This window comes from Parasteatoda tepidariorum, chromosome 4 (genome assembly GCF_982258835.1).
Source record: "Parasteatoda tepidariorum strain Cologne lab strain chromosome 4, Ptep-v5.0, whole genome shotgun sequence".
Lineage (NCBI taxonomy): Eukaryota > Metazoa > Arthropoda > Arachnida > Araneae > Theridiidae > Parasteatoda > Parasteatoda tepidariorum.
Window position 1 is genome coordinate 29,006,359 of NC_141758.1, and position 288,358 is coordinate 29,294,716.

Consider the following 288,358-nt stretch of genomic DNA (forward strand, 5'->3'; position numbering starts at 1 on the left):
TTTCTCATCTTTAAGTAACACGTGAAGCTCTTTAAAGATTTCAAGGAACCTTGCAGCATTGGAATGGGTGTCTTTGGTTCTGCTTGAGAATACTTGATGATCTCTCTTCGGCCGGACCTGTAAAACAAACCTTTGCAGTTGGCACATGTTGCTGGGAGGGAGAGTGGCTTCTCGCAGAGATAGGTGTAGTGCACTCTTGCGCACTTCATGCATACTGGCTCATAAGGACAGGATTTCTGTGTATGATCAAATTTCTGACACTTATAGCATTGAATGGCGAAGCGCCCTCCATGAAATTTCTCTATCTGCACATCTGCACGGTATATTGGAATTAAGTTCCTTTTCCTCACAGGTCTCAGTTGTGGGTTCCACTGGGGTAGATTCCACTGGTGGCTTGGAGGTGGGAACTGTTTATGTTGGCTCCTTCATCGTTTCGGATTGATTGGGCATTTCAGTCTCCATTAGCGTTTTTGTATCCATAGATTCCTCTGGAAAAAGCTCACTTGTTTGGGGTGACGGATGCTCGGGAACAAAGGGTTGTATTTCAATCTGTTTGGAATCAGGAGACAATTCATTCCTAATTTTCTTTAAGATGTAAAGTGTGAATCTGTCTTCATCTGATGGTTTCATTGTAATATATACTTCATCCACTTTCGGTAAAAAAATTTTATGAAATGGTAACAAACAAGATACTAAATTTGAATAGTTTTAATTCATTTCTTCAGTACTTTTTTCCAAGAATCAAGAGTGAACTGAAGAATTAATCATCGATATATTTTTAATAGATTGGTGACTGAAACAAATCAAATCATTGCTACCCAGTCAGCAAGTAAACTACTAAGGAAAGAATTTTGCAACCAATTTTATCTTTTTTTTTCTTCCTGATTGTCACCAGCCTGAGAATGCATATGTGATTCAAAGGGGTTAAATTGCATTTAAATTCTTTAGTCCGAAACCGTTTATATAATTATTCAGATAGAGCAGCACGAATATTGGTCTTTCCTAACCTGAAACCAAATTAAATACTGCTTGGTATTTATATAATACAATTTTTATACTTTTGTTGGTTATACAGTGGTTATTAGAAACAATTCCCTTCCTGACTATCAGTCTTGTTTTCTAGCTCTACAGGATGAATTAACATGTGCATAATGTAATAACACGCGGTGGAAAATATGTGATGCAAACACATTTGTGGGGAGGGCAGTTCTACCTATAAACAAATTTTAGTAAATTTAATTATATTCTGAGAAAGACGTTAACTTATTCCATCTGCTCGATGCATTACAAATCAACACAAAAAGCTGTTCACAACTGAGGGTGAAATTTGTTTCCTAGTAGAAAGTAGGCGTTACTTTCCAAAGAATACATTTGAATGATGGCTGAAAATTGGAGAAATAAGGAGGAAAAAATGAAATTTTGATTGTTTAATTTTTTGATTGGCACGATTTTTTAAAGTATGCTATGAAGAATGAATATTGTTTAAGTTTAAGATATTATATTTTGAAAATTTCTGATCGATTTCTTTAAGAGTAAGTATGTTTCAGAGAGTTAATCTAATAAAAACAGCAACATCCAATAGTTTTGCTGCATTGTTTAATACTAGTACCTAGTTATGGACATGTACTCGTTTCCAATAGGCATTGATAATTTTCATTGTTATACTCAATCAAAATTAGAGAAAAACACTGTTTTGGACATTTCGCTGCCGTGAAAATTTCGGTTAAGCTAATGTAACCCAAAAAGTTTCTTTTTTTTTTTCTTTCTTTTTTTTTTTTTTTTTTTAAACCGAGTATGAGAGTTTTGTGACCTAATACTTACTCTGAATTATTGATATTTTGATCTTTTTCGTAGATATACAAATTGAAAGATTCAAAAAATGCAACCTAACTTAAAAAAGCACTGTCGTTCAATAAAGACAAGTGATGGAAAGCTGTGTATTCCATCAGTTTCATAATAATTAAGCTGAAACAACTGATTCAGACGCTACGTTCTCTTGTGCAGAATTTGAATTCAGAAAAAAGAGCTTGGGAAAATGGACACCCTTGACACAGAGAAATTTGCCCGCTAAAGAGAGGTGTCCGCTTAAAGCAGGTGTCGGCTTAAGAGACGAACATGCAAATTCAGAAATCTGTAGCTGAAAATCATTTTAACTAAATTAACATAATAGTTGAATTATAATGCAAAATCCGAATTCATTTGAAATCGATAATGTTTGAAACTAAAAGATCATAATGATTAAAATTAAAAGATAACTATATTAAAATATACATACATACTAAATTTACTTCCAGCAAATGTTGTGTCAATGCAATATGTTTTTATTATTTAGGTTGGTTTTCTTGGCAATTTCTAGAAGTATGATAGAGAACAGTTGCCAACAGGACATGAATATTTTTTTTACAAATGACACATAAAATATAATAAAATTTGATAAATAAAACACTGGAAGGTAGTTCCTGTTTTAAAAACAAAAAACCTATTTGTTTTCATGTAACTCAACAAAGAACTCATTTGAAGCAAAAAATTATTACATTTTCAGTATCATTGTTAACTGAACAGAAGCGTGTATGTATAAATTAGGCTATCAATAAATTTAAACTAAATTTTTACTTGAAGGCATGTATCTTACCCGTTAACTTAATTAATTCAATTTCAAACCAGTCCGGTCAAAGTTCTTTCACCGTCGGTCTAACTATGGGAATTTTAACTTAAAAACAACAAGCCAGAAAAAAAAATTAATTAATAGAAAAAAATTTGATCGATGAAAGGCGATTACAGGTTAAACATTGGCAAAATGGTTGTTGTCTAATTTTTTCCCGCCTACGTTCTTTGGCTTAAGCTTTTTCAGCCTCTGTAAGTTTAGGCCTTAGCATCGTTTTTTTTTTCTTTCTTTGCTTCAACTGTAACCTTTGGGACCGTGTTTGGGAATCAGTTTTGGAATTAGTATTGAAAACAATCCATTTTGACCTGTAGGTTAGAATTTCTGATTTGTAATTAAAACAGTAAAACAGCAATATCGTTCATATAATGAAATTCTCTCTTGTACACGACTCAAGAAATATTTATGGGATCCCTCTGGTCCCATATCTCAAAAATAATCTCACCAACCTATTATATAACAAAATTAAAAGTGAAAAAAAGAATTCTAAAATCATCAAACAGCAGCTATCGCCATAGCAACCATGGGTGAAAGCGAGACGGAAAAGAGGAAAAGCTGGTAGTAAACCCATTTCAGTTTTAACATGTTTTCGGGAGGAGTTAAACGATTCTCTTTTTCAATTATTCAACTATATCTACTTTTCTATAAAGAACGAAGCTGTTTTTTATATATGCTAAAATTGTAAAGAAATCACGGTAGTTACAGAAATTTAATGTTTCTTGAAAAAAATGCTTCAATGAAATGCCTTTCGTACCAACTTTTGCTCTTTTCCGTCTCGCTATATATAGGCTTCCGGCCCTGATAGCACCGCCAGAACATAATCAAAAGAGCCAGAGGAGCGTTTTTTGCGCTCAAAGTCCTCCTGCATAAGAATTCAAAGCTTGATCTAGCAAATAAAAGAACTATCTATATACAAGCGATTCGACCAATTCTTACGTATGCTTGCCCAGCCCTCACTACCATAAGCAACAACCTAAAAAAGAAGCTATCAACAACTGAAGGTAAATTTTTACGCACAATGACTGGCGCCCCAAGGGCGATTAGCAATAGATTGCTCAGAAAAGACTTAAACATTGATGATATCAATTGCTTTATAGCTAAATTGACCACAAAATTTTACAGCGACGCAAAGACATGCACCACATCGGATTTCAATAAATTGTTCGATATTGATATAATCAGTGATAATTCGAATTTCAGCCCAATTACCGCCTTTTTATGCTCAGACTGCATACTATCAAAATACTATTAACTTCATCATACAACTCCAATCAAGGGGATCTCCCCAATCCAAAGATGATTTTCCCTTCAAAACTAAAGATTTACTCCTTAAGGACTTGACTTGTTGTTACAACATACTACAACTTCAAAGATATATAGGACCTCCCAGAATACAACAAAACAGAATCGATGAATCGGTTAGTGGCGCTTCGCGCCAAACACCGAGATAACCCCAATATCCAGCATCCTAGCACCGCCAGAGATGCCAACTTGCTCCGGACAGCAAATAAATATTTTAAAGTGGTAGTTTATCAGTTGGGATTCTTGATTTAATAAAGTCATTTTAGTAGATTTTTATCCACCACTATTTCTAAATAATTCGCAGGCTTATATAATTCACCACCTTACAGTAATTATGTCATGCTATACCTTTTAAAAAGCAAGCAACAATAGTCAAATATTTGCAAAATTTACTTTGTAGTTATTTACCATTTTTTTAAAATTATCTTGGCATGTCCGGAGCAGTTGGCATCTATGCACCGCATGTGCACTGTTTACTAAATCATCACTTATCATAAAAATGACTACTCAGTATAACTATTAATTATTATTTTAATTATTAAAAATGGATGATATGGATTAATTTCACTAAAAACTAATTATATCGATTAATTTATATTAAACTTTGGTAAATTATAAAAATTAAACAATTAAAAATATTTATTACTTCTATATTAAAATAATAATCACGGTCACTGCTACTATTAGGTCGCAGTAGCAGAGGTAACATTGACTGAGAAGAAGCAGCTTTGCCCACCGCTAACCTGAAAACAATATTAAGATTGCTCACATGATCAATGACGACAACCAGTCAGTCACAATCATGAAGCTCTGTACTATGCTCCAAAATTTGATAGAAAGCCAAATTTAATAGTACAACATAGCCAAATTTAATAATAATTTATTATTAGAAAAACTGGTAATAATTGTTTATTTAAATTGGTATTTATAAATGATTTAGGCTTATGTGAAACATTTGTACAAGGTACCAACACCATACCTGCCAACTCTTCCGGATTTTCCGGAAGATTTTATTTTCATATTTAAAGTGGTAGTAAATATATACTATTTTTTCTTTTATAAGCTTAATTTTTAAATGATTTTGATCACCACTATTCTTACAAAAATGAAGCACATATATTAATATGCGTTACTATCATGGTTGTCAACTTAAGTTTTTTCATATGCAACGTATTTGTTTGCTTAAAATTGAAGTTTTAATTCCATTTCAATACCACTGGGAAAAATGATAATGGAAGGGATTAAAAGTTGGCAGGTATGCTACACCATACCCAGAGATGCCAAAATAATTTTAAAAAAACGGTAAATAACTACAATGTAAATTTTGCAAATATTTTACTATTTTTGCTTGCTTTTTAAAATGCATAGCATGACATAAGTGTTATTAAGTGGCAAATTATTTAAGCCTACGAATTATTTAGAAATAGTATTGGATAAAAATCTACTAAATTGAGTTTATTAAACCAAGAATCACAATTGATAAGCTACCACTTTAAGATATATATTTGTTATCCGGAGCAAGTTGGAATCTCTGCCATACCTGCCAACTTTCACTCTTTCTGAGAATGGATTTTCAAAGTGGTTGTAAAACAATAAACGAAAAACAATCTAACTCAAAAATATATTTATACTTTGATCCCGCTGAAATTCGCTTGCTCGATGATTATTATGCTTTTATATATTTATTGTAATTATTTATATGTAGTGGTGGTCAAACTCATTTATAATTATCATTATAATTCAAAAAGTTAATTGGAATAACCTGAGTATTGCTACCACTTTAAATATGAAACTAAAATCTTGCGGAAAATCCGGAAGAGTTGGCAGGTATGCTTCATCCTCGGACTATAAGATATATAAAACGCAGAAAGAAAGTTCATTACTTCGGAGCGCAACTCCTTGTAAAAGAAAGTAGTAAATGACAATTGTGACTTATTTACTTCATACCTGGACAAGTAACGTCTACATTACAAGAAAAGCTCATGAAATAAACTTGAAGCAGAGAATAAACGGTTAATAAACCGCCACACACAAAGTCAGTAGAATCTTATTCTTCCGTAATTAACAACAATAATTGCGCCATATATTTCTCATTTGTGAGAGACTTTATTGATTGGAAAGATTAAACAGAATATGCGTGATCCTAAGGTGTGTAGAAATTAAGTGGAAAAAACGGATTTTATTAATTTATTTATTTCAAACTTTGCTTTTGAAACTCTAAGAAGATGCACATTGAACTGGGGAAGAAAAATAGCCTAGCATTGGCAATTTCCAGGTTGTGGCCCGCAAAAAACGAAAAATAGAAAAAAAGAAAGAAAAGAAACAGCTTGAAGGATATAATTCTTAGTAACCCTCGAACAAACTTCTACATTTCTTTTAAAAACAATATGAAAGTTTAAAATTCATTTGGTGCCTTGGGAACTAGAGTTGGCGTAACAGATTACGATACACAGAGATGCAACAAATGTCTAATAAGGTTCAAAATGGTTGAAACGTTATTTATTTTCATTAATTTACCATCTCTTTAATTATGCAATCGTATCTACCACTATGGCTTAAATTTCAAATATATATACCAAACATAACCTTTACGTTATATTTACAGTGAAGTATGATATTTTATGGCACTAATAATGTGATAATATTCATTATGAATATGGGGAAAATAAAGGTATATAATGCTTAGACTAAGGCCAACTCAGTTTGAATGGCACTATTGTTATGAATATGGGGAATTTTAAATTTCTGATATGCGTTGACTAAAATCAATTTGATTTGAATGAGACATTAGGATGACCAAGCTTTTTGGTAGATAAAAGCGATAAGTGATACATTTTGTGCATCACTTATCTAGAATACACGTGAGATTAAATTTCACCAAAACTTCAAATGTATAAAATAAATGCAGGTTCATTTTGTAGAATAGAATAAGTAATAGAATAAGAATAAGTAAATAGAATAGATAGTAAAAAAAGGGCCTGATACTATTCCAAATCCTTTGAAAATTCCTCTAAAAAGACTGACCAAAACTAATCATTTATTTTAGATGAACTTAAAAATACCTGCCAACTTTTAATCCCTTTCATTTTGATTTTTCCCAATGGTAGTAAAATGGCATCAAAATTTCAATTGTAAGCAAAAAAATGCGGTGTACTTAAAAAAGCTTCAGCTGACAACCAGGATAGTAATGCATATCAATATATATGCTAACTTTTTTTCAGAATACTGGTGATTAAAATCATTTGAAATTTAGTTTATAAAATAAAAAATAGTATATATTTACTACCACTTTAAATATAAAAATAACATTTTACGCGAAATGCGTAAAAGTTGGCATGTATGCTAATGCAAATATAAATTTACTGATTCTTCTAAATACCGAGTTTTTTGGTGCTGCCATACAACAAGAAACACGGTAAATTTTCCCATCTTCAAGTAGTTTAGTCGATACCTTTGTTTTCTCAGCGAATAAACTATCCCGATAATCCAATAAGGACATAACATACTACAAATACAGAGATGCCAAATTGCTCCGGACAGCAAATATATATTTTAAAGTGGTAGTTTATCAATTGTGATTCTTGGTTTAATAAATTCAATTTAGTACATTTTTATCCACCACTATTTCTAAATAATTCGCAAGCTTATAAAATTCAAAACTTTATGACACTTATGTCATGCTATACCCTTTAAAAAGAAAGCAAAAATAGTTCAATATTTGCAAAATTTACTTTAAAGTTATTTACCGCTTTTTTAATTATTTTGGCCTGTCCGGAGCAGTTGGCATCTCTGCAAATAAACAATATATTATGTAATATAGCATAAATTATGATTATACAAGAAATAGTAATTATATATAAAACTTGAAATAATATATTATGTAAAAAATCTCGTTTACTGCTATGGCTTTCTAATATTTAAGCTACTTGCGTTGCGCGAATAAAACGTTAATTTTTAGTCTAATCTTTAAAAATCTGTACCGACTTACTCTTTTCAAAAATTAATTTTAATATGCAATTTTTATTTAATTATTTTCTTTAATAGAAATTATAAAACAATGCTCAGAAAGAAATTAAGATTTTGTAATTCAGAGTAGTTAAAGAGACCTAATACATTTAAAAACTTTTGAAACATAATATAGAACTACACTTTTAAACTTTCCAGATCTCAGACGGATTCAATATCGTTAAAATTGTTGTCATACGAATCCGGATCCATATGACGAGATGGATTCATCATTTGACTCTCAAAGAAAACCATCTTCAATTTTAGCCAAAGTCCACTTTTTAAAAGATCTTACAATAACATTTGAATCTACTTTCTGCTACGCGTTTACTGTTGTTGTTGCGGTTGTTTCTAATGCCAATTGCCAAAATCAGCAAGTCTGCTTGTTGAAACCAAGTGAATTTTAGGCAGAGAGTGCGTTTTTTGATTTTTAACTGGCACCATCTATGACCAAGAATACGACTTCAGCCGCACACTCGTCAACGCCCGTTTATTGGGAGGACCCATTCATTCATCCACAGATCGTAATTTTGACCTGAACCAGAGAACGGTATGAATCTCCAATTCAGCACCCCCAGAAGTATAATTTGTTATTTGGATATGGAGGACTTTCTGACCCAACAAATTTTACGTGCGCCAGTCACCATTTACAACACGGGGACACATCTTACATTTACAACACGGGATCGAACTCATGATCTCTTGGACATGGGCCCAACGCACTATCATGGCCTATGCTTTAGTATATAGTAATCTTACGCGACTCAGTGCTCACGTAAAATACTCTTAGTGGTTGAATGATCGTGGGCTAGAGTCCCCTTGCAGTATGCTTAACCATGGGAAGTTTTCGTGCTTTTCCTCTTCATGTACCTCAAATTTGGGTCAGTTCCATCAAAAGTCTTCAACGAAGGAAAAATTTCTCTCAGCACTTGATATAGGTGTTCCCTTGTCTTCTGAATTGGGTTCAAAATTACAAGGCTACGGAGTTGAACATTAATAGCGGAAAGACCAAAAAAATTAAGTCGGCTGTTCAACGACGGCTATTAAAAAAATTATGGGTCTAATATTACTATTTGAGGGACCGCCTTGTATCATCTTTCTTTGAAGACAAATGTATTATATACAGAGAGAATAACCTGAATTATTTTTAACTTGAAAAAAGTATGTAGACTTAATAATCTTTTTACGATTTTTAATTTATGAAAATTTTAAGTTCGCATTTTTTTTAGCGGTGGGCTTATACACCCGCCATACCTGAAGGTTGCTATCCTTTAATCAAAAATAAAGGTTCGATTTATACAGCGGGGATTACGGTATTTGTTTCTGTATCATTTTTAATTCAATTCAGTAAACGTTCGCGATGGTTTATAAAACCGTAATGATTCTATGGTAGTTTTTACAGTTATTTCAAGATGTTATGATTTCTCATTGTAATCCTTAATGGGGTAAGCAAATATATGTTATACACAGGAGTTAACTTAAAAATTAAAGATTGAGCCCTTACCTAATTACTCAGAGAAATTCACCAAATATTCTACATTATTCTTTTATCCATACTATAGAGAAAGGATCTGCGTTTTAGGAATTATATGTTTTTCATTGTTGAAATACGTCGTATTCAGACAAAAGCTGCGCTGAATTATTTCACTAGTTTTCTTTTTCCTTTTTTTTTCTACACTGCTACTTTCATGTTTGTAATCTGAAGTTCAACAGTAGAGCACAGCGGTCTGCCTTTCTCTATTCTATCATTAGTTTGTTTTATGCTTCGCTTTCTGATTTAGAAGAAAACAGCTATTCTTTATTACCAGCATTCTTTACTAAAAAGAGGTTAAGAAATACCATTACATAACTTTTTTTTTCTTTCTTCTTTTTATACTTTTATGAACAATTTGTGACGTCTACCTGATGCATTTTATTTTAATTACACTTATAGTTGATTTACACTATTCAGGATATTTTTAAGTATTTGTAATATTGCATTAGACCACTCCGAGAAAGGCCAACTTCTGCAACCTTTAATCATTTACATTAAATATCTATGCTGAATTGGATAAAACTTCCCCAATGTGGGATAAAATTATAGGCCCGCCATTGATTAAAGTGGTGCTAAAATTTTTGCTTTAATATTTGATTTAATATATATATATATATATATATATATATATATATATATATATATATATATATATATATATATATATATATATATATATATATATATATATATATATATAGGGGAGAGTGGGGTCAATTGTAACAGGGTACGATTGTAACAGAGCAGAGTGTCGGGTTCTAGATTTGGTTCCTAGGTGGCGCACAAGGTGTATTTAATAAATCTACATGTACAACCCTGATGGCAACCATTTTTATGTACTTTTGAAAGAGTTACATCACAAAAGATATTTTCACGGCACGCAAGTACTTTTTTTGGTATTAGAATGTTATATTGTAACAAAGTAATTTCGTTTAAACAAATAAAAATTAGTAACCGAATATGTAAGTGGACACCTTAATTAACATTTCAATAAAAAAAAAGATTTGTTTTGCTAATTAACTAGCATTGTTTTTAACAAATGAAGCTAAAATGGCGTCTTGGGGACAATTGTAACAATAAGTAACGGGACGATTGTAACAGCTGAAAATAAATAATCTTATGTTTACAAACCATTACTTAACTCTTTAAGAACCACCAATAGTTTCCTATATCATTTATATTATGTTGCATGTGCATTATTTTATTTGTCACCTTTCACAGCATAAATTAAAATTTTTAGCCCCTTAAAGTTAAAAGTTTAACCCTTTAGGTCTCTGCTCATTATTATTTTTACTCCTAAAATATCACTACTATTTTGATCAATAAAAAAATATATCACAACTATGATAACATGTATAATTAACTACGTTTTAGTTGAATTTATGAACTGTTACAATTGACCCCACTCTCCCCTATATATATATATATATATATATATATATATATATATATATATATATATATATATATATATATATATATATATATATATATATATATATATATATATATATATATATATATATATATATATATATATATATATATATATATATATATATATATATATATATATATATATATATATATATATATATATATATATATATATATATATATATATATATATATATATATATATATATATATAATATATATATATATATATATATATATGCGATATTAAAGTTTTGAAACATTTAGTAACCTCGTAGTTATTTCCTAAACAGTAGAAATAAGTAGGACAAGGTGGCCGAGTGGTTAACGTGCCTGACTGCGGAGCCATTGGCTGCGAGTTCGAATCCTGCTCAGGGCATGGATGTTTCTTTCTCTCTCTCTGTGTTCTACATCCTTTTTCCTTTGTGTGTGTGATTGTGTGAATGTGACCCGCTCTATAAACGGGTTTGTGGTTGTGTGACGTGGGCGACGTTGCTCCACCACAGGTGCCCACTGGGTAACGAGAAGAGAGTAGCAGTTCTGGCATTTCTGTGGCTAATGGGACAACCCACAAGTGCCCGCCCTTAAAAAAAAGTAAACATACTTTTAAGGTTTTAGTACTTTCTGGTGGGCAGCTCATTTCAAAATTTCATTCGCATTCATTTAGAAATTTCAAGTAATACAATTTGTTTCCTTCCTTTCATCTTTTCTTAAGGAAGAAAATTTAGATACTTTTATTTTGATTGTTATCAGTGTAAGAAATATATAGGAATAACGTAAACAATGAGGACACAGTGCGTACAATAAACAAAAAAGACAACCCGGAATCACTTTTGATCTAGTTTTAGGATCTTCACGTTTAGGACTCAGTGGTTTGAAATTGTGGCCTCAAATATGCTAATTAATAAGTGAATACGCTATTTTAAGTCTCTTAATCATACACAAAAACGTATTTTTTTCTAACTAAACATGCCTTTTCCCTGAAGGATTTGAATATCTGACCCCAAAAATATAGGAGGTAGCCAAAATTTGGGAAATACTGTCCCCATAGTTTAGTCAGGATTAAGTGGTTCAAAGTTTGAACCACTTAAAATTAATTTTACTTTTTACGTATTCCACTATATCGCGAGAAATTTGTAAGTGAATTGAAAAATTTTTGCAGATAGCTATAAAATAATTTTATCTAAAGATAATTCCAGTCAAAATATAACTTCAAGTAAATATTTATTATTTTTCATTATTTTATTTAATAATAGCTAAAAATATTTTGAATTGCAAGGTATACAGTTTATTTATATAATTTAAAAGAGTGCTATAAAATAGAGTTTATATAATTCAAAAAGTTTTAAATGACAAAATACAAAATTTGTACAAAATCTCATAAATAGTTTCTAAGAAATGGAGTTTTGAAAATGCGACTTTTTCATCAGTGATTCATTCCTTTTTTAAGTGGACCGCTTAAACAATGCAACGCAAATGGTAATGAGTTTTACCCCTTTTTGATTTATCTGTCTTTTAATTAATAAACATTTCAGAATCAATAAAAGATTCATACTTCTGTCGGATTTGATTTATTAATCCTTCAACCATTATTTACATGATAAACACTTTTCAAGAAAAAGACAGGATTTGACTTCAATAACATGAATTCAGTTGCACGCTTTTATGCTTTCAACTACATTTCTTAGAACTCTATCAAAAACTGACCGTTTTAGGGAGCAGATACTATAAAAGAATTGGTGATAATTATATTCCACAAAACGGATCTTTTTACAATTCAGCATATAAACGTGAAAATAAACTTAATTTTCTGAATGAAAATTGTAGAACAGCATGAAGGGACCGCTCAAATATTATGTAACAGTATTTCAAGGGCTTTTTGAGATTCTTATAAATTGTCGGTCATATTATAAAGTTAAAAAAAATTTCGAAACTAGTGATTTTCGTTAAAGGAAAATTTACTGTCTTGTCCCCCCCCCCCCAATTTCAGCTGAAATAAGCAATTTGCTAACTCACTAGCGTAGTCGTGAATAGAGGGCCTAACATAACAGGTACTAAACTAAACAGGTACTAAAATTCCAATATTTTCTTGTGACATGAGAATTGCGTGTGTAAATTATGTGTTAGAACTTCAAAAATTCGGTATTACCGCTCGTTGAAAAAAATAAATTAAAAAAAAGGAATTTCTAATAGATATTTATGCCGCAGTCATCTCTAGTAAAAAAATACTAATTTTCTGATTTCAGAATCAAATTTAGATTCTCATGCTATTATCATGTTTTCGTTGATACGAATTTCTTAACTTTTTATAAGCTATGCCAGCAACTAAGTTATTGAGAAACCAATCTTTAAAAGTTATCGCTTGTCAACAAGAGCCAAGCTTATATATAGGCTGGGATGTCTACTGCATTGCTTTCTATAAAATATTATTTAACCCCTTGGGGACGGGTGATTCATAAAAGCATTCGTACAAAATCAGAATCAAGTTGTAATTAAATAAAAAACGGTAACTTAAATGTAGGCGTTGCGAATTTGACAGACTTACTTTGCTTTTACTTTAATTATTGTTAGTTTAATCATATATATAATCAATGTTAATTCAAAGTATAACTAAATAGTTTTATTTTGAACAAAGTAATGGTGAATTAAATAAATCAAGCAATTATAACCTCACCGAAAAATAAATTGCTAAAGAACTACTTTGATTACCAGTTTTATCTTTTTACCCTGATTGATACGGTTTTATGCTCGAACGTATTTGTGACAGTCGGCGCGAAAAGGTTAAAAGGATAAGGGAATTAACAATTTTTTTTTTTTTACATTTTGGTTAAATCTGAAAATACTTCAAACCGTTTAAAAGCCAATGGAACATGGTTATTGGAACATGTCTCTATTTCGAAAAGATTATGGTTGATAAACGAACTATTTCATTATTAGGATAAACAAGGATATCCACATAACAATATTATTAATATAAAAAGTTTTGATATATTCTAAGAAAAAAAAACCTAATTCTCTTTTCTCTCTGACTAACGGAGTAAAATATCTGCTTATTTAAACACAAATGTTTTAGGACTTTAAGTCACGTTTGGCATCCTTGAAAGATGTTAATTCGCCAGGTTAAGGGTTAAAACCTCACACTCAAAATGGGCCAAGTGTCCTATGTGCATGTTTGAATTTTATGTTCTCTGGGGGGGGGGAGGTGTTGAAGGAATCAAAATGACTCAAATTTACTAAACGAAGAAATATTCATTTTGCTACCACTCTTAAAAAAATGGAGCAATTTAGGATCTCTATGTACACCCGTAGCAGCTCAGTAATTAATTTCTAAAAAGGCGGAAATTTACCTTTTTGTATTGATGTGATAAAAAAGAATATTTGTTCTTAAAGTAAGTAGATAATTTGCAGTGTCAACTAGCAATGTCAGCTAGTTTTTAAATACATATATATGTGTTTGACCCAATTTTTTAATATATATATAAAATAAAATATTCAAGCTACCAGTCTCTATTGCTTTGAAAAAAAAAAGATAAGGTCTTTTAATGCAGTGATTTTATAGTAGAATAAAAATGTAAAACATAATAAAATAAAAAAAAACTTATTTAAAAGTGGTAGTTTATCTCGAACATTTATTTTCAATTTACTATTGAAAGTGAATGCAGGAAAAACTCTGTGGCATACCCTCCCTCCAACTGCTACGGAATTTCCGTAGTTTCAGAGATCTTCTTTTCTGACGGTAGCAAAATTAATGTCTTAATATTTAAAAAAAAATTAATTTTAGCGTAACGTATCCACTATTACTTATAAAAGTGCAGGCCATATGGCTAGATTCTTACGTTCTGATAAAAGTTTTATGAGAGATCCATTTGCTTTAAAAATTTCTACTTTGGTTCGCTACCACTAGAAAGAATTATTTTCAAAATCCTCATAAGTTGGAGGGTATGCTGTGGTAGAAATTCATTTTATTTATTTATTATCTCTTTAATTGTTCTATCGTAACTGCCACTATGACTTACATTTCAGATTAAATAAATAAAAATTGAGCTTTTACCTCCTATTTTATTTTAGTCTCCCGAAGCATCTCTAAAATGTAGAGAAGCCAACTTGCTCCGGACAGCAAATAATTATTTTCGAGTGGTAGTTTATTAATGTATGATTCTTGGTTTAAAAAGTTCAATTTATGAGGTTTTGATCCACCGCTATTTCTAAATAATTCGAAAGCTTATATAATTCGCTACTTTAAACCTAAGATATGCTATGCTGTTTAAAAAATTAATCAAAATTAGACAATTATTTGTAAATTTTAGTTTGTAGTTGTTTACCGTTTTTTTTTACTAATTACTGCTCGTCCGGAGCAGTTGGCTTAACTGAAAATGGGAGGCTTGGAGCTTCGTAGGTGTTAAATAATCAACTTGAGAAAGTTAAATAGACACCCATTTTTTTCATCATGAGTTAAACATCATGCGACACCCATTAACTGTTACGTAATGTTTGATTGATCCCGAAAAAAATACAAAATTCGTAGTTATACATAATAATAATCACCATAAAGATTATGATATTAACCTGTTGGACATATTGAAGGGTCTTAATGCAAAGTGTTGTATTAAGAAAGTTAAAAAGATCGTGAGTTTAACTCTGATTTGTCAGCAGCAAGGCGTGACGTAACCTCATTTTAAAAATCAAAAACTATCCATCGGCTTCTCTTTGACTTCAAATCCATTCCAAGTTTTCTTTTCACCTGTGTTCTTCGTATTTATCGTCTGAAGTGCGTTTCGCTACACGATTTATTTATGTCTCTATTTCTTTTTGTTTTTCGTTTATATCATCGTAATACAATTCACGCACGCGGTCACCCTCCGGTTATTTCAGCGTTTGCTAGCCAATCGGGAGAAAAAGTGTTTTCTAACCTGAACATGTGGTGAAAATAAAACCAGAAGGAATTCTTTTTAGATTTGTTGAAGATCGTCTGCTTTTAGTCTTGTATCATCTGTTTTCATATCAGTTCCAAACTATACCGGCGAATCTCTTAGTATCAGAGGAATATCGCCAATATTTAGAACTTTTTTTCTTTTCTCCGAACTAAATGAATAAACGCATTAGCGAAATATTTTAATCTGAAAAGAGAAGACTGGTTGTGAAATCTGTAAAAGCTAAGTCCTTCAACCCAAAACTTTTCATTAATAATCAAGGACGCTTTGGTACAAACTCCTGACATTCTAATAACACGAAAGTCTTGACGACTATTTCAAAACAATTCTTTCTTTAAAATATTCGAAAGTGCCTAATGGACTATTTGTCAGCGTTTGACAAAGTGCCGTGTAGTTAATATTCTGCCGTTAAGGGAGAAAGATGCCACGATATATTTATGCATTATGGCAGAAATCAGTGCATTTTTGTGATATTGATACAGAAGTAAGTTTTTTTTATTACCATTATTTTATTTTATTTTTCTTTGCAATGTTTCAAAAACCTTTTCATTGATCCTTGTTAATATTTATAACTCATGTGTTTTAAGTCAATACTCATGTGTATTAAATTGAAATTCTTTTTGAAACATATCTCTTTATCGAATATTTTTGAGTAATGTTCTGAAACTAAAATTATCAATAAACTAAATAACGTTAATTAGCGTTAAATAAACGTCTCAGCTAAACGTTCATAACTTGATAATTATTTAAGTATAGGTATTTCATGCAATTTTTACAAACATTAACTTTCCGAACGACCCAATTGTAACTAGTATTTTCAAGTTGATTCTGAAGTAAACAAATTTGAATGTTATGTTTGTTGACGACTGTGTTATGACTGTTGTGTAATGCAGAGATGCCAATTGCTCCGGACGTATTTTTTTTTTTTTAAAGGAAAAACAAATCGAGAACTGCGAACTAAAATTTGCAGAATTTCGGCTAATTTTGCCAACTTTAAACAGGCTGAACGAGGTTGGAGTTTAACAAATTGGCGTTGCGCATAAGTCTTTGAATTATTCAGAAGTAGTGATGAATAAAAACTACGAATCATACATTACAAGACTACCAGTTGAAAATATTTTTCCACTGCCCGGAGCAAGTTGACACCTCTGGTAATGTTTGTCATAAAAATTTATTGTTTAAACGAAACGAAATATTCAATTAAAATACAAATTTTAACGAATAGACTCTATTTAGAATTCATTAAGTTAGATACGGTTCATTACTTTTTTCTCTTAGTTAAATCACCACTTTTAACTCGCTTACTAAATTTAAAACTTTTTCAATAATAAAATTAATTTTTACTTTCGCAACCACTGTTATTACCTTAACAGTGCCAATTGAGAAAAGTTTTTTTTTAACTCAGAAGAATAAGAACTTGTTGCTCAGTTACTTCAATTATAGATTTTATCATGTAGAATCATAATATTCCTGCTACCCGTAATATAGTAACCAATACCAATATATAGTAACTGATGCGAAAATCAAAATTTTGAAAATATGTAAAAAGTAACACGTTTTTACTCAGACTATTTTGATATTTTCTGATGTTAGCTAAAATCTTAGTTTTTAAATATCTCAAAAATATAATATTAAACTTAAATCTTTGTCGCGTATATCTTTCATGTATTATGCAGAACATAAATGCCTATTTTTCTTTCAGTAAAAAAGAAATAGTTTAGTTTGGGCCTAAGCTTCGAAATGAAATTTGTGATCATGGTATTTTTCGTTATTCTAAACAGAACTGTCAACAGGAAGTAATAGTTATTTAATAATTGAGAAATCAAACACTTTTAAAAATTTGCTCTATTTTGCATCCAAGTGATTCTCACTGAAATGGCATTTTACTTATATCGTTAATTATTTATATACTGTGGTGGGCAAACTCTTTTAAAATCAAATGATAAAACAAAATTTTGCTTCCATTTTACATATTTCAGGAAAATCTCCGTCAAATAATAGAAGTAAGCAGGCCTGGTCTAAGTGTAATAACTAGCATAAATTAACTACTTAATCGAATCACGAAATTGATTCACGCGTTTATGGAATAAAATGATCTTGTCTCTTATGTTGGTTTAACCCTTTGGGGACGGGTGATTCAGAAAAGCATTCGTACACAATCAGATTCAGGATGTAATTAAATAAAAAACGGTAACTTAAATGTAGTCGTCGCTAATTTTACAGACTTACTTTGCTTTTACTTTAATTACTGTTAGTTTAATCATATATATAATCAATGTTAATTCAAAGTATAATTAAATAGTTTTATTTTGAACAAAGTAATGGTGAATTAAATAAATCAAACAATTATAACTCCGCCTACAAATAAACTGTTAAAGAATGACCTTGATTACCAGTTTTATCTTTTTACCCCGGTTGATACGGTTTTATGCTGGCACGTATTTGTGATAGTCGGTGCGAAAGAGTTAATTATATTTTTCGAGTCGAGTTTCAATAAGTAAAATTAGTATTTAAACCTCGCAAAGCGACTAAAAATGCAAAAAGTGGTGACTAATAAAATTCAAAATTTTATTAAAATTAGTAATTTTTTATAGCAAATTTTTTTCAGTTTGCAAGTGAGTTAAAGAATGTTTATGGTTGAAATATAAATAAAAGTTTGTTTGTTTTTAATTTTTAAATTTTTTTTTAAAATTTATTTATTAACAATTTTACTTCTTCTCTTTAAAAAATATATACCTTTTTTCAGATTTTTTTTTTTTGTACTTCTAACTTATTTTTCGGGTTTTATATACTTGAGGCTTATACGCAGTAAATAAAATTTCATACTATTTTCCTTCATTTTTTCCGTTAATCGTTAATATCTCTTTTCCGTTATGCATTTTTGTCAATATTGTCAATTCCTTATAGTAAAGGAAATTTTGGTTACAGCTTGTGAAATACAGCAGAAATTCTTAATAGCAAAAATTCCTCTCCTATCTTCTTTTTTTTTTCTTTTTCTTTAGTCTTCTACATATAGCAGTTAAAATTTTGTTGCGAATAACATTTACTGGTTTTTGACAGTAATGTGCAATAATATCGAAATAAAATAAAATTAATAAGAGCATTCATACATTAAGAAATACTAATAAAATCCAAACATAAAAGCCCCATTTCTTCGGACTAATAATTAGTTTACTTTGCACAGTCAACGAACTCTAAACAACCATTCTTTTGATATAAAAAGAATGAAAGAAGGTGTGAAACATAATTTGAATCGATTACTGAAATCAGTTTGATGGAAAGTAAGCCGTGCGATGATAGTTGTTATGATTTAAGAGGATGATGATAGTTGCGAAGTAGTTTGTTGGTTTGCAAGCTGATACAATCAAATCATTTTTTATTTTAGGCCTTGAAAAAATATGCAAAGAAAAAAGATATATGTGATGATAGATTATCTGAAAACAATCTCCTCAAAACATATACATAAAAAAACATCTTTTTTCTTTGGACAATAAAAGTATTATTAGTCGCTGAAGTTTTTCTAATCTAATTCGATCGATAAATCGAATTATGAGAAAAATTATTATTCTCAGCATCTACATAGTTCAATTATTTTAGTTATTATTAAAGTGGAATAAAATTTAAATATAAATATTTGAAGAAGAAAAGAAAACGATTCAGTTTGAGTTAATATTTTGAAGAACTATTTTTTAATGATAAATAATAAATATTCATATTTTTGTACAATCTGTTCAAAACATTTTACTGTGATATCAGTTATTTTTAAAGAATTTATTCACTCTTTCTTAAAAATCATTTCAATAGATTGACTTTCATTTTATATTTATTTCTAGTGCATGGATTTAAATGTCAACATCCACTCTTTTTGAAAAAGGTTTTTTTCCTCAGAATTTATAAAACTATAATTTTAAGTATTTTTATGCATTTTAGATTTTGTGGAATCTATAATTTTGTGCAATTGAAAATTTTCTTAAAATTTCCGCTACAATCAACTTTAAAAACTACATAAATTGAAGTTTTAATAATCCTCAAATAATGATTCTCAAAATCATTTTAACTTAATTTTTTAAAATTATTTATAAATATGAATTATAAAAGCATAAATACATATATATCAGGGTTCGAAAAAACTCAGAAATTTTATCCGTCCCCGAGGACGGCTTGTCCAACAATGTACCCGTCCTCCTTTGAAACTAACAAAATTACAAATTTACTCGAATTATGTGTTTCTAATAATCTTCGCTTCGCTGGTTATAGGTGACCCCCGTGGCGCTACGAACAAACTCAGTGCTGGTTATTGTTGACCCCATGGCATTCAACGCGTTAATTATCCCAAAAATAATTTAAAAATAAGTGTAATTTAATGATTTGTAATGTTATATCGTGTACAATGGAAACCTATTTCTGAAAAGCTGGAAAAATAAACTTCTGTATGTGATGAAATATGTAGGAGGGAATGGAAATAAATGAATAGGAATATGCTTTTACCACGAGTATGAGTTAATAGGTAGTGTGTTATAGGATGTACAACTACATTTCATCTGCCATTGAACCAAAAACACATTTTTTCCCTATCCTTAACATAATAATTTCCTGCAGAGAACAAGTTTCACAGTAACAAGTAGGTGTCAAAGAGGTGGAGAACCTCTCATCCTACCCATATAGATTTATCCACCCCAACTGTCGTCTGCTCATAATCGATATCCGATTATTCCCCTATCCCGACAACAGCGTAGGAGAGGAGGGGAATTACGCACAAACTCATTCTATGATTCATCCTAAACAAGATGAAAGACTCAGAATAAAAAAATATAAAAAAAGAACGAAAAGAAGAGGAAGGCACACACCCCACACGTTCCATATATATCCTTTGTCCTCCGCATGCAAAGTACGGTGGGCAGACGAGAAAATGAATTGCTTTATTCATCTGCAACATCTCAACCCAACTTCACAGTAACGAGCGAATTCATCTAGCTCTAATGCACCGACAATGCGGGCATAGAGCTTTCCTAGTGGGAGGAAAATATGTTCGATTGAAAATCTGTGTTTCTATATCTGTGTTCTTCTGGGTCACAAGTTCTAATACTAAAAAAGAAGAAAAAATTGGAGAAAAAAATTCTAAAATGTATCTTCCGGGATATTATCATTCAACACTCGGCCCAGAGGAGATAAACGTGCAACCTTAGGATAAGAGGATATGGGACTATATTTTATAGTTTTCCTCATTCTAGAAAGAAAAAAAAATATTTGGACTAGCGTCTGTAATTTTTCAGAAACCTTCAACATTTTTTTTATCGTATTATGGCCGTTGTAAATAAATATAACAACTACAAAACGAAATATTAAAATTTAAATAATAAAGCGAGGACTATTTGCATTACTGGATTTTAATTCTTATTTGGAATGAGCTTTAGGTTGGAGATTTTTTTTTACATAAAAACTGTGTCGATCTCAAGTTTACTTTGTTTTTCATTTATTTTTTCAGTTATTTTCTTCTATAGTGTTGATCTATGTTCTAAATTCTTAAACATAGAATTGTTGTTATTTCTAATGGCACTTGCCTACATCAGCAATCCAGTTTGGCGAAACCAAGCGAATTTAAGGATATAGAGAGCGTTTTTTGTTTCCCAGTGGCGCCATCTATGACCAAAAATATAACGGCAGGCCCACACACGTCACAGCCCGTTTTATAGGTCGAACCCATTCATACACCCATTCATTGTCACATTATGAAAGTCTAAAATTTGAAAAATGTCATTCTGTGATGAATTTCAACATCAACCTAGTCGCTTTGTTGAACATGCACAATTCAGTCAGAATATCATTGTTTACTTCCAGCACTGGAAAATGCCGACTTTAAGCAATACATATTGGATTAAAAATAAAAATAAAATTAAAACAAACTATTTTTTTCCCCATTACACCCGTTCCATTAATTTCTTATCCACATTTACCCATTTTAGTGAAAAATAACTATATTTAATACTGCCATTATTCACAAACTGAATATCGACATTTGCCTTCTAAGCTCGAAATTAAGATATCTTACGCAAATATTATAAATCGGCAATCACACTCAGTGCAAGTTGGTTGTCGACGTGTGCAGGAAAGGTGACCAATACGTGATTCTGACTACATTGACTCAATCATGCGTTGTCGACGAAATTGTAGAGCCTTAGCCTGCATGACTCCCTGATCCACAACTGGCTGTTACATGAATTTCTTACTTTTTTCTTTCACTGAAGCGATTGTTGTCGTTGTTTCTAATACTCCTTACCAAATACCAGGAAAAGCCTGCTTGGTACTCGAATTTAAGGCAGAGGGTGCGTTTCTAGTTCTTTAGTGACGCCATCTATGGCCAAGAATACGACTTTAGTCTCACACACGTCACAGCCCGTTTTAAACGGTGGATCCATTCATATATTCATTCATTCATCCACAGATCGATCAATACCCAATTCATAACAACCAGAGATCTTGATTTGTAATGGAAACTTGGAGGATATTGTGACCCGACAAATTTAACATTCACCTGCCACCATTTACTACACGGGAAGTTTTCGGGCATGGATCCAACGCTCTACCAACCGGGCTGAAGTGATTATGGCAATAATTATATTCACCAGAGGCTTTCGATATTCTCTAATTTTGATCTTAAGCAGGCCACATATATTAATAGGTAACTCTGACAATATTATAATTAACATACAATTTAATATAACTAATATGCAATAATTAGGTAATTAAAATATTAATTTCTATGATTTTTTTTAACCCTTTCCTGTGCAGTGTATCCAGTCTGGCACCACTAAATCTGCAAATGTTACAAACAACTAGAAATGTAAAATTAATTGCTTTTAAACCTTTAACAACCAATATTCTGTAAACAAAAAAGAGCTTAGCATATCGATTCCCTTAGTATATACTGTCTAAGATGTCCGGCACGCGACTATAAATTTAGATCGAAGTTTGGTCTACGGGAAAAGGGTTAAAGCCTCCATGTTAGCATAACTGTTTTGAAACCGAGACTGCAAAGAGTATCTTAATAACATAGAAAAATATACCGTGAAATCAAAACGAGTTTGTTGTATCATTACGAAGTCGTGAAGTGGTAATTAGGAAGTGATAGTGCATATATATCCTAGTATTTTATTTTTTAGTCAAGAGAAGGTCAGATTGAAGGTTTTCTCTTCTCAGGATATGCTTACGAAATTCGATAGCTTAATTGAAATGATCATGACATCGGACATTTGAATTGAACGTTTAATAAATGTGAGACGAAAAACTGGTTCTTAAAAAAAAGAAACTCGTAGAGCATCTCTTTGACAAAAACTAATAAGAGTGTTGTTTGCGTGGTATTTATAAGCAACTATAATTAAAATTCCAATTATGCCTTACTTTGAATAGGCAATTTTTAAGCAACGAAGAATAATGGAAATTTCATATGCTCTTTTAAATGAGAGGTTTACCATACTTAAATAAAAATTATAATAACATGGAATTTAAATAATTATTTGTTGGACGTGACACATTAGGACATACGGAAATTAAACTGCATTATTTTGTTTATTTAAGTATACTTTGAACGGAATGGTGCTCGAGAAATTCTTTAATTATGTGAATAAATTTGACTGCTGCAATTACTTTGTTTTAATATATTTTTTTATTAGTTTTGTTCCGAAAATACTAATGTAGGGATAATCTGATGCAATAAAATGTTATTTGCAAGTGTTAAATGTGTACAGGCCTCTCAAATCTTCTTCATTTAAAGTGGTGGTAAATTTTATGCTTTAACATTTTAAATTACAGATATTGAGTACCACAAATTTTTTTGTAAAAAACAGAATAACATTGCTTAGATTTCTTTTAAGTGTTAGAGATATTTTAAATACAGTTGTTTTGATATTTCATATACAATTGCTTTTGTTAAGTATGCTTCAAATGCTTTATGTAATCTTACCAATATTGTGAAGTTGCTACTTTCAATATATTTTAATAAATATTTTGAATTCCATTAGTTAGCATTTTTATTCTCCTGTGACAACACTAGTATAATGGTGCGACTCTTTATGAGGAGAAAATTCACTATAGTATAATTTCCATTTTTTACGCTTTCTGATAAAGATTTTTTTCTAGTGGTAGCGGTTTTTATATTTGTTGGCAGGAATTTAAATAAACACTTATTGTTTTAAAGGTATGTTAGACTTTGATATATATACCTGCCAACTTTCACTCTTTTCGAAAAGGGATTTTCAGAGTGGTTGCAAAACAATAAACGAAAAACAATCTGACTCAAAAATATATTTATATTTTGATCCCGTTGAAATTCGCTTGAGGAAGGATTATTATGCTCTGATATATTTATTGTAATTATTTATATGTAGTTTTGGTCAAACTCATTTATAATTATCATTATAATTCAAAAAGTTAATTGGAATAACCTGAGTATTGCTACCACTTTAAATATGAAAATAAAATCTTTCGGAAAATCCGGAAGAGTTGGAAGGTATGGATATATAAACGTAAATATATAATTTTAAATGATTATACTGGGGAACGGCTTTTTTTTTTTTTTTTTTTTTTTTGCATATATACAATAAATTGATCTTCTTATCTAATTTGGGTATGAGGGATTTTAAATCTGAAATAAGTTTTTTTTTTCTCCGAAATCATTTTTTTCAAAGTGATTTTTTTAGTTTAGTTTATTTCTTTGTATAAATGCAAAAGTTTATACAGAACGTATAGGTTAAAGTCTAATTCTTTAAAAATAATACTCAAGAGAAAAAAAACATGACATTAACTTATTAGCTTTTTCGACCACTCCTTACACAGCAAAGAAGTGGAGACACTTAGGATTCACTCGAGAAAATGTGAAAAAAATCCTGGTTAAGAATATATTATTTAATCAAAAACTGTAACTTGTAGAGAGTAAGTGATTGCAGAATGGTAATCAGCGACGCGAAAATTCAAAAATCTCATGCAAAATAAATAGACAATTAAAATAAAATAAAGCTTGTTACCGTACGTTATTTAAAAAAATTTATAATTCATTGTTCGATCTTTGCAATAAGTGTCAACTTTCATAATCTGCTCTTGTTCAAAATGCTTTAACATTCTTACTTGCGTAATTTCAAAAAAAATAATTCGTTGGAACAAAGAGTGAATTGCTATTAATGAGTTAGGTGTCACAATCTGGACTATAATCAGTGCAATTGCTCGCCTAAGTCACCTAAACTACTAACACTAATTCCTAATCAGACTATTTAATCTTTGCTTCAATTTCCACCCAATCAATACAACGAAAAAAAATATTTCCATGAAAAAAAACTAATAAGAACTATCCATTTACAAAGTATGGAACATTATTTAGATAAGTTATTGTTAAAGTTATCTGTTTGATTCTGACTAACATAAAAGGCAGGTTGTCGAGGCTGAAAGAAACAGCAGTTAGATTTAAACAATTGGCTTTTAAAATTCAACACAAAAGTAGAATTATTATCGCATCAAGTGCGAAACATTGATTGTCGCCTCTTAAGGTGGAACCCACGTCTTGATTAATTAAGCAAATGTCAGCGAACCGTAACCACTTTTTACTTCTATAATTTGAGCAATTGTATTTTGTTTTCTACCGGAAATGTAAAGAATTGTTGGCATTTAGTTAAACAATAAATAATTATTTATTACGTAAGTAGCATGTAATTCTGATTTGTGTGTAGTGCTCATTAATTTTGAGAGATTAAGTAATTGCTTATTATAAATAAACAATAAGGAGTAAATTATTTGTTCAATACAAATTATTCATCTTCAGTAATATTTACTCAAAACATTAAATAGATTATTAAAAAAAAATTTTTTTTTGTTTGCTTTCAAGTAATTAACATAACTTTAGATGAAGTGTGATGCGATTCTGATATCAATAAAAGGCCTGCAGCATCTAAAAACAGATGAATTTTATTAACTTCTGAATTTTATTCTGCGGGATCGAGGTGATATTCCCACTGGTCCCGCGTTTGAGATCTCCCGCAGGATCGGGATTACATTCCCTGCTTGTGACGTTCCGGAATTTTCAAGGTTATCTCAGAAATTCTGGTTAGAAGTGCTTAAAGTTTATGTTACGTAAGAAATACAATGGATTGCAGGTTAAATAAAAAATAGTTGCGTCCATTGTACAATTCCTAACAATCCTTTTGAAAACAAATTTACTACAAAATATGACAGCTATTGCTCAAACTTTCGATAACGAAACTATTACGATACAATGATTTATTAACTATTTTATATATTACACTGTTTTAAATTTCAATAAAAACAACATTTTTTTTAGAATCTATTCTCAGTAAACACAAGAGCAATTTCTGACTCAAATAAATAGGCATTTATCACGAAAAATTGGCACTTTTACGATCGAAAACAAAGAAACTTGTCTGCAACTGTACATCATTTGACGAATTTATATCTCTATTTCTCCATAGAGGCGTTCGATTGAAATCATTGAACTTCAACCATCGTTTCCACTGCAACCATTTTATCTGCCATAGATCTCTCCATAAACATTTTTTTAAAAAACGCATTATTTGATGGGCTAAGGACCATTTTTATCGCCAAAGGCATGTCCTTCCGATGTTTTGAATGATTTATCGCCGGGTGATTTAACTTTAACACGCAAATACTCGCCAACTGTTTTAGATATTTGTTATTTTTTTTGCCCACAAAAGCTCACGAAAGAGACGATATATCGACCAATTTTACGGTAGAATGCTGTGGAATTACGTCCGCAGCACTGTTAAGTTACGGTTCATTGTGATGGAGGACTTCTGTCCAAAGGGGTACGGATATAATTGCATAATATGCCGGCTTCTTGAAATGAAATACTGCTGAGAGTGAATGCGGAATGCCTGCGGACAGAGAATTATGATACTTTGGAAACTTGCCTTTGATTGTTCTTTTCCTTTTTCCGACTGATTATCCTACATTTTAAACTTGTTTTCTGATTTAAAAAGAAATGTTGCAAATGTTATGTTAACTCTTTGATTGTACTCGCAATAATATTAATAAAATATTTTGTTTCACCAATCAAGTTATTTATATATGTATGAGTCGTTATTTTCGAAAATGGAATATGTCCATTTGGAGTTAAAAAAGTTGTTTCTTTTTTTCTTTTTTGGATGTAGAAATCTTTTCAAAATTTAATGCGTTAAAACTGAGTGTATAAAAGTGTATAGAAGCAGTGAATATTGTAAAATAAAATCATTTACTTAATACAACTTAATTAAAGTTTCACTTAGTTAAGGTTTTAATGAAATATTCAAGGTTTTGAGATTTCGTAACTTGATGCCATAACAGAGCTATCAAAGCTGCAATAATTACAACCTTAATCAAGTATATTCCAACTTAACACGTTCACGCCGAGTGTTGCGCCTGAAAGCGGGACGGAAAAGAGAGAATACTGGTAGAGGAACTATTTTAATATTAGATAATATTCGGGAGGAGTTGATCTATTCTCAACAATAACAATTCACTGTAAGGAAATTTTTCACGGCGAAGAAGCAATTCAATATAAAAATTGCATCCGTTAAAAACAATTGGTAGTTATGGGTTTTTTTTTTATTCCCGGAAAAAAACTAAAAAATGAAATTTATTTGTTACCAGTTTTTACTCCGGTGCGCCGCCCGATGAGACAATCTAGCGTGACCCACCGGTGGGTCACCCCGGCGTGAACGTGTTAATTTAAGTAACATCTTTAATTTTTTTATTAATAACTGTGGGAAACCTGATAATCTATAATTTAAAAAAAATATGAGTAAGATACAAAATATGAGAGAATTAACCTTTTGCACTCCACTGATACATGCTTGCCAACTTTTAACCCTTTCGCGCCGACTGTCACAAATACGTGACAGCATAAAACAGTATCAACCAGGGTAAAAGGATAAAACTGGTAATCAAAGTAATTCTTTAGAAGTTTATTTGTGGGCGGGATTATAATTGTTTGATTTATTTAATTCACCATTACTTAGTTCAAAATAAAATTATTTAGTTATACTTTGTACTAACATTGATTATATATATGATTAAACTAACAATAATTAAATTCAAGGCAAAGTAAGTCTGGGAAATTAGCAACGCCTGCATTTAAGCTACCGTTTTTTATTAATTTACTTCCTGATTCTGATTTTGCACGAATGCTTTCATGAATCACCCGTTCCCAAGGGGTTAATCCCTTCCATTATAATTTTTCCCAGTGGTAGTAAAATGGAATTAATATTTCTATTGCAAGCAAAAAAATACGTTGTAACTGAAAAAGCTTTAACTGACAAGTATGAACTTGAATTGATTATGAGACTGACGCGCTGCCTTCTGCGCTACCGAGGCAACAAGTATGTTAGTAATGCATTTAAATATATATGCTTAATTTTTTTTAAGAATAGTGGTATTTAAAATCATTTTAAAATTAATCTTATAAAAGAAAAAAAAGTATATATTTACTACCACTTTAAAAATAAAAATAAAATTTTACGTAAATACATATACATAATAATAACATATTTTATTCATCAGTCTTTGTGTTTTAAATCAACTGGTTTCCCAATGTTGAAATAGAAACGTATTGAAATATTTACTAACCCTTTGTCCTAGAGATCCTTTTAACGATTAAAAATACGGATAATATCACTTACAGGTAATGGATCAAAAACTACTTTATTGGAATTGCATACTTCAGCAGGCTTGATCGCCCAAGAAGTACCTTTAAATTTATTTTTTTACTATAGTAAGAATATACTCTCAGAGTTTTGATTTTATTTCTAAATTTTGCTTTAATATGTATAACGGTAGTAAAATTTTTTGCTTTTTGTATTTTAATTTTACATGATTTTGACGACACATACATTATTTACTTCCTCGAAAAGTGTGAGTCATATATGCATTCTCAGAATGGTGACAATCAGGGAAAAGTTGAAACTGGTTGTCAAACTATTTCTTTACCATTTCGTTAATGAACGAGGTAATAAAAGTTTAATCAAACTTAGCACAAAACAAAAACTATAAATTTACACTTTGAACTAACTTTGATTAAATATGTTAGAATTAAGTAGAAAGCAAAAATAAGTTTGTCAAGTTATCCATGCCCACATTTAAGCTACCACTTTGTATTTTTTTTTTCCATCCTGCACTCGCACGAATGCATTTATGTCTGCTCTGAAGGGATTTAAAACATGCAGATAAAAGGCTTGATAGCCATTTAGTAAGGTGCTATGTTGGTGAAATTTAAAGAAAACCCCGGTTCATGCAATTTTAATATGACTAGCATCAAAAAGAATGCTCTTCTAAAAGTGTATAGGTTGGAAACAACGTAATTCATTATTCTCATACTTATCAACCTACACCTGGTTACTAGACATGGGAATGTAAAAAATTTAAGATTTAGAGTGGGTATTTTTTATGCCAGGGTTCATCCGCACCTCTGAAAAGTTGAAAAGTGGTTGTAACTAATGATGAAACGTGAATCTAAAAATATGAAAGGTGGTACCTACAAAAAAAAAGGTAATCAGTCAAATCTGGCTATTTTATTCTCTTTGGTGTATGTAAAAAATTAAAACTATCACTTTTAAAAGGTTAATACTCATAAGACTTCAAATAACTTAGCAGATTAAAGCGTTAACCCTTTGACTTGCGAATATTTTCCAACCGTAGTTTGGCACACTTTGGCTGCAAAGTGTAGTCAGGCAACACCTTAGCAACAACGACTTTATTTAGTGTATTTTTGACTGAAAAGGCATTATTTTTCTCTTCGTTTCTTTAAAAATGGGAACCTGAAACTAAATTGTTTTTACCGGGCCTCTACCATCACCTCCTACATCAAAAAGCCTCCACGCGGTCTTTTATAAGTAGTCCGCGCAGACTATTTAAAAAGTGAACCAGTTGTGCGCATGAATCCGAAATCTTTTATAAGAGTAATTGAGAAGAATTCGTCATATATATTTGAGAATTGGATCTGTAGTGGTTGACAAGTGAATAAGGCAAACCAATAATGTTCATAAATAAAACAAATTTTTAGTCCTATATTTGCTACCACTTTCTTATTTTAACTAGATTTTATATTAGGTGACTCGTTCGGAATGCTTATCCCCAGTATAAAAGTTGTTTTGCGTAAAGAATAATTTCATTGGAATGGAAAGTTTGCACGAGTTTTTATGAAAAAAAGAAATTAGAATTTCGTAAGAATTTAATTTTAAAAATGTGGGTAGCTAAAATTTGGCGACAGTTTGGAATCTAATAGTGCAAAATTTCTAGTGGCTTGTAGCGTTTTTCGATTTTGTGCTGCAAGACTGACCGGCTGTATAAGGCAATGGGCTTAAACAAAGATAATTTTAAAAACATACAATTTTGCTTTAATTTGACCAGCCAGAACATTATGAATTCAAACGTAAGTGATACCTATTGGTGATTGTGGGCCTATTGGGATTGGTGAACATAGGCCTAACTTATTTCAAATTGAACTCATTATCATTTAAATTCAATTAGTCGATGAAATTACTAACATGTAAAAAAAAATAGTTAATTTTGAACTATCAATTAAATTCAGTTGAACAGTCCCATCAGTAAAGTCGAATAATAAGCCTAGATCGAATAAAAAGATATTTTAGTATTGTTCTTGACTGTAAGACCATTGTCCTCTTATTAATGCAACAAAAAAAAAGAAAGAAAGATAGTTATGCATCGCATTTCAATGTAAAAAATGCGTAAGTCTTAGCACAAGTATTTCAGTATTCATGTATGTGTATCGTAAAGTCTAATTGGGAGAATTTGTGGTCTCCAAAGAAACGGTTTCATGTGACGTGATAAAAACAATTACGAACTTTTACCCCATGATCTTCGGCGTCAATTCGGAGAACTTATGCTTTGTTCTTGGTCACGCTTTACAAAGTGTATTACCATATTCATGGACACAAAGGAAGCATATCACACACGTGGACCATCGATTAGTTGACAGTGGCTTGAGACAGATTTAGTAAAAGTGATTTTTAAGGTTTTAACAAAATTAATCTCTGGGGCAATTAAATAATAAAAAAAAAAAAAACTAGGAAGATCTGATTACTATTTCTTGTGATTGTTTTACATATATTTTCCACAAAAACAAAGACCATTTTATTAACATAATATACAATTACTAACTAACAAACTAATCATGTTTTTTTCAGAGTACCTATCCAGGAATGGATATCTGCTCTTTCATCTAAATTGTAGAATATGTGGAGGAAGGGAAGGGAGGTGCTGTGTTAACATTAAGTTAAATCTCAGAATGAACAATAATTGAAAATCAAAAAATCAAGTCTGGGTTATATATAAAAATAAACCGCAAGATAATAAATATAAAATTAAAGAGCTGTCAACTTCTATGACCGTTGAAAAGAATTTTTCTTAACCCCTTGGGGACGGGTGATTCAGAAAAGCATTCGTACAAAATCAGAATCAGGATGTAAATGATCAGGTAACTTAAATGTTGTCGTTTCTAATTCGACAGACTTACTTTGATTTTACTTTAATTATTGTTAGTTTAATCATATATATAATCAATGTTCATTCAAAGTATAACTAGTTTTATTTTGAACAAAGTAATGATGAATTAAATCAATCAAACAATTATAAATCCGCCCACAAATAAACTGCTAAAAAATTCCTTTGATTACCAGTTTTATCTTTATACCCTGGTCGATACGGTTTTATGCTGGCACGTATTTGTGACAGTCGGCGCGAAAGGGTTAATGGTAGCAACATTAGCGTTTAGGCGTATTAAATCTTGAAGATTAAAGTTTCAAAAAAATTTTTAAACTACCACGACGAATCAATAACTTAACAAATATGTAAATAAGATTCATTTGTTCGCTAATTCATACCTGCCAACTTTCACTCTTTCCGAGAATGGATTTTCAGAGTGGTTGCAAAACAATAAACGAAAAACAATCTGACTCAACATATATCTATATTTTGATCCCGTTGAAATTCGCTTGCGCAAGGATTTTTATGCTTTGATATATTTATTGTAATTATTTATATGTAGTGGTGGTCAAACTCATTTATAATTATCATTATAATTCAAAAAGTTAATTGGAATAATCTGAGTATTGCTACCACTTTAAATATGAAAATAAAATCTTCCGGAAAATTCGGAAGAGTAGGCAGGTATGCTAATTATTCCATTTACTCCCCAAACTTTAGTTTTGTCATGTATGTTTCTTAGTTTAATTTCAGGATGAATAGGAAAAGGGCCGTAAGCCCTCGGGCGCCCAGTTCCACTACAACGAACGAACGAATCTATTCTTAGGGAAGTCTTAATAGCTTTTTTGTTTTAAAAAATTCTTCCTAACTTAATTGCTGATAAACTACCACTTAGTAAAATCTTTTTCAATGACTGAAAACGTTGGCAGGTATACAAGTACTATAATTTTTCGTAGCCTTTAGTTATATTTTACGTTGATTAACCCCTTAACTTGTGCGCTCGAGTTAATTCGAGCGCGCTATACAGGCCAAACTGTGCACACTCGAGATAATTCGAGCGGCGTTGCATTTTATGCTCATACCTGCCAACTTTTACGCATTTGGCGTAAAATTTTATTTCTATATTTAAAGTGGTAGTAAAAGGTATGCTTTCTATATATTCCTTGCACTTATAAATTTAAATTATAATATTTTTAATTCACCACTATTTTTTAAAAAAATAAGCATATAGATTAATATGTAATACTCTTCTAGTACTCCGCATAAGCTTGTTCATAATACAGCAAATGTTTCCTCCTTAAAATTGCAATTTACATTTCATTTTACTACCACTGGGGAATATCATCCTTGAAAGGATTAAAAGTTGGCAGGTATGTATGCTACTAAAATTTTTCACTCTCAAATATAATCAAGAATTTAAAATAATGTGAAAGCTAAGAAAAAAATCGTTTTATTGATATTTATCATTTACATAGGATTGTAAGCTATAACATTTAATTATTCAAGAAAAAATATACAGAGATGCCAACTTGCTCAGGACAGCAAATATATATTTTAAAGTAGTAGTTTATCAATTGTGATTTTTGGTTTAATAAATTCAATTTAGTAGATTTTTATCCACCACTATATCTAAATAATTATATAATATGTAATTGACCACTATACAGTATTTATGTCATTCTATACCTTTTAAAAAGCAAGCAAAAATAGTTAATTATCTACTTTGAAAATATTTACCGTTTTTTAATTATTTTGGGTGCCCGGAGCAATTGGCATCTCTTAATACTGCCTTTTTCCATGGAACAAAAGCACAGTATATCAAAATTGTCCACCAAAAGAGAAGACAATGTTCTAAAGTGTGTTTTTTTACATTAAAAAAAATTGATTTTTTTGGCCTGTTTTTTTCATAGAATCTGTGCGTTAAGGGGTTAATAAAGTGAACAAGAATATATTGTCACGATAAAAAAAATTCTATTTTAACGTCCGCCCTTTCCGACGAATTCGAAAGTATACTTCAAAAAGTTTTCTTTTTTTAAAAATGAAGTACACATTTTTATACATACAATATAGAATTTGAAAACGACAACATTTACTCAATCGTTGGAGCAGAACACAATCATCAAGAAGCTCTCTGCAAACATGCATTTTACATTCCGGAATTTTACTTCATTGAATACGTTTTCGAATTTCGTAAAGGAAATTGAATTCATGGGAAAAAATTTACACGCATTTCTTCTCTTGAAAAAAAATATCTTAAAGCTGTTGAGTTTTGTACTTTGTGTTGCCACTTGATAACAAAGAAACTCTTGAAATTCTTTTTCTGGGAGGAACCTGTGAAGAAGCCATATCAAAAGGAAAAAGGAAGCCGTACCGGACGTTAAAAAAGATTCCAGCTGGGCTACATGGAATGCGGGTCATGATTACATCTCCATTTTTTTCTTTTTTCCATAGGAGTAAATAATTAAATGATTTCGCGTTTAGTTGAATGTAGGACATCATAAACGATTTTAGTTTCTGAATATAATTTTGAGTGATTGTTGTATGGAAAATCACACTTCTTTTTCTTATTCATTTCATTTTGAAAGCTTTTCTGCGCATTCACCCACTTTTTCTTTCACAACTTTCTTCAGGCAGTAGTTACACGAATGATAGGATAATTATTTGTGAGTTAGTTTTCAATTTAAAGCAAACGTCGTGATGAATTCAAACAAATGCATATTTGAAATGTCATTGTGTAGTAATTTATGCATCAAAAATAAATAATCGGGTATATTTATCGTATTATTTATAACTAAGCAGCAGATTTTAAAAAAGTACCTACTGTTCAGCCATTTTTCTTTTTTCTTTTGTTTTTTATAGACGTCAATTAACCCATTTTGTTGTAAAATTGCAGAAACGCTACAATATATAGACTTGTGCAGCGATGGCTCAGAAGATAGAGCGTTTGCCTACCAATGAGGCGAATCGAGTTCGAATCCCAGTCGATACGAATTCCGCATCCGTCTTGCACCGACCACAGTGCTGATCCTCAGTGGTAGACGGATCATGGGTTAAAGTCCCCTTGCCGTCTATCTAACCTTGGAAGGTTCTCGTGGTCTTCCTCTCCATGTAACGCAAATGCTGGTCTGCTCCATCAAAAAGTCCTGTACGAAGGTATATTTCTCCCATTACTCGATCCAGGAGTTTCCTTGTCTTCTGGATTGGGTTCAAAATTGCAAGGCTACGGAATAGTCGTAAACGCATAAAATTGGGTTGGCTGTTCAACGACGGTTCCAAAATAAATAATATATATATATATATATATATATATATATATATATATATATATATATATATATATATATATATATATATATATATATATATATATATATATATATATATATATATATATATATATATTTCCATAATTTCAAGAAAATATTTTTTTAGAGGTAGCATAGGCAAACTGTACAGGGCTGCCGACTTCTATGCCTTTTGCAAAATATTTTATAGAGTGGTAAATAATTAGAAATTAAAGTTTTCAGAATTTTTGGTAATTTTGCCGGTATTTTACAACCTCACTATGAGAAAGCTAGAACAAAGTGGCGTTACATGAGCACCCTTGAATTTTTTTAAAGTTATGGTGGGGAAAGTAAATTTAAATCAAATTTACTAAACCAAGAATCACACATTTCGACGTAAACTTAGCTACCACCAGATTAATTTTTCAGAAAAAAAAACCGCACGAAGCTGACAGTTTTCTGTCTAGCAGTGATGCCAACTGTTTCACTTTCTTTGAAAATATTAATAAATTGGAAGAGAATTAAAAAGTAAAACTTGTAGAATAAGGTATAATCTCAACAACTCTTTAGAAGTCTCGCCACTCGATCGAGTTGAGGTTAAAGAGGATCTTTGCTACTCGCTTTTATCTTCTGCTCTTCCACGACATGATTGAGTTGGATGCTGGATATTGTTGCAATCTCGGTGTTTGACTCAAAGCACCACTAACCGATTCACCATAATCTAAAAGACATAATCTGAGAAGACATAGATAAAAATAATACAAGTCATAAAATGAAAAAAAGATAGGGTTGGAGAAAACTCCATTGTCAAAAGTTAAGATAAGATGATTTTGCACAAAGTTATATTACATAGGGGCTTTGAATTTTTGATACGCCGTGGTGGAAAAGTAATTTATAATTAAATTTACTTAACTAAAAATAATTAAAACTTCACTACTACTAGGAAATTTTTTTTTTCAAAGCAGAGCAAATATGCATCTCAGGTATGGTATAAGAATTTTGACAACTACTAGACAGTTAATGATTTCTTTAGACATATAAGATGTCCGACAGTTGATAAAAGTTTCATCAGAATTCTATATGCTTAACACGTTAGCTGCTTGATATGCTACTTACGATTTACAGGAATGCCAATTTCTTATCCTTTTCATAAAAATTTATTCTAGTGGTAGCTAAGTTAATGTATTAATTTTTATTCACTTAAACTTATTATCTCCATCATTACATATTAATAATTCAGAAGTTCATATGCTACAGCCGCCTAAAGATATAGGAAGTGGTAGTAGCAACTTACTTAAATTTTTTTCAATTTAATTATTGAATCGTAACTACCACTATGATTTACATTTTAAACTATTCTTATTGCAACCGGAAACATTCTTCGCAAATCACCTTTCGTAAACTAAACGAACTATGATGGAAAAAGTTGCCAATGTTAATATATTTTAATTGAGTTCAACTTTCTACTAGCCACCAATTCTTACATTTTTAGTTATTATTGTAGTAGATTAAAAAAACAACTTCCAACAGTCTTGTGTCGAGATCAGTTTTAACTGGAAGCGACGTATATAAATATATATAAGGAAACTCATTTAACACTTTCATTCGATTTATAAAAAATAACACAGAAGAAAAAAAACAATTAACTTTAAGACGATCTCGAATTATATAAAAATATCTTTCTGTTTATTTATTTATTAACCTCACAATCTCAAACAAGTTTTTTTTTTTTTTTTAAATAATAATAATTGCGTTTTACTAACAAAACAGCTTTTGATTGTTTACCTTACCGTATTCAAATTCAATCCAAATGTCTTCCAAAAGTAATTTTCTTTTCTTCTTGAAGGTCAAGTGAGGTCTGGATCTCGTTAAATCACTCATTTATGATCTTTTTCCCTTTCTCTTTCGTTTTCCATTATTTAACAGCCTGGGGACGTCTTTTGGGATGTTCTTTTAGCCGCGGCGACATTTTGTGAACTTAATTCAGGTCATGTTGTCTGTAAAAAGAGGTGAAAGGTTTGCTGCGGGTTAATTTGCCGAACGCATACCTTTTAATAAAATTAATTGACATATCTGTTGTGGACAAGTGGTTATTATTTAATAGATTAGTTTTAATCTGGGTTGCAGTTTTTATTTTTTCTTTCCTTTCGTTTTTGGCGTTTAAGAGAAAGGAAAGTTAATGCGCCGCAAATAGATTTCCCCGCTTAAATGTCAATAATGAGGTGAAAATTTTAAATTTATTTTCACTGCTATTTTTAACTTCCTAATACGAATAGGGTTTTTTTTTTTCATCATAAAACCATCTATGATGTTTATATCCCAATATAATATATTAAAAAAAAATAATCAAATGCAGAAGATATTATTTAATTTTAATGAAGTTGTTTAGAATTCATGCCGAATCAACGTTTTTCTCAATTTCAAAAACTAAATGTAGTGCAGGTGAAGAGCTTGCGGCAGTGCATTAATAAGCCACATTTTTAAATTATTCAGGAAAGCGCTTTTTTATTTTTATTTTTTTTAAACATTTCTAATGATAAGTTCAATGATCTTCCTGTAGGTAATAAAATGCTTCTTTGCAAAGAGCTGTTACATAGAATGAAAAATAATTCTGAGCAATTGCAAGGGGCTTAATTGGAAACACTATTATGGAGCAGTTAGATGTGCAAATAACATCCTTTTTTATAAGAGTGTGACGCATCACTATATTGCCCAAGATTTTCAACTATTGTATGAATTCTTATGATAAAACATTTCATCCCATTAATTTAGATCAATTTTACAAATCTGAGGGTTTTTTCTTAATTGATATCTGATTCAAAATTGTATATTAATGCATTTGATATTTTATGTATATATATATTTTATGTATATATATATATATATATATATATATATATATATATATATATATATATATATATAAATATATATATATATATATATATATATATATATATATATATATATATATATATATATATATATATATGTAATACAAAAATTAAATACTTTTGTATTAATAAAAGAATTAAAACTCTTTCGTTTTCATAAAATGTCTTTGTTAAAGAATAAGCGTAGAGAGATTCTATTTTGGGAATTCAAGGCTGAAAACATACTGAAATATAAATAGATTTATATTTCAAAGGAAGAGTTATTTTTAGAATCGTTCCCTTTTTCAATACCATATAAGGAAGCAGAAATGATTTTCCTTAATGCGTAAGGATACAAGGAATGTACGAATGTGCCTTTTTACTTCTAATCTATGTTGGTATAAAACCTAAGAACGCATAGTTTTGCGTGTCCTTTTCATCATAATGTGATCCTGATAAGCTGTGCCGGAATTGTCCGGAGTCTTGTCCACTCCCCCTCCTTTGCAGGAGTGGGGACGTGACTGTTATCGATACCAGCTATATTTAAATAAACCTGTTTAGAACGTATGATGGCTTAAGACTGCAATTATTTCAAGCTAAATACAACACTGATAACAGGGTTGGAGCCCTGTTATTACAAGCCGGCAGCATAGTTGCTTGCTGAGGAAATCTTTGGACCGGCTGACTGCTACGTTGAAATTTTCCATCAACCCCGGAGGAGAAAAAAATCGGCAGTGAAAAAAACGTCGAAGGAAGGGCGATTTCCACCCGTACTACTTGTACCTCGTCGCGCCTGATGCTGATGTACTGAAACCAGTGAAAGTATCCCATCCGATGACCCTACAATTCCATAGTGCCTCTAAGTTGGAAGAAACATCAAACATGGTAGTGATTCGACACCGAGTGATCCTCAAGTTGTGTGTGCTCAAGTTGTGAAATAAAAAGTGAATGTGCGCGAATCTTAATCATGGATATTCATGAATTGCTACGATTCAAGTGCGCGAAAGAAAAGAAAAAAAAAGTGATATATTTTTTCTTCAACGATATAGATGAAGGTCAAAAGTGTAACAAATGGAAAGGACTGACTGTAGATATATTTTTTTTTCTCTCGTTTTTTTTTTTTTTTTCTTTCTCAATGTTGTGTTTAAACATTTTAGTAATATTAGATATGAGTAGTAATCTAAATATTTTATTTTGAATAATGAAATAGAGTATTATTAAGAGTTAGCTTGTATTTCTTGTGTTTAAATATTTTTTTATATATATAAAATATTGATATAATATTGTTTAGTGCATTTAAAATGTTTTTTTTTCGAAAAAAAAAAAGTATGGTTCAAACGTCAATTAAACTAGTGACGGAAAACTAAATTAAGTTTTTTAAACTTTTGTTTCCTAATTAATGTTTTAGATTTAACCGCATAAAAAATTAAATTTTTCAGAACTTTCTTTTAAACCTAAAAATGAAGAGTTTTCAAATAAACTTAAAGAAAGTAATACTTCTTTTACTTTTTCGGACTTGGTCAAAACTAAAAATTCCTATTTTAAAAAATGTGAAACCCAAACAAACGGACAGTTAACACTTAAACAATTTGTGAGACTCCCTTATTACGATAGGCGAAATTGTTTAATCAGTTAAGTTTTATACTTGATACTGATTTACCATATGCTTTAGTAGGGTTGTAGACTTGCAGGGATTTTTGTTTGTTTATTGATTGTGTCGGGCCAGTTGTTATTCTATTTGGTAAGAGACTGATCATCTCTGTTAATTCTAAAAGTGACAACTTATCTTTGCACATTAAACAGCAGAATTCTCAAAATGTTAAGGTTAAAAATGGTGAAAAAGATGTTTCAAAAAAAGTAAACATCGAAAAAAGAAAAGAATGATGTTTCAAAAAAGTAAGCATCGAAAAAATGAATGTTAAGGATGTTTCAGTAAAAGTAAACATCAAAAAATAGAAAGGAAGAATGTCCAAAAAGTTCAAATGATTCGAAGATAGATCTATGTAATGGATGCGTTCATTATCAGGTTAATATCGACGAAAAAATATGTAAAGGGTAACAAAAACAAAAAAATAAAAGGAAAAATAGGAAAAGGAAAGAATGACCAAGAAACTGATTACAAAACAAAATAAATGAAAAGAAATTTAAGTAAACAAAATTTTGAAAAAGTACATGTATCAAAGCTTAGGAAATATCACAAACCACAAATGTTGAAATTAAACTCTGAAAAAATGACACTTGTTGTCCAGTTCATTTGCATAAAAATTTTGTATATTTTTGTGTGAAAAATGTTTTTTTGAAAATTTTAGTAGAATAGTTTTATAAAAATGTTTAATATTTCTTTCTGTTTAGTTACTAAATACATAAATTGCATAATCATGTTTTTCATATTTTTGTCATTGTAAATAATATTTTTTCTTCTCATAATTGAAAAGATGTTTGTAGTAAGGAAAAAGGAACAATCGTACCAACCTAAAAAGTTTAAATTTAATAGTTTTCTAAGTTTTTTTATTTTTTTTTTGGCTCACCAAAAATTTTTTTTGGGGGGGATGTAATACAAAAATTAAATACTTTTGTATTAATAAAAGAATTAAAACTCTTTCGTTTTCATAAAATGTCTTTGTTAAAGAATAAGCGTAGAGAGATTCTATTTTGGGAATTCAAGGCTGAAAACATACCATTGAAATATAAATAGATTTATATTTCAAAGGAAGAGTTATTTTTAGAATCGTTCCCTTTTTCAATACCATATAAGGAAGCAGAAATGATTTTCCTTAATGCGTAAGGATACAAGGAATGTACGAATGTGCCTTTTTACTTCTAATCTATGTTGGTATAAAACCTAAGAACGCATAGTTTTGCGTGTCCTTTTCATCATAATGTGATCCTGATAAGCTGTGCCGGAATTGTCCGGAGTCTTGTCCACTCCCCCTCCTTTGCAGGAGTGGGGACGTGACTGTTATCGATACCAGCTATATTTAAGTAAACCTGTTTAGAACGTATGATGGCTTAAGACTGCAATTATTTCAAGCTAAATACAACACTGATAACAGGGTTGGAGCCCTGTTATTACATATATATATATGTAGGATAAAGGGGGTGAAGCGAGGGTTTCTCAAAAATAAAGAAGCTGTGCTAAACTTAATAAAAATATATATTAACAATAATAGGCAAGTAAGCTACAATTTCCACTGGCATCCTCCTCGAGCCAGTCATTCTAACAATAATGGTGTACTTGTAAAAGAACAAAAGAATGTAGACGTATGTCTATTAATGTCCTTGGTTTCAATCACGTGATAGGATGAATGCTTCGTAGATTGGATCTGTATTCCACACGGCCGTCCTGCTCTTCACCGACCGCGGTGACCACCTTCTCACCAAGAGACATGTTTGTTCCAAAGACATTTTCTGAAAATACACAAGAAAAAAAAGAACAGTACAAAAGCAAATATTTCAAAACAATTGGCTATAAGAAACAAAAAAAAATTATTAGTTTTTTTTTTTTTTTTTTTTTTTTTTTTCAGTCCATATGGTTCCTCAATTTCCCCAGATCTTCATATGGTCTGCAGCAGTAGAAGTCATATTAGGACCATCGTGAGTTCCAAGTTTTCTGACATTGTATCTATCGTTGTTGTTCACCTTAGTAACTTCATAAGGTCCGTAGAATTTTGGTCTCAACTTGAGTCCTGTACCGAACTGCGTTCGTTGAATGGCAACGACATCCCCTTTCTCATACTTGTGAGCTTTCTTCCGCTTTTTGTCATATGTTCGCTTGTTTTCCTCTTGAATCTTATAAATGTTGACTTTAGCGTTGTCACGAATCTCTTGTCTGTTACACATTATGGTGTTTTCATGTTCTTCCTTCAATATTTCCAAAAGCTTGTCATCTTGTTTTTGTTTCATTTTAATGCCAGTGAGCAGTTCAAATGGCGAGTATTTGGTACTTCTAGATGTAGTAGAGTTTAATGTTCTTTGTACTAATGGTACGTATTTATACCATTTCTCTGGATCGTTTATGGATAGTTTTGCTAAAATGGGAATAAGTGTCTCGTGAATTCTTTCAATCATTCCGTTTCCTCGTGGGATTCCAGTTGTGATGGTAAGATGAGTAATGTCTTCATTTGCACAATAGTCGCTAAATTCTTTAGAAGTAAACGCGGCACCTTTATCGCTAATCAGTCTATTAGGATTTCCAAAATTTGTTTGTTGTAGGTTTAATTTCTGAATGGCATCGAATGATGATGTAGATTTTACAGGATAGAGCCATACGTATTTTGTGAATGCATCTACCACAGAAAAAATATGGTTGTAGTTTTTATTGGTGGATGGCATTGGACCAATAAAGTCAATGTGATATGTGTCTAATGGAGTTTCACCTTTTGGAATTGGGTTTAATAAACCCTCTGCTTTTCCCTTTTTCCTGTTTACTAAAATACACTTAACACAACTGTTAATTACATTTTCTACGCACTGTCTGATGTTTGGGAAAAAATATTTATCTTTAACAAGATTTTCTGTTTTGTTTACCCCATAATGACCTAATTCATGAGCATTTTTTACAATTTCTATTTGCATGGTCTTAGGGACCACTAATAAATCTCTATCGTTAACAATTTTGTAAAGAATATCATTTTTCACAAAGTAATTATCCTTTTTACCACAGTTAATTAATTCCTTAATTGTTGATATAAATTCGTCCTCTTTTTGGGCTGTTGAAATTTTAGGTGTTATTTCAGGGGTTTCAATAATCATTATTGGATAACGGCTTAAGGCATCAACGTGACGCATGTGTGTCCCTGAGCGATGAATTATTTCGTATTCAAATTCTTCTAGAAATAATGCCCAACGAGCTATTTTAGGGGTAATTTCTTTTTTCTCCATAGTTTTTTGGAATGCCGAACAATCGGTAACAATTTTGAATTTTTGTCCTAATAAATAAATGCGAAATTTCTGTAAAGCTGTTATGATAGCTAAGACCTCTAACTCGTAACTGGAATATTTTTCTTCCTGTACTGAGGTTTTCCGACTCATGTAATGAACTGGGTGGAATTTTCCATCATCGCCCTCTTGCAATAGGATTGCTCCGTAACCAAGTTTAGATGCATCTGTATGCAATTCTGTTCTAGCACCCTGTCTAAACAAATTGAGAACTGGGTTTGTTGATAATTTTTCTTTCAATTTTTGAAAAGCGATTTTTTGTTCTGGTCCAAAAATAAAATTAGTGTCTTTACGCAATAAGTCGCTTAATGGTTTTGCAATATATGCATATCCTTGAATAAATTTACGGAAATAACTTGTAAGGCCTAAGAAACTCTGAATTTGCTTGATATTCTTAGGTTCAGGGAAATTTGTAACTGCTTTCGTTTTTTCCATTGAAGGTGTAATAGTACCGTTTTCGATTATGTGTCCCAAAAAATTAACTTTAGTTTTTAGAAATTGACATTTTTCGAAATTTATCTCCAAGCCATATTCTGAGGCTATCTTAAAGATTTTTGTTAAACGCTCTAGACCTTCAATTTCATCCTTCGCTATTACGTCTATATCGTCCATGTATATTACCATAATGCCTTCATTAATTAGATCTCTGAATATGTGATTAATAAATCGTTGAAATTCGGCAGGGCTATTAGCTAAACCGAAGGGCACTTTGGTAAATTCATACTGACCATTGGTGGTGACAAATGATGTGTATTTTTGACTATCTTCATTTATTTGTAAGTGAAAAAATGCGTTTTTAAGATCCAGTAGAGAATGAATTTTTGCCTCGCTTATACTATCTAAAATATCATCTAAGACAGGAAGGGGGAATCTATCCTTAATTGTCTTTTTGTTTAACTTACGATAATCCACGCAAAGACGCATAGTATCATTTTTCTTCTTACACAAAACAATAGGGGAAGCAAAATCTGAATTACTAGGTTTAATAATACCTTTTGATAACCATTCCTTTATTTGGGAATCAACTATTTGTTTTTCAACATATGGTAATCGACGAGGTTTACAGTAAATTGGTGTATCGTCTGTTAAAATTATATTCATTTCTAAATTACTTGTTTTCACTTTGTGAGGCTTATAGTTTTGGATAAGATTAAATACACCCTGTTTAACATGCTCATTTTTGATATGATTTAAGTGCATAGTATTTATATTCAATTGAAAACAATTAAAAATATCATCATGAAATTCAAATAAAAAGTTGTTATCATCATGCAAAGTATCACATAATAAGGAATTATCAAAAGACAAGGAATCATTTAAACACAGATCGTTTTTCTTGTTTAAAAGTAAACATTGAGATTGAGAATTTTCCTTTTGCAATAAATCTCCTGCATAAGCATTTTGATCATTTATTTTTTTTTTCGAAGTGTTCGAAGTTGTTTTGAATTTAACATCTGGCGAATCTGAAATTTGACACTCGAAAAGAAGAGCTTTTACTTGAGGGATTATGACGCAACACATCGAAAGTTTATCGGTTACTGCGAACGGGATGCATAATTCACGTTTAATGATGTTTTGACTTGGGAGTGAAATTGTAAGAGAATAAGTTTTCGCTTTAATTATCTCTCCAAAACAACTTTTTAATTCAATTGAACTTTCTGGGATACGATCTTTCAAATTTACATATTTGCTATTTATAACACAAATGCGTGAACCCGAATCTACTAAACAGTTAATTTTTCGTTCATTAACGTTTAATTCAATAAATTCCAAATTATTTACACATTGTTCATTGATTGAGTTTTTACTTTCGATTTGATTAATCTGATTTGGATTAATTTGTGAAGGATTAGTTTGGTTTTGAGTTTCTTTAAACTTCCTGTCGCAGTTTTTTGCGAAATGTGAATTCGCACCGCAAATGTAGGAGTTTCTAGTGTCTGGCAATTTATCTGTTCGTTTAAAAGTGTTTGCCCTATATCTTTCTTGATGAGTGTTTTTAGGAGAATGAAAAGTGCTCCTATATCGATGTTGATTTTCTGTGTGGTTGAATGTTGACTGCTGTTCATTTTGCGATTTTCTTTTTGCCGTAAAGTAAATATCGCATTCTTGTGCTAATTCGAGAGGCTTGAACCAACCATTAGCCTGTCTTACGCCAATATGGGCGGATGTGTCTCTGTCTAGTGTTTCATATATTTTATCCGAAATGATTAAATCACATAATGTTTTAAAGTCATTTACTTCTCTCAGACGTAAATAATACTCAAAAGTTGAACGAATTCGTGTTGCAAATTGAATGTGTGATTCATCAAAATTTTTTCTTTGGTGGCGAAAATTAAATAGACACTGTTGAGGGGTTATTTGGTTTTCTCTTAGAATTAATGATTTAAGTTTTTCGTAATTTTTTAATTCCTCTTCTTCAATGTATAACAAGATGCTGTTTGCTTTTTCACCTAGCATATTAATTAAGATTTCAGCTTTAAGCCTCTCATTTATGTTTTTCGTATTAAAAGCTCTTTCCAACGATGAAAAAAATTGAATAAAGTTTTCAGGTTTCGATGGAACTGGAAGAGATAGAGTTTTAATGCTATGAATTAGATTCTCAATGTTTGTTTGAGGTGTATCATTTATTGTTTTGGGAGGGTCAATTTCAAATGCTTTGTTTTTCGCCTCTAATAAAAGCATTTCTTTCTCGAGTCTTTCTAATTTTAGTTTTTCTAACTCAATCTGAATTTCGCTTTGTTTTAGTTCCCTGTCTGCTATTTGTACTCTTTCTTCTACGGCGTTAGTTATCAAATTTTTGACAAATTCAGAATCATTCTTAAATATTTCGGAACATTCAATTTTTTCTTTTAATTTAACGATATTATCGCTGCTGACTGCGATGCCTCCTATTTCCTCTAATACTTTTACTAGGTCTTCTTTCTTTGAATTTTTATACATTTTTAAAATTGAAAATTTCCTACCTTGTTTGAAGAGACTCTCAGTGTCCAATGGTAATCCAATGTTTCGTTGATTCAAACCAGATTCGTATCCCTTTTCGTATCCAAGGATTTCACACTGCACTTCCACGGAAAAGATGACTGCACTTCTGCTTCACAAAATAATCCAATAATTTCAGGATGATTCGAAAGTTTCATGAAAGTTTCTGGATCAATTCTGTCCTTCGCGACAGATCCGGTTATTGCTCAAATCGCGATCCACATTCCCGTGGACGAGCCCCCATTTGTAGGATAAAGGGGGTGAAGCGAGGGTTTCTCAAAAATAAAGAAGCTGTGCTAAACTTAATAAAAATATATATTAACAATAATAGGCAAGTAAGCTACAATTTCCACTGGCATCCTCCTCGAGCCAGTCATTCTAACAATAATGGTGTACTTGTAAAAGAACAAAAGAATGTAGACGTATGTCTATTAATGTCCTTGGTTTCAATCACGTGATAGGATGAATGCTTCGTAGATTGGATCTGTATTCCACATATATATATATATATATATATATATATATATATATATATATATATATATATATATATATATATATATATATATATATATATATATATACACTGGTTATCATAAATTAAGGAAAATTCACAAAAATCGCGATAACTCAAGAAATTACACATGGAATTTTATGAAACTTACCCACAATATACAACACATAGTAAGGTATTAAACAACATAAAAAGAAATTATCAGACATTAATAGTAGTATAGAAATTAGCACATGTATAAAATAAACAAATTGGAAGTATCGGTTTGCAATAGAAAAAGTACCTTTAATATGGAATATGATTGCCTCTAGAAGCAATACAGCACAAACAGCGATGTGTGATGCTTTCAATTATGCGGTCTATCAGTTCAATAGGAAGTGAGAGCCATTGCTCTTGTAAAGCAGTTGCAAGCGTGGCAAGGGTCTGAGGGGGCGGATTGATGGCAGATACACGCCTCCCTAGAGCATCCCAAACGTGCTCGATAGGATTCAAGTCCGGGGATCGAGCTGGCCACTCCATGCGAGTAATTGTTTCCTGTTGAAGATAATCATCAACAATGCGAGCTCTGTGTGGTCTTGCATTATCGTCCTGTAACAGGAAGCAATCACCAATTGCCCCGGCATATGGGCGCACATAAGCATCAAGGATGTTGTCTCGATAAACCTGAGCATTCACGGTTCCCCTTGGAAAGACATGGAGGTATGTGCGCCCTCCTAAGGATATGCCTCCCCAAACACAGACACTGCCTCTTCCGTATGCATCTCTTTCACGGATGTTTGATGGATGATAACGGGTCCCAGGTTCTCTCCATATCAAATAACGTCTACTGTCACTTTCTAGACTAAACCTGGACTCATCCGTAAAGAGAACAGGCCTCCATTGATCTGACGTCCAGTGGACATGTTGTCGGGCCCACTGCAAACGGTCTCTCCTATGGCGTGATGTGAGCGGCACGCAAATGGCTGGTCGTCTCGCATACAGACCACCTTCGTGGAGCCTTCTGCGCACAGTTGACGTTGACACCAACCTTCCGGTGGCTGCAGCAAGAGAGGATCTAAGATGTGTCGGAGTAGCGGTTCTATTCCTGCGTGCACTTAATGTCAAATATCGGTCATCGGCACTGGTCGTAACAGTTGGCCGTCCTTGACTGAACCTCCTAGATGCCGAATCTGTGGTTTGAAATTGCCTCCAAAGTCTATGAACCACAGATGGACTCACATTTAGCCATCTGGCCACTTCTGATTGACTCTGCCCTGCCTCTAGTCTCCCGATGGCTCTCCATCGTAGTTCTTCAGGCAAATGATGCCTAGAGGTCATTATTACGAATTGACTATCTCAGATTTTCAATGTCGCAATCACAGTAAAATTTGTGTGCTTTCTCTCAAACTTGGACTTTTATGCTCCAGGCAGATGACGTAAGCCGAGTGCAGCGCCACTAATTTGCATATTGCAATTTTACTCAGCTACTCTTAGTGGACAACATATGCAAATTTTGCACGGTTTGGCTTACTTTTGAAAGAGTTATCGCTATTTTTGTGATTTTTCCTTAATTTATGATAACCAGTGTATATATATATATATATATATATATATATATATATATATATATATATATATATATATATATTGTTAACACTAAGCTTTAATTTTATTTAAATTGAAAAGAAAATGATTGGCCACTAGATGGCAGTAGTCATTATGTGGAGATACACAGATGATTTTGTAACAGAGGGCGTAGGAGTGCACACCGAGTAAGCCTGATGTGTAAAATAATGTAACAACTTAATGTCTGTAAATATAGTTCTTGTAAATAAATTATTAATATATTATAATTATTTAACTATTACTTCCTCCTCCCCCCAACCGAGCTATTCGACATCTGGTATAGTCCAACAATATATGGATATATATACACACAGAACAAAAGATACAGATATATATACAGAAGAATATATATATTCCATACTGTTACCTTACCTACCACTTTAGCTTTAAAAAAAACACTCCACGTTGACTATAGACCAAATAAACTACCTTGTTTCTGCAAAATTAATCTTAACAATCTGATCCCCATTCTTCCATTGTTTTCTGCTTTGAAGAAAACAACATAATTTTTAAAAACGCTAGGCACAATTTAGGTAAAAATATTGTGAATACTATGTTCAAGCAGGAATTTTTATCGGTGTGGGAGCCCGATTCATATCCAGAAAAATTTTGTGAGACCTCATAAGCATTGCCCAAATCTGACGAATGCGTGAAACTGTCAGCTGATTCACCTGTGCCGTAATATACTATTGCTATTTGAAATCATTAACTTGTGAAAATATTAAATAAGTTACAAGCTAGTAAATATAATGGAATAATAAAAATCTTATATTTATTTTTATATTATTATATGTATATATTTCTATGTATTTTTATTTTATATAATATTTGGTAATTGCAAAATTATAATAATAAGTTAAAGAAATATTAAAAGTGATTAAATTTTTGATGACCCCTCTGAAAGTCCTGCGACCCAAATGGTGTCGGGACCTTAGTTCAAAAATCTCTTTGTTAAAGTATGCATTTTGTAACCACTTTGATAGGGGGAGAAGCGAAAAGGATCTGTAATGGTATTTGAACATAAAACCGATGTAATACGCAATTATTTAAAGTAACGGGTATTAGTAAGTAATTCATTCAAATTTATAACTGAGAAATAAGTTTTCATGAGCAAATAAAAAAAAATCATTACAGGGAAGAAGAAAAAAACACAGGAAACATTTTTAAGATTTTTATATATTTCGTGGGTTACATTTTGAGTAGCACGCTTATTATTATTTTTTTTTTCGTTTGTTCGTATGTTATATTGTTAGATTTATGAAGACATTATTATTATTTTATTATTATTATTTTATTTAAATATTTACCTATTATATTAAGGTTCATAAATTTATTCAATTTATAATTTATATTGAAAGCAATGGAGTGTTTCTGTAAGAGATTAGATGATGCCAAACATAAATCTTAACTCATATATATAAATTTTTAAAAACATAACTTTTACCTAAATAAATGCGTAACATTTACGTAATAAATGCAACTTTTTTTCGAAAGTTATTATTAAAAGTCACGTTCACAGTTAAAAAATACTTCGCAGTTATTTCTTCTTATTGATTCACAGAATCTGGTTACCCCTAGGCAAATTTTATTTTTTCAGGGAAGTCGATTATTTTTTTAAATGTTTTTTTTTCTTCATATTAACGGCAATTAACGTATTAACAAAGCGCTTCGAGCATAAAATAATAATAATTGCACATTTCATTGGCAAAAAAAATTTTTTTTTAGAAATTTCTTCTTGAAAAAAACAATGGATAAAAACGATGAATGAAAACAACAATGAAAAAAAAAAACAATCACGGACGCTGGAGAATTAAACTTCTGAATTCTTTTAAAAAATCTTAGAGTAAACTTTGCTCATATACCTTATGACTACATGAAACACCCATATACCTATAAATTTTTATCATTATTTAGAACTAATCACAAGCATGCATTCTGTTTTCCTTTTCTCCAAAAATCGATTCTCGTTAAGAAGTAAATTCATCGCTTTTTTTCCATTTTAACTTTGAAAAGAGTTTCCGGTATTTGTTTTTCTTTTCAGAATTTTCGAAATCTGAACTAATAATACTATTGAGACTTTTACATGTTGATAAAGAGCATAGAATAAAAACGGCAGATTTCAAATGGATTCTAATTTTGAAATGTATGAGAGAAAACTGAGTTATTATACATTTTTAACGTATCAAAAATAAAATCCATTTAAATGTTATTGTTTCTGTTAAATTTCTTGTATGCAATATATATATATATATATATATATATATATATATATATTCTTTTTCATAATTTGAGTTGACTGAATTATAAAACATTTTAAATAAATAAATATGTGAGGAATTATTCCATACTTTCGCACTTCATTGAATCAAACTGATTCCATCTTCCCCCGCACAAGCTACTCTGCCGCGTTCGAGTTAAAACTATCCATCTTTTCTGATGGTGTTTCCCGTGGGTATGACGTCACACACCGACCACCACTGGCGTTGCCATTGGAAACAGTTGCAGATGGCTTCGCGCCGGATTCTATCAGCTGTCTTTCATTTGCGGCTCTGAATGTTGTGAAAAGTGAAACGCTTTTCTCTCGTGTCAAAGAACTGATAATTGGGAGAGAAAAACCGGCGTGTTTTTAATTCAAAAAGAAGATAAACTGTTGAAGGAATTGGAAAATCGTGGAGGTACAAAACATCGTCTGCTGTTGAGTGTAAGCAAATCAAAAGTGATGCAATTCTTGTGAAAACAAATCAACGTGTTTTGTGAAAGCGCTTACAATGTGTCGTTATATATTTAAAATCTTTCTTTCGTGAGTGTAGTTTAATTATTGTTATTGATGAAAACTTTCTATAAAACGAATATAAAGAATCGTTTGCATAAAATTTAACGAAAGCAAAGAGTTTGAATTATCGTCTGCAAACCGGTCGTCCTATATTTACAAACTTCCTCCTTGCTAAAATTTTATTTCCTGTTGCTGAAAACTTTTATGTTAAGCAAACAATGATATAAGAAGAATTTTCCATATTGTTTGCATAAAATATACCACAGGCAAAAAGTTTAAATAATCGTTTGCAATCGAAATTACAATTGTGCCGTTATTAATGAAACTTTATGTATGTCACTGCAGAAAACTATGCAAAATGAATGAGAATGTATGAGGAACATTTAAAATTGTTTACATAAAGTATACCCCCAGCAAAATGTTTTAATAATCGTCTGCAATCGAAATGGTTATATCGACTTTTGTTTGGAAGTTTTAATTCTAGCAATTCTTAAACAATATTTCTTAGTGAATAAATGCCAATCATTAAAAAAAGTTTGTTGTGGGAGTGATTTTGTAATCGTACGCAGAAATCAGAGAACCATCTTGGAATTAAAACGATAATTACTATTCGTGTGATGATATAAAAGTTACATGAATTTTTAGAGGTGCTCTCCAATAGATCTTTTCGATCTTCAAAAATGTCGCAACTTTTCGGATCGATGCGAAAAAGTCGATCTGCTTCTTCCTCTACGTGTTCGTCACCGTCCCCTGCTCGTCTGAGTGAAGGTAAAGGGGAATTAAATATCTACTTTATGAAGCAATTAGCAAAAGAAGCAAAGGTAGGAATTTTGAAACAGTATTTTAATATACGGTGGTTTTTATTTTATGAAATTTGCATACAGAATAGAACTGATTATAACTAAAGTTTCTTTAACAGATACAAAAAGTTTAAAATTCATTTTGTAATACCATAACCATAATTTATTTTAAATTATTTAATCTTCACTTTTTCGAAGAAAAAAAATTCAAATTCCGACGTAAACCGAACTTTTCCCTGGGCAAAAACAGGTCTGCGAAGTTTCTACGCTTTTCGGAAAGATTTTGTCCAGTGGTAGTTTAGTTAAAGTTTCAATGTACAGTTCTTTGGTTTGAAGAACAAAAATATATAATTAGAAAACACCTTGTGCATTATAACAAAAAAAGCATTAAGCTTGACAGAAACCAAGAGAGCACAATGGTATAATTTAATTATGAATTAATTCTAGTGATTTGTTGTTGTTCGTCAAATTTTGCACCATGTTTGTCAAATTCTGCTTGATTACGCCCTAACGCTTACGTAATTAGTAAAGTGTAACTGTAAGTTTACTTTTTGGTGACAGTAATTTAATTATGACCTTTTCATTCATGGCAGTGTCAGATCTGACTCGACATAAGACAGCAAAAGATTATTTTGTGACAGTCACTGTCTGATTTATCATGAAGTCTAGGGCCCCCACATTGTTGGGGGGCCCCTAAATGTTGCCAATAATTATTTTTCGTGTATTTCCTTAAAAATTGTCTATTAGTGCAATAAGTTTACGACAATTGAAATAAGTACAATCTTAAATTTGCTAATGAATTATAATTTACTTGTGTCGTAAGTAATTTAAAAAGAATTCATAATTAAACATGTAAATTTAGTTTAAAGTTACGACCAGAGGGACTCACAAAGTTCTGTGCCTAGGAATTGTGGATTTCTTTATGAGGCCCCCACATTTTTGGGGGTCCACTAAATGTTGCAAATAATTATTTTTTGTGTTTTTCCTTAAGAATTGTCTATTAGAGCAATAAGTTAACAAAAATTGAAATTAATACAATCTTGAATATGCTAATGTATTATAATTTACTTGTGTCATAAGAAATTTAAAAACACTTCATAATTAAACATGTAAATTTAATTTAAAGATACAACCAGAAGGACCCTCACAGTTCTGTGCCTAGGGCCTCTCGATCTCTAGATCAAGCCCCAGTGACAGTAGTAATTTAATTTGTTTTTTTTTTATGTACTATCACTATTTTTTTTATTAACGTTCCTAAACTGCCATACTGTTATTAAATAATGTAGTATAGTATGTGTCTATTTCGTCTTTAAAATTTAGTTTTGCTTTCATTATTTTGAATAATCACACGTCACACGGTAATCACTTAGTCTTTAAATAAAATATATCTCAGTAAAACGTCCTGCAGTGGATTGATCGTAAGAACACGGTTCCCAGCAGAACACCGAAGTCAAGCATCACTGGCTCGGTCAGTGTGCTGGGAGTGACCACTTTAATCAGCCTGCGTAGGGACCGAGGATCCTCGTTCAACTGTTCTACCGTAAAGTGCTCGACCTATCTCAGCAAAACATCTTAATAATAAGAAGAAAAAATAGTCTCCAGATTTTACTAAGTAAATGAAAAACGTTCATAATCATAATTCATTCCTTCTTTTTCCCAATGGGCGCCTAACGTCTAGTCATCCTGTTCCAAAATATGATCTCTTTACGGAAAGGTCATAAAACATATGAGTTGAGTACAATGAAAACCAGTAGTGTGATTTTAATTATACGGATTTACTGTCGGAAATGCGTTAACAGTATTTTGCCCTGACTTGCGACAACCATTCACATAATCAAATAAAGAAAAATTATGTGGGTTTCAATGTTTTATTCAGGAAACATTTTAAGTGCTCCTTTTTCACGACAGTAAGTTTTAACGATTGTCCTGGCGCCGGACAATCTTTTTTTCTTATTTGAAACTGTTTAATTCTCATTATTTATGTCAGCTTAAATCAGAGCAATTCTAATAAATTAAATATATAAATTTAAATTTATAGGTTATTCATTACAAATACCGACTGTGATGAAATCATTTTGGCTGACTTTTTTGTCATTCCAACTTTTGGCTCCCTAGCTCTGACAAATTTTATTTATTAGATAATAACCTTCTGGTAATTAAATTAATCAACGCGTTTAACCAATTTTTATCTCTCATTATCCTTGATTTCGTTACTTTTCTTAACTTGGTGTTGAATTTTGGATAAATTATTGTGCAATAAATTTTTTCATCCCACTATCTTGTTATTAAGCTTTAGTCATTATCAATGAATACAAAAATATTGATCATCACAGCCTTTAGTCCTTTCAAAGGCCGTGGGAAGTATACTTCCCACCACTTTCTTACCACTTTTAATTTAGGTTTCCATTTGTTAATAGTTTCAGCTTTCTTGAAGTGCGTTTGAATAAAATTGGTAACCATTTGCTAGTTTAAAAAAACGTATGAAAGTTATAAAACACATAGTTCTTTTCGAAGTTTGTAGCATTTACAAAATTTATTTTATAAATAAAGAAAAATAAAAAATCAATAAGTAATATATGGTCGTGTTAAATATATTTACCACCAAAAAAATTGCCTTTTTAATAAACTTAATGGGTTTTTTCCTTCTTATATCAATTACTATTCTTAAAACAATTTCAATTCAAAAAATACTTTAGTTTACCTTTACTAGAAATAAATGGCCCATGAAAGGGTTAACTACATGTTTTTTTTTTTTAATTTTAGTTCATTGATGCTGCTTAAAATTCCTTGAAAAAATTCTATGATGCAACAAAAACCGTACAACCTAAAAATTTCCCCAAATTATCATTTCTAGCCTAGCATTTAAAATTATATCAATACTTAAACTATATGTGCCATTGTTTATCAAATTTGTTTTACCTATACAGTTTTCCTTTCTCTGTTACATAGAAAGCGTACGTTTATATTTTTTTCTAATTGTAATTTCAATGTTAAATTACTTTTCTTCATTTTGATAAATTTAAAAATATTAACATTCTGTGGAGGTCCTCTAATAAGATCAGTAGTGCTTTTAAACAGCCTTAATTTGTTTCAGTGCAACTACAGATTCAATATTTTCCAATAAGTAGACTTAAAAGCTGTGGGAAAAGTTTGCATGATCGAGATCAAGTTTTTTTTTAAACAATAAACTTAAACAGTTTTTTTTTTTTTTAAACTTATGTAAAATTTCATGATGTATGGCAGGGGTTTCCAACTTATATGGGACCGGGGGCCGCAATTAAAAACATCAGTCAAATGGCGGGCCGCAATTTTACCAAAATTTTATATAGGAGTTTGAAGGAACATTAAATATTACTGTGAGATTTTTATCAAGCAGTACAAAACATAAGTATTGAATCACAAATTAAAATAAGAAGTAGATTTTTAAAAATATTTAATTGCATATTAAATAACTCTGGCTACAATAACTTTAATGTGCACCTATGTATTAAGCAATTAATGTGCAACAGATACCAAATTGTTAAAATATAAAACTTAAAAGTATTTAAAACCCATATAGATTTTCTCCAAAAACTGTCCTAAAAAAGTGACAACTAATATATTTTGATTCACGGGCCACAAAAAAAAGGCTTCACGGGCTGCCAGTTGGCAACCACTGATGTATGGGATATGGGCCTTCTGCGCGGCCTAGGTGCCCAATTTTTGTAAGTAAAGTAATAAGAGAAAATTGCTATATTCGTTCTAAAATGTTTTAAACACTCGGTTGGTACGAGTTATATGACTATACATCGCATGCCTCTTAATCTTTTTCCCGGCACTTTCTTTATTTCGCTTACAACACAATCAAAATGCTTTTTTTTTCTACATTTCACATTTAAAAAAATGGTTCTCAGAGAGAAAAAAAGGATCATGACCTTCAGTACTCCTCTAGCTGATTAAAATTCTTGTAACTTACTTTCGTGTTCTTCCCCAAATGATTTAAATTCATCTCCATTTCAAATGATTCATCCGGGAAAAGACTCATTTGCTCTCCAAAACATTTGAGATGTTACATTTATCTAATATACACGTCAAGTTCACTCTGAATAGAAATTTTTTATATCCGGCGCTACTGACCCTCATCTCTATTATTAGCATCGTCAATTAATAGTTCGTCATCAGTCGCGCTTCACCGACTCCACTGAATGAGATACATAATAACTATCAAGTCAATGTTCGTCAAAACAGTTAAGAGTTTTTGTTGTAAAAATTACATCTATGAATTACTGTAACTATCATTAATTTACTACCCTTTGTGCTATTGTTAGAAATTAGTTAAGCGAATAATAATTTTAGACTTTCTTCAAGTCTTTTTAAATCAGATTTTCTTTCTTTTTTTTATAATTGTTACTATCTTGGAAAGTTTGAGTGTATAAATTTAGATTTCGTATCAAAATAATTACAATGTCTAGTCTTATGCTTATGATCATTTGCATTTCTAATTAAAATTAATGAGAGATGAGTCTGAGATAATTTCAGATATATTAACTTCTATGTTTTAAGTATCCACATTTTCCCTGTGTTAGTGATAGGGAAATAAAGCATTTTCCTTGTGATAGTGAAGCAAAGCAGAAATTTTAAAAACTCAAAAGATTTTTCTGTTGGTTTCATGTGGTGTTTACAGTTTGTCTATCGAAAGAACTCCCTTCACCACAAAAATACCTTTGTTGCTATGGAAACAAGAAACAGCCCAATTGAAAGAGGGGAGCTTCTTTCTCCTCAGATTCTCTTACCGACCGTGACCAAAATCTGTCTTAAATGACCCAACTCAGCTGCTTGAAATAGTTAAACCTTGTAACCATAGTCACCGACACTGCTGCAGATGAATGGCAACGGGAATTCTTTCCATAGACAGCAGGGGTGAAAGCGAGACGGAAAAGAGGAAAAGCTGGTAGTAAAATCATTTCAGTTATAGCTAGTTTTGGAGAGGAGTTTACTTATTCTTTTTTTAAATTTTTCAACAATATCTACTTTATCTTGGAAAAGAAGCAGTTTTATATATATGCCAGAATTATAAAAGAAATCTTGATAGTTACAGATATTTCATTTTTTTCGAAAAAAAAATGCTGGAATGAAATGTTTTACGTACCAGGTTTTTCTCTTTTCCGTCTTGCTATATAAGGGCTTTCACCCATGATAGGCAGACGATATCTCGGTCCTAATTGTCTTAAAATCTTAGGATATTGTTTCATGATTTGTTAGGTTCTTCTACGAGAATTGATTTTCTCGTGAGATTTCGGCAAATAATATATAGTACATGAAAGACAAATACATTGAAAAATAATTACCGATTTAAAATTATTAGCATCAAATACAAACTATTTAAAAAAATGTTTTACTCTTACTGACATCACTGTTCAGGAGATGGGATTTTTTGTAATGAACTCAAAAGTCTGATGCCAGCATTTCATTGCTGAAAGCCCTTATATAGCAAGACGGAAAAGATGAAAAACTGGTACGAAAGACATTTTATTACAGCATTTTTTTCGAGAAAAATAAAATATCTGTAACTATCGAGATTTCTTTAAAATTTTAACATATATATAAATCTGCTTCTTTTCCAAGATAAAATAGATATTGTTGAATTGTTTAAAAAAAGAATATGTTAACTCCTCCCGAAAACTAGCTATAACTGAAATGGTTTTACTAGCAGCCTTTTCTCTTTTCCGTCTCGCTTTCACCCCTGCAGCATTTACAGCCTCAGATAACAGGCACCCAGACATAAATATAAGACCTAATTCCCACGTAGTAACAAAAAAAAGACAAACTCGAATAGTTGAATATATTTGGGACCACTACTATTTGTTGTGTTACAAAAAATATATTGGTATGCAAATTTTATCTCTAAATAAAGATCTCTAACTTTGAAAATTATACCTTAAAAAGAGAAATTACTTCTGGCATTGATCGATACAGCTTTAAGAAAATTCTAATTTTGAATACAGGGCTTGGACTAAATTATCGAAACACTTGTATAATAACTCTATGTAAACAATCTTACTTATTTGAAAGATCAAGAATAAAGTTTTTAAAAAATGTGTTCTTTTTACCCAGTCAAAATTCATATCAAAATGAGCATAGGAAGTTATTGAATTTTTTGCTTTAATATCAGCAATAATATTGCTGATATTGCAGACCTGCCAACTTTTAATCCCTTCCATTATCATTTTTCCCAGTGGTATTAAAATGGAATTAAAATTTCAATTTTAAGCAAACAAATATGTTGTATTTGAAAAAAATTAAGTTACAACCATGATATTAACGCATATTAATATATAAGCTTAATTTTTGTAAGAATAGTGGTGATCAAAATCATTTAAAAATTTAATTTATAAAAGAAAAAATAGTATATATTTACTACCACTTTAAATATGAAAATAAAATCTTCCGCAAAATCCGGGAGAGTTGGCAGGTATGGCAATATATAATAAAGAAAGAAGCTTTCTATTCTCATTTTAACCAATCCAATAAACCAACTCATCTATTACACCAACTCATTTAACCAAAATGACATCATTTCCATAAGCTTCAACCATGATAATTGTGCCAACAGTTTTGCCATGTAAAATCTTCCAAAGTATTAGCTACTAAAAGAAAGATTGTTTACATAAAATTAGTACAAATGTGTTTCCATATATTAGCCCAACCCTTGTATGTTTATTAGTAAGTTGTTTTGAATTAGAAAGTGATAGGAATAAATATAAAAATGAAACTATGTTGTCAAGTTTTTCGGTACTACTTGGAAAATTCAATATTTCTATTTATTTTCTTTAACACTTCAGAGAATGTGCCCTGCTACTCTCTAGAGATAATAATTTCCTTTCCCCCCTTTTTTTTTTCTTTTTAAGCCTCATTAGTTGTAACTGAAACGTAATATCGTATGGCAATCATTTGTAACCTTATAGCTCGTAATCAGAAAAAACTGCTAAGTGTCAAACATTTAACGCTGTTTTTATGCACTTCTTAGTCCTATTTTTTAGTATATTGTATTTGTTTTTTTACTTGTCTTAAAACATTTAAAATTTTTACTAAGCATCGAAAGCTCCTAGAAACTTTTAACCCTAGCATTTAAATAACTTGGTCCTTCGTTGAACCAATCTTCACGAATCTAGGCTAAATAAGGTTTAGAGTGCCGTTTTTTTTTTTTTTTTTTTTTTTTTTTTTTTTTTTTTAATCGATATTGCCCTGTATAGAATCCTCTAATTCACTCGATATTTTAGAGCCACTTTTCAACCCACATAGAATCGTCGAATTCACCCGATATTTTACTACCACTTTTCAACTAATGTAGAATCGTCGAATTCATCCGATATTTTATAATGACTTTTCAACCAATATAGAATCGTCGAATTCACCCAATATCTTACAGCCACTTTTCAACTTATGTAGAATCGTGCAATTCACCCGAAATTTATAATGACTTCTCAACCAATATAGAATCGTCGAATTCACCCGATATTTTACAACCGCTTTTCAACTAATGTAGAATCGTCGAATTCACCAGATATTTAATAATGACTTTTCAACCAATATAGAATCGTCTAATTCACCCGTTATTTTACAACCACTTTTCAACTAATGTAGAATCGTCGAATTCACCCGATATTTTATAATGATTTTTCAACCAATATAGAACCGTCTAATTCACCCAATATTTTACAACCACTTTTCAACTAATGTAAAATCGCCGAATTCTCCCGATATTTTATAATGACTTTTCAACCAATATAGAATCGTCTAATTCACCCAATATTTTACAGCCACTTTTCAACCAAAGTAAAATCGTCCAATTCAACCGATATTTTATAACCACTTTTCAACCAGTATAGAATAGTACAATTTAACCAACATCGGTCCTATATAGAATTGGCAGATTCACCAGATATTTTATCTATTCAGATATTTTATCTATTTGTTCAGCCAAGATATTTTATCGTGGCTGAATCTTATCTTATTTGTTCCCCATATATTTTATCTATTTGTTCAGCAAATCTAGGCCATACATAGATTTTTTTGGTTCATCCAACATTTTCTAGCTAGTTTTAAACAAATATAGAACCTAAATAGAATTATCTTATTCAGCTTCTATTTTTAGCAACTATTCAGCCAATATAGGCCATATAAAGAATTATCAGATTCACCCGGTTTTTTATAGCTATTATACAGCCAATATGGGCCTTAAGTGTAAACAAATGTAGGTAGCATGAAATGTAACCTGTTTGTCTGATAAATACGGGGCAATTTCAATAAAAATTTAAATGATGGTTTTATTTAATATTTCAGTTCTAATAAGAAAATATTAAACAATCAGTTATTTTTTCTGTTTCATCATTGAAATTTTTAAAAATAAAAGTCGATTTATTTACTCGTCATTTTAAATGAAGCTTTATAGTAATCAGATTAAAATCTCAAAACCGATATTAATGTAAACTAAACGTGAGGAAATTGTGACATTTATAAGAGTCATTATCAGAATAAAGACAAAGATAGACGATGATATGAATAAAAGGGTTAAAGATATGAATAACAGTGATAAGATCAATGCTGAAAGATAAAGAAATTCGTCAGAAAATCGCCATAATCGATTAACCCATACATCCTGAGGAAATCGCAATCTTTTTAGACTTCACACAAAAAAAATGTAAGCTAAAAGCTAAATTCATTCAATTGCTCGTTCAGGGATGTGGAGTCGAAGTTGAAGTTAAGAGAAAATATTTCAGGTGTCGGAGTAGAAAAGAATAGTTCGACTTTGACTCCGCTTGTTAGTCTAAAGTTAAAAGAGGAAAACAAGTTTTTGATTTAACGGAAATTAATTTAAAAATTATATATAATTATGGTAACAAAACTTTAACTGAAATGAGTATTATAAAAACTATTTAAAATGTATGGCACCACAAACTTAATTAATTAACGTTTTTGAGAAAAGGATTAATTTTTTGAATCCTCGATTTCATTGAATCATGTTAATAATAAAAATTATTCATAAACTGGCTTTTGATAACTTAAAACAAGTATGTTTAAATAGAATGAAAAATTAATTATATAAACGGGCGAAGGAATACAGTGCATAAATTATAATAGTTTCCTAGTCCATAAATATCCAGTAAATGTTGTTTTAATAACGTGTTTATATATGTTCTACATCTAGTTTTTTTCTTCGGATGGTTTTGCTTAATTTACATATTTTGTAAAAAAATATTTTTTAAATAGTGAAAATTTTAAACAAGTCGGAATCGAATTCACTGAAAAGTCCGGAGTCGGAGTCAAGCATGTCAACTCCTGACTCCACAGCCCTGGTCATGTATACTTAAGAGAGGATATTATTTTCGGGAACATTAAAATAAAAGTTTAAGTAGAAAGAGATAGTTGAATGTAAATAAATGAAGTTAAAAATAGCAGGAGAATATAGAGAAACAAATTGTAAAAAGTTTATTAACAGTTTTCCTGAAGTTACGCAGTCTTGAAAGTGAGACGGAAAAGCGGGGGGAAAAAAACTGGCAGTAAAATCATTTTAATTATATCTGGTTTTCGGGAGGAGAAAAATAATCTCTTACTATTCTTAATTATAAACTATTCATTCCTATTTATTTTTATAACTTATCCTATTATAGTTTATATCCTATTATACTTTTATAGCTATCCTATTTACTTTTTAAGCTTATAAGCTAAAATAATTTATCTCATATGCTAAATGATTTTTTTCAGATATCAATGTCAAATCTAAAATTATTTTGATTTACCATTTTTAGCAATAAATGGCCCTTTAAAGGGTTAAATAAGTAGTCCCAAACGCAGAACATAGCGTCCGAAAGGGTTAAAATTAATTACGTTCGTTTCCATTTCCATCTAATTAAAAAATGCATTAAAAATATATGATTTTTGCAGTTTTTTAAGGGAAACTGTAACAGTAATAACAGTGATCCTAATGCTATTATTACTGCTACTTCTATAATTTCTAATACAACAGTTTATAGCAGCACCCTATTAAAAAAAGTGCTACCATCAAAGGTTAAATGTGTTTGAAGTGTTAGTGTATAGTTGGATGAAACAAAATATTCTTATAAAATACCGTAATCACTGTTAATAAAACCGTATGTTTTTTTTAAACAAACTATGTAAGGTTAATTTTTAATATTTAAAAAACATATTATTCACATTTTTTTTATATAGCTAGAAATATGATTAATCTGGCTTGAAAAAAATGACTTTCTGAGACATCCGCTTCCTTTTCAAAATATTGTCCTCTGGTATCCATGTGTGTACTACACGTTTTCTTCCTCTTTTTTTTAAACGTATCTGAAAAGGAAACTGAAAGGTTTCCCCTTTTTTATTTTCTTTCTTTCCTTTTTTTCAATATTTTTTTTATTCTTTTTACGTAATTGCGGTATTCCGAGAAATCTTCTCTCCCCAGTACAGGAACCGGAAGCCTACCGACGACGAGTTGTCTTCTTATTCCTCTGTTTTGCGATCTTTATCTATTTATATATTTTTATTATTAATTTTCTCCAAATTCTTTTCCATTAACAAACAGTGGCAGAAAAAGACTTCTAAGAACTGTATTAACAAATAAATATGCAGTAAGCTAATGAAGAATCCGGCCTTTTACACACAACTGCTGACAATTACTGTGCATCAGTTAAATTTGCAAAGTCTTAAGTATTTTCTAATAGCCTGACTCTTTTCGGGATTATTGCATTCAGATCAAATACTTTTAGGCTTATTATAAAATGTACTATTCATTGTTAAATTATTTATGGCAGTTTTCTCTAAACCCAGTATTTTCAGCCAGGTATTTTTTAATCTTATTGTAGTGATATCAAATATCTTTTGATGTAGTCTAAAATATCAATCATTGCTAAAATATTATAGGCAGTTTGAATTTAGCCCAGAGTTGCTAAGGCTTATTATAAATAGCTTTGTTAGAGGTTTGTTACAATGATACAAAGGCTCGTACAGTTTAATTTGCAAAGTCTCCAGTATTTTCTAATAGCCTGACACTCTTCAGGCTTATCGCATTTAGATAAAATATTTTTAGGCTTATTATAAAATATGCAATTTTATGTTATTTATGGCAGTTTGCAATAAACCCAGCTACCATTGCTAAATTATTTACGGTAGCTTGCAGTAAATCCAGTATTTTCTGCCAGGTATTTTTTAAGCTTATTACTAAATATCTTTTGATGTAATCTGAAATATCAATCATTGTTAAATTATTAAAGGCAGTTAGTAATAAGCCCAGAATTGTGTAATTTTACAAAAAATATACAGTTTGATTGTAATATGCGTGAAAATAATCCAGCAGATTGGAAAATATAGAAAACTTTTCCAATTAGTCTAGCGCATAGTGTAATTTCCTAAAGATCGAATAATTTTTTACCGCACAATATGTATAAATACATTTTAAAAAAGGAAATACAGGTTCAAACGAAATTATAAAATGAAAATAAACAAGATTTTAAAAAATATATTTTATTTTTTTAATTTGAACTTGAATTTCCATTACTTATTTTTTTTTTAATTTTTTATCACAGCAAACTTCCTGTAGCAGCTGCAACACCGTGTTTCGTGTTATTCTTTTTTTTGTTTCACTTTAAAAAAATTTCGATTTTTTTTTTTTTAAACTTTTTAAATATTTATCATGCAATTTTTGATTAAAAAAAATAGTTTTTCGAATACATTTAAAATATGTAAATACTTTTATAAATTGTTGAGGAATTTTTAATCTTTCTTTCAAATGCATTAAAAAAATTTTTAACCAGTCAAATTTATTTTTAATATATAAAATTATTAAATAAATCCATTTGTAATATTATTATTGTTTAAGCTTTTATTGATTTGAGAGGTCTCCCAAATTTTATTCAAAGGTTAGAATGGAATTTTAAGATTTAAAATCCTTAAAAGCCACTATTTCTAAATAATTCTAATATTTGTATAAAATGCTGTGTAACGGAGAAAAATGAATCGAAATTTAAAAATTTCAATATACACTTCCCGACAGTTTTTAAAATAATTTGTAAAATCAGTAGCTGCTAATAAGAACAGGCATAAATATTTTTAAGATACCACTTAAAAAGTCAGAGGTTTTGTAGAATATAGTACTATACTATATATTCTTACGAATTATTTTCGCTACAGTATTATGTACAGCAATGGTAACAAATGTAGTGTTTATTTTATTTTCGTTACTATTAAATTTTGATAAAACCGTGGAATAACTTTAACATTTTTAAAAAAAATTAATTAAAAAGATATTAAAAACTATCGAAAAAAACATAAATCATCACTAGTACGCATATTTTTCATGACAACCTGTTCTTCCGTAGTCATTAAGTTTTGTTCTTGCCATTTATAGTTCTAGCACCTTTATAATTTAATGTTTTTTTTCTATTGTTTATTTACTTTTTTTGTACAATTGCTCTAAGCATTAAATATAGAAATAAATGATAAAAAATAAATTTACAAAATCCATAAAACTGTTATTAGCAACATATACTTAAAAAGTCCCCGACTAATTGCTTTTAAATGTAACTAAAACGTTATCAAAGTTGAATGAGTAGCAGTTGTTTAACAGAACACTCATTGTTTTCTCTTATGTCTGTAAAAAAAAAAATAATTCAGTTAAGTTACGGTTGAAATAGCCTGACGGATAACCCTTCCTTTATACGGCCGATTAAAAGCTTAATTGACATTTTTTTTTTTGCTCGTAGTTATCTGTTCCGTATTAATCCTTTAATTCTTTGTTTAAGATGAGATACAAGTAAGGAAATGGTATTTTCCATTCACTTTCACTTCCTCATATTAATATTTTAAAAACTAGTTTTTTTTTTAAGTCTTTAGAGTGCTTTTATATTGAGCCATGTGTTTCTCTATAAATATCTATAGTTATAAAAGGAAGAAATTGTGTGTTGGTCTCTTTTTACAACATGAGTACCGTCTGAGCTAAGATCATGAACTTTGTATGGGAATGTAGGGGTGAACTTCCTAAAAAATTGGTTCAAAATGGTTAATTAGTCCCTTATCTTCCATAAATGGGTTTCCTAGTATAGCGATGTCCAATTATTTACTTATTTATTTTGTTTTGCTGCTGTGGAACCCTAAATGTTCGAGCTTCTTTAGGTGGAGAGCCCCAGCATTATAATATATATATATATATATATATATATATATATATATATATATATATATATATATATAGAGAGAGAGAGAGAGAGAGAGAGAGACAGAGAGAAAGGAAATATGGAAAAGAATATAATAAAGATTTATAAAAAAGAGCAGAAAAAACATTTGAAAAAAACCAGTGAATGTAATTGAATTTAGAAATAAGTGTTGTGATAAATAAGAATGTTTTTCAAGGTGTATAAATCATGAAAGCTTGCAAAAAAAAAATTAGAGCTGCGTGAAAATAATAATTGCATTTTATATGAAACGAATCTCGCTTTTTTTAAATTCTTCCAAATCTCCGAAAAAAGATTTTTCCGTTGAGGAACCCTTCACACATATATCGCAAAACAAATAATCATTTATCACAAAACATCAGAATATTATTCAAGACGTGATAAGGGAAGATAAAACTTTTTATTATTTGCTTTACATTTTGTAGTACCTGACTCACTGAACATTTATAGAAGGTTGAAGATTTTAATTTCTTTTATGCTATTACCCTAATCATTGACCTTTTTTTGAAAGCTGAAAATTTTATTTTCTGTTTTGTGCCTTATTTTCTGCTACTTCAATCATTGATTGTTTTTAAAGAGCTGAGAAGTTTACTTTTCATTAGCTGCATTTAGTATTACATTTATTTATCGAGCATTTTTAGAAAGCTGAAAATTTTATTTTCTATTAGGCTGTATTTTCTATTACTTCAATCATTGATTATTTTTAGAAAGCTGAAAGGTTTGATTTTAAATATGCAGCATTTGGTGTTACTGTAGTAATTGACCCTATTTATCCAGCTAAAAATTTTTGTTTCTATTTAGCTGTATTTTCTATTACTTCAACCATCGATCCTTTTCTAGAAAGCTGAAAATTTTAATTTCTCCGATGCTGAAAAATAAATTCAAACTATTAAATTTATTCCAAGCAAGAAAGTAAAATAATTCTTTTTTGGATGTAAGAAATACCTTTCTGTAGTTCTATATTTTTTCTTATTCGACAGAAAATCTGCTGTAAAAAAATTCATAAATGTTGATTGTTTTGAAACAAATGCTTTTTCTTTGGTGACATTAATTTTATACTTAAAAAAAAAATCTTTTTTTCTGCTGTGTAAGCAAATAATTTCCAGTTGAAGGAAGAATTTTTCTTCAATGGATTTTTGGCTTAGTAAATTTAATTTAAAGTTATTTTACCCACTTTTTCAAATAACTAATACAAATATTCACACACAACGCTACTTTGTACTGTAGACTCTCCGTAAGACAGTAAGTTTGTAAAAAAATTAACGAAAATTCTCCATATTTACATTTTTATTTTTATCCACTTTATAAAACCTTTCTGGAAAACGGCAGCCTGGCATGCATTGCAGGCAACTTAATTGATTGTTGAGCATGATCTTTGCTCTAAAAAAGAAGATGAAGATTAAATTTATAGTCATCATTGCTTTCGGTTTTCTACTTCAGGGTTCGTACGCAACTGGAAAAAACTGGTATCAATTTTGTAACAAAGTAGCTGAAAATTTCTTCCAATAAGGTGAATTATATTAGCTTCCAGCCATGGTGGCTCAGGAGATAGAGTGTTCGCCTTGCAATAAGGTGAACTTGGTTCGAATCCCAAATATAGCCTGTCTATACGAATTCCGTACCCACCTCGCACGGGCCACTGTGCTGATGTAAAATATCCTCAGTGGTTGACGGATCGTGGGTTAGAGTCCCCTTACCATCAGGCTAATCGTGGGAAGTTTTCGTGGTACTTCTCTCCATGGAACGCAAATGCAAATTAGTTTCATCATAAAGTCGACCACGAAGGCAAATTTCACCCAATATTTATTTGATGCAGGATTTCCCTAGTCTTCTGGATTGGGTTCAAAATTGCAAGGCTAAGGAGTTCAACATCAGTAGTCATAAAAGCGAAATTAGATCCGCTGTTCAACAACGGCTATAAAATAAAATAAAATATTAGCTTCCACTATTGAATAAAAATTTCATTCCACCTTCGGATTTATATATATTTACTTATATTAAATAAAATATTCTTGTAGCTTCAAATTTAATAATATAAAAAAATATATATTAATATTAATTAAACATTCTATTTTAATCCAGTTGCGTGTGAGTTCTGTTTAATCTTTTATTGAATAAGTTTATCTTAATGTACCGTTCTGAATAACAACAAATGAATCACGATTTAATGAAACTTTTCTTAGAAAATGCTTTCCGAATCAATTTTCAAAACTTATTAATTTTCCCACCTATACATTTATGTTCTTTTATCTTTTAAATTTTCAGTCAATGACTGTTTATGAAATCAATTGGTAAAAATGAACTTCTTATATTTTACTTTAAAAACAAAACTTTGCAAATCTTCAAGCCATTGCACCACCATAAAAAGAACGAAATTTAAAAAAAAAAGTTTTTTTTTTCCTTAAATTATTTCTGCAATTATTTTACATAGTTTGTTTAGAAATATAGTAGAAATTAAATATAAAAATATTCTCGAGTATTTTGATAAAGTTTCTACCAATTTTTAAAAGCGCCTTCTTACTGATAATAATTTGAACATGGAAAATGTATAGTGAAGTATTACATTGTGATTATTTTGAATCACTAGCAATAACAAACGAACTTTCAAAAAAGATTTTATTTTTTAAAAATAAAAAGAATAAAGAAATAATAATTAAATACTTATGAAAGTCAATTTTACACATTCCGTCAATCAAAAGTATTATTGTCCTCCCACTAATCAACAATTTGGCGATTCTTTTTTAAATATTCTCTTACCTAGTGGGAAACCTTGACACTTTTACCTTTTTTTATTACGCCACCCGAATTCCTGACAAGTTAAAAAAATGTTAGGTACGTGTGTAGTCTTTCAGGTTTTCTTATGTACCTTGGAATCCAGTTTTTACTTTAATTGCATTTTCTATACTCAGATTACGTTCATTAATTGATAACGAAGCTCGTTCGTAAAGGTAAAAAAAATTAACGCCGAAGCAGGTGGCGTGTCATGGAGCTGTTAAGTTTTTATGTTCTTTTGGGAATTTCATTGTTATTATGCTGGTTCTGACCGTTTTGATTTTTTTTTTTTTTGCTTTATGATTAATTATCGCGATCTATGATAGAAAGAATGTTTATATTTTCACCTTATCTTTTACAATTTGCTTTATTTATTTCGTTATCATACCTTAAATCAAGCAAGTATGTGAACCCACAAGAAAGCTCTAAAAAAAGAATTTTTTTTTTTTTTTATTTCTGATTGATTTTGCAATCTACTTGTATTTTAAATTACACTCTGTTTTTCTTTTTGTTTTATTCCAACGAAATTTTTAAAATTATTTATAAATTAAATGGTAGTTTTTTAAAGTAAAATCACAAGCATAGAAACATCTATTAAATCAGTTTAAATCGATAGTATTATTAACGTATCAGTTATCGTTTTATCTAAGCGGATTAGATATAAATAAATTCTTAGGAACTTAACTTTTTTTAATTATAAAATTATTTATAGATTAAGTTGTAACATAGATTAAAATTAAAACATAAGCATCTATTATATCAGTTTAAATAGATAATTTATTAACGTGTCTAATGTCTTTTTCATTTTTACCCCTGAAATATTTTTTTAAGTAAGAATCTTAATTTTTAAACCTAAAATATGCAATTTTATTTAGAAAAAATATTAAAATTGGCATCGTAATTATTTTAGTTTTTATTTTACTAAAATATATTTATTAAATATTCACAGGGCTTCAACTGTTGACCATAATTTCAATCAAAAATATCTCTCAGTGGTTCGATTAACCCTCTCTCGAACAGTGTTGCCAGTCTGGAATAACCTATTCCAAAAATATTACGAACTACTAAAAATATAAAACTGCTTGCTTTTAAAATCCACCGTTTTTTTTTTTTTTTTTTTTTTTTTTTTTTTTTTTTTTTTTTTTTTTGGCAACCACTATTTTATAAATAAAAAGGCAGATTTCAAACAAATCCAGAAATGCCAACTGCTCCTGATATGACAAAATATTTTCATAAAAGGTAGAGAATTTCGAACTAAAATTTGCATATTTTCGGCTTATATTTCAAATTCTTTAAAACGCTTAAGGCGGTTTAACTGTAACAAGTGACGTACTACGCAAGCCTTTGGATTAATTAGAAATAGTGGTGAGTAAAAAACCTTATAAGTCGAATTTACTTACTGAAGAATCGTTCATTAAAAGACTACCACTCGAAAATATTTTTCTGCTGTCCGGAACAAATTGACATCTGGATACCTGATTACTTGGCGAGGTTGAAGTCTTCCTTCTCCAAGGATGCTGTTGATTGCAATATTTATAACTACAAGGTTACATTCAATTTAGAATTAATTTAAGACAATACAAAATATAGCCGGTGACTACGTTTTTCTTTTCGGACAGGATATTTTCAAGTAAATAAACTAAATATTTAATTTAATTTAAATTTTTATTTTTTGTCTTACTTTATTTTATTTTATTTTATTTTATAACCATCGTTGAACAGCCGACCCAATTTTTTTTGGGTTTACTGCTACTTATGCTCAACTCCGTAGCCTGGTAATTTTGAACACAATCCAGAAGACAAGGGGACTCCTAGATCAAGTATCGGGAGAAATTTGTTTTTGTGGAGGACTTCTCTTGATGGAACTAACCCGCATTGGCATTACATGGAGGGGAAAACCTTCCACGATTAGCCTGACAGCAAGGGGCTCAACATTATTTTAAAATTTTTACCGCATTAAAAAATAGCTACCACTAGAATAAATTTTTACAAAATGCGTAAAAAGTTGGCAGCCCTGCTTGATAAGATTGTGTTTAGGTAAATCTATTATTCTTTACTTCGTAAATTTCATTTCAAGTTGTTATTCACGTCGCTGCATATAAATGACTCAAAAGTTCATATGAAACAGCAATTTGTACCGTTTCTTTCTTGGTGAGGTTTTTAAAATATTGTAAAAATTACCAAAAATCCTGAAAGCTTTAGTTTTTAATTGTCTACCACTCTATAAAATAATTTGCAAGAAGCGTAGTAGTTGACAGCCCTACCTGAGCAGACTATGATACAACATATTTGTTATATAAAGCTATCAACTTTATTCTTTTACATTGCAGTTTTGATCTTTTTTTCTTCAAAAAAAAAAGCTTCATAGATTGGTAACAAAAGAAAATGACGCTTTATTTAAATATTAAAAAAACCCTGATCATAAGCCGTTATTTTACGTGGAAATGTAACATAACCTTACCGTATTCTAAAAACATTCCGCTTGATTTTTAATTTTTTAGAAATAAAAAGAAGGACTCTAGAACATGTCGTTAAAACGAGACAATTTCTTCTGATGGGACCTTAATAACTCTATTGTGTTCTTATGCTGTTTGGTATTGCATATATTAAACAAAAAACGCTGTAATTTTATTGTATTATTCATTGTACGTTTTATAAACATACTACAAGTAACAACGATTCAATATCAAAATATAACTTCGCCATGGAAACCGCGAGTTCAAACAATTCATGAACTTTCTTAATGATCATATAATTACGAAATGATGTGTCTTTTGTAAGCGAAAATAGTTAATGATTTTTTGTGCAATTTTTGTTAATGTATATTTTTTATAGTTAAAAAAGTCTGGAATTCGCATTAAACTTATATTGCTATTTTTAATTACAATTGTTTAGTTTTAATTAACTGTCTGTAATATTTTTTTTTAAATCTGAATTGGAAAAGATTTAGAGAGCGAATAATATTCCTGAAAAATAACTGTTATTATTTAAATCTTGATGAATAACTGATTTTATGTTAGATGTAATAATTGTTATTTTAATTAATTCTATTATTTCTGAAGTTGTAGGGTGCAAAATTATCTACAAAACTGTTCCATTAAGTTTGCAATAAAGTTATAATTATATTCATTAATTTAGCTTGAAATAGAAGCAATTTTTAGATTTTTATTTATTGTTTTGTTTATTATTTATTTCTTTTTCATTGAAAATGAGAAGTGAAATTGGGTTAGCTACTATGTGTTGGCTTTTTACACTACTTTTTAGCTCATAAAATTATTTCAATTCAATATTCTATTTTTTTCTCGTACTTAGTTGAATATTATTTATTTTCACTAATGTAAATACTTTTGCTTATCGAGATTGCAAAGATTTCATTTGAGCTATTCCAACACGGCTATTTATTTTATTTTTAGTACTGCTTTCCATTTAGCATTATAAAACATTTAAAGTGGCATCTTAAATCTATGCAATTTTCCAAGTCTTATGAGGTATTACGATCAGGTGTAAAATATTATAACATTCTGCAAAGAATCTGAAATATATAATTATTAGACGTCCTGAGAAATTGGATTTTAAAAAATTCGATTCGAATCGAACACGATTTCTAAAAAACTATTCGACTATGTGTTTTGCCTTCAAAAATCATATTCTTTAATATGATGTAAAAAACTGTATATCTTACAGCTCAAAATTTTTACACATAATATTAAATAAAATAATAAATATTTACTAAAAGTTATTTTTTGCATAGAATCTTAGGATTAACGAAATTTATACTTATGAGCTTAAAAGTTCTGAAGATATAGCGAGATACGCAATAAGTAAAATTACTATTAAGGGGACGAAACTTTGTACCGCTTTCCTCACCAATGGGCCATATTTCCTAGATTGCGGCTACTCCGTATGTTTCAAAGGTCAGAAACCCGAATTTATCATGAATTTGGTGTTTTTATTCAGAAAAAGTTCATTTTAGTGTTTGATTTCTTAACTTTAAATATTATCGGCACTAATTAATCAGAGATGCCAACTTGCTCGGGACAGCAAATAAATATTTTAAAGTGGTAGTTTATCAATTGTGATTCTTGATTTAATAAATTAAATTTAGTACATTTTTACCCACCACTATTTCTAAATAATTCGTAGGATTGTATAATTCACCACATAGTAATAATTGTGTCATGCTATAATTTTTAAAAAGCAAGCATAAATAACAAAATTCTGGAAAATTTTAGTTTGTAGTTATTTACCGTTTTATTAATTACTTCGGCATGTCCGGAGCAGTTGGCATCTCTGAAATTAGTATATTTGAGGTCACCTCCTCTATCCATTAAGATTGAGTACAAGAACGTGAACATCCGATCATTTGTCAAGAGTAATCCATTTATATATATATTTATTTATTTTTTGCGCACTCTACGCATTTTAAAGTTTATTTTCCCAAATACTCTCAAAACATGTAATGTTGTTTTTATTAAGTACTTAAATTGTAAAACAATATTTTAAGATAGAATAAAATCAAATGAAAACAAAACCGAATGAAAAAAGATTTCAATCTTGACTAAGCTATGGCAAAATTAAAACGGAAAATATAGTGTGCAATTTTTTTATTTATTTCCAGTGCATTTAAAAACATAGAAAAATAAAATAAGAAAAAATATATACTGTTATTAGTGTTTTATCTAGTAAAAAACTGAGCCTGTGAATAATATACAATGTTTTTTTTTTCATAGACTTTATCTCGCGTATTGATTATTTTCCCCTCTGCTATTCTTTATTGGGAAACCGGATGTTTTTTCTAGCACTACCCATAATATCACTCTCATTTCTCTTCATTTTTTTATATTTAAAAAGCTTTCTCGTCACTTTAGAAATAATAATATGGGAAAGCTCTTGTTATACAACCTTTATTTTGCTTCTTTCGCTCATTTTCTCGAAATAAATAAATTTTTAGGCGATTTAATAAAGCTTGCTTTTCTTTTTCTAATTAAATTAAAAAGGAGACTTAGAATAAATTATATCTTTACAATAACAATAATTAAGATGTTCAATAATTCTAATTATACTATCTACTAATTATACTAATGTTAATAATACTAATATTCTGTTCGTTTTGTACAAGTTAACCCGTTGCTGCTGAGGGTGCACTCTAAATTACCTGGCGGTAGTTACTATTGAGTAATTAAGGAAATAATAAATAATTAAAATTAATAACAATTAATTTAATAATAATTATTATTAATGATAATTATAATTAATGATAATTAATTTAATAATAATTACAATTAATAGTAATTAATAACAATCAATAATTAATGATCACAATAATTAATAATAATAATTAAAATTGAATTCAGTTTCTACTGTTTTTTACATTTATAGTCGCCTGTGACATTCCTGTATAAGTTACATGTTTATACATGTTAAATGTGCAAACTGAGAGTTTAGTCTTGTTAATTCTTAGTGATTGCGTCATTTTTTTTTTATATATTTTTTTCTTGCAGAAAGATTTTCGAGTGCAAAGAATTAAATTAAACATCTTTTTTAACCTATTTCCCGCCAGAGAAGCGAATCAGCAACATTTTCAAATTCAAGCACCAGTTAGTTCCATATAAGTAATCATGAAAAGAAACCATAAGTACTATTAATTGAACAGCAATGTAAAACTGTGTTTTCTGAAAACCTTTTTATTCTATTCATAATAAAAGTGCGTTAACAATATTTACTTTCGAAAACGGATGTGTAGGTGGTGACACTATTTACTTATTTTCTAAGGTCAAAACCTAAAAGTCACAGAGAAATCAGCTATTGTCAAAGATGTAAATGAGTTAGCAACTCTTTGTAAATTAGTTTGTTTAAACGTGTCCCATTTACTTACAGACCATTAAAATTTAATGTACTACTTTTACTTTTATATTACTTTATGACCTTACTTTTTATATTTCATGTAATGAAATTTTTTTTACTTATCTTACTTTGTTAATTTACTTTTATTTATGTTATAAAGATTTAAAATAAATAGTTACATTTGGAATATACTTAATAACTTGAATTCTTATCAAAAACTTCAGGTATAATAGTTCTGACTTAAAAAAAGTGGTGAATTTATGGGTTAAACAAGCCACAAATATTTATTTTTTAAGTTGGGATTCAACACAGAGATGCCAACTTGCTCCGGACATCAAATATATATTTTAAAGTGGTAGTTTATCAATTGTGATTCTTGGTTTAATAAATTCAATTTAGTAGGTTTTTATCCACCCCTATTTCCAAATAATTCATGGGCTTATATAATTCATCACTTTTGAGTAGTTATATCATGCTGTACCTTTTAAAAAGCAAAATATATTTGCTAAATTTAGTTTGTAGTTATTTACCGTTTCTTTTAAATAATTTTGGCTTGTCCGGAGCAGTTGGCATCTCTGTCAACATGCAGTTTTCTTTATTTAGTTCTATAAATATTTTATGAGTTTTCATTGTTATTTAACGTTTACAAATTAAGTATCTACCATGAAGATAATTTCCTCGTAAAAAAGAAATACCACATTACTTCAACAGCTTACAGCTGCTTAAATAGCTGAGGTTCTATCCCAAATGCTGGCTTGAAACCAATGCAGCTTCAGATCGATGAATAGCACTTAGTTCGGGAAGTAAAGGCAGCCGGTGTGCCATGCCGACCACGATGGAATTACATTATTGGTCTCGACATTGTGGAGCCCTGACCCATTACCTCCTACATCAGAAAGCATCCACACGGTTCGCTTTTTTATAAGTAGTCTGCTCAAACTATTTAAAAAATGAACTAGTTGTGAGCATGAACCCAAATTCTTTTTTAAAAATAATTGAGAGAAATTTATCACATATATTTGAGAATTGAATCTGTAGTGGTTGACAAGTAAATAAAATAAACCAATTGTATTCAAAAATTAAATACGTTTTTAGACTTATATTTGCTACCGCTATCTTATTTTTACAAGATTTTCAATTAAACGCTTCTTTCGTTAACTTGTGTACCTTCATAGTGGTCTAATCGGACTACCTACGAAAAACCGTGTGTAGGCTTTCAGTTATAGGAGGCGCTGCCTGACCTCCATGACGTCTCCAGGGCTAAAAGCCTGTATATACCAAGACGGAAGAGATCAAAAACTAATACGAAAAACATTTCATTCTAGAATTTTTTTTCTTTAGAAAAATTGAATTTCTGTAATAACAGATATTTCTTTTTACAATTATAGAATATATATAAAACTGCTTCTTTCCAAAGAAAAAGTAGATATTGTTGAATAGTTTGAAGAAGTGGATAGATTTGCTCCTCCCGAAAACTAGTTGAAACTGAAATTTCTTAACTACTAGTGTTTCCTCTTTTCCGTCTCTCTTTCATCCATGGATGTTCCTGGCCTTAAATGAACTGTAACGGAATCTCTGTAGCTTAAGGTTCAGAGCTTTCGACTCCCAATGAGGTGAATCAGATTCGAATGCAGTGACAGGTTGATACGAATTCTACCCCAGCTCGAACTGACGTTAGTGCTGACAAAAAAATATCCTCAATGGTAGACGGATCATGTGTTACATTCCTTTTGCCGTCGGGCTAACCGAGGAAGGTTTCCGGGGTTTTCCTCTCTCTGTAATGAAAATGCGGGTTAGTACCACCTAATGGTTCTCCTCGAAGGCTAGTTTGTTCCGATACTTGATCTAGAATGCCCCCCCTGTCTTCTAGGTTGAATTCAAAATTGCGAGACTACGAAGTTGAACATTGATTATCGTAAACACAGAATTGAGTCAGATATTCAACCCGTTATAAAAATAAAAAGGAAAAAAAACTGGCTATTGCAGAAATTCTTTACTTTTTTGTCATACATTTGTGAATTTGCTTGTTTACAACTATGATTTTTACCTTTTCGTTTCTGCTGCAACAAAAGCCGTAGGCATATACACTTAATTAACTGAGTGTTGATCTCTGCTCTTTTTGCTTCGGGGATCAAGGCTATTACAGAGAAAAGATTTTATAATTAAGTTCAAAATTACTATATCGAATTATTAAAAAATAATTCACATATTCACGTAAATAATTTTCTCAGTTAAAATTTTTATCACTGAAATAGGTAATCATGTTTTTCAATTTGGATTTTACATCTAAAGGAAGTTATCATAATAACCGCAAGAGTTGTTTTCTTAGGGGCTTTTTTTCGTTTAAAGAAGATAGAAAAGTGAACATTTTTACCTTTAATAACTATAATCTTTTCTATTCTTTTAATCTTAAAATGGCGAGGCTGTTGTTCCGCATCAACTATTACTTAAGCATTCGTAAATTCTTTTACCTTAAAAATTTTCCTAAAGTTTATTTTTGGGCAGTTAATTCTAACTTGGAATGTAACGGTACAGAAAACCTTTTTTTTTCTCTCTCCAAAAGCGTGAAAAGATCAATTGATTATCAATAAATTTACTTGGCGTAAAAAAATAAAAACAAAAAAATGAACAAAAAAATTAACATTCTTGTATCACTTAGATCACCTATAAATGTTTAATAAAAAGTATTACTCAACTGAACTTCATATTACTAAATGTGTTGCAAAAATTCTTTTTCCCTTTGTTATGAAACAACTGTACTGAAATTTCTCTGAGAAGAGTATAGTAAACAACTCAGAAGTATTAGCTCCTCACAATATTAAAAGCCGTAATGAAATAAAATTTTATGAAAAAAAGTCGAATATTATTTAGTTTTAGCTGAATTTAAAACTTTACTCTATAATTATCAGATCTTATATAAAAGTCAGGTTAGGTTAGGCATGGTATTGTATAAAAAAATTATTAATTCAAAAATTAAAATATAAATAATGCTCCAGTGTTTCACGATGTATTTCAATACCATTAACTATTAAAATGCTAAATATATTATTTTTCATTTATTTTGACCAAAATTAATACAGAATAATGAGAAAAAAAATGGAAAATATGTTTAGTAAAAATTCTGCTTGAACGTGTTAAAAGTGCGTCGGAAAAGGGCTAAATGATTGATGTTTTTCACGTTTTCATAGTCACCATTTTATTTTTCTAAGACCTGCAGGAGCCTTGTGTAAAGTATACAATGTACTCTTATTTTTTAGTACATGCGCAAAGATGCCAACTTGCTCCGGACAACAAATATAGATTTTAAAATGGTAGTTTATCAATTGTGATTCTTGGTTTAATAAATTCAAATTAGTAGATTTTCATCCACCACTATTTCTAAATAATTCATAGGCTTATATAATTCCCCACTTTATTGTACAGATGTCACGTTATACTTTTTATAAAGCAAGCAAAAATTATTCAAATATTTGCAAAATATATTTCGTAGTTATTTACCGTTTTTTTTTTAAATTATTTTTGCGTGTCCGGAGCAGTTGGCATCTCTGCATGCGATATATACGTGCTCGTAAAATCTGAGCAATACCATTTGCTTACCTGCCAACTTTTACGCATTGGGCGTAAAATTTTATTCTTATCTTTAAAGTGGTAGTAAAATGTTTGCTTTCTATGTAATCTTTTGCATTTATAAATTTGATTTATAAACTTTTTGACCACCACTATTTTTTTAAAAAATTAAGCATATATATTAATGTGTATTACTGTCTTTGAAGTCCGTATAGGTTTCCTTTAAATACTACGAATGTTTCTGTCTGAAATTTGAATTTAAATTCCGTTTTACTACCTCCACTATCACGGGATCTGGAGAAAATTTCCTTCTCCTTCAGATCTATGTCTAAACAGAAGAAGTGGCCTCATAAATGAGGTCCCCTCTGGAGAGGATCAACATTGTTATGACACGTCTTCGGATCATCCTCAGAGATGGATCCCAGACAGGGCTGAAAGCCCATATATATCAAGACGGAAAAGAGTGAAAACTGGTAACAAAAAATCCCTCATTAACACGTTCACGCCTGGAAAAGTGGAAATACTGGTACGGCAAAAGAGAAAATACTGGTAGAAGAAGTATTTCAATATTAGATAATATTCGGGAGGAGTTAATCTATTCTCAACAATAGCGATTCACTGTAAGGAAATTTTTCACGGCGAAGAAGCAATTCAATATAAAAATTGCATCCGTTAAAAACAATTGGTAGTTATGGATTTTTATTATTCCCTGAAAAAAACTAAAAAAGGAAATTTATTGTTACCAGTTTTAACTCCGGTGCGCTGCCAAGATGAGACAATCTAGCGTGACCCACCGGTGGGTCAACCCGGCGTGAACGTGTTAAAATCTGGAAAGTTTGTATTTACGAAACAGATTTTTTATTTGTTGACAGCAACGTGAAAAAAAAATAGTCTGTTTGCTTAGAAATAAGAAAATAAAAATAATTTTATGAGATCATTCGCAGTTGTTACGCAATTAGACAACAATCCCTCAACGGAAATAAATTTTTTGTCTTAAAAAGAGATAAAACTCAGTTACATCATTTCGCGTCTCTCTCGTCGCGGGAACTCACGCTCATAAATCCATCCCAAAAAATATAAATCCCTCACCACCTAACAAGTGCAGCACCCGTTACGATCATTTCCCAACGGGTTTGAATTGCAAAAAAAAAAAAAAAAAAAAAAAAAGACATCCCGCAAAGCGTGTTGCGCGGAATTACGCACAAGTGTATGCGCGTGTTGCAACCATAATCAACCAGCTGCATAAATTCATTAAAAATGCATTTTGTTTCTTGGTAATTAAATTTTTAGAAATCAGCTTTCGCACTATGAAACCTGATTAATTTATATTTTATGGCTGCGGGAGAGATTGCTAAAAAGAATACACTTCCGCTGAAAAGACATAACGTTGTTTAAATTTATTTAATTAATGCTGACAATTGCTGAAATTGAGTTATTGAAGCTGCAACTATTAATAGTTTAATGAGTATGTCATGTACCATATTGAGAATATTTTAGGTAAAATGATTAAATAATTTAGATTTACTTTTATTTTTATGTTTAAAAAATACGTTTTTTTTTTTAAAAAAAATCCATAATTTATGTAAAAAGGAAAAATTTAAAATATTTTAACTAAACACTAGAGCAGTTATAAAAAAAATGCGGAATTAAAAAATGCGGAATTGCACGTATCGCAACAATGGTCTGGTAAAAATTGAAAAGTTGAAGCCCATTTACTTTAAACTAGCAAACACACTGTTTGAAATTCCTCGGAAGAATGGTTATAAACAATTTATATAACTCTTTTGAAGGCCGTGGTTAGTATACTTACCACCACGTTTTACCACTTTTAATTTAGGTTTCCATTTTTCAATAACTTCAGCTTTCTTGAAGTGAGTTTGAATAAAATTGGTAACCATTTGTCACTTTTAAAAAACGTATAAAAGTTATAAAATACATAATTCCTTTTGAAGTTTGTAGCATTTAAGGAATTTATTTTATAAATAAAGAAAAATAAAAGACAGTAAGTTCCTAATAGGTCATGTTAAATATATTTACCACCAAAAAAATGGCATTTTTATAAACTAAATGAGTTTTTTTTTAATATCAATTACTGTTCTTAAAACAATTTCAATTCCAAAAATACTTTAATTTACCTTTACTAGAAATAAAGAGCCCGTTTAAGGGTTTATTGTTATTTTACCATATTCAAACAAAACAATCAAATAATCATTAATATGATGGTATCCAAACTACAATCTCTGAGAAAAACAGTTTATTTATTACTAACACCTAATACTGTTAAACAATCAGATTTTTAGCGCACCAGCCAGGCCCACCTAATGAAGCCATTTCGTTCCTTGGTCTGGTACATATTATAGCTGAGAGGGCTAATTTGGCAATCTTATAACTGACAGGGGAAGTCCCAGCGATGGCACCACAATATTTCTTCCATTCCCTTCAACAAATGAAGAGTTTTTAGTATCCTGCACCTCCCAAATCGTGACCCCGAACCATTAAAATAATTTACTCTCATTTACGAATAGATGGCAACTGCATAAAGATGGTTATTTTTACTGTTTTAAAACAATGCTAGTTGTAAATGGTTAAAAAAGTGTATAATTTTGTATTCAAGATTTTTTTTTCGATTCAAGATTTTTTTGTATTCAAGATTTTTTTGTATTCAAGATTTAATTTTGTATTCAAGATTTTTTTAACAAGATTGTAAGCGGTTTCAAACCGTTAAGGTAAAAATGTTCTTTACCGTAAGCGTTACGGTTAATTGGACTGGATGGACAGATTGCTGTTGGTTACTTAACCATACCCTCCAACTGCTACGGAATTTCCGTAGTTTCAGAAATCTCCTTTTCAGACGGTAGCAAAATTAATGTCTTAATATTTAAAAAAAAATTAATTTTAGCGTAACTTGTCCACTATTACTTATAAAAGTGCAGGCCATATGGCTAGATTCTTAAGTTCTGATAAAAGTTTTATGAGAGATCCATTTGCTTTAAAAATTTCTACTTTGGTTCGCTACCACTAGAAAGAATTATTTTCACAATCCTCATAAGTTGGAGGGTATGCTTAACCATAATTTTAGACTGAAAATTCTAACAGTGCACGAGTTTAAATTTAAAGCGTAAAAAAATAGTTTGTGTTTAAATATAACATAGATTGCAGTTTTCAAAATATTTATTACTACTCAAGGACGCCATTTGTAAAAGTTTGAATAAATTGGTAGTGAATTAAATAGCAAAAACTAATAAGATAAAGGTAACAACGCTTACTTTTCATAAGTGTCACCACGATATGATTGCATTCCACAACAGAGTTGGATTTCATGTGATGCTTTGAATTTTCGATATGCAGTGGTAGAAAAATTATTTAAAATGAAAAATGCTAAACTCAGAATAACAAAATTTCGTTACCACTAAATTTTTTTAAAAAACAAAGTGTACCAAGTTGGTATCTTCGTTGTTACTTAATAGTTAACATTCTGTGTCAAATATCTCGTTCTTGCTAAAAATAGTCGAAAATGTCTTAATTACTTCTACTACTATATCAATTTTAATAAGACGCTGCAATTACAGCATAAGCAACGAACTGGGGACATATAAATTAGTTAAAAATACATTTTATTCCTTAATAATGAGGTTTTTAGAAACCCATGCCTGCCTTCACATTATTAAACTCGATTAATTACCGTTTGATGACAACGATAAAAATAGTCGCAAAGAAGATACTTCCATAGGCGAAAAGCCCACTTTTTCAGGAAGTGATTAATACTGCATTTTTGTAGGTCGCATCGAAATAGAAATATTCATATCATTAAGTAATGGACTGAAAATCGAAATATGATTAGATTTAAAAATAGCTATCTGTTTTGATGTTCAAAAACTCGAGAGGAAACTAACATTATGTCTGAAGACTTGTAACTAGGTTTTTTAGTTGTTATTGATGCTTCTAATTATGCATTCGGAACGAATTAGCAGGAACTGAAATGACATTTATAAATGGTACTCTTTAACTACGTTTAATAGAAATTGATAGTTTAAGGTAGGAAAAACCTTGAGGTATTTTATGATGATTTCGATAGCGAAAAAAACATGGTAAACTGTAAAATGAGTGATAAAAACTTAAATAAAAAATTTTTTGAACAATTATTATTGTTCTTATTTGGCTTTCTCATTTGATTCTATATTTCGCTTGCTAGTTTACTGTTGAACATGCCCATATTAGAAATGAGACGGGCCCGTTTACTGAAAAAGGTTTTCATAAACTTTTTATTGCTTTTAAACAAAAGTTTGGTTCAATTATTAAGTATATAAAGTCTAAAAGTTCAGGTATTAAGTATATAAAGCAGCAAATTCCTAATAGCGAGACCGCAAAATTTGGCTTTTATCTGACGTATATCTCGAGGGGACTCTGGCTCTAAGTAATCCTATGTATCTCGGACTCCGATTAAAATTTTTTGGCAGTGGTAGACGAATCATTGGTAAAAGTCCCCTTTTCGTCAGGTTAATCAGGGGTGATTTTCGTGGTTTTCCTCTGTAACAAAAATGAGGGCTAGTTCTATCAAGAAGTCCACCATGATGGCAAATTTCTCCCAATACTTGGTGTAGGAGTTCCCTTGTCTTCTTAATTTGCTTCAATGTTATAAGGCTACGGAGTTGAACATTTGTAGTCATTAACCAAAATTGGGTTGGTTGTTCAACGACGATTATAAAATAAAATTCTTCGGATTTTTGACCTCTAAAAGTGAGTCCGAACTCATCTCTAGCCCATATACCCTCCAACATTAGAGGTTTGAGAGAAATATTATTTTCTAGACACAAAGAAAGTAGAAGGTTTTTTTTTTAAGAAACAGAATTTTTTTAAACTTATATTAGATAAAGCCACGACCACACTTACTTATCAAACAGAGCTGGGTAGCTGAGCCAAGCAAGACCTTCACATACCTGCCAACTTTTAATCCCTTCCATTATGATTTTTCCCTGTGGTATTAAAAAGGAATTAAAATTTCAATTTTAAGCAAAAAATACGTTGTTTTTGAAAAAGCTTAAGCTGACAATTATGATAATAACACATATCAATGTATATGCTTAATTTTTTTAAGAATATTGGTGATCAAAATCATTTAAAAATTAAGTTTATAAAAGAAAAATTAGTATATATTTACTACCACTTTAAATATGAAAATAAAATTTTACGCCAAATGCGTAAAAGTTGGCAGGTATGCCTTCATGTCCTTATTTCGTGTCCAGAACAATCAGTGAGGTAGATAAATTACATAATAAAAGATAAAAGTTTAATATAAGTGAGGCTATCGTTTTTCCTTTTACTTTTATAATGTTTAATAATGTTTGCTTTAAGCAGAATTTAATATGTTAATTTGAAACCTTCATTATGTCATATTGCTTAATAAAACGGTGCACTGTGTCTGATGTATTTGTCCGTTTCAAGATTTTGGTACTGAATCACGACCATACGTTTAATTGACTTTCATATACATAGGTTTTACTTATTTAACCCTTTCGCGCCGACTGTCACAAATACGTGCCAGCATAAAACCGTATCAATCAGGGCAAAAAGATAAAACTGGTAATTAAAGTATTTTTTAAGCAGTTTATTTGTGGGTGGAGTTATAATTGTTTGATTTATTTAATTCACCATTACTTTGTTCAAAATAAAACTATTTAGTTATAATTTGAATTAACATTGATTATATATATGATTAAACTAACAGTAATTAAAGTAAAAGCAAGGTAAGTCTGCCAAATTAGCAACGACTACATTAAAGTTACCGTTTTTTATTTAATTACAGCTTGATTCTGATTTCGTACTAATGCTTTTCTGAATGATCCGTCCCCAAGGGGTTAAAGTTAGTGGAAAATAAAAATCTTTACCTTCCAATTATTTTAAATACCACTGCTACTTTTACCACTAGAAAACATATTTTCTGAAACTGCGAGATTTCCAAGTAGTTTGAAAAATATATGATTGATATTTATGAACAAATCATAACTATATCAAGGCTCTTACATAAGAACATGATCAAGGCTTAAAAAAAGGCATATAAAAAAAATTAGAACGTTTTATTTCTTACTCATCAAACAATGATGCTTGATGAAGCGATCTCCGCCCGCTAAATAGGGTGGTGCATTCATAAAATAATGGCCTTTTTCCTGTACAGAATAGCCCTCCATAACGATTAACTTTCAAAAAAGGTCATCATACTAGTGATAAAATAAATTCAGTAACCAGCAATTCATCCTTTTAATTCCTCTACAAAGCGTGTCATTGCCAACCTAAGCACGAAAAGAATCGTAGCTGAGTTTGAATGGAATACATTTTTTGTTCGCATTTGGACAGGATAAATATATTAAGAGGGTACTCGCTTGAGTAATCTAGCAATCACTATGTAGTCAATGAAGTTGAGTGAGAAGGCGTTCATAATCTATCGGTTCGTCGTTCGAGTTTCTCTCGCTTCATGCACCAATAATTGGAAGAAAAAAATAGAATAAATCCGTTGTCACTAAGTCACACTTTCATATTTTTTCGTGTTTTTCACTTTATCACTTTCCGTTTCCTCCAGTTAGTTCTTTTTTTTTTTTTTAAGTTTAATCAGTTAGATTTCAAAGATAGATATGTCAGAGCTAATGAAAAGATTTAATATACACATTTAAGAGAGAAGATAATGAGTGTCATTCAGTAAAATTTTTTGGGAACCATTAACCCATTCTTTGTTGACACTGCATTTGCACAACATTTTCCAGTCATATAAAAAGTACCTCTTTTTTTGGAAAGAAAGTGGTGAAGAATAAGTGCTTAAGCTAAGCTTATATTATATTGCTAATGCATAATTTCGGGTCAAAATACCACTATTAATATATGTAATACATTTTGGCGAACATGAACGTCTTTGTTCACCGAAATAAATTCAAAAATTGAAGTAATTAGTCTACCAGTGCTTATCATCTTGGAAAAGGTATCCGAGGGAGAACGAGAGTTTCGGCGCTTGAGGGGTTACCAAGTGCATAAAAGCGGTGTTGCCAACTTACACCACTTTGTAAAAAAATATTTTCTAGTGGTTAAGAAATGTAAGTTTTTTTTTTTTTTTTTTGAAGTTTATTATTTTTTATTTTGAGTAATTTTTCTACCACTACGAATCGAAAATTCAAAGTCTTATATAAAATGCAACTTTATTGCAGTTATTTTGAGATGATAATCTTAAAATTTAAGTGTAATTATCCTTATATTACAAGTTTTACTGTTTAATTCTTTACCAATTGATTAAAACTTTTGCAGAAAGCGCAGCAGTTGGCATTCCTGTATCGGTACAAATGCCAATTTGCTTCGCTTTGTGAAAAAAATATTTTCTAGTGGTTACGAAATTTAAGTTATTTTTAGTTTAGTATTCTCAATTCTAACGCGTTCACGACGGGGTGACCAACCGGTGGGTCACGCTGGATTGTCTCATCTTGGCAGCGCACCAGAGTAAAAACTGGTAACAATAAATTTCATTTTTTAATTTTTTTCCGGGAATAATAAAAATCCATAACTTCCAATTGTTTTTAACGGATGCAATTTTTATATGGAATTGCTTCTTCGCCGTGATAAATTTCCTTACAGTGAATTGCTATTGTTAAGAATAGATTAACTCCTCCCGAATATTATCTAATATTGAAATAGTTCTTCTACCAGTATTTTCTCTTTTCCCGTACCAGTATTTTCACTTTTCCCGGCGTGAACGTGTTAAGTAATTTTTTCATGAAGTATTCAAGGTATCATGTGAAATGCAAATTTATTGCAATTTATTATGTCGTGTAGACACTTTGTGAGTGCAGTTATCCTTATTCTACAAGTTTTACTATTCGCTACCAATTTATTGAAACTTTTGAGGAAAGCTAGAGCAGTTGACATCCCTATATCAGCCGCACTATAGTGTATACCAGTCAGGGCCCCCAATTTCCCTATCCAGCCGCTTTCAACGACCGACTCTTCTGTTTGATATGCCTTTAAATTTAAAAAAAAAAAAAAAAAACAAATTCTTAACTTTTATTTAGTTTAGATAATAAATTTTAAAAGAAATAAAAATCTTGCATTGTAATTAAACCAATTACAGCCAAGAGGAAAATCTCCAAAAATAGAGCGAGTTGTTAAAGGTATTTGGATTGTAATTTAGCACACAGGCCTGGCAAAATATCAAAATTTTTATATACGAGTGCACGTGCTGTTTTACCTCATTTATATTAAACAGATATCTGTTCTGTTTTATGAAAAATCTGTTTTATTTATTACAGTATAAACAATTTAAATGTACTATATCCTGAATTAGGCTTTTAAAAATATTTCTTTACATCTTAAAATTTGGACCTTAATCTGACATATTTATAGATTTTAAAGCTTAAAGTTTCTTTTTTTTATGTTCAGGTTGTACCAAAAAAAAACTCCGATTGATTTTTGGTTTCGGGCGAATTTGAACCTCTAAAAGTGAACCAAATTTTATCTCTCAGCCTCTAAACTTGTCTTCCGAGTGTCTTATATAAGTGGTGTCTTCGATACAGCAAAGCTGCTATTTACTACTTAATTAGAGTTCCTGAGGTGTCCCCTGTTGGTAAATTAACGAATTAATGTTTCTATCTCAAAAACATAACAAGGTAAGGAAAAAATTAATTACGAAGAAATATAACTTATATCGGTTTACTACGAATGTCTACACCTACCGTATATTAGTGAATGAATAGAAAGTTTTTAAGCGCAATTTGGCAATTTTGTTCGTTGAAAAAAATGGGGGAAATAACCTTACATCTGACTAGATTTTAATTCTCTCTGACCTTGAAATTAAATATAGCTAGCAAACCGATTCCAAATTAAGGCGAATTTAATACTGATTGATAGAAGCTCAGTAAATTTGTCAATATGTGAAACTTGCGTCTCGACATAAGCATTTTCGTTTTTATATTTATTTCGTTTTTTTTTTTTTTTTTTTAAAGTTGCGTTTATTGTCTGCTTCATTTCTAATGCTTTAGTTTTAAACTTGATTTATTATGAGCTTAATAAATATTATTTTCCTGATAACCACTTCATAACTGAACATAAAGATTATTTATGTAATTTAATTTGTACATGTAGAAAGGGTGCAGAGTATTATAAAGTTACATTTAAAAAAAATGTATTTTACTTAAAAAAATATGAATTATTCATGATTAGAAAAAAATGGTATTTCCTCCTTATCTTTTGCATTTGATTTTCTTAAATTCCGTTGAATTGATCTTAATCTGACTGAAAAGTCAATTCGGCTTTTACAGTTAATATTCTTGAATCTTAAATTATCGGGTCAAGGGCGACCGTTTTAAGACATTTACTTTAAGACTTCTATTTCGTTATTAATTTGATCATTTCAACTAGGTTTTAATTTTTGCTCTTTAATAAGAACTATCACCTTTGACAGTTTTAAAACGGGAAATTCACAATTAAAATTATTAATACATTAATCTTAAAAATCAGAAATCCTTATTATATTTATAATTAAACCATTAAAATTTTAATTATAATATGGCTTTACATGGTTGCTGCTTTCTGTAAATAAAAAATAGGCACAAATAATTTATAATATTGATGAAAATGTTATAGGGTTTAATTTTATTTTAGAAATTTAGTTCGTCTGTTTTCACGTCTAGACATTTCTATCTGCGATTGCAAATATTTGTTGGTCAATACAAATTCATTAGATTATTCCTATTTCTTTTAGCGTACCTACTTAGGTGGCTCTCTGGAGATAGAGCATGCATGCCAACTTTTACGCATTTGGCGTAAAATTTAATTTTTATATTTAAAGTGGTAGTAAATATATAATATTTTTTCTTTTATAAACTAAATTTTTAAATGATTTTCATCACCACTATTCTTAAAAAAATTAAGCATATATATTAATATGTGTTACCTTCATGGTAGGCAGCTTAAGCTTTTTCAAATAGAACGTATTTTTTTGCTTAAAATTAAAATTTTTATTCCATTTTTAATACCACTGGGAAAAATCATAATGGAAGGGATTAAAAGTTGGCAGGTATGGATAGAGTCATATAGTTTGCGTTCCAATAAGGTTGCCCATGTTAAAATCCCAGTGGTAGCTGTTGATACGAATTCTGTTCCCGGCTCGCACCGTGCTGATGTAAATAATCCTCAGTGGTAGACGGATCATGGGTTAGAATCCTACTGTAGTCAAGCTAACCATGGGAGGTTTTCTTGGTTTTTATCTCCTTCAACGCAAATGTGGTTAAATTCCCTAATTGGCTCATCACAAAGGCTAATTTGTCCCAATGCTTGATCCAGGCTTTCCCCTGTCTTTTGGGTTGGGTTCAAAATTATAAGGTTACGGAGTTGAACAATAATATTTGTAAATTCAGAATTGGGTAGGCTGCTCAATGCATGTTATAAAATTACAAAAGTACCTACCACTTTTCAATTTTTTAAGATCGTAGGCTTTACATTTTTAATAGGATACAACAACCAGTGTGCTATTTATATATTTTGATTTATACGAATTCCAAATAAATGGGGGCCTACTGGCCAAGCGGTATCACCCAAAAAAAACGACCTGTGGCCTAGAATCCCGCAGTAACCCTGGATGTGCTGCCGCTGCTCTGAATGTGCTTTCTCTGAATTGTGGTAACCATCCTCCTAATGGACAATATTTAATAAGTCTTAATTGAACCCACTACCCTGCAAGTGTGGGTTGTACCATATAAATCTAAATAAATACCGTCTTCCATTTGACTTTTCAACATAACAATTTTGTCTGCAACACATAAATGTTAAATTGTCGTATTTGTATTATCACTTTATTGTTTATAAATTTACCAATTACTTTGTTAATCACCCACTTTAAATATTCTATGCTAATCACTCACTGTGGTATTTTTTTCCTACTTTCTCCTTATACTATCTCTCAATTATGCAAATTTTTGATATTTTGCACCAAGATTCCCTTTGTTGTCGCATGTATTATATGTATTTTTATTGACATCATTTGCTATCTAACGTATACGTCGCAATTATCACTGCTTTCATTCATGATGGACAAGAAAAGGTCCTCATTTACCTAGTTAAATGTCCAAATCCCAAATAAATGCCAAACTGAAATAAGTTAAGCACTAGTTTTTATCACATCATAAATATTTTTTAAAAATATTAAACCTCCAAAAAATAAATAAAAACATAAATTTCATTAAAACTTTTAATATATAATTAACTGGTAAAAACATAAGATTATTTAGGTTTATGAAGATTAATCTTGTAAACGAATTAGGTTCAAATGTTCTGATTTTGGGGACATTTTTTACTGCTAAATTAATCTTATATCCTATAAAATTAATTCAAATGAAAAATATCTTCGTATTTACCACATTATGTTAAAAATATGCATAATCTATTTTATCTAAAGTCATACAAGATGCACCATTACATACCTGCCAACCCTTCCGGAAGATTTTATTTTCATATTTAAAATGGTAGCAATACCATTTTAAATTATTCCAATATATTATAGGTAGTTATTCCAATTAACTTTCTGAATTATAATGATAATTATAAATGAGTTTGATCACGACTACATATAAATAATTACAATAAATATATCAATCCTAGCCCAAGCGAATTCCAACGTGATCAAAATATTAATATTTTTTGAGTTAGATTGTTTTTCGTTTATTGTTTTACAACCACTCTGAAAATCCATTCTCGGAAAGAGTGAAAGTTGGCAGGTATGTATATCCTTTTAAGTTCAATTTATCTACCTTTTTCCCCACGAAATATCTTAGATCAAGGCAAGAAAAGCATATTCGTCCACTTCGCAGGAAGAGGTTATTTGCCATTTTAATTCCGTTTGGAAAAATCTTCCTCCAAAAGCTAAAATTTGGTAACTGTAATTTTTCTTCTAAAACCCGATTTTGTATACAAATTTTCAACTCCTATGTTATTAACGCCTTAAAATAGTTAGAATTTGTCCTCTATATAAATTTTCATTGAACATAAGATCTAAAATTTGAAGAGAAAATAATGACTTCTAATCTTAATCAATAGTTTCTATTATTCATTTCCTTTCAATAAATATTGATCTTGTTTTGAGCGTTTGAATGTTTTCAAAGCGTAAAAATCATTCATGAAATATTGTTACATAATTAAAAGACCAAGGACTAGAAAAGTAAACTTCATTAGTTTTAATGTTTTCAAGACCGCGATTTATAAAATAAAAGTTTGCTTCAAGTGCCATTTCTTTGCACCCTGCGAAACCACATCGGAAAATCGTCCTTCAAACAAATAAAAAAATTAGGCCATCTTAGGGAGAAGATAAGGCAAAATAGAACCTCACGGAAATTCTTCTTCCTCTAACTTATCTCTAAGAAGATGCTCCTCTGAATATTAATTGCTGAATGCCGTGACACTAGTGACAAAAACAGGGATTTCTCCTGCGACCCTGAACACACACGAAGGCCACGGACAGGCCTTACTGGGCAAGTTGTCGTTCTGTCACAAACCAAAAACGCCATTTAACTTTATGGCTTGGTTGACGTAGCGTGAAAGTGCATCTTTTTTTCCCCCTTTTACTTTAAACAAGAACAATAGATACAGCCGATAGAAAATTTGGAGCACTGGACTGAATATGAGGAGAAAATATTCGGCGAAAAGAAAGTTGGAATTTCAGACATTCGAATTATTTGCGCGAGATTGAACCAACCTGTCCAAAATGGATTACTTGGATTTACTGCGAATGACGGTAACTTTAAATGCTTTTTAATCTAAATTGTTTGTATTTATTTTGCTTTTCATTAGCTTGATGTAAAATAATGATCTGATTAGGGATTAAAAGTTTAGAAAGCGAAAGTTGTTTTTCTCGTGCTTTTTTTTTTCCTTTTCTCTTTAATCGTTAATGCGTTTTGAAAGCACCCAATGTGGTTATCGGATATAAATTCAGGCACCTCAGCGAATCGTTATGTAACCTCTTGCCCTGGTTCTTCGAATTCGAGACAGCCCTATGATCCCCCATTTTTTTAAAAAAAATTTGTATCACTGCTACATTTCATTATCTTGTAATGTCATATGTGTTAAGCACAATGTATTCGCTTCTGGCTCATATTATCATGTTTACGTAAATTATGGCACAAAATGTTTAATTCTTCAATAGATTGTTTACAAATAAGTTCGTTCCTAAAATCGAGGTATTTACTATATCCGGTGTATGGTATCCGTAACAATGTAAGTCATTTCTAACGATATAAGACAGTGTTTCCCAAAGTGTGGTACGCGTACCCCCAGGGGTACTGGAACGGTTTAGTTGGGGTACGCGTTTTTATGCGGTAGCAAACGAAAATTTTATTTAAAAACGAAGCTAACCATAAAAATTTACGATTACGTATTTTTCTATTGACTATTTTTTGCAGAGTTAACAGTTAATAATTAGTAGTGTCAACAGCTAGTTGTGATTTTTAACTTCTGTAAAAATTTTTGATAGTAAAAAATACACTCATTTTTTTACTAGTGGTACACAGCGTTACGAAAAATTTAGAAAGGGTACACAAAAGTCATAAGTTTGGGAAACACTGATTTAAGATAATCGAAGAGTTGTATATTATTCGTGTTGATTAAGAAATATATCTTAATGTTTGAAATTAACCTCCTATCTCTTAACTATTTGCAAGAAATCATATTCTATAATTTGTTTTCTAGCCAATCATATATATTTTAATTGCATCTACTTTCTTATATTTAATTTTTCAACTACACAATTTGCATCACTGTTTCATTTCATTATCTTGTGTACCTAATGTCGCTTGTGTTGAGCTCAATATGTGTTGAGCTTTTGAGTCATATTATCATGTTTATGTAAATTATGGCACACGCAGTGTTATTTCTGCAGTAGCTTGTTTACAAGTGAGCTTATTCTTGTATCCACAGCGATTTAAAACATTCGTAGCGTTGTATAATATTCGTTTCTATATAAACCATTTGTTAAAAATCATATTCTATAATTTGTTTCCTATGGCGTTCGTATATACCTTAATTGCATCTACGTTCTTGAACTTAATTTTTCTATTTCTTAAGTTTTCTTTAAAAATGCATGTTTGAATTTCCTTTTTTTAATTATTTTTTAATCTCGTGCAGGAATATGACTTGGAACAAAAAATTGACCTTGAAATCAAAATGCAGGAAGGTACAAATAAACTACTTGCTGCCTGCCGTTACCAACTTCAGTCATTGGAGGCAATAAAATCTCTTCTTACATCCAACGAAAGGATAAATTCCTATATGTTTGAGTTACAGAGACGGAAATCCCTTAAACAGAATAGCAAGTAAGTACATTTTACTTAATTTGTCTTGGGATGCTTAATTTAAAAGTACAAATTAACTATTGTTCTATAAATAAAATTCTCTGCCCTATCTTTTTTTTAGATTTCATAATTTATGCATGTTTTCTATGATGACAGTTACGTGTCATGCGTTTAAATTTTTTTAGGCATGATTCCCTGTCAATACAATCTCTTGAAAGTTAATGTAATTTTTTTTTGAAATCTGCTATGATAGTAAAATATTTATTAACATTTCTGAAAAACTCAGTTAGAACTAGATACGACATTCTCAAGAACTTTTATTTCCGAAAAAAACATGTAATTCCAATATTTAAAAATTAAAAAAATATGCGAAAACATATTGTGAAACAAATTTTTTATTTGCAATGAGTATAATGTATGCATACCTTTAATCTTTAACATCTCCATATGTTTAATGTATGACTCACACAGCCTTTTACCAACATTTACATATGAGAGTATATATGAAAACATATATGAGTAACGTACGCAGCAGACTGTATTTTCACAATATCTATATGTTTTATGTACGCATCGTCCTGATTTCTCAAAACAATATCTGGATATATTATGTATGCATCTCACAGAGTTTTACATGCGTTATGTATACATTTCAAGCCTTTTAATAACATCTGTATGGGTAATGTATGCATTGCACTCTTATTTGGCAAAATATGCATATTTTATGAACATATTGCACTGCTTTTCAAACAACATCATTATGTATAAGTTATGCAGCTCACTGCTTTTAACTATATATGAATGTTTTATGTTCGCAGCATGCTGCTTTTTAAACATCTATGTAACGTATGCATCACACTAAATTAACATCCATTTGAGTAATGTATGCATCGCACTTTTCATGAACAGCAACTATATACGCAACACATACGTCACAATGTTTTTAAACATCATCTCTGCGTAATGTCATTGTTTTTAACGATATCTATTTGTGGAATTAATCATCGGGCTGAGTTTTGGTTTAATAAAAATATTTCACTTGTATTGTGTCACTATTTTGTTCAGCAGTATATGTATTGTATGCATAGCGAATTTTATCTATCTATAAGTGTAATTTATGCATAGTACCGTTTTTAACAACATCTATAGATGGAATGCATGCACTGTATTGTTTTTTCAACCTACATTTATCTGTGGAATGTGTACTTCACTCTGCTTTTTAACAAAAACCATAGCTCAAGCTTTCAGCGAAATAGATATACATTCTGACAGAAGCTTAACACGTTGAATGCCACGCTAATTTTACATGGCTTGCCCGTCTGGCCACACAGTAAATAACTTCCAATTAAATTTACAAATATTAGACAGATTTTGCTAGTTTTTTAAAAGATATATTTACCATATTAGAATAAAGTGGTGAATTGTATAAACCTACGAATTGTTTAGAAATAGTGGTGAATAAAAATCTACTAAATTGAATTTATTAAACCAAGAATCACAATTAATAAACTACCACTTGAAAATATTTATTCGCTGTCCGGGGCACATTGGCATCTCTGTGTATAGAAAACTATTTTTGTGTGCTCTGTATTGCATTAATTTCTTCAAACCATTTAAGTAACGATAATAATATAAGAACATTAAAAGTTTATTCGAATTATGTGTTTCGAATGATCTTGGCTTCGCCAGTCACCGGTGACCCCCGTCGCGCTGCGAAGAAACTCAGTGCCGGTCACCGGTGACCCCCATGCCATTCAACGTGTTAAGAAACAAAACACTTGCCAGATGAAAATTGTTCTATTGTAAATATAATCATAGTATAAAAAGCCTCGATCTCTCATATTTCGTATGGATAGCACTAGGGAACATTTTTTTTCTTCTTTTTTTTTTCTTTTGCGTGAGATTTTTGAACGGACTAAGATAAATTCGCATCGCTGATTTCAAGTGTGCCATCAGTTTCTCTCTACAAGCAATAGTTTTCATGCAACTCAATAATATATTTCTAACCAGGATATTTTTTTTCTCATTTGAGTGAATACTAAGTGTACTCACTTCTCACCTACGTGGGAAGAATGCAATAATACATTTCAGTTTATGATGCGATACCTTAAGTTCATATATTTTTTGTTTTAAGTGTTATTGTCGAGGAATGCGACAAGTGCATAGATAGATGTAAAAAAATTATGCGTTTTCTTTAAACTTTTACATTCTGACAAAAATAAACTAAATTAAAACATCATTTTTCCGAACAAAACTAACTTCAGATTTGAATTTCCCATACCTGAATTAGCTAAGATCGACTCCTTGTGTAATCCTTGTCAAGTACTTGTACACTTTGTTAAACAAAAAAAAAACAAAAAAACAAAAAAAAAACTAATTTATTTCTATTTTTAATTTTGAGAAGAGAAATAGCTTTGAAATCCGAGACTTATTACTAGCATGCAACTCAACCCGTTTAAGAAAATTTAGAAATGAAATAGTTTTACTACCAGTTTTTTCTCCTTCTGGGGTTACAAACAGCCCTGATATGAAAAGTTTTTAAACATGAGATAAAAAAAAAATAGTGCATGGAGTCCCTCCGCGTGGAAGAAGTTAAACTTCGTAACCTGCGACGTTAATTGTAGAAGAATCAGCAGTCGTAGAAGGATCACTAGTTCTATTCAACGACTCTTTTTCCTGCTCCGCTCGCTTCCGTGCTCTGTAATAACGGTAATAATTGTGCATTTTTCCCTCGTGGACCTCTTGAACCAGTGGAAGTGCTTGTGGTTGCCTCATCGTCTCGCCCTGGAAAATATATTTGTATTAATAATGTATGTGAATGCGTCATAATGTAATTTCAAAGGAGAAAACCTAACAATCAATTGATATGCACAAGAGACGTACCTCGACATAACCTTAAATCCGTCGCATTGTCCGTGGGATTGTTTTCACTTATTTTTTACAATTGTTATCCACTAAATTTGAAAATAAAAAATACTGTCCTATTAAATTATATGTATATCAAATCAAACTAAAAAAATATTTATAGAAAAACAATACTTTTATGACTTTTATTATTTTTATGCTAGTGAGAACCAAAACAATATGGAAATGAATGAGGGAAAACTGGATCCAACCACGTGATTTCCCGGCCAATAAAAATGTAGCGTTAAACGTTTAGCGCAACCTTGTTGAAGTCGCATAAGAAGTATAACTTCTAAAGGACATTTTTGAAAAAAAAAGGTGGCACAGTTATGCGTTGACAAATTTTTATTTTCTAGCGTTGGATACCATTTGAGTTCTTATTGCTTGTATGCAACTCAACATACTAGTAATAAGTCTATAAAGGACTGTTTCTAATCTGTGAAAAGTAAATAGTGACGGATAGTTGATAATTAAAAACAATAAAAGTTTTCACTTAACCGTTTAAGAAAATTAAGAAATGAAATAGTTTTACTACCAGTTTTTTCTCTTTCTGGGGATACAAACAGTCCTGATATGAATAGTTTTTAGCCTGTCATACAGAGATGAAAAAGGACCTTTATGATAAAATTAGTTTCAGATGAATGTGTTGATATACTTCTTTCGTTTTATGATGAACATGATTTACAAAGAAATAATACAAGGGGTAAATTAATTCATTCAGCAGGTTCAACCTTTCTAAGAATGTTAATTTTTTCATTGGCGAATACCTCGCTGAAACAAGCAAATTTGTTTGGCATTTTCAATTTATGAAGATCATAGCAACTACATTATTTATGTGTTAGCTATGTGCTATGATATCAATAAAAATAATTCTATTAATATTAAATAAGATTATTAGGTCATTATTTTTATATTAACAAACGTTTAAAAATAAATGTGGTAGCAATGTTTATTATTTTTTTTCTTTATTTATACAAGTTTTCCATTTCCATGAAAATAAAAGTAAATTACGTCCAAACAATTTTAATAGACAACAGATTTCATTAAATTTGGAGAATCGATGCAAATGTTTTAAAAATATTTGTAGAAGTTATAAAATGTTTGCTCAAAAGAGCTTACTATTTTTTATGTTAATTAAAAGGAGCCTAAAGTAAATATAAAAAAAAATTTTAAAAAAAGTTAAGACAAAGAATAATTTACAATTCCTATGGAGGTTTAATGTCTGGAACTATTTGAGTAAGACATTAGATGTTCGTGATTTTCAGCAGGAAAGTTACAAAATCGACGGTGATTTTATAAGAACTGCGGTAATTATGGCGATCGATACATTATCAATCCCCTCATCCTATGACTCAGATCCAGGTCTGAAAGCCAAGACTAGAAAGAGGAAAAACGGTGCAAAAGACAGTTTATTTTAACATTTTTATTCGAAAGAAATAAAATTTCTGTATCTACCAAGTTGTTGTTTTTTTAACATTTATAGCATATATATTAAACTGATTCAAAATTTCTTGTAATAAGTGATACTCCGGGCAGCAAATAAATATTTCCAAGTGGTAGGATTTTGTATAAATTTTGGTTTAGAAAATTCAATTTATAAGTTCATTACTCATCACTAGTTCCAAATAATTCAAAGGCTTTTGTGATACGCCTCTGTGTTACAGTTATGCTGTGTTGAGCCTTTAAAAAGTTGTCGAAAATAATCGAAAAGCTTCCCATTTTAGCTTGTAGTTCGCGAACGTTTTTTGGAGAAAAAAATGTCGAATCCGGAGCAGTTTATATTTCTGTGTCATACAGTAAAAAAATTCTTTCCAGAATCGATTTAAATTTTCTCCAACCGTTAGAATTCCACAGATTATTCACTTTCAAATGGAAATCAAGCCCATGTCCGAGCATTAATAGTAATCACCCGGCCTTGATTTTTATGATTGCAGGAATGTGATTCTTCTGCTAATTCGCGGAATTCCGGGAATTTCAAGACCACTGTTTATTGGATTTCGGCAAATCAATAACTTATTTTCCGATAAAATTTTCTTTAAGTTCCGCTCATCTAAAATTTAAATTTTGTTACTTACGCATAATCTCGTTAACGAGGCATTTATTCCACCCTTAACAGCACATTCTCTTCCTTATTTTTCCTAAGTTCTTTTCCTTTTTTTTTTTTTTTTTTTTTTACACAAATTGGAGAAAAATCTAACTTTCACAGCACGAGACTGAAAAAAAAAATTCCGAACTTTAGCTCGAACTGCTGAGGAAAACACAACAATATAAAAAAATGATAATCTAAAATGTATTTCCGAAATGACAAACATTTAAAAGATCGTTCGCTAGAAAAAATGGTGTCTTTTCTAATTTTTTTAAATATATATTTTGATGAGTAGCAATTTCGTTTCATATTCCGATTTGTAACAGAAGAATTATTTAATCAAAGTGATATAGACAGAGATTATGTGATTTACCCCATTTTTATTTGGCTACTAGTAGATAAAATTAATTTTTTATATGTGGTAAGGCATGGAAATTTCGAATCGCTCATTTCAGTAATCATTTTTCTATGAGGTCGATAACATCATAAATCCGTTTTTACAACCTTTTTTCTGTTGCAGTTAATGCAATTGATTTTTTCATGGTTTTTTAAATTCCGAATTCATAACGACGCGCTAAGTTTGATTACTCGTGCAAAATTAACCTCGAACATTTGCGATATTACTAAAATTTATTCGTACAAATAAGTAATCGTGCGCTTGATTTGTGTCGATACCATCGTTGTTTTATTAACCACTATTTCTACAAATTTTCTCGATGTTTTTACGACACGTTAAAATTTGAATCGCTCGTTTGAGAAATCGTGCATTTAATGAGCTCGATTTGTGTCGATTCCATCGTAAATCCATGTGGTGTTTAATTGTTTTATTGGCCATTATTGCTAGGATTTTCTCAATGTTTTTACGGCACGCGAAAATTTGAATAGCGCGTTTGAGTAATCGTGCATTTAATGAGCTCGATTTATGTCGACTCCATCGTAAATCCATGTGGTGTTTGTTTTATTGGCCATTATTGCTAGGATTTTCTCAATGTTTTTACGACACGCGAAAATTTGAATAGCGCGTTTGAGAAATCGTGCATTTAATGAGCTCGATTTGTGTCGACTCCATCGTAAATCCATGTGGTGTTTAATTGTTTTATTGGCCATTATTGCTAGGATTTTTTCAATGTTTTTACGACACGCGAAAATTTGAATAGCGCGTTTGAGTAATCGTGCATTTAATGAGCTCGATTTGTGTCGACTCCATCGTAAATCCATATGTTTGATTGTTTTATTGGCCGTTATTGCTATAATTTTTCTCGATGTTTTTACGACATGCAAAAATTTGAATCGCGCGTTTGAGTAATCATTCCTCTGATGCGATGACTCGCAAAAAGCAAATAATGAGGATTCTGAAATTTTTTTCAATGTATATTTTAATGTGTTGATAAGAAGAAAAAAAATCAATGTAATTATTTTTACGCTTTCTAGTTTTGTGCATATAAATGTGTTTTTTATTCATCTTCTATGTACAAAAAGAAAAAAAATTATCAATGCAGAAACTCGTCTTTTTTATTCTTTTTTAATTTTATTTATTTATTTAGTTTTGTGTTATTTAATTCCTTTTTAATATCCACTCCTCAATTATGTATGCAAAAGTACTTAAAATGCATTTTTATTTTATAGATTGTCTCAAATAAGAGCTCTCCCTTGTCGTGGAAAAGTTGCTATATCTGGTAAGCCTTTTCTACTCTTGCAATTTCATAAAAACTTTTAAAAATTATTTTAAAAGATAATTAACATAACCGGAAAATTCTTTGCAAAAAGATGCTTTTATTATGAAAAAAAAGTGGTAGGAGATTTACTCAAAAATGTATATAATAGATGCACTGCTTTGTTCTGTCGTGTACTTTGGTTACGCATGAATATGTATGCACATGCTCTTTTGTATTATGTCTTCTGTGCCCCTTTAAGCTAGAACATTATCATTGAATTAAATTGTGGCGTAATTTATGCTTTAATATATGATGTTATTCATAAATTCGATTTATAGGGTTTTCTTCCATCCTACTTCTAAATAACTCAAAGGCTTTTATCAAACCTCACTTTGTTACAGTTTTTTCGTGTCGAGCCTTTTGAAAAAGTTGGCAAAACTAACAGAAAATCGGCAAATTTAAGTTCATAGTTCTCTATTATTTTGAAAAATATTTTGTAGAATGCCTCCTATGACTGAAAGCCTCCTCACGGCTTTTTGAGGATAGTCCAATCAGACCACTGTGGAAGTATGATATGATGATATGATATGATATGAATAGCGAGAACCTGGGTGCACAGCCGCGAAGCGGCCTTAACCCATTCATCGGAAATTGAAATTAGATATTGGGGGTGGGTAGGAGGGAAGGAATTTGGAAGGGGAGGTGCTTAGCACAAGTACGGCATGGAGAGCATAATTTGATTGGCCAGACATAAGTTGAGGCTAGTCGGTGATGAAATAGTACGATGATAGGTAAACACGATAAAATAAACAAAGTAATTGAATTAAAAGACTTGATTAAATAAATTAATTACATATTTACAAAATAGGGTAAAACGATAATGAAAGAAGCATTTAATACAAAATCTAGTAAAAATAAGATAGTGGTAGAAAATATATTTCTAAAAATTTGTTTAATTTTTTAATAGGATTGGTTAGCCTAATTTGCTTGTTAACCACTACAAATTCAATTCTCAAATATATATGTTAAATTTCTCTCAATTACTTTTAAAAAATAATTTGGGTTCATGCTCACAACTAGTTCATTTTTTAAATAGTTTGCGCTGACTACTTATAAAAAAGCGTGCGAGGCTTTGTAGAAAGGTAATGGTTAATCACATTTCCTATGGATCTTCTTGACGAAAATTGTGATTAAAATTTTTGATTTATTGAACGCAACGAGATAACTTGTAGAAAAAATAAATAAGAGAGAGTAACAAATTAATATTTGGAAGAAAAAAATGCCTTTTTCTTGGGGTTTGATTTAATCTTTTCTGAGAAAGCAAATTTTGACTGAACATTTTAGGCAGCCAATTAGAATTTTAGACAATTCGAAGTTGGAAGACACTGAGATCAGAGATTGCCTGTGACTTCATCTCTAAGTTCTTTAAAAATTAGTGGTAGCTTAAAACGGTGGAATTTTTGAAGTAAATGGTTATATATTTTCAATGGTTTGAAATGAGTGATTCCAGACTGGCAACACTTATTAGAAAACTTACTTTAACCCCTTGGGGACGGGTGATTCAGAAAAGCATTCGTACAAAATCAGAATCAAGTTGTAATTAAATAAAAAACGGTAACTTAAATGTAGTCGTTGCTAATTTGAAAGACTTACTTTGCTTTTACTTTAATTATTCATAGTTTAATCATATACATAATCAATGTTAATTCAAAGTATAACTAAATAGTTTTATTTTGAACAAAGTAATGGTGAATTAAATAAATCAAACAATCATAGCCCCTCCCACAAATAAACTGCTGAAGAATTACTTTGATTACCAGTTTTATCTTTTTACCCTGATTGATTCGGTTTTATGCTGGCACGAATTTGTGACAGTCGGCGCGAAAGGGTTAATTTTACTTTATTTACAAAAATTGGGCACCTGTGCCGTGCAGAAGGCCCATATCCCATACTTCAGAAATTAATATTTTATTTTTATAATAAAAAAACAGTTTGAGTTCAGCAGTCAATGGGGTGGCTGTTACTGACTTATTCGAAAAAGGGAAAGGGGTAGAACGTCATGTCTGCACATTTAAATATTTTGTGGTATTCTCAATTTATTCCGCTTTTACAAGAAGGAAAATTTTAGTAAAAATACGGGGCAATTTTTCTGCGTTTCTTTTATTTTTGCAGAGAGCAACAATTTTTTCTTTGCAGAAATTTAACGATGCAAGAATAAGAGAAATCTATGCAATTTTTTTAAAAGTCTTTTTTTTTTCAATGTATCTATCTGTAATGTTTCATTTTTTTCATCTTAAATCCAATTTCAGGGATGCCAAATTGCTCCGCTTTGTAAAATAGTATTTTCCAGTGGTAGAGAAATTTAAGTTACTTTTAGTTTAGTATTTTTCATTCCAAGTAATTTCTTCACCACTAAATATCAAAAATTATAAGTATCATATAAAATGCAACGTTACAGCATATATCTACTGGTTACTCTAATAAAAACAAGGCGTTACTATCCTTCTCTAACGAGTTTTACGATATATTTTGCTATCACTTTATAAAAATTATTCCAGTAAACGGAGCAGTTGGCATCCCTGCAATTTTATAAAATAAAATAATAAATTCTTAAAGTTTAGACTTTGCTTCTCTTTAAATAATTGGACAATCAACGGGGGCGATTATGAAAAATTGTTTTTAGACTCAATTTATAGGAAAATTGCCTTTAAGGAAAATAAATAAGTAGATTTGAAAGCTTTGTGCCACTTTTCAATCAATTCAAACAAATTTTAAAAGTTAAATATATGAACCATATAATGTTCTTATTTTTTTAGAAGTCGTTTAAATTTTTCGTTTTATTGTATATAATTCGAACGCTGCGGAAAGGATTACTTTATCAGTTTCTCAATGCTTTTTTTAGAATAAAATATCTTATTCTCTAAAGTTAAAGTGCTTTATAGAGTGTTTTAATTCGAACTACTTTTTCAGACATACGGATGCCTCTTATTTGGAAAGACAGCGATCACTTCAAAAACCGAGGTGATTATCGTCGCTTTGCTGTCTTCTGCTTGCTAAAAGTAGGAACTGAGGTTCAAGACACGGCTATGATCAATAATGTCGACAGAAGTATGACTGACATTGCTTTCGAAGATGTAATACTTTTGTAAGTAATCATCCTTTTTTGTGCAGCTAGAGATTCTACTTTTACCTTTAAAACATATAATATCCAGAAAATTAAATATTCTCCCTTTAACTCCTTGCTAGTGGAATATATTTGAGAAAACTGTGCCAAAATTAGGGGAAGACACTTTTCTCTTTAATTTTGTTCGTTATTATCATCAAAATGTTTGAAATAGTTTATTTAAAAAAATTAAACAAAATAATTATTATATTCAATATTTTCACCTGTATGGGAAATGCTAATGAAGTAGAGTAATTTTTCTCAAACTATAACAAAATAAATCAAATGGCATAATTTTAAAGATAAATATAATAAACTAATACAAAAATATTATTGTTTACATCAACTGTCATCAATTCCGTGTCATTCGGATTCCTTAAAACTTGAAAATTACAAAAATTCCGTCGCCATCTATTGAGAAAATTGTAAATTGCATATTATTATGCACTGGACGAAATGAGTTCGGGTTTCATGGAATTAAAGCACCGATTTTTCTCTTGCCTGAACTCAGGTTGGTCATTCCATAATTGGCTCATTTGCGTTTCCCGAAGTGGGGGGGGGGAATAAAAATCGGTACATACAATGGTTAGAAATCGGTCAACATTATACAGAAATAAATATTTTTAGTCAACTCCCCCCCCCCAGGAATTGTTAGGTAACAATCTAAGCACGTTTAATTACAGCGATTTATTATTATTGTGCGAGATTTGTCAAATTAAAATTAAGTTTTCGCTCATAAATTTTAATTGTTTTTGAGTTATACTGACGCCCGGAGGCTGAGCGGTAGCTCTTCGCGCTGTAGTGCCACAGGTCCCTGGTTCGATCCTCGGGCCGGGCAAGGTTGACTCAGCCTTTCATCCCTTCAGTGGGTCGATAAATGAGTACCAAGCATACTTGGGAACTAAACATTGGGGGTTCCGCGTTCGGCTGGCCACCTGACCGGAATATCTGCTCCTACACTCCAGAGCCCAAGGTCAAGAAAACTGAGATGGGCACAGTAGGCCTTGGCCCTCTTGGGCTGTCGCGCCGCTGAGTTTAGTTTTTTGTGTAATACTAAAAAAATTCACTTGAAAAATTATTAAACTGAGACTCGAGTAATAAAGCTTTAGTTTTACTATTAATTGGAAAACTCTTCCGTGAAAAATGTAAATGGCAACAATTTGCAGAACACTCCTAACTACACAAAAATTATTTGAGTATTTGTGTGAAGCATATCTAAAAACATATTGAAGTATTTTTTTCACAGAGATGCATTAAAGAGTTTACACTTTATTTAACGGTAGAGCTAATTTATTTCATGGCATTATGTAACTTTCGTTGGACAGCTGATCCAATTTTTAATTTACGATTATCAATATTTAACTCCGTAGCTTTGCAATTTTGAACTAAATCCAAACGACAAAGGAACTGTTGGATTAAGCATGGGGAGAAATTTCCCTTCGACTTTTTGAAGGAACTAACACGTATTTGCGTTACTAGTAGAGGAAAACGACGAAAATTTTCCACGGTTAGCCTGAATGCAAGAGAATTATAACCCATGATCAACCTACCACTGATAATACATTACGTCAGCACTATGGTCGGTGTCAGCCGGGTGCGAAATTTGTATTGACCAGCCATCACTGGGATTCGAACCCAGGTTACCTAATTGAGAGGCTAGTGCTCTATCCCCATAGCCACCTCGGGTCACGGCTTCTGTTACTTATTTAACTTTAATTCTATAACATGCTTAAATGTGTTAAACTATTTATTTGATTCCGAGTGTCAAAAAAGGCAAAATTACTTCTTTTCCTTAACGTCTAAAGTAAATACAATTTGATTTAAATATTTTAATTTTACTTTTTTTAAAATTTAATATATTTGAATATAATACACATATTTATATACTTCAAGAACACAACTAATCTTTTGAAACTAATGACGTTCAATGGGTATTTTAGTTTGTAGTCATCATGTAAAAGCTTTTCGATAAATTATCAACATAAAAATTTTATTTCTCTGTTCATGGTAAAATGTCTCAAAGAGCAAAAGTAATCAAAATAAATAAATAAACACGATTACTTGTAAATACACCAAACTCCAGAGTATTCAATCCTTAAATCTACAGCATCAACTTAAATTTGTATAGGAATTGTTATACAAATTTATTTATTTTAAATTTGTATAGGAATTGTATAGGATAGGTTTGTATTTGTATTCTGTATAGGAAGGGAGGAATAGCGCGCTCTATTGTGTATAGAGGAGTGTGTATAAAAATAGGGGTGGACACCAGTGTATAAGGGTAGGTATAAAAATAATTGAGTATTCTACTGTGACTAGGCCTAAAATAACTAGGGCTAATTGTTTGGACGTCACACAGCCTATTATACATCTATGGTTGCATTTCATTACATTCATATTTTATGTCTCTCTTAGTTTCATTTAATATTAAGATAATTAAAATAAATATTATGCATTATGTGCTTAAGAAATTGCATTCAATCTTTTATATTTATGTATTTATTTGTTAATAAACGTTTTGTTTTTATTTTTGCAGCAATAATGTATCTCATGATTTTGAGTTCCGATTGGAAGTCTATAGTCACGTGTTACAGGAGGATTTAAGTATTGCCAGCGCTTCAAATAAATTAAAGAAGAAAATATCATATTCTGTTAGCAGAGCTATTGGCAAAAGATTTTCAGAAAATTATGTAAGTATTTAATGCTTTATTCCCGAACGCAAAAATAAAAACAAAAAAAAAATTTTTTTTTGTTATTTGGTGTATTTATTTTTTAAATTAGTTTTCACAAAATAACATAATACAACGTTTACATAAAAGAATATTTTACTTTTTAAATTAAATCACTTTTTGCTAATTTCTGGCCGAATTATCTTAGATTAAATCTTTTAATTCTTAATAATGAAGTGTAAGTAAACTAATTGAAGTAAGCTAAAACTGAGTAAAAATTAGTAAGTAAACTAATTTTTTTAAAGTAACTAACTTACTTAGTAAAAAAATCTTCACTTAAGTAAACTAATTTGGTGTAAAAATAATTTTTTACTCTAAATTTCAAAATGCCATTTTTAAATTGGGGTTTAAAAGTTTTGCTTAACATATAAATAACCAACAATAATTAATTAAATTGTACTGATTACTATAAAAAATTTTAGGTTGCTTTTTGAATTTGGAAAAGGTGGGTTAATGAGTTATAAATTAAAGAACTTCTATCACCTCCATTTGTTAGTGATTCAGTTTAAATTTACATTTTTAAAGAATTTATAAAACTCACTTTTAAAACAGTTGACCTTTTTTCGCATTAGCTGATTTTATCTAAAATTGAAATAAAATTAATATTTCCAGTTTTTGTTTCAACTTATTTGATAAATTTTTCTAAAACGTGGACAAACTCCATAAGTTTTATTTCACAAAATGACAACTATCTGGCAAAAAATCTTCTCCAACTGAGTTATAAATTTCTCGATTCAAAGATCGCACGTGTTTTGGAAAAAGTTTAATTAATGATAAAAAAAAATTGCTACAAACATTGAAATTTTTGAAATATTTGTGACCGCCACTTTACATTATTATTCAAAAATTAAAAAAATAATTTCGAATTCACTTTCATTAGTATCACAACCTTAAAGAGGTATCTATCTTAAAATCCTTTTTTTTTTTCTATTCCTGTCGTAATATTGTTATTATTTTAAAATTTTCTCAAAGAAATAGAGAACAACTTTTAAAATGTTTAAGACCCTTGAGAACCCTGTCGATTTTTTGGTCAGTTTGCTATGCTGAAACTAATTTCATCAGCAGAAATCATTTTCATTTGACATGTAATTCTTTCATTTGCCATGGAATTCAGTTTGGAGTTACCTTTTAATCTCGTCCTTTTTTCCAATATTTCCTGCCATGAAAAGGAAAGCATACAAGGGAGAGTTAGGAAACATTTTAGATGCTATTTAAAATGGCATTGCAAAGGATATTAGCCCGTGGCGTCAAATATTTAAGAAAAAAATTCAAGTGTAACTAGAGGAAAAGAGTGGCGTATTTCATGCGGTTATTATCGTTTTATAACAGTTTAATATTGCACGTGCTTATCTTATTCTAAAGTATGCTTACACAATTTTTTAGGTTCATATCATACTATTTCTGTGTAAAATTAGAATAATAATAAATATATGAGTATATTTATATTTATCTAACTATCCTTGAAAAAATACTATTATTTTTTTTTATATGTTGTTTTTAAGACTTTTTCTTTAATGTTTTTGGAAAAAGTAATGATAGAAAGTACAGCACAAATAGCCAATAAGAAACTTTAGTTGAATTCATTAATTCCACAAAGAGTTACAAATATTTACACATTTACCTAATTTTCCTAAACATTTTTTTTCCAGAAAGAAGATCTGAATTTCAAAACTGGGTAAATATCTGAATATTTTATAGTAGTATAGCTATTTTATAGTAGTATATTTCCGTTTAATAGTTCACACTTAAAAACAAATCCATTAAAAAAAATTTATTTAATTCTAATTTAGATTTTCTGAACACTAAGATCAAGATATAAATATTTAAAAAATTCAATGTGGAGTCATATTTGTTTGATATCCAAATCACCAACGCAGCTTCAATAGTTTGGTATATTTCTAATTTGTCTGAAAAGTAATATCACTGGGTTGATGAATAACCTTGTATTTTTCCGGGTATATTTCTAATTTGTTGGAAAAGTAATATCACTGGGTTGATGAATAACCTTGTATTTTTCCGATAAGAAAAACTCATAAATGAACACGCGTTTTAATTAAAATCTTATAAATAACTTTCAGTAAGATTTCTGAGCATCAAAGGCGTCACAATAAGCTTTTTACGGATTGTCGTTTAGAGCCTTATTGAAGATTCTTTGGCTTCGAGAGCTGTCCTAAAATGATATACTTTCTTGGAAGATGTCATGTTGACTCATGAAGGAATAAAAGGGAGCTATATCAGCACTTTAGGATGACTCGAGAGCCAATGGCAGCTTTGAATCTATCAGAAAGCGGATCAGATCTCAAAAAAGGCAGAGCTGCAACTCCCGTTACTATAATGGAATTTACAGGATAGTGTGTTGGAATCTCAATGAAGTGAACCAGGTTCGAATCCGAGTCACTCGTATTAACTGGTTGATACGAGTTCTGCTCCCAACTAGCACAGAACACAGGATAGCCTGTATGCCTCGCAATGAGCTGAACCAGGTTCGATTACGACAGGTGGCTAGTTGATACGAATTCTGCTCCCAGCTAGCATCGAACACACTATAGCGTGTTTGCTCCCGATGAGGTGAACCAGGTTCGATTCCGAGTGATGACTGGTTGAGACGAATTCTGCTCCCGGTTAGCACTGGACATAATGTATCCTCAGTGGTAAACGGAGCACGGGTTAGAATCTCTTAGAATCGGAATATTCTTAGTAGGCTTTCGTGGTTTTCCTCTCCTTGTAATGCAAATGCGTGTTACTTCCATCAAAAATCCTCCACGAAGACTAGTTTGCCCACATGCTTGATTCAGGAGTTCCTTTGTCTTCTCTGTAGGGTTCAAAATAACGAGGCTACGGAGTTCAACATTGATAGTAGTTAACTCAGAATTGGGTCGCCTGTTCAATGTCGGTTGTGAAATAAAATACATTTGTCTACTGCGTCTGGTTGGGACTGTTTGTTATCTGTGTCATTTAACGAGCACTTAAAAGACTGCCAGAGTTCACGAATTCAGTCCCACTTTCTTCTGTTGTGGTGTCATCTGTCACTTCACATTTTGATAATATTTAGCATCTCTGAAACCTGAAAATTATATCATGAAAAAAGTTTACATTGCAAACTTGCAGACGCAAAACAAGATGGTAACTCATTGTGAGCTGCATGTTAGTTTGCACGAGAGATAATAATAAAGTTTACAAAAATGTGTGTTCTTATTTTTTGGTTGATGGGAGATAATTGAGTAAACCACGCACGAGTAAACTGATAATCTTCTTTATTGATTACAACTTGTCTATGCGTGCTGGAACAGGCATCAGCTTCACAATAAAATCAGTTACGTTACTTTTTGTATGTTTTTGTTCATAAACAAAGCTGAATATTCACAGTGCGGAACTTGGGATAAAATAATTGGACGTGCCTAGCATTTCAGTGACTTAGGACGAAATAAAACACATTTGCTGCGTTTTCAAACTTCTCGCTACAAAATACTTTTGATAGCGAAAGTTAGAGAATACAATTTGATGGAGAAAATTATAGAAATTAAAAATTTGAAATAATAAGTCAATCATATAGTAATAATATAAATATTTTCATATCGCAACAATTAAAAAGTTTTCTAATTTTAAATTTCTTCAAGCATGATGAGCTTATAAATTGAACTTATTTTTCTCGACTGTAAATTTTAGCCGCCCTGATTATAATAGTTGTCAAAGTATGAAGAGGCATCTTTAAATTCTACATTAACTCTTAACATTCTAATCGCGATCTTTTTTCATCTTTGTATCTCTCTGTATGAAATTCAGCTTTTTATAGAATAGTCATTGAATAAAATAGCTAAAATCGGTCATCACACATTGCCTAGGTTTTCTATGGAATGACTAAATGAAAATCCTACATGCATTTTGAACAATCACTTAGCGAAGTGTATAATAATTCTCATATCATACTTTGTATTTTTATAGAATGCCTGTATTTCTATAGAATTCTTTGTATTTCTATATTTTTTTAATTCTATAGAATGCCACGGTATTTTTCACAATAGGTGGGCTAAGTTTCCGTTGATGGCGTTCGAAATAAATCTCATATATTGAACGCCAGGAATTCTGTAGAATGTTGATATTTCATATATTGGTCCCGCAGTGGACTGATCGTTAAGACACGGTTCCCAGCAGATCACCGAAGTCAGGCATCACTGGCTACGATCAGTGTGCGGGTGGGTGACCCACTTGGATCAGTCTGCGTAGGGACCGAGGGTGTGCGGTATTGGTCCTCGTTAAACTGTGCTACCGTAAAGTGCTCGACTTCGCGCGCAGGTCGTCGGGCTACCGAAGCGGGGGGTGCCATCCCCTCCGCAGAGGATCAAAATTGTGATGGCATGTCTTCGGATCATCCTCCGGGATGTTTCCCAGACCGTCGCCAATAGCCCATTGTGCAGCTCTAGTGCGACGTAAATTAACAACAACAACAACAACAACATCATATATTGCTGGTAACATATACATAAATGTCAATTCAGAAGTTTAAGCCCCAAGAATATTTAAAATTTAATAACATTAATTCTTTTGGAAAAAAATATTTTTTACTTTTAAACTATTGGTTAGATTTTTAATCTGATGTACTATGGCCTTGTCTCAAAATGAATTCTTATGACGTATATAACAGCTAACCAATCCCTGGTGGAATCATAAGCTGGTGTAGTGTGTTAAACTTCAACCGTCATAGTGTATATTTATTTTGAAGCAAATAAAATTCTAATTTTGATTTTTAAAAAATTCTCTTCCATTTATTTTTTGTAAAATAAATTTACCTGATTTTATTTTACTTTTAAGCCATATTAAATATTAGAATTTAAGACAGACTTTCGATTGACTTTTAATTTTTTTCCAGCTTTTCAGAGTTTGACCTCGTTGCCAGTGCCAAACTAAATTTGAATGATGCCAACTCACGAATTAAAACCTATGATTTGAACCTGGAAACACCAGAAAAGAGTCAACTTCCCCTTTTCGGACACTTCTGTTGTCGTCTTGCAGTTCAACCTACTTGCATGATAGACGAGACATACTCAGGCTACTTGAGTCTAGTCAATGTAAGAATTTAAAGATTCTTCTTCAAATTTTTCTTGTACTCAATATTATTCAGTCTTTGGTTGCTGTTCCAAATACATAAAAGGATTTAAAATAGTATCAAAAATTTCAGGAAAATCATGAATTTTTTATACTACAGTACAGAACCCGTTATCCGGAAATCAGAAAACCGGAAAACCTAAAAACCGGAACGAAATTCGATAAATTTTCCCGCCATTTTTTAAACAAAAATTTTTTTTCCTCATAAGATTTTAGGAATTTTCTTTCTATTTTGAAAGATGTTCACCTTACCATAATTTTGGAAATAATTATTGGTGTATTACTTCATCGTTTTTTCTTCTTTTTAAGATTATTTCCCAAAAAAAATTATTTTTAATTGGGTTTAACAATAAAAAAATGGCTTTTTGTAGCGATTCAGAAAACCGGAAAAATCAGTTATCTGGAATAGCGATGGTCCCGATCGTTCCGGATAATCGGTTCCCTACAGTATTTTAAATTATTTTATGTATTTGGAGCTCTACTGGGTTGGAATGACACATTTCATGAAATGTGTCATTCAAACCCAGTCTGTGCAAAACGTTACAATTAATTTAGGATAATTATGACAATTTAGGATGGCAATTCTAATTTAGAATAATTATGACAAGCGTACCATTATAAATTACAAGCGGAACAATTTGTTTTCATGTTGTATCAAATTTTTGAACGGCTCTTATATATTTTAGCGTTTCTGATTTCAAACCTGCGATCGGCTCGTCTCTACAAGTTACATTTTTTTATATACCTAGCAGTTAGGCTGTCTACCTTCTACCAGAGAAGTCCGGGGTTCAAATCCCAACTGGTATGGCTGAATTTTATAAAAAGCTTGATGACTATTTTACTCAATTTATGAATTCATATTTTTTAGTTTAAACTAATTTTTAGAAAAAATTACATTTACACAAAAATAGTTATTCTTTTTAAATTTTATACTTTAAAAAAATTATTTAAAAAGCTACAAAATTATCAAATTAGATTAAAATTTTGTAATTTTTTAAAAATAATTCATATACACTCTATAGCAAAAAAATCGACGCACCAAGAAGGAGTTGTCTGATTGAAACGAAAATTGGTGGATAGAAAGACGATGTACAGAATAGTAAATGATTAAAATTTCAGAACAATTGAATAATTTATTGCAGAGTTACAGTAACAAGTTCAATAAGGTGTTGATCCGCCTCTAGCCTGGATACAAACTGACACATGGCGTGGCATAGACCGATAAAGCTCACGGATGGTCTCTAAAGGTATTTCCTGCCAAATTCGATCCAATTGTCGAACGAGGTCATCAACATTCCGTGCCAGATGCAATCGCCTTCCCATCATATTCCAGACATGCTCGATGGGAGAGAGATCTGGTGATCTGGCAAGCCAAGGAAGAGTTTGACAAGCTTGCAGATAGTTCATAGCAACACGTGCCGTATGTGGTCTGGCATTGTCTTGCTGAAAACCCATCCCAGGGCGCTGCAAAAGGAGCGGTAGCAAAACAGGTCTTAGGATGTCGTCGACGTACCGCTGTGCAGTAAGTGTACCTCTAATGACGACCAAATGGGTCCGGCTGTCAACGGAAATGGCACCCCAGACCATAATGCCGTGTTGAGGGCCGGTGTGGCGCGCAATAGTGAAGGCAGGATCCCCCCCCCCCTCTGCCCTGTGCGTCTCCAAACACGTCTTCGATGATCGTCAGGACACTGTTGGAAGCGGGATTTGCCGCTAAAGACTATACGTCCCCAGTTGGCATCATTCCAGCCTGATCGAGCGTCGATTTTGCTCTTCTTAGTCCGTCGATTTTTTTGTTATAGAGTGTATTTTAATTAAGAAAATATCTATTAACTTTTTTGTTTTTAAAAATTCAAATTATTTTTTTTAAAAAATAATTTAAATTAGAAGATAATGACTTATAAATTGAATGAAGCATGTTAAATAGTTATCAACATTTAAAAAAAAGAAAATTGTAGATGAAATTCATACTTTCCAAATGGGATTTGAACTCTTGACCCCTCTGTTAGTAAGCAGACAATTTAGGCATTACAAGAGGAATTTATACCAGGAGACTTTTGTTAGTTTAAAAGTAAATAAACTGATATTTTAATGAGGTATATTCTTTGCAGGGGCTAATTTTTACTCTAACCAAGGTTTTCAAACATGTTCTTTAATTTAAGGTAAATTTTGTTTAAAAAGGAATTTTACTGATGCGTACTTACCTTCTAACGTAAAAAGCGCAATGGAAAATTAATATTAAAAACTAATTGGCTAAATTTTCTCATTACAGCAAATTGGTAACATAACTGGTTGTAGAAGAATGTTAGCTTCACTCAAAAATTTCTCTCTGTCTATGTGGGCCAACTTCGCTGAAGTTCATAGTTCAAATCCAGACATTGTCATACCAGTTAAAACGGTATGTATTATTTTCATATATCAATTTCATAATCATGCAATTTTTCATGAAAAACTTAGTAAATTTCTGCGTAAGACTTCAAAATTTTTTCCCATATCTTTATATTTTGTATTTGAACTACAATCGTCTCTACAAATAATATCTTAATAGAAAAGCTTATTTTATCCTAAACCTAATAAGTGTTTTTTCTACACCCAATGGTGGCCAAAAATTTTTCAGGTGGTAATAAACTAATCACCAAAACACGTGGAAATTGCTTAAAACAACAACCACTTAAATTTAAATATTATTCACTGTGTAGAGAGCCAGGATAGCCTGGTTGGTAGGGCACTGGGCCCATGTCCAAGAGGGCAGGGGTTTGATCCCCGTCGGCCGAAGACTCCCCTGTAGGAAATTGAGACTGATGCACGTTAAATCTGTCGAGTCACAAAGTCCTCCATGTTCCCATAACAAATCATACCTCTGGCGGTACTGATCCAGGAGTTTCCTTGTTTTCAGGATTGGTTCAAAGCTACAAGGCTACAGAGTTAGGTCGGTTGTTCAACGGTTATAAAGTAAAATAAAATCACTGTGTAGATGTCATATTTTTATATACGTATTTCAGTTAGCGTATTGTTCAAGTGGTTAAAAAGCGTGACATGACATTTTTTGGAAAGAAGCCACATATTTTATAATATTAATTTTGATATCACTTTTATTTTGACAGACAAGTCCTGTGTTTATACATTTTACGTTAGTAGTAATATTAATTACTATGTGTATTTTATTTTTATTTTATAATATCGGCAAGCAATTAATTATCCCGATCAGATTAAAAAAAATTGCGTTTACGAATTTCTTCGTTAATGCATATAATAGTGACTATCATTTCTCAATAAAATTTAGAACATGTTTTCGAGCAACGTTTAACTTTTTCCTTTCATTTAATATTGATAATAATATTAAAAGTGTTGTATATATGGAAACACTTCTATGGTAACTAGTATATACTATTCTATGCAAACAGTTCTTATTATGGCAGTATCTTTTTTTGAAGATTTCACACGGCAAAACTGTTGGCACAATTTGAAAAATCATGCTTGAAGCTTTAAGAAATAGGGTCCATTTTACGCATGCAAAATTTACACCGACCAAACTGAGCACAGGAAGTCGAAGCCTTATTTTCTTTTCCAATACCGTAATAACTAAAAAAAATTATAATATAAATATTACAATCCTGTAGAATGATTTTGATATTACTGGTACTGAATCTTAAAAAAAAGTTATTAACTTCCTTTCCTCGTTTTGGTTGATCCGAATTCTGCATGGGTAAAAAGACACTATTTCTAAAAGCCTCAAACATGATTATTCAGACTGTGCCAACTGTTTTACCATGTAAAATCATATAAAATACTACCTGCTAATATACACCGAAGAACCATTACATTATGACCACCCTCCATCTATAACAATGGGCTCGCTCAGGTTTTCATGGTTTCTCGCCCAGGCACAATGTTTTCATGGGGCACATTAGGACCCATATACCTCATAGAACAATCCCTGACGTCTGTAAGCTACTTGAACATAGTTGAAGACCAGATTCACCCATTCGTGCTGCCACGCTACCCCCTCGCAATGTGAGGGAATTGCAGGACTAGTTGGTGAGCGCTTGGTACCAGATACCTCAGACTACCTATCAGCACCCTGTGGGATCAATGCCACGGCGGATGCTAGCAGTTTTGAGGGCTAAAGGTGGTCCTACATGTTATTAGCAGGGTGGTCATAATGTAATGGTCCTTCGGTGTATAAGCTCGTATGTAAGCGAAGTAAACATTGAAGTGTTACCATATTTTTGTACAACCCCTGTAACAATCATTTCTTGAAGACTATGGGACACGTTTTCGAGTTATGTTTACATCATTTCCCATTAATCCTGTTAGCAGAATCATGGCGACTTAGTCGTAGTACGTTACCGAATTCTTTCGACCTCTGGAAATTTAACCTCTGGGAAGTAAAAAATTTCGGTTTTCTTTTCTGCAGAAATTTTGGGTCTATTTTTTTAAAAAAACAGTTATTACTGTTGATTTCCACATAGCTTTTAAAATTTGATATTTTTCATACGAAATTATTTACTACCACGACTGAATCTCGAATTGAAAAGAAGCATTTAGTAACCCCTTTTTGAAGAGTCCAAATAGCTTGATTTCGCCGTCGATCTTTTTTTTTTTTTTTTTTTCGTTAGTTACTGCTACTGACGTTTTTGTCATTATATTTTTCAATGATGATGATTTACAAAATGCGAAAAAGGAAATAATTAGTGTACAAATGCAAAAATCCCTACAAAATACGAGAAAATCGCTCATAATATTAGAATGACAAAAATATTACATATTCAATTTTAAAAAAAATTTTATTTGATCCAAAACATTTTTTTTTCTATTTTTAAGTTGACGCTTCGGTTACTTTAAATTAACAACATGTATAATTGTTACTTTTATATTTTGTATAATTGTTATTATCTTCTGGAAACATATTAGGTCACAGAAAGTCCGAAAAAATTCTGCCACAAGGCCTTTAATATCAATAATAATAGTAACTATCATTTCAAAAAATATCGCAAGACACATTTTTGAGTTATGATACCTTTAATTTTTTAATATCGATAAAAGTAATTATCATTTCAACTTGAAACTCATTTTTAAGTTATGTTTATCTTTTTTTTTCTTCTTTAATATCGAAAACTTTTGCTATCATTTCTTAAAATGGTGGTGAAAAACTTTTCCGATTTATGTTTACCTTTTTCTTCTTTAACTTTCTTTTCGTTTGATAACAGTTACAATCTTTTCTAGGACAATAGCTTAGAAACACTTCCATAATTGAGTTATTTTTTAAATAGTTCATTATCTAAAATATCTAATGAAATCGAAAATGTCTAAAATGTTGATGATTTTATATCATTTTACCTCACGTGAAAAAGCTAAGAGAGTCTAAATTTAATGTCTTGTAAATCTTTGAAAAGCATAGACCTGCTTGCTAATTAATGTTAAGGTAAAAATTAAATTATTTTTAAATGAAAAGTTACTGACTATAGACTACTTATTGTTTATCTGCAGGGGACGATAGTGACTCCAAGTTCCAAAGCCATATCGTATCCTAGGTTTAGTTTTAAAATTGAGTATAGCATAGATGATGAAAATAAGGAGTTTCTATTGGCTGCTGACTCTCCTATCCAACTTAATGAATGGCTGAACCATATTAACCAGCAAATAAAAGATTATGGTGAGTAGAATTCGGAAACCTTTTGGCTTGTTATATTTGAGTATATACATGATTCATATACACCTGGAAAGAAATTAAAAAATGGTAGTAATGTTAATAAAAATTTTTTAGCAATAATATATTTCTTGCTACCAGAATATTTTATTTTCTTTTAGTATATATACCGATCCGCACGGATAATATACAGAAATCTTATTTCGATATCGCATGGTTCGCAAGCATCTGGAAAAATTTAATATGTTCAATACATTGTTACAATTAAGTTCGAACGAATATTCCAGAGATGCCAACTTGCTCCGGACAGCAAATATATATTTTAAAGTGGTAGTTTATCAATTGTGATTCTTGGTTTAATAAATTCAATTTAGTAGATTCTTAGCCACCACTATTTCTAAATAATTCGTAGGCTTATATAATTCACCACTTTACAGTACTTATGTCTTGCTATACCTTTCAAAAAGCAAGCAAAAATAGTCAAATATTTGCAAAATTTACTTTGCAGTTATTTACCGTTTTATTAATTATTTTGGCGTGTCCGGAGCAGTTGACATCTCTGATATTCTAGAACGAAACTATTCAGACAACTGTAAGTAATTAGATCTTATTTAGATATTTTTTGAAATCCTTAATTCGTCGTGCTGGTTTAATTTTTTTTTAAAAAAAACTTTTTACGTACTAGATTTAATACGCCCAAATTTTACTGTTACTACCACTAAGAAAATTATTTTACTACGTCTGTACAAACTGAAAATTCTGCATTAGACTCCTTCGGATCTATACATATTTATTTAGAGAAAATAAAATATTCTGGTAACTTAAAACATAATAATTTAAAAAGTTCAAATTGATTTTTTTACCACTTTCTAATTTTTTCCAGATACGTATGAATCCTGATACATTAGCATACTTGCCAACTTTTACACAACTAGCATAAAATTTTATTTCTGGATTTAAAGTGGTTGTAAAATGTATGCTTTCTAATGCATTTCTTGCATTTATAAACTTAATTTATAATCTTTATGATCACCACTATTTTTAAAAAAAACTAAACTTATATATAAATATTTAATACTTTCGTGGTTGTCCGCGTAAACTTTTCCAAAATTCAGCTTATATTTCTGCCTAATCTTATAATTTAAATTCAAGTTTACTGCCACTGGGGAAACTCATCCTCGAAAGGATTAAAAGTTGACAGATATGCATTAGGTCTGCTAGAAAGTTCTACTCGCGAACATACACTCCTGCTTTTATAGCAATGCAAAAGATTCTTTATTAAAAGAAAGTGGTAGGTTATTTACCCTTTTAACTCAATGGTAATGCTCTAGCTTAAAAAGACATTGGTTGTATAGCACAAAAGCGCATGAGCAAAAATATTCAAACTTGTAACAAAAATATCCGACAAAACTAAGCGGTACGTCTCTCACGGACAAAATTTTCCGGTAGATTTAAAAATTGAAAAAAACTATATAAAATTTTAATTAAAATTATTATAACTATCGTTACGTTTCAAAAATGTGAAAATACATTTTGAAGAATTACTGCACATGGTTAGATAATTCGTATAGTGGACAAAACATAAATTAAAAGCCTATTTTTAGTGTCAATTCCAGTTTTATTTTTTTACCACAAGGCTGAAGCTTCATTGAAAAACGTAAAAGTTGACAGCTAGTTTTCGAGAAGTTTAAAATGTGAAAAACTGCCAAGGTTTAAAGTTATAATATACATAATTTCCCGCAAACTTAAAAACCCCAGACTTCACACGTTCACGCCGGGGTGACCCACCGGTGGGTCACGCTAGATTGTCTCATCTTGGCAGCGCACCTTAGTTAAAACTGGTAACAAATAAATTTCATTTTTTAGTTTTTTTCCGGGAATAATAAAAATCCATAACTACCAATTGTTTTTAACGGATGCAATTTTTACATTGAATTGCTTCTTCGCCGTGATAAATTTCCTTACAGTAAATTGTTATTGTTGAGAATAAATTAACTCCTCCCGAATATTATCTAATATTGAAATAGTTCTTCTACCAGTATTTTCTCTTTTCCGTCCCGCTTTGAGGCGCAACACCCGGCGTGAACGTGTTAAAGAATAGGCACGCAAGAAGAAATATTGAATTTCTCTCCTACATGAAACTTTTTTAATTTTTATGTAATTTCTATACTTCACTGACTATTATAAACACGCTTAAAGGTAAAACCTCAGATACACAGCTTCATTTGATAAATAAATTAAATACCTGACAACTTGTACAGTTGTAGAAAAAGATTTCTCAAAGTGGTAGTTAAAACAAAAATTAAGTTTAGAAGAATTTTCTAAACGCAAAACTATTAAGTATTGTGTAATTTTTGTGTATATGTGTCCCTTTTTTTAATTTTTTTTTTCATTTTATTTTAAGATTTGTGGAAGCCAGCTTCAGAATCAATCATGGAAATATCTTCCCCCTGTGTTTGTAGAAATTCTCAATTCACAAAGCACCGAAACAGCTCATTATACGACGAAACTCCATTCATTGGTAAAATACTATTTTATAATCCCTTATTAAAATTTATATGTGTGCTAAATTTGATACTTCCATTTATTTTGACAAAATGTGCTTTGCAATTTATTTGCAGTCAATGCATATCACATGATGTACATAGATTGCACTAAATAAATAGCATATTAAAAATTCGATTTCTAAAGAATTATTAACTGATTTCGCTCAAATTTTGTATTTTGCCTTGCAAAATTACATACTTTAAAATGACGTAAAAAATTGTATACCTTATAATTCAAAATTCTTTCGACTATTATTAAATAAAATAATAAGTATTTACTAAAGTTTACTTTTTGCAAGGAATTATCTTCGGGTGAACGAATTTTTTAATTGTGAGCAAACACTTTTGAATTCGCTTAAAAAGATATCGAGATATGGCGTAATATAAAAACTAAGATTAACATTAAAGGGTTCTAACTATGAACAGAAAACTAAGATTAACATTAACAGAAACTAAAATCAACATTAAAGGGTCCAGACTTTAGATCCAGAAAAAAATAAAGCAAAGAGCATAGTTATTTAAGAATATTGACATAGCATCTGTTTCTATTTTTGAAGTTATTGCAATGATTACTTTATTTTAAATTAAATAATTATAAAATAATGATTCTTGCTTACAAATTTTTAAAAAATAAAAATAAACTACACGTATATATACTTTTTTCACGAGATGTGTTCAGTATGAAAATTTGACTACGCCATTTAACATTGAAAAAGTGCAATTTGTATTTCATCCCCAAATGCATATTCTAGGTTTCTTTAAATCCATTCTGAGCTATGCTCTTTTTTTTTTTTTTTCAAATAAAATTTTCAATTTACGACCCTATTTCCCCTCTTCACTTTCTTAGATATGTATTTTAAACTATGTCAACATAAAAAATTAACAAGCTAATTTTCTAAATCCTAAATATTTAATAATTCACATGATTTTTCACTATATTTTTCCATAACTATCAGATTGGGTCAAATTGAATCCCTTTGAGAAAGTTTTTTTTTTTTAAACAATCCTATCAAAATTTAAGTATTCAATGCTTAGCATATCTTGATGTTATTTTTGTTAGATTGAATGTCGTATCTTACTATACTATGTATAAATATCTAATGATAGTGTCGCAGTTTTTCATTGTTGTCTGTGCATTTTTATTGTCCGGAAAATCACATAGTAGGATCTTATTTTTCCTCATTCATTTCCATACTGTTTTTTATTTTTGTCATTAGCAGAAAACTAATAAAAATCATATAGGTATTGTTTTTCTGTAAATATATTTGTATCCCTAATTTAAAGTTATTTTCCCGTACAGCTATTATTACGCTTTTAATTCAAGAGTTTAAAACTAAGAGAATTGACTTTTTTATTATTATTATTATATAATGTAATTCTGCCCTACATTTTAAGATAAAGTATTTTGGAAATGTGGCTTAATTTAATTTACCGTTTTACAATTATTATTGTGCAAATATCATTCATATACTGTTATAAATTATGGTTAAAGAAATCTGTTAAATGATTTAGAACTTAGTGATCAATTTCATTCACAGGGAGATGCAAGCAAAAATAGTATTTAAAATTTCCGCCCGTTTGCTTAGCAAAAATATTGAATAACGTTGTGAACTCATAAATTTTTTTTAAACAATCTAATGTTCAATGCAATCTAAATGTTATTTTAAAAAATTATTGCTTAGTAAAATTGCTGTGGTTCACCAATAGATCTAAATATTTGTAATACTAATAGATAATAGATTTGAACGTGGGAAGTGGAGGCACAAACGTAAGCAAACAGAATTCCTTTCACTGCATAGATGATAAATTAATAGTTTTAACTTTAGTAGAAAAACTGTTTTCTGCAAAGAAACAATTATTGCTAAGCAATCATCAGGGTTGATGAGCGGTAGCGAACAGGGGCTTAGTTCCCCGGTTCTTAAAAAAAAATTAATTGGAAGAATTAGTTTTGGACAAAATTGACCCATCTCACGCAAGGGTTATGAAAATGCTTTATCTATATGCATAGTTTTAACCAGCAACTGCTCTCCTTCGTTGTAACTTTTTGGTATGAGTGAGAAAGTTATCTCGCTTTTGTGCCGAATTTCTGTAAAAAGTTGGAATAATTATCCTTATTCTACATTTTTATTAAGTTATCTCGCTTATGTGCCGTATTCCTGTAAAGAGTGGGAGTAATTATCCTTATTCTACATTTTTGCTAAGTTATCTCGCTTATGTGCCTTATTCCTGTAAAGAGTGGGAGTAATTATCCTTATTCTACATTTTTGCTAAGTTATCTCGCTTATGTGCCTTATTCCTGAAAAGAGTGGGAGTAATTATCCTTATTCTACATTTTTACCGTTTAATTCGATACCAGTTTAATAAAACTTTTTCAGAAGCGGGACAGTTGCCTCACCAAGGGGTGAAAGCGAGACGGAAAAGAGGAAAGGGTGGTAGTGAAACCATTTCAGTTATAACTAGTTTTCGGGAGAAGTTACCTTATTATTTTTAAAACTATTCAACAATATCTACTTTATCCTCCGAAAATAAGCAGTTTTATATATAGACTAAAATTATAAAAGAAATCTTGATAGTTACAGATATTTTATTTTTCTCGGAAAAAATGCTAAAATGAAATGTCTTTCGTACCAGTTTCCGCACTTTTCCGTCTTACTATATAAGGGCTTTCAGCCATGGCCTCACCTGTAATACATCTTGTGAAGTTTTTATTTATTATTTGTTTTATAACGTTCAAAAAATAAAATCAAGATCCTGTTTCAGATGAATCCGAATGTTCCAGTGGTAGTTACGGTAGCGCCTCTTCTGTATTCCAAAAGAATAATCACCGTGTGTCCACTCCACCATTTTGCTCATTATCATCCAGTAGCTCTTCAACCAACAGCTCGTTAGAATACCAGCAGCATCCACTATCGAAATCTTTGTACAGAAGATCAGTCAGTGCTTATTTTCCGTCATTTTTCCACTCATGAACGAAACTTTTAGCTCTCATTGAGGATAAACCTAGTCACATTTAAAAAGAAACTTCCTTGTAATTTAAAGAAATTTTTCTTCTTTCTTTTTCTTGTAATATATTGGTTATTATTTTAAGATTGTTATAAATTCAGGAACTTGTGTAGAATTTCGACGACCATGCAACCAAAAAATGGCGTAAACCAACACGAATTTTCTCCATCTATGGGGAACTATATGTACGTGGTCATTTCGATAAACCATTTAATAGCTTGATTGCTAAACAATGATAAACCATTTGATTTATAAGCAATTTGATTAATATAGCAATTTGATAATCGCTTGATTGCTAAACCATTTAATTGAAAAATCAAATTTGCTCCATCAGTGGTGAACTATAGACAAAGAACGTGGTCATTTCGATAAACCATTTGAATAGCTCGATTGCTAAACAATGATAAACCATTTGATTTATAAACAATTGATTAATAAATCGTTTGATTTATAAACCGTTTGATTGAAAAACCATTTGATTGATAAACCATGAAATAGCTTTTTTGTAGCTGTTAAAATATGATGAATTTAAAGTACTTTTATATTAAGTTATTTCGGTGAATAAATTATGCCACAATTTTTTTTAATCATACATCCTAAGATATAAATTTCAATTAAAAAAAATAATAACTTTCTGTTTTAATTCCCATTTGGGCTGATTAAAGTAGAAAACGATTTGGTATCAGTTTGGCGGAATTGGCGCCAGCTTTCTTGGTGGACGGAATTTTACTCAAGTGCTTTAATTCAATAAAAATCTGTATATAAGATGTATTTATAAGATTATATGTTGAACATTGAGAGAATCTGTCATCAGACCTTGTTTTGAACTTTATTTTTGTAGAATGTTATGGGTCAAGCCCTTCAACTTTAAATTATTGTTTCACACGTTACCTGCTACCCATGCCTGGAAAGAAAGGAATCTAAGAAACAATGTTATGTGATTCATTTTCGCTTTGATATTTATAATTATGTTTTACGAATCCATTTTATCTATCAGAAAGGCTATTATAATCACAAAACTAATTTAAAAAATTCAAATTTAATTAATTTAGATATAAAGAGTAGGAGTCAACGTCCTTGAATTAAAAGTGGATGAGGGAGAACAGACCAGATATTTTAAATCTGTTACTCAAACAATCTCGCTCAGTTACAGGAAGACGAAAAAGTTGGTTTTAATTAAAAACATGTGTACCTTTGTTTTAGTTGATGGCAAAGGAAAAAAAAAGGTGCGTAGTTTCCACAAAAGGAGGAATCGCGTTAGCAGATATCTGGAAGTACCAAATATTAAGAGTAGAAGGCTTCGCATGACTTTAAGTTCTTAGGGATGATTCTAAAGTTCGTCCTATTAGTCAAATGGTGAAAACTCCAAGTGTACGAAAAAAGGCAAATATATTTCTCTTGATTACCCATTTATTTGCGCTGAGATGGTTATGGTTACCATATAGATTTCTTTTGCAAATATAGGAAAGGAATATTCATCCAGCCATTGGCACATAAGGTGTCCACACGTGGTCAAGTTCAGGCTTAAATCACATCTCCATTCCATTCCCATCCTCGTGCTCTGACTAAAGCATACTTAAGTACATACTCTACGAGATATGAATTATCAAAAGAACCACCGCAAAAATGCGAGAGAAAAAGGAAATTCAAATAGTTATCAGTTCTTGGCCTCTTGTAAAAAGGGGAGAGTCCAACTGGGGCTCGAACGCGATAAAGCTAGTGGTTTAAAGTTGGTGCTAGGGGCACCTGAGGGAAATTTAATAAAATAAAACAGTATCCGAAAGATTTTAAACTGAATAGAGATACTGCAAGAAAATAGCGCATAAATATTGTAAAGTAGAATTATTAGAGCTTTAATGTAATCTAAATTTTAACCAACAAAGCCTATTTTTTCCTTTCATTTTTACCACAACTGTTAAAAAGTTAATCTGATCTTTGAATATTAAACATTCTGGCCAGTATTACCGCTAAGTTACTTAATTTTTAAACAGTTCATTTGACACAGCCTGTTCTTTTTCGGGTTTTGTCTTATTAAACATCACATCCAATTCAATTGCTCATTCTGAGAATTTGTTGAAAATTAATAAAATTGTACCTATGTGCATATTTTAACAATTGCACAAATCTTATGCAATTTTAAATTTTCGAAAAATATTGCTGTTGAAAATAATTTGTTTTATTCCTCTTTTCTGGAAAATTCTGAAGAAAATAAATTGAAAATATTTACAAAACATTTTGTTTTGCTACTGTAAGTTATAATATCTATTAGCCTTGTTTTACATGTCTGTAAATAGTCCTAACGGCCCTTAAAAATGTGAAATATGGTTGTAACATGTAAGGTGTCTAAGCAATGGTGCTTAGACACCTTAACATGTCATTGTGATCAAAATTTGGAAAATTAATCGACTGTTAAAGAAATCGATACAGCCGAATTAAAAAAAATATTCTAAAACTAGAAAATTTTCTACTAGCTTTATTGCAAATTTTCTATCAATATTTAATTTTTAAGGACCATGGAAACTCTTATATGCATGTCAGGGGTGAAAGCGAGACGGAAAATATGAAAGGCTGGTATTAAAACCTTTTCAGTTATAGCTGAGTTTGGGGAGGAGTATACTAATTCTTTTTTTAAGCTATTCATCAATAACTACTTTATCTCGGAAAATAAGCAGTTTTATATATATGCTAAAATTATAAAAGAAATCTTGATAGTTACAGATATTTTATTTTTGTTTGAAAAAATTGCTGGAATGAAATGTCTTACCTACCAGTTTTTTCTCTTTTCCGTCTTGCAATATAACGGGTTTCACCCATGATGCATGTCGCTCTTTATTCCATAATTGTGTATAAAATAAAATATATTTTCCATTCTGTATTTGTAATTTATTGAACTTTTTATGGAAAGTTAAAATTTTAAAAAATTCTTGTTTTAGCCTAAATATTATCTAATAAAAGTACAGTGTGAAAAATTAAAAAAAGATATCCTCTTAAATAACTTTTGTTCCAATGATCAGATTTTCGCTGAGTACCATTCTAAATTATTCAGAAGTGTTATCTCAGGAAGACAAATTCATTTCGGTCAGTCACTAATTAAGTTTCATAACGAGACACAATGTATTCTCTCTGAATGAACATACCTTTTTCTTTTCAACAGATTATAATTTTTTAACCTGAAAAATGGAGGTAGTCGCAATCTGGAAAATATGGTCCCAATATAGCTAATAATGTCGGAAGTTTAGGCCCCATAAATGATAAATTTCACTTGTAAATTTTAAAAAGTGGTAAAGAAAATTAAACAAATGTCTATAACTTAATTTTTGTGCAACCGCTTCAAAATTTTATTTTCCGAAGAAAGTTTATATGCATGAAAGTTCCAGCTTCTCAACCGCAAAGTGGTTTGTTAACACGTTCACGCCGGGAAAAGAGAAAATACTGGTAGAAGAACTATTTCAATATTAGATAATATTCGGGAGGAGTTAATCTACTCTCAACAATAACAATTCACTATAAGGAAATTAATCACGACGAAGAAGCAATTCAATGTAAAAATTGCATCCGTTAAAAACAATTGGTAGTTATGGCTTTTTATTATTCCCGGAAAAAAACTAAAAAATGAAATTTATTGTTGCCAGTTTTTACTCCGGTGCGCTGCCAAGTTGAGACAATCTAGCGTGACCCACCGGTGGGTCACCCCGGCTTGGTAAACTCCTTTAAATGTATTTTTCCTTCTAAATGTTGAACGAATTTTGATTATCAAAAGACTCACTTTCAAATGTAAGGTTTTTTTCAGAATATTCGCTCTGATAATGGTTTTGCAAAAAAACTATAGTTCGGCTTCACCCTGTCCCACCTCCCAATCGGGGCATCCAGGGAACACTGTTGAAGGATCGGTTTAGACCAGATCCTCAATTCTGTTTTCAAAAAGTCTTTTAAAAATCTCTTCACTTCCTTTGTTTATTTTCTTTTGGTTCCAGTTTCGTTTAATGGTGTCATAGTTTAAATTTCTCGGGAAAAATTGAATTCTTAAATCATCATAAACTGGACAGGCAGTAAGTATGTGTTCGATATCTTCATAAGTTTTACAAACTTTACAGTTCGGATCTTTCCCGAACAATTTTGACTGATAATTACCCTGGGCTCCATGGTTAGTTAGATATTGATTGATATCGAAAAAACCATAATTAACAAGCATCTGATTGCACAAAGCGCACCCTAACTTGCTGGACACATCAATGGACTTATAATCGTGTAAGTTCCTCATGAGGGCGTTTAAATTTTTCCTATTTTCCTCGACAATAATTTTCAATTTTCGTCCACATTCTTTGTATTTTACGTTTTCAAGCCCTACTTTCTTGTGGACAGACATTTCTTATTATAACAAAGTTAGAATCGAAAGCGTAAAACAAGTTATGAAAAACCTAACTAATTAACGTGGAAATCTTTACCTACCTTAAATTGATAATGAGGATGAAAAAATGTACTAAACGGTTAAAAACACGTTGATGCAGTATCATAAATAACAACAAAAATCATTCAAAACATTTAACTTTCCTTCGTTATTGAAAAGTAAATGAAGAGCTTAAAGTGACAACCGTCAACCTAACAACACTTGATTACACCTATAAGCTACAAACTATGTATTCATACACTAGAACTATATAGTAAAAGGTATTCCTCCGCGCCATTTCTTCAACAGGATTACTTTTTCGAAAATTCTGTGGTTAGAATTAAATTCTAGCTAGGCATTTCTATCACATGCGCATTTGCTCAGCCGGTTGCGCAGGCATATGCAGATGCATCCTAATCTAATATGCTGAAATTCTTCAGGGTTAGTCTCACTCTAATCATGTGTAAAAGCAGAGTTTAATTATTTCTAGAGATGGGTCAAAAGTAACGGAGCAGTGACTTGTCTCAGTGACTGGAGCAGTGACTTGTCTCAGTGACTGGAGCAGTCACTGTGACAACCTCCTCCAGCCGAAATTTATCACAGTTAAAAAAATGACTGCTACTGTGACAAATTTTACTGCTACAAATTTCGAAAATATTAGTAGAACAAAGAAATATGAGTTATAATTTAATGTCTTATCTGAGATAAAATCTTTTCTTATGTTATTTTAACACATTAAAAGAATAAAAAAAAAAGGTCGCATACTGGCTATTAAAAATCATACTACTATATACAAACATAAATACATACTACTATATACAAACATAAATATATCACCCGTCCCCTTGGGGACGGGTGATTCAGAAAAGCATTCGTACAAAATCAGAATTAGGATGTAATTAAATAAAAAACGGTAACTTAAATGTAGTCGTTTCTAATTAGACAGACTTACTTTGATATTACTTTAATTATTGTTAGCTTATTCATATATGTGGGAGATAGTGCAGCATAGGAGTAAATAATGACGATAATTTAATAAACATAACAATTTAATAGAAATAAAAAGGTAGATGGATATAGCAGTTAACAGTATTGACATGAATCGTGAGAGCTGCCTTCGCGCAGTGGTCTCCGGAATGCATGTGACTAAGAATTAGATTGTTCTATGGTATAAAGTTAAGAGTTAATTATAAATTCGGGAGTTTCCCTTCGGGAGTTCCCCTTCTGGTCTGGCTGGCGCCTCTCAATGTCAAGAGGATGATGCAACTTCCTTTAATATTACAAGATGGTGGATGACGCAATGTTCGCAGTTATTACACTATAATACTATAACAACAGCTCCAAACTCCACATATATATAATCAATGTTAATTCAAAGTATAACTAAATAATTTTATTTTGAACAAAGTAATAGTGAATTAAATAAATCAAGCAATTATAACTCCGCCCACAAATAAACTGCTAAGGAATTACTTTGATTACCAGTTTTATCTTCTTGCCCTGGTTGATACGGTTTTATGCTGGCACGTATTTGTGACAGTCGGCGCGAAAGGGTTAAAAATCATTACTTAACATAAAAAGGACTACTAAGCATAACGATTAATTATTTTCATTGATTACATAAAATATTGATGATATCGATTATTTTCACTGAAAACTAACTATATCGATTATTTATTGAAAATATTTATTCGATTAATTTAGACCAATTTTAATAAATTATGACCCTCAATCGAATTGATTGATAGAAAATATCGATAAATTTTATATCGAAATAATCACCGTCACTGCTATTAGTCTCTGTTACTTTTGAAAAAAAGTAGCAGAAGTAACAGCGACGGAGAAGTAGCAGTTTTGCTCACCTCTTGTTATTTCTATTTCATTTGCGGAAGACAATATAATCATCAAATATATAGCTAAAAAAATAATATTTTAAAAAAATGGAAAAACATTTCTCCTTATAGTAATTTCTTCATCATCAACTACAGCGTAATTATTAGAATTAGCCCAAGTAAGTTTAGCTTGATAATAAATTAACTGTTACAAATCAGGCTAAGACATTCCAGTGAAATGGATTACCATTTAACTAGGTTAACACGTTGAACGCCAAGCTAATTTTACATGGCTTGCCACGGTAAATAACTACAAACTCAAAAGGTCAGTGTCAACAAGCTGTGTCAGACACAGCCTAAATGTAATTTCAGTGTCAGACACCGGTGGTTGACGCAGCCTAAATGTAATTTCAGTGTCAGCCACCGGTGGTTGACGCGGCCTAAATGGAAAGTCCAGTGTCAGCCACCGGTGGTTGACGCGGCCTAAATGGAAAGTCCAGTGTCAGCCACTGATAGCTGACGCGGCGCTCAATGTGTTAAAGGTTTTCAGAGCTTAAAAATCAACTTTTCTCCATAAGGTCGTGTGTGATAGTAAGTAACGCCTACATTCTAATCTTCTTGTCATGACACGAACAGACCCTACATTACAGAACATTGGTGCTCTTGAAATTAAAAGGCAGAATTTATAAATTGTTTACGGCTTCAGCGTCACTCACACTTCACAAAATGTAGAGAGAGATCTGAAACATTGCGACTCAGGCATAGCGACTAAATAGGATGCCCGAGCTTTAGGAATTGAATTTATTTTGAGTTAGATAATCTGATTCAGAAAAGTAGAAATATTGAAGAATATTTTTTGTTTTATTTACTGGTAGAATTGTTTTCTTATGCTCGTAATGCTTACGAGAATCGCTTGGTGAGCAAATGTATTGCATTTATGCAAATATATGATCTTACCTAATTTGATTGTGTTATTTTGTATCAAACGCGGTGTGCGAAATATAATTTTTTTCTTCCTAATTTTAACGAAATATAAATTTCTAATTTAATAAACCTTTTTTAAGCAGTGAAAATTAAAGCTCTTCCCCCAAGCAAAAGTAAGAGTTACTGTTTGTTGGCAATTCAATTTTAGAAAGACAATAGGACAAACGCATACTGTTTGCGACATAAAGGAAGATTGTTTAGAGAGATTAATTATAAGAATTAAAAGTTTTTGAAAATAATATTAAATTATTCATCTTTTGAGATTGCTTAAATATTTTTAGAGAGCCTTTTAATGAAAACTAAGTCCTTTCAGCTACAATAACAAAAGATTTGTTCTACAATCTAAAGTAAATAGAGAAAAATATCACCAAAAAATTTCTTTTTCACTTAGTCGGACAAATGTTTTCTTCTGGATACCAATGTTTCTTTCTACATAATTACACTCGGGAACAAATTTTTTGTTGCATCTTTACAAGTACTTGATTTTACATAGTTTGTTTGTGTGTATAGTAAATTTAACACTAATTTCGTTCGAAAAAATACAACTATAAATCAAAGTTATTTTTAGTTTAGTTTTTGGATGAATATTTAAAAGCATATGACGTTAAAATATCGCGACATAGATTAAATTATATTAACGCACTTTTCCTTACCCACCCTACGTACTACAAAAATGGAGAAATAAATTTTAAAAAATCAAATTTGAAATTGACTAGGATACGGTAACAAGAGGTTCATGTATATATTAAAAAAAATTACATCTTTTGTACGTAAATGGTGTAAAAATATTAAGACATCGAATAAAAAAAATTTCTATTCATTTCTTCACTAAAGGAAATATTGTGAGCAATGAAAAATTACTGGGATTGTTTAAATATATTTATCAAGCAACTGATGCTATGTTCGGACCCTGTTTAAAGTAAAATATCATTACATTTGAATGATTTATAATGACAACATTTTGATTCCTTAGAGTTAAAACATTAACAATGAAACAGTATCTTTTACTCTAATCTACTATTCTCGGATATGTCAACTCGCTCCACTTTGTAAAAATGTATTTTCTTGTAGTAACGAAGTTTATGTTATTTTTAGATAGGTATTTTTAATTTTAAGTATTAATTTCCACAAAAATCATATCAAAAATACAAAACATCATATGAAATGCAATTGTATTTATTGCATGGTTACTGTGTGAAGGGGGGGGGGCGTAATTATTTTTAAATTTTTTTTCAATTTAATCAGCAACCAATTTCTTAAAACATTCGCAGAGAGAAAAGCAGTTTCCATCCCTGTTTCCCTGGTTGCTTACTGAGAAAATATTGCATACTTTATGAACGATAATATAATAAACTCCGATCTAACAATTAAAATAAAAGCATTTGACCTTTACATATTACATTGTATTATCGTTTTGCAGGAAAAAATCTTGTGTAGTAATATCAAATTATATATAAGGCCAATTTTAAAAATCAGTATAATTTAGCCGTAATATTATCAAGGAATCCCTTTGGTAATATTAAGTCATAGTCCGACGATATAAAAACTGGGCAGACCTTTAACCTAAGCTATTCCCAGGAGTGGTCGTTGAGTTTTGTATGATCACGCAACTCAGGCATCACAGCTACGAGAGTAGGATGCCCAAGCTATAAGAAGATTTCTCACCCGGAATAATCGACGGTTTCAGGAGGCAATTGAAAAGATTAAAAATATTTTTTTGTTTTATATAGTGGTATTATTTTTTTTCTTATGCTTCTAATGTTTACAGAAATCATTCAGAGAACAAATTTATAGCATTTATGCAAATATTTGATCTTACCTAATTTGGTTGTGGGGATTGTGTTATTTTGTATCAAACGCGGTGTGCAAACTAAATCCCCCCCCCCCTAATTTTAACGAAACATAAATTTTTAAGCTTATAAACCTTTTTCAAACAGTGAAAATTAAAGCATTTCCCCCTAGCAAAAGTAAATATTATTGTTTGTTGGCAATTCAATTTTAAAGAGACAATAGGACAAACGCATACTGTTTACGACATAAAAAAGATTGTTTAGAGAGATTATTTATCAGAATAAAAATTTTCGAAAATTAGATTAAATTATTCATCTTTTGAGGTTACTGAAATATGACTTTTGATACAAAATAAGTCCTATCAGTTACAATAACAGAGGATTTGTCTTAGGATCTTCAGTAATTAATTTTGTTTTTCACTTACTCGGACAAATGTTTTCTTCTGGATACCAATGTTTCTTTCTACATAATAACACTCGAGAACAGATTTTTTGTTGCATCTTTACAAGTACTTGATCTTACACAGTTCGTTTGTGTGTATAGTAAATTTAACACTAATTTCGTTTGGAAAAATACAATCGTAAATCAAAATTATTTTCAGTTTAGTTTTTGGATGAATATTTAAAAACATATGACGTTAAAATATCACGACATGAACTGAAATTTATTAACGCACTTTTCCTTACCCACCCTACGAACTACAAAAATGGAGACACTTAGTATTTACTCGAATGAATTAAAAAAATCTGGTTTGAAATTGAATGTGATGTGGTAACAAGTGGTTGATATATATTATAAAAAAATACATCTTTTGTACGTTAATGGTTTAGAAATATTATGAAATCGAATAAAAAAAGTGCCAATTCATTTCTTCACTGAAGAAAATATTGTGAACAATGAAAAATTATTGGGATTGTTTAAATATATTTACCAAGCTACTGACGCTATGTTTGAATCATGATTAAAATAAAATTTAAAAATTGTTTTGAATGAACTCAGTTGAATTATTTAAATTCGATTCCTTAGAACATTTTAATTCCTTAGAGTTAATACATTTACAGTGAAAAAGCATCTTTTACACTAATCTACTATTCTCAGATATGTCATCTTGCTCCACTTTGAAAAAAATGTATTTTCTTGTAGTAACGAAGATTATGTTATTCTTGGATAAATATTTTTCATTTTAAGCATTATTTTCCACAAAAATCATATCAAAAATACAAAACATCATATGGAATGCAACTTTACTGGATTTACTTCGTGGTTACTGTGTTAAAGGGTGGGCGTAATTATTTTTAAATTTTTTTCAATTTAATGAGCAACTCATTTCTTAAAACATTCGCAGAGAGAAAAGCAGTTTTCATCCCTGGTTATTTATTGAGAAATAGTGGATATTTTATGAGTGACAATATAATATATTCGCATATAACAAGCAAAATAACAACATTTGACCTTTACATATTACATTGTATTATCGTTTCGCAGAAAAAAATCTTGTGTAGTAATATCACATTATATAGCAAGGCCAATTTTAAAACCAATAATTACTATAAATCAGCCGTAATATTAGCAAGGAATGGCTTTGGTAAAATTACGTCCTAGTCCGCCGATATTAAAACTGGGCGGACCTTAAACTTAAGCGATTCCAGGAGTGGTTTTAAAGTTGAACTGATGACACCATTCTCATGAATTTCCGCCTTCATAACATGCAGATCAGGCATCACAGCTACTAATTTAAAGCAGGATGCCCGAAATCTAAGATTTTAATGAATGAAACGCCACGACTCAATTAAATGGAAATAGAAAAAAACTGAAAAATATTTTTTGTTTTATTTACTGGTAAATTTGTTTTCTTGCTCTTGTAATGTTTACAACGATCACTCGGAGAGAAACTTTATTGCATTTGTGCAAATATTTGATCTTAACTAATTTGGATGTGGGGATTGTGTTATTTTGTATCAAACGCGGTGAGCAAAAAAAATTTTTTTTACTTCCTAATTTTAACAATATATATTTTTAAGTTAATAAACCTTTTTCAAGCAGTGAAAATTAAAGCACTCCTCCCAAGCAAAAGTAAGTGTTACTGTTTTTTTGGCAATTCAATTTTATAAAGACAAAAGGACAAACGCATACTGTTTACGACATAAAAGAAGATTGATGTTTAGAGGGATTATTATCAGAATAAAAATGTTTGAAAATTATATTTAATTATTCATCTTCAGAAGTTACTGAAATATTTTTAGAAACTTTGACTTTTGATAAAAAAATAGGTCCTTTCAGATACAATAACAGAGGATTTGTCTTAGGATCTTAAGTAATCAATTTTGTTTTTCACTACTCCGACAAATGTTTTCTTCTGGATACCAATGTTTCTTTCAACATAATAACGCTGCATCTTTACAAGTACTTGATCTTACATACTTCGTTTGTGTGTATAGTAAATTTAGCACTAATTTCGCTTGGAAAAATACAATCGTAAATCAAAATTATTTTTAGTTTAGTTTTTGGATGAATATTTAAAACATATGACGTTAAAATATCACGACATGAACTGAAATTTATTAACGCACTTTTCCCTATCCACCCTACGAACTACAAAAATGGTGACACTTAGTATTTACTCGAAAGAATTAAAAAAATCTGGTTTGAAATTGAATGTGATATGGTAACAAGTGGTTGACATATATAAAAAACAATTACATCTTTTGTACGTCAATGGTTTAAAAATATTATGAATTCGAATAAAAAAAGTGCCAATTCATTTCTTCACTAAAGAAAATATTGGGATTGTTTAATTATATTTACCAAGCTACTGATGCTATGTTTGAATCATGATTAAAATGAAATTTAAAAATTATTTTGAATGAACTCAGTTGAATGATTTAAATTCGATTCCTTAGAACATTTTAATTCCTTAGAGTTAATACATTTACAGTGAAAAAGCATCTTTTACACTAATCTACTATTCTCAGATATGTCATCTTGCTCCACTTTGAAAAAAGGTATTTTCTTGTAGTAACGAAGATTATGTTATTTTTGGATAAGTATTTTTCATTTTAAGCATTATTTTCCACAAAAATCATATCAAAAATACAAAACATCATATGGAATGCAACTTTACTGGATTTACTTCGTGGTTACTGTGTTAAAGGGTGGGCGTAATTATTTTTAAATTTTTTTCAATTTAATGAGTTACCCATTTCTTAAAACATTCGCAGAGAAAATAGCAGATTTTATACCTGGTTATTTATTGAGAAAATATTGGATATTTAATGAGTGACAATATAATATATTCCGGTATAACAAGCAAAATAACAACATTTGACCTTTACATATTACATTGTATTATCGTTTTGCAGGAAAAAATCTTGTGTAGTAATATCAAATTATATAGCAAGGCCAATTTTAAAACCAATAATTAATATAAATCAGCCGTAATATTACCAAGGAATGCCTTTGGTAAAATTACGTCCTAGTTCGCCGATATAAAAACTGGGCAGACCTTTAACTGAAGCGATTCCAGGAGTGGTTTTTAAGTTAAACTGATGACACCATTCTCATGAATTCGCACCTTTATAACATGCAGCTCAGGCATCACAGCTACTAATTTAAAGTAGGATGCCCGAGCTCTAAGATTTAAATGAAAAACCACGACTAAATTGAATAAAAGAAATAGAAAAAAACTGATAAATATTCTTTGTTTTATTTACTGGTAAATATGTTTTCTTGCTCTTGTAATGTTTACAACGATCACTCGGAGAGAAACTTTATTGCATTTGTGCAAATATTTGATCTTAACTAATTTGGATGTGGGGATTGTGTTATTTTGTATCAAGCACGGTGTGCAAAAAAAAATTTTTTTCTTTCTAATTTTAACGAAATATAAATTTTTAAGTTAATAAACCTTTTTCAAGCAGTGAAAATTAAAGCACTTCCCCCAAGCAAAAGTAAGTGTTACTGTTTTTTGGCAATTCAATTTTAAAAAGACAACATTACAAACGCATAGTGTTTACGACATAAAAGGAGATTGTTTTTATTTTTTTCATTTTGATTTTTTTTTACATTTTGCTCATCATTTTCGACCGACATTCGAACGTTGGATTTCACCGAGCGAAGTTGTTTTATAACTGAGATCGGAGCTAACATGTCAACTCACCGTTTTGGCCGTGTAGGGAAGGTTTTCCGACCCTCTCACGCATCTACTCGCGAACCAGCTATCGACCATACCACCCTGAAGGAAGAGATGAGACGTAAAGTCAAATTTCTTAAAACAGACACTATAGAGGAGATTGATGAACTTATCCAAAAATATCAAGATGATGCAGATGAGTACTCAATGATTTTGAAAACAGCTCCAAATCATCACTCTCTTACTAAGAGCAGATATCAATCGATTTATACAATCGAGGCATTGGAAGCTACGAAAGTGGCCTTGTTATCAAGACCAGCACCGACCACTGACTTGGAGGAATCTACGCCCAAGACTTTTGATATTCATATAGATGAACTCAAAGAGCCAGCGGATCCTGCAGCTGAAACCCCGATTGAAACTACTAGTGATCTGGAAACGCCAATCTCCAACCCCATCCCGGAGATAGCTCCCATAAAGACAGACTCAACTACTGAAAAACAAACTAAGAAGAAAAAGAAGCGGAAGAAGTGCAGTGTCAACACGGCGACACAAAAACGCACAGGGTCCGAAACAGATAGCGAACCCATTCGCCCTAAGAAGAAGTTCGCCTCCACAGCTACAATGGAAGACTTCCCATCCAATTCAACTGATACTGCAGCCCCGGCAATCGTCGAGACTCCAGCAGTAAACAACGAACCGATGGAAATTCTACAGACCACCAGTAGATATTTGAAAGCCCTCATTCGAGGACTTAGTCAAGAAATCGAAATTCCTGATCTCGAAAAAGAACTAACAGATTTAGAGCAACGGCCAACCAGAATCGAACAGTTGAGGAAGAGGCGGGGCCAAGACCTTAAGCTCCTCCCCCTCTATCTAGTCATCCTACCAGATTGTGAAAAACATCGTGATATTTTCAACATCAAGAGACTTTTAGATACTCCTGTTAGGATAAAAAAATTTCGTGGCGGGCGCCACGAAATACAATGCAACCGATGCCAGAAATTCGGGCATACACAAAAGACCTGCGCAGCTGAGCCTGCCTGTATGAAGTGTGCCAATGCACATTTCGCGTACACTTGTACAAAACCACAGAGCGAGACAGCTAAATGCGTAAACTGCCTAGGTGAGCACCCAGCCTGTTTTTCGGGCTGTGGTGCAAGACCCAAAAGAAAACCAAGAAGCATACCCGCAAAGCCCATCAAAACTACAGACAAAGCAACTAGGTTCCTTCTGTTATTCAAGGAAATGCAGCAGCTTCTCAAGGATCCAGATCTTCAGAATCTGCTTAGATCTCTGCTCACAGAAAAGACGTAGAGGCGGAGTTCACCCCACCAAGACATCCACAGCCCCACTGTGGAATACCTACACCCTTATAGATAATATTCCAGGTGCCCACGGGCACAATCTTCGATGAAAGAGTCAATTGTCGGCTTCGCGGACAGGTACTCTGTATCACACCTTAGTTCAAGAGTACTTTTTGATCTATCAAAGACTTTTAGAAAGCCTTAACAGTCGAAAAACTAATTAATTTCGATAATATATTGTACCACCTTTTCCTTAAAACCACTTCTTGAATCATTTCAATATATAAAGACGGGACAAAACGGGTTAAAGAGTTTCCATTTTCAACGAAACGTAATGCTTACATTTTCAGAAACTAAATAATCATACAATGAAACTTAACGCCAACTTATCTCGACTAAATCGCAAAGAGCATCAGTAAATATTTACATGGTGGAACAATATATATATATATATATATATATATATATATATATATATATATATATATATATATATATATATATATATATATATATATATATATTTGCATTTTTAGAACTTGATCTTATATTTGTACTTTTGCTTAAAACGTCGAATGCGTCTGCATGCTTAGTAAGCTTTCGTGAATTAATATTAACTATCAAGTCCACTAAGACTTAAATTGTGTGGATCCTTAACCCCTTGGGGACGGGTGAATCAGAAAAGCATTCGTACAAAATCAGAATCAAGTTGTAATTAAATAAAAAACGGTAACTTAAATGTAGTCATTGCTAATTTGACAGACTTACTTTGCTTTTACTTTTATTATTGTTAGTTTAATCATATATATTAGTCGATGTTAATTCAAAGTATAACTAAATAGTTTTATTTTGAACAAAGTAATGGTGAACTAATTTGAATGGAGTGGTGAATGGAGTTATAAATCAAACAGTTATAACTCCACCCACAAATAAACTGCTAAACAAATACTTTGGTTACCAGTTTTACCTTTTTACCCTGATTGATGCAGTTTTCTGCTGGCATGTATTTGTGACAGTCGACGCGAAAGGGTTAAAGAAAGAAACGTAAAATAAACTTTCTATTCAATTTGAAGGCCCAATCTGATGTGGGTGTCCGGACCAAATTTAGTATACTATAGTAGCAACTATACAGTATTACTATATAGTATTATATAGTAGCAACTCGTTAAATATTAGCTGACTTTAAGTACGAGATCTGGATGTAAGATGTTTTGTATGTCTGCTTTTTAACTGTATACCTTTGTTAATGTTGTCTTGCCAATAAAATATGTTATTAATTAGTGCTGGTATTATCCTGGACCTCTTAACACTCGGTTTATGGACGTTTCTTATATATCTATCTGACGATCACGAGTCAATTTGACGCATAAACGAATACATCACTAGGTTTACGGACGTTTCTTGCATACCTAACTCTACGAACGCGCGTCAATTTGACGCATGAACGAATACATATAACAGCACATACAGCGATGCCAACTGACGACAGGAAATATATATTTTAAAGTGGTAGTTTATCAGTTGTGATTCTTGTTTTAATAAATTCAATTTAGTAAATTTTTATCCAACACTATTTCTCAAATAATTCGTAATTTTTTATAATTCACCACCTTATTAATGCGAAATTACTAGTATAGAGATGCCAACTGCTCCGGACACACCAAATTTATTATAAAAATGGTAAATAACTACAAAGTAAATTTTGTAAGTATTTGACTATTTTTGCTTGCTTTTCGAAAGGTACAAGTGCTTTTGATTGATTGATATGTAGGAAATCTCAGCGTTAGGCGCGAAGCGCTTCTAACCGATTCATCTATAGTGTTTTGGCATTTCGACTAGATGTCATATGCAGTTCAAAGTTCTAAGATAGGATCAGATAATAAGGTCATGATGAGGTGAGGCATGAGTGGATTCAGTAGTACATCAGTTGAATGGGGAATTCCCCTGGATTAAATTCGTGAGAAGATGCAGCACATATTGATCCTTCAGCAAGTCTTTGAGTTCACTGATGAGGCTAACAAGTCTGTGTGCTGTCAAGTAGGTGTGTCCTTGGTCATTTTTCTCTTTCGACTGGGGCGAGGTACAAGTGCTACAAAGAGATGAATTATATAAGACTGCGAATTATTTAGAAATAATGGTGGATAAAAATCTTCTAAATTGAATTTATTAAACCAAGAATCACATTTGATAAACTATCCTTTTAAAATATATATTTGCTGTTCGGAGCAAGTTGGCATCTCTGCTAGTAAAGCTTATACAATTATGACCTGAGAACACAGGACATCACAGAATCGACGAATCAATTAGTGACGTTCAAGGATCCGCATCTCACGATGAAGCGGTAAAGGGCAGTTCTGGCCTCAGGCACCCCGACCAACCGACAGGACTAGACTAGAGTTGCAAAATTTTCTTAGTAGTTATTTAACGTTTTTTTTAAAATTATGTTGGCGTGTCCAGAGCAGTTGCCATCTTTGCACTTACAAAGCATTGTGATTATATACTATAAGAAAAAAAAATGAAATATAAGATATATATTTATGAAGCATTTTAGTATTTTATTTTTCAATACTCGAAATAAGCAACTGAAACCTTCAAAATCTGACATCAATTGACATTCTGTGTTTATTCTTTCTATCATTGCTTATCGGCAACAGTTGTTTATCGCTTGTTTCATTTGAGATAACGATATCGGATAATGAATAAAAGTATTGTCGGTACATTCCTATTTATTATTGATATGATGTTTGCATGTTTACTCAAAATTTTGTTTAAATTACGATCGCGTCGAATTGACGCATATCCGTAGATATAGGTATACCACAAAGAGAATTTCAATATTTCAACGCTTTTGAAGAGAATAGACTTCAATATATATTTACCGCGATGGATAACAGTCATTACAAGAATCAAAATAAAAATTCAAACGGGTTTTGTAATTTTCCTTACAAATCTCGAAATGCGTCAAAATGACGCGTCCCGTAAACCTAGTGTTAAAAAAGGCATTTTTTTCACTCTGAGATAGACTGAGGAAAAACTCCATAGCCCTATGAACTATATAGGGTTATATTTAACCATATTCAAGCTGGTACAGAAAATATCCCGTAGAACTAAGGAGTTCATCAAATGTACGCATTAATGTTTAAATATACTACTACATTGCGTTTAATATACTACTACATTACTACAAAGCGTTTGCATGGTTGTATACTGAAGCTTGTTCAGTAAATTATTTAATTTAACGAAAATGTAATCTAATGAAGGTTATTGTATAATGCGTAGGAAAGCTTTAGTGGAAAGTAGGCGTTACTATTGAACTATTAAAAAAAAAAAAAAGCTTTGCTCAATGAAGAAACTATTCTATTCATATTCTTTCTCTTTATGCCTTTAGTAATATTACTAGAGATTGAATTGTGGAAAAAAATATTTCTTAGTTTTTTATATTAATCGCTTGTGTCTCGTATTAGACGCATAAGAAGGTATCTTTATGAAAAAATTAAAATCTAAACTACAATTTTAAAAATCTACCAGTAGAATTAAAATTACTTATTTATTACTATTATAAATTCAGTAATTAACCCTATAATATTAACACTCCCCCTTTACCCAAAGCTTCGTCTGCTGTTTTCAACAAAATGGCGGATGAAGCATGCATTGCATCATCATAACATGCAACTCAGGCATCAGAGCTAAATTGATAATTTTCCCGCTAACACGATCAGTGAAGCCAAAAGTCAGCCACTGCCTTTATACACCAACGTGCCATTTTTTCTAAAAAATTGTTTAATGAGGTCATAGACGTGCCGTCAAATAATTTTGACTTCGTGATTATCGGGAAAATAATACTAAATACTATTAACTCAAAACTCTTTATTTACATTGAAAAAAAAAATATTTTGCACTGTCTCAGTGATACGCGTAATTCAACTTAAAGTAAAATCAGTGTGACTTCTGTTGATGCAGATAAGATGATAAATAACTTATATTAGGTTGTAAGATATTGGTTTAAGCAGGACTGTTAATTTTTTTTTGCTAGTTATTTATTGTTAGCTTGTTTTTTTTTGTTATTAATTGTTTTTTAGCATGAATTGTTAATTTTATTATTAATAATGGTTTATTATTTTGCTTCTTTTTTGTGAATTTTAATTTAATGTGTGATAACAATTCCCAGGCCTAAGCTATAAGAAAGATCCAAGAACAAGGTATCGATTATTATCAATCAATTGTCAACAAAGAAATAGAAAAAGTAAAAAATATTTTTTGTTTTATTTACTGGTAGCATTATTTTCTTATGTTTATATTGTTTATGGAAAACACTCGGAAAGCAAATTTAATGCGTACATACAAATATTTCATCTAACCTAATTTGGTTGTGGTGATTGTGTTATTTTGTATTAATAGCGGTATGCAAACAAAAATTTTTTCCCCGAATTTTAACAGAATATAAATTTTTAAGTTACTAAACCTTTTTCAAACAGTGACAATTAAAGCACTTCACCCAAGTAAAATTAAGTGTTACTGATTGTTGGCATTTCAATTTTAAGGCGACAGTAGGACAAACGCATACTGTTTACGACATAAAACAAGATTGATGTTTAGAGGGATTAATTATCAGAATAAAAAATATTTGAAAATAATATTAAATTATTCATTTTTTGAGATTGCTTAAATATTTTTAGAGATCTTGCCTTTTGATGTAAACTAAGTCCTTTCAGTTACAATAACAAAGGATTTGTCTTAGGATTTTAAGTAAATATAGAAAATTATCACAAGAAAATTTGTTTTTCACTCACTCTGACAAATGTTTTCTTCTGGATACCTATGTTTCTTTCTACATAATTACACTCGGGAACAAATTTCTTGTTGCAGTTTTATAAGTAGTCGAACCTCTATTTAACGAAGTTGATAAATCCCGATAATAAGTTCGCTATAGGGAAAATTCGTTAAATAGAAAATCACCTTTTAAAATGTTTAAACAACGCAAAACAGGTTTTAAATTTGTAAACAGTAGGCATAATTAAAATAGCGATTGATGCACCGTTATCTTGTAAACTAGTATATACTATTTATTTTATAAATCTTAACCATAAAAGAAACCTGCTTGGAAAGCAAGAATAGAGCAAAACATTATACAGTGTTATACTATCAAGCTACATATATTTTCAACTGAAAAAAAAGATGCTAAATTTATGTATTAAATTATAGCTGCATTTATTATAAAAATTTAATTTTAAACATGCATTACCACGTGCGTTTTTAAGTTCAATTGCTACTGATAAAATTCCTTAATTTGAACTGATTTTTTCGTTTGCAATGCAAGCAGAAAGGGATTTTGCTGCTTTCTATAAAATAACTTTAAGAGAAAGCGGTGAAACATTACATAAAGCAGTAGCTTCGAAAATTAATTCAAGCTCATTTCCCCCAAAAAATGCGTTAACAAGTTTAAAATGTTCTGAAATATTTTGGAAAATAGGTAAGTATCTCAGAGAAAAGTTCGTTAAATAGAAAATTAATTTCGCTATTCGGAAGTTATTTCACGAAAAATTCGCAAAATAGAGAAACTCGCAAAATGGAAGTTCGTTAAATAGAAGTCCGACTGTACTTGATCTTGCCTAGTTAGCTTTTATTTGTAGTAAATTTAACACTGATTTCATTCTGAAAAATACAACAGTAAATTAAAATTATTTTTTGTTTAGATTTTGGATGAATATTTAAAAACATATGACGTCATATCGCGACCGAAATTGAAATATATTAACGCCCTTTTCCTTACCCACCCTACGTACTACAAAAATGAAAACACATAGTATTTACTCGAATGAATTAAAAAATCTGGTTTGAAATTGAATGTGATATGGTAACAAGGGGTTGATATATAAAAAAAAAATACATCTTTTGCACGTAATTCGTTTTAAAGTATTAAGACTTCGAATAAAAAATTTTCTATTCATTTCTTCACTAAAGAAAATTTGGATTGCTTAAATATATTTACCAGGCTACTTGCTATGTTTGGACCATGATTAACCCGTTTTGTTCCGAATTTATAAATTGAAATGATACAAAAAGTGGTTTTATGGAAAAAGTGGTGTAAAATATTATCGAAATTAATTGGTTTTTCTACCGTAAAGGCATTCAAAAAGTCTTTGGTAGATCAAAAAGTACTTGTTCCTTATAATTCAAGATCTAATCAGAAATAACTAAATCATTATGGTATCTGAGAATCCTTTAATTCACCCAGATAAGTGAAAGTACTGAAAAAAGTTTCCCACCACAATGAATGTCTTTGAAAAAAGGAAATGTCCTAAATATGACGCTGGGCATTAACCGGTTAAAGTAATATATCATAATTGTTTTCAATAAACTGACTTGAAAGATTTATAATGACATTTCCTTAGGGTTAATACGTACCTGCCAACTCTCCCGGATTTTGCGGGAGATTTTATTTTCATATCTAAAGTGGTAGTAAATATATACTATTTTTTCTTTTATAAATTTAATTTTTTTATATGATTTTGATCACCACTATTCTTACAAAAATTAAGCTTATATATTAATATGCGTTACTATCGCGGCTGCCTCCTTCACTCAAGCCCTACTCCAATGATGAACTGAATTTTCTTAGAAATTTTATTTCGAACTTTCCAAACGTATGACTCCCAAGCATATGTCTACTCAGAATCGATGAATCGGTTGGTGGCCCTTCGGGCCAAATACCGAGTTCCTACTAATATCAAGCATCACGGCTGCCTCGTACTCCTCCAAATTTCCCGTCCTCATTACCTCCAATGCCATTAGTATCAGTCGCCCTAGGGCATAACACAGATCAGAGGTCTGGTGCCCGCTGGCGCGGGCAGGTACCTTGCCAAATTACATGATCTAGCTCATGGTTGTCAACTTAGTTTTTTTCAAATACAACGTATTTGTTTGCTTAAAATTGAAGTTTTAATTCCATTTTAATACCACTGGGAAAAATGATAATGGAAGGGATTAAAAGATGGCAGGTCTGGTTAATATATTTACAGTGAAATAGTATATTTTACAGTAATCTACATTCTCAGATATGTCCACTCACTCCACTTTGAAAAAATGTATTTTCTTATAGTAATGAAAATAATATTATTTTTAGATAATTATTTCTTATTTTAAGTATTTTCTTCCACATAAATCATATCAAAAATACAAAACATCATATGAAATGCAACTTTACTGTATTTATTTCGTGGCTACTGTGTTAAAGGGTCTTAAATTTTTTTCTATTTAATGAGCTAACAATTTCTTAAGAAATTCGCAGAGAGAAAAGCAATTTTCATCCCTGATTGCCTGGTTGTTTATAGAGAAAATATTGGATATTTCATGAATGACAATATAATATATTCCCATATAACAATTAAAATAAAAAATATTGACCTTTGCATATTACATTGTATTATCGTTATTAACGTCGAGTGCATAAAATTTTACGCCAAATGCGCAAAAGTTGGCAGGTATGCAATTATCATGAATTCGCGCCTTCGTAATATGCAACTCTGGCATCATAGCTTCAAAGTATAAAGTAAGTTGCCCAAGCTATAAGATTAGGATAGAATTAATGCATATGATCGATGTTGGAGAATCTTAAAAGTAGAAAAGAAAAGATCAGACCTAAATGTGATCACACAAAAAAGAAAACCATTAAATGTGCGTGGCCTCATGGATGCTGGCTGGAAAGAATAACATAAAGTGGTAGCATCAAATTGTGAATGTTTAACGAAACGAATTGTTTTTCATTTAATTTCAACGTAACTAATTCATATCAGTTTTGAGTATGTTTGCATTTTAATTTCAAATTAAGTTGAGGGAAATAAAATAAAGCAAAGAATTACTTGCTTTGCCTCCTAATAAGCTTGCCGTGATGTCGGCATTCTGCGCTTTGGGGGAAATTTCTTCCGGTGGTAGCCTTTACAAAAATTCTGAAACCATTAGTTTCTTATTGGCAATCACTCTATAAAATTTTATGCAAAAAGAGTACTAGTTCAGGCCTGCCAAATACTACGTTTTATAGAATAATAGGTATTTAAAAACCAAAGTCTTAGAATTCTTGCTTATATTGCCAGCATTTTAAAAGCTTTAAAACAAATAAAGTGCAAGAAAAGTGGCGTTGAAATGAATTCTTAAAATATTTATGCGTAGTGGTGGAAAAAATAAGTTTAAATGAATAAAAAGTAATACATTAAAACATTAAACTGACAACCACTGGAAAAAACTTTCACAAAACGCATAGAAAGTTGTCAGCTCTTTTAGTCGGCAGTTTTGAATCTGAAGTGACAATAAAACTGCTTTATAGGAAAAGTGGTTGTTATTTAAACTTAAACAAGTGAATATTTTCTGTTCTTAGCTACCACTAAAAGTTTAAAAAAAATTACAATCTGCATAATTTCGATCGATTTTAAAAAAATTATGTTAATAATACCTCATGGTCAGCAAAAATGTCTAAAATTATGCTAAAAATAAATTAATTTTATTACAACACTTTATCGGTTTTTACGAAAATGTTTTTATTTATTTATTTTTTTAATGAGCATGATGTCAAGATTGGTTAATCAAATCATAAAGTTTATGTAAAAAAAAAATGCGTATTGAAATGCATTATTCCATAATATAAAATTTTATATATCGATTAATTTTACTGAAAATTTATTATATCGATTATTTATTAACATATTTAATCGATTAATTTATATTAAATTTCGAAAAATTTTGATGAATAATCGATAGAAGATATCGATTAATCAGCATAATTTATATGATTAATCGATAGAAGATATCGAATAATTCTAGATCGAAATAATCACAGTCGTAATTGTCAATGTTACTTTTGGGTCACATCTCAGTAGCAGTGAACTAAGAAATAGCAGTTTTGCCCACCTCTACAAATTAAAACTACCACTCGAAAATATTTATTTGCTTTTCGGAGCAACAGAGCTAAATTTATAATTTTCTCGCTCACACGATCAGTGACGATAAAAGTCAGTCACAATCGTAGAGCTCAGATACGTAGACTTTGTTAGAGTCGAGTCAGCAGGTGTGCATTGTTAATTAAATTTTCTAGAAAGTTTACATATTCAAAAAATGCTATAAAAATGAAACTGGTAGCTATTACTAAGATTGAAATTGTATTTGCATATATTTAATATAGATCCGTTCACAGCTTTACTTCTGATAAAATTATGCCATAATTCTTAACTTAATAACAAACTTTAATGAAATAGTTTATTTTTAAATATTAATAACTGTTTATTAGTATAAAACTAAGACAGAATATTTTCTTTCACACTTCATTATTGAGTATTTAGTCATATAATCGGTCACTTTGCACATTTATCTCTCTATACTTGCCGCTTACAGGCTGTCTGTTTAATAAAACTAATTGGCCTGAGTAAATTAATAAAACAATTTTTTTATAAAATGTCTATTTTCATTCAAGTGCGCGGACAGAGAGAGTGCCTTAGACTACAATATGGATTGTGTGTGATGTCATAATTAATAACCAGCTCAAACGTAGAGCAATAAGTAAAAAGTAGGCGTTACTACCTACATTAGCAATTCTGAGTAGCCACAATCAAGAATAGTTGCTGGCGAAGGTATATAAACTAATGAAATAGAACTGCGGAAACTAGTAATAACTGCACCGGAGTACCTGTCCAAAAAGGTCACCTCCGTAAGTAATACGATTATAAACTGAATCAAAGGCCATTGATGTTAAAATTATTTGGGTTAGTAAACTTAATGTTAGGCAGTTAAATAATAATGAGGAAAAAGATTGTAGAAAAGACGGCACAAAACAGGGCGAAACCAAACGTGTAATAACATAAACCGGATAGCCCAGATACCGGATTTTCGGGACGCAGAAAATCCTCAGCGGCCATGTCGAATGATTATGCATCATGTAAAAGATCCCTGGAGTGCCTTATTGGCTCTTGGCATTTTCGGCAAAATTAAATTCCTAGTGCACTTTAGCATCCAAATAGAGTCTTGGTGCTGCCATCTAGTGTGGCAGAAAGTAGACGTCCAAATTAACATGGCCAACTGTATCTCACCCATTGTGGTGGTCCTGAAAGAGTGGATACCACTTCCGGAAAACGCATTAGGTCTGCTCATCGGGAAGACTGATTGTGTAGCTCATAGGAAATAAAATAAAAAATATTTATTCATTTTTATTTATTTATTTTCTTCTTTTTTAAAAAACTTTTATTTTATTTTATTTTATTTTTTACTTATTTATTTTTTTATAATTTACAAATAAGTTGTTAGTGATTAACGTTGTTAGTAGTTGTATTAGTAGTTGTATTAACTCAAAGTGAGCCGCAGTAATTCCGCAAAAAGGTGGGGCCAATCCGAGCAATTGGAAAAGGGTAATGATGATAGAGGAGCCAGTCCTGGAAGGGGAAAGAAAAATCAGCAGTACGACTCAAACGATGTCTTGAAGATTTTTATAGTAATGAATGATGACGTTAGGCTGCCCCCAGCAATTAGGGTCATCTAGGTCGTAGTTAGAAGAAGACCATATTAGGGGTTGGAGGGTCCAATACTCTTAAGGAAATACTTAAGAGATCTATTTTTGTACAAGTCAAGAAGGCTAGGCATACTGACGTCATTACGGATATTTTTGCTCCAGAAATAGAAATAGATGCTGGGTGGGCAAGCCTGAAAACTACTACGCGTTTTGCAAAATATATCATAGAGTAGGAGACATTTAAAAAGCAAATCTTTCAAATTTTTTTGGTAATTTCGTCAACGATTTAAAAGCCTAACTACGACAGAACTGGATATAGGGGGGATATAAGTAATTGACACGAAGATTGATTCGTTGATTCTGATGAGTCATGTACTGTATTGTAGAATAAGTCTAAGGTTCGGAAACCGGTTTGACTGGAGCAGGAAAAGATGTAGCTTCCAAAGTCAAGGACACTTCTGATACAAGAGTTGACAATTCTGAGCAGGTGATCTGATTGAGCACCAAAACGTGTGCCAGAGATGCGATGAAACACAAAAAGTTTCTTCAGGAATTTCTGCTTTGATATTTTGAAGTGATAGTGAAAGGTCGTGTTGCAAGAGAAATGTAGGTCTAGCATTCGAAGGTTTTGGACCCAAGGGTGGGTTTGTTGATAATCTTTAAACTAAAATTATCAGCAATTTGTCTTCTAGAGAAGTAAATGGTATCTCTTTTTTCTGGAACAATTTCAAGGTTTCAATCATTACACCATTTCTGAATTTGATGAATGCAGGTCATTTTAACCTTCAAGTTAGGGAGATAAAAATATTTATAGGAATAATATTTATAGTTGTCTCGTGGGGGCATTATTAAAAATTAAGTGTAATTAACCTTATTCCGCAAATTTTATCAATTCACTTCTAGTTTATAACTACTTTTGCTGAAGGATAATTACTCTTTCTTTTTAAAAACTATTTTCTATTCCACTGTATCTGATTAATTGCAGATATTCTATCTTAAAAAGTACCACAAAAATCCTCGACAACTATTGGTATCAAAAACAAATTGTACACTGAAGTACTTTCATAATTTTAGCAATAAAGGAAACGAAGGAAATAAAAATATGACCACCGAAGCCGACGTCTTCAGGGGGTACCGGCCCTGGTAGCCATAAAGCAAAACCTTTTCTATTGAAAGAGAGGCAATGCTTAAAGTAACTCCCTCAGTATCCCGAAGGTTTTGTACAGAAGTCCAGGAAAAAACATGAAATACATAGAACCAATTTAGAAAAGAAACTCAAACAAAATCATCAGAAAATGAAAACTCACTTTAACCAGGTGAAACAGCGATTTCATAAGCAAACTGAATGAAAAGGAAACACTTAAAACTAAAGAAAACAACGCCCTCTATTACAATGCGCAGATTGAAAAAAAATGAAGTCAAGGAAAAGATACGTAACATATTAATAGAATGCTTCACTGGGGCTGCTCAGTTAAGACTTGAATTGCGCCCTGTTGAAAGAAAAAAAATATAAAAAAACATGAATTTTTCAATCATTTTCTTAAATAAAAAATTAATTTTTCAAAAATTAAAAGGAAAATCATTATTACTCAAATTATTCATAAAATTATTCACAGCTTCCCAAAAACTTTCAACATTATTGCAAATATTTTTAATCGTAACCAATTGCGAAAAAACCAGTTAAGCATTCTTTTAATATGTTACGTATCTTTTCCCTGACTTCTCTTTTTTTAATCTGCGCATTGTAATGGAGGGAGTTATTTTCTTTATTTTTAAGTGTTTCCTTTTCATTCGGTTTGCTTATGAACCCGTTGTTTGACCTGGTTAAAGTGAGTTTTTATTTTCTGATGATTTTGTTTGAGTTTCTTTTCTAAATTGGTTCTATGTATTTCTTGTTTTTTTGACTTCTATACAAAACCTTTGGGGTAATGAGGGAGTTACTTTAGGCATTTGTCTCTCTCTCAATAGAAAAGGTTTTGTTTTATGGCTATCGGGCCGGTACCCCCTGAAGACGTCGGCCTCGGTGCTCGATATTTTTAGTTTTATTTCCTTCGTTTCATTCGTACAAAATTCATTCCTACAAAACATTCGAACAAAATCAGAATCAGGATGTAATTAACTAAAAAAATGTTAACCTAAATGTAGTCGTTGCTAATTTGACAGACTTACTTTGCTTTTACTTTAATTATTGTTAGTTTAATCATATATATAATCAATGTTAATTCAAAGTATAACTAAATAGTTTTATTCTGAACAAAGTAATGGTGAATTAAATAAATCAAACAATTATAACTCCTCCCACAAATAAACTGCTAAACAATTACTTTGATTACCAGTTTTATCTTTTTGCCCTGGTTGATACGGCTTTATGCTGTCACGTATTTGTGACAGTCTGCGCGAAAGGGTAAAACAAGACACTATGTTGATAGTTGAGTCCAAAAACGTTATGGTAAGTTTAAAAAAATTACTCATATTTGTCTCCTTTTACGAGTAAAATAACGTATTCTCAATTACGGAAAAATATTTCAAATGCATATCCAGCCCTTATGTCTCTGCAACGTCTGCGGTATCGAAATACATTATTCATTAAAATTTCCGTTTTCATAATATCTTTACACTCCCTTTGTTCAAAATACATTGCTTTATTGGAATTACACACATTTGCAGGCTTGTGTGCTCAATTAAGGCTTATTAGCCTTTGTCAAATAGAAGGATAAATAGCACAATACAGAGAAAGACAGCACGAAGATACACACAGGGTAATAGCGGGATTCGAACCAGCTACCTCCACGCTTTGCACAGCGTTTGGTGAGCGATACCACTCGGCCCCAATACATTGCTAGGTTTGAAGTAGGTTGAGTCACACACAGCTTTGGATACAGTTTAACAATTTCACACCAGGCAAGTTATGCAACTATGTAATAAAATTTATTATATCAGTATTAAATAATTATGATTTATAATACATATTTATAATAAATAACAGTATTTCTAAAATATTCACGATTCTTGAGGCAGAAGACAGTTTTAAGCAATCGTTTTGAGTTCCTACAAAATAGGGCGTGGTTTTGGTTGTCATTTAGTAGTGAGAGAATAAAAGACTTCTGAAACTAATTTAAACTTGATATTAAACTCCTAATTTTAAAAGAGACGTTACCTTTCTTAATGTATCATGATTAAGAAGAATAATTATCAACCATAACAAATACTAGTAGAGATCAGTATTTCTAAAATATTCACGATTCTTGAGGTAGAAAACAGTTTTAAGCAATTGTTTTGAGTCCCTACAAAATAGGGCGTGGTTTTAGTTGTCATTGGTGGCGAGAGAATGAAAGTGACTTCTGAAACTAATTTAAACTTAATATTCAACTCCTAATTTTAAAAAAGGCGTTACTTTTCTTAATGTGTCTTTTTCAGAAGTGAAAGCTTTTATTTTATCTAATTAAATTAACACATCCGGACATCAACAACCGAAGCTGCTACGCTAGGCGAGCATTATGGAAAATTGCTTATTTCTGCTCGCTAATGTAGCCAAAAAATAAACAAATCATAAAAAACATTCTTTAATAACAAAACTGGTATTTTATTTAACATAATTTTTATCTTTTAAAAACCGATATATTTTGGCAATACCTACTTACTGCACTTTATATTTTATTTTATGACCGCCGTTGAACAATCGACCCAATTTTTGGTTTTACGACTATTATTGTTATACGCCGTAGCCTTGTAATTTTGAACCAATCCAGAAGACAAGGAAACTCCTGGATCGGTACTCCCAGAGGTGTTGATTTGTTATGGGAACATGGAGAACACTGCACTTTATAGAAAATTATTTTCGAATGTTTACAAAATACAATTTATTTTAGAAAAATTACTTTAATATTTTACTTTATAAACTTTTTTTCTACAGCCACAGATTAAAAATTTTAAAAGTGAGTGTAATTATCCTTATTCCTCAAATTTCACTAATTCACTGCTAGTTTATTACTACTTCTGCTGAAGGCGGTGCAGTTGTCATCTTGGTTCTTCTTTTTATACGTTCTAAAGTGAATATAAATTCTATCTATCGTTGACGAGTATTTAAAACATAAATTTCTTTTATTCTGTTAAATACTATTTCTTTTTTCATTGCTACTTTTTAATTCCGTTGTATTTGTTAAATATCAGAAATTCTATCTCAAAAATTATCTCAAAAATCCTCGACAACTATCAGTATCAAAATCAAATAATATACTAAAATTTGAGTTTTCATAAGAATTTTATACCCCCATTGTCCCAAATTAGTTGCTTCATTTCAAGTAGGTGAAGTTATTTATAACTTCCGATGCAGTTTAGTAGAATAACTCCAGAAAAATTATGTTACCGTAAACCGGGGCGAGTCTACCCATTTTAGTTTTATTTAATTTTCACTATTTTAAATTGCAAATAAAAAAATTTTTACCGACGGAGGACTTAGTTCAGACTCTAAGGAAGATGGTGCTGTAGTAGTTTGATCCGTTTTTATTTATTTGGTGTCTTTTTAACCGACCTGTTCAAACGTCTTTTGAGAGATTTGTATTGAAAATCAGCAAACTTTTAGTTGGTGCTCCGTAAGTATAATATTATTATTATTACTATTTTCACTTTGGTTATGTGATAAACTTATCTAAGACTAAGATTACATTATTTTTATATGAAAAAAAAACAAAAAGAATGTAAGTTTTGCTGTTGTAAACAAAAAGTCAGAATTCACGGGGCGAGTCTACCCATTCGTATTTAGTTTTAATAAAGCATAATAATATAATTTAGAACTTAGTTTATATTAAAATTAAGTAATTTTAAATGAATTTGAGTATATTATTTTAATTCTGCATTGATAAATTTATTATTAATAAGAAAATTTATAGGTTAAATATAAATGTAAATATAAAATATGTTTATTTTACCTATTTTTTCAATTTTTATATTACAAAATTAACTTTTTTTATTTAATGCAAGTTAAATAAATTATTATTTATTCTTACAGATGGTTCTAAATTATATTCGCGAAACAAATGGATTTAAATGTTACAAAAAAATGCCACCTGAGATGGAAAAAGCTATCCAAAGGATAAAAGCCAAACAAATAACAATTCAAGAAGTAAATTTATATTAATTTTAATTTATTTCTATCGACAATAATCAGAAAAAAATGTTATTTTATAATGTTAATGATTATAAAATCAAAACTGTGATCAAAATGTGATAATCGATCAAATACTCAATTTGTGTTATTTTATGAATAAAAAAATGGAATATATAATAAAGTTATGAATTTTGCTTCATAAATATCCTATATAGTAACTAAAATAACAATTGAATAATAAAATTTGATTATTTACAATGTTAACATTCATTTTAGTAGAATGGGTAGACTCGCCCCATACGAGAGATTTGTCAGCAGTTCTATAAAAATATACAGTAACAGCGTAACTGTTAATATTTTCTAAAATCGATTTCACAGCTTTAAAGAGGGATAAATAGCGATTCTGAAACACCTATTAAAAGCCTTTTTTCTTTAATATTTACAAAAATTTGACCACTTGAAAGTTGACAAACTGAAAAAATGGGTAGACTCGCCCCGGTTTACGGTACAATATAATGCAATAATATGATATTAATATAATATATAATATCATAACGAATTAGCAGGAGGATAATAATCCGATAAAGACGCATAAACAAAGAAATCCGATAAGGACGTCGAATAGCCAGTTCACACGTTGAGTGCCACCCTAATTTTACATCGCTTGCCCGTCTGGCCAAACAGTAAATAAAAAGCTACTAATTTGAATTTATTGAACCAAGAATCACAATTAACCCCTTGGGGACGGGTGATTCAGAAAAGCATTCGTACAAAATCGGAATCAAGTTGTAATTAAATAAGAAACGGTAACTTAACACTAGGTTTACGGGACCCGTGTTTTTGACGGATTTCGACTTTTGAAAGGAAAATTATAAAACCCGTTTGAATTTTTATTTTATCTCCTGTAATGACTTTTAACCATTGATCGAAGTAAATATATATTAAATGCTTTTTACCTCAAATGCGTTGAAATATTGAAATTCTCTATGTGGTATACCTATTTCTACGGATATACGTCAATTTGACTTGATCATAATTTAGACAAAAGTTTAAGTAAACAAGCAATTATCACATCAATAATAAATAGGAATGTACCGACAATACTTCGATTCGTTATCTCAAATAAAACAAGTGATAAACAACTGTTGCCCTTAAGCAATAATAGAAAGAACAAACGCAGAATGTCAATTGATGTCAGATTTTGAAGGTTTCAGTTGCTTAGTTCGAGTATTGAAACATAAAATACTAGAATATTTCATAATTATATATCTCATATCTTCATTTTTTTTCTTATAGTATACATATGCATTGCTTTCTAAGTGCAGGGATGCCCACTGCTCCGGACACGCGAAAATAATTTAAAAAATGGTAAATAACAACAAAGTGAATTCTGAACAATGAAGTAGTGAATTATATACGCCTACGAATTATTTAGAAATTGTGGTGGATAAAAATCTACTAAATTGAATTTATTACATTAAGAATCAAAATTCTTTCATACGTCAAATTGACGTGTGTCCGTAGAGAAAGGTATATAAGAAACGTCCGTAAACCTAGTGTTAAATGTAGTCGTTGCTAATTTGACAGACTTACTTTGCTTTTACTTTAATTATTGTTAGTTTAATCATATATATAATCAATGTTAATTCAAAGTATAACTAAATAGTTTTATTTTGAACAAAGTAATGGTGAATTAAATAAATCAAACAATTATAACTCCTCCCACAAATAAACTGCTAAACAATTACTTTGATTACCAGTTTTATCTTTTTGCCCTGGTTGATACGGCTTTATGCTGTCACGTATTTGTGACAGTCTGCGCGAAAGGGTAAAACAAGACACTATGTTGATAGTTGCTTCCAAAAACGTTATGGTAAGTTTAAAAAAATTACTCATATTTGTCTCCTTTTTCGAGTAAAATAACGTATTCTCAATTACGGAAAAATATTTCAAATGCATATCCAGCCCTTATGTCTCTGCAACGTCTGCGGTATCGAAATACATTATTCATTAAAATTTCCGTTTTCATAATATCTTTACACTCCCTTTGTTCAAAATACATTGCTTTATTGGAATTACACACATTTGCAGGCTTGTGTGCTCAATTAAGGCTTATTAGCCTTTGTCAAATAGAAGGATAAATAGCACAATACAGAGAAAGACAGCACGAAGATACACACAGGGTAATAGCGGGATTCGAACCAGCTACCTCCACGCTTTGCACAGCGTTTGGTGAGCGATACCACTCGGCCCCAATACATTGCTAGGTTTGAAGTAGGTTGAGTCACACACAGCTTTGGATACAGTTTAACAATTTCACACCAGGCAAGTTATGCAACTATGTAATAAAATTTATTATATCAGTATTAAATAATTATGATTTATAATACATATTTATAATAAATAACAGTATTTCTAAAATATTCACGATTCTTGAGGCAGAAGACAGTTTTAAGCAATCGTTTTGAGTTCCTACAAAATAGGGCGTGGTTTTGGTTGTCATTTAGTAGTGAGAGAATAAAAGACTTCTGAAACTAATTTAAACTTGATATTAAACTCCTAATTTTAAAAGAGACGTTACCTTTCTTAATGTATCATGATTAAGAAGAATAATTATCAACCATAACAAATACTAGTAGAGATCAGTATTTCTAAAATATTCACGATTCTTGAGGTAGAAAACAGTTTTAAGCAATTGTTTTGAGTCCCTACAAAATAGGGCGTGGTTTTAGTTGTCATTGGTGGCGAGAGAATGAAAGTGACTTCTGAAACTAATTTAAACTTAATATTCAACTCCTAATTTTAAAAAAGGCGTTACTTTTCTTAATGTGTCTTTTTCAGAAGTGAAAGCTTTTATTTTATCTAATTAAATTAACTCACCCGGACATCAACAACCGAAGCTGCTGCGCTAGGCGAGCATTATGGAAAATTGCTTATTTCTGCTCGCTAATGTAGCCAAAAAAATAAACAAATCATAAAAAACATTCTTTAATAGCAAAACTGGTATTTTATTTAACATAATTTTTATCTTTTAAAAACCGATATATTTTGGCAATACCTACTTACTGCACTTTATATTTTATTTTATGACCGCCGTTGAACAGTCGACCCAATTTTTGGTTTTACGACTATTATTGTTATACGCCGTAGCCTTGTAATTTTGAACTAATCCAGAAGACAAGGAAACTCCTGGATCGGTACTCCCAGAGGTGTTGATTTGTTATGGGAACATGGAGAACACTGCACTTTATAGAAAATTATTTTCGAATGTTTACAAAATACAATTTATTTTAGAAAAATTACTTTAATATTTTACTTTATAAACTTTTTTTCTACAGAAACAGATTAAAAATTTTAAAAGTGAGTGTAATTATCCTTATTCCTCAAATTTCACTAATTCACTGCTAGTTTATTACTACTTCTGCTGAAGGCGGTGCAGTTGTCATCTTGGTTCTTCTTTTTATACGTTCTAAAGTGAATATAAATTCTATCTATCGTTGACGAGTATTTAAAACATAAATTTCTTTTATTCTGTTAAATACTATTTCTTTTTTCATTACTACTTTTTAATTCCGTTGCATTTGTTAAATATCAGAAATTCTATCTCAAAAATTATCTCAAAAATCCTCGACAACTATCAGTATCAAAATCAAATAATATACTAAAATTTGAGTTTTCATAAGAATTTTATACCCCCATTGTCCCAAATTAGTTGCTACATTTCAAGTAGGTGAAGTTATTTATAACTTCCGATGCAGTTTAGTAGAATAACTCCAGAAAAATTATGTTACCGTAAACCGGGGCGAGTCTACCCATTTTAGTTTTATTTAATTTTCACTATTTTAAATTGCAAATAAAAAAATTTTTACCGACGGAGGACTTAGTTCAGACTCTAAGGAAGATGGTGCTGTAGTAGTTTGATCCGTTTTTATTTATTTGGTGTCTTTTTAACCGACCTGTTTAAACGTCTTTTGAGAGATTTGTATTGAAAATCAGCAAACTTTTAGTTGGTGCTCCGTAAGTATAATATTATTATTATTACTATTTTCACTTTGGTTATGTGATAAACTTATCTAAGACTAAGATTACATTATTTTTATATGAAAAAAAAAACAAAAAGAATGTAAGTTTTGCTGTTGTAAACAAAAAGTCAGAATTCGCGGGGCGAGTCTACCCATTCGTATTTAGTTTTAATAAAGCATAATAATATAATTTAGAACTTTGTTTATATTAAAATTAAGTAATTTTAAATGAATTTGAGTATATTATTTTAATTCTGCATTGATAAATTTATCATTGATAAGAAAATTTATAGGTTAAATATAAATGTAAATATAAAATATGTTTATTTTACCTATTTTTTCAATTTTTATATTACGAAATTAACTTTTTTTATTTAATGCAAGTTAAATAAATTATTATTTATTCTTACAGATGGTTCTAAATTATATTCGCGAAACAAATGGATTTAAATGTTACAAAAAAATGCCACCTGAGATGGAAAAAGCTATCCAAAGGATAAAAGCCAAACAAATAACAATTCAAGAAGTAAATTTATATTAATTTTAATTTATTTCTATCGACAATAATCAGAAAAAAATGTTATTTTATAATGTTAATGATTATAAAATCAAAACTGTGATCAAAATGTGATAATCGATCAAATACTCAATTTGTGTTATTTTATGAATAAAAAAATGGAATATATAATAAAGTTATGAATTTTGCTTCATAAATATCCTATATAGTAACTAAAATAACAATTTAATAGTAAAATTTGATTATTTACAATGTTAACATTCATTTTAGTTGAATGGGTAGACTCGCCCCATACGAGAGATTTGTCAGCAGTTCTATAAAAATATACAGTAACAGCGTAACTGTTAATATTTTCTAAAATCGATTTCACAGCTTTAAAGAGGGATAAATAGCGATTCTGAAACACCTATTAAAAGCCTTTTTTCTTTAATATTTACAAAAATTTGACCACTTGAAAGTTGACAAACTGAAAAAATGGGTAGACTCGCCCCGGTTTACGGTACAATATAATGCAATAATATGATATTAATATAATATATAATATCATAATGAATTAGCAGGAGGATAATAATCTGATAAAGACGCATAAACAAAGAAATCCGATAAGGACGTCGAATAGCCAGTTCACACGTTGAGTGCCACCCTAATTTTACATCGCTTGCCCGTCTGGCCAAACAGTAAATAAAAAGCTACTAATTTGAATTTATTGAACCAAGAATCACAATTAACCCCTTGGGGACGGGTGATTCAGAAAAGCATTCGTACAAAATCGGAATCAAGTTGTAATTAAATAAGAAACGGTAACTTAACACTAGGTTTACGGGACCCGTGTTTTTGACGGATTTCGACTTTTGTAAGGAAAATTATAAAACCGGTTTGAATTTTTATTTTATCTCCTGTAATGACTTTTAACCATTGATCGAAGTAAATATATATTAAATGCTATTTACCTCAAAAGCGTTGAAATATTGAAATTCTCTATGTGGTATACCTATTTCCACGGATATACGTCAATTTGACTTGATCATAATTTAGACAAAAGTTTAAGTAAACAAGCAATTATCACATCAATAATAAATAGGAATGTACCGACAATACTTCGATTCGTTATCTCAAATAAAACAAGTGATAAACAACTGTTGCCCTTAAGCAATAATAGAAAGAACAAACGCAGAATGTCAATTGATGTCAGATTTTGAAGGTTTCAGTTGCTTAGTTCGAGTATTGAAACATAAAATACTAGAATATTTCATAATTATATATCTCATATCTTCATTTTTTTTCTTATAGTATACATATGCATTGCTTTCTAAGTGCAGGGATGCCCACTGCTCCGGACACGCGAAAATAATTTAAAAAATGGTAAATAACAACAAAGTGAATTCTGAACAATGAAGTAGTGAATTATATACGCCTACGAATTATTTAGAAATTGTGGTGGATAAAAATCTACTAAATTGAATTTATTACATTAAGAATCAAAATTCTTTCATACGTCAAATTGACGTGTGTCCGTAGAGAAAGGTATATAAGAAACGTCCGTAAACCTAGTGTTAAATGTAGTCGTTGCTAATTTGACAGACTTACTTTGCTTTTACTTTAATTATTGTTAGTTTAATCATATATATAATCAATGTTAATTCAAAGTATAACTAAATAGTTTTATTTTGAACAAAGTAATGGTGAATTAAATAAATCAAACAATTATAACTCCTCCCACAAATAAACTGCTAAACAATTACTTTGATTACCAGTTTTATCTTTTTGCCCTGGTTGATACGGCTTTATGCTGTCACGTATTTGTGACAGTCTGCGCGAAAGGATAAAACAAGACACTATGTTGATAGTTGCTTCCAAAAACGTTATGGTAAGTTTAAAAAAATTACTCATATTTGTCTCCTTTTTCGAGTAAAATAACGTATTCTCAATTACAGAAAAATATTTCAAATGCATATCCAGCCCTTATGTCTCTGCAACGTCTGCGGTATCGAAATACATTATTCATTAAAATTTCCGTTTTCATAATATCTTTACACTCCCTTTGTTCAAAATACATTGCTTTATTGGAATTACACACATTTGCAGGCTTGTGTGCTCAATTAAGGCTTATTAGCCTTTGTCAAATAGAAGGATAAATAGCACAATACAGAGAAAGACAGCACGAAGATACACACAGGGTAATAGCGGGATTCGAACCAGCTACCTCCACGCTTTGCACAGCGTTTGGTGAGCGATACCACTCGGCCCCAATACATTGCTAGGTTTGAAGTAGGTTGAGTCACACACAGCTTTGGATACAGTTTAACAATTTCACACCAGGCAAGTTATGCAACTATGTAATAAAATTTATTATATCAGTATTAAATAATTATGATTTATAATACATATTTATAATAAATAACAGTATTTCTAAAATATTCACGATTCTTGAGGCAGAAGACAGTTTTAAGCAATCGTTTTGAGTTCCTACAAAATAGGGCGTGGTTTTGGTTGTCATTTAGTAGTGAGAGAATAAAAGACTTCTGAAACTAATTTAAACTTGATATTAAACTCCTAATTTTAAAAGAGACGTTACCTTTCTTAATGTATCATGATTAAGAAGAATAATTATCAACCATAACAAATACTAGTAGAGATCAGTATTTCTAAAATATTCACGATTCTTGAGGTAGAAAACAGTTTTAAGCAATTGTTTTGAGTCCCTACAAAATAGGGCGTGGTTTTAGTTGTCATTGGTGGCGAGAGAATGAAAGTGACTTCTGAAACTAATTTAAACTTAATATTCAACTCCTAATTTTAAAAAAAGGCATTACTTTTCTTAATGTGTCTATTTCAGAAGTGAAAGCTTTTATTTTATCTAATTAAATTAACTCACCCGGACATCAACAACCGAAGCTGCTGCGCTAGGCGAGCATTATGGAAAATTGCTTATTTCTGCTCGCTAATGTAGCCAAAAAATAAACAAATCATAAAAAACATTCTTTAATAGCAAAACTGGTATTTTATTTAACATAATTTTTATCTTTTAAAAACCGATATATTTTGGCAATACCTACTTACTGCACTTTATATTTTATTTTATGACCGCCGTTGAACAGTCGACCCAATTTTTGGTTTTACGACTATTATTGTTATACGCCGTAGCCTTGTAATTTTGAACTAATCCAGAAGACAAGGAAACTCCTGGATCGGTACTCCCAGAGGTGTTGATTTGTTATGGGAACATGGAGAACACTGCACTTTATAGAAAATTATTTTCGAATGTTTACAAAATACAATTTATTTTAGAAAAATTACTTTAATATTTTACTTTATAAACTTTTTTTCTACAGCCACAGATTAAAAATTTTAAAAGTGAGTGTAATTATCCTTATTCCTCAAATTTCACTAATTCACTGCTAGTTTATTACTACTTCTGCTGAAGGCGGTGCAGTTGTCATCTTGGTTCTTCTTTTTATACGTTCTAAAGTGAATATAAATTCTATCTATCGTTGACGAGTATTTAAAACATAAATTTCTTTTATTCTGTTAAATACTATTTCTTTTTTCATTACTACTTTTTAATTCCGTTGTATTTGTTAAATATCAGAAATTCTATCTCAAAAATTATCTCAAAAATCCTCGACAACTATCAGTATCAAAATCAAATAATATACTAAAATTTGAGTTTTCATAAGAATATTATACCCCCATTGTCCCAAATTAGTTGCTACATTTCAAGTAGGTGAAGTTATTTATAACTTCCGATGCAGTTTAGTAGAATAACTCCAGAAAAATTATGTTACCGTAAACCGGGGCGAGTCTACCCATTTTAGTTTTATTTAATTTTCACTATTTTAAATTGCAAATAAAAATATTTTTACCGACGGAGGACTTAGTTCAGACTCTAAGGAAGATGGTGCTGTAGTAGTTTGATCCGTTTTTATTTATTTGGTGTCTTTTTAACCGACCTGTTCAAACGTCTTTTGAGAGATTTGTATTGAAAATCAGCAAACTTTTAGTTGGTGCTCCGTAAGTATAATATTATTATTATTACTATTTTCACTTTGGTTATGTGATAAACTTATCTAAGACTAAGATTACATTATTTTTATATGAAAAAAAAAACAAAAAGAATGTAAGTTTTGCTGTTGTAAACAAAAAGTCAGAATTCGCGGGGCGAGTCTACCCATTCGTATTTAGTTTTAATAAAGCATAATAATATAATTTAGAACTTTGTTTATATTAAAATTAAGTAATTTTAAATGAATTTGAGTATATTATTTTAATTCTGCATTGATAAATTTATCATTAATAAGAAAATTTATAGGTTAAATATAAATGTAAATATAAAATATATTTATTTTACTTATTTTTTCAATTTTTATATTACAAAATTAACTTTTTTTATTTAATGCAAGTTAAATAAATTATTATTTATTCTTACAGATGGTTCTAAATTATATTCGCGAAACAAATGGATTTAAATGTTACAAAAAAATGCCACCTGAGATGGAAAAAGCTGTCCAAAGGATAAAATCCAAACAAATAACAATTCAAGAAGTAAATTTATATTAATTTTAATTTATTTCTATCGACAATTATCAGAAAAAAATGTTATTTTATAATGTTAATGATTATAAAAACAAAACAGTGATCAAAATGTGATAATCGATCAAATACTCAATTTGTGTTATTTTATGAATAAAAAAATGGAATATATAATAAAGTTATGAATTTTGCTTCATAAATATCCTATATAGTAACTAAAATAACAATTTAATAGTAAAATTTGATTATTTACAATGTTAACATTCATTTTAGTAGAATGGGTAGACTCGCCCCATACGAGAGATTTGTCAGCAGTTCTATAAAAATATACAGTAACAGCGTAACTGTTAATATTTTCTAAAATCGATTTCACAGCTTTAAAGAGGGATAAATAGCGATTCTGAAACACCTATTAAAAGCCTTTTTTCTTTAATATTTACAAAAATTTGACCACTTGAAAGTTGACAAACTGAAAAAATGGGTAGGCTCGCCCCGGTTTACGGTACAATATAATGCAATAATATGATATTAATATAATATATAATATCATAACGAATTAGCAGGAGGATAATAATCCGATAAAGACGCATAAACAAAGAAATCCGATAAGGACGTCGAATAGCCACTTCACACGTTGAGTGCCACCCTAATTTTACATCGCTTGCCCGTCTGGCCAAACAGTAAATAAAAAGCTACTAATTTGAATTTATTGAACCAAGAATCACAATTAACCCCTTGGGGACGGGTGATTCAGAAAAGCATTCGTACAAAATCGGAATCAAGTTGTAATTAAATAAGAAACGGTAACTTAACACTAGGTTTACGGGACCCGTGTTTTTGACGGATTTCGACTTTTGTAAGGAAAATTATAAAACCCGTTTGAATTTTTATTTTATCTCCTGTAATGACTTTTAACCATTGATCGAAGTAAATATATATTAAATGCTATTTACCTCAAAAGCGTTGAAATATTGAAATTCTCTATGTGGTATACCTATTTCTACGGATATACGTCAATTTGACTTGATCATAATTTAGACAAAAGTTTAAGTAAACAAGCAATTTTCACATCAATAATAAATAGGAATGTACCGACAATACTTCGATTCGTTATCTCAAATAAAACAAGTGATAAACAACTGTTGCCCTTAAGCAATAATAGAAAGAACAAACGCAGAATGTCAATTGATGTCAGATTTTGAAGGTTTCAGTTGCTTAGTTCGAGTATTGAAACATAAAATACTAGAATATTTCATAATTATATATCTCATATCTTCATTTTTTTTTCTTATAGTATACATATGCATTGCTTTCTAAGTGCAGGGATGCCCACTGCTCCGGACACGCGAAAATAATTTAAAAAATGGTAAATAACAACAAAGTGAATTCTGAACAATGAAGTAGTGAATTATATACGCCTACGAATTATTTAGGAATTGTGGTGGATAAAAATCTACTAAATTGAATTTATTACATTAAGAATCAAAATTCTTTCATACGTCAAATTGACGTGTGTCCGTAGAGAAAGGTATATAAGAAACGTCCGTAAACCTAGTGTTAAATGTAGTCGTTGCTAATTTGACAGACTTACTTTGCTTTTACTTTAATTATTGTTAGTTTAATCATATATATAATCAATGTTAATTCAAAGTATAACTAAATAGTTTTATTTTGAACAAAGTAATGGTGAATTAAATAAATCAAACAATTATAACTCCTCCCACAAATAAACTGCTAAGCAATTACTTTGATTACCAGTTTTATCTTTTTGCCCTGGTTGATACGGCTTTATGCTGTCACGTATTTGTGACAGTCTGCGCGAAAGGGTAAAACAAGACACTATGTTGATAGTTGCTTCCAAAAACGTTATGGTAAGTTTAAAAAAATTACTCATATTTGTCTCCTTTTTCGAGTAAAATAACGTATTCTCAATTACAGAAAAATATTTCAAATGCATATCCAGCCCTTATGTCTCTGCAACGTCTGCGGTATCGAAATACATTATTCATTAAAATTTCCGTTTTCATAATATCTTTACACTCCCTTTGTTCAAAATACATTGCTTTATTGGAATTACACACATTTGCAGGCTTGTGTGCTCAATTAAGGCTTATTAGCCTTTGTCAAATAGAAGGATAAATAGCACAATACAGAGAAAGACAGCACGAAGATACACACAGGGTAATAGCGGGATTCGAACCAGCTACCTCCACGCTTTGCACAGCGTTTGGTGAGCGATACCACTCGGCCCCAATACATTGCTAGGTTTGAAGTAGGTTGAGTCACACACAGCTTTGGATACAGTTTAACAATTTCACACCAGGCAAGTTATGCAACTATGTAATAAAATTTATTATATCAGTATTAAATAATTATGATTTATAATACATATTTATAATAAATAACAGTATTTCTAAAATATTCACGATTCTTGAGGCAGAAGACAGTTTTAAGCAATCGTTTTGAGTTCCTACAAAATAGGGCGTGGTTTTGGTTGTCATTTAGTAGTGAGAGAATAAAAGACTTCTGAAACTAATTTAAACTTGATATTAAACTCCTAATTTTAAAAGAGACGTTACCTTTCTTAATGTATCATGATTAAGAAGAATAATTATCAACCATAACAAATACTAGTAGAGATCAGTATTTCTAAAATATTCACGATTCTTGAGGTAGAAAACAGTTTTAAGCAATTGTTTTGAGTCCCTACAAAATAGGGCGTGGTTTTAGTTGTCATTGGTGGCGAGAGAATGAAAGTGACTTCTGAAACTAATTTAAACTTAATATTCAACTCCTAATTTTAAAAAAAGGCATTACTTTTCTTAATGTGTCTATTTCAGAAGTGAAAGCTTTTATTTTATCTAATTAAATTAACTCACCCGGACATCAACAACCGAAGCTGCTGCGCTAGGCGAGCATTATGGAAAATTGCTTATTTCTGCTCGCTAATGTAGCCAAAAAATAAACAAATCATAAAAAACATTCTTTAATAGCAAAACTGGTATTTTATTTAACATAATTTTTATCTTTTAAAAACCGATATATTTTGGCATTACCTACTTACTGCACTTTATATTTTATTTTATGACCGCCGTTGAACAGTCGACCCAATTTTTGGTTTTACGACTATTATTGTTATACGCCGTAGCCTTGTAATTTTGAACTAATCCAGAAGACAAGGAAACTCCTGGATCGGTACTCCCAGAGGTGTTGATTTGTTATGGGAACATGGAGAACACTGCACTTTATAGAAAATTATTTTCGAATGTTTACAAAATACAATTTATTTTAGAAAAATTACTTTAATATTTTACTTTATAAACTTTTTTTCTACAGCCACAGATTAAAAATTTTAAAAGTGAGTGTAATTATCCTTATTCCTCAAATTTCACTAATTCACTGCTAGTTTATTACTACTTCTGCTGAAGGCGGTGCAGTTGTCATCTTGGTTCTTCTTTTTATACGTTCTAAAGTGAATATAAATTCTATCTATCGTTGACGAGTATTTAAAACATAAATTTCTTTTATTCTGTTAAATACTATTTCTTTTTTCATTACTACTTTTTAATTCCGTTGTATTTGTTAAATATCAGAAATTCTATCTCAAAAATTATCTCAAAAATCCTCGACAACTATCAGTATCAAAATCAAATAATATACTAAAATTTGAGTTTTCATAAGAATATTATACCCCCATTGTCCCAAATTAGTTGCTACATTTCAAGTAGGTGAAGTTATTTATAACTTCCGATGCAGTTTAGTAGAATAACTCCAGAAAAATTATGTTACCGTAAACCGGGGCGAGTCTACCCATTTTAGTTTTATTTAATTTTCACTATTTTAAATTGCAAATAAAAATATTTTTACCGACGGAGGACTTAGTTCAGACTCTAAGGAAGATGGTGCTGTAGTAGTTTGATCCGTTTTTATTTATTTGGTGTCTTTTTAACCGACCTGTTCAAACGTCTTTTGAGAGATTTGTATTGAAAATCAGCAAACTTTTAGTTGGTGCTCCGTAAGTATAATATTATTATTATTACTATTTTCACTTTGGTTATGTGATAAACTTATCTAAGACTAAGATTACATTATTTTTATATGAAAAAAAAAACAAAAAGAATGTAAGTTTTGCTGTTGTAAACAAAAAGTCAGAATTCGCGGGGCGAGTCTACCCATTCGTATTTAGTTTTAATAAAGCATAATAATATAATTTAGAACTTTGTTTATATTAAAATTAAGTAATTTTAAATGAATTTGAGTATATTATTTTAATTCTGCATTGATAAATTTATCATTAATAAGAAAATTTATAGGTTAAATATAAATGTAAATATAAAATATATTTATTTTACTTATTTTTTCAATTTTTATATTACAAAATTAACTTTTTTTATTTAATGCAAGTTAAATAAATTATTATTTATTCTTACAGATGGTTCTAAATTATATTCGCGAAACAAATGGATTTAAATGTTACAAAAAAATGCCACCTGAGATGGAAAAAGCTGTCCAAAGGATAAAATCCAAACAAATAACAATTCAAGAAGTAAATTTATATTAATTTTAATTTATTTCTATCGACAATAATCAGAAAAAAATGTTATTTTATAATGTTAATGATTATAAAAACAAAACAGTGATCAAAATGTGATAATCGATCAAATACTCAATTTGTGTTATTTTATGAATAAAAAAATGGAATATATAATAAAGTTATGAATTTTGCTTCATAAATATCCTATATAGTAACTAAAATAACAATTTAATAGTAAAATTTGATTATTTACAATGTTAACATTCATTTTAGTAGAATGGGTAGACTCGCCCCATACGAGAGATTTGTCAGCAGTTCTATAAAAATATACAGTAACAGCGTAACTGTTAATATTTTCTAAAATCGATTTCACAGCTTTAAAGAGGGATAAATAGCGATTCTGAAACACCTATTAAAAGCCTTTTTTCTTTAATATTTACAAAAATTTGACCACTTGAAAGTTGACAAACTGAAAAAATGGGTAGACTCGCCCCGGTTTACGATACAATATAATGCAATAATATGATATTAATATAATATATAATATCATAACGAATTAGCAGGAGGATAATAATCCGATAAAGACGCATAAACAAAGAAATCCGATAAGGACGTCGAATAGCCAGTTCACACGTTGAGTGCCACCCTAATTTTACATCGCTTGCCCGTCTGGCCAAACAGTAAATAAAAAGCTACTAATTTGAATTTATTGAACCGAGAATCACAATTAACCCCTTGGGGACGGGTGATTCAGAAAAGCATTCGTACAAAATTGGAATCAAGTTGTAATTAAATAAGAAACGGTAACTTAACACTAGGTTTACGGGACCCGTGTTTTTGACGGATTTCGACTTTTGTAAGGAAAATTATAAAACCCGTTTGAATTTTTATTTTATCTCCTGTAATGACTTTTAACCATTGATCGAAGTTAATATATATTAAATGCTATTTACCTCAAAAGCGTTGAAATATTGAAATTCTCTATGTGGTATACCTATTTCTACGGATATACGTCAATTTGACTTGATCATAATTTAGACAAAAGTTTAAGTAAACAAGCAATTATCACATCTATAATAAATAGGAATGTACCGACAATACTTCGATTCGTTATCTCAAATAAAACAAGTGATAAACAACTGTTGCCCTTAAGCAATAATAGAATGAACAAACGCAGAATGTCAATTGATGTCAGATTTTGAAGGTTTCAGTTGCTTAGTTCGAGTATTGAAACATAAAATACTAGAATATTTCATAATTATATATCTCATATCTTCATTTTTTTTCTTATAGTATACATATGCATTGCTTTCTAAGTGCAGAGATGCCCACTGTTCCGGACACGCGAAAATAATTTAAAAAATGGTAAATAACAACAAAGTGAATTCTGAACAATGAAGTAGTGAATTATATACGCCTACGAATTATTTAGAAATTGTGGTGGATAAAAATCTACTAAATTGAATTTATTACATTAAGAATCAAAATTCTTTCATACGTCAAATTGACGTGTGTCCGTAGAGAAAGGTATATAAGAAACGTCCGTAAACCTAGTGTTAAATGTAGTCGTTGCTAATTTGCCAGACTTACTTTGCTTTTACTTTAATTATTGTTAGTTTAATCATATATATAATCAATGCTAATTCAAAGTATAACTAAATAGTTTTATTTTGAACAAAGTAATGATGAATTAAATAAATCAAACAATTATAACTCCTCCCACAAATAAACTGCTAAACAATTACTTTGATTACCAGTTTTATCTTTTTGCCCTGGTTGATACGGCTTTATGCTGTCACGTATTTGTGACAGTCTGCGCGAAAGGGTAAAACAAGACACTATGTTGATAGTTGCTTCCAAAAACGTTATTGTAAGTTTAAAAAAATTACTCATATTTGTCTCCTTTTTCGAGTAAAATAACGTATTCTCAATTACAGAAAAATATTTCAAATGCATATCCAGCCCTTATGTCTCTGCAACGTCTGCGGTATCGAAATACATTATTCATTAAAATTTCCGTTTTCATAATATCTTTACACTCCCTTTGTTCAAAATACATTGCTTTATTGGAATTACACACATTTGCAGGCTTGTGTGCTCAATTAAGGCTTATTAGCCTTTGTCAAATAGAAGGATAAATAGCACAATACAGAGAAAGACAGCACGAAGATACACACAGGGTAATAGCGGGATTCGAACCAGCTACCTCCACGCTTTGCACAGCGTTTGGTGAGCGATACCACTCGGCCCCAATACATTGCTAGGTTTGAAGTAGGTTGAGTCACACACAGCTTTGGATACAGTTTAACAATTTCACACCAGGCAAGTTATGCAACTATGTAATAAAATTTATTATATCAGTATTAAATAATTATGATTTATAATACATATTTATAATAAATAACAGTATTTCTAAAATATTCACGATTCTTGAGGCAGAAGACAGTTTTAAGCAATCGTTTTGAGTTCCTACAAAATAGGGCGTGGTTTTGGTTGTCATTTAGTAGTGAGAGAATAAAAGACTTCTGAAACTAATTTAAACTTGATATTAAACTCCTAATTTTAAAAGAGACGTTACCTTTCTTAATGTATCATGATTAAGAAGAATAATTATCAACCATAACAAATACTAGTAGAGATCAGTATTTCTAAAATATTCACGATTCTTGAGGTAGAAAACAGTTTTAAGCAATTGTTTTGAGTCCCTACAAAATAGGGCGTGGTTTTAGTTGTCATTGGTGGCGAGAGAATGAAAATGACTTCTGAAAATAATTTAAACTTAATATTCAACTCCTAATTTTAAAAAAGGCGTTACTTTTCTTAATGTATCTTTTACAGAAGTGAAAGCTTTTATTTTATCTAATTAAATTAACTCACCCGTACATCAACAACCGAAGCTGCTGCGCTAGGCGAGCATTATGGAAAATTGCTTATTTCTGCTCGCTAATGTAGCCAAAAAATAAACAAATCATAAAAAACATTCTTTAATAGCAAAACTGGTATTTTATTTAACATAATTTTTATCTTTTAAAAACCGATATATTTTGGCAATACCTACTTACTGCACTTTATATTTTATTTTATGACCGCCGTTGAACAGTCGACCCAATTTTTGGTTTTACGACTATTATTGTTATACGCCGTAGCCTTGTAATTTTGAACTAATCCAGAAGACAAGGAAACTCCTGGATCGGTACTCCCAGAGGTGTTGATTTGTTATGGGAACATGGAGAACACTGCACTTTATAGAAAATTATTTTCGAATGTTTACAAAATACAATTTATTTTAGAAAAATTACTTTAATATTTTACTTTATAAACTTTTTTTCTACAGCCACAGATTAAAAATTTTAAAAGTGAGTGTAATTATCCTTATTCCTCAAATTTCACTAATTCACTGCTAGTTTATTACTACTTCTGCTGAAGGCGGTGCAGTTGTCATCTTGGTTCTTCTTTTTATACGTTCTAAAGTGAATATAAATTCTATCTATCGTTGACGAGTATTTAAAACATAAATTTCTTTTATTCTGTTAAATACTATTTCTTTTTTCATTACTACTTTTTAATTCCGTTGTATTTGTTAAATATCAGAAATTCTATCTCAAAAATTATCTCAAAAATCCTCGACAACTATCAGTATCAAAATCAAATAATATACTAAAATTTGAGTTTTCATAAGAATTTTTAACCCCCATTGTCCCAAATTAGTTGCTACATTTCAAGTAGGTGAAGTTATTTATAACTTCCGATGCAGTTTAGTAGAATAACTCCAGAAAAATTATGTTACCGTAAACCGGGGCGAGTCTACCCATTTTAGTTTTATTTAATTTTCACTATTTTAAATTGCAAATAAAAAATTTTTTACCGACGGAGGACTTAGTTCAGACTCTAAGGAAGATGGTGCTGTAGTAGTTTGATCCGTTTTTATTTATTTGGTGTCTTTATAACCGACCTGTTCAAACGTCTTTTGAGAGATTTGTATTGAAAATCAGCAAACTTTTAGTTGGTGCTCCGTAAGTATAATATTATTATTATTACTATTTTCACTTTGGTTATGTGATAAACTTATCTAAGACTAAGATTACATTATTTTTATATGAAAAAAAAACAAAAAGAATGTAAGTTTTGCTGTTGTAAACAAAAAGTCAGAATTCGCGGGGCGAGTCTACCCATTCGTATTTAGTTTTAATAAAGCATAATAATATAATTTAGAACTTTGTTTATATTAAAATTAAGTAATTTTAAATGAATTTGAGTATATTATTTTAATTCTGCATTGATAAATTTATCATTAATAAGAAAATTTATAGGTTAAATATAAATGTAAATATAAAATATATTTATTTTACCTATTTTTTCAATTTTTATATTACAAAATTAACTTTTTTTATTTAATGCAAGTTAAATAAATTATTATTTATTCTTACAGATGGTTCTAAATTATATTCGCGAAACAAATGGATTTAAATGTTACAAAAAAATGCCACCTGAGATGGAAAAAGCTATCCAAAGGATAAAAGCCAAACAAATAACAATTCAAGAAGTAAATTTATATTAATTTTAATTTATTTCTATCGACAATAATCAGAAAAAAATGTTATTTTATAATGTTAATGATTATAAAAACAAAACTGTGATCAAAATGTGATAATCGATCAAATACTCAATTTGTGTTATTTTATGAATAAAAAAATGGAATATATAATAAAGTTATGAATTTTGCTTCATAAATATCCTATATAGTAACTAAAATAACAATTTAATAGTAAAATTTGATTATTTACAATGTTAACATTCATTTTAGTAGAATGGGTAGACTCGCCCCATACGAGAGATTTGTCAGCAGTTCTATAAAAATATACAGTAACAGCGTAACTGTTAATATTTTCTAAAATCGATTTCACAGCTTTAAAGAGGGATAAATAGCGATTCTGAAACACCTATTAAAAGCCTTTTTTCTTTAATATTTACAAAAATTTGACCACTTGAAAGTTGACAAACTGAAAAAATGGGTAGACTCGCCCCGGTTTACGGTACAATATAATGCAATAATATGATATTAATATAATATATAATATCATAACGAATTAGCAGGAGGATAATAATCCGATAAAGACGCATAAACAAAGAAATCCGATAAGGACGTCGAATAGCCAGTTCACACGTTGAGTGCCACCCTAATTTTACATCGCTTGCCCGTCTGGCCAAACAGTAAATAAAAAGCTACTAATTTGAATTTATTGAACCAAGAATCACAATTAACCCCTTGGGGACGGGTGATTCAGAAAAGCATTCGTACAAAATCGGAATCAAGTTGTAATTAAATAAGAAACGGTAACTTAACACTAGGTTTACGGGACCCGTGTTTTTGACGGATTTCGACTTTTGTAAGGAAAATTATAAAACCCGTTTGAATTTTTATTTTATCTCCTGTAATGACTTTTAACCATTGATCGAAGTTAATATATATTAAATGCTATTTACCTCAAAAGCGTTGAAATATTGAAATTCTCTATGTGGTATACCTATTTCTACGGATATACGTCAATTTGACTTGATCATAATTTAGACAAAAGTTTAAGTAAACAAGCAATTATCACATCTATAATAAATAGGAATGTACCGACAATACTTCGATTCGTTATCTCAAATAAAACAAGTGATAAACAATTGTTGCCCTTAAGCAATAATAGAAAGAACAAACGCAGAATGTCAATTGATGTCAGATTTTGAAGGTTTCAGTTGCTTAGTTCGAGTATTGAAACATAAAATACTAGAATATTTCATAATTATATATCTCATATCTTCATTTTTTTTCTTATAGTATACATATGCATTGCTTTCTAAGTGCAGAGATGCCCACTGTTCCGGACACGCGAAAATAATTCAAAAAATGGTAAATAACAACAAAGTGAATTCTGAACAATGAAGTAGTGAATTATATACGCCTACGAATTATTTAGAAATTGTGGTGGATAAAAATCTACTAAATTGAATTTATTACATTAAGAATCAAAATTCTTTCATACGTCAAATTGACGTGTGTCCGTAGAGAAAGGTATATAAGAAACGTCCGTAAACCTAGTGTTAAATGTAGTCGTTGCTAATTTGCCAGACTTACTTTGCTTTTACTTTAATTATTGTTAGTTTAATCATATATATAATCAACGTTGATTCAAAGAATAACTAAATAGTTTTATTTTGAACAAAGTATTGGTAAATTAAATAAATCAAACAATTATAACTCCGCCTACAAATAAACTGCTAAAGAAATACTTTGATTACCAGTTTTATCTTTTTACCCTGGTCGATACAGTTTTATGCTGGCACGTATACGTGACAGTCGGACCGAAAGGGTTAACTTTCAGCCCTGGTTTATTTGTTGTTGCGATTTTAATAGTTTGCTTTGTTTCACCACTACTAAGTACAAATTAAAAATTATTTAGCTACGCTTTTTTAATCAAACGCATGTCAACACTGTAGTACATATAAATTCATATAAACAGTCAAACATTTAAATCCGATAAAGACGTCAAATAGCCAGTAAACACGTTGAATGTCACGCTAATTTTACATCGCTAGCCCGTCTTACCAAACAGTAAATTAAAATCAGCTAAATTGAATTTATTGAATTAAGAATCACAATTAATAAACTACCACTTGAAAATATTTATTCACTGTCCGGAGCAAATTAGCAGCTCTGTGTACATAAATAAAACTATTTTTGTGTGTTTCAAATTGCATTAATTTCTTCAAACCATTTTAGTAACGATATTAACATTTTAAAAAAATTAAAAATTTACTCAAATTATGTTTTTCTAATAACCTTGGCTTCGCCAGTCGCCGGTGACCCCCACTGCATTCAACGTGTTAACAACAATATTCTGTAATATTGATTAGATGCGTTAGATTTAAAATAAAGGTTAAAGCAAATTAGCCAGGTCCAAAATTTAACTACCGCTTTTTCCTTAATCATCTAGTTTTATTAATTTGCTTCATCTTTAATAATACTTTTTCAGAAACGGTGCATTTGTCATTACAGTATCACACTTCTACCATCTATATGCACTTGCATATGAATTATATTTACAGAGATGCCAACATGCTCCTGATAGCAAATATATAATTTAAAGTGGTAGTTTATCAATTGTGACTACTGGCTTAATAAATTCAATTTGGTAGATTTTTATTCAAAACTATTTCTAAATAATTCGCAGGTTTATATAGTTTACCACTTTATAGTACTGAATTCTTGCCATACCTTCTAAAAAAAGTAAAAATAGTCAAATATTTGCAAAATTTACTCAGTAGTTATTTACCGTTTTTTTATTTTATTTTATTTTTAATTTTTTTGGCGTGTCCGGAGCAGGTGGCATCTCTGTATCTATCACTGGCGAGAAAAAATGGAATCACTTCTAACACTAGGTTTAGGGGACGCGTCACTTTGACGCATTTCGAATTTTATAACGTAAATTACAAAACCCGTTTACATTTCTATTTTATCTCTTGTAATGACTTTTATCCATTGATATATATATTGAAGTCTATTTTCTTCAAAAGCGTTGAAATATTGAAATTCTCTTTGTGGTATACATATCTCTACGGATATGCGTCAATTTGACGCGATCGTAATTTAGACAAAATTTTGAGTAAACATGCAAACGTCACATAAATAATAAATAGGAAAGTACCGACAATACTTCGATCCACTATAGTTATCTCCAATGAAATAAGCGATAAACAACTGCTGCGTTTGGCGGGGGATATCGATCGGCCAGAGAGGCCCTTGAAAGAATATCAGAGATGCCAACTGCTCCGGAGACGCCAAAATAATTAAGAAACCGGTAAATAACTTCAAACTAAATTTTGAAAATATTTGACTATTTTTGCTTGCTTTTAAAAAGTTCTAGCATGAAGTAACTACCATAAAGTGGTGAATTATATAAGCCTACGAATTATTTAGAAATAGTGGTGGATAAAAATCTACTAAATTGAATTTATTAAACAAAGAATCACAATTGATAAACTACGACTTTAAAATATTTATTTGCTGTCCGGAGCAAGTTGGCATCTCTGAAATATGAGCAATGTACCTTTGCATATGAACATTTAACTTAGTGGAGTGAAAAATAAGTTTGGATGAATAAAAAATAATACATTAGAACTTAAACATAGCTACCACTAGAATAAATTTGCACAAAATTCTAACAAAGCTGCAGCCCAGGTTGTGTAACTTAGTTCTCCCGTATTCTAACTTTTATTGATTTTTCTATTGACGTAAATGTGCATTTTACATATTGAAGTGAAAACCACATTTAATACTTGCAGAGATGCCAAGTGCACTGCATTTTACAAAAGTTGTAATAACTTAGTAGGGAATTAAATAATAAACCGGGTAGAATAAGGAGAGTCACGCTTACTCCTTATAAGTTTTACTACGAGATAACTGCATCATCATTTCTTAAGAGCTGGGTACCTAAAGGCCATAGTTAACCCTTTTCCCATTCATCTTGTAGTAGCCCTAAAAAGGACTTACGCAGTTTCGTTATTGTACTGGTTCAGATTAACCTGAAATGAAGGTAGAAAGAAAATAGTCGAGAAATACATTATGGGAGACGTATTGGCTGAATTGTCAGAACGAGGTTTAACTTTAAACCTGGTCTAAACCGCGAAGTTAAACCAAGCTGCATTGCAGAAACGAAGTTTAAGGAAAAACGCGGTTCTAACGATCTAGTTCAGCCTTGTCTAAGTTAAACCTAGTCTGAGGTAGGTTTAAACCAGGCAGACGAGTTTTAAACCTCGATCGTCTGCTTACAATCGGAGAACGTCAATCTCGTTTTCATAGGCTGAATTGTCAGAACGCAGTCTAAATTCGGTAGTTTAAACCCCAGTTCCGCGGTTTACGTAAACCCGGTCTAAACGAAAAACTAGTCTTCGTTGCTCAAACGTGGTTTTGCCGAGGTTTAACGAGACTGGAGCAAGACCACGCTTATCGGATGTATTTGCACCAGAATTTTGCCTGGTTGATAAATTCACCCAATCAGGTGGAAGGAATCGTATCTGTCACTATTTGTAAAAGTCTTGGGATGTTTTGTTTACATTTTGTAGATATGATCAGAATGAAATTAAAGTTAGTTATGTTAGAATCATTGCATAGTTAATCAAAAAAGAAATGTTTTTTATGAAATGGAATTTGGTTTTGTTAAATGTTGCTGTGTGTTTGTAAGAAAAGTTCTCATGCAGAACATTATATTTTAAATATTGAACAATGAACATTGGTCTATATTCTATTGCAAATAAAATAATACTTATCTGACTTATTTTAGAAAGAAAATTTTAAGAAATAATGGATTTTTAAATAAAAACTTCACATGCCAAATAAAAATCCGAATAAAAAAAGTGCTTTATAAATAAAATTGATGTATAATAACATGTATGCTTGTTTTTATTACCTACTTTCTTTTTCTATATGTGTTATACAAAAATACATTTAATAAAATAATCTGATTTTTTTTCATTCTATATAAATGAAAATGAGTGAAAAATAATGTTTCTATCATGCATGGAACATTTTATTATAATGATTGATTTTGCTATGATTTTTGTTAGAACTTAACAGTTACCAATTAAGTGAAGGTAAGTAATATAGATATAATCAACATTGGTATTCTAGACATAAAATTAACTTGTTTATAAATTTGGCTTTGAAATAAAATTTCTTAAAATTTACTAATAATTAAGTTTTTCCTATAAATATACAAAGTAAAATTTTTATACTACTCACACACAGCACGGGAGACACAATCTTAGAACCTCATTTTAGTATATTTGTTGATCACATATCTTTATAAATAATTTTCTTGTGTATGTTTCCTTTCAATGCACAACATTAAGGAATCTGCATAATTTCTATATAACAATATATATATATATATTTAATTATATATATTTAATTATATATATATATATTATATATATATATATTATTTCTATTTGTGTAAGCAACATTAATATTTGATTATGAGACTTAGTATTAAGTAGATAAACTATTTTACAATGATGTTTTGTAAGTCACTCATGCAACCATTGTTCGTTATAGACCTCAGGTTTTTTAATATTTAAAAAAGAATATGTTTGTCTATTAGCAGAAAAGATTTTTAGATTGCTCCCTGTGTACCTAAATCAAATTTTAGCCCACAACCAGGCAGTAGCTTACAAGAAAGAAAAAAAACATCATGAAAGAGTATGAAATTCAAGGGCTAACTTGTAATCTCACCCGGGTAAACAACTGTGTATTTTTTAAAGATAATTTTGTTTCTTTTGGCAATTGTTGTTGACCCAAACATATTCCGATATGGAAGTATTACCAATATATAAATTTTTGCTCACATAGTTCATTTTAGTTACTGATAAAAAAGCACAGTACATGATATAGCATAAAAGATTTATAGATTGCTACCTGTGTACCTTTATCAAATTTCAGCCCACAACTAGGCAACAGCTTACGAGAAAGAAAAAAACCCCATCATGACAGAGTATAAAATTTAAGGGCTAACTCGTAGTCTCTCCCAGGTAAACAACTGCATATTTTTTTAAAGTAATTTTGCTTCTTTTGGCAATTGTTGTTGACACAAACAATTGTTATTAACTACTTGTTAGATTAGTACTGTTTGCCATAACTTTGGCACCAATCAGTGAAAGGTATTGCATCAGGTTTCTTTATTTACTTTGGTGATTCGAAGACATGCCGTCGCAATTTTGATCTTCTGCAGAAGGAATGGCTTCCCTGATTTGGGAACCCGACGTCCTGCATGCGAAGTCTAGCACTTCCTGATAAAACAGTTTTAGGAGAACCGGTACAGCACACCCTCAGTCCCTACGCAAGCTGATCAAAGTCGTCACTCACCCACTTATTGACTGCAGCCAGTGGTGCTTGACTTCAGTGTTCTACTGGTAACCGTGACTTAACGATCAGTCCTCTGCAGGACTAATAGGGATGAAAAAATGAGCTTAGTTTAAATTTGTATTAAGGAAAAATTCTACTGTATTAGATTTTATTCTTGCAATTCAAGGGCATGCACATTCTAGAAAATTTACTTAAAAGCATAATTGGAAACTATTAATAAGAGGAAAAACATTTGCATGTATTTAAAAATGAATGAAGTAAGCTTTTGTGAACTTCAAAAGTTTTTTTTTCTTTTCAAACAGCACTTTTTATTACTCACATGCTTAATAACTTCTTAAACTTTTTTTCGGGCTTACTAACTTGATTGACTACTAAATTTATCACCATGCTGATATCTGTAATTTTTTATAACATATAAGATGTTATATATTATATACATACTACTTATATAACACAGATTTTTTTAACTTACTTTTTTTAATTTTTAAATTGCATTATAGTTTTTAATTATTAAACAATAAAACATAAGCATTTTCTGATCGATAAAATTTTTTTGAACGAATCATATTTTTACTGTAACATAAACCAACATGAATGATAATATTATGGTGTTTAATTTTTAATTCCATGGAATGAAGTTATAGAGCCAATCAATGTCACATATCTGTTGTCTTTTATCATTGACTACAAACGCAAAGTTTGTTTCTCATATTTTTTCTCTAAATATATCTCAAAAATATAAAATAATAAAAACATGAACACGTCTTCATTTATTAAGGAGTCAATAAAATTATACTTAGTTTAAACAAGCTCTCTTCATGTTGTGGTGTTCACATGCTCAGTTGCAAAAGTCTAGAAAAAGAGCAATTTTAAAATTCACTTGGTACATCACTCATTTTAGTTGGCCCGATAGATCATGTTACAGAAATATCCCTGAATTGTGTTAGCTCATTTAATAGTCTATTTTCCCTTAAGAGACAACTGTTTCTGCCTCTCTTACAGGGCAAGAATCACTCGTTTCCATAGCATTAAAAGTTTATCTCCTGGTTATTTGGTTATTGACAATATACACAGAAAAAATATTTAAATGCAACCTATTTGTAAAATTTAGTTGATAGTGCCAAGACGAACCAGTTTTCAGCATCTTAAATGACTTTCAGTCAATTAAATACAAAAACATTAATTGCGATTTTACATAGCTCATAAAGCAGTTCAAAAAAAAATTATTGCTATCTCATATTACAGTAATGAAAAATTCTTTTTCATCTAGTCTATTTGAGCTGTGCTAGAGACATGCAAATAAAAATTTAAGAAAATTCTACTAAGTTAGTCTATTCAAGTAAATATCTCTGCACTTAGTGTTACAAAAACAGATATGTTGTCTTTAACAAATTAATTTTCGCTTATATTTTTCTTAAAATTTAGTTGAAATAAAAAATATTTTCACCAATTCACACTAAAACTTCATCAATAGAAACAAAATAAAGTGAAAAGTGGCTGTGAATTTTTTTTCTTCTAAATTAAGTTTTAAAAACATGTGAAGTTTTTATTTAAAAATCCATTATTTCTTAAAATTTTCTTTCTAAAATAGGTCAGATAAGTATTATTTTATTTGCAATAGAATATAGACCAATGTTCATTGTTCAATATTTAAAATATAATGTTCTGCATGAGAACTTTTCTTACAAACACACAGCAACATTTAACAAAACCAAATTCTATTTCATAAAAAACATTTCTTTTTTGATTAACTATGCAATGATTCTAACATAACTAACTTTAATTTCATTCTGATCATATCTACAAAATGTAAACAAAACATCCCAAGACTTTTACAAATAGTGACAGATACGATTCCTTCCACCTGATTGGGTGAATTTATCAACCAGGCAAAATTCTGGTGCAAATACATCCGATAAGCGTGGTCTTGCTCCAGTCTCGTTAAACCTCGGCAAAACCACGTTTGAGCAACGAAGACTAGTTTTTCGTTTAGACCGGGTTTACGTAAACCGCGGAACTGGGGTTTAAACTACCGAATTTAGACTGCGTTCTGACAATTCAGCCATAATTGTCAGAACGAGGTTTAACTTTAAACCTGGTCTAAACCGCGAAGTTAAACCAAGCTGCATTGCAGAAACGAAGTTTAAGGAAAAACGCGGTTCTAACGATCTAGTTCAGCCTTGTCTAAGTTAAACCTAGTCTGAGGTAGGTTTAAACCAGGCAGACGAGTTTTAAACCTCGATCGTCTGCTTACAATCGGAGAACGTCAATCTCGTTTTCATAGATATTTAGTTCTGTATTGTTTTATCAGTTTTAAAATATAAATACGTGCATATTATTGAGAAACCATAATATAATTTAGCGTTAATATCGTATATTTTTTTCTGTATCTATTAAAGTGTTTATAAAATCTTATGAAAGAATGCCTCTTTTATTTTCTGAATTGATAGTATACTATTCAGTAATTTTTGTTTTCTTGAAAATAAACATTGAGATAATTTAATATCTCACTTGCTGAATGGGGCTTTCTTTTTGAGTGATTTTGTATATTATATTCAACCACTCAGAAGATAGACCTTTTCGAAATAATAAAACGTGAGGGATACGAAATTACAAATTTAAGGATTAAAAAGAAAAAGATTACTTTTTTTTAAATTAAAAATCATGAATGTTTGAATAGACCAATTATTGATCTTAAAATAGTGCTATTGTTAATAAAAAGTTTTGGATTCTTTACATGTTGGCAGTAATTATTACTATTTACTTTATTTGATAATTTCAAACATTGATTAGATTTTTTTTAAAGGGGGGGGGGGTTTCATTTATTTATAAAATTTCTTATCTCTTAACATATGTTTTTTAGTAGCAGTCAACAGATTTTCAAAGCACATACATTAATTTATCTTTTTTGATTTGTTTGCTATATTTTTTTAAAGTATTAAAAAAACATCACTTAGTAAAATGTTCTAAATCAGAGAATAACAACTTCATGCCTTGAATAAAAGTTACTGTGCATGTTATAATTCTCCTTTCTATAAATTTTAACTACATAAATGCTAGTAGCTGGAAGTTGAAAAAAATTGTGTTTTTAAAACTTAATTTAGAAGAAAAAAAATTCACAGCCACTTTTCACTTTATTTTGTTTCTATTGATGAAGTTTTAGTGTGAATTGGTGAAAATATTTTTTATTTCAACTAAATTTTAAGAAAAATATAAGCGAAAATTAATTTGTTAAAGACAACATATCTGTTTTCGTAACACTAAGTGCAGAGATATTTACTTGAATAGACTAACTTAGTAGAATTTTCTTAAATTTTTATTTGCATGTCTCTAGCACAGCTCAAATAGACTAGATGAAAAAGAATTTTTCATTACTGTAATATGAGATAGCAATAATTTTTTTTTGAACTGCTTTATGAGCTATGTAAAATCGCAATTAATTTTTTTGTACTTAATTGACTGAAAGTCATTTAAGATGCTGAAAACTGGTTCGTCTTGGCACTATCAACTAAATTTTACAAATAGGTTGCATTTAAATATTTTTTCTGTGTATATTGTCAATAACCAAATAACCAGGAGATAAACTTTTAATGCTATGGAAACGAGTGATTCTTGCCCTGTAAGAGAGGCAGAAACAGTTGTCTCTTAAGGGAAAATAGACTATTAAATGAGCTAACACAATTCAGGGATATTTCTGTAACATGATCTATCGGGCCAACTAAAATGAGTGATGTACCAAGTGAATTTTAAAATTGCTCTTTTTCTAGACTTTTGCAACTGAGCATGTGAACACCACAACATGAAGAGAGCTTGTTTAAACTAAGTATAATTTTATTGACTCCTTAATAAATGAAGACGTGTTCTTGTTTTTATTATTTTATATTTTTGAGATATATTTAGAGAAAAAATATGAGAAACAAACTTTGCGTTTGTAGTCAATGATAAAAGACAACAGATATGTGACATTGATTGGCTCTATAACTTCATTCCATGGAATTAAAAATTAAACACCATAATATTATCATTCATGTTGGTTTATGTTACAGTAAAAATATGATTCGTTCAAAAAAATTTTATCGATCAGAAAATGCTTATGTTTTATTGTTTAATAATTAAAAACTATAATGCAATTTAAAAATTAAAAAAAGTAAGTTAAAAAAATCTGTGTTATATAAGTAGTATGTATATAATATATAACATCTTATATGTTATAAAAAATTACAGATATCAGCATGGTGATAAATTTAGTAGTCAATCAAGTTAGTAAGCCCGAAAAAAAGTTTAAGAAGTTATTAAGCATGTGAGTAATAAAAAGTGCTGTTTGAAAAGAAAAAAAAACTTTTGAAGTTCACAAAAGCTTACTTCATTCATTTTTAAATACATGCAAATGTTTTTCCTCTTATTAATAGTTTCCAATTATGCTTTTAAGTAAATTTTCTAGAATGTGCATGCCCTTGAATTGCAAGAATAAAATCTAATACAGTAGAATTTTTCCTTAATACAAATTTAAACTAAGCTCATTTTTTCATCCCTATTAGTCCTGCAGAGGACTGATCGTTAAGTCACGGTTACCAGTAGAACACTGAAGTCAAGCACCACTGGCTGCAGTCAATAAGTGGGTGAGTGACGACTTTGATCAGCTTGCGTAGGGACTGAGGGTGTGCTGTACCGGTTCTCCTAAAACTGTTAGATTATCAGGAAGTGCTAGACTTCGCATGCAGGACGTCGGGTTCCCAAATCAGGGAAGCCATTCCTTCTGCAGAAGATCAAAATTGCGATGGCATGTCTTCGAATCACCAAAGTAAATAAAGCAACCTGATGCAATACCTTTCACTGATTGGTGCCAAAGTTATGGCAAACAGTACTAATCTAACAAGTAGTTAATAACAATTGTTTGTGTCAACAACAATTGCCAAAAGAAACAAAATTACTTTAAAAAAATATGCAGTTGTTTACCTGGGAGAGACTACGAGTTAGCCCTTACATTTTATACTCTGTCATGATGGGGTTTTTTTCTTTCTCGTAAGCTGTTGCCTAGTTGTGGGCTGAAATTTGATAAAGGTACGCAGGTAGCAATCTATAAATCTTTTATGCTATATCATGTACTGTGCTTTTTTATCAGTAACTAAAATGAACTATGTGAGCAAAAATTTATATATAGGTAATACTTCCATATCGGAATATGTTTGGGTCAACAACAATTGCCAAAAGAAACAAAATTATCTTTAAAAAATATACAGTTGTTTACCCGGGTGAGATTACAAGTTAGCCCTTGAATTCCATACTCTTTCATGATGTTTTTTTTCTTTCTTGTAAGCTACTGCCTGGTTGTGGGCTAAAATTTGATTTAGGTACACAGGGAGCAATCTAAAAATCTTTTCTGCTAATAGACAAACATATTCTTTTTTAAATATTAAAAAACCTGAGGTCTATAACGAACAATGGTTGCATGAGTGACTTACAAAACATCATTGTAAAATAGTTTATCTACTTAATACTAAGTCTCATAATCAAGTATTAATGTTGCTTACACAAATAGAAATAATATATATATATATATATAATATATATATATATAATTAAATATATATAATTAAATATATATATATATATATATTGATGTATAGAAATTATGCAGATTCCTTAATGTTGTGCATTGAAAGGAAACATACACAAGAAAATTATTTATAAAGATATGTGATCAACAAATATACTAAAATGAGGTTCTAAGATTGTGTCTCCCGTGCTGTGTGTGAGTAGTATAAAAATTTTACTTTGTATATTTATAGGAAAAACTTAATTATTAGTAAATTTTAAGAAATTTTATTTCAAAGCCAAATTTATAAACAAGTTAATTTTATGTCTAGAATACCAATGTTGATTATATCTATATTACTTACCTTCACTTAATTGGTAACTGTTAAGTTCTAACAAAAATCATAGCAAAATCAATCATTATAATAAAATGTTCCATGCATGATAGAAACATTATTTTTCACTCATTTTCATTTATATAGAATGAAAAAAAATCAGATTATTTTATTAAATGTATTTTTGTATAACACATATAGAAAAAGAAAGTAGGTAATAAAAACAAGCATACATGTTATTATACATCAATTTTATTTATAAAGCACTTTTTTTATTCGGATTTTTATTTGGCATGTGAAGTTTTTATTTAAAAATCCATTATTTCTTAAAATTTTCTTTCTAAAATAAGTCAGATAAGTATTATTTTATTTGCAATAGAATATAGACCAATGTTCATTGTTCAATATTTAAAATATAATGTTCTGCATGAGAACTTTTCTTACAAACACACAGCAACATTTAACAAAACCAAATTCTATTTCATAAAAAACATTTCTTTTTTGATTAACTATGCAATGATTCTAACATAACTAACTTTAATTTCATTCTGATCATATCTACAAAATGTAAACAAAACATCCCAAGACTTTTACAAATAGTGACAGATACGATTCCTTCCACCTGATTGGGTGAATTTATCAACCAGGCAAAATTCTGGTGCAAATACATCCGATAAGCGTGGTCTTGCTCCAGTCTCGTTAAACCTCGGCAAAACCACGTTTGAGCAACGAAGACTAGTTTTTCGTTTAGACCGGGTGTACGTAAACCGCGGAACTGGGGTTTAAACTACCGAATTTAGACTGCGTTCTGACAATTCAGCCATTAGGTTTGGTGGGGAGAATACACTCATGAGCCTCTTTATAAATGACACAATGAGGAAAAATTTGAAAAAAATATGACAACCAAAGCTGACGTCGTCAGGGGGTACCATCTTCGAATATCATAAATTCAAAACTTTTTCTATCGAGAAAGCCAAGACAAAAGTCAAAAAGTTGCTTTCTCTGTACCCCAAAAGTTTCGCCAAAGTCCAGGAAAAGAATGCATAAAATACAAAAATAAAAACATAGTAGAATACAATATAAAATACAAAGGCATATACAGTAGAATTAAAACAAGACAAATACAGAAGGAAAGTAAGAAAGAAAGTACTTGAAATAAAAAAAATCCCATAGTTCAATTTCACGCCCGACTGAAAGACGGAACTGAAATAAAATAAGCATACTAGAATATTTACAAAAAAAAAAAAAAAAAAAAAAAAAAAAATTCGTTGGAATGGCAGTCAATTTGCGAATTATCAGCTAAAGGACAAGTTTTGCAATTTTTATTTTTAAATTTTTTATACTTTTTAAATATTGTTATATTATTTCTTAATTTATTTAAACATAAAATTTGACTTAGTATCTTTTTATCCGAAGTAATCCCCTAGTCAAGATTAGCATCAGTGCTCCTTGTTTGGGAGCGCAACGTGCCATGCGCCATGAAATAATCATTAATTGTACTTTGCATAGAAAAGGAAAAAAATATAAACATAATTAATTCAAAGCCACCAAGAAAAAAATCCTTATGACGTTGAAAGAAAAAAACTTTAAAAGACACTAAAAAACTATTAAAAATCAAATGAATTTAAAATATTTCGAAACAGAAAAAACGGAAAATTGTAGCTAAAACCAGATTTGAAAACTACAATTAAGAAAAGAATTCAAAATATTAAAGCAATTAAAATTAATAATAATAATACATTCAAATGGAGAAATGCGCTTAGCAGCAGTGAAACAAAGTGGAATTGAACAAATGAGATAATGAAGAAAATTTTTAAAAATATTGAAGAAACATTACCACCAGAGCTGACGTCATCAGGGGGTACCAACTTCGAATGTCATAAATGCAAAACTTTTTCTATCGAGAAAGCCAAGACAAAAGTCAAACAATTGCTTTCTCTGTAGTCCTAAAGTTGTGCCAAAGTTCAGGAAAAGAATTCATAAAATACAGAAAACACAGTAGAATACAATATAACTCTTTCGTTTTGAATTTTGTTTGCCTCATAACAAGCCTCATAAAGAAGGTTATTCCTTAAGCAAAGGGAGAGAGTGTTCAAAAAGTACGTAAAGAGCTTTGTTTTGTGTATTTATAAGGAAGGGAAAACATCTTCACACGCTTCGAAAACGGTTTTGGTTCTCATGAAGAGAAAAGAGCTGGCTTCACAAGGAAAATATTTACATTTCTGCTTTAAGATCGGTTTACAGTTAACTTATCTCCATCTCAAAAAAAAATTGACCAGTTGTCCTTTGTTTTCTGTTTGAAGTAATTGAACTTACGCGTACTCATGTTTTTCGTGTGATCTTACCTTTCTTTTCAATCTGAATCTTGCTCCGAGGTATCCATATTCGAGCTTTATTTATATTTCTAATAAAACAACAGTGATTTCTTTCTTGCCTTAAATTGGTTTCTTTTATCCCTTCAGGACAGGCGATTAATAAAAGCATTCGTTCTAAATCAGAATTAGGATGGAAGAAAGTTAAAAGCAATAGCTTAACTCTTTCCATCCCTAAACCTGAAACGCTCAATCAAGCAGATTCTCATTGTGAGGCCTGAATTTTGTCAATCTTCCCTCCCTCTTAAAACTGTTTTTTGAAGCTCTGTCACCATGGAAAATAAAAAAGCCATAGTTTAAGTGCATTACACTTGAAGCAATGCAATGCTTTTAAACTATATATATATAATCTTGCCCAGAATAATTATCTGGACCTTAGAACAGACAAATAACTTATACTTTAATTATATTTAATAATAATAATATATTTAATAGTAAGTATTTTTAAAGTTATTAAACTTTTTTGAAAATCGCCATCGGTGACATTTTTCACCTAGATGCAAATTATCAAAATAGTTGCCTTATTCTCAGCTTTTGCAGATTTTTATGAGCCTAGATAATGGAACATTGGAATAAGTATTTAAATATTAAAAAATTAGACCATAAACGCTTTTCATTTTCACAAAACCGTGACTTTTCTCCATATTATCGTTTTGCTCCATCTTCAAAATAAGCATTGACAGCGCTGGCTTTAGATAAGCTAAGCTTGAACTAACAGTCATGAGTACAGTTGCAAACTCACAGAAGTTATAAAAATAGCATATTATTCTCCAAGAAGCCTAATTTCATATTACAATGGAGCCTTCGAAAAACAGCCTTAAATGCGCAGCTGGAATCAACCACAGAATCATAAGAGTAAAAACTCTCCAAAAAACCTTTTGTGGTGTAGGAGACTATTAACAAAATGAAGTTTTATTCTTCGACTAGATAGTTCTTTTCCTTATGTAGTTGGTAACTCTGATTACTCTAATTTAACTTCTTTAAAATTTGCTAAATTTAAATCAATAATGATCCATGAAAGTTCTCTTTGTCTTTTAGGGGATACTAGTGGGAATGATAGATACTTCAAAATATTGTAGGGGGCATATTACTCTTCCTTTGCCAATGACGCCTGTAAATTTTATGTCATTGTTGCCTAAATTAATTCGAAGACTTCTTTCACAGTTTCACTGAGTAAATTCAAAAATTCTTGCATTTAAGGGCCATTCTAACAGCTCGCGGTCTACGAATCTCTGATCGCCTCTGGTGCATTATGAGAACATGATGGGTGAGGAAATGCATTTTCTCACAAAAACTCACGATAGCGAATGGAAGTGCGGCAATCATATGTAGTAAGAACGCCTCTTTCGGCAGATCCATTTTTATGGAATGATTGCAGTGCCATCTATGCATCATTGCCATTTATATATCATTTTCATTAAAAGGCTTTACTGTTAGCTTTACTTAATTCCCTTTCGTTTTAAAAATCCCTTTTACGACAGGGGAAAAGACAACAAGCGTGTTTTCAATTCAAGTTGCATGCCTTCTAGGTATAGGATACGCGGTTGCCAAATATTCCCGAGAAGGTCTTAAAATGGCTGCTCTTATAGAAGGGCAACAATATGGCCTATCCGCTCAAGATAAGATTAATAGTAATAAATCTATAGTATTTGTTAAATTAACGGATTCTGCATTACGGTCAATTGAGGAATATGTTAAAAATAAGGTAAGGATAATTAGTTTGTAATCTGTCTGTCATTTCTGGTTCTTCCTAATTTGATTTGAGCAGGTATGCTTACACGTAGATATTTGTGTCATGGAATTTGCTTTAAAATTAATTTATTTATATTCTTCGAAATTTTGTAACATTTGTAATATAAAAACTGTATTTTAAATTTTGATATCTACGTAGGGAAATTAAATGAAGGCATATTTCGACAGATGTCAAATATAATATTGTGTACGTGTTTGGTAATCCGTTTAACTCAAATTTCTGATCTAATGTAACTTGATGCTTAGAGCGATAGGATTTATCAAAAATGTAGCCTGAATCTTGTTTTGTATACCAATTTGTTACATTGCAATTTATTACGTTATTATTTTATAGTTCGACGAGAGTTTTTAGAATCAGCTGATTTTTGTAAACAATTAATATTTCTGAATCTTTCTTGTTTGAGAGAATGACGGATTATTTGTGTTTGCCTTAGAATTGTGTAACAAATACAGATTTTTTTTTTCATTTTTAAAAATTTGCTCTCATTTACGATTAAAATTTCACCAACATATGTTTTAATTTGTTCGATTTTGATATTTATTAGAGTGGTAAATTTGAATATGAGAGTTGAGAATTTTTGTTTACTTTCTGTTTTAAATACGGTAATTGTGTATTTCTCAAAAATATTTACCTATTTTTATTATATTTAAAATATTGGGTGAGTATTTTATTATTATATTCATAATGTTTATTTATTTAGTAACTAACTGTTTGTAATGCTAATTCTTCGAATGTGATAATATTTTTGTTTGTTTACTTACTTATATAAAGTTTTACTGCTCTAAAAAGGATGTATCATACTTTTAAACACTTTATTTTCATCCTTATAGTTAAATTAAATTGTGCATATGTTATTATTTTTTTTTCAATTAAAGTAAGTTAACACCTTTATGCCTGGATTTGGAGAATTTGTAATATAAGTTCATTAAATTAAGAAATGAAAAACAATTTTATTTCAATTAACATTCAGTGTGCTCTATCATGCTAGTCAAATAATAAATTTAACTGCATTTTTATAAATATTTTTTTTTTTTTGTTTAATCAAAAAGTAAAAACCTTATTGGTAGAAAAGTGATTCTAAGCAGTAAGTTTATTTATATCCTTTTCCAAATTACTATTCTATTTTGTTCAATTATAAGATACTGCAATGTAGTCAAATATAATTTTAAGCAAATAGGTTAAAATAATGAAAATTAAGAATAATTAAGTTTTTCCGCAGAAAGATGAATAATTTATTTGATCATTATATGGTATTAAGATGTCTTTATATTATCTCATAAGTTACAAGTATAATTTGAAATAATTATTTTTTATAAATTTTTTAACCTAGGTAATTTTTTTTCCCTCACTCCCAACTTTTACCACCTACAAAACAAAAATAATTTCTCACTGAAATACCAGTACTTTCCTTGTTCAACTTTAATCTGTTCAAATCAACGCTTGTAATGTTTCTTCGTTGTATTAAGTTAATTATTAGCTCAATCAAAGCGATTTGGAATGTTACATATTGATGGCATTATTTTTAATTTGAGAACTGATAAAACTACACAAGGAATTTCCTTACAATTCAAGAACTCCAGTGTGTGAAAGCATCTGAATATGTTAATTGGATAATGGTTAAATTAATATTCTCATTCCCTTATTTAAATTTAAGAAGTTTTATTTTCTAAAAATGTATAATTAGTGTCTTTAATTCTTGTAATGAGATTATGCCTGTAATGAAAGAATTTATAATTTTTTTTCTCTGAATAGCAGCCAGATGCAAATGTTTTTCTCATTCTCTTACCTATTCCCTCATTATGCAAGAATGACACTTTTGTGATTTCTGAAGTTTATTTTTGTAAAAATGTTTTAGTAGGTGTTTAAGTTTATTCTCTTGGGATAGTTTACAAAATCTATATTTTAATTTAATTATGTGTATAAATTCCAAATCAAACGATGCTTATTTTTTTTTATTTTCACACTTTATCACTATGAGAAAATGACACTTTAGTGATGGATTAATTCTAATGCTTTTAAAGACTAGTTAAAGAAGTTATTTTTATTTGTTTTGTTATTTTAAAAAACACAGTTAAAGTGAATATAATTAAGTATATTCTTTAAAATAAATATTCTAACAAAAATGATTATTCCTTAATATATACCTATTAATTACTTAATATATACCTATTTCTAGTAGAAGTTTGATCATTTGACTGGCTATGGTAGAAATTTTCTATGATCAAACTTTATGATTAAATGATCAAACTTTATGTTTCTTGATTGAATGTATGAAATATGGGTGTTAGAAAGGAAATTAACTAAAAGAAGTTTATTATAATTAAACAAAATTGTATATTGCCAATTTTATGTGTTACAAATGCGAAGAATAAGAATTTTCAATTCATTGCTTAACATAATTTTTACATCCAGGGTGTTTCCATTGTATATTTTCCGCAAACATATTTCTTCTAATTAATATTTCATACTATAATTCTTATAATTATTCTTAAAATTATTAGAATTATAATTCCTATAAGTATTCTTATGATTAATATTATTTCTTCTAAGAACTTTTGCTGTCTTGATTGTTTCTTTCTACATTTTTCTGGGTAAAAACCAGCAGTTAGTTAGAATTGAATTAAATCTATCAAAATAAAATGCAAGCTACTTACCAAAACATTTAGTTTTTGCCACTTTTTCTTATACAAAAACGCCAATCTAAAATTTTAGGTACTTTCTTGAAATTTGAATTCACAGTTAATCTGACTGAACTGACTATGCAACAGTCTTGGTAGAAATATGCAATAATCGAATGCAATACGTTGAACGCGGATTACATTGTAGTTTCTGATCCGAGGACCTTATACAGCACTAAATTATTCTCCCGGTTAAATGACCGGTTGTGGTAGAAATAGGTATAGTGTGTCTACGGTAAAAACTCCCCCAGCTACAAAGTCTGAGGCCACCTGCTGCTATAAAAAAAATTCAGAGGGGGGGGGGTAGCTTCTCTTTATTCCCGAGCTAATACGTAACATTGGAGGAAAAGATTACCTTTCTCTCACCGACCTGAGCCAAAACCTGTCCTAAACAGTGACCCCACACCTATACTTGAAATAGTTATACCTTGTTACTATAGTCACCGCCACGAGTCCAGACGAATGGCTAGGGGAGTTCTTACTTAAGACAAATTATATATGACAAGTATTATTCAAAACAAACAAAATACAAAAAAAAAATCTGTATATAATTGTTAGAAAAAAATCATGCAGTCAATTGTGCCAAAAACGATAAGAGCATTTTCGATGCAAAAGCTCTTAAGTAGTCATGTGTTTAGTGTTAAGTTTTTGGACTACTAAGTGAATCTAGGTGGTCTTATTGAATCATCAACTTTTCATTGTTGGTGTGACCCTCATTCATCTGTATTAAACTATCAACGTTATTCATCATTATCATCTTATGATCTTTATCTACTATAAAAATTTTTTATTAGTATTGCCCGCACTGTCCAAGTGCAATAAAATTGTAAATTTGGCAAATTGTTATGGTGAAAGTATTGACGAATGATTTTTTCCACTGGAAAGAAATTGAAATTATGTCAAAATGAATTTTTCTAAGCAAGTCACCAGTTTTTATTCAATTACAGTAATTTTTGGTAGTTGTGCTGTATAAACAAATAATATTAGCCTGTAACAAACAACCGTAAAATAGTTGTCTATTCGAAAAAAAATTAATCATAAAAAATTGGTAAGATTTGCATTTTGTAAGACTTTTGAAAATTAGCTAATATTTGGCTAATTTACTGGTTAATAAGTTTAAATCATTAGTACAGGTCGTGCATTAGCATTTATTATTGGTTATAAATTTTTAAAAATTTTAATAGTATTTTTGCGGCGTTTTTAAATATGATTTTTAAATTTAAATATTCAGATTAATTTCAAAACCAGTTTTATTTTTCTATAATGTAGCCTGATAAATTTGTAAATCTGAAGAATTCATTATTAATTTATGCTGTACCTAATTTTATATCTATATAGTTTTTTTTTCTTATTTGCATTATCTGTTTTATTTTGTGTTATGTGAATTTGTATTATTGTTTTCATATTTTAAGTTTAGTTCATATGTATTTTGTGCTTAGTAATTATTATTATTTTTTAGGGTGGTGCTGGGAATAAACCTACTATTCAATTCCAAAATTCTAATGGGGTAAGTACAGCATATGTTAATTCTATATATTTTTCTATTAGGGTTATTTATTATGGTTTTTCTATGAATTGGTTAATATTTTTAAACTAGTTCTCTTTTTGATATATTTTTTTTAAAGCTTTTTATTTTATTCAATCAAGTTTTAGCATTTAATGAGATCCCATGAAATATGTTTGATTTTAGTGTACATTTGAAAAGTACAACCTTTATTGTTAAGTAGAAATGCAAAAGGTTAGAATTTGATATAAATTTTATATTTTCTAGAATTTTGTCATAATTTGTGTTATTGCTTTCATAAAAATAACGATGCAAAGCTGCAACTTTGCATTTGTACTTGGGGTCAAGAGCTTTTTTAGGCCATTTGAGGCATTTTATTTTCTTATCAGATGAAAGTTAATCTTTTTTGAAAATAGAATTTGTATTCTTAACTCTCTAAGTAAGAGAAAGGTGTGCATAGGAAAACACATGAACAAACAAAATTTAATATAACTATTGCTTAAACTTAAACATTATGTTTGGTGGTAAAAAAAATGCTTAATACTGTGGCATTTCCGACGAAATATGTAAACAGCTGGCTTTCATCTACCCAGTATAATTTAGTTGAAGGGTAGGCCATACAATGAAATGCAGATAGGCGAAAGTTCCATTTCTTATTACCTCTCCCTTATAATTAAAAATGAATGTTGCGCATTATGATTATTGATTTGGGTAGATCCGATTATTGATACTGGTCCCATCCCAAAAACCACTTAATATCTTATTATTTATTTATGTTTTATTTTGAAATTTTTTTTTTATCTACTTCTCTATTTCTACTATTTTTGGCATATATTTGTGTTATAGTGCATAAGTGATATCACAGATAAAGAAGTTAAAAGTATTAAATGTGTACTGATCAATTATAAAAATATGAAAAGTTAACTGGGAAGAGAGTACCTCATTTTTATTTTCTTTCATTCCCATGACAAGTTTTAGTAACAGTCTGATCCAGTTTTCCTAATTTACTAGGCCGGACAGTTGAAGCCTGCTGTATTTCAAAATTCGGTACCAATTGGTGAATAAGACAGGAAATATGTCATCAATCTTGATACTGCCAGGTATAGAGTTATAAGGTTCCTGTTGGTTTAAGGTTTACTGGTACTATTTATAAGTGCTGGTATATTTTGTTAAGTTTTTACTTTATTTTGAGAGTTCTAGATGGATGACCATTGACATTTTTATCTATTCTTTTTTCAATTAAGTAAGCAGGAACAAAAAAACGAGCTGAAATCTTATTTTTACTTTGAAGGCTAATTTGAATACTCTGCTGAGTTTAAGAAAGAGAATTTAGAGATTATTTTGAGAATTATAGGTGAATAATCATAAAAATTTTATGGTATGTGTTCGGGATCTTCTGTCTAGTTAAAAGGTTCAATACCCTAACAGAAGTAATATGGCACACTAGCACATTTATTTAGGTTTTGAAAACATTTAAGAAGTTAGGTTTAGGTGGCTACAGATAAGTTTATTTTGAAAACATCTCTCCGGCAAAGACCTTGCTTTTCCTTTTCTTGTAAGTTTCAAATTATTTTTGTCTTCTTATTTAGTAGTTCATTTAATTTATTGTTTATTGCAGCATTAGACATTCTCGTTTTTTAACAGTATGAATGGTATGCTCTGGCTGATAAATTTTAGAAATTTTTCCATTGTGTAGCACATAACTACAGGAGTTTCTGCTACTGCGGTCAATACAAAAGTAAACATAAATTTCATGTTTAATAATAAACATAGTTGACAAAACTTTTAAAAAAAATAATCATGAATGTTCATATCCCAGCTTAAAACCACTCTTGAATATTATGTTAAGCAATAAAATACTATTAAAAACTGTATACCGGTCAATGATCATAAAAATGTTATTTTGGGACTTATGGTCAGTATTGTCATTACAAATGTAAACACAAACAAAGATATGCTCAAGATCATGTCTATTTCCACTTTGGAAATCACTGCTTGATAAATTTCGCTAAGCTTAAAACAATGTTTCGTTTTTTATGTTATCAATTGCTTTTGACATGACTAGTGTTTTAATACTCAACCATGAGATTCTTCCTACTTTTGGCACTTACTGATTTCCTACTTATTAAATTTTGGAGGGAATTAAAGTTTTTAAACTATATTATTTTATTCACTTTTATTATGATTTACGTGTAAAGCTTAACAGTTTGTTGGACCATTAATGTATACATATAGTAAAAAAAAAATATGTAAATAATTTAAATGTTTTCTTCCTGTAAAATTGGATTAATTTATTAGTAAAAAACATCTGAAAAAACATGGGTGGGATTTTGCAGGCCAGACACACTTTGGCAAACACTATTGCCAGCCCTGGCTTAAAAAGTTTCTAGATTATTTAAAAAAACAACATATAAATGATAATAAATATGCTGTATTTTTTTGTTATTGGTTTATGATGGTGTTTCTGATGAAAGTAGGCCTAAACAAATGCCAGGTTGAGATCCCTTTTCGTACTTCAATGCCTTAGTTTGAATGTTTTGCTGAGTTTAAAAGGCATAAATGATAGATTTATAAAAAATATAGGTGAATGATTGACTTTAAAATTAATGGTTCTCCCTGTTTAGTGTGTTTTGGATGTAAGCATGAATTCAAATTTGCTATGATATATGTTATGTTTATTCCTTTCTTCAATTTAAATTTCAAATATTTATTTTAAATTTCTTCTTGTAAATTATGAAAATAAGGTGCATGGTGACCATACCTGGGTAGAAATCGCTCATTTGGCTTGATTGATTACTGATATTGCGTTCCTTTGTAAGAATTTCATTTGAAACTTATTTTATTAATGTTTATAAGTATTTAAAATTGTAAGCAATTGACAACCAAAGCTAAATATGGTGACGCAACAGTATTAAAACAATGACCCAAAAGTAAGAAAAATAATTTGGTTGTTGAGAATTAGAATTACTCTGTCAAATCAACCCAACTAGATATTGCAGATATTTATACTATATTATAAAATATAAAATCAGGCATAAAAATTAGAATGAGATTTGAATAATTGAAAAAATTTGCAATAAGATTTAAGGTAAAAGAAAAATAAGGTAGAATTTATTGTTAAAATAAATTTCCTTTTTTCCCCCCATCATATAATGCGTTTCAGTTTCAAATTTGTATTTTATAATGATAAACAAACCAGGAATATGCTTTTTTCACAAGCATTAAAATAATAGGATGTATTTAACATCATAATTATTATTCTGTTGTCATAGCTGTTTGGATTTTCACTCCTGGATTATACAAGTTTTTACAGGTCTCCTTTTTTCTAGTGTTACTCTTTGAATATTTAAGAAAAGCTCATAAAATTGGGAAAGTTTCTGAATCAAATCCCTATCCCTTTTAAAATAAGATTTTTTTTAACTCCTTTTTAAAACATAATGCTTGAATCATACATTAAATATTCAAAAAAAATTTTTTACTCTGAATTATTTTTTCTCTAATTAAAAAACTTAATTTTGATTGTTTCAACTGTTCATTATTTTTTTAACAATTCAAGCTTTATAGTTTAAACTATTTCTTCTATTTAAAACTGTGATTTAAAAAATAGATATAATTATAAATTTTTTTTTATTTAAGTCCATTTTATTTCGATTGTAGGTGAAAAATGTAGTCAATGTATAGTTTTTAGTGGTATTGTTTTTTAAAAAATTTAATCTAGTATAAAAATTCCTAAATTTCCTCATGTCTAAATTATTTCAGATAATGCGCTATGTTTTTTAGTATGTTATATATTCTTCCTGCAATCTGCTAGATAGTGCTGTAATTGGGTGCTTGCAACTGTTGAAGAAGATGATTACTGATACACAGACCCGTGACCTTTTACCTCAGCACAAGCTGATTTTTTATGAACAAGATATGGTTTAATTACATAGTTTTATAATTTTATAAACAAGATGCAAGTTTGTATACAAGATAGATAGCAATTTCGATACATAATTAGTTTGTTTTACATGGCTTCTTTAGTGTCTTTGTGTTAAAAATATATAGTGAAAGAATTGAAATCTTTGTGAAAGAATATAGAATGTGTCACTTAGAAAAATGGTAATTGACGGACTTGGCTTACTCGCAATAAAATGGAAAGAATAGTTGCTAACGTAAACAAATGCTATGTTTCAAAACAGTTATCATCGAGAGGCACATATACGTCACTTGTAGGTATCCCATTGGGTTTTTCGGAGAGAGAAAATACTATTACTTCCACTTTTTTGCTGGAAATGTTTGACTGGCAGATAATGTAGTGTCAGGATAAATTTAGTGGTAACAATATAAGACCTGTGACGTAGTCTATCGTATACCCAATTTCGATTATTTGCATTCTCAGAGTGTAAGAAAAAAAAAATGTTTTTAAAAATTTTCAGTCATCAGTTTTTATTCTCTTTGATCTAATTGCATCATATTATCTGAATCCACATATATTTTCAGGAAATTTAATCTGGAATCTCGCGAAAAAGATTAGGGAATTTTATTCTGAAAATTGAGTGGGAACCCAAATTAGAATACCCTAAATTAGTCCTAATACTTCCCTTGCTTACCCTACATTTTTGATTAACATTGTTTTTCAAAAAAAGTTTGTTTTTCTTCAGAATGGTGTAATATGTTCTTTCATAGAACCGTCAATTCCTATGCCTATGATGTAGCATAAATGGATGTTCGTATCTATCGCATTTTTATCATAAATCGAAAGTCATCGTTATCGATCATAATCATCAAATTTTATCATAAATCGATCGACCCTTTACAAAGAATTATATCTTCAAAACAGACCCTTTGCACTTTTTTTGATTTTAAAAAAGATGGACATTACACAAAATTCTCAGAGTCGATGGTGTCATTGTTTTTAAAAAGTACGTCACCTTGTTTAAAAAAAATGATAAATCTCATTTTTAATACCATGAAAAAAACTTCTTATTTTTATATGTTCATAAAAAAATGGCGTTACGCTATTCAGATAGACGCTTCCATTATTTTTGTGAATTTAATATATGTAATTTCTTACATCCAGTTAAGTTTATTTGTCATTTAGTTTGAATTTGAACTTTTCTTTAATAAATATAATTTAAAATTCAGATAGGACGGTGAATAGAGCTGTAAAGAGAATATTTTTTTCACAAATATTTGTGTGGGCAAGGTCAAGGCCGTTGTGAAAGGGTCGCGAGTTAGATTAAAATATTTCCGGGTCGTGTGTAATCACTGAGACCTTTGCAACTGTTTTTGCACTAGTTTTCACACATATTCTTTAATTTTTTAACATTTTTTCTCGTTTAAAATTAAATCTAATCACACAACACTGTGCTGTAAAAAAAAATTATTTCATTGTTATTGTTTGTGTACTTAGCGACATAGTTCCAAACTTAGAAATTTTTAAATACATACTTTTCTTAAGAATTTCTTTTATTTCTTATTTTTATTTATTTTTCAGTTTGTATGGGTGAAATTTACATGAATAATAATAAGTCGATTTGTTAATATTTTTTTTTTTATAAACGCAAATTCAGTACGAATACTTCTAGCTCAATTTCTATTAGGTTGTAAAAAAATTTTAATTACCTTTTTTACATGAAAATTTTATTTTGTGGACAGAAGATAATTTTTTTCAACCAAAATTGAACCCAGTATGTAAGCTGATTGTTTTTCGAAAGTAGCAATTTAAATTGGTAAAAATATGCAGAGAATTTAATTCAAGTTTATTAACATTAAGTTAACATATTAGTGCTCACTGTTACTTTTTAGAGACAGTTGGAATGCTTTTTGAGCTCTAAAAATTATTTTTCAGACTTTTATTATTTTTAAGGATATACTCCTGGCAGATAAGGGATTCTGTTTCATCTTAATATAGTGAAAATTGTATGATCCTGTTTTTTTAATCTTATTTTATTAAATCACTGGCTAACTTATAATTTGGGTATTATTGTTTTGTAATCATGTATGAAATGTATTCTATTGAATATAGCTACCCAATTATTGGTTTTTTTTAAACTAGATCTTTAAAAAATGTTTAAAATACTAAAAGCAGGATTCATTCAGCTTGATTTATATTCTGATTGAAATTGATTTTTCTTAAGAAATTAACGATTTAGTAATTTTAATATGGCTTTTTGATTTTTAATCAGAGATTACATTTTTTTATCTTTATTTTCATGGTGTTTAAATTTATTACAAATATATTGCTGAGTTAATAAGTTTCAATTAGCAAAATTATTGATACTTAAATACTTAGAAAGAGGATTCATTAATTTAAGTCAGCTTGATTTAGTATATTATATTTTAAATTGATTTTTTTAAAGAAATTATTAATTTAATAATTTTAATTTGTAGTATGATTAATGATTTTAATTTTAATATGTAATATAATAATTGTAATATATAGATTTAATTTTTAATCTGATATTGTTTACTTTTTTTTCGTGATTTTTAAATTCATTACAAATACAGTGCTGTAGTTAATAAGTTTCAGTTGAAAAAATTATTAAAGCGTGTAATAAATTATAGTGTTTTTAAAAATGACAGGAGTTTTGAGAATGCTGAATGCTGAGTTCGAAGTGAAAGGTTAATGCTAATTTTGAATATGGATTTTTTATGTTATAAAAAAAACCACTCGTGAAATTAATCTGTTGTTCCGTTTTTAGCTTGTTTTTCAATATTTATTAATGATATATTTTTGTTTCATTTTCAATAAATTTGAATCGTACATTTGCATGCAATCATTATCATGTATTCTGTATTGTCATAATAAATAAATTTTTAATAAAATTTAATTTCAATTATATTTGTGAAATTTTACCAATTATAAATTGAAGTCCTTAAAATATCTTTAAAAGTACAAAAAAAAAAATAATAATCCGTTAAAAAAAATTACAGTAAAACTAGGTAGCTAGTTATTGTTATAGGTCATAAAAAAATTAGTTATTAAATTAGGTCATAAGAAAGCATTTTAATGAGTAAAATGAGACAAAAATATTCAAATTTATTAGTTTCTGAATAAATAAAGAATTCTCTGTCATATAATACTGTAGGTTAACATGGAAAGAGTTCTATTTCCTTTTCTTTCTTACTTAAGTCCCTGCTGTATACTTTAAAATTCTATAAATGGCAGTGTGTGCTGAATGTTCTATTTATCATTAAGTCTTTTATTTATCATTTTATTTTTCAGTTTTACGCAGTGGTCAGAACAAGAAGAGAGAATTATTTTTTTTAAAATTAATTTCTTGTGCATTAAATATTTTAGATACAATTCTAAGAATACTTGTTTTCTACGAATTTTGCATATAAACGATTAAAGATATTTTTTTTTTGCATTTTATTTAACGTTTTTAAATCTAACAATTCAAATAAAACATTTTCAGGTATTTTTTTTCATTGATATTTTTCGGTTGAGTTACTACATTCATATATAATATTCTTGAATAAAAATTTTTCGTAGAATTACGACTTCATGACATTAATTGGGTAATCGTGAACGATCTTGCGATATTTACTTGCTTTTGCGCTGAAATTTTTTTTTAGATTAATACGTAGTCTGTTATCACTTTTTTTTTAATAAACAATATGCTACTCTTGAGTTGTCACGGTTATGGTTTTAACTCCATAGAAATGAACGATTTGTCCTTGGGAAGTATGCATAGTTAATTATCAATGAAAATTAAAAGATAAACGTTGCAGCCCAGTTAAATTTAAAATCGATGTTTGCAAAAATTTCCTTTGAAAACATCTGCGCTACTTTCATTATTTTTTTTTCTTCTCACTTTGGTTAGAAACCCATTAAATGATAAAAATGAAACATTGGACCGAATAATCTAGTTCCTGATTTTGAGGCTTTTATTTTTATCTGGGTGTTCACCCGTCCTATCTAAGTTAACTTAGCAGCGAAGGCTTCGTTTTTTTTTGATATTCCTTTGCGTTTGTTTACTGAGTTTCAGAAGCTGAGCACACACACAGGATTTGAATATCACATGGACTGGCTTCAGTTTACAAATAAGGATAGACCAACAGGAGATGTCTCTCCTGTATTTCCTTATTTAGTGTTATTGTTTCACCTTCTGCGAATACAGCGGTTGGAATTTTTTTTTACTTCATTATCTTATTTCTAGAGATTCTTTTTCCGATAACAGAATTATTCAACTTATCACGCAAACATTTTAAGAATTTAATATAAGGAATCAATGTCGTACTATTTTTTTTTGCGAATGACATGAAATAAGTTTTTCTTGAAATTATAGAGCATTTGTTATTATATTTATAAAAAAGACTTACTCATAGATAAATGTCTAAAATAAGATATTCATCTATGAATTGTAAAACAATTTTTTTTAGATGAAATTACTTTTGGAAATTTATGTTTTGCAGTTGTTTCCCTAATTGGTAATCATAATCTTCTCGTAAAGCTATTTAATGACTCTGTATTTTGTCGTAGGCTAGTTGGATTCTCAAATATCAAGTACTTTGCAAGTTTTACCTGCATTTTGCAATGCTTTAAACTATTTTGAAAAATCGTCTATATTTCCCCGATATTTTTAGGCTTATTACAATCAGTCTAAAGGCCATTAAGCTAATTAGGAAATAAGCTAAGAATTGCCACACCTGACGACAGAACTAATTTGATTACGCTTACAGCATTACATTTTTTGTGAGGTTATCTGCAATAAGCCTTCACAAATCTCGGCTTATTTGCCTCAAATCAAGCTAATTGAGAAATGAATGATGCATTTTCTTATTTGTCCAAAAGTATGTAGTTTCTCTCCAATAAGACTAAATTGTCAAGTTGATTAGAAAATACTGGAGACCTTTTCAATTAACCTGTCGCCTTACACAAAGTGTTGGCAATGTAAAGAGCTGGATTATTCTATTTCGTCTTTTACGTTTAGAATGCGACCTCTCAAAGGTTCAATTGCATTAACATACCCAGGGAATGAATAAGACCGATTCTCTTATTATATGAATTACGAAGTAAGTGATATAAAAAGTATGTTTGTGGTATAGTTATCTTACAATGTTGTTGGAATTAATATACGGCTGTGTTTCCCAAACTTATGACTTAGGTGTACCTTTTTTAAATTTTTCGTAACTCTGTGTACCACTAATACAAAAATGAATGTATTTTTTACTGTAAAAAATTACACTAAAGATAAAAATCACAACTGGTTGTTGACACCACTAATTATTAACTGCTAACTCAGCAAAAAATAGACAATAGAAAAATACGTAATCGCAAACTTTCATTGCTAACTTTGTTTCTAAATAAATTTTTTTGAAATTTTTGTTTGTTGCAAGATATTTTGCATAAGAACGCGTACCCCCGCTAAACTGTTCCCGTACCCCTGGGGGTACGCGTACCACTCTTTGGGAAACACTGATACGGGATCATGCTTTAATCCAAATTATTGCTATAAAAGTAAGAAAAAAGACGTCATAGCAATGAAAAATCGTACAAATTAGTACGTGTGTGCAGGCTCGCCGAACGCATATTTTTCTTACTGATTCAGCCATAAAACAATGAGCAAAAAATCGGAAAATACCACCAGTTGTGTCGAATTAGAAGCTAAAAAATCAGGTTCGACAAGTGGTCAGCAATTATTATCAGGGGTCTGTTTAGAAAAAATTTGGGTCCGTTAACGGACCCTTCACAAAATATCTTTTCATAAAAACGGACCCTTCACAAAATATTTTAATTTAAAAACGGACCCTTCACAAATTTGTTTATCTTCATTATTATTTTGTTAATCGAATAAACCCTTTCCAGGGCAGAAAACAAGAAAGATGGATGTAAACGAATTAAGTTTTGTCTACGGCAGACGATTCTTCCATTATTCGTCCGAAATTAATATTCTGCGTTCAGCAGTATAGGCTAAATACCAAATATTTGTATGTTGCATCTCTAATTTAGAAGCAGCAATTGTTGTTTTTTATTTTTTTAATTATAATTTTACAGTGTTGAGCATAATCTTGTATATCTTTACAATTTAAAAACTCCTTGAAAAAGTTTTTTTTTTGCAATAACGGACCCTATTTGCACAAATTCATAAAAGCGGACCCTGGTTGAAAGAATGTGAGTAATTTTTTCACAATTTCACGAAAAACGGACCTTTCACAAAATGTCTGGACAGACCCCTGATTATAAATATATCAACAATAATAATTTTTTCCTAGTTTATGGGTGTTGCTCTAAAATCAATCTTAACGTAGATACCTTATAATAAATTTAAAAAAAGTGTTAGTAAAAAAGCGTGAAAAAGTCAAGACAAAAAGTAATAAATAAAGCAGAAATCACAAATTGCTTTAAAAAAGCATAATTCGATTAAAAGATTGGATACGGATTGAAATGAAGAAGGCGTAGACTAATTCATCTAGCCATAGCTCATGTAACTAGAGCATAGAGACTGGTTTGAGCTGTAAATTGTTTTACATCAAATTTGCTTATTTATGATGAATAAAAATGTTTCCTAAGAATTGCATCAAATAATATCAGAATTGAATCAAACAATTCAGAACTATATTTTCGACCTTCTCTTCCAGTCTTTGATCAAACCGTCCCAAAACCTCAATATTAGATGCATAGAAATCAATTAAAAATGTACTCTAATATTTCTATGGAGAGATTTGATAATCAAAATGCCGCTATTAAAAATTCGAAAATCGGATGTCCAGATGCCAGATAGGAGTCAACATCTATATTCCTGTAAATATGGTAACCATAAATGCTCACGTTTGCGCACAACATGGCACTCACAAATTTTATATATTTTTATTTTATTTTATGTCGAGATAAAATGCAGGCTTGATTTCGATTCGAACATTTTCTAACCATCGCACAAGCTTTAAAAGTTCGTTGTTTATTAATAACCTATCAGTTTTTATATCAATCATCTAAGATAAACAAGCTGATTAAATCATGTCATACATTAATAAATAATTAGTATTTTTTTTTAATATTTATTTATATTTTTTTCCGCATATACGTCCATTTCATAATTATTTTCAATAAACATAATATTATGCATGTTACTAGTTTTATTGTTATATCTGATGCGTGTCTGATATCTGTTCTATTATAATTACATTGGTTGTGGAACGTTTTCTAATTACGTGTTTAGTGTTTCCTTTGTAAACGTGCTTCAACGTGTTTTAAGATTGAGTTTAAACTTTTGAGAGTTGATTAGTTTGTGTATTCTGTTTTACTATTGTTATTGGATTTATAATACGTTGTGTTTAATCTGAATAAAAGAATAAATAGAATGTTTAATTTTCCCGCATTTTTATTGAGTAATCATCCCTATATATATATATACAGGGTGCGTAGCGTTTTTAAAAAGTGCTTAAAGGTGCTTATGTTCGATTATCGTTTTTTAAAAGTCCTTAAAGGTGTAAAAAAGACCTAAAAGTCCTTAAAGGTTTTTCATTGGGTGTTTTTAAGAAGTGCTTAGTTTTCCCTTTACCCTGTTGATTTTCGTCACGTATTATGCAAAAAGACACTGTTCATATTGTTCTATTTAATATTTTCACAACTAATTCAACTCCAATCTATTTCGGCGTACCGTTGGTCCTTAGCATATGAAAACTCCATTCGTTTTATGATTCAAAATTTCATGATTTTTGACAATTGTCAAAAAGTTATATGCCTGCAAAACTAAAGTTTTTTTTTGTTGACATAAAACCGCCAATTGTCAAAAATTTGCCAACCCTGCCTAATTATATATATTTTTTAAAGAGCTTAAAAATATTTTTGAGTGCTTGAAAAGTGCTTAAATGGTGCTTATTTTTTGTTGAAAAATTTGGCTACCCACCCTGATATATAATCTTAAAATTTTAAACTTTTTTTTTAATTCAGAATTTTTTGTTTTTGAATTATGGAATATGTTATCGATACATAAATTAATTAAGTTATTCAATATCTACTACTATTCTGAATTCTCAAATATTACAAAATAATAAATATTCCATAGAATCTCAATTATGCCAGGAAAATATTGCAATCAATTTATAGCTAGTGGCAGTATCATTTTGTATTGTATTGACTGTAGAAATACCTCGAATTAATTCCCCGTGTTTAATATATTTTAAACATTACACTATAATCAGCATGTAATTCATATAGTTCCTTAAAAATCGCTGTATTATAATTTATTTATTTTTTTGTTTCATATTTCTAGTTGCATTAATTTTTAATCTAGAGTTGTTCGATCAAAAATAAGTCTAATCAAGTTAAAATGAATTTTAATTTGTTAATTTCTTTTTCACGAAGAACGGTAGTAGTTGGGGGAATTTTTATGTTAAACTCTTGTTTTCTTTTATGGTGAACTTTCGTTAAGTAGTTTTTTTGGCTTTCATTCAACGTAAGTGTGGTTTGAAAGAACAAAATAAAAACCTAACTACTAATTTGGAGGAGTCTAGCTGTACCGTCAGCATTTGTGATTAGTACTATTTAAACTCATTGTGAGATTAACCCCACAATCAAAGTAGGTAAAAACATTTTTTTTAAATTTCTTTTTTTCTTTTGATGAAACATTTCTTTAACGTTTAACTGAGTATTTTTTTATTTTATTAAGTTTGACTCCATTTATTCATCGTTGCCTCTTTTTTTTTTATTACAGTGATCTTTGTTACAGAGTTTATTAATGAATTATTTAATTTAAAATTTTAAAGAGACACGCTGATATTTATGCAAAAGTGACTTTAATAGTGTTTTGTTAGAAATGTTTTTTTTTATTTTTTTTATTTTATCTTTTTTTATCTTCTTTATGCAAATGCAAGACTTCTGATATCTTGATTATGAAATATTTATTATATCTTTTTTGTGAAAACATTCGTCAATCACTTTCACTACGTAATATAAAAATCTGTGTATTGGTCCTGAAACGGACAGAGCTTAAATATCGCTTTAAAAAAAAATCGTCTATTTGGTGTAATGTTTTCCGTTTGGATTAAAATTATAGATATAGCGTGTTTTTCTTTTTTTTTTAAAAATGGCCTTCTAATAACAGCCTTAAATAAGTATAAATTTAGACGTACTTTTTGTGTCCAAATAAAGCAGCGTAGATTATCAAACTAACATTAAAAAAAAAATTAAAAAAAATCCATTATTATTGCATTTTATTTTTTTCTTGACTTTTCTTCTTTATGATTTTGATGGCATTTTCAATCACGTCGTATTAGTTAATTTTCATTTAAATATTGTTTGGCGATAGACTAAAGCAGCCAAATTTGATGTTCGGAATGTTCAAAAATGCTTTACACAAATAAAACTCTCTGTGCACCCCCCAAATGAATTTATTTAAATTTTTAATTTTCTCCTTAATTAAGATTAATTCCTTTCTACTAAATTACTATTACTTGATTACATTTTTGTTTATTGTGAATCCGAAATTGAATTGCCTAATTTTTTTAAAATTACTTATTCCTGACATCTTCACTTGCACAATTCAAAAACAATTTAAATGCTGATAAAATAATTAATCACTATTTAGTAAATAATTACTCTCACTATATTTCCCGTTCTTAATGAAAGTATTCACTTTCTTATGTTGGCAATGTTATGAAACTGCGTAGAAACCCATGAATGAATGTTACTTTAAGACCATCCATTGTGACGTTATTGTCGTTGCAACTAATTTTTCAGTCTCTTGTCCTACTCACAGTAGAACCTTCTAGCAACACAAAAAGGAAATTCATAATTCGTGCTGCCGATTTTGAAAATAGGCACTGTATAATTTATAATTTATTTTCTCTGTCATATTTTTGTTTATTTCTAACAATGTTAAAATTATATTCATAGATTTAAAGAGGGGATTTTTTTCCTCCATATTTCAATAAAAATTATCGAATAATTAATATAAATATAAAGAATTCTACAATCTCATCTTCCGTAAAATTAATTGATATCGTCAACATGTAGTTAAACTTACTATCACTGCTATGCGCTGAACATATTTAGTCAAAAAGAGTTTGTCGTGCGCTTCGGGAAGGAAAAAAACGCGTTTTTTAAATGTACTAGCGTACGAACATTTGAGTGCAAAACTTTTAAAATACTTCTGTGGTTTTACTCAAAATTTATGAGAAGTTGTTTGTTTATTATGAGTATTTGGGGAATACCATTAGAAGGAAGGGAAAAAATGAAATTGAAATATAGATTTCAATTAAATTGAGATTAACTCCGAAAATGAAAAAAAATTTCTGAAATTATTAATAAGCATCATTATAAGATTGGAAATTGATGTTTTAGAAAGAATTTTCCTTTCTAATGGAGTGATTTATTATGATAATTATATTGAGTTCAGTTTTATTAGAAACATACTTTCACCATAAGCGTGCTCCTGATTAATTTAAAAACGAGACGTAATATATTACCCTAAGCCCTTCCTTTGCTGTAATTTTGTATTAATGCTTTTTTTTTAATATTTTCTTTTATTTGAATAAATGAGATTCTATGATTGTTTTCAATTCTTTTTAGTGTTTTGTTTCTCAAATCAAATCTGTATAGGTTTCTTATATTAGCAGAGTTAATATCTCTACAATATCTAATCTTTTCTCATCTCTATTATTTTGAGTTACAGCTGTATTTTAAGTATATCTAAAACTAAACATGTATTTATGACTTGTGTGTTCTTTCCTTACTGGATTGTTTGAAGACGCTTAATGGTTTATGATGTTTACATTAAGTGGTTTCAAATTTTAGTCTGACTGTTAGATTGTCTGCATGTTATGCACCTGTACTTATTTCTTTTTTTTACTTTCGCAATAAATTCTGACAGTCAATTTCAGTTGCGAATTCTGGTTTGAAAGATTTCATTTAATATTGTTTCGTTAACTCAAGAGAGAAAAATATTTTTTAATTTTTGAGATTTCTAAAATTTTGTTCCTGGGCATGGAGAGGTCAAGACGTTGAAAAAGTTTCGAGACTCTCGGTGTTTCTTTTCGGGGTAGACTCGGTTGTCCCAGGAATAAAATCATAACTTATGTTCTGCAACATTACTTGTTTTATGATAAGATACAAATGCTCTGTAACAAAACTTATGAGATAGGAAAATTCTGCGGCAATACTTATAAGGTACATGTTCTGCAGCAATACTTATGAGATAAAAATGTTCTGCAGCAATACTTATAAGGTACATGTTCTGCAGCAATACTTATGAGATAAAAATGTTCTGCAGCAATACTTATAAGGTACATGTTCTGCAGCAATACTTATGAGATAAAAATGTTCTGCAATTATACTTAAAATACAAATGTTCTGCAAAAATTCTTATGATATAATACGAAATGCTCTGTAGCGAAGCTTATGAGATGAAAGTTTTCTGCAATAATACTTCACAAATGTTCTGCAACAAAACTTGTGATTTAATACAAAATTCTCTGCGGCGAAACTTTGGTTTTGAAAAATTAATCACTAGTTAAATTATTATTGAGTTAAAGAATTTTTTAACCTAAATTTTCAATGAAATCAAATTATGCATACATGCTTTCATAATGAATCATAAATTAATATAAAATATCTTCGCAACTTTAACATTATGTCGTACTGCAGAGAATAATACTTAAATAGTTCTACGAACATCATAGGCATGTTATTCTTCCACTAATTCGCGGAATTCCTCAATTCTGTAAACTGTTGATTCCCAGACTTCCGCAAATCAATAATTTATATTCCAACAAAATTTTCTTGTAGTTTCGCAAATCTGAAATTTAAATTTTTTACTAAATCTCGTTAACTAGGCATTTATTCCGCTCTTACTAGCACACTTTTTTTCTTTTTCTTTCTGTGTCACTTTTTTTACTCAGATTTGCTAGAGAAAAACACAATTTTGGAAACTTCGAGTAAAAGAAATCCTCCCCCCCCCCCCAAAAAAAAAAAAACTATGGTTAGAATTAATAAACTACTGAGGTAAACACAAGAGTATAAAAATGGTAATCTTAAAAGTAATTCTGAAATGCATTTAAAGAGAGTTTGCTAGAAAATTTGGTATTTTTTCTCATTTTTCATATATTTTAATGAGTAGCAATTTTGGTGCAAATTCTGATTTGTAACTGAAGAATTATTTAATCGATGTCATATATTTGCCTCTTTTATTTTATTTGGTTAAATTAGATCGGATTAATTTTTAATATGATATTGCGTCATAAAAATTTCGATTTGCGCATTTCAGTAATCACTTTTCAACACGCTCAATACCATCGTAAATCCGTGTTTCTCTTTTTTTTTTTCAATTGCAGTTCATGCAATTGATTTTCTTATAGTTTTTAAAATTCCAAAAATATTATGACTAGCAAAATTCAATTTATACATTTATTAATCATTTTCTGACGCGGCTATAACACTGCTTTTTAGCAGTTATTGCTGTTAATATCGACATGTTTTTTTTTAAATCCCGATATTTTCAAACGATATTATTAGAAACTAGAAATTCGAATCGCTTATACATATAAGTAATTTTTGTAAAGCGCTCAAATTGCACTAAATTACATAGCGGCGTCCCCTCCCCCGTTATTGTAGTTGATTTTCACATAATTTTCTAAAATCTTAATATTATGATCCGAAAAATTCAAATACTTCACCTGATTATTCATTAATTGACGAGATATTTCTATCTTTTTTTTTTATTTTCAAATCTTGTAACGATATTATTTATTACAACACTTAAATCTTAAAACGTATGTACATTCAACATAAACCTTTCTTGACGCATCAGATTCGCGTAGTTCCTTCGTCAAGACACGGTTTTATCAGCAATCTTATTCCAGTTATTGCCATAAATTTCATGGTTTTTAAATTTTTTTGAAAATTATTAATGGCTTGCAAAGTGCAAAAAAGGATACCCCCTTTATGTAAAATACAGGTGTAAATGCCCAGTGTAGAGGAACAATCACCAAGATTCCGTGAATTAGGTTAGGCTGATTACATACATTCAGTATTATAAATTAACAGTGTCTGTATTGTAAGGAGAAGAGAAGATAATCCAGTCAGATATGTAGGTTTCTGTTCCGAAAATAAATTTTAACGGAACAGAAAGAGCGGTAGAAACAAATTGGTTGTTCTTCTGAAAATGTAATTCTGCAAAAATGTTAAGAGGGAGGAAAACTAAATATTGACGATTGTTTAATGATAGGAAAGTTGTTAAAGTATTTATTTTTTTTTTTGTAATCTTCTGCAATGAGTGTGGTTAACTTTTTAGTTAGTTTTGTTAAAAATCGGTTAAAATATTGTTTTATTCCTACTAAATGTTTTTGCCATAGTTAAAAAGGTTTCAAAATTTGAGCAATGAAAAAGTAAATGTAATGACTAATTTGTATATTGTTCGGTATCAAATTTGATGCCCATTTTTTGCGTGTCCATTTTTATAAAGTGAGACATTGTTTCTTATATATTTTTTTATGATAAATCAGTAAAATAAAAAATTAAATCAATCAACGTAGGTTTTAGTTGAGAAGCTATATTTATGCATAGACTGCTATAATTCGGGCGTAGTAACAATTTTGTGACTTTGACAACTCGAAAAAATTTGCGTGTTTTCAGATTTTCAACCCAAAATATTTCTTTAATCAGGTTCAGGGGTGACTGTATTCCGTATGTACTCCAGAATTCTACAGTTTTCGTATTATACTTCCAGGTCTAAAAACCAAGAGCAAGGCATGTGATTTTTCCGTGAATTTAGCGGTATTCCGCGTATCTGAAGACAATTAAAACTTATAATCCGACAGAACTCCGTGAAATTAATACATTTTCACTGAGTTGCGCTATTTAAATTTTGAAATATAATTATAAATCTTCCGCTAAATCCCGTTAAAAAGACGTTTACATATAGGAGATTCTTCCGTCAATTTGATTTTTTTGGTTTGGCGAATTTGCACAATTTTAAATATTTGTAACTGCACCGGAATTCACCCAATTTGTGATGCATTATCACGTGATTTTAATATTAAACATCGATTTCTTATTCACGCGTTTTTAAAATCCAATATAGCGATTCGTATTCACGCCAGTTTAGAATCCGGTGTCCGCGATTCATATTCACGCATTTTGAAAATCCAATATTGTGATTCGTATTCACGCCATTTAAATCCTATAAAGCGATTTGTATTTTCGCTTTTTTTGCAATCCAATATTGTGATTCATATCCACGCGATTTTGAACTCCAATATTCTTGCAAGAACTGAACTAATTAATAAAACTTTAGCAGAGATAAAAATTAAAAGCTGAGTACGCAATTTTAAAGTTATCCAAAATGTATAAAATGTTAGGTACAAATACAGAACTTAATTGGTTTTCTACTCTGCAGAGCTAACGCAAAACCTAGCTACGTGATCCTATGAGATGCTACATGATGTGCAAAATCTTTACGGCATAAATTTTTCTGACAACCTTAATTAGGTTTCTAATCTTAGGTCAATCCTTTCTGATAATTTAATTTTCAATTGTTCCAATAAAATTGTTCATACTACTACTTGCGGAAATAACATTCGTAAATCAAGATGGGTTACGCCAAAATTAACTGTCCTTGTTTCAAATTTCGCCACCGCATATTTCTTTGGTGCTTTACCCTTCTAGCTATATCGATTGCGGGCCATTCAGGTGTAGTAGGATGATATGAAGCACGTGGAATTAACTGCATTCTTGGTTGCATTTGTGCCACTTTATTGAAGTGCGGGGCGTTTTGTGACTTCTATGAGGTGACTCACTTCACGATTTTAATTGTTGTTATTTCAAGAATGCAGGTAAAGAGTGTACATGTAATAGTCTTTTTTATTTTTAAATTAAACTATTTTTTCTTCCTATTTCAATTCAAGCAATTATTGCAATTTCAATTTGAGGAAACTAAGAAAAACGGTGTATGTCATAGAGGTGACCAATAATATTCTCAATATTTCAAAAACACTTATGATTAAATAAAATAAAAAGATTAAAAAATTTTTTTATATGGATTTTTAAACAAATTCTGGTATGCCAACTTGCTCCTCTTGGTGGGCAAATATTTTCTATTGATATCAAACTTAATGATTTAATACTGGGCAGGCGCTAAGCATTCGCCACCTCGCCAAATGCAATAAAATCTTAAATTTAGCTAATAAAATTGTGTTTTGGCGATAGTATTGGGGAATGATTTTTGCCATTGGAAAGAAAAATATATATTTAACTGTATCCTCAAAATTACATCAAATTGAATTTTTCTTAACAAATCTGTATTTTTTATTTGATTACCGTTATTTTCGGCAGATGCATCGCATAGCCAATTAGAATTGGGTCCATATAACATAAGCCTGAAATAACAGACTACAGTAAAATAATTTTCCACGGGGGGGGGGGACTAATCATAAATTGTTAAGATTTGTATTTGGCGAAGACTTTCGAAAAAAGGTGAATACTTTTGATATCTGGCTAATTTACTCGCTAGTAATTCGAAATCTTAATCGTGGTCAATGCTTAATAAAATATTTTGCTTAAAGCAGAGCAGTTTGCTTCCATTTCTCTCTGCAAATAGCACATTTTTCTTCAATAAAACTTAGTAGTAAAGATTTTTAAAAATAATACTATAAATAAATAAAATTCAAGGACTAATTTGTGTTTTATTGTGAAAGGACATTTAAAAGATTTTGTCAGATAATGCATAGAATAAGAATAACTGACATTTATTTACATTTAAACAATAATAAAACAATACGTTCTTAATGAGGCTTTTGAATTTATGGCTCTTTTTTCTAATCAGTCTTCTATATTAAGATTAGTTCTTGTAAATTAGTTGTTTTAGGAGCAATTTATACAACGTTTTGATTTAAGGATGTTGATACTAAACCTTTGACATCGATTTTGTTGGTGAGCATAAATTCACTAACAATATGTATGAGTAGGATATGTTGGCAAAGTTTCTAATTATTTTATTTTTTCAATTTCAGAATTTTTTATTAAATCTTTTTAAAAATTCTGCGTACGTCTGGAGCGACCAATGATCTAAGAGAAACATTTGTTAAATTTACTCGTGGTTTTGTAATTTCCTTCCTCCCATCGCTGGTCAAGCATGTATCTTTCGACACTCCGAAATAGGTGTAATTGTTAAAAAATTTCATCGCTTGTTGAACGATTGTTAATTAAAATTAATCACGGCAATTTAATGATTTAATGGCCGAAAAACGTAAAAAAGTGAATGGAAACAAGAGGTAAATTGAATTTTTTTTTATGTTGTTGTTTGGGACCGCTCGAACAGTGTAATTCTAGAGTGTTTTTTCCCTTCATATTTATTTATTTTGCACTTATCGATTAAATAGCAGAATATCAACTAGCAAAATGTTTTTCGAACTATACTTTGATACTACGTATAATAGATATATATCTTACCCTGCGGCAGAATTTTTGCGACAAACTTCTCGTGTACTAATATTTTGCTTTAGGATACTTTTAATTATAACAATTACTAATTTTAAGTCACAGAAATGTTGTGCTTACGGAAGAAAGTATGTAATAAAAAATGCACAAAAATTGTTAATTGTAAATTAAATATTTTTTCAATTCTAATATTATAAGCAGTATTCTCGCATTTTGTTGGCGGAAAAATGCAACAATTATGCAATATTGCAATAATTGAAACATTTTTGCGACTGATTATAAAATTTGTTAATCCAAATATTATTTCACGCAAAAAGTAATTTTTTAATAATTTATTATTTTTTTATTTTATTTAATAATGGTCGAAAAAATTTTGTATTGTAAGGTATATTGGTTTTTGCATCATTATAAAGAATGTAATTTTGTCAAAATACAAAATTAGAGCGAATTCGGTCGAACAGTTCCTGAGAAATCGAATTTTAACTATTTAAACTCAGAAAATTTTCCACAGATTTCGTCTCTCATGATTTATTCATTTTAATGCTACTCAAAATCGTTTAATGTGCGAAAATCTGTGCTATTGATTTGAAAGTCGTTCCATAAAATATGTGATTTTTAAAAATAAAAAAAAATTAAGCAATTTTAGTTATATTTTCACAATTTTTATTCGATTTGAAGTGGGAAATATCAATTGTTTTAAAACGTAATCGCAAACTTTTCCTCACCACCCCTCCCTGAAAAATTTAAGTTGCTTCGACTTTTTGACCTACCCTAAAACAGATGTTTTTATTTTTACTGAAATTTTTGAGAAGTAAAGTTTGAATCAAAATTTTTTGGATATTTTTTTTAGCTTATAGGAAACGTCAAAAAAGAGTCATAATTCAATATTATTATCACTTTTTATGTATAATTTGTAGGTTATAACAAAGCTATTGCTTTGTGTCAATTTAATCTGCCAATTGTCATCTTGAAGTTTAAAGCATGATGGTATCAATAAATGAGAGACCAAGGGAAAAAGAAAAAGATTATAAATTAAGAAAATTTACCATTACTCCTACAATGTGAAGTACTAAATCGAATCATCATCTTGAGTTATCATGATAAATTTCTTTATTTTTTATTATTAATTTCCCGTCACTTGTACCTGGTCTGTCATCTATTAAAATAAAGTTATATTATTTATTGCCAATTTATTTTATTAATTAATTTATAATTTATTATCATAACAAATTTGTTAATTGGGCCTAACGCCCTACCAAGCAGGCTATCCCGGCCTTTCTGTTGCATAGCAAATGCCATTAATAACTGAAAATTGAAGAAAGAAGAAAGAAAAACCATATTATTGAAACAATTAGGCCAGCACTGAAGAAACTTTGGTTCGCGTTGAACTCTTATAATCGTGTAAATTTGTTGAAACCTTAAAATGGTACTAATTTGAACCCATATCACGGTGGCTATGAATTAAACTTAATTGCACAACATTTCAACTGAAACATAGTTCAATTTAACTCTTTATCAAAGGTTGCTGCTCTGTAAATTTTCGCTATATTGTCGTTTAAGGTATCGATGAGCCAATTTTTTTAGCACGTTTACAAACTATAAAATTTTAATGCATTTTGAAATGCCCCTTAAAGCTGTCTCCAGCAATTATGCCTATTTTCTTTTAACATACGACAAACGTAGTGAGCGTACTAAAGTGGTACGCGTAAACCACTGGTTTAATGTATCCAGAGAAAGTGAAAATGATTGTTTTCTTTCTCTTCCTTAAGATCGGAATATTCTTATTTCCATTTCCTTGTTTATCTTTGCATTTAAAATGATACCATTAACAGGGGTCTGTTTAGAAGAAATTTGGGTCCGTTAACGGACCCTTCACAAAATATCTTTTCATAAAAACGGACCCTTCACAAAATATTTTAACTTAAAAACGGACCCTTCACAAAATGATTTTTCTTTTAATCGGACCCTTCACAAATTTGTTTATCTTCATTATTATTTTGTTAATCGAATAAACCCTTTCCAGGGCAGAAAACAACAAAGATGGATGTAAACGAACTAAATTTTGTCTTCGGCAGACGATTCTTCCGTTATTCGTCCGAAATGAATATTCTGCGTTCAGCAGTATAGGCTAAATACCAAATATTTGTATGTTGCATCTCTAGTTTAGAAGCAGAAATTGTTGTTTATTTTTTAAAATTTAATTTTTTTAATTATAATTTTACAGTGTTGAGCATAATCTTGTATATCTTTAGAATTTAAAAACTCCTTGAAAAAGTTTTTTTTTGCAATAACGGACCCTATTTGCACAAATTCAAAAAAAACGGACCCTGGTTGAAAGAATGTGAATAATTTTTTCACAATTTCACAAAAAACGGACCCTTCACAAAATGTCTGGACAGACCCCTGATTAAATTTTGTTAAGAAAGATTGAATAATTAAAAAAAAAGAAAAAAGCAGCGAAAATTAATTCATTCAACTATGAAGATTTCTAGTTTTTTTGAAAACCAGTTCTTTTCCTTGTAAAACTAGTTCATTGTTGGATTCCCTTAAAAACTGCTTTCTCGTTCTTCTACATACTCTCTGAGTGACCTAGTAAATGCAAATCAGTTCTCAAACTATTACTTTTCTTTCGCTGTCTGCATTATTTGTAGATATAATTTTCTATCTATTGAATGGATTGAAAATTCTCCTTCCTAAGGCCTTGACATTTTTCTTTTCTTTCCAGTTTTCTCGTAAATTCAATTTAACTAATCAGTCATTGTTTTCTGGGTGGCATCCCTTTTTTCTCTATCTTCAATATTCAATTAACACCATTACGCATATAATAACACACATAAAAATTATAACTGCGTTTGTATATACTTTTAAACGTGTTTTTCTCAAAACAGTTTTCAGATAACCCCAGTATCTCTTACATGTATCCTAACAGAACCATTTTTTGGGTCACTTTAATTACTTGTTGCTACTGGTGAATTCACTTGATCTGTTAAAAGCTCTTAATACTATTTTACAATTAAGTGATAAGCAATTTTTTACTAAGATATAATATGATAATTTTGTTTAAAGTTTGTTAATTTACAAATTTCAAGAATATCAGTTATAGTGGATTGATGATAGTAAAGACATGGTTCCAAGTAGAACACCGAAGTGAAGCATCTCTGGCTGCGGTCAGTCAGCGGGTCGGTGACTACTTAATCAGCCTGCGTAGTGACCGAGAATGCTCGGCATCTGTCCTCGTCTAATTGTTCTACTTAAGTGCTAGATTTCGCTAGCAGATCTCCGAGCGGGGGGACATCCCCTCTGCAGAGGATCAAAATTGTGATTGCATGTCTTTCGGATTATCCTCGGGGATGTTTCCCAGAACGTCGCCAATAGCTCATTGTGTAGCTGTAGTGCGACGTAAATAAAATACCTACCTACCGGAATTTCAACTAGATAAACGGCACATTACAAAGAAGTATTTTACTGCTTATTATTTTTTGCATTTGAAAGACGTTTATCACAGAGAAGTTGAAAATGTGGCTTATTATATTGCCTATAAAACGTTTAACTTACTATTTTGTCGAATAAAAATTCAAATTAATAGCAAATACAAATCTTTTATAATCAACACGACTTGATCCACTCAAATAGTTAAATTAAGTAATCATTTCTATGATTGGCAGTTTCAATACAATTGAAGAAAAAGATCTGAATAAGCTCGATTGACTCGCCATGGGAATTTAAGTGGCTTTTAATCTCAATTACATTCTTATTTTGTTCAAGTTAACTGAGCTTTGTCGTCAAATTTCTTTTTTTTTCTGTCGGTTTTCCTCCTCATTTCATTCATGTTATAATATATTGGGTCACTTCTCGTCGTGTCACTGTTGTGTCACGTACGATTGGTTTTCTGCCAAAGACGGCGGACACAATGAACAATGTTTCAACATCTACACATTCTGTCGATTTTTCACAGCTTTTCATTTGCAATTATGTTATCTCTTCAAAGAAATGCTTAAAAAAAATTGCTAGGTGAGTCATGACCTTAGAAATAACGATTTCAATAATTTTTTTTCTGTCGTTCTATATATGTCATTCCAGCTATACAGAGCGGGTCATACTATTCATAAAAAGTAGCTTTTTCACCGTAAAATGAGTTATTAGAATATTGGTATTGAATTTTAAAACGATATAATATTTTTAAATCACAAATTAACATTTTATGACCGAGGCTGTACAATTCGCTTCAAACTTTTAATATGCATCTTGGCAAAATGCAAAATATTCGATGCAAAATAATAAATAAATTATATAGCTAATTTAAGAGTTAATAAAGGATACATTGCTCAGTTTCCTTAATTTCCTTAAAAAATAGAAAGTGTCCTTAAATAATCCTTCAATATTAAACATTTCAATAAATGTCCTGCAATCTTTGTGATTTTCCAAATTTTTGTTGAAGTTAACAGGAAGATTAAATGTTATTTATCTAAAAAAGAGTTGAAGAAATTTCAAACTCGAAAATTACGTTATAAACCAAGAAATAAAGTAAATATTAAAAGGAATGTCAGTCTTCAAAGAGCATCAAGTACGATATTAATCTACTTCAAATGTTAGAGACAATTACTCTTAATTTAATGGCATAAAAGCATTCAATGTGGAAGAAATATGTAAAAAGCTCTTCTCTATATACTACCTCCCCCTTTATCACTATATCATACTCTACTGTTTTTCACAAGAGAATCCTCGTATTTTGCTACTATTTAATGATTTTTCGTATTTAGACTATTTTCTCACCCTTTTTATTTGTAAATAAATAAATAAAACCATTAAAGAATGTTTTATTTACTTATTATAAATTTTATTTTACTTTTTTTTCTTAAGTAGAAACTTTTTAAAAAAAATCGAAGTTTTTTTAAAAATGTTTTATTTTTTACTGTGCAGGAACTACTGAAACTATTACCAAGGGTCTGTCAAGACATTTTGCGAAAGGTCCGTTTTTGTAAAATTGTGAAAAAATTACTCGTAATTTGTGAATATAAAATAACGTCATATAATATAATCATAGAATATAAGTCACATTCTTTCAACCCGGATCCTGCTTTTGTGAATTTGTGCAAATAGGGTCCTGTTATTGCAAAAAACGTTTTTCAAGGAGTTTTTAAATTGTAAATAGATACAAGATTATTCTTAACACTGTAAAATTATACTTAATAAAAATTAAATTTTAAGAAATAAACAGCAATTGCTGCTGTTAAAATAAAGATGCAACATACAAATAGTTGGTATTTTAAGTTAAAATATTTTGTGAAGGGTCCGTTAACGGACCCTTCACGAAATATCTTTTCATAAAAACGGACCCTTCACAAAACATTTTAACTTAAAAACGGACCCTTCACAAAATGATTTTTCCTTTAATTGGACCCTTCACAAATTTGTTTATCTTCATTATTGTTTTCTTAATTAAATAAACCCTTCCCAGGGCAGAAAACAAGAAAGATGGATGTAAACGAATTAAGTTTTGTCTTCGACAGACGATTCTTCCATTATTCGTCCGAAATTAATATTCTGTGTTCAGCAGTATAGGCTAAATACTAAATATTTGTATGTTGCATCTCTAATTTAAAAGCAACAATTGCTGTTTATTTTTGAAAATTCAATTTTTTCATTATAATTTTACAGTGCTGAGCATTATCTTATATCTATATACAATTAATATAAATTTAAGAACTCCTTGAAAAAGTTTTTTGCAATAACCGGACCCTACTTGCACAAATTCATAAAAGCAGGACCCTGGTTGAAAGAATGTGAGTAATTTTTTCACAATTTCACAAAAACCGGACCTTTCACAAAATGTCTGGACAGACCCCTGATTAGCAATTATATATCTGCGAATCTATGGTGGTATTGTACTAGAGAATCAGCGTCCTTAAATTGTCCTTAAGTTTGGAGGCAATTTTGTCCTTTATTTTAATATTCTGAACATCCTGCCCTAAGGATATAAAAATTAAAATGTCAAGGATCCGATCGGGATTCAATAATATATTCATCACCTTCATAGTTTTTTTTTTCGCTTGATGAAAATAAATCAATGCAGTGTCTCTTTGATTGACATTCGAGACCAAATATCGCGTATGAATTGCAGTGACATGAAACTGTTCTACGAAAGAATGTGAGAAATCGCCTTAAGCGGGTACTTAAGTGTAGAATAAATCCGCAAGTTCAAGTAATCAGGTATACATAATCCGAAGTGTTGCTCGCGCGATTATGAATTGTGCCAGATTTATTTTATTCCAACTTCGGCATCTCCCTCCGAAGCAGACGGCAAGTAACAACCAGTTTGCAATAATTGTTCGGTTTTGAATTGAGGTCTTGATCTCATTTTTTGGGACTCTATTTGAATTCTATCCACCGTATCGGTTTTTTTTCTTCTTCTTTCTATGAAGTTTTCTTTTCCGGGAGTGAATGTGGCTTTCACTTTCTCTCCACCCCTCTCTTTAAAGCTGACTATCAAAAACTCATTAATATGTCTCAAGTTCAGAATGTTAAGTCTTGTTTACTCTAGTTTGAAATAAATGTATCAAGTCAATATTTCATGTTAGCACTTTTATTTTTATTGTTTTTCTTCCAATTATTATTTTTTCCTTCACTTTTTTTTAAAGAAAGTTAAATCATGACAGAGGTGTGGCGGTTTCTTTACTCTTTTCTTTTTTTGCCCCCTTTAAAAATTTTCACTGTTACTCTTAAACTTTTTAGCAATTTTCATAAAATAGTTTTTTTTTTTAACACTAGAAAGACTGAAACTTAGTATATACCTATATTGCCCCAAAGCAGTCAAAATGACTGCATTGTGAAAAAATAACTAATGTGTAAAAAATTTGTTTAATTTACATATTTTTTATATTATTAACAGTTATATAACAAGTTATTAGTAAATATTAACACTAAAAAAATTTGCTTCACTTGGGAAAAAAATAAGTAATTATTGCTTGTACATTTTTTGCAAATGAAAAAGAATTTAAAAAGCAGTTAAAATGACTTCCTTAGGCAATTTAGTGTTAAAAAAAAAACTTGTGGAGAAAAATTATCTACTTTATTTTTTATAAAGTCCAAGAGATATTTTTGCACCAAATATAGTGTCCTTTAACCCCTTTAAGGATCGGCGAATAACGAAAATTGTATATTCAAAACTCAACTATTTCTCAGGAATTATTTAAACGATTTCGCTCAAAATTTTGTATTTTATCATGTAAATTTACATTCTTTAAAATTACGTAAAAAAATTGTATACCTTACAATTTAAAATGTTTCGTCTATTATTAAATAAAATAATAAATATTTACTAAAAGTTATTTTTTTCCTACCTTTGGATAAACAAATTTTATAATTGTGTGCAAAATTTTTTAAATTCGCTAAAAAAAGTTCTCGAGTTATGGCGAATTACACAAAAAGAAAAATTAACATTAAGGGGTCCATACTTTGGAGCGCCCTCCTGACCAAACTATGGGGACCATATTTCCCAAATTGCGGCTACCTTCACTGTTTCATTTATTTTTCTCTGAGAATGTACCTCAACCAATAAACTTACAATATAGTCTTAAATTTTTTATGTTTAAAAACTAAAAAAGTATACACTGAATTTAATCGAATGGATTATTAAATTTCATTAATGATCAAAAATGACCAGAATTATTTATAGAGGTATTCATAAAACAACGTTCAACGCTGAATTAATCTTTTACTGTATCATTAAAAACCTATTTGAATTATTGAAATGTGTCCTACTTTTCAGTAAATTGACATATTTTAAAAAAGGAGGAAAATCGCTTTGAACGATTGATATGTTTTCTTTGGTTTGAATTTTCGACAAATTTTATCATAATGTGCTAACACGCGTAATTGCTTGTGATTTTCCTTTGTTTCCGTCCCGTGAAAATTATCTTCTATTTTTGTTATTTATTTTTTCACGCTTTATTAAAAGTTCTTAAATGTGATTCATAGTATTTTTAATACAATTTACTTTTAGTGTTATTGCTTTTATTATTTTCTGACAGCTTTTTATCTCTAATAAGCATAATGATTTATAAAAAGCAATTAGGTTTTTTTTTAATGTAAATTACTTACTTAGCACTTTTGCTATTATTATTTTCTGACATAATAAATTTGGAAAAAAGCAATTATGGATTTTTTTTTTCTTTTGAAGGAAGGTTGGATTTTATTAGTAATGCGCTAAAAAAGGAGACTATTTTATTGGACTTCCAACTTCCGGATTTTAATGCTTCCTAAAGGAAAAAGTTTTTTTTAATTTTCTTCGCATTAATTTCTTCCGATAATAATTAGCAAAAGTATCGTTATTTTTATTATCTAGGAAAATAATATTAATCATTCAGGGATCTGTCCAGGCCCAATTTACTACCGTTTAGCGGTACCTTCACAAATTCAACTTTAGGAAAAAAGGTAGTTTCACATAATACTTTTTCTTGAAATTTTATTTTTGTGTCCCGTAAGAAACGATAAATCCATATTTTTACCATATTTTGTGTTGATTTTTTAATGCAATTTTTAATTTTCTCAAATTATGTCTAAATTTTCACACCTCTCAGAAAAACCTAGACAGACCCTTGTCATTAGTTTTAAAATACGATTGCCTTCACTAAAATTAAAAAATCCTGTTTACGTTTTAAATTACTGTGATTTGTAATTTTGTTCTATGCAGTATTGGCATAGCCAATATAGCTTAGTTTCATCAATATTTTTTAATTGCGTTGTAGCACCTGAGTCAAAGAAATTTTGCAGGAGTAAAAAAAAAGGAATAAAAAAAAAGTGTATAATATTGTGAAAATTATTTAGACTGCTACTTGGGATGATGTGATAGTGCGATATTCGAAATATTGCTCAAATGAATATTAAAACAATTATTTAAATTATAACTTATCACAAAGTTATTTAAAGTATAAAATGTTTAATATAAAACTTCCCAGGGTGGTTGAGATTAATTTTGTTTTTGTTAAACCTTGATCTGATTTTTTTTCCTTCTGCCGATTTTCCAAAAAAAAAAATCCCTTAAATCCCTTTTATGTGGCGTGATTTAAGTTAATTTGTCTCTACCCTAGATGGCGTGGTTTGTTAAAATTCTGTAGTAGTTGCATTATATTGATAATTTAAAAAACGTAAGAGTAGATTAACAATAAAAACTTATTTTTTTGATCAGCTAGATTTATTCAGTAGTAACCCATTCGTGTCGGTTACATTTTGGAACGTGTTGTGGGTTACCGATACCGCAAGAAATTCTTGTCGACCAGCAGCAACATTGCGTGTTATGTTTTCTCTCAATTGGAGCAGTTGGTACATAGATATACAGGGAAAATAAACGATTAATCAAGAATTATGTTGTCGATTCTACGGGAGCTCATATAAATTCTCACAATCATATCGTTATGTAAACACATGTAGCTACGCATTTTTTACTTTTTTAGTACATGCGATAACATAATTTTTATTTTTTATGCAGTTTTTATGTTTATATAATTAAGTATAAATTATTATTTTTTTATTATCCATATATTCATTTTCTATTCTATTATAAATTTAGTTGAATTCAGCTTTATATATTAATATAATGTTTAACATTTTTTAAAAAAAATGTTTCTGTGAAGAAATTTATTTTCCTGTATACTGGAACTATATGTAACCTTGAAGTACTTTTTCACGAAATGTTTTTTGATCATATTCTATGTCTGGCAGAATATATGTCAACGAAGAGATAATTAAAATTAAGACCTATATAAATTTCTATTTAATATGGTCATTACTCTAAAATAAATTTGATCTAGAATTTTTGTGCTAGGTAAAATTTTTGGGGGTTTAAATTTTAGCCTTTCTTTTTTTAAATATTTAAAATATTAAGCAATAAAAAAAAAACTGTTGATGTCATTAATGTAAAACATTTCTCAAAATATGGTAAATAAAGATACATTTCTAAAAGGGAGTGAAATTTTAAAAACCTTGACAAAGAATTTTCAGAATATTATTATATATATATATATATTTATAATTCCATTATTTGTAACAAAACAATAGCAAAATTTACCAGAGATTTCCAACAAAAAATTTTTGCGAATGGCAAAATAAAATAGTGTGCTGGTAGCGACCGTTAATTTACACTGTTGTGTTCAGATCGCTTAGAATCCCATATTCCAGTAATATTGCCTTTCAATCAGTTTTTGATGTTTAGTTTCACGATTTCGAAGTACTCTTATGGTCGTTTTTGCCCTTTTCCTCCCGTTGTTTTATAATACCGTTTGTTTTCAATACCTTGCGTTTGTCGCAATTTAACGGATACCGATTCTTGTAGCATTAAACTCAACAATAGCTCCGATCCTGGTATTATTTAACATTAGTTGCTGACACCAGCCGTCGGCTTAAATCTTTTCTTAAATTAATTGTATGCCAATTTTCTTTCGTCGGTGTTGTAGAAGACGGAGAAACCTCAGGCACATAACTGAGGAGAAAGGATATTTCATTCCTCTTTATATAGTCTGTAATATTGCCAGTATTTTAAACGCGTAATAAGAAAAAGAGCTTCTTTGCATGACCTAATTTTCTGCTCAACGAGTTTTCATTATAATATTTTGTTTTATTTCATTTCTGCATCGACTTGTCTACCCTGATCCAGATCGCCGACGATTGTGGAACGCTGTTTGGCAGGCCAGCGGCCTCCTCAACTATGCGCGCACACACACACACACATCGACCACATCAAAATACAAATGAAAGCTTCAAATGAAAGGGAAGGGGGAAAAATAAAAAATAAAGTTATTCATTGTCGAGCGACCTACTTAAAAAACTTTAAATCTGTAATCGCATTTTTTTAGATTGAAAAATTAATTCCGTTCATTTAATTCTCATTTTGTTTGGATTTTCTTAAAGGTGTTCATTAAGTGAAACAGAAAATGGACGTTTATTAAAGATCCGAAAGATCCGGCTTTAGTATATTTATTTTATTTTTAATCGGAAGACATTTTCTCTTTCTGTATTAAAGTATAACGTATGATATTTAGTATAATGTCCAGTAAAGTCAATAAAAGTGGAGGAATCGTTATTACTATTCAGAATTTAAAACTTAAGGAAAGAGCTTTTTAAAAACTATTTATTATTTATTTTGTATTTCTTAATTATTAAAATCATATATCTTAACCAGATTTTGTGATTTATTTTTTTTAAAAAAAATTAAAAAAAAATTAGATTTTTTTTATTTAAATAGGATTTTTTTAATTTTAATTCAAATACACTTGTAAGAACATTGATTTATGATTAAAAAACTTTATAAATGTTTAATCAAAATTAAATTAATATTAAAACTATATTATAACAATATGTTAGAAGCTCTAACTACCTAAAAACAATTTTTCATTATAATACATAGCTTTGAATGCATAGCAACCATTTTGAAATTTAAAGACTAAATGAAATGGAGAATTTCATTTCTAATCCTTTATCGAAATAGATAAGTTAAGGAAAAAAAAAAAAAAAAGTTTAAAAAAATCTATGTACTCATTGGAATTATTTTTTTATGAAAATTTCTTTATAGAAAATCTGATAATGTCAAAGATACTGTAAACATATTATGAGAAAAAAATACTTACTGATAAAAGAGACAGCACAATTCCAATTCTGGGTTATTTAATTTAATAACATAGACATTTTCATTCTGTTATTTGAAATTAATGTGTAATAATTTAATAAAAGTATAATATAATTTAATTTAATAATAAATAATAAATGTTCAATTAATTTAAAACACTGTTTTAACTTTTTAAATCTTTTAAATCAATATATATATATATATATATATATATATATATATATATATATATATATATATATATATATATATATATATATATATATATATATATATATATATATATATATATATATATATATATTAAAAAAAATCAGTTGATTTAAATCAAAGCTGAGTTAATTTCACAAACCCTGATCTTAACTAGGGGGTAAGCTGCTGCAACTCACCAAGCCTGATGATTTCCTCGCTATAATTGTAGTTTCTTGCCATAAAATTGTTTTTTCTACGAAAGTTGAATTTATTCACTTAAAATATACTAAAAAATAAATTATGTAATTACTTACGCTTCTGCCTCTACATTCCCCACGTCCAAATATTTCTCTTATGATTCAAGATCTATTAATAAGAATAAGTAATTGTTCTAATAATTTTTTCAAATAACATTTAAAATTAAGAGTATATCGTTGTAACAAATTTGGTTAGTTCACTATCGTAATTAAACTCCTAATTTAAAACTGCAGTTCCCGAAAGGTGTTCCGCGGAATCTCATGATTCTGTGGTAGGATTAGAGGCACTCCTGGAGTAAGATTTTTTTGCTGACCAGTAATTACTATATTTATACCTAATCAACAATCTGTAATTTATTTTATTTTGGTTTATATAAAATTATTTACATAAAATTACAAAAAAACAAACAAATTTTTTTAAAAAATAATATTTTTAAAAAACTAATTTTCAATTCAAAATAAAACTACTAATTTCAAAAATGAACTACGTTTCTCTGATTACTATTCTAATCTCAATAAGTTTTTTTTCTTTCGTTTTGAAATTCATTTTCATAAAACAGATGCACCCAAGATTCTTTTTTTCTTTTTCTTTGATTTTTGATTAGTATATTCACAGATGCTAATATTTTTTTTTATATTTTTTTATGGCCAATAACAAAGTACCGTGAACAGTGGAAAACTGTGTTGGACCATTGTTTTTTTTTTATGTTAGATTGAGATATATTGACTAAATAATTGTGTGCTTCGTGTAACTAAATCGCATTAAAATTCTTTTCTTTTTTTTTTCATGATAATTTCTTCAATTTTATCGGGTGATAATAAAATTAAATTATTTTCTGGATGGGGTCATTGAGTCAAACATCGTAGAAACATTAGATTCTGGGTTTAAGAGTATGTATTTAAACCAAAATTAAATAAGGGTTTTTTTTTTTCAAATTTAAATTAAGATTTAATATTTTTTGTTGTTAATTTAAATAGAAACTTAATCTACTTAAAAATATCTAGGTAGGTCAGAGATTGTGTGCGGTAAATATTTATGTATAATAATATAATTGTAACTGATAACCAAAGCATGAACTCTGCGACGTCTTTAGGACAAAAATATGATTGCCCAAGTGGTTTTGTGTCTATTTCACTAGTAACACAAAAAAAACACATTTTCCTCCTTCAGTGTTTCAAAATAAAAATAAAAACTATTTATCTCTGTATTCGAGTCACAAGCCAAAAAAAAAAAAGTTTTTACGTCAAACTTAGTGAAAATTGTTTACTTGTTTGTACGTAAAAAAACAAACACGCGATTTGATACTATCTCCAAGACATATTTATGTTATAAATGATATTTCAATTAGGTGTGTTAAAATTGATCTTCATTAGAGGGCATAAAATACTGGATCTATATTTATCAAACATTTTTAACTGGTATTGTATTTTCGACGGAAAAAAAAATGTCGCCATTTAATCGACTTGTGGTCGGCTGCGACCTTTAATTTTGCCCTATGTTACCTTGATAATAAAAGTTGAGATATAAGTGGGAAAAAACTAGTGCTGTATAAGGCTTTATATCACAGTGCCGGAATATCATAGTGGTTAAGACACTGAGTTGCCATTGTGAAAGATAGAGGCTCTATTCCCAATGTCAGCTTGAATCCCACTGAACTTCAGATCGTTGTGTACCAGCTAGTCTAAAAAAAAGTGCTGCCGGTATGCTATATTGACTCGATTGGCACCATCGTGCCTTTGATCTCGTAATTGTGAAACCTTTAACTTCATGATCCTCCTGGCTCATATCTGACTATTAGAAGAGTATTTTACTTTACTGGATGGAGATCATAATGTGTCCTCTAATAGAAAATAGTTGAAGCTCTTAGTCTTTTCAGGAAATCAGTTTCAGCTTTTCGTTCGAATCCACAAAGATCTAAGTTTGAGTCACGAACTACACATTAAGACCCTTTAAAGTAGGGGTCTTCAATCTTTTGCGACAGAGGGCAACAGCAATAACTTCGAAAAACTACACAGGCCACGCACCAGCTAGTTAATATATAGTTTAGTTAAAGAAATTAAAAACCAATTTTAATGAAGGTTACTAAATTTTTATATATCGTTAAAAATTAAAATAAAATTAGGGAAAGAATTATGTTCTATTATTATCTGATACAGGCAAAATAATTATGATACTGAGATACGAAACATACTACAGAAGAAATATTTCCATAGAAAAAAGGATGATTGTTGTTTAAAATTGAGTGTGTAGTTTGACATTGTTTTTGCTTAGCTAAAACATTAATATCATGCGAACATTTTCTCTTTCTTATTAAACTATTATTTTTAACGAAGCCAGATTATTCAGCGGGCATAAGCATCTGATTGTTTAAAAAGTATTTAAGTATAACGAGGCTATCGTACTTATGACAGATATATGTGTTTAGAAATGACTTCTTTTTGATGTATTTGAATATCGTTAACTATCGTTCTGAGGCTAAAAATAACTTCTAATCGCTTAGCTCCAGCAACAGCTAGATAAACGAAGATTCTCATAGAATGGTTATTGCCGTAGTTAGAAGAATAAAGCAGCTCATAACAATTACTGAAGAGAGAGCGATTTCTTCAAAGGAATTGAGAATATACTTTGTGTAGGAAACAATTTCTCTTTGATTGTTTCGTTGGAAACTTCTTGATGAGAAAGCCAGATAAACTGGTTACATCAACAATGCTCAGAAAAATTAAGATATTTCTAAGCGACATGGTTTATTATTTATACCAGTCGATTTGCTTTACACACAATCGACATTGGGGAGGACTAGATCTCGCTAAATTTAGAAAATTAAGTGTACCACGCAAAATAAAAGATCGTTTATTTTAAATGATTCAATGATATGAGAGAAAAATAACTATAGATTTTAAGTATTTGATCCGTAGTTTTGTTAGTTAATTTTCATTTTTTTCAGAAGGAGGGAGTGTGCGCTGTATTAGTCCTCGTTTAACTGTTCTACCGTAAAGTGTTAAACTTCACGCACATGTTGTGAAGATAATTTGATGTTCGTGTATCATCCTCAGGAATGCTTCCAGACCTTCGCCAACGGCCAATTGTGCAGCACTAGTGCAATATAAACTATTACTGCTACTATAAATTATTCGATCATATTATTTTTGCATAATTTTCTTTCTTTTTTTGTTAAGTGGCTGAATTTGACTTTAAAAAATTTCGCCCAGAATGGCAACATTCATTGAGGGTGGGCAGTGGATAACGCTGTATAGACCAATATCAACTAGTTCTGCTGTCATGAATCACAGCAGTGTCAGATATTTGACAGCCGATGTTGGATGTCCGTGCATAGTAAATGGCGCATTAATGCCCCATGCATAATCCATCGAATTCATCCTTATATCTAGTTTACGCCCTCCTTTTTTCCTAAAAAAAAAAAAAAAAAAAATATGTATTGAAATAGCTTCAAACACATGGAATTTTGTGTGATCAAAAAAACAATGTAATTTTATGAATTAAAAAAAAAGTATGGTATTTTACCAGTATGGGAAATTTAGAAAGAAAAAGTTTGGCAAAGTTACATTTTTTTAACCAAAAATTTTCCCATAACTGCATGAATTTCCTTCTTGTCCGCGCGGTCAGACATATTCTACTCTCCTGAATATAATTAATAACAGATGTTAGGAATTAATAATAAAAAAAATATGTTGAAATTAGGCAATTATTGGTGAACACTTTAATTTCACTTTATCTAAAAAATTTGCCTAATTGTAACATAAAAAATTTAAAAACAAGATTTAGATTGATAAATAATTAACAACTCATAGTTATTACCTGTAATATAAATCGAATAGTTATTATATATATATGCAATAATTTTTTCATTAATGGTCGTGTCTACCCTAAATCCGTAGTTATACATTTATTGGTTCAGGCTTTGATGTAACAAAGCTCCAATGAAAATCAAATAGATTTCATGATTCTTGCCAAACCGTAAACATTCTCTTTCAATTTACTGCGAAACGAGAAATTCTAATGAAGAAATAATATTTTGATTTTATTATTCTAAATTCGCACCAAAGCATAACTTTTCCCTTTCAATTTGCATTTTTTAATGCTTTGTGACTTAATTTTTTTTTATTTCTCCGTCCCTTGAGAAAGCATAAGGTATATTACCTATTGCAATGTCTCTTATTGTATGGATTAACATGATGTTGAAACCGCTTCCTTTTGAATTTTGATTACATCCATTTTATTCAAAGGGTGACTTTTCCTTTGCCCTTCTTTAGTTTGACGGCCTATAAACTTTACTAACAAGCTTTTTTCTTATTATCCTTTACTGCAAAATAAGACGGTATTTTACTCGAAAATTTTGATGACTTTCATTTGACCCTAACTTGAATGCAAAAGATTCGCAATTTTCCCTCTTTTTGCTTACTTTCTTAGTTTTTTTGTTTTTTGATTGCATAATTACATATATGCATCTGATCTTGAACTCTACGGTAAATTTCAAGGACATTATTTTGAAATGACATGTTTTGTTTTGATTATTGATAGCTTTGACTTTATGTTGTTACTCCTTATATGTTTTAATCTTCGTAACATCTCATATGAAGAACTGTTTATGTTCCTTTTTTACAAATATGGAGATCGCTGTCTGTTGCATTTTAATGATTACTAATTTTTGGCAGAACAAAGATGTGTGGTTTTAATATCAGATCAAATTGAGATATTTTATCATCCAAGTAATAGATTTCAAGCAATTACTTTCAATTTGTATTAATGTAAATTTAAATCCAATTCAGTTGGCAAAGAGTAGATACTCATAAGTTTGAGAAACTCGTCTTCATAACAGAGAAAAAAAAGTATGAAAACTTTCCGCGGTTAGCCTGACGTTAATGGAACTTCAACCCATCTGGTGCTGCCCGGTATGCGCTTGATTTACGATATTGTGAGTACCAGGTATTGCATATATGAGCAAAATTTTTTATAAAACGTTATTTTTCATAACATTGTTGCATATAATAACAAATTGCGCGCAAATGTGATAAACGCAAAATGTTAATTATTTGAAAAATATTTGTCGAATAATTTTCTTTTGCTTAAGTTAACTTTTATACAGAATGCATCGTTTTTAATATGTAGCATTGATTGTTAACGCGTGTACTGTCCAACTATCACGAGATACTCCCCGACTTAAAATCTGATGTCTAGTGCTATGAAAACAAAACTAAAGCCATTTAAATTGGGGAACTGATAATATTACCTGACTCTTCCGACCTATACCAATGTGAAACGATTAATCCTACACCCCTATGTGAAACTAGTTCTTTCTGTAACCACGGTAACGCCAACATGCGAGTCAAAAGTCTTGAGGCGTTCTCGTAAATGCCAGAGAGTAATATCACTGTGCTTTAAAATTGTAATATTTCCCATTCCTTCATAATAACGCAATTATATGTTGGGTAAAGTGCCAGAAATATTGTTAGTGGACATTTTTCTCTAAATGAGATTTTTTCAAATGGAATATAGCAGTTAGTTATAAAATCAATTCCCCCCTTATAGTATGTCGCAATACCCTAGAAAAATTTCTTCTGTTCCTCTGTAGCCCGGTGTTCGAGACAATCCCCTTCTTTTTCCATATTCATCTACACATTATATTAGGCCGCTCTTGTTCGAATTATAAACTTTGAATTATTAATGAAACTTCGAATTTAATTAAATTGATTTGTCTAAAATATGTAGTTAATGTGAGAGTATGTCTTTTTTATATCTCTCTTTATTAATTTGCACCTCATAAAAATAACTTGTGTGTTCTGGTCCAAGTTTTCAAATTTGAATTAGATTAAAATTTGTAACAAGCATCTCCAAAAAGATTAACTGTTTTGCATTTTACCTATTAAAATTAATGTAATCTGAATTGTTAAAGTGTGGTAGTTTTCTGTATTGTCATTTGCTAATCTCTAAGATGTCTGGGGTAAGAAAACCAGCCCCTGATTAGAACTATATAAATTTTTGCTGCTTCTTTCTTATAAATAATTCAAAATGATACATTTAATTTTTTTTAAATCATTGGACTTCTCAATGTAGTATTATGTAGTAGATAGTAGAGTTAAAAATTAAAATTAACGCAATAGCAGAATTAAAGTTAAAATTAACGGAATCAGATTTCAAAATTTTTTCTTTTTCTTTTCCCTTGCTATAATTAACACAAAATTTTCAGTTTTTTCCCCTATAACTTCTATTATATTTAAGCGAAGTAAAGTAAAACTAGAATAGTTTTTCTTATATACGCTATAAATCTTTTAATGACTTGGTTACCATGTCATTGAATGACCTGCAGGTATAAAATAAAGATTAAAAGTCACAATATACTTTGTTTTATATATATGTTTTGGTAATTTATAAAGTTTAAGATATTTTTTTATTTTATTTTACGTGTACATAATATCTGAATTATTTAATATGCAATGTTATGACGAATTACCACTTAAAACCTGTTGTTCTTGTTGCTAATCGCAGATCAAACAAACCGAGGTCGCAGACCGAACTGGTATGCTTTTTCGCCAATGACACAAGAGCAAAACTTCTTCCTTGTTTATGTTTCACTGAAGTTTGTGCTACTCCGCCAACATAAACTTCAATTCGATATAAACTTAACTGGAGCTGTGTGGGCAGGGTCCGTAAATGTTATATCTTAGAAAATATCTAAAATATCTGATATTTTGTTATTTATATCCTTTATCTTAAAAATTTAGCCTCACTTCTCAATCGAGCTCAGCTATCGAAGGGGTGGAGGCGGAGAGGGTAAACTCAAATTATTCTTAAATTTTTTAAATTTTATAAATTAGTTGATATTGTATATTTACTCTTTTTGGCTGGATCTTTCGATAAATTTAAAATACAATGCCGCCACCCAATCGCTATTTGAGATATTAAGCGTTATTTTTAATTATCTTAATTCTTTGAAACAAAAGTATGCCAATGCAATTCTGCAATCAACAGATTTTGATTGGTAGTTAAATAGTATACGGTTGCCTGTTTAATTTTAATAACAGATTTAATTGCAATAAAACCTTTTTATGCAATTAACATTAAAAGAATTTTTTAGCATTAATCAAATCTGGTTTCATAAGTTTAAACTGTAATAAAATTCGACGTTAAGAAATATAAAAACCTGAGAAACGGTGTGGTTTTAAGTTACTTATTCAAAACCACAAAACTTATCATTTTATTAATTTATAGATTTGAGAAAAAATTCATGTAAGTTCTAAACATTATCAAGTGCTATTTCACTTGATCTAATAAAGCGCCCCTTAATTTCCAACTATTTTGTATGTTGTACTGTCTAATATAACTAGATCATCAAAAGTTTATCAATTACGCACAAATATCAAGAAAACGCAAATTAAAAAATTTGCTCAAAATCCAAGATGGCAGGGGGAGAAGTTCGAATCCCAGCGATGGCTTGTCGAGACGAATCCCGCACCCGGCTAGCGCCGACCACAGTGCTGACATAAATTATCCTCAGTATTAGACAAATCATGGGTTAGTCTCTTTGCCGTCAGGCTAACCGTGGGGCGTTTTCGTGGTTTCCCCCCATTTAACGCAAATACGCGTTAGTTCCAGAACGAAGGCAAAATTTCTCCCAACACTTTATCCAGGAATTTCCTTGTTTTCTGGATTTGGTTCATAATTACAAGGCTACGGAGTTGAACATTGATTGTCGTAAACTCAAAAAATTGGGTCGGCTGTTAAAAAAGAAAAAATTTTTCAACTGAGAAATATTTATTTAGTATGCATTTTCTAAAAATATCAGAAATGTTATAGCATGGTATGCATTTTAAAAATATAAATCGTATTTGTATCGTGATAAACATACTTTGATATGTATCAACATCGGTGAGTGGGATGAAACGTGCGATTAAAATCCGTTATAAATCTTAAAAAAAAATATAATTTTGTCAAAAAAAAAAGTCATCGAAGTAGTTTTGTTGTGAGAAAACCTGAAATTATCTCACCTTTACGGAAATGGAGCGAAAAAAAGAATGTATAATGATTTTGTGATTATTAGATTCCATCGAAGCAGAGAAAAAAGAAAGAAAAAGAAAAGTTAACTTTCTCTCGTAACGATTGTGTATAACATAGTCTTTTTTCCTTTTAAAATATTTAATTGAAATGAATTGATTTTTAATCATTTCGTTCTTAGTTTCCTCTAAATATTTTTTATTATTATTATTTTTTTTAGTATTATACTCATGTCGGGTTTCTTTTAACCAATTTTTATTATTTTTTTTTTCACCTGTTGAGGGTTTGAGCGACCTAGAAAATAGAAAGTTAGGAATTTTCCGTCTGACCCGGATGTTCCGTTCGTTCGATTTCGAGAGTGATTGTGGGTCGGCTTCTTTTATTTACTCTTGGTCTGCAAATTTCTTAGACTGTGACCTCGTGATTACTTTTTCCTTTGCTATATCTTTAATTTATTATTCATAAATCAATTTTTACTAAGTTAATCATAAAAGGAAATTTCCGGAAAACATGTTCCTAGTTATCATTTTTTTTATGGTGAATAAAATTGGTTTATGATTGTTCGTACTTTCTGGGGTACAGCAGCAGAGTGCGGTCGTGTTTAAAATTTACCGTTATGGACATGACTTTGGGAGTGCCGTTAGCTACATTAACTTTCCATTAACAAGACTAAGCCGTTAAAATACCGCTGGCAACTTAGTAAGTAAACAAATAGAGGCTGCTTCAGATTTTTAAAAGATATAGGGTAAAGCTAGACCTGAAAATAACCAGTCACCACTCGCCACACATGGCTATGCGAAAAAAAAAGGGAAAAAAAGTGGCAACATAGATTAATCAAACAACCGGTCAGTTTTTTCCATCATTTCTTATTTATTTTTTAATTTTTACTGCAATGTCTCCATTCAAAATTTTGATCGTTCAGAATCCATCAATTTCTGATGGAAAGATTCATGTGAAAGAAGAGATCTCCAACAATTCAGATAATTCTTAGTTGTAATGCATACATTAAATGTATTTCGCCTCTCCAAGTATTTTTAAAATAAGTTCTTTAGAGTCATTATGTTAAACTAAATATTGTCGCATATTTATATTTTTATTATTAAATCAACTTTTTATAGCCTTAGATTATTTCTAATGTGATTTTTTTTTAAATGTAATTTAATCCAAGCAAAAAAAAAATAAATTCTAAAAGTGTCTATTTAATGAAAATGACCTATCGGACCCAAGCCCATCGGACGGAGAAACCATCAGCAGCCACCCAGAAGCAATGCGTGCGGGGCCCATGCACCTAGTGCCCAATTCTTCAACTCTACAGACACACTAAGCCCGTCTGCCTGTGTTTGCTGAAAAGGAAATGATTATTGACATGATAATTACGATATTACATGAACTAAGGAATTATTTAAAGTTAAATTGAACTTAGAATTACATAAATTGTCATTAGTTATTTGAGTCTACTGACCACTGGGTACAAACTGAAAATTAAAAATTTCAGGTCTAGGCAGCTCTCGCCCCTCAATAAAGTGTCTCAGGTTCGAATCCCAGCTATGTATGGTCGATTCGAATTCTGTTTACGGCTCGCTCTGACCACAGTTCTGGCGTTTGACAGATCTTAAAAATCTTCTTGACGTCAGCCTAACTATGGTAGGTTTTCAATGTTTTTTTCCCCTCTTCATAACGCAAATGCGGCTAGTTCCATTAAAAAGTTCCCCGTGAAGGCTAGCTTGATCCTATGCTTAATCCAGGAGTTCTCTTGTTTTCTGATTGGATTCAAATTTACATGGTTACGGAGTTAACGGCGCAACACGCTGTTTGACGACGCAAAAATGACGTTGTTAATTACAAAGCTATCACAATTTTGAAATTAACCGTTGTAAACGGAAATGATATCAGTTTAATTCTTGGTGGGAATTCAAGGTCCAAGACAAATCCATTATATTAGATTCAATTGTCCTCACTTGAACATTTTCATTATCAAGGAATCATTAAGTGTTTTACCTCAAAATAAAATTTATACTTAAAATTGAAAAGAAAAAAAATTAAACTTCTTTTTCATAAGGTTTGAATCCTCGAAATTTTTTTTTTTAAAAAATAGTCATTGTTCTTAGCAAGAAACAAAAACATTTGACTATCCTTCACCCCCCCCCCCCTCCAAAAAAAAACATCCGCATTTTTTTAAAAATCTCTACGCAAACCTTTGAGCACAATACAAACCTGTATTCGTTTTTCAAACAAGTTTGATTTTATTTAACTTTCAAAATATAATCGACTTATGTTAATTAGTTTTAACATTTTATGACTTCTAGAATCTTTTACATGAAATAAAAGACCTGCATAACAAAACGATCATTTTTTACACCTAAAGACAATGTGTTATACGTTTATCACTTCAAGCTCCTTCTCCCCCTTTTTGTTTGTTTACAATAACCATGCCAGCACGTAGCAAATCGCTCAGGGGATTGATCAAAACCGCTTCCTTGTCTTGTTGTTCATTGATTTATTGAGCATAACTGTTGTATTAACCCTCTTGATGTTATTCGATCTGCAGATGTTCTTTCGTAAGCGGTTATTGGACCTGAAGTGTCATTGAATCTTGGGGAAAGGAAAAGCTTCCTAGTGTACCTTGAAGGCTGTTTTTCGAATTCTCCCTCCTAATATGAAATGATGCTTTTTTTGCGAATAATATGCTATTTTTATAGCTGTTGTGAGTTCGCAGTTGTTATTCAGGACTGTTAAGTCAAGTTTAGATAGCTAAAGCTAGCGCTGTCTACACTTATTTAATAAATAGCGCAAAAAAAATAATAAGGAGAAAAACCAGTTTTGTGAAAATGAAAAGTGTTTGAGGTCTAAATAATTTTTTAACATTTAAAAGCTACTCCAATTCTGCATTATTTGGGCTAATAAAAATTACAAAAACTGAGAACAAAACACCAGTGATTTGACTAATTTTTGAGTTTATGACTACCATTATTCAACTCCGCAGTCTTGTAATTATGGACCTAATTCAGGAGAACAGAGAACTCCTGGATCAAGTATGGAAGAAATTTGCTTTCGTCTAGGACTTTTTGATTGAACTAACCCGCATTTGCGTTATACGGAGAGGAAAACCTCAACCTCTCATGATAAGGTTGGCGGAAAGAAAGCCAACCGTGAAATGTTAGCTTTCTTGAATCTAACCCAGTGTTTCCCAAACTTATGACTTTGGTGTACCCTTTCTAAAATTTTCGTAACGCTTGTACCACTAATAAAAAAATAAATACATTTTTTACTATAAAAAATTGATCAAAAGTTAAAAATCACAACTGGCTGTTGACACCACTCATTATTAACTGTTATTTCTGCAAAAAATAGCCAATAGAAAAATACGAAATCGTAAATTTTCATGGCTGGCTTTGTTTTTAAATAAAATTATGTGAAATTTTCGTTTGTTGCTAGATATTTCGCATAAGAACTCGTACCCCCGCTAAACTGTTCCCGTACGGTACGCGTACCAGACTTTGGGAAGCACTGCTCTAACCCATGGACCGTCTACCACTGAGGATATTTTACGTCAGTACTGTGGTCGGTGTTTGCTGGGTGTGGAATTCGTATCGACCAGCTAGTCCTGGGGTTCAAACATGGCTTATTTACAATACAGAGGAATCACGTTTATTTATTTATTTTAAAGAAAGTGTTAAACCGAAGAGCGGTCGTTAAAAGCCTCTGGGTTGGAAAATAGCAACGCAGTTCACTTCATTGGGTGACGAGCGCTCTATCCCCTGAACCACCACAGCTCTTGCAAATATATTGGTGAAAGTCTTGCGATACTGACATAGAACGGCTAAAAATTATCTCTTATGTTTAAATATGTATTATTTGAATAAAGCTTTAATTAAATGTTCAAAAAAAAAAAAACTTCATTGAAGAAATAGTAATATCCTGCATTACTGTCAGATTTTTATCTGAGTAAATTCACGTGTTCAATCTTTAAGCATCCCTGCGAAAAAAAAAAATGCTAATTGCTCAGTTTAGTGTGAAGTACTATCGAGTACGAGTATGACCTTTTTAAATGTCATTTGCCAGCTTTGATTGCGAAAAAAAAGTTTCATATTTTGATCATTTCTGAGATAAATTGATTTAGAATCCTCGTTTCTTTTCACTTCTACAATACTTGAAGTAATCGTCCGATGTAGCAAGATAAACAGCATTCAAAGCGGCAGTAACTAAGGAGACGTTTATCAGGACGATTACCCGACAGCAAAAGATAAGGGGCTTGCAGAAGTTTGTTATGTCTAAATGAATGTTTTGAAATGTTTTCTATAAATTTTGTCGAATATTATTGCAGTATTTTCTACTAATTTCGCAAAATCAAAAACCCTATTCTATTGGGAACTTTTATTTTTAGGTACTCTGTTCCCACATTCATTCTACAATCATATTAAAAAAAATAATTGTATCTAAATGATTGTATATTCTTTAGCATTTGATGCTAAGGATTCCCACCTTAATGAGTTATAAACATATTAAAAACTGAATAGTGAAACGGGCCAGGTAACATTTAAGGTTGCTTTTCTTTGATATTAGAGAGATTTTGTATTAAGTTAGTTAGGTTAACCTTAACGTATACCTTATTTGAGAGTTTTTGAAAATTTTTGAACGGGATAACCCTTTATTTCTTTCCGTTACATTAATAGCGCGCATGCGCATTGATATTTTTTATGGGAGACGAGCAAAGTAAGCTTTGTCTGAGACTAAGTTTATCTTACGATTGATCTTTACACGTTTGGCTTTGTGTGTTTGCATACAGAATTTCTTCAAAATGGCTGCGAAAATTTTTTATTTTAAAACGATTTCGTTATCTTGGTATGATGACATATAATATTAAAAAAGAAAGAATTTTTTATGTCATGCAATTTTGACTAGTTCAGATTTTTTTTAAGTAAAAAATGTGGTTATGTTTGCATTTTCTTAATGAACAATTAATATTTTAAAGTTTTTATTTTTATTTTTCCATTTTTTTAAAGTTATACTATACGGTATTTTTTAGTTGAAAGTATTTTAATAACTATTCAAAAAGCTACTGCATGGATGAAAAAACAACTTATTTCTGTAGGGAGACTAATTAGGCTACTATTTTTTATACTTAAGGCTAATAACGCAACTATTTTTAAGGATAACTGTAGTGGAAACCCTAGTGATGCTACACGAAAATGCAAGGATATCGTAAAATTCAATAGCAGACACCGATTTGCATTAATTTGAAACAATCGTAAATTTAGAAAATTTAACTTCTTAAGCAATAATTGCTTGCTTAAGTTACTTTAAAAAATATTTCAGGAAGATTCGCAATTTTTTTTAAATAATATATTAATGGAAACAAAAATTTTTAATGGTTTTTGTTACTAAACGTTGTATCTTTGTTTCAAATAGTTGTATCTTTGTTAAACGTTGTATCTTTGTTTCAGAAGTGAGAACGTATCGGCTGTTTATTTTTTATTGGCCATCTTAAATCATTAAGATAAGTGAAACACAATATAATAAACTTATGTAGTGATGTAGGTCAGTGATCCCTTTCCAAGGTCAAAAAGCATTTTTTTTTCCAGTGAATATTAAGTCTATATGTTATAATACCCATATTGATGATAGATATTCTAATATTTTTTTAGTAACTCCAATGATACAAGCTTCGTAAAATGATGTTGCGGAAGTACGTCTTCATTTTGGCTGATAGGAAGAAGAAAAAAAAATTGTTTTCTATCAATGGTATCTGCTGTCGCACAGTTTAATTTTTTTCATGTGTATGCGTGTTCTTGTGACGTACAGCGAAGCACTCGCGCAGTGTGATTTTAACCAGGGTTGCAATACATCCTTGTTGGTTTTATTCTTTTTATTTTTAAGGGAATATTTATCCCGTTGCCAATATTTTTTATGATTTCATTGTTATATATTTGTACTTATATTTTTTGCATAAAAAATTTTTCCACGCGCAAGTTTTACACTTTTATTATTGCTTAACATACTGGTTTTACAAATTTCGTGGAGGCCTATTTGCTCGCTGCCAAAAAAAAAAAGTGTTGCTGACACCAAATATTTTATTAAAATTAAGCACAAAAAAGCAAACAGCTGTTGCAATAATTTCCATTTCATAACATGTTGGAACCTAAAAAATGATCCTAGATCCCAGAAACCTTGCATTTTTTTAGGCTGCTGCTTACATATACTATTTTTTGTTATGTTGATTTTTTTTAACCATAAATATGTTAATTATTTTTTAATACATGGATGAACTACGTATATTTCAATAGAGTAGTGTAACACAAAGAATAAGAAACTAATCGTATATGTAATCGTTTTATTGTTTATTCTATATTGAATATAGAATAATCAATCAAAAAAAACATTAAAACCTCTTTAATGTGAGTTTAATTTTTAGAGTGGGCAGGTGGGTTTTATTACAATCCTAAATTTAATGCTAGAATCGTCTTGTTACATTTCCTTTTGTCAAGTCTACTGGAATTCTTTATTTGTCTTTGAGCTTACAAATCCCTAATTTAATTTTTCAGCCTCCCCCCCCCCCACGGGTGAGGGAGAACAGGGAAAATTTTGAATAGTCAGGGAATTTTATTTTACTCTAAAAATCAGGGAAAGTTGCAATTTTGTACAAAAAACCTGGAAAATTCCTGTATCATTCCCGGAAAATAACATATCTTAAAATTGTAAGTAACAGTAATTAGTTATTGAGAATCGAGTTAAATCATTCTAACATTTATTACAATTATTTTATAAAATTCCAATTTTTAGTGAAACTTCCTTGTTTTCATTCTCAACTAGTCTATTATAGTTTTCTGATGAAAAATTTCGTGGTATAGCTAATATCGTGTAAATCTCTATTGAAACTTATCTGATATACCTTATCTGAAATGATCTGATCTTATTGATGAAAAGTCAGGGAATTTTTTTTTCTTTCTGAAATTAAATGGGAACCTCCCCCCCCCCCTTTTTGTGTTTTATGCTATGAAAAACTATCTTTTTAAATCTATATAAAAATAATGCATGATCTGTTATAAAATCTGTTTTACGTGGGCGAATATGTCTTTGGTGTAAAGAAAGTTATAAAAACGTGCCTTGTGTACTCACATAAACTGAGGCAGAGCGGACGTAAATGTCTTCTTGAATTTTTGATGTTTTAAACTTCTTTTAGGATTCACATGAAATATTAGTTTACCAATTTTTTGCATACAAGCCGGCTTATCCTTTTTTTTTTTAAATTTTCTTTCTAACTTCGATTACTAAATTCTTTTCTCTTGAAATTTACAAAGAAATATTTAGTCTAGGCAGAAAACATAATTAAATCACATGCTGATATGAAAAAAATTTGTAAACAAAGAAGAAAACAATGAAAAATGTGACCAAACAATAAAATAATGACAACCAAAGCTGAAGTCGTCAGGGGCTACTCTCTTTTCTTTTTATTACGCTAATATAAAAATGTATTTACCACAGTAACTAAAGTGTTTCTTTGAAATGTTAAATAATGAGGTAAATAAAAAGAATTATATTATTTGTTAATTTGAAATGCAAAAAAAAATATCATGTCGCAAAAATATCATTTTGAGTTCCTAACAGTTATTTTTAGCTGTTAGGTTTAGTTTTGTTCAGGTTCCTCTAAGTTGCTTGTGAAAGTAGCGCAAATAAAGAAAATTCTCAATTTTGACAAAATAAAAAGAATTCGCCATCTAATTTTTTATTATTTGAAAATTTGCACAAACACTACGTTATTTTGACGTAGAAAAATATGTGAAATTTGCGAAATGTTCATTGACTAATTTTCATCATATTGCAATAATCTAACCAAATTTAAAAAAATTTTCACAAAAAAAAAACTATATCTTTAAAATATTTTTCCTTTAAGTCCAGCTGTTTTCATCTGCATGCACGATTAGCAGTAGTTGCAGCACTTTATATCAAACTTATTTATTATTTATTTTGCACGTATTGAGAAAAACACAATAAGAACCTCATTTTTTTCTGGTTTTTATTCTTTACTAGCGAGACAATATTCATACCAAAACTTAATGAACATATATTTATAGTTTTTGTTTGTGTAATTTTACAGATGTGATTATTTCTATATGATCATAATATTCATTTAATGTAAAATTGGTGTTTTTATTTATTTATTTAAAATCTGAGGGATTGCATTTGTCTGGAAAGCAGAGAAGTGTGGGTAATCTATTGTTAAATTCATTTTCAATTAGTTTTGTATTTGAGTCACGTGTGATATTCGATGTGCCGTATGCAAAATATGTTTTTATTAAAGATATCGGCATTTTAAATCGCTATCCTCTACTAAATAATTATGCATGCGTGATTTTTTAAGCAAGTTTAACTGTTTTTCAGAACTATTGTTCTAACACGTGATCACATCAATCATTTGGAATTTGTCCTTTCTGAGGTAAATAAACCTTGTGTTTTTAATTTATTTTGCCTAGCGAATCATACTTATTTGCGAGTAAAAAGCTTTCCAGTTGAATTTCTTTTAATTTTTGTTATGATCATGACAGGAAATGTGACATATTACTATTATCATTGTAAAGTTACGTTTGTTTTAAAGCTTAAAATGCTTACACAAATAAATTGTTTTTGAATCGTTTTGAAATAAATTTTTCAGGCGATGTTAGCTCTAGAACTTACAGTTTCCCATATGTGGGTGAAATTTTTAACTATTATTTACTTACATATCAGCTGGAAACGCTTTGTAGCACCTGTTAAAATTCATCCGATGAGTAATTTTTTTTAATGCTCGTGAGTATTTTATTTTTATTAAAATTTTTAGCATTTCACAATTAAGGCTATTGATTGCTTAACCATCAGCAAAAATAGTGTATTTAGTTATAATATTAACATTAAGTCTATTATTTGATTTTGTGTATAATTCACTGGATTTGTCATTTTGATCTGTGATGTTTTTTTTTTCTCTTTTTTTTTCCTCCTTTTTTTAAGCCGGGATTAACTTTGATAAATATACATTTTTTTCCGTCTTTTTAAATATACTGAAAATTTTATTTATTTTTTAATTTTTTATATGATGTAAGAAAGTTACGAAAAATTTACTTTCAAAATACAAAGAAGTACATCTGAAGGCTGTGATATGCTTGCTAAAAATCTTAATTGCTTTGTCACAGTATGAGTAATCTTAACAGTATGAGTTTTAAAACGCACTATTAGTCAAAAATGGAAATGTTTAAAACCGTAAAACATCTATGACTAAGCTTTTTTTTCTTTTCGCTAATCTGTTACCAAAAAAAAAAAAAAAAAGGTTGTTTCATTATACATTATTTATGTAAAAATGCATCTCAATCTTGCTCTTTTTTTTAAAATCTATATATAATGTACCAGTAGATTAGTACTCATTTTAAACTATAGAAAAAGCTGCTCTCCATAACAAAAACCAATTTTCTTTATCTATTTATCTTTTATAGTTAAGAAAGAGTGAAAGTAAGTTACAAAAAATACCCAGAATTTGTTGCTTTTTGTCTTTTATTTCCAATTTTCATTTCCCTCTTTTGTTTTTACTTTTTAACCTGGATGTGTACCGATGCGTAAACTGGCTAGTTTTTCTTTTTTAATATAAGATTTCAGCTGTCTCAAGAGGGTTTGGCATTCATGCATGAACTAATGTTCAGAGAAGGATTGAAATTTATCTGAAAAAAATATATATTTAACTTTCTGCCCTGTCACATCATAAATTAATGTGCGAAAAGAAATGTCACTTCTTTAATACGTCTCTTTAACAGAATGGGAATTCGGAAATATTTAAATATTATTCTTTCAGACTGCAATTATTTGCACTTATTGAGAATAAACATTTTCTGTAATGCCTTATCTATCGCGTGAGTGAATCAATTTCTGTAAACAATTCATTGTTTATAACAGTGGTTCCCTAAACCGTGGTGCCCTGGGGTGCTGTTTAAGAATTACTGTGGCTCCAAGGATTAATTTTTTTTTTAAAAGTCAGTATTAATTATGTAGTATATCAGTATTAATTATGTTATCAGTTTGGTCAATCTATAATCCGCAATTTTTTTAATATTTTGGTTGTTTATATCAATTTAGGTGTCGTCGTAGCCCAGGGATTAGAGAATCGGAGTGACCAGAATTCGATCCTCGAAGACACTGAGTACATGCGATATATGTTTTTCTAAGATAGGTATTCTGACCGCCACTAAGTCTGCGGCAGTCTGGTGCTATGGAAACAAGAAGAGGGCATTTCAGGGAGGGTAGCTTCAATGAAAAACGTCTCTTCTCTCGCCGAAACCAGTCCTAAAGAGGGATCCCGCACCCCTACTTGAAATTATCATACCTCGTTACCATAGTCACCGCCACAGCTCCAGACGAATGTCTGGTAGAGTACCTATCTTAGACAAACAGTATATATAGGTGGTCGTAAAATCTGGTGTCGAAAGTCCTGTGGTCAGTCGCAGAGAGAAACCATATGTACGAGGATCGGAAGAAAATTTCCTTTCCCTTCAGATCTAAGTCTAAATTGAGGCAGTGGCCTGACTTATGAATGGTGCTGCCATCTATCCGTGGGGTTCTGAGACATGACGCTGTTTCACCCTTGCGGTGCTCTCTTGTCAAATGTAAGATGAATCTTCCTGACTTAATTCGCAGAGGGCTGGCGAGCTTAGGTTGTACAATGGTCATGAGAAACATTAACAACAACGTATGAAATTATTTCACCCTTTTTAAAACATTAAGAGTGAATCCTGGAAGTGAAAATTCGATCATAATATCAAAAGTTACTTAGGGGTGGTTTATTTTTTATTTTTTGCGCACTGTGCATCAATATTAGATGTCGTGAAGATCCTAAAAACAATTCGAAAAAAAAAAAAAAAAAATTATGCTCAAAAATTTTTTTTGAATTTTAAAAATGAAATTTTTTTTAAAATTGTGAGAATGCCGAGGAAAAAGAAAATTGAAATCTTCTGAGTTGTATGAAGGTCTTAGAAAAAAGGTTCTCACAATTGTTTCAGTAGCATATTTGTTGTACCCAAATAAATTATTGAGCAGACTATAACGTTTCTTACTGACATACCGATTTTCGTATCTTTAAAATGAAGCAGGCTTAAAGTATTTTTTTTTAAAAAAAAGGCTGAAAAACATATCCAACAGCGATGCAAAGGTTCTCACAATTGTTCAAATGCGTATGTTTGCGAAGTACCGCGATTGTTCTGTAGGCCGCTCAGTGTTGAACGTGCGTTTGTGAATATGCAAAATCTCTCTATTATCAATTGAACGCTTCACTGCTATTTATAAAAATTCATAAGAACAGCTTTTTAAAATAAATTACCTTCAATTTTAGAAATTTTTTTTTTTTTTTTTGGATCCGTTGCGTTTAAAAGATTGTAGGCATTAATGTGTTAAGTACTGATTTCCATTCAATATTCGACAGAGATACGATTTTGATATTTATTTTTACATAACTGACTCAAACAAAAATTTAAATTTTAAATTTTTCTTTATTATTATTTCTATTTATCTGGTCGATAAATTTGCACGAATATAATTTTTTCTTGAAAACTGAGTTTATTCCCAAATAATTTAGTTAAATTATGCTTAAAAGAATATTAAGTTCTTTTTTGATTTTGTTTATTATTCCTAGAAAATACTGCCACGTCAGTAGGTAGCATCAGAAATAAAAAAGTGATTTTTTAAAAAAAAAAATTATTATTCACTTTTGTTAGGATGTTAGAATATTCTTGTCGAGGCCATTCATGAAAGCAAAACAATACTTCCGAAAAAATTTAATCCCAATTCAATGCAAATATGCTTGATTGAACTTCGCTTTCCTCGTGAACTCAACTCAAACAAGTGATAAGCAGGTGTGGTCAACTTTATTCTGTAAATAAAGCAACCCCTTTCCCCCTATTTTCAAAATATTGGCGTCACGCCCCTGTATTAGATTTCCACTTTTAAATCGATCTTATCAAAATTATAATATCCCATTCAGTGTTCTATTTGTTGTCTCTTTGTTTATATTCCATTTCCATATTCCATTATTTCTCTTTTTACTTTCATAGTATTGGATTTTATTTTTAAGTTACTCGTTTTTTTTATTTTATTGTTTAAATTTTTTCGTACCTAACTTTTAATGGATATTATTCCGATAGAATAACTTTTAGTAACGGTGAAAAATAAGGAGTTTGGTTTACATAAATTGAATACTGTTAAATAAGGTTTAGTTATTTAATACTTAATAAATTTGCTTACTTAATACATAACAAATTCAAAGCATGGAACTCTTCTTAGAATTTTAAATCAACTAAGTTTTGGAAAATTAGATTACATTTTATACTATATTGCTTTTGTGACTAGTAAAGCAGGAATAAGGTCCCAAACTTACGAAAAGTCCCATTTGTTGGAATGGGTTCGCTAGACTAAATTTTAAGAATTTATTAATGGGGTTAATGATAATGCTCTTATATTTTCAGATACCCGAGTCTGCTTGATTCATAGGTGTCTCGGTTTAGTTTATTTTTGACTTACGCGCTCTTATAAATTAAAAATTATTTTATGCCATGCTTTCCATAACGGATCATAAAGCTTAACACATTATGTCTAGTTTGACCATATATTTTCCTTGTTTGAATATTATTACCACTTCGCCTTTGGGAGGTTTTATGTAACGTGAATAATTTTGCTTGAAGACATTTTGTTGATACTTAATTCCTGGACTTATTTTTCTCCTTTTTGCATCCAAAATCAAAAAAGTAATAAGTTTAAAACTTTAAATCTGCAGAGTTTTCAGTGCCTATATGCTTTTTTTTCTGTCAATGGTGATGATAATATGCTAATATGTTAAATCCTTGTCTTTTAAGTCCAATTGGGGGGGGGGGGTGATGTAAGAATTACAAGTTTAACTTTTAATTTTAATGCACTTTTGTTTCCGGGCAGTATAGCTTCAATGTTTAGATACAAATGTATCAAATAAGTTCTCTCTATAAAGGGAAAACATCTACCTATTTCGTTTTTTTTTAAATTCCATTTGGGTCTTACCAATTATTTGTGAACTTAGATTTACCTTGTTGTACCAAGTCCAAAGTCAAGAATTTAGTCTGTAAACGTAGATGTGGTTATTCTCTGGTAGAAGATATTTTCGTTTTTATTTTTAAATTTGGAAGAAAAAAAAGTCTAATATGAATATTAAGATTTTTAATTTTCAAACAGCTCTAGACGATTGTTTTTCCGGAATATTTTTTCCTTTTGAAAAAAAATTGTTTTGCAAATTATAATTAAAGATTAAATATTTGAATGATTTCTTAAAAATAGCAAAAAATGACAATTTTAATGAAAAAGATTTATATACTTTAAAAACAAATACGTATATTATGTATTTAAGTTAAATTTTATATGTATTTCAGGTATTTTTCTGAAATGTGAGGAAGGTATTTTTTTTAATTTTTATTTTATTGGAAATCTCTATTCCGACAGTCTAGATTCTTTTATCTCAATTTTTATATTAAAACCACATCGTTTTCAGCTTCAAATGGCATATACCTCCTTCTGAGAAAAATCCAAGTTAGTTCCGTCTGAGTTCGAAGTATTCCGACTTGAAATCCTTTCGGCTTCACCAATCATAGGGATTACGATTTTTATAGTTGGCACAGGACACTTTTAACTAGGTTATTACCGGAAGGCATCATGTTCTCAGATCCCACTTGGAGATAGATCTTAATGCAAATAACAGCATATTCGAAACCTTGGTTGATGAAAACATGTATAAAGAATATATATTTACGACTTAGTAGATGGTTATCTTTATTATAATCACGTTGTTATTTTTATGAAAAGATAGGTTTTAAAAAGAAGTCTTTTTCTTGTTTAAGTTTTTTTTTTATGCGATTAAATATGATTCTATTTTACTGTTATTTATTTTGAAAATATATGTTAAAATAATAGCATTTTTTCAGCACTAACAGATCTTCAGTTTTGTATTTATTGCTTAAAAAATAAGTAGCGTATTCCATCTCCCATGCTTGAATGAGTCTAACATCTTGGTCCTTTCATAGACCTACACTTACTCTATAGCGCTTAGTGAAAATTTATTTTCAGAATTCAGACAGGAAAAATTCAGGTTGTTTCCATTTTTTTTTTTTTTTTTTTTTTTTTTTTTTTTTTTATAAATCTAACTTTTTTTTTCACAAGGAAACACAGCTTGTTGATCAGTCAGAACAAATTGAACGCGCCGCGAAAGAAGTTACTTAGTAATGGAAAGAAGCATGGCGAAATCACCCCTAAACACCACAAAATTTGTTAGTTAAATCTCTTGGGAGGTTTATTTTAACTATGTAAACACTGTAACTTGGTAATTGTTTTTTTATTTTTATTTTCAAGCTTTAACTACTTAGTTTAACTGATCAGTTTTACCTTGAAGTACACAGTGTCATTTATGCTTGTTGCATTATTGCCAATTCCGAATCTGCTGTCAAAATTGATAGTAATATCAATTGTAATTTATTATTAGTCTTGTTTCGACGAAGGTATGAAATTTAACTGTACTTTAATCCAACTATATAAATTCCAAACATAGAAGTCACGGCTTTGTAGGTTTTTCGATAGTATCTGAAATTCCTATTTTAAAAGTGATTGATGGATCATAACAAGAGAAAAATATTAAATACTTGAATACTGAGTTAAGATTAATTTGTTTCTAAAATGTTCCGTTATGCGAAGAGTCTTTCAAACGCGAAGGGTTGGAATAGGAAAACTATTATTTTAGTGCTCGATTTATTTTTTTAACCTTCCTAATTTCTTAATCATCGATTCATATATTTTTTCACTTTTAATTCATTTTATTCCTGAATAGAACTTAGAACTTACACTCAATTCGAATTATATGATGTATATGATGCGAAAATATGTATATTTGAAGGAGGCAGTTTTAAATTGCATCAACTTGTCATTGATCTTTCTAAACTGAATTTCAACTCTCAAGGACGTTGATTTAAAGGTCTGCACTACTCATTGTGGCTCAGTTACCGTCCTTCTGAGACCGAAAGAAGAAAAAAAAAATCAAGGACAAAAAAAAGTGAACTGGTTTCTGGAAAAGATTAGATTTAGCCTAGACGGAACTGTTTAATTCACTCTTCGAATATTCAGATGTCTTGACACATTTTAAGAAAGAAAAAACTAATATCATTTGTGTTTTTTGAACTGCTTTCTATTATGAATGTGTGAACATCAGTGATTTAAATTTAGCTTCTGACGCTTTAGGACGAAACGGAACAGCTCTTACTTTCGCATAAGAATGTTTTCTATTTTTTTCTTCCTGTTTTGAAAATTTCGTCTGTTTTGATACAAGTTCTGAAGAAATGTTTTTTTTTTTTTTAGGACGATAAATTTTTGAGAAGTGATAGCATTACCCTACCTGGGTTACGTTTTTTTCATTGTTTTGCTATGGCGAAAAGATACGTTATTGAAATGTGTATAGCGTATAGAAAAAAAGAAAAGTAAAAGAAGCAGCATCCGCCTACTTAAGATTTGATCTAACAATCTTAACTTCTTTATTTTCCCTGTTTTAAACATAAAATTGCCCATTTTTTTTTAAAAAAATCTCTATTTGATTAAGTGTTACTATTATTTTTAAACTGCTAATAATATGGAGGCGTAAATATCAAAAAATTAAATTATGCTTATTTTTAAGTTGAGGTTGGAACGCATAAAACAGTTAACTTTCTAAGGAAATGTCTCTTTATTTGTGTTATGCCATTTTCGTCTGTTATAAAATAAATTCTTATGAAACTTATCTCCACCCCCCTCCTTTTTTTTTTATCTATTTGTATTATGCTGGCAATTTAAATATAGAGTTAATTTATTTTCGACCTGTTTATAATTTGTGGAAATTTTTATTATTTTACCGTTGAGTAAATTATTCTACTATGTGTAAATGATTTAATAAAAACAAAGCATCTTGAGTATTTTTATTATCATTTGACTATAAAGATTCGGTCTAATCACCAGATTTTTAATATTTTATTTCCTCTTAAATTATTGCATTTTTTAATACATAATATTTTCAAGAAATGATTATCTTACTCCCTCCCCCACACATTTTAAGGCTGCTTTTCGAAAGCTTTGTCGGTACGGTTTATTCTAAACCTTTTTCTAATATGCTATTCTAAAATTGTTTTGAGTTTCGAAAATCTTCAGCCGGGTTATTTATGCCATTTCTTAATTATGAAAATAGCGCCTCATACACTTGGAAAGTGTTTGTAATATAAATTTTTTATTATTTAAAAATTTATTGAAACGTAGGGATGATTAAACGTTTTGGGGATCTTTAAAATGTGAATTAATTGCTATGAACATGATTTTCATCTAAATAGTTAAATCTCGTCAAATTGAAGAGTTTTCTTAAAAATTTAATACATTGTTTTTTTCAAAATAAGGCTATTGTAAGTTTTAAAATTCAGACAATGTAGTCCAGTATATGTAGTTTAAAATAATACCTTAATTTTTTTCACATCTGGTGATGTAGCTTTTAAAAAAAAAAAACAGCTTTACGTTTGAGGAACTAAAGTATGTTTATTGGTTCCTCATAATTATAAACTTAGACTTAATTAATATTTGCTATTATGTTTAGTTGAAAAAAAAAAAAAAAAACTACGGGATTATTTTGAATAACTTTTGTTGCCTTAGTAGCAACCCCCCCCCCCCAAATTGGTTGTATTATTGTCGATTATTGCTTTGATAGTGCTGGTCGCTTATTACTTTGGATAGTGCTGGTCGATTATTATGTTGTTGAACTTATGTTGTAGCTGATCATCACTACTAAGGTCATTAATCACACTTTTTGAAGCTGTTATCAGTATAATAATAGGAGGCGGGTGGTAAAATGGAAACATGGAAGATTGTTTACTTTTGAATAGCGTTGTAATTAACCCGTTATCAATTTTTTATTTCATCAGCTTGCAAAGCATTGATACTTATTCTCTTAAAGCTTTTCATTTTTGTTTTATTGAAGCATTCTAAACAACTAAACTCGATTTATATTCTAAGTAAGGACTATTAAAAATCGCATAATAACTTATAATTGCATAAATACTTTTCGACTTTAAAGATGACTTATTTTTAGTTGGAAGCACGTACGGAGCGTAGTTTAAAAAAATGTTTTTCGCAGTGTCTTGAACAAAAGTGATCGATTTAATTAATGCTTATTAATCTTTTGCTTACGGCTGGTACAACATGTGGACCGCATGTGATGGTATAACATGGTTCATAAGCAAAGGGTTAATGTAGTTTAAATTCGGTAAATTCTTTAGTGCACTCGTAAATAAACGTTTTTTTTTTCTTTAAATCTATTTTAGATCTTGATAATTTTTTGACACCTTGCATTCTCTCAAATTTCTACAATTCTTTTACTTTTTCATATGAAAAAATAAATAAAAAATAATCAGTCTAGACTTCTTTTTAGTACCTTGGTAGTTGATTTTACATTTAATAAATTGAATATTATTGGAAAATAGAACTTTGTCCAATTAATGGGTTAATATATTTTGTCTTATGTAATTTGTTGTTTTTCATCTTATGTATCTTAATGTCTGCTCTCACGTTTTAACCAGGTGCGTGCTGCGATCTGCGAATTCTTAGAAAGATTTTATGTAATCATCTGTTGAAATCTGAACAAACAATGCAGAATGTACCAAATATTAGATATAAGCAGTTCTTATAAGTTAATCGATGATTTATTACGAAACTAATATTATCTTATGCCAGATTTTAGACATGAATATTTAAATTTTCAGTTACCCCAAACCTAGTGTGTCGGTGACAGTTTTATTTTATAGCGACTTTTTGAAATTTTTTTTGCATGGAATAAAATATATTTAAAAAAAAATCATATTAGAATAATCTGCGCCTATAAAAAGTTAATTCAACTTTAAAAATAATATAAATATCGCACAAAATTTATTTAAACATGCTGACTTTAAAGAACTTTTATAAATATTTGGGTAGGCAAAATACATTTAATGTATGAAAGATGATTGTGCTCCGGAAAAAATCTAGATTTTACGCTAGCCGCGATCCGGGAGTTTCTGGAAATCCTAGGTCCAGAAGTTTCAAGAAATTATCGATCACATTTATGTATAAAAATTCTTGTATAATTTAAAGATATCAGTGCTAGAATTTATACTTGGCATTTCTTTCATTTGTAAATATTCTTTCTGGTAGAATAATAAATGTAATTAGAGATAAAAGTAAACTTATACATAATTATTCATTTAAATTATGGTGCATATAATTTATTTAGAATTTCATGTTATGAAAATATCAATGATTTAAATTTATTACTTTTAAAACATTTCTTTTTTGAAATGCGTCATTAATTATTTTACTCAAGAAATTTTCCAAGTTTTTGGAGTTGGGCTGACAATCACCCCTGATGTATACTACGTCTCTGTTATACTACCTACGACTTCGAAATGTGTAAATTGTTTAAGTACTCTCCTTCTATATGAATCTTTACATCACAAAGTGATGGATTCTGGAGGATCATAATTTTGAATGGCGGAGACATTGGACGAATGAAAATTCTATTTTTTAGACTCTTTGCATTGATCATTAAACAATCTTCAAATAATAATAATAAGTAATAATGTGGTAAGTGGTTATTTTCAGATCTACCTGATTTAATATATATTCTACAAAATGAAAACCGTCCCCTTTATTTTTTTATAATATATATAATATAAGCTAATAAAAATATAACCGAAAATATAAGCTAAATATTTTTAGTTATATATTATCTATATATATATAGCTAAAAATTGAACAAAAAAACTTTTTTATATAGCAAATGTCGTTGTGCTCCTTTTTAATGTTTAGTAAATAAGAATAACCTTTAAATCTATCTCAAAGAAGAACTCCGTCACAGATGTTCTTGACTATTTATTTCTTTATGCATAAAAGAAAAATTCTAATGTCCGTTTTTAAAATTTCTCGTTTCACAGGCTTTCAATTTTTGTCGCTATAAATAAATCATAATAGCTCTTTATACATTCTTTGTCAGTATAACTTTTCGCCTAATCTAGGTATAAAATATGATTTTTAAAAGAAAACTAAAACAATGGAATGTGTTAAATCCTTGGCGTGGTTGTTGGCTGCTTGAAGGTCTGATTTCAAGAATTGACTTTCTTGCATTTTCTGTTTGAATGTCTACGCCCTACATACTCTCTCTCTCCTTAGAAGTTTCTTTTATTTTTTTTAAACGCATTTTTCTCAGTGTTGATAAAACAAAACAAATAAATTAAAAACTATTTTTATTGTTCTAAATATTGTTGAATCTAAATTTTGCTCGGATAAAGAACTATCAGAATTATATATATGTTTTAAGAATTTATCTTTGTTTTTAAAATTTGAATAGATTTTTATAATTGCTCATAATTAAGGAAAATAATTTTTTGAAAACGACTTTCAGATTTGATTTTGCAAATGATCAGCCTCATTTAGTATCTTATTAATCTTTATTAGCGTTTACTATTTCTAAAGGTTTTGTGAATACTTGAATGCTATTGGGGCACTGCGATGTTTGGAGCACTAACGAAAATATTGCTACGGGGTCTTTATATTTTTAATTTAAATATTTTAATTGATAGGGTCATATTTAAGTTCTGCGGGATATTAAGCCAAACAAGAACAAATGCGCCAAATAATTCTTTTTTTCACCCCGGTGGAGAGTGTTATCATTATCTACTGCCGCTCACTAAATGCGTAATTTTTTTTTTATTTCTTTTTTTATAATCTTTACCTTTGATTGTTTACAAATGCTTGTTCCCAATGTTCTTAGTCTTCCATTTTTGAAGTATCAGTCTTGATGAAGTCAGATAAAGTATCTAAGACCACGAACTTGTAAACAGTCAACATGTTTTTGGATTTAAGCTAAGTTTCAAAAAATATCGAACATAATTTTTTCAATTTATATTAATGTTAATTGATTCTTCTTACTATTTCAGCTTTCCTTAATTTTTTTGTTGTTGAAGTTAAACACTAATTAAAACAATAAAGGCTTTTCCTTCATAATTGTATGGCTCATTCGTATATCTCCTTTAGCCTTTAGTAAGTTCAATGTCCGTCCTTGTTCCAGTTTCCCCTCCCCCCTTTTTTCGAAGCATTATTTGCAGCATAACTGGGGATATATGCTTATGGTATTTATCAATTGACCGCTTACAATCGGTTATGTTTAACCTTTCGTTTCAATACCTTTTTCTGATGATTTCAACTTATGTTGTTTGTTTACTTTAGTTTCATTCCATTAAGTTTTATTTATTTATCTATGATATTTAATCGTGAATTAAATCATCTGTTTTTTTTTTTTTTTTTTTTTTTTTTTTTAAATCAGCGATATAAATCAAATGATATTTTTTGAGAAAAAAAATCCGACTTACAAAGCATATAATTAGATTTTAAATTTTTTATTTATATTCAATGTTTTAAAATCTATTGTAAATATATTGTTATAGTGATGAGTTTTAGTTTTAAAAAAAATGATGTTTTAACAATCCTAATTCTGAAGGATTTTTCTAGAAAATGCAAATCAAGAGCAAAGTGAAAATTCTGTACTGTTTCCCCTCCCCCATACTTATTACGTCTGTAAGAAATAGTTATTTTTTTTTCCCTTCCAGAAAGCATGATTGTAATGAAATTCTTCCAATCATTAGTTTTAAAATATTGTCTCCAAAAACACTTTTTTATTTTAATATGGCAAGCATATTTCTGAATCGTTAAGTATATGTAAAATTGAAAGCTAGTTATCCTTAAAAGGCTTTCAGCAATTTCACTTAGATGTTATAGTGCGTCCAACGCGTCAAAAATCGTTCAGGAGAGGCGTAAAAAGGTCATGACGCGTCCACTAGGACACGTAATTCTCCACTGTGGGAAAAAAATTGGTCTCCAGCAGATTGTGGTAAGTGAAGTTAAACAAATTTTGAAAAAAGAAAAGGAAAAACCAAGAAACCGAATGTGTGGGGTCAAATTTAAAATAGTCTAGTGAGTTTAGCTTACAGTACATTCACTAAAGAATGTCAATGAGGCGAATAAAATGAGAGATTTATATTATTTTCAATGCCTTTTTTTGTTTGTTTGTTATTTTAGTAGTTTATAACAATAATGCATTTTTAATCCATTAAAAATAGTTTTGTATTACATTACAATTTTTAACGTAGTTATATAGTTTTATATGTATTTTTATTGACATTCCAACTATAATTATAAAATTAGATAATTTTAAAAAGTTTTTAAAACTAAATGAGTTTTTGAATCTTTTTAATAACTGATTCAATCAATTTTTATGTTTGTTTAGTTTGTAGTAGTAAGAAAATATAACCTCTTCACTACTGAAGTACAAGAGGAATGTAGAAAAAAATTATTTTAAAATTCCGAGTTTCTATTTTACTGTCATAATTAGATAAACAAAAAATGAATTATGCTGCCTGGGACCAATAATTTTAGGTCCATGTATGTGGACCTAAAAGTTATTAACTAATTGAAATTATTAACTTAGTTTATTAACTAAGTAAAATAATATAAATATTTCAAGTGTTAAAATGCACCTTAAGTAGGAACAAACATGCATATTGTTATTGTATGGTCTATTTAAGTAAAATGTTGAATAAATTTAATAATCATTTGGGATTTTTTTTTTTTTTTTTTTTTTTAATGAAAAACAATGAGATGCATTATACTGAATACTATTCCAATGCATTACTGCATTAAATCTCAGTTTCAAAACTGTTTTAATTATGCAAACGACGCAAAATAAATAATTTTTGAAAAGAATCTAGCATAAAATAAAAATATTTATTTCTTGGGGGTAAAATTTCAAAATTATGGAAGGGGAAAAAAAAAAAAAGGTGAAAATTAGTTATTATATGCATGTGCCTTAATATGAAGTACTATTAAAACACATCAAAATATTACTCGATATTCACCATATGTATCCTAAAAAAAAAGGGGAAAAAAAACACTTCCGGAAGTCTTGAGGTCCTCTTCTGACGTCATAACATTAAAGTGACTATTTCTTTTTTTGACGCTCCGGATTTGTTTGTATATACTCGGAATACTTACTTTTTCTTAATTTGATTTTTGTGCCGTGTTTTTGTGAAAAAATTTGTTCTTCCTATTTTAAAATATCATATAAAGATGTAAAAAAAAAAAAAAAAAAGTACTTTGGGAAATTATCCTAAATTGATATGCAATTACATGATAGTTAAGATGCAATTTGGTTTACACCAGCAGAAATTCTTCTACCTGAATCTTACACCGAAAGTTGAAACAACCTCTACAAATACTACCCCTGAACATGAAACGCGGTCGAGAATAAGGTGAATAAAATTGAACGCTTATAATACTTTATAATATTTCACTTATATGCTGTCATAAATTTCTCTATTCGTACCAAGGTACACTTACGTGAACCTGCATGTTCTTGACTGAATTATTTTAAAATATTAAGTAAATACAAATTTTTAAGCTTTATACAGATCGGAAAACTAAGTCAAAAAACAAAAAAAAAAAAAACTAAATTTTATAGTAATCAAAATTATATACATTTTTCAGCTTGCGGATTTAGCGTAATTTTTCGAAAATCACATCTGTCTGTCTGTTAATGTGGATCTCGACCAGAATAACTTATTACAAAAGCCTCAGAAAGATAAAATATCCATAAATGTTTCAGTAAAGGTAAAACTATACATTTTCTTAAAGTGTTTATTAGAAGCTGAGGTCCACATATGTGGTACACATATACAAAGGATCAACTCAAATATGCATAATCAGTTAGTGCTGGCTTATATAATTAGCTACGGAACTGAAACAGAAGCCTACTTAGTGCTTAATTTCAAACGATTTCCGGTGTAATAAATTTATTCATCCTTAATCCATTAAATCCTGTGCAAAACGTTATTTTTTCAGTAGCTTGCAGTCAAAATCTAAAATTTTCTAGGTCTATTATCTACCCATTATGTTGGTAAAGAATTTTCGTGTTTCTCTTGTGTTCAACATCTCCTTTTTCCATTATTTCCTCAAAAGAGATTTGTGGAACTAACCAAAGACGTTGATGTAAGAGCCGTTGGCTATATTTCCGAATGCTTTTTTAAGAATTGAAGTGTAATTGCTCTCACTTTGTCTCTTCGCATTTCTGTTGTGGGAAAAAGTAATTTTTCGTCGTTTTTCGGCGATTTCTGGGGCAATAACCGAATTTGAACTGATGGTTAAGTCAAGTGAATGAGGGAAAAGGGGGGAAACTTTCTTCTCGCTTTAGGAAATCTTGTTACCTGACCGTCCTCCCTTTAATCTGTGCTCTTTTTCTATGTCTCTTGACTTCGGTTCTATTTTTATAAACGTAAATGTCGTTTATTAAAAAATGTTAATAACTTTCCTCCTATCTGTATTTCCTTTACTTGTCACGTTGCGAACTTCTTTTTTATCGTCTGCATTTTTGAATTGTATCGTTTTGTTTATAATTTTTAGTGATAATCGTTATCGTTTTGTTTTGTTCCATAGTTATTCCTAGAGTATTGTTTTTTTTTTTTTTTTTTTTTTTTTTTTTTTAAATATTGCTTTAAGCCATGGAATATTAATTCCATGATGTTTTATGTTTTGGTATTTAGCTAATGGCAAAATTGCAGTTAGTATTAAAAATAAATATACGTGAAATAAATAACACACTGTTGCAATAAACATTGACGGAAAAAAATGTTTTTTTTTTTCTTTTTACCTTCCAGGTTTATAAAATTATGTTAGACTTAGTCACCACGGAAATATTTAGCTGAGCTATATTAATTTAGAAATCTTTAATTTGTGAATTTATAAAACATGGAATTATAATTTAAAATCTAATTATCAAGTTTTTAAATTAGCAAATTGTGTTGAAGTAAATGGATATTTAGGCATACTGTTGATGAAATGATCAATAGCCTTACAATTGGAGACACTTGTTGGTTGCACACACACCTTTCTTGGTTGATATAATACAGTAGTAAAATGTTATTAAAATGAAGCTCTTTAGATATTAAACATACGGAGAAAAAAAAAAGATAAAAAATTAGTAATGTTTTGCTCAGAAGTAATGTGTAAATTAAGGGTTTTGGGCTAATATAATTTTTAGCCAATTTTTATGTAGGGCATTAGTTGTTTCCATGAATCAAATTGTTATCTAGCATAAATTTTTATTCGACTGATTTTGCTCAAATTTTGTATTTTGCAATGAAAAATTACATTCTTTCAACTGATGCGCAAAAATTGTATATCTTACAATTAAAAAAATTTTAAATTATTATTAACAAAAATAATAAAAAATAATAAATATTTACTGAAATTTATTTTTTGCCTGGAATTATCTTTGGATAAACAAATTTATAATTAAGTGCAAAAATGTTTTAATGCGCTTAAAAAATTCTCGAGATATGAGGAAATACACAAAAATAAAATTAACATTAAGTGGTCCAAACTTTGGAACGCTCTAATGACCAAACTATGGGGACCAATATATTTTTGGGGTCAAAAATCCGAATTCGTTGAAAAAATTGCATGTTTATTCAGAAAGTACGTTTTTGTGTCGAATTTCCTAACTTAAAATATCGTCTACACATCATATTTGAGATCCCTCCTCTGGAGCCAGTAAGATTGAGTCCTAGAACGTGAAAATCCAAATATTAGGTCAAAAGTTATTCAGGGTGCACCGTTTATTTATCTATTTCCGCACAGTACATGTTGGTTTCTTTATATTTTACCAGTTTTCATACAAAAGCTGCAATTATTCTATTTTTAAATTTTATTTTTTGTTATTTTTAGATCTTGAGCTTACCACATAATGGCACCACCCTAACATATGGTTTCAGCCTTGCAAATATTGAAGCAGATGGACCTCAAGGTAGCTTCGAATGTCTTCGACAAAGCGGGCAGAGGTAAATTTTGTTTAAGAATATAATAGTTATGTCTATTGCAGGGTTGGCAAGATTTTGCCACAGGTGGAAAAAACCATGGTAAATACCGGTAAAAACCGTCCTGGCAAAAACAGGTTTTTGCCAAGCAAATTGGCAAAAAGTGGCAAAAACCTATATTTTCCAAGATGAGAGGACAAAAACACATTTTTGATACAAAATTATTCCTAAAATTGAAATATATACTATAAATATAAATAATTACAAAAAAATTAACAAAATTATTATTCCATAATTAAATGATAATGTAATAATATATCATTTTGGTAGTTTAAAACATTATTGATTGGAAAATTTGTGATTATTCTTTTTTTTCCAGTGAAATGAACTTATTTTAAATTAATATAACTATAATTTAAAACATAAAATATCTATCAATATGTGTAGTTAATTATTGTACAAATAATAATTTTTTATAATAAATAATAATATTATGCAAATAATAATATTTATTTATTTGTAAAAAAACATTTATTTTAGGATCCTAAAATGAAAAGAGATCACAAACTTTCTATCTTTCAAAAATTATTACCATTATATTAATTATTAATACGTTAAAAATAATTTTTTCATGTAATGTATCAAAATTATTATTCCTTATGATTGATTTAAATTTGTTTCAAGTATTTTGTAATAATATTTAATCAGCAATTTAGATAATTTGGTTTTTGCCGGTTTTTACCAGTTTTTGCCGGTTTTTACCAGTTTTTGCCGGTTTTTACCAGGTTTTTGCCACTGTCCTGGCAAAAACCCCTTTTTGCCGGCAAAAACTCCAACCCTGGTCTATTGCTATGTAGCTCTATGTCCGTGTACAATAAAGAATGAAATTAGTGGTGATGAACAAGATTCATAACATATTTATTGTTAAATTTTAAAAGATCAATAGGGAAAGTTAACTAATAAATTTTATACGCACTCTATATAAAGCAAACATACTGTAAGAGATTAAGAACGAAGTGGGATTTCACAATTTAATTTTCTTTGTCAATTCAGAAATTGTTTTTTGACTGTCCTAAAAAAATGCAACTCCCTTAAAAGTTAAAAAAAATCAATCATCTTAGGTTAAGAGTAAGAATCCAATAAAAGGTTTAAATATTTCCACCAATCAAAAGTGTTAACGATGAAATCTATGACCCATCTATGCTTATTAACGCTAGATTGCCCAAGGAAGTCATTTTAACTGCTTTTTAATTTCAATTAGAAAAACACATTTATGTATATAATGACACAATGTCTTAGAATTTTGTGCAATGTATAATTTTTTTTTATTGTTAATATTTACTAATAACTTGTTATATAACTGTAAATAATATAAAAAGTAATTTTAAACAAATTTCTTTACACATTAGTTATTCTTTCACAATTCAGTCATTTTGACTGCTTTTGGGCAATATAGGTATATACTAAGTTTCAGTCTCTCTAGTGTTAAAGACAGTGTTTAAAAGTTATTTGAAAACCCTTAATTGGGACTATTCTTACAATCGAAAAAACGGACTGGAAATAAGAGAGGTAGACATGTAGTTCCTGTAGTAATAAGACATGTAGTTCCTTTCAGATGTTTACCAAAGACAAGGTAAGAATGTGAATCCATTGAATTTTAAAGGCCTTTATCTTAAGTCTAAAGAAACAATGAATAAACAGTTAAATTAAAATAATGATTAGATTAATTTAGTTAAATTAAAATCTGAATTGAGATAAAATTCAGTAAAATATGTGATATCTTAACATTATTTTGTTTAAAAACTTATCTTCTGATTATCTTGCTGGGAAAATTTGTTGAAAAATTATCATTTTACAAATGTTTATGCCCACGCTGTTTCTCAATTAGGTAAATATCACAGAAAAATACCAAAAAGCATTTTTAGATAAAGTTAAAGGTTAGCTTACATAGTTATTTTATTTTTTTATTCGTGTTTAATATATTAAAGGGATAATCCAGTTATACCTCAAAAGCATTTCATCATGTCCGAGGAATTTTATAAATCCAGCTATTATTTTCATAGCAAAACTGCGATATAGAAATAAGTAACGTACCTCAGCACTTAAAAAAAAATTTACTGATTTCTAAAACCAATCAAAGGCCATAGACTACAACAGAACTGATCTATATAATTTGTATGTATTAGTTTTCATTGCGCAGTATGAGTTCGATAAAAAATATTGTTTCAGATTAGCACAAATTTTATTTGATTAAGTGGCAAGCGATTTAAATATTTTAGTTTTTGATGGGAATGTAATAGATATTCGGCCACTATTCAGTATTCGGCTCTTTTACCGAATATTCTTTTAAGTATTATTTAGAAAATTATTCTTGGGATATTTTAATAGATTTAATAAGGAATATTCTAAAATCTTAATTATTAATGTATGTTGTTAGAAATAGTTTTTTCACATAATTAAGTTCTATTTCAAGCTTGTTAATTTATGTTCTGAAAGATACATGAAAAAGCGAAATTTTCAGAATTGAATCTAGATTACTTTATATTAAAGCATTAGTTTTTTGATGCTGATTATTATAATTTTTTTTTTCCTCGGGCAAGTTGATGCATCGTTTTTTCAGCACTTTATATTTTAAAAATTGAGAACTTTTTTTTTCTTTTTTGTTTTTCTGATTTAACTAAAGCGAAGTATGTTAACAACGTTTCGAATAGACTTGATTCTTTTATTGTTACTTTTTTGTATAGTTAAAACAGATAACTAGTAACATAGAATACTGTGATTCTCAAAGTTAAAGTTATTGTTCAGAACTAAGGAAAAAAAATTTTTGTTTCTCTTTTGATTTTTTTCTATCCTTCAAAACTAAGAACGATTTTTATCTAGTATTTTCTCTTTCAAAAATCTTAGGTTTTTATAGACGTTTTTATTATGACACCTAATAAAGAGTCTCAATAAGATTTCAATCTTCACTTTTTTCTTGAAAATATGATAATTGGAAAACCTGCTATGTTTAGCTTTAAAATTTTCTTTCTGAAATTGGTTTGTATAATTTATTTTTTTGTTTTTGTATAAAATCTTTATAAAAATGCAGTGCTGGCATAAAAGCAAACGTTTCTGGTTGACATTATTTGTTTTATGAAGGAAAAAAAAAATTCCCGAAAAATATTTTTAGCATTGAAGTTTTGTTTTAAGATGTAAGATTTTTTTTCTACTTTAATACTTATTTAACTGTTTGTCAGTTTTTTTTTATCTTAAATATTTCTAAGCATTGTAATATCTACTTATCTTTATTATCCTAAACATTTCTATTAAAATTTTTTTTCCTTTATTCCATACCAATAGTACAGCAAAGTTTTGATTATTTTTCAATAATGCCTAAAAAGTATTTCTATATAAAAAATATTTATAATTTTAAGAAAAAAGTGTTACTATTCAGTTGAATTTTTGTTTATTCGGCCAAATCACTATTCGGTTCATCCCTAGTTTTAAAGACTTGTTTAAACTCAAAAAGTTAATGAATTTAGAGCATTCGCCTTCCAATGTGGTGATCCGGGTTGGAATCCCAGCACTGGCTGGTTCATACAAATTCTGCACCCGGCTCATGCCGACCACAGTGCTGACGTAAAATATCCACTGGTAGACGGATCATGGCTTAGAGTCCCCTTGCTGTCAGGCTATCTCTTGGAAGTTTTCATAGTTTTCTTCTCCATGTAAATACATGTTAGTTCCATTGAAAAGTCCTCGAGGACAAATTTCACCCAATACTTGATCCAGGAGTTATCCTGTCTTCTGGATTGGGTTCAGAATTACAAGGTTACAGAGTTGAACATTAGTAGTCGTAAACCCAAAATTGAGTCTGCTGTTCAAGTTATAAAAAGTGAATGAATTTCCATTGGAAATATTGAATGGATAATCCAATCATACTATAAAAGCATTTTAAAACTCCCCGATTCAGATTGTACATTACCGAATAATCAATGACTTACCAGCCAAGTAACTTTTCTTCCCACACCCATTCCATTCCATCAAACCCAGAAAATTATACAGTCAGATATTTCTTCATAATAAGGCAGGATAGATAGGGCAACTGCTTTGGAGACCATTCACAGCTATTATTCTTCTGTTCACTGGTTACATATATAAATTTTTGTTTTTGTTATGGAAAAAAGTACTGATGTCTAAGGTATACACTTTATTGTGTTTCATAAGTTGGCTAAATAATTATGAGTTTTCTTGTATTATTGGGAAAAAGGTACTAAGGAAAAGTCTCTGTTTGATAACTGAAAAGTATTGCTTGAGGTTAGCACAATTTTAATTTGCTTACTAAATTGGAGAGGGTTAAGGAATATTTTTACAATTGAACGTTTTTAAGACCTGTTTAATCACAGTATGAAAATGAATTTTCTTATGAAAAATACAACTTTAATTTCTTTTTTTCCCCCATAGATCATTAGATTCTTTAGGATGTATGCACCTTAAAATGCACATTCATGCTAATGAAGACAGCTATGAAAATACAAGAGTTAAAATGGCTGCTGTTGAGAAAGAGAAAAACAAATCATGGTCTGTTTTTTTGTCTGTTTATTTATTTTGAAATAAATATCTTTAATAAGCTTCTTGGTGATACTTTATATAAAAAAAAATTAAGTTTATCTATATTAGTGCACTTAATCTACTCATAATTTCTGCAACATTGTTGCATAGTTTTTTTTTTTTTTTTGTATTATTACTGAATTTAAATGAATAATCTTGTAGTTTGTATATTTTTATTATAAAATTATACTAAAAATAAATTCGGTGAAATTTAAAAATAAGGCGCCTTTTTTTTGCTAATGAGTTAACTAATAAAATTTCAACTCATTAGTATTTATCATTTAAAAATATATTTTTTTGTAATTTAGTTTAAAAACATTTTTATTGTTCAAAAAAAATTAAAGTGAATAAATGTATTTGTACATGTAGTGTACAAAATATTTTATGCACTATGTTGCATTCTATTTGTTGATATTGCATTAGATGTTACTTGCAATATTAAATCTGTTTAAATTTCTTTTTGTTTTCCTTAATTAAGATCCAGAAGGAATTACTGACCATAGCTAATAGCTTTTTAATGATAGCTCAAAAGTGACGTTAACAATAAAAGTATAACACAAAATCGCTATTTACATGTACGTAGTTTTATTACATAAATATTAAATGCCAGAGATACCCTTTTTTTAAAAAATGGCTATTGTGCCTTTATGTTAATGTATTGTTAAATTTGACTTATCTTGATTTTGAATTTCATTTTTATTTCAATTTAAATTAAGATACACTGTATTTATAATCTGAAAATTGCTGTTAATATATTTTTTAAAATAATAAAAAATATTTATTTTACAAATTGTATGAAAATAGTTAATATGTGTTTTACATTTTATAGCACAAAAGTTATAAAACCTGCTGGTGCTCACCTTGGTAAGTATTTGTAAAATTCCTTTTTTTATATATATATATACTAGGAGGCTTCGCCCCCTGCTCGCTGGCGCTCGCCTACCCCCGGAACTGCTTTCGCAGTTCATTTCGGATTGCTTCGCAATCCGATGCTCACTTTTCTCGCTCATTGGATACGTTCTTCACGTCTAGCTTTTGAATACTTTTTTGAACACTGAAGTTCCGAAAACTTTTCACTGTAGAAAATTCTAAACCTGTGCATTTCAATATTAATTTGAAATTGCAAACAGTTCGCATATTTTTCGCAATCACACTATTCTAAATTTCAGTTGTTGAGAAAAGTAACTGTTGTAAGTTTTGTTTTAAAGTCTTTCCCACCAGAGGGCTAAAACCATGTGATATAAAACAATATGAAATAGTACTGAACGCCGGATGTAAAGCATCGGCTTCGATGAAGATAATTTTGCGAGAATTGGTTTGATAATTCGGAGAGAATTCATCCTATTAGACATATGATGCTCACTACGTACTCTTGTGTGCCGAAGCCTATCAATTAAAACGTATTAGCGTTTTATATAATATAGATTAGCCATATGATGCTCACTACGTGCTCTTGCGCGCCGAATCCTATAAATTAAAAATGAAAACTGTTGCCAATGCGGGAAAATAAATATCATCAGTTTTATTGATACATACGCATTAGCGTTTTATATAATGTAGATATATATATTCAAATTCATCTTATTTAATTTTATTCAAATTTTGCTATCTTCAAATATTCTGTTGTATACTGTATTTAAGTATTTTACTAAAAGCTCCTTTATAAATATTGTCTAGAAAATACAAGCTAATACTAAAAATGTCATTAACTAAGTTAGAATTCTTCAAAATATGAAATAATTCAGAGTAATTTAGTTCAATATATAGCTCAAAGTTTACCTTTATTTATTTATTTATTATTATTTTTTTTTTTAGTTGGTAAAATGTGTCTATGTTTTACAAACATAAATAGCTTATAATTGCAATACTTTATTTCTCTTTAATCTAACTTTCAAATTAAAATTGCGTTTATTATTTTCTTAATTAATGCCAGTGCATTGAGTTAACTAGAGTTTTAATCAACAAAAAACTTTTTCAGTAATCTGTTTTGTTTTTTTTTTAAATTAGAAACTTTAATAAATGAGTTTGTTTTGTATGATTTTTAAAGTAGCAATACAAATTATATAGATTAACATAATTCTACAGATATAAGAAATTTATAGAGATATGTAGAATTACTACTTTAAAAATTTGTTTGTTCAATTTCATATTTAGTGTTTACATATTACAGATTTATTAATTTGGTGCAAGGTATAAAATATTTGTTAGATTTTTCTTGTCTTAGGGCGGCTGTTGACTTCTACACTAAGTGATTTTTTTTATTTATTTATTTTATAATTTTTTTTTTAAATATTATGAATAGAAATGTCTGACTAAAACATCAAGTCTCTTCTTTTGAATAAGACTCATAGCTGCTTTTCATTTTTCATATGAGTTCAAATGTTTTTTCTTTTTGCAATATGTAATAAAGTTACGCTCTTTGATGCAAATTATCTTTTGTTGGTCCTCATAATGAATTGCATTGTCTTAGTTAATTTTGTTATTATTATTGTTGAAAAATCATCTGAATATTTGCTACCACTTTATCTATTTATAATGATATTTTATAAATTAAGTATTTAGTATTATTATGGAAATGTTATAAATTATGCTTTAAACTTGAATAACTTTTTTAGGGCGTAAAGTGAAAGTAAAGAGACCAGGTCTGATTGTCAACCCTGTTAAACCACACCATAGTCCACCTAGTTCAACAATGCTCAATAAAAATCCTATTAAACTTACAAATGGCATGTCAAATGGCAGCTCAAATAACAGTAACAATAGTCCTAGTATTCCTCCAAAAAAATTACCAGAAATGAACCGGTTTCAGAAAGCTCCACAACCTAAAAAAACTTTTACTTCTAGTCCCGAACTCTTACGTCAACCCATAAGGTTAGTTTTAATAATTTTTTTAATAATATTTTTAAAATTGTTGTTTGTAAAACAATCTTTTAAAATTATATACATTTTATTTTGTTACAGAGATAGAATAATTCATATACTAGCAATTCGACCTTACAAGCGACCAGAACTAATAGTGAGACTTATGAGTGGTTAGTATAAAATTAATTTTTTTTTTGTTAATGTGGCTTGTATGATAAAATGGTTTATAGCTTTTAATATATTAGAATATTATTTTTAAAGTCCCATTGTTAAAATTATCTTAAAATTTTTAAATTGTACAATTTAAAAACGATAATCTAGGCCTGTGATTTAGTATACAATTTTTCAAATTATCAATAGTCTGTACAAATTATAATTATATTAGAAAAGCTTATTCAGTGTTTGGTGCATAAAATAAAAACTGGTGTCTAATTTTTAATTTATTTTAATCTGTTTTGATTATTTTTATGTATAAAAATACGAAAAGACTGATTCTAAAACTCTTTAGGTACTCTTGTTGTTATAATCTGCATTTCTTATCAACATTTGAAGTAAAATGTACTATGATCATAAAGTGTTGTTTCTTGGTTGGGGGGATATTGCAATTGCTAGAAATTTTGAATTCTCGATGTATGTGACAAGTGCTTATATCGCATTTAATGCTTTAATTATATATTTAATCCTTTTATTACCAATAGAAACTATTGATACAGCTTTCTGTGGTTCCGCTATATTGAATCCTTTTCAAATAATAATAATTTCGGACTGTTCATATAATTAACTGTGTCTTTATTGTCACTGGAAAAATCAACTTTTTTTAAAAGAAAAGTATCCTTTTTTTGTGTGTGTTTCCAACTGTCTGCTGCTTAATCATTTGAAATTTTTTAAAAGTAAAGTAAAAGTGTAAAACAAGGGCAGATTTTTTTCGCAATTAAGTATTTTCAACGATTTCAGTAAGAATAATTAGTTTTAACAAATCAAAGTGATTTGTGTGGTAATGCTGTGATATCATCTGGACCTCCTACTATCAATGTTAAGAGATTTTTTTTAAACGTTCATGAAATATCAATTTTAAATTTGATGCAATTTATTTGCTTCAATAATATTATATCAATTATTTTTTATAAAGAAAAACCAGAAAGGATTTATAAAAAGGATTTTTGAATTTATAAAGAAAAAAAGACTCAAAATAGAAAGTTTTTTATTTTATGTAAAATTTATGGTTGCATTTATATTGCATTTTTTCATTCAATAAAATGTTTCTAATAATCTACTTAATTTTGTTCTTATGAAGTCAACATGTTTCAAAGTTCCTTTTCTTTTAGTTTTTAAATATCTCCAAGTCAAATATTGGCATAACAAGTTGCAATTCCAAATTCTACTCTAAAACATGTGCATTATTTAGTAAATTCCTTTTATTCTGTATTTGAAATGAGAGTAAGCTTGGTAGATATAAGTTCTAAAACAATACGAAAGTTAAAATTCCAGGTAACACAGACTCATTAGTCAAAGCTCGAGGAAGACTGCCTCTAAAACGGCCATTGAAAACATTTAAGAAATTAAACTTTCGATTGTTTAATATGCAATTTTTTCTGAAGTACAAAGAATTATAACCTAAGCTTAAAAATAAAGAAATTAATCTAATATGAAGCTCAAAAAAGTTTAAGCTTCATATAAATACGTAAAAAGATCATTTAAGAGTTTTTTCTTAGAAATGTAACAATAACAATCTTCCTTTTTCTCTCTTTCTCCAGTACATGGTTATATTTCCTTATTAAACAAGCAAACCCCAATAAACAGAAAATTTAGTGCATAACAAAATGCTATTTAAGAGATTTTATGATTTATATGTAATATGGTATTTTAGGTTCTTATCTCTTTTATGACATCAATAAAAATTATTTTAGAAATAAGCTTATTTTATTATTGTTTTCATTGTTAGAGCAGATTTTGTACTATTTCTTAAAATCATTAAAAAGTGCCCAATTCAAAAATGTTTTTTAGGTCTTTAAAACATTGATTTTTCTTGACATGTTTCCATATTTGTTATTTATTTTTCATTTTCTTGTATTGTCCTTATTTTTGGTATTCTAAGGACGAATTATCATCCTGATTAGGGCAATTCTAGGTTATGTGAGGAACAGTCGGCTATTATCGTTTGTTTTATAGTTATAGGTTTTTTTTTCTTCACAGATATAATTAAAAATATTTTATGTAGTAATATATAATGGAGATATTCTCACACATGGTACAATATTTCCAGTGTATTTATACTTATAGAAACAAAACTGAAACATTAATTTGTATGTGCCATTACTTCCTAATTAATTTAATAAACAAAGTTACTAAGTTTATGTGGATAATAGTATATGAATTTATCTCTTTAATATTTGAATTTTTTCGTATTTAGAGGGTATCAGAGATAAGGATAGAAAAGGAATTGGTGCTATTTTGAGTCAAGTGGGTTTGTTGAAAGGAAATGTATATAATCTTGCCAATTATTGCTGGAATGAAGTTCAAGATAATTGGAAATTTGTTACCCAAGATGAATTGGATATTATTCGAAGGTTAGTCATTTTTAAAATGTAATTTTATGTTATAAATTGAGTAGCACTTAGGATTCTTTCTCTGCCACTCTTATAAATTTGTGAATAACTCCTGTTTTGAGAATACCTCATATTTTGAGTAGATCTTTATATCTAGGATTCAAAGCTTTTGCATAAATAGCAACCATTGGTATACAGCATATTTTTCTTAACAGAAGATTCTAGAAAGAAAGTATACTTAATATTTAAAGCAGAGGTGCCAACTATCTGAACTAGTTATCTGCTATGAGTTCAATTATGAGTAAAATTCATATTAACACAATTTTAAGGTGTCTATACTACTAAATTCTTTATAGGATTAATTCTATGTCTCATTTCTTTAACTCTCACTTGGAAAAAACGAGGTGATTAACGCATTATCTCGTCGACCATTCTCACCAAAGCGGAGTCACTTATTTTTGTACCTTTTAAAATTATATTTTTTTAGTAATTGATTATTAATAAATAGACAAAATGCACATGTATCTTAATGTATGCAATACATGAAAAACATTCAAATTTGGACCAGTTCCAAATTTATTTTAAGATTTAACAAAAATGGTGTGCAAGATATTACGTGAATACCGAAAACTAATTTGAATTAAAAAGGATTTTTACATTATAGAATAATAATAGATTTAATAGTAAAATAATGCATAATTTTATTAATACCGACTTAATATAAAGTCAACATTAATAAAATTATGCATTATTTTACTATTAAATAAATAAAAAAAGTAACACTTAGGCACAAAGGTACCAAATTAAAAACACTGAATTTTATCCCTCGTTAAAAAATGGTAAAGTTAACTTGATTACTTGGAATCAATGATTTTTATTTATTATTTGTAGAATTATTCAAAGAGTAGAAAAATATATCACAGATTAGTTGCTAACTACAAAATTTTATAACTCTTTGTAGTGAAATGGGAAAAAAGACAGGTTAATACAAAATTTCTCAAACTAATTTTTTTTAATGCTTAACAGTAATTCTGTAATCTTGACCATGAAATAGTAATAATTATGGATAAATCATAATCAAAACCTTTTGGTTTAAAGTAACAGAAGCTAGACGAAGTAATGAAAGTTACGTATGACATGACCTAATGGAACAATTTGGAAAGAAATGCACATAATCTTTTAAATTATACTTCTTTTTCCTCTTAGATATTATATTTTTATTTTAAATTAGTGTTTCGTTCTAAACTAAAAAAATATAATTATTTTTTCAGGAGAAAGCAACAAGTTTTAAGCAATGCAGCAAATGAGTCACCGCCTATACCAACACCTCCTAGTAGTTCTCCTGCGCAGGTTAGTTAAATGTTTTAAATTTGTCAAAGGCTTCCTATTGCATGACAAATCTTCATTTCTCTGTTTTATTATTATTTACTTTAGAGTGTTTTGATTTGCATCACCCTGTTCAATTCATATTAAAAATATGCTTATGTAAGAAACAAATATAATTCTTTTAAAACATCTGTTCTACAACAAAATCTAAGTTGTTTAAATTTTATCTTCCCCCAAAAAAAATTTGGTATTCTGTTAATTTAAATTTGTCAACTATGTATCAATATGTATTAAAAATATGGTGCCTACTCAAATTCTTCCTTTAACATGTTTGTACATGTATTGTCTTTGCAATCTTAGTATTGATACACATGATTTATTTGGTGATAAGGCTTATATATGTATATTTATGTGTGTTTAAGGATAAAAGCTTAAACAGAGATTGTCATAAATGTCATTAATGTTAAACATAATTGTAATATAATTAAAGTTATTTTGAAACACCTTTATAAATTTAATCTTATAGTAACATCTAGTTACATTTTTTTGTGTTTCCATTTATTTACATTTTCATAACACAAAATTCAGATAGCGATTACAAACATTAACAAATTAGTTAATGCAGTAATGGCTAATAAATAAAAATACTTGGAAAACAGCAAAAGGATTTGTTAAATCATTGAAAGAATTGTGCAATTTAAAAAAAAAAAAAACTCAAAATAATGCTTTTCAGTTTAGTTTGTAGAAATTTTGAAAATAATCTAGGTCCCTTTGTTTTGTAAATCAGATTCTTATAAATCTTTTCATGATAATAAAGGATAATGTCAGTAATCAGTAGTGTTGGGTACTTTGAGATAATGAGTATTGCAGATTTCAGATCATCTAAATTATGTTTGCTTAAATTGATTTTAAAACATATTTTTCTCATTGTTAGAAAACAAGGATGAGGAAGTGCATGTTAATTTAAACACATTAAAAGGGTGCATATCTAAGACATTTTTCATCGAAATTGCTGTAAAACTAAAATTATAAAGAGGAATGTATTGGCCATTACATTCTGCACAATTTAAATAGCTTAGGAAGACATGAATTAATTTTTAAAAAAATATTTTTAAACATTTTGAAGGATAAAAATCTTTTTTTTAATGGGTAGGATGTCAAAATTTATTAGCGTTTCGGAAAAATGGGTGGCAATACTGAATTAAGATTATGTCATATTATGTTCAGCTGACAACTTAATCTGCTCCTGCATCCCAGAGCCCAAGGTCAAGAAAACTGAGATGGACACAGTAAGGTCATGGCCCTCTATGGGCTGTCGCCACTGAGTTTAGTTTTAGTAAGGATATCTATTAGTTATGGTCATGAACATTGGTAATAATTTTGTTTTCTAGTCTTTTTATGAAAAGACCAGTGCGAATAGTGATGTCTATTTTCTCTTATGTGGAAAAAACTTGACATACGTTTACAAATGTTTCTGTGACAAAATTCTATTGTTAATATGTAATAAATTTTAGTTCAATATTTGTAATTTCAAGTGGATATATACATATTTGTAATCTATGTTTTCAAGAGTTCAAATTCTTTTTTATTTTATTTCCAGAAGCGATTACCAAGCGAAACATTTTCGGTGGGTCAAGAACCTCGTGCAAAGAAGCAAAGAATATCTCATTACAGCCGCACTGATAATTACAGTTCTAGTGCTAAAAGTGAACCTGTGGACTCTAGTGAAAAACTCCATCTGACTATAACTAACATGGGTCGTAAAGACACATATTCTCCTAGTACAAATGGAGTTGAACAAGATGAAATTTTCAACCCTAAATCTCCTAGCAGTAGCTGTGATGGCTTTTCTTCCAAAAAACAAAGGGTATCACCCTATCCCCGTACAGATATCAATCAAAACACAAAGAAAGAACCTAATGAAAAGATTCAATTCAACTCTACTGCAAACAGAACGAGCTCCTATCCCTTTATTACCTCTACTATGAATAGTAGTAGTCAAAATAATGAACTAAGTCCAAAATCCCCTGAAGATAGCTGTGATGGCTACCCAGTAGGAAATCACCTTGAAGACTCACAGTCATCCTCTAGTCTGAATTTAAGAAATGCCTCCAGGGAGGACGGGGAGAAGAGTATCCGCAAGCACACGACTGGACTGATTCACGCAGGAAGTAAAAATTCTGAAAAGCCTTTCCATAAAGCACCTGTGAAAAAGTATGAGATGGACGAGTCAAATCAGAAGCACTCTAAAACCTCTGTAAATAGTGAGAAAGGAAAGTCTTCCCTCAATCAAACTCTAAGTCATGTTAGGGACTCCATTCTGGAACCTGAGGCTCAGGTCTCCCCAGACTCAAACACTCCATACGAAGGAAAAGAACTAAAGAGTGACTCTTGCTCAAAAAGTCTTGTGAATGGCTATGTGAATAGTATTAAATCGAATGGTTACAGTTCTAGCCAATCCTCTTATGTTCACAGATCAAAAGTAACTTCTACCACCAATGGTTCTTGTAGTACCTCTCCTCACTCTCCAGAGTCTTGTTCTGATAGCAATGACAGCTTGGGTGCAAATAGTAAGTTACCTTAACGTGCTATTTTTTAAATTGTTTTTTTTTTTTTTGTGGAATTAAAGAGCTTTTCTCAATATAATAAGCCGCATTTTCAAATTGAACTGGAGAGGTTTTTTTTTTAAGAGTTATTATATTTATTATTATTATTTTCTTTGCAAAAACTTCACTTATTGACAAGATGTTTCTGTCTATCATGCTGCTATCGAATAGAAATTTCAGGAAATTGCATATTACCTATCTGTTAACAATACTAAAGAACAGTTTTCTTTCTTTTAAAGTGTGGCTTATCCCTATATTGCTGAAACTTTTCAATTTATGTGTTTGTTTTAAAGTAGCTCCTAATAGTTTTAAAAATGTTCATTGAAAAACCTTTTAAAAATAATTTTTTAAATTGCTTAAAAATATTTAATCCCATTTTAATAATTGTCACAATTTAAAATTTTTCAGAATTTTGAGCTGAGTTTTTTTTTTTTTTTTTTTTTTATCATTTTCATTTTTCACACTTTTGAAATCTGAAGTGATGGCATCAGCAATTTTAACTTTATTTACCTATTTAGTATAAAACAAATTACCTTTAACTACAAGGATTATTTACAAATTTATTTGTTTTCAAGAAATGCTTGCGCTATTCATATATTGCAGAGCTTTATCACATCAAAATTTTTATCGAAAGATCGATTCGGAATTCGTGGATCATGAAAATATTATAATAAAAATGAAATTTAAATTTAAAAACTACGGAAATTCCAAATTGTTGAAATTGCGATTGAGAAAACCTCGTGGACAATAAAATCAATTTGAAACTTCCCGTGTATGATAATGTAGCATTAAAAAGCTATGAAAATCCTTAACTATAATTCACAAAAATGCGATTGTAAATCCACACGGGATTGCAGGTGAATCTTCAATAATTGATTGTGAAATGCTTGATTTGAAGTTTACAGCACAAAATATTTTCTTTTTAAAATATTGAGATTTTAAAAACAAAGTGAAAACTGGAAAAATCTATTTTCTGGAACTATTCTGAACGACTGTTCACTCACTTGATTCTTGGAAAAAACTATGAAAGGAAAAGTATCAAAAAAAAATTTTTTGCTTTAAATAAAAGTTTTTTGTTTAATAGTGACGACTAGATAGTAAGCATTTAACTTAAAGATAATAAATTCATAATTAGAACATTTAAAATTTTATCAATTTGGTTATTTTAAAACAAATATTAGGAACGTTGGATAGTTTCTTATCAGTAATCTGGTATAATCTGTAGAGATAAGCGTGATCTGGAGACTATTTATTTGGATTTTTTGATCTTCCTAATATTTTAGGTGAAAGAAATAGTATTGCTTTATAGCTAAAACTAACCAAGATTTAAAAAAAATATTGTTTATCTTCATTTGGCATAAATATTTATAAAATTTGAATAATATTTTTTTGAATATTGCACTCTTCATTACTATTTCAAACTATTTTCATTAGACTAGTTCTGTTAAAATATTTATTTATTCTGCAAAAAGAGTTGTTGGCAGTAGTGTTTAATAAATTGGCAGAATATTAATGCTAAAATAAGGAAAATTAAAATTTGTTTGGAGAAAAAATTGATGTATCTCTTCTTTTCCAACAAAGTGTTAGTGTATGTAGGGGCAGTATATTAAATTTTAACTGATGTACTTAAAAAGAAATTGTAAAAACTATTCCAAATGAATATTTACTTAGGTAAATTACGAGATTACAAACAGGTCGTTTTTCGAAAATATATTCAATCCTAGTTACTTCGAGATTCGACTATATTTAAATTATTTTGAATTGCGGAATTATTTCAAAATTTCTTTTTTACCTTAAAAAAGCTCCAAATTTATCAAAAGTATTTTCTTCACATTTTATATTGAAATGTAAAAAATCTTTTATACGTAAAAAGGGGTCTGTCCTGACATTTTGTGAAAGATCCGGTTTTTGTGAAATCGTGAAAAAATTACTCACCTTCTTTCAACCAGGGGATACAATATATATATATATATATATTTAATTAAGGGTTAAGAAAATTAAATATATTATCCATTTTAGGTCCTGATCTTGTTCATCTAAATCTACCTCCAACTACACCGGAATCTGATCCTGAACTTCCAGACTATATGACGTAAGTGATGTATTACCAATTAAGTTTTCTGTTTTTCTTCTGGAAAAATTTTTTTTTGCTTCTGGTTAGGAAATATTTCTGTATCGTGTTCTTAGGAGTGTTATGTTTAAATATATATATTTAATAAATATGATTACATGTTGACCATTCCAGCATTTATAATTGTTGTATTTGCAGTCTTTAAAGGCATGTAACTCAGTTAAAAAATATTTGAGCAGTTTTAATAATTTTTTCAGAAAATTTGTCTTGGTGTCATTTACATTTGCTGCAATTTTTAATAACTTTCATAAGTTTTTAATCATCAAAAAAGCTTTAAAACTTTTTCTTTGCCTTTTAAAATTAGCTAAAACAGTCAAACCCCGCTATAGTGAACATGGTTTATAGTGAACTCCCGGATATAGTGAACGAAAAATTCGGTCCCTTGCCTTGCTATACCTGTATGATGTTATTTTTTGTGGATATAGTGAACCAAAAAATTGATGAAGTTGGATATAATGAACTTTTTTCTGTCTTCGACTGATTTTTTTCTTCATTTTTTTGTAATAATTTTGAAATTTCTACTTCAAAATAATTACATATTCCGATTTTTAAAACTATCTATAGTGGGTAAGGTAGCGATAAGTATTTTTTTCTTGTATGCTTCTTTTATCTTACTTTTCCTTCCCTAAACAAATCAAGTAGATGTTTCCAACCCAGGCAGATGATGCACCTGTAAGGTGTCAGTGAGATCAATATGCATTTTCTGTCAGAGGGAATGAGTAATTATTCATTATTGGTCAAAGAGTTGGACACTAATATGTGTTGATAAGGCCCTAATTTCAACTCCTTTTTGCTCTCAGTGCAGTTAAAAGAAGGACTGCAAACAAGTGTCTCAAATTTAACTATGTCGAGTAGTAAACGTAAAATGTTCTCCATTGATGATGAAGTGAACATAATCAGAAAAATTGAAAATGGATGTAATCAAGCTGATATTTGCAGGAATATAAACTATCCAAATCTACAGTTCCTAACATATGGAAAAATGGGCAATTAACAATTTCTGCTCATGAAAAGAACTTAAATGGCAGAAAAAAGTTGAGAAAAGCAGATCACAAGAACGTTGAAGAAGTATTACTGAAGTGGTTCAGCATTCAAAGAAGCCGGAATCTTCCGGTATCTGAACAAATGTCGATGAATTTGCTAACCGATTTTATGAGATTACTTTTATGTGCTCGAATGGCAGGTTAGACAAGTTTAAAAAGTGGACTAACTGAAATTCAGGAAAAATTATCTGAGAGTCGGGAAGTGTTTCCATATCTGATCTTAAGGATTGTTCATCAGCTAAAGATTAAAAAATTTTTTTTTGTACTTAGGACAAAGAGTAATAAAAAATAACAAATTTTTTGCTACTACATAATATTTTTCAGTCATTTATTTGAATAAAGTGTAATAAAAGGGAGGAATTTGGGAACCATTAGTTAAATTGCCTGCATAACGGATATAGTGAACCAAAATTTCGGTCCCTTGAAGGTTCATTATAGCGGGGTTTAACTGTACTACATTCTTAAAAGATGGATTTGCCAATATATATTAAATGCTCATTAAATTACTATTAATATACTTTTTATTGGATTTCCATGGTATAACTTATATAAGTATTTTTTAGTACATCAGGGTACGTAGCGTTTTTAAAATCCCTTAAAAGTGCTTTTTTCATTGGGTGTTTTTAAAACGTGTTTAATTTTCCCTTTTCGAAATTGAGATTTTTCCTTTACCATGTTGATTTTCACAACGAATTATGCAGAAAGATCCTGTTCACATTGTTCTATTCAACGTTTTCACAATTAATTCAACCCCAATCTAGTTCGGCGTATGAAAACTTCATTCGATTTACATGACTCAAAAATTTTTTATATGGCTGTTAAAATCAGATAAAACCGTCAATTGTCAGAAACTTTCCAAACCTGCTTAATTATATTTTTTTTAAGTCCTTAAAAATATTTGAGAGCTTGAAAAGTGCTTAAAGGGTGCTTATTTTTTTGTTGAACAATTTGGCTACGCATCCGTACATATTAATGATAAATAAATATAAAAATTTCATTTTTTCAAGAAAATTACTAAATATTTTATATAAATATTTATTGTATGATTTTTTTTCTTTTAGGAAATACACCAAAATTTTGTCTTATGATCAACGAACTAGGTATAAAAATGATTTTAATGCACAATATCAGGAATACTTATCTTTACATTCAAAAATAGAAAAAATAAAAATGAAATTTATGTCTCTGAATAATCATTTACGAAATTATGAAGAAGGTTCAGAAGAATACATGGTAAGTATATTTAGTTACTATGCAATGCAAATATATTACTTTATTTTATATATTATCTGTTATTATCGTATATGTTTTCTGCATAATAATTGCTTAACTGCAATAAGTTCTGCATTGAACATCATAATGCATGAAAAAATATGTTTATGATCTATGTTTCTCTCCTCTATCTGTACAAATTTATAATTTAATTTGCAATTTTAATGTTTATATTTTGTTCAAAACCATTACTTTGAAATCAAAATGTAATGAAAAAATTTATTTATTTATTTATTTTTATAAAATTTGAATTAAGTAATCAAATTCTTTTCTGGTGGCAAGTGTACTTTTTCAATAGAATTAAAAACCAAATCCAGTACCAGTTTTCCTACCTTCTATTATAGTTTGAATTTCAAAATAGAATGATTTAAACATAGATTGCTATTTATTTCTTGGTAACAGTGTAGTTTTCAAATGTTAAACAATTTTGAATTTTAAACTAATTTATTTTCCGATATTTATCGAACTGAAGAGTCACCTCTTGTTCTTATAAAGAAATGTAAACTTTATAATGACTGTTACTAATGTTATAAAAAATTTCAATATATTTGTCCTCTTTAAGTTGTTGTTGTTTCTAATGCCACTTGCCACACGGGCAAGCCTGCTTGGTGAAACCGAGCAAATTTAAGACAGAGTGTGCGTTTCTTGTTTTTCAGTGGCGCCATCTATGGCCAAGAATTCGACTTCTTCCACACCATACGACGCACCCGTTTATAGGGCGAACCCATTCATTCATCCACAGATCGTAATTTTTTACTTGAATCAGAGAACGATCGATCTCCAATCCAGTACCCCCAGAGGTATTGATTTGTTGTGGGAACATGGAGGACTTTTGCGACTCGGCAGATTTAATGTGCATCAGTCACTTTACTATCTTCGGCCGGCGGGGTTCGAACTCTCGGACATGGGCCCATCGCCCTACCGAAACTTTTGATATCTCCCCCCTCCGAAAATTGCATAACTATGCCACTGTCTTATTGTATTTCACACACTTGAGATTATCCCCCAAGAAAAATCTTTTTTCAAAATTTCTAATTGATTTAGAGTTGTCACAATTACATATGTAGGTAGGAATGAGCTTAGTTTAATTTTTTTGGGTAAAATAATTTATTGAGTAATAAACTAGTAAATATGCATAATTTTTATATAAATTTTACTTTTCAAGTTTAAAAATGTAAAATTTGGAACATGAAACCTCTATAAAACTAAAATTCTGGAATCTCCATAATTACTTAACCTAAAGTTTATGTTGAAAATATGGATATTTATTAACGAAAAGTAAGGTTTACATATAGATTCCAAGAAACCTAACTGTTGAATTTCATTTATAAATATTTTTACTTGTATTTTACAGTCCCATTATTAAACTTGTAAAATAAAATTTTACTTTATATTTTTGCTTTTAAAAAAAGTGAAGTTTTTTTATTCAAGGAATAAACATTCCCGAAGGTCTAAATATTTTTCTATTTATCGAAACAAATTTTTTTTGCGTAAGTATATGAGCACGATGACACCTTTTTCTTAGTTTGAAAGTTAAAAAATGTGAATATAAAGCAATTTTTGTGAATATTAAACATGCATTTTATAATAATTGTATTTATTTTTCTTTTTAGAATATCAGTTCCAAAATATATGAGCAATATAGAGCTTATCATGAAGATGAAAACTATAAAAAATCTGAAGAAAAGTTAAATTATTTGCATACCAAGCTCTCACATATCAAAAAATTAGTAATGGAATATGACAATAGTTATCATTGTAAATCCTAGCAGTTATTTAAATTAATTTAGCTTTGTTTTGACTTTGGAAAGATTGAATACTGAAATAATTTATCTCTCTTTTCACATGTATGAAAATTTGAGACCGGTTCCTTTGGCTATGCTTTACAGTATTTCCTTAGGGGGAAAAAAACAACTTATTGTTAAATTTATTTATTGATTTTTTTTTCTTTTTTTGTTAAGGTTTCCAATGTATATTGTATTTACAAGCCAGTGGCGATGAAAAGAAACCTTTCTTTTTATTGCTTTCATTTATTTAATTTAAGATTTAAGTTCTGATATGCTTTGAAGTGTTCCGTCAGGAATGCCAACTCTGTTTATTTATGGTACTTTTTTTAATTTTGACCAAAAATGCCTGTGTTATCCATGAATATTCACCTCACTGCCAACTCTTCTGGTTTTTCCAGTAGACTACTAGCTTTCTGCCAGATTCTCATGGTCCAATTAAAATTCTCCTGATTTTTGTACATTTTAGAAAATTTCTTAAAATGAGCAAGTTACTGATAAAAGTCCCTATCAGAATCTTTTTTTTTTTTATACAATATTTACTGCTTCCTTGTGTATTTAAATCATAAAAAAGAAATTTTCATTCTTAGTAATATCTTTTTTTTTTAGTATTCTGATTTTTTTAAATTTTTTATTTTATTTAGGTTGCTGTATTTTTAAATTTAAAAATATGTTACTACCATCTAAAATTAAATATCTGTTTCTGTTCAACATTTTTTATTTAAATATTTGATGATTAGTATAAAAACAATTGCTATTCAAGTCCATTCAATGGAAAATATTTCATTCACCTAAAATTTATTATTATTAGTGTTTAGTTTTTATTTTATTGACTTTAAGAATTTCAAAAATTCTGTGTGTGGGAAAAAAAGAAAAACATTTTTTTTCCATTTTGGTATGTTTTTTTTATATTAGTAAAAATTTAATTCATTTTTTTAATTAATTTTGTGGGATTATATAACTTAAATCAGAAATTTGCAATAATTTTTTCCATAAAAACAATCATTGACTTTCCCGTGTAATCTCATAATCTTGTATTGTAAAATACAATTGAATACTTTTTGATAGAATCTGCAAACTTAATACTCAAGAAAATTGTGTTAAGTATTTTATTTCTTTAATTCTTAAACTTAATTGCCAATTAAATTCATTACAGCCAACCTTTTAACTTCGTGAATTTTTCACCAAATATTTTTTTTCCAACTCATTTCAATCTTTTTTCCTAATAAATTTTAGTCTTCTTTGAGTTGGCATTCCTGTGTTTCCCGCATTATATCTTGTGCTCCACATTCTCTACTTAATAGAATCAAACTTCTAATGTATGTAATATCTTATGTGCCAAAAATACTTTTGAAAATAATTTTATTGTGTAATAAAATACATACTGAACCAATCATTCCTTGTGAAATTCAAGTCTTAGTACCTTAACAGTTGTTGATTTCAGAAAATATTTTTTCTGGTGATATATTTTTTATCAGGAAAAATTGTTTTAGTGTTGGGATTGTGAAATAGTTGAATAATAGGTTGCCAAAAAATATCAATTGTCGTTGTAGTGAAAAGTTGACTGTTAGGATTGTGAAGTTAAACATATGCAAAATGATCATTTGTTTTTATGCTATAGACTTATGCAAGTGTTTTATTTTCTTGTGTTAGTGCTCAAAGCAAAGAAGTAAAAAAAAATTTCTTTCCCTCATATTAAGTGCAGTGTCAACTGTGATGTATTTATAAATTTTTCATGGGACTAATGTTCCTAAATTTCATTTAATATAAAACTACATCAATGAAAGATAAGACAATTAACCTATTGATAACGATGCTTAGCATGATGAAAATATTAATGAAGTCAAGCCCTTATTACCAGTCATAAGCAAAAGTTAAAGATTTCGTGTATACAATCTTAGCACTCTTATTTTAAAAGTTTGGAATTTTTTTTTTAAATCTCTGAATTTGTAATAGGTGCTTTAATTAACTTTATAGAGTAGTATATTAACAATATTACAGTAGGACCTTGAATATCTGACTGAACCACCTTTGTTCACTCGAAATAAGCAAATTAGTTTTCTTACATTATTATTTTCATTAATATTTCTTTCTTATTTTCATAAATAATATTTTAGTTATTTGATTAATAAAATCAAGTTTTTTTTTAAATTGATATTTTCTTTCCCTATTAAATTATATAATTTTTATGGAGTCAGAACGGCCAAACTTAACTATGCTAGAAATAGTGAATCAACAAAAAGGACACCTTTCAGATTTATTTCGCCAAACCAAAGCAACTAGCTCCACCAACTATTAAGACATTTATTTGTTATTCTAGTGAATTTATCTTAATTTTATGCAGTCATTTTACACCAGTAATAGTGGAAAGATTAGTGAGTTAATGGAATTATAATTTAAAATTTCTTTAGCAAACCACACAAACTTCTACCGCTAATAAAACTTTTTTTTTTGACCCGCTTGAAATTAACCACTTATGTAATCTTGCTGTATAAAGATAAGTTTAAAGGACCATCAATAAAATAGTCCTTTAGTTGATTTAACCAATTTTTCATTTTAAATAAAATAAAATTGAAATCGACTTCAGTTAACCGAAATATTGGAGTAAAAGTGGTTTGAGTAATCGAGGTGCTACTGTAATATGAAAATAATATACTTTTTATTTATTTTTATTATATTTTTAAAAGATTGGCATGTTGTGCTAACCTGAAATTTTTTTTAAATGTAATCATTTCTAAAAATGATTAGATTTTATATAATTTTTAAAAATTGCATAAAAGTAATTTACCAAAAAATCAATATTTTTAGTTTAGCATTGTCTTATCTTTTAAATTGTTCATTTATAGAATATGCTGTTTTAATAACAAAAGAAAGTGTTCATATTTTGTAGCAAATATATTTCATAACAACTGAACAGGTTAGAAAATTGTCCTCTATTCTTACAAAACAAAATAGATGTCCTAGTCTGTATGATAATTAGACATTTTTAAATCTATATTTTTTATATTAAAATCGATATTGCTAGTACTATGTGTGTGTAAATATATACAAAGTTCTAGTGTAATAACAGAATTAAAATATTATTTAACTAATTAGGTCTTCCGATGTAATGTCGTACTCACTACTGATGTATGCAGATTCTATGTATATTAACATAGCCAATAATTTATTTATGTAGTTATTTATATTTACTATTCTTCCACCAGCGAAAAAATGAACTAACATCTCTTGATTGTGTTTCTAAGCTTAATAATACTCTGCTCTAAATCACTAATATTTAAAAATTATTTTCTTCTTCCACTACTAGGGTTAAAATTATTTTTCCTTTTTTTATGCAATTGAGTATTTATTTTTACTTCTATTTTTTTACTTTTTGTATTTAGTGCATTACTATTAAAATTTCTGCCCAAGTTTACTAGTTCTTTATAGCTATGGGATGGTGAAATGCACACTGTTTACAACTTAATCTCTAAACAATGCATTTGGTTGTGCCAAACTTTTGTGTAAGCTGCATCGATCTAGAAGCTCTGATTAATTTTTTTTTTAAAAGTTTTTGCTACTTAAATATGTTAAAATTTCCCTATTATTTTATTGAATTTTTATAAAACTGTAGACTTTTCTAATTAGTTGGTAATTATTAGTTTCTAATTATTCTTTTTATATAATTTTCACAAATTAGTTTGGTAATTCAAAGATAAATTGTATAATGAAAAAATTATATATGTAATTATCTACTACATTTTTGCTCTAAAGAAATTAATTAAAACAATTTTCATAATTTTATGTTATCTAAAGTGGTCCACTAACAAGGTATTCAATTTCAATAAACAGACAATTAAACAAACAAAAATTGCATAATATATCGGCAAAACATTCATCATAACATGTAACTAATACATTGAAAGAAATGCAGAATTTAATTAAGGCGATTTAAACATCTGAGTTAATTATTAAATAAGCAGATTTTAATAATGTTCTGGTCCGATGTTAATCTAAGACCTTTCATCCTCCCAAAAACATTCAAATTTTTAGGTTAAAATAAGAAATAGATTAAATTTTACAAAATTATTAATCCCCATCTGCGATTTTCTTGAGTTGTGGCGACTGAGATTTGTAGTGCCCTGATATACACTATTTCTAAACCTGTTCAGTTTTAGCAAAACAATAAAACTTTACAATCTTTCTTTGAGATGATTTTGAAAGATTTCAATACTTGAGCTAAACTATGCATAGGCAAGAAGTGTAAAAGTTGGATGCGTAATATTACCTGTTCAGATAGATATGTATAATTATAGCAAATATACTGACATGTAGAAATATATTGTGAGTAAAAGTCAATACTTGAATGAATGTATAAATTGTATAAAGACTGTTTAGTGATTTTTGTATATTTTTAATGAGGTTGTGATATTCCAAAAGTGTTCTCTTCAATTAAAATTTATTATTATTTTTATTTTGAAATACATAGTCTGTGGTATGAAACAGGTTAGCTTTTTTTTTTCCTGATAAGTTTTACATTCTTTATTAGTTCACTTTTTAATAGTTAATGCTAAAATAATTAACATCCTATAATGCTAAATTAGTTGTTTTTCTCTATATTCAAATACGCATATTGTAGGTTAATTTAAAAAAGTGATGCTTTGTGAGTTGCCACAGTTATTTTACAATTCATCAAAAATCTCCAATATTTTTTTTAATCAGCCTGTCACTTTTTAGGCTTATTGCAATTAGTCTGATTAACTTCAGTTTTTAATAAGCCCAGTATGTTAAAGATTCTCTAATGAGTATTGAGGCTGATACTTATAAACCTAAAATATATCGGGTAGATTAGAAAATTTTCTCTGTTAGCCTGACTCATTGCAAAATCTTAGTTTATTATTTACAACTGAAGAAAATATGTTAATTTACAGACTGTTGGGAGATAAAAAAAAATTTAAAGTTTATTTAAATTATTTTTTTATTTATATTTCATTCTGTTTTTTCTATCACTGTTTTACTTATTTCCCCATAAATTTAAAACAGATTATTTGAATCTGTAAAGAAAAATCAAACCATAGATTTAGAAATGATTCTGATCTAAGTCTCTATTACCTTTCTTTATGGAACACCTTTCTAATACCGAAATAAATTTTGCTCAAATTTGGTTTTATTTCTACTTATTAAAAAGATTTAAAAATTTCCCAAATTTTTTTATATTTATTTATTGCAATACATTTTATAGCATAATATAAATCTTATAGCGTTCTTTGGAAATTAATTTGAATTAAGTTTGAATTTGTTTTCCTATCAGTGTAATTTTATTTTTTAAACGTTTCCAATTTAAAAAAAAAATTCATTACTAACCTGTTTCTAATAAATCCAATAATAATTTTTATTGACTTCAATACTTAAAGGAAACTTTTTTAAGTTTGAATTTCTTCCTATAATTTTAATGTGTGGAGCATTTGTAATACAAATACATTGTTAAAATTCTTGTTTCACATTTATTTTGAATTGGTGTATTTACTTAAAAACAATATAAAAAACAAAAACAAATTCTTGCCTATTTTGATATTGGCAAGTTTTAATGGCTATCACGTTGACGACTGGAACGAATGATTGACCATGTTGCGTATATTTTCCTGTTGATATCCAAGTCTTCGTGTGTGTTAATTATTTTGTTGTCTGTGAAAAATTTTAAAAAAATGAAAAAATCAAATTATTTTAAGAATAAGATATTTCGCTTATGTTGTATATTGTCAATTTATGTCTACTTTCATCTATGTTAATTATCATTCCACTTTAAAATATCAGCATCATTAAATGGTTTAGGCTCACAAAAAAATTACAAAAAAAGAGATTTTTCATTTATTTTATAGTTCCTTATTCACTTATATAACCAATTATGCTTTTAGAAAACGTGTTAATGCTTGTGAGTTCTTGAAGACAGACCTGACTGTTATTTTATTATCTTGATTAAGAAACTTCTAGAATATTCATAATGAATTTTCAAGATAATTCAAAATTGGTAACTATTGATGACTAGCTTTATTGGTAAATCGCTCCAAGACTAGAGCATGTTATACTTGCAATAATTTAAGCAATATTGTTTTGCATTTTAATGTATTTATTATATCTTTTAAGCCTCAGATTAACGTGTTAATGATATACAGTTAATTTAAAAACAATAAAAATATTTTTTTTAAATAATTAAGAAAATCGTATGAATTTACTTTTGACTATACTGTTTCAGTAACTTGTATGCTTTTTTTTTTAAAATTGAAAATGAAAGTTAGTAAATATAAATTTTCAAAAATTATGTCCCATTTTCTAAACAAATTTATTAATGCCAAGTCACTTTAATGAAAAGCAAACCAAATGAAAATTTGTTAACATCAGTTTTCAAAAATTGTGTTCCATGTTCTAAAAAATTTATTAATGCCAAGGTTAAAAGGATAAAAATTTCCTAAAAACAATTTTGCATATTAATAGTTTGATCAAATTTTTTTAACCTTTTAAAAGATTTTATAATTGGCACTTTTGCATGCAATAACCAACAGTCGGGTTTCTTTTCTTTCAACTCCAGCATTTAATTTGCAAATGTATGTGTAAAGGTTGTTATTCATTACTTCTGGCTGTTCACACTAAAAGTGCCATTACTAGCCTTGTGCTGGTTTGTAAGCTGACCATAAAGGAATAAGAGTCTGAGTGACCAGCAGCATTCCACATTTTTTTTTTTTCAGGACTGATGGTGTTTTTGTTTTCTCTCTTTCTTTGTCAGATAGACAAAAGTGAAGTTACCCTTTAAATTAATGAATGTCAGTCATCCCAGGGAAATATACGTGGATACTTCCGTTGTCCGAGATCTGATTTCTTGAATTGTGATCTGGCAACTGCAGAAAAAAAAAACTTAAATCTTCGAAAGAAAGAACTGGCATGTTTCTTGCCTTGAACCGTTCACTTTTAAGATTCCTCTGAACTGTTCAGTTGTTTACTTATTTACAGCCAGTTCTCTTTCTTTCTGTTCTTTGCAGTTGTTTTATTATTATTATTTTTTTGTTGCTTTTAGATTGTCGGCAAGAGTCACATCCCTGGGATGATGTTTTGTGTTCGAATATGTTTCATGCTCAGTTATGAAAATTGATTTTTTTTGTGTGTGCTTGTTGAATAAAATGTCCTATTGACAATACTGTGGTTTTGTCAGGGATGTATATTATGAAAAAAACAAAAAATAAAATTACTTTATTGCATGCATTATAAGTGTTGTTTATTGTTAGTTTATTGTTAGCACACTACGTTTTGCAGGGATTGTAATTCTGGGATAAAAGTGGTAACTTGAACTATCTTGCTACTATACGTTATTTAACCCTTTCCAGTGCAGTGTGTCTAATCTGGTAGCTGTGATGGTGACGTGATGTTCAAGTATAGAGGTTGTTTTTTTTAAGCTAGCAAGAAGTGTGTGAGAAGGCAAGACGTCCAGTTTTGTAGGAGTCTAGGACTCCGAGGAATTATTGATAATTGGACAGTGCAGTCTCACACTAGCTCTTATTCAAAAAAATATTATGGCACTATGAATATAAAACTATTTGTTTTTAAACGTCCAGTTTTTAAATAAAGTGCTGCAGCATGTTTTTTTTTTACTTAAAATTCACGATATTACGGTCGCAGTTACTAAATGTACTGCTTGTCTTAAAATTTTCAATTTGCCCCGGAATGTGCATTCTGCGTCAATTTTAACCCTTAGGTCTGAAATTTAGGTATCCGAGTTACCATAGCGCTAATTTTAGGTACAGCGTCGATTGCAATTCTGTGCCATGTCGCCAAGTTGCATATTATTCAATAGAAGTTGCCATTACACGTGAAAAAATAATAGATTTGTTTCGTCTAATCTAAACTTTGCGAGGCGGTATATTAACATAATCGTTATATAGTTCTTTGTTATCTATGAACAAGCAACAAATCAAAAATTAATATTAAATGGTAGAATATTTTTTCAAAATATATAATTAAATATTTTTTTAAACTGTTCTTTGGATGTTATTACACTGGACTTGGTTAATATAATTTTTAAAACTTATTTATTTAGGCAATTCATAAAAATTCTGATAAATCTGCTCTCCTAACTCTAGTGAAAAAACGAAAAAAATTTTGAACAGAGCACATGCAGACTATTTCTAAGGACGAACCTCTTTAAAAGTGCATAATTTGTTTCTTCAAACCAGCACTAACAAAATAAGTATACTACTGCTTTCGAAGTAACAATATATGAAGCATACTGTACATGAACTGAATTTACTGTGCATTTTCGAGACAACAAAACTAAGTGGCAGGCAGGTTTGATTGATCACATAGTAAGAAATTTTCAGGATATTTATAATTAAACTTATTTTCTTATATTAGGGAGTTATACTAGAGAATCGTGAAACCGACCGTTTTTGTTTTACTTCCACGCTAACTTTTAAGACACTCAGTGAACCTTTGCATCGAAGATGATAGGTCATTCTAAAATCTCCGAAAAAAGGCTATTTTGTTTGATCGTCAAAATCCTTGAAGTTTGTGCCAAATATCCGTTTTTGCTAGTCTTGGGACTATTTTATGGTCACTAATAATACTAATGTTTATTTTTTTAGGTACTACTCATTGTATTCACAGAAATATATATCTTTGTAGTTCACTGTTAATACTAATAAATTGTGGCCAGGGACAGATCAAGACAAATTCAGGCCCAAAGCCAGCTAAATTTTTCCGGCCCCTTATAAAATATTTTTAAATTAAATTTCTGAAAAGTAGTCTTAACAATAAAAAAGAATCTCTTCTGAACTGCGATGATTCAAGAGAAACATTCGAAAAAATTTTGAAAGCGGACAATTGAAGATTATTTGCCTAAAATAGAATTTATGCATCTATATATTAAAGCAAAATACAAAACAATGTTGTATCGAAATAAAAATAGTTTGGTGACCACAAACAATTGAAATCAGTGAGTTCTGCTAAAAGTCACTGATTAACTGAATAATTTTTTATTGTAAGTTATAATTATTTCTTTGAGTACCTACTTAATTCAACACAAAGCTAGCCAACTTTTCATCAGATTTCACGATAAGTTCAGCGTGTGTGCTAAGATATTAAGGTTTTTAATTATAATTTTTATTAAAAAATACACTTCAGCACACAAAAAATATCCAAATGAGCCAAAATTATAGCAACTCATAAAAAAATTAAAACACATTTAAATAATTTATCACTTTAAAAAAAAATCCATTTTCAATGAGAGTTGTGCACTCAAAATATTGATACATTTTTCAAGTACTCAATGGGCTTTTAAAAAAGTTTTTTTTTTTTTGTACACTTTTTTCAGCAAATAACTTTATAAGAATTTCAAAATCCTGTTCTGCAATAATATCTGATTCAACTTATAATATAATAGGTTTTTTCTGCTTCAAAATTTGATCTTCAATATTACTAAATAAATATAAAAGCAGAATATAAAATAAACGAAACAAAGTTATATTCGAATAAAAATAGTCAAAGACATTTGTTAAACAGAAACTGTACTTTTGCTTTATTATTAATTAAACCAACACAAAGAAGCCAGCCCACCTTTCTTTAGTTTTAAAGATAAGTTTAAAAAATGATAGGTTTTTTTCATTTTTATGTACACTTTTTTTCAGCAAGTAATTTTATGAGAATTTCAAGGCTTTTTTCATTTCATTCATTTAATGTTATCATGTTAATGTAAATTCTGTAAATCATTTAAAGTTATTTTCTTTCTTTTTGCGCAACCAGATTGATAATTTGGTTTCATCATTTCGAAGCTATAAAGAAAATTAAAGTTTTAATATTGTTGAAGAAACGTGTAAATCGAACAGTTCAAAACATGAAAGATTGTAGCTCTCCATCTACAGCTTTACATATTTGTTAAGAATAAGCTTTTAGCTCTTCTTCACACTAATCATTTATAAGAGACTGTGAATGTGTATTCTCGTTACATTCGCTTAAGCCGTTGGAGCAAAAATTGCACCAATTAAAATTAATGTGTACTTTCGAATTTGATTAATGCAATGTTTACCCGAGTTTGGTTTATCACAATATAAAATTTGAAATTAAAAAATGCTTTTTTTGAAAAAACAACAATTTTTTTTTTTAAATTGTAATCTTATGGAATTTTGAGCATGAAAATATGGGCCCCAGGCCCGTGCCCAGTGGGCCTATGCGATAATCAGGCCCTGATTGTGACGTTATAGTTTAGGAAAATAGCTTCTTTTTGAATGACTATTGGCTTCCGATGTAAAGGTCCGCTGAAAGTATTTGTTTTATTAGTTTATGTAAAGACAGTAAGTAGAACATGAAGTTAAGATCAGTACCGTGATTCCCTTGTTTTACGAAAAGTATTGCCGCATGTAATTCTACGTTTTTTTTTCCCCTTCAAAATTTCAGAATATTCTAAACGTTTGAAGAAAATCAAAAATTTCAGTTATCTAGCAGGCCTGATTCACTTCTGACCTCAATTTTTAAAAAAACTACCCCTTAAAAGTAACAAAAAGTTTAGTGACAGGTGCTATGAAAATCCACATTCATTTTTTACTATGAGTTTAAAGCGACTTTGTTCCAATTCATCTTAATTTTGTTTAATCACCTTTTTCTTTAGCTCTGCTAATATTCATTTTTTTTGTTTTTTTCTCTAGCATCATCTCCGCTTCATTATATTCCTATGATGTAAGAGAGTTTGCTATAAAAAATAGCCATAATATGAAAAGTAACGCCTACTTCCAACACAAATCTTAATCGGCATTGCGATGCGAACAGTATGTGACAACGCACGCAGGGACAAAAAAATTGTTGCATTATTGCAATTGTACTTGATCTTACCTGATTCGGGGGCTGAGATTTTATATTCAGAGGCTAACAGCGCACAAAATCGTCGATTTATTTTTTAAGTATGACAGTTATTTTTTTTTCCAAAATGATCAATAATTTACTGTATATGAAATACAGTAAATTATTGATCAAATGTTTTATAATAGGGGGTGGGGAGAATAAATTATTTATAAGCCACTTTTGGAATTAGTTGTAGCAATTGTAAGTTTCATTTCAGTTTGCGTAGAATTTAAGAAAACTTTTCCCGAATCCTAAGTTATAATTCATTCTAAGATCTGCATGATACGAAGTTGTAGTAGAAGAAAGATGTTATTCGGAAAATTGCTTTTAACAAAATGAAATCTTAAATTTAATGATCACTATTTGAAAAAATAAATTAACTAGATTAAAATAAATCAAATCAAGACAAACTGAGCTTTCGAAGATCTTATTCGTTTCGATAAAAACAAATAATAAATCAACTAATCGTAAATCTTAATATTGAAAATATAATTAAAATGTATTTATATCATTCTGAAATCTAGAAAGGGATAAATCTAGTTTAAATTTTCCCTACATTCTGAGTGCAATTTTTCTTCTATGTCAGCATTTGTCCTGTTTAATTCTTTCGAGGCAGAAATCTGTTAGAAATGCAGAATTTGCTTCACCTCATTTACTTCAAACATAATAATACTAATGCAGTTTTGTCTTCAGCTCCTTGTTCTGATAGCAGATTTCGTACTTTTCAAAATATATTTAAGCCTAAAATAAATACTTCGTAAATATGATAGCAATGTAAATGTCTTAATACCACAATATAAATATTTTAAAACTTATGAATATATCAGAAAATTAATCCAAAAATTGCCACTATTAGTAAGATAGATGTAATATCTATTGCAAAGTAGAGATGGGCAAAACTGCTACTTTTCAGTCACTGTTACTTCTGCTACTGGGATCCAAAAGTAACAGTGACAAATAGCAGTGACTGTTATTATTTCGATATAGAACTAATCGATATTTTATATCGATTAATCGTTTTAATTTATCAAAACTTAATATAAATTTATCGATTACATGTTTTAATAAATAATCGATATAATTAATTTTTAATGAATTTAATCGATATAATATTTCTACTGTAGAATTAATCGATATAATTAGTTTTTAGTAAAATTGGTCTATATCATCAATTTTTAATGTAGTCTATTAAAATAATTAATCTTTATACTGAGTAGTCATTTTTATGGAAAGAGATGATTTTGAATAAACAATGTATATCGTAGTACGCAATATAGTAGTATGATTTTTAATAACTAATATGGGACTTTATTTAATTTTTGTAAAATGTTAAAATAACAAAATCAAAGTTTTTATCTCAGATAAGATATTAAATAAAAACTCATAATTCTTCTCGTTACTAATATTATGATATTACAGTGAAAATCTAATCTCAAAATTTTTGTAGTTGAGTTATTGGCATTTGCAAACGATGAATGATGACAATATTTTATACTATAGAATACTGATTTCTTCATTAAATGTACAGTAAAATGCAAACTTAATCGCAAGTAAATTTTTAGTAATGTTGTCAAACAAAAAATATCACCGTATTAATGAAATTCTTCATAGCTTTTCAAAATTTTATGAAAATTTTTTCTCCTTTATAAAAGAAAAGAATGCATGGTATGAAAACAAAAATTTATTTAATTTTGTATTTATGATGAGGAATTTAGATATTTCCATAATTCTGCGTTTATTATATCCTTGGCTGGTAGCATTAATTTCGTACACCAGGGTCTGTTATAAGAGCCAACAGATGGCGCCACTAAACATTTTCTTTTAAATTTTGCTGTTTGGAAAGGGAAAAAAACACTTTGTTTTAATTTTTTTAATGGATATAAAAAATTTATCTGCTTTATGCAATTATTATTCATATTTCTTTCAGTAAATTACAATTAATCAGTATTTTCGTCAGGCATGCATAGATGTGTGATTAAGAATCAACGAGTAATATTTGAACTCTAGAGTATTATAGAGGAATGCCCTATAGAGGAATGCCCTTAAATTTACTTAGTTGTATTCAAAGAGGTTAGTCTTATTTTTTGATTTGACATTTATTGATAGCGGTCTTTATCCTCTTCACGATTTTTTTACAGTTCTTAAATTAAACAAAAATTAAGATAAAAAGAAAATGTCACCAGTCTTTCTCTCCCAGTTGAATTACAATAATTTAAATGAAAACAAAATATGTTATGATCAAAATTACCTAGAAATTTACTAACTTCTCACATCTATTGGCAGAATTTTGGAAATTATATTTAATTTTAAACAAACTTTTTTTCCCAATAAAGAGTTTCTTAAACCTGACATTTTATAATTTATTTTTAAAAATTCATAAAATTATTTATAAAAAAAATATTGAAATTTGAATTTTATATATACATCTGATAACGACTTGTATTATGTAGCTTGAATAAATTTAATAGATAATATTAGCCGCAAAATTATGATAGGTATAAATCTGCAAATAAATATTTAAAATTAACACATTCGTTCGCGTGGCATCGAACCTGAGACCCCCTACTCACAAGCGCGGAATTATACCCACTATACACTTTATTTCTCAATGAGTAGTTGCTTACAAAAGATTAAAAAGCTAATACATGCTTTTAAATAATAATAGATATTTTTTTTTGAAATCTGTACTCATAAATCGTCACTGATATGTAGTAACTTGTACTAACTTTTCGATTAAAGGTGAAGGGGGGGGGGAGATAAAATTTTTCTTTCTTTTCTTACCTTAAGATATAAATAAAAATGTTTGCAGTGTCTGAAAACCTGATGTAAAAAATCCAAATCTTAAAACATATCAGTTTCTTCGAATATATATCATATCAACATATATCGAACATACTTTGCTAATTTTGCGTTTTTATGAGCTGCATAATTGATATTTATGACAAAAAAATCTGTTCAATTTAAAGAAGAAAAATCAATAAAAATTTTATTTTGTTTTAAATTTCATGTATGAATATAAACTATTTGAATATATACGAATATATAATATATTCGAATTATATCTTATTTAAATATATAATATTGTATTAAGATTATTTTGAAGATTTTATTCTTATCAAACAATTTATCTAATGGTAAATTATAAAAATTATCAAAATAAAAATAGAAATCATGGCTTTTTTTTTTTTTTTTTTTTTTTTTTCAAACTGAAATAGAGACTGAATAGAGTTATGATATTTGATCAGAAATAGCAGCAATATTTCTCAGAGTGGAGCAGCTTGAATTTAGAAGCAACGAAAATACTTCCATTTGCAGGGTACGATATGAAGCTGGAGCATCGACCGGCATTATTCACTGGTATTTCAGTATGTTTTTTGGAGCAGTGAAAATTCCTGTGGCATTTGGAACAGCTAGAGTAGCAGTGATAATCGTCACAGTGACAGTAGCAGTGAAATTTGTCACAGTGAAAGTAGCAGTGAAATTTGTCACTGTGACAGTAGCAGTGAAATCTGTCACAGTCACAGTAGCAGTGATTTTTGTCACAGTGACAGTAACAGTGACTTGTCACAGTGACTGGAGCAGTCACT

General features: G+C 29.7%; 2 protein-coding genes and 1 long non-coding RNA gene across 5 annotated transcripts; 2 read left to right on the plus strand and 1 right to left on the minus strand.

Moving 5' to 3' along the window:
• The first annotated feature begins 15,897 nt into the window (after positions 1–15,897).
• Positions 15,898–121,307, plus strand: LOC107441602 (rhotekin-2). 3 transcript variants are annotated; one of them, XM_071182088.2, is made up of 11 exons: positions 15,898–16,355; positions 90,675–90,862; positions 97,458–97,507; positions 100,457–100,631; positions 103,186–103,339; positions 105,028–105,053; positions 108,246–108,444; positions 110,754–110,879; positions 113,972–114,137; positions 116,536–116,652; positions 119,438–121,307. In XM_071182088.2, exons 1-11 carry the CDS (start codon positions 16,293–16,295, stop codon positions 119,644–119,646), a joined length of 1,473 nt encoding a protein of 490 aa, XP_071038189.1. In that variant the 5' UTR covers positions 15,898–16,292; the 3' UTR covers positions 119,647–121,307. The 3 variants fall into 3 exon arrangements, with proteins under 3 accessions (XP_071038189.1, XP_015910415.1, XP_071038190.1); XM_016054929.5 differs by lacking the exon at positions 15,898–16,355 and adding an exon at positions 49,951–51,156; XM_071182089.2 differs by lacking the exon at positions 15,898–16,355 and adding an exon at positions 88,941–89,289.
• Positions 120,025–122,658, minus strand: LOC147810840 (uncharacterized). The gene is made up of 2 exons (XR_015432985.1): positions 122,491–122,658; positions 120,025–122,202 (listed from the first exon to the last, which is right to left on the minus strand). It is a non-coding gene; the product is annotated as an uncharacterized LOC147810840 (long non-coding RNA).
• Positions 122,659–183,850: 61,192 nt separating this feature from the next.
• Positions 183,851–275,686, plus strand: Su(Tpl) (Suppressor of Triplolethal). The gene is made up of 13 exons (XM_016048019.4): positions 183,851–184,162; positions 188,348–188,395; positions 253,666–253,778; positions 258,198–258,314; positions 259,174–259,208; positions 260,960–261,215; positions 261,306–261,376; positions 263,617–263,773; positions 265,024–265,102; positions 266,679–267,648; positions 269,704–269,776; positions 271,920–272,091; positions 273,744–275,686. Exons 1-13 carry the CDS (start codon positions 184,031–184,033, stop codon positions 273,897–273,899), a joined length of 2,379 nt encoding a protein of 792 aa, XP_015903505.1. The 5' UTR covers positions 183,851–184,030; the 3' UTR covers positions 273,900–275,686.
• The last annotated feature ends 12,672 nt before the right edge of the window (positions 275,687–288,358 follow it).

Bases quoted from the DNA above. Each gene is read 5' to 3' on its own strand.
- LOC107441602 (XM_016054929.5), top strand. From the start codon at position 51,016: ATGTCGCAACTTTTCGGATCGATGCGAAAAAGTCGATCTGCTTCTTCC. The intron at 90,863-97,457 runs GTAAGTACATTT...TTTATTTTATAG, and splicing joins TCCCTTAAACAGAATAGCAA to ATTGTCTCAAATAAGAGCTC. The intron at 103,340-105,027 runs GTAAGTATTTAA...TTTTTTTTCCAG, and splicing joins AAAGATTTTCAGAAAATTAT to AAAGAAGATCTGAATTTCAA.